The following is a 217,035-nucleotide window of genomic DNA, read 5'->3' as shown; positions in this document are numbered from 1 at the left end:
GTCTGAAAGTATGCATGGTATAATTTTAATTCTTGCAAACTTATGAAGGGCTGTTTTGTGACCCAGTATATGATCTATCTTGGAGAATGTTCCATGTGCACTCGGGAAGAAAGTATATTCTGTTGCTTTGGGATGCAGAGTTCTAAATATATCTGTCAAGTCCATCTGATCCAATGTATCATTCAGGGCCCTTGTCTTTATTGACCGTGTGTCTAGATGATCTATCCATTTCTGTAAGTGGAGTGTTAAAGTTCCCTGCAATTACCACATTCTTATCAATAAGGTTGCTTATGTTTATGAGTAATTGTTTTATATATTTGGGGGCTCCAGTATTCGGCGCATAGACATTTATAATTGTTAGCTCTTCCTGATGGATAGACCCTGTAATTATTATATAATGCCCTTCTTCATCTCTTGTTACGGCCTTTAATTTAAAGTCTAGTTTGTCTGATATAAGTATGGCTACTCCAGCTTTCTTTTGGCTTCCAGTAGCATGATAAATAGTTCTCCATCCCCTCACTCTAAATCTAAAGGTGTCCTCAGATCTAAAATGAGTCTCTTGTAGACAGCAAATAGATGGGTCTTGTTTTTTTATCCATTCTGATACCCTATGTCTTTTGGTTGGCGCATTTAATCCATTTACATTCAGTGTTATTATAGAAAGATATGGGTTTAGAGTCATTGTGATGTCTGTATGTTTTATGCTTGTAGTGATGTCTCTGGGACTTTGTCTCACAGGATCCCCCTTAGGATCTCTTGTAGGGCTGGTTTAGTGGTGACGAATTCCTTCAGTTTTTGTTTTTGGGAAGACCTTTATCTCTCCTTCTATTCTAAATGACAGACTTGCTGGATAAAGGATTCTCGGCTACATATTTTTTTCTGTTTAGCACACTGAAGATCTCGTGCCAATCCTTTCTGGCCTGCCAAGTTTCAAAAGAGAGATCAGTCACGAGTCTTATAGGTCTCCCTTATATGTGAGGGCACGTTTATCCCTTGCTGCTTTCAGAATTTTCTCTTTATCCTTGTATTTTGCCAGTTTCACTATGATATGTCATACAGAAGATCGATTCAAGTTACGTCTTAAGGGAGTTCTCTGTGCCTCTTGGATTTCAATGCCTTTTTCCTTCCCCAGTTCAGGGAAGTTCTCAGCTATTATTTCTTTAAGTACCCCTTCAGCACCTTTCCCTCTCTCTTCCTCCTCTGGGATACCAATTATGCATATATTATTTCTTTTTAGTGTATCACTTAGTTCTCTAATTTTCCCCTCATACTCCTGGATTTTTTTATCTCTCTTTTTCTCAGCTTCCTCTTTTTCCATAACTTTATCTTCTAGTTCACCTATTCTCTCCTCTGCCTCTTCAATCCGAGCTGTCGTGGTTTCCATTTTGTTTTGCATTTCGTTTAAAGCGTTTTTCAGCTCCTCGTGACTGTTCCTTAGTCCCTTGATCTCTGTAGCAAGAGATTCTCTGCTGTCTTGTATACTGTTTTCAAGCCCAGCGATTAATTTTATGACTATTATTCTAAATTCACTTTCTGTTATATTATTTAAATCCTTTTTGATCAGCTCATTAGCTGTTGTTATTTCCTGGAGATTCTTCTGAGGGGAATTCTTCCGTTTGGTCATTTTGGATAGTCCCTGGCGTGGTGAGGACCTGCAGGGCACTTCCCCTGTGCTGTGGTGTATAACTGGAGTTGGTGGGCGGGGCCGCAGTCAGACCTGATGTCTGCCCCCAGCCCACCACTGGGGCCACAGTCAGACTGGTGTGTGCCTTCTTTTCCCCTCTCCTAGGGGCGGGATTCACTGTGGGGTGGCGTGGCCCGTCTGGGCTACTTGTACACTGCCAGGCTTGTGGTGCTGGGGATCTGGTGTATTAGCTGGGGTGGATAGGCAAGGTGCACGGGGGCAGGAGGGGCAGCCTTAGCTCGCTTCTCCTTCGGAGATCCGCTTTGGGAGGGGCGCTGGGGCACCGGGAGGGAGTCAGATCTGCTGCCAGAGGTTTGGCTCCGCAGAAGCACAGAGTTGGGTGTTTGCTCGGAGCGAGCAGTTTCCCTGGCAGGAACCGGTTCCCTTTGGGATTTTGGCTGGGGGATGGGCGGGGGAGATGGCGCTGGCGAGCGCCTTTGTTCCCCGCCAAACTGAGCTCTGTTGTCCGGGGCTCAGCAGCTCTCCCTCCCTTTCTCCTGCAGCCTTCCCGCTTTCCGAGCAGAACTGTTAACTTATGACCTCCCAGGCGCTAAGTCGCGCTTGCTGTTGGAACACAGTCCGTCCGGCCCCTCTGCTTTTGCCAGCCAGACTCGGGGCTCTGCTTGGCCGGCAGGCTGCCCTCTGCTCTGGCTCCCTCCTTCTAGTCCGTGGAGCGCGCACCGCCTCGCCGCCCTTCCTACCCTCTTCCGTGGGCCTCTCGTCTGCGCTTGGCTCCGGCGACTCCGTTCTGCTAATCCTCTGGCGGTTTTCTGGGTTATTTAGGCAGGTGTAGGTGGAATCTAAGTGATCAGCAGGACGCGCGGTGAGCCCAGCGTCCTCCTATGCCGCCATCTTCCCCCAGCTATACTTCCCTCTTATGACCGCCTTTGCTGAGTCCCAGAGATTTGGGGCTGTGGTGTTATCATTTTCATTGGCTTCCATGTGCTTTTTAATTTCCTCTTTAACTTCTTGCTTAGCCCATTCATTTTTTAGTAGGATATTGTTTAGTCTCCAAGTATTTGTTATCATTCCAAGATTTTTCTTGTGGTTGATTTTGAGTTTCATAGTGTAGTGGTCTGAAAATATTAACGGTATGATCTCGACTTTTTGTACTTGCTAAGGGCTGATTTGTGTCCCAGTATGGGATCTATTCTGGATAATGTTCCATGTACACTCGAGAAGAATGTATATTCAGCTGCTTTAGGATGAAATGTTCTGAATATATCTGTTAAGTCCATCTAGTCCAGTGTGTCATTCAAAGACATTGTTCCCTTTGTTTAGACGACCTGTCCATTGTTGTAAGTGGGATGTTAATCCCCTACTATTATGGTATTATTATCAATGAGTTTCTTGATGTTTGTGATTAACTGATTTATATATTTGGGCGCTTCATGTTTAGAGCATAAATGTTTACAATTGTTAGGTCTACTTAGTGGACAGATCCCTTAATTATAACGTAATGCCCTTCTTCATCTCTTTTTATAACCTTTATTTTAAAATCTAGATTGTCTGATATAAGTATGGCTACTCTGGCTTTCTTTTGGTGACCATTAGGATGATAGATGGTTCTCCATCTCCTTATTTTCATTCTAAAGGTGACTTTAGGTCTAAAATGGGTCTCTTGTAAACAGCATATAGATGGATCTTGTTTTCTTATCCATTCTGTTACCCTGTGTCTTTTTATTGGAGCGTTTAGACCATTGATGTTTAGAGTGAGTACTGAAGGATAGGAATTTATTGCCATTATGTTGCCTATAGAGTTGGAGTTTCTAGTGGTGTTCTCTGGTCCTTTCTAGTCTTGTTGCTTTTGGTCTTTTTTTTTTTTTTTTGTCTTTTCTCCCCTTAGAGAGTCCCCCTTAAAATTTCTTGCAGGGCTGGTTTAGTGGTCATGAACTCCTTTAATTTTTGTTTGTCTGGGAAACTCTTTATCTCTCCTTCTATTTTGAATGACAGCCTTACTGGATAAAGAATTCTCAACTGCATATTTTTCTGATTCAGCACATTGAATATATCCTTTCTGGCCTCCCAAGAAAAGGCCAATCCTTTCTGGCCTCTCAAGTTTCTGTGGATAGGTTTGCTGCAAACCTGATCTGTCTTCCCTTGTAGGTTAGGGACTTTTTCCCCCCTTACTGCTTTCATGATTCTTTCCTTGCCTGAGTATTTTGTGAATTTGACTATGATATGCCTTGTTGATGGTTGGTTTTTGTTGAATCTAATGGGAGTTCTCTGTGCTTCCTGGATTTTGATGTCTGTGTCTTTCCCCAGGGTAGGAAAATTTTCTGCCATGATTTGCTCACATAAATTTTCTACCTCTTTTTCTCTCTCATAATCTTCTGGGACCCCTAAGATTCTGATGTTATTCCTTTTTAATGAGTCACTGAGTTCTGTAATTCTTATTTCATGCTCTTTTGCCTTAGTTTCCCTCTTTTTTTCTGCTTCATTATTCTCCATAAGTCTGTCCTGTATATTGCTCATTTGCTGCTGCCTCATCCATCCTTGCTGCCGACATCCATTTGAGATTGTTGCTCAGTTATAGCATTTTTCATTTCATCCTGACTAGCTTTTACTTCTTTTATCTTTGCAAAAAGGGGTTCTAATCTATTTTCAACCCCAGCTAGTATTCTTAATATCATGATTCTAAATTCTGGTTCAGACATCTTGTTGTATCTGTGTTGATTAAGTCCCTGGCTGTCATTTCTTCCTGTTCTTTCTTTTTGGGCGAATTCCTTTGTTTCATCATTTTGAAGGAAGAAAAGGAATTAATAAAGTGAAAAAAATAAAAATTAAAAACACAAAGAAATCAAAGAAAGGATGCTAGATCCTAGGTGCGTTTTGGTCTGGTTGTTGGAAGAGGCTTGGTAGATTAGAGAAAAAAAGGAAAGGTAAGAAAAGAAAAAAACAAAACGTTGGAAAATTTGAAAAATGAATACAATAAAATAGAATTAGATGAAATGATGAAAGTTGAATAGAATTTTAAAAATTGTACAAAAAAGTAAAAAATAGAGTAGAAAAAAAAAGAACAATATTGTAATAAAAATGGAAGATAATAAATTTTTTCCTTCTGTATTCAAGAATAAGAAAAGAAAAAGAAAAAAAAACTGAAAAAAAGACCAGTGAACAGAATGAAATAGGAAATTACCTCCGCTTTCCCATAGAAGTCAAGCTATGAAGCACTTAATCCTCCGTAAGCTAAGCAGGTGGAGAGACTTGCGGTCAAGAGCACCATTGGCCCAATTGGGCGGGGTTTAGTGTAGTGGCTCCACCTCCACTAGATGGCGCTGGTTAGCTTCCTGGAGTGGATTGCTGTGGCTGTCTAGTGTGTAGGTGCATGCATGGGGCGGGGCGGGTGAAATGGCATCACCCAGGTACCCAGACTGTAGTATCGGAACTCTGTGCTCTCCCCCACCGGCAATCAAGCACCCCGCCTTTGTCTCCTGCTTCCGTCCACTCCCCGCTTCTACGCTGTCGGTGACCAAGCCGCCAGGCTGCCAGGTGGCACCTGCCTCCTGAGTTTTATCTCAGATGCGGCTGTTTCCCGACCCCTCCCTTCTGAGGGACTGTAGCTTTGATCGGCTCGGATCCTCTGGGGGAGGATCTCCTGAGCAATGGCCCGGTGCCAGCCTCACCCAGGAACGTTCACAGGACTGCCCTGCTGCCGGTGCCCAGAGACTGCGGCTGGGTGCCATCCCACCGCCAGAAAAAGCTCATGCCATCGTGTAGCTGAAGCGCTGCAGGGATTATGGAGCATCACAACACACACCGGGTGCCAGTCTTCACCCTCAATGTCCTTATTCCAGCACCAGTGAATGTGGCTCTTCTCCAGGGTCTGCTGAGACCTTAGCCTGTGGGGAGGCTGCACAGCTTCTTTCAAATGTCCTCCCAACAGGGGAACCGCCACTCCCTGTGTGACCTGAGGACCCCTCGGACCTTGCTCTCTACTCCTGGGAATTCACCCTTCCCACCGGAGCATTGCCAGGTGTGGAGCTGCGGAGTTTCACACTCTGTGCTCTCCCAGTATATAGAGTCTTAATGGAATTTAAACCCTCTCCTTTCTCCCTTTTTGGTTCAGACCCATGTGGCTGTTTCCACTTCTTTTTTCTTTCCGGCTTCTTTTGGTGGGACGGGGTGGGGGTGGGTTGCTTTTCCCCGTACTCTCCCCCTTCTCTGCGAGCAAAACCGCTCCCTGCCCTTGCAGCTTCTCTCCCCGCCCCCCATTCACCTCTCCAGACCAGTACCTGCCAAATTCTGTGGTTCAGGTGGTGTAGATTGTTGTGTTAAGCCTCAAATTAGTTTTCTAGGTGTGCAAGATGGTTTACTGTTGATCTGGCTGCATTTTAGGGGCGAGAGGCACACAAAAAAGCTTCCGGGCTATTCTGCCGTCTTGGCCCCTCCCCAAAAATAAAATCTTGAAAAAAGAATGAAATCACGGATGTGAATCTCCCTTACTGGGATCAGTTTTCATTCAAGAAAGCTGTGAAGTAATTATCTTGGACCTAATACCTTTTTCCAGGTCCTCCATGATGAATCGCTTCTCTTTGCTGATAAGAAAATGGAGGAATGTAGGATATTTATGACCCCCAGAATGATCTAATCAGCTTAAAGCATATGAATTAAAACTTGCTCTGCTCAGTAAAAAACAGATTTCCTGTGTGTCTTTTCTTGCCACTCACTATGAAAAGGAGAATTGCTAGAGGTTGTTTTATTACTCTTCTAAAACATAAGCCTTTGTGATGGTTAAAATTGTAAAACATGTTTTGATTGCTATGAGAAGTCGTAAAACTTGACTCGTAGGAGAGATTAAGTGTTGATTGAAGATTGAAGATTGAGCTTATTGTTAAGCATTTTATTTGTAACTGAACTTAAAATGAACTTACTGGGGTTTAAAAGATTATTTTCCCACCCAACTAAATGGTTTTATTCTCTAAGACTATAAATGGCCTGAATCACTTTTGATTTTTAAGTCTGCTGCTATGATTTGCATTACTGTTTTTTAGAAAAAAAATGATGTGATTTGCATGCAATAAAACTAACCATTTTAAAGCATATAATTTAGTGAATTTTAGTACAGTCACAAGGTTGTACAATCATCACCACTATGCCATTCTCATGGAATGGTCTTGTTTTCAAATTTTGATTAAGTTAAATCTGTTACTTGTTCATCTTCCAAATTGTAAGTGTGTTAGTCATAGCCAATTTTTGATGTGTATAGAAGTCCTTTTTATAATCAAAAGAAGGGGATTTTTCCGCTAACTACTTCATTATAAAAGTTACCAGATAAAGAGCACTTCTCCAAAGGGTGTTTGGACAAAGTCTGGAAAGGGAGCGGTAGTTCCAGAACAGTCTGTCTGAATGACTTTCAGGCTCTTACATGGGCTGAGAGGCCAATTATTTTTTACTTTTTCCTCTGTGGGAAAGTAACAGCTTTTTGAGCTTTTCATGTTTTCCTTTGAGAAAGAGGATTTCATGGACTTACTTCTGAGCATTATTGATCTCTCTCTCATCTGGGAATATTTGTGTCTCTGTGACAGCACTTTAGGAAAATAAATAATAGCTACATTACGGTATAGTTGTTTTGATGTGTATCTTTGGTGTCCCCAACTAGAATAAGGACTCCTTAGGGCAGAGAACATATCAGACCTTCTTTCAACGTCTTCACAGGAGTCCATGCAATACAAGATACAGAGCTGGCCCTTAGCCAACTTAAATGACCTTGATGTGTGGCTATAAACTGGTTTGTGGCTAGTTCTTTATGTTGGGGAAAAAATACCTCGGTTTGAGTTCTGATCCTTCTATTTACTAGTGGTCTGACATTGGAAAAGTTATTTTAAAATCTTAGAACTTCACTTTTTGAACTATTTATTTCGAAAAATATTACACATCTTCAAAAGCAGATATTAAATGAACCCCAATGAACCAATCACCCTCCTTCAATAATTTTCCACATATGGCCATTCTTTATTCTTCTGTATGCCCATCTACTTCTTATGCACCCTCTCCCACCCTACCATTGAATTATTTTAAAACAAATCCCAGCCATCACATCATTTTGCCCCTAAATATTTAGTATACATATACCTACGATGTAAGGATTCTTTTTTTCTGCCATAGCCATAAGATCATTGTCCCACCTAATGGTGTCATCAGAAATTCCTTGATATCATCCAACTTTCATGCTTGTTGACATTGCCTTAATTTTCCTCTCATCGCTTTTTCCTCTCATTCTCTTGGCTGTTGCTGTTTTATAGTCAGTTTATTTGACTGAGGATCCAGATAAGATCAACTCATTTATTTGGTTGATTTGTCACTTTTGTTTTAGTCTATAATTTCCCCTTTCCTCTTTTTAGCTTGCCATTTCTTCATTGAAGAAGTTAGGTCACTTATCTTATACAACTTCCCACATACTGGATTTTGTATTATCGCATCCACATGGTATGGTTTAATGAGCTTCTTCTTCATCTCCTGCATAAACTGGTAGAGCTAGAGGCTTGATCAGATTCTGGTTCAATTTCTTCTTAGGAGAGTACATCACAGGTGATGTTGTACATTTCCGTCCTATTGCATCTCATCAGGACCACGTGATATCTGACTGTCTCTCAGCAGCAGTAAGATTTTTCTGTTTTTTTTTAAGTGTATTTATTTATTTTATCTGTGTGAAAGAGAGAGAGCTGGGGGAAGGGGGAGGCAGAGAGGGAAGAAGGAGAATCACGGAACCCAATACAGGGCTCCATCTCATGAACAGTGACATCATGACCTAAGTGGAAATCAAGAGTCCAATGCTTAACCAACAGAGACACCCAGGCACCCCAGCATTAAGATTTTTCCATGGCTACGGGTGTTATCAGTCTTATCTATCGCTTATCCATCTTTTCATCAGCCTTTCACCTAGTAATTTATCAGCCACTGGTAATCATTGCCTAGATCCATGATTTCACTGAGTTGTAAAATCATAACTTAATTCCATTCATCCTTTTTTTTTTCTGCATGTATTAGGTAAAATTTAAAAAAAAACAATTTTCTTTAACAAACTGTTTGGTTGTCTTGAAGTATAAACAACTTACACAAGAAAGACAAGACATTTACTAGTTTTCAGAATAATGAGTTGGTTTCTTAGTATCAAAGGTGATCTGTGAGATTTTCATTTTAGTGTTGCTGTGAACAATGGATTTTGATATCTTTGATGTGTTTCAATTCTTTGCAGTCATTATTCTTCTTGATGCTTAAATTGTCCCATCTTTGGCCCTTGGGAGCCTTTTCAAGTTGAATCTTGTAATCTTTTGTCACAGCCCCAGGAGTGTTTGATACCTTCCTTGCTGTCTGGTATGACAAGATGTTCCAGGCTCAATTTACACATTTCCTGTCCCAGATCCAGAATTAGCCATTTATCTAAGGCGCCAGGGTTTCTTTTAATGGGAAATAGGAAAGAAAACAATCTGGGCTCTAGGAGTGCTTATTAGTCATCTTTTCCAGGCTCTTCCAGTGGATAATATTAGGATATATATATATATATATATATATATATATATATATATATATATACACATATACATATATATATGTATATATATATGTATATATATACATATACATATATATATATATATATATATACACACAAAATACATAGTGAATTCATATTGGTATTTCCAATTTAAAGTTAGGATTATAAGGTTTTTATATAACTTCTTTAATTTTTGTATCTTTTACACCAAAAGTCTTGGTTCCTAATAATATAATTACTACTTGCTTTCTCCTACAATACATACTAGTATCCAAATAAGGATTCCAGTATTATTAGTAACAATCTAATTACTGAGAACAGGTTAGGATTTCCATTTATCCCGCAAGGGATGTAGAGTTAAATTACCATGTCTTAAAGTCATTTGGAAAAGATTTCATTAAGTTGATAGTGAGCTTTCTTTGTTTTATTTTTCTTTTGATTTTTAGAGTTAAGAATCCTTTGGGCTAAATACATAAAGGGGGAGGGGGCTGACAAACAGAAGTGCTCCTGGGTTTCCAGCAGAATGAAATGAAAATGTTGCATAGAAAGCACACTATAAACCACGAGATCTATGGGAATGTAAAGCTCTGCCTACTGTGATTATTGCCCTGTGGCAAAGGCCATCTTCACTCCCAGTTAGAGGATGCTATTGTCCAAGTTGTTCAGAGCTCCCCTGGCCCCTGACTTAGGGTTGATTACTAGCCACTGGGGCCCAATAGTCTCCTTTGGCCATTTGACCTCTCCATGTCTCAGGCTTCTCATTTGGGGAGAAGTTAGAATACATACCTCATAGATTTTCTGTGTGATTAAAGGCAAATGTGTACTCTATTACATATTTTTCTTCTTCCCTCTCCTGCTTCCATCAGGGAAGCTGTGTGGGAAATTTAGACCATTTAGAACATGGCAACCAAGCAGACAGAGCCGGTCACCGTCATTAGCCTCCAGAAGCTGAGCCTGGAGACTCCAGAGCCACAGCCAAAAGGTAAGAGGATCACAGAAGTCTCATATCCTGAAGCTGCTGCTTAATCCCCCCCAACCCCCCGTATTTACTAATTTTTATAAAAACAGACTGGTTTCTCAATATCTTCCTCCTCATTATTAGTGGCAATCCTCCACATACATTCTCTTTTCACAGAGGCTATTTCTCTCACTCTGCCCTTCCTTGTTAGAGTCAAAGACATTCACCGTGGAAGACGCCGTGGAGACCATTGGATTTGGACGATTCCACATTGCTTTGTTTCTGATCATGGGCAGCACTGGGGTAAGTGATCCTTGGAGATCATTTGAGTCTCCAAAGCTAATACATTATTGGACACATAGAATCTTCACTGACCTCCAGGTCTGGAGTGTCCATTCAGGGAAGGGAGTGACGGGGAACAGGAATCCTGGGAGGTGGTTAATTCAAAAATAATTTTCATTATTTTGGTTTGGTCATGAGCAAATAAATTTCTGTGTCTTTATGTTCTGGGAATTCAATATTCATTTTTTTTTTAATGTTTATTTTTGAGAGAGAGAGGGAGAGAGAGAGAGCGTGAGCAGTGGAGAGGCAGAGAGAGAGAGAGGGAGACACGGGACAGAAGCAGGCTCCAGGCTCTGAGCTGTCTGCACAGAGCCTGATGCAGAGCCCGAACCCACAAACTGTGAGATCATGACCTGAGCCGAAGTCAGACGCTCAACCTACTGAGCCACTCAGGCGCCCCTTTTCAGTATTCACTTTTATTTATTTATTTTAAATGTTTATTTATTTTGAGAGAGAGCGGGTGTGTTTGTACTTGTGCGTGCGTGCGTGCGTGTAAGCGCCAGCTGGGGAGGAACAGAGAGAGAGGGAGAGAGAGAGAGAGAATCCCAAGTAGGCTCTGTGCTGTCAGCCCAGAGCTGGGCTCAAACTCACAAATTGTGAGATCATGACCCGAGCCGAAACCAACAGTGGGATGCTTAACTGACTGAGCCACCCAGGTGCCCCTCAATATTCATTTTTTAAAAATGCTTTAAATCGCTTCCTTCTCTGTGAAGAGAGGAGAAAACTAATATCGTTCTAAGGAAAATTAGACACATGGTCCTCACATATTTTGTGCATAAGAATCCCATGGGACACCTGTTGTAATTACAGATTTCCAGAACCTTTAAGCGGCACTAATGCAGGTTTGCCATTTACCGTCAGCTATTATGAGGAAAGAAGAGAGACGTCTCAGCCCCAGGGCTTTTGCTGACAGTGAAACCACTACAGACAAAGATACTACTCCTTCTTTTTTTGTAGGTGCAGTGAGAATATGTGAGGAATATGATAATGACACTGAGACAGAATGGAAAATCTGAGGGAGGTGGTCCACATGACAGTGGCTTAAGGTGGGAGATAAAGATAGCCAAGAGACCAGTGAATAAATAATAGCCCTGACCCTCACTCTCTGCTAAGTGGTTTGAGAAAAACGTGGCACTTGACACGTTCTGAGGCATCACTCTAAAGCCCCACACTCCCAGGAGGCAGCTAGGTAAGGAAGGAGAGAAAGGCAAGACACGCCCTGGCCCTACTTTTATGATAACCAACAATACAATTTAGAGCATGTCTTCATCTATAAAGTAATATCTCACCTAGGCTCCAGAATGTTAAGATTCCATATTTCAAGGCATAAATGGGTATGAATGGCCGGGGTTTTATCCTAACTCTCCTCTACTTTCAACCAGAATATTTCTACTTCTGTTTTTCATATTTGGTTTCCAGTATGGTTTCACTACACGGTCCTCTTGGCTTAAACGCTGCTAAACTCTCTGCATCTTTTACCTTCAAATATGGCAAGAACCCTGTCTTTTCTTCCATAGCAGCAAGTGAAAAGGATCTGCAGAATGTTTTTACCTTCCCAAATCAAACCATGTGTACAAAGAGACTGCATTTTTAGTGGTTATTATTTGCATTGGAAGGATGGTACTTGGGGGGATGGTGCCTGGGTGGCTTAGTTAGTTAAGCATCTGACCCTTGATTTTGGCTTCGGTCATGATCTCATGGATTGTGAGTTCGAGCCCTGTGTCAGGCTTTGGGCTGACAGTGCAGAGCCTGCTTGGGATTCTCTCTCTCCCTCTCTCTCTGCCCTCCTCTGCTCATTCTTTCTCTCAAAGTAAAAATAAACTTAAAAAAAAAAGAAAGATGGGGGCACCTGGGTGGCTCAGTTGGTTGAGCATCCATCTTCGGCTCGGGTCTCATCTCACGGTTTGTGAGTTCTAGCCCCACGTGGGGCTCTTTGCTGACAACTCAGAGCCTAGAGCCCACTTCGGATTCTGTATCTCCCTCTCTCTCTGCCCCTCCCCCACTCACACTCTGTGTGTGTGTCTCTCTCTCCCTCAGAAAATAAATAAACATTTAAAACACGAAAGATATTTGCTATTGTACTCCCTTCCTGAAGGATAGTTACCACCTCTATATAACTAATCCCTGATGTCCAGATCCAGATCCACATCTGTGGAGATTGTATGTCTATTGCCTATTTATACTTGATGTTGTTGTGAAATAGCTTCTGGTTTTCTTTAAGTGTTTTGTAAGTTGCTTCAGTTCTTCCCAACGCATCAAGATAGGAAGAGCTGTTTACCAGGTCTTTTCCTCCCTCCTTCCCCCCTCCCCCCCCCTCTCTCACACACACACACACACACACACACACACACAGAACTGTTTAATTGGGTGTTGTAACCAAATCCCTCCCCTGTTTTTAGGATGAGGCTGCTTTGGATGGATCTTCTCATCAGAATAGTTGTGCTGACAACGACGGGCATGGCTCCTCCGGGCCATGGTCTGTTAAAGTTCTTGGTCAGAGGCAGTGGGAGCAATAGTTGGGTTTCAGGGCCTCACATGACCAGGGTATATGTAATAGCATCACAGCAGCAGCACAGCCTCAGTCTGTGACCAGGCTTCCTGCATCCCAGTGTCCTCTGAGGTCTTCTAAGATCTTCTTTTTCTTTTCTTTTTTTTAAGGTTTATTTATTTTTGAGAGAGAGACAGAGCACAAGTGGGAAGGGGCAGAGAGAGAGGGAGACACAGAATCGGAAGCAGGCTCTAGATTCTGAGCTATCAGCACAGTTCCAGACATGGGACTTGAACCCATGGACTGTGATATCATGACCTGAGCCGAAGTCGGATGCACTACTGACGGGGACACCCAGGAGCCTTTAGATCTTCTTATGCAGTGCTGCTCCTTCATGCCCCCTTCCCTAGGTTCTTGCTGGTCCCTCTCCCTTAAGCCTCCTGTATCAGAATGATGCAGAGCTTTATCCCTTATTGACTTACTTTCTCCTAAGACCATTTAGAAGGGTAGAGTCCTGATTAATATTGACCCAACTGCTCTATATTACTGAGAGATGTATAATAAATCAAACATCCGTCAGAGGTTGCCATGCCATCTCTTATTTATTATACTTTTTGGGCTAAGACATACCCACTATCTGAACTCTAAGCATGACTGTAATACTCTCCAAGAAGAGACAAGCCTTAACAATACCTTTCCAATTCCCATGTAATAGCTAACACCGTTATACTTCGTTCATCCCAGACCTTCACGTTATAAATATGCAAATAGATCATAATACATAATCCACATTACTATCAACTCTTCCCTAGCATCTGCTTCTTCCTTTCCCTGGGAGATAAACTCACTCCATAACAGATTGCAAGAAATGAACAAAGGATGATACCCAAACTTCCCTTTGAAAGAAATATTTAGTAGCACAGCGTACCCTAAGTCTGCTGAATAGACACTCTTTCCTGATGATGAGCTCATTGTTCTGTATGTGCTGCTTTACTCTCTTCTAGTTTTCATGAAGCCTGCCGTCTAAGCTTCTTGAGTTCAGAGACTAGTTCACAAATCCATCTGCAAAGGCTATGCCCTGAGACTTTCACAGTCATGAGTGTGAAGCAGCAAAGCTAGGTTGATGTAGATGCTGGTGATTAGCTAGATTCTCCCACTAGCTAAGTGGTTGCCCCCTCCCCACCCCAACACCCTCATAGTGCTGCCATGCAAATGCATAGATCAGCAACATCACAAAGAGATACGTGTCATAAATCTGTGGGAACCCTCTCAAATTGTTCAAATCATAGCTATTACATCCATGGAAGCCAGAGTTCTACTATACTTCTTTATCCAACTAGAAGGGCCGAGTGGGTTCACAATAGATGCTCCCTAAATGGGGGAAGGGGAAGGAGGAGGTTAGGATTAGAAGGATGGATGGATAGGCACACATGGGCAGAACTGATGAGAAACCAGACAGAATACTAAGAATGTAAGAATACTAAGACATGGAATTCTCTCTCCTTCTTTAAGGTTGCCGAGGCCATGGAGATCATGTTAATAGCGGTCGTGTCTCCTGTCATCCGCTGTGAATGGCAGCTGGAGAATTGGCAGGTGGCATTAGTGACCACGGTGAGTGCCTGCTTTGAATGAACCAACTGAGAACCTAGGACTTCTCTTCCCCTTCCCCCATCCTACAGGGCTGAGAACCAGAGGCTCCCTCCCTGCTTGGTGTGTTGGCTTCCAAAGCTCATGGGTTGTCAGGGTCAAACTACCATTTTAGGTCTTTCTCTGTTTTTTTTTTTCTCTCTTTTCCTGTAGGGAGCACAACCTTGAACTGCTTATTTTCTAGCCTCTAGCAAGAGGTTAGACAAGACAAATGCAAATCAGAGAGAGTAGCCCTTAAGTCATGGATTAGTTATGGTTTGAGTCAGACTACAAATTAGTTGAACTGTAGTCACTTAGGCAATCATCAGATCACCCTCACTGCAGTGAACTGTATTATGCATTCAACTTTCCTCAAAGATGATTATGAATAGCCTTATGAATTGCACCCCAAGGTTTGCTACAGAGGGAATTAAGGATATTATATATCATTCTTTCAAAAGGTATTTATTAAGTGCCAATTGATTGCCAGCAGGCTGTGTGCAGGCATGAGTGTTGGAGGGAGTGCAGGCAGTTCCGTGTTGCTTGAATAGAAAGTCAGGAAGAGAGCACAGTATGAGACAAGGCTGCAGAGACAGGTGGGGACCAGAAGCATCTTGGAGTCTGTGCATGGACTCCATTCTGGAGACTACTGTAGGCTCCTGTGCCCCAACTTGCATCAGCATGTACAAATTCTCCAAGCAAAAAATAGTTGGCCTATATGATAGTTTTTCAAATTACTGTTTTATGTAACAGGAATCAATTTCACCCAAACACATCATTGACTTCATAGTTGTCATGTGTTTCTCATTAAATGGATATTAAAGTATACTTCCCATCATGCACAGCTCTGGTAAATGTATTTCCTTTTTTTAATCTTGAAAGAGGTTCTTCATGCTTAAAAATGTTGGAGGCCACACTGTGGATGACAGGGAGCCATTCAGGGGCTTTAAGGAGGGACACACAGGGTCAGCTTTCCAAAAGCTCTGAGGAGATAAGGTTGGACGGTAGATAAGTTAGTGGTGGTAAAGCAGCAGAGTGAGTGGAGGTGAGGAAGCGTGTTCTGGAAGCATTTGAGAGGTCACATCAGCCAAGGAGGCAAAAGAAACAGAAGGTGAGAAGTGGAGAATTGACTTGCTTGGGTATTGAAGCTGGTTTTCATGAAGGCAGGACTTAAGAGAGAACTCTGATGAGCCAGGTGCTGAGATTCTCACTGAAATGGGTGTGTCAAGGGCAGGTGGCGGGTGATGGGTACGAGATACAGAGTCACATGGCAGAGTTCTTGAAAGAGGGTGAGGCTCTGTAAGAGGGTAAGAGTTACGGCCTGAAATTGGCCATGGAGAATGCTGGAAGTTATCCCCATCCCCCTCGCCTTCTGTGGGTTATGGGCAGAGAGCAGCCTTCGCTGCAGAAGACTTCTGGGGAAGGGCTGTCTCCTCCTCACACTTGGGAATTCTTGACCTGGGAATTCTCGTCTGTGTTGGGAACAAGGAACCTCCTTCCCACCTCAGGGACTGATCTGAGTTCTCTCAGATGACATATAATGTCCACCCAGTTGTATTTCTCTCTTTGTCATGGAGGCCTCAGTCCTAGCAGCACATGTACAGATGTGCTTATTTTCTTACATCCATTTCCCTCTTTAAAGTTCCTTTTTAAATTTTGTTGCACTTGTTCCTTTTTTTTTTTTTTAAGTTCTAGTACTTTGGTGGCATGTGGGTGGCTCAGTTGGTTGAACATCTGGCTCTTGGTTTCAGCTCAGTTCTGATCTCAGGATTTGGGTGATCAAGCCCTGCGTCAGGCTCTGTGCTGCCATTGAGGAGCTTGCTTGGAATTCTCTCTCTCCCTCTCTCTCTCTCTGTGCCCCCCCCCCAATTACATGCTCTGTCTCTCTCAAAATAAATAAACTTAAAAATTTTTCTAGTACTTTTTTAGTCTGGAAAACCTCCAAAAGCATGGAGGTTAAAGAATACCCTACTAAAGAATGAATGGGTCAACCAGGCAATTAGGGAAGAAATTAAAAAATATATGGAAACAAATGAAAATGAAAATACAACAATCCAAATGCTTTGGGATGCAGTGAAGGCAGTTCTGAGAGGAAACTACATTGCAATCCAGGCCTATCTCAAGAAACAGGAAAAATCCCAAATACAAAATCTAACAGCACACCTACAGAAACTAGAAGCAGAACAGCAAAGACATCCCAAATCCAGAATGAGAGAAATAATAAAGATCAGAGCAGAAATAAACAATCTAGGATCTAAAAAAACAAACAAACAAAAAAAACAGTAGAGCAGATCAATGAAACCATGACTTGGTTTTTTGAAAAAATAAATAAAATTGATAAACCTCTAGCTAGTCTTCTCAAAAAGAAAAGGGACATGACCCAAATAGGTCAAATCATGAATGAAAATGGAATTATTATAACCAATACCACAGAAATACAAGCAGTTATCAGGGAATATGATGGAAAATTATATGCCAACAAACTGGAAAACCTGGAAGAAATGGACAAATTCCTAAGCACCCACACACTTCCAAAACTCAAACAGGAAGAAATAGAAAATTTGAACAGACCCATACGTAGTGAAGAAATTGAATCAGTTATCAAAAATCCCCCAACAAGTAAGAGTCCAGGACCAGATGGCTTCCCTGGAGAATTCTACCAGACATTTAAAGCAGAGATAATACCTATCCTTCTCAAGCTGTTCCAAAAAATAGAAAGGGAAGGAAAACTTCCAGGCTCATTCTATGAAGCCAGCATTACTTTGATTCCCAAACCAGACAGAGACTCAGCAAAAAAAGAGAACAACAGGCCAATATCCATGATGAATATGGATGCAAAACTTCTCAACAAGATACAAGCAAACCAAATTCAACAGCATATAAAAAGAATTATTCATCATGATCAAGTGGGATTCATTCCTGGGCTGCAGGGCTAGTTCAACATTCACAAATCAATCAGTGTGATACATCACATTAATAAAAGAAAAGAAAAGAACCATATGATCCTGTCAATCAATGCAGAAAAATCATTTGACAAAATTCAGCATTCTTTCCTAATAAAAACCCTCGAGAAAGTTGGGATAGAAGGAACATACTTAAACATCGTAAAAACCATTTATGAAAAGCCCACAGCTAATATCATCCTCAATGGGGAAAAACTGAGAGCTTTTTCCCTAAGATCAGGAACACGACAGGGATGTCCACTCTCACCGCTGTTGTTTAACATAGTGTTGGAAGTTCTAGCATCAGCAATCAGACAACAAAAGGAAATCAAAGGCATCAAAAGTGGCAAAGATGAAGTCAAGCTTTCACTTTTTGCAGATGACATGATATTATACATGGAAAACCTGATAGACTCCACCAAATGTCTGCTAGAACTGATACATGAATTCAGCAAAGTCGCAGGATACAAAATCAATGTACAGAAATCAGTTGCATTCTATACACTAGTAATGAAGCAACAGAAAAACAAATAAAGAAACTGATCCCATTCTCAATTGCACCAAGAATCATAAACTACCTAGGAATAAACCTAGCCAAAGATGTAAAAGATCTGTATGCTGAAAACTATAGAAAGCTTATGAAGGAAATTGAAGAAGATACAAAGAAATGGAAAAACATTCCGTGTTCATGGATTGGAAGAATAAATATTGTTAAAATGTCAATACCACCCAAAGCAATCTACACATTCAGTGACATCCCAGTCAAAATTGCACCAGCATTCTTCTCGAAGCTCAAAGAAGCAATCCTAAAATTTGTATGGAACCACAAAAGACTCCGAATAGCCAAAGTAATATTGGAGAAGAAAACTGAAGCAGGAGGCATCACAATCCCAGACTTTAGCCTCCAGTACAAAGCTGTAATCACCAAGACAGCATGGTATTGGCACAAAAACAGACACATAGATCAATGGAATAGCATAGAGACTCCAGAATTGGACCCACAAAAGTATGGCCAACTAATCTTTGACAAAGCAGGAAAGAATATCCAATGGAAAAAAGACAGTCTCTTTAACAAATGGTGCTGGGAGAACTGGACAGCAACATGAAGAAGGTTGAAACTAGACCACTTCTCACACCATTCACAAAAATAAGCTCAAAATGGATGTAGGACCTGAATGTGAGACAGGAAACCATCAAGAGTCTAGAGGAGAAAGCAGGAAAAAACCTCTCTGACCTCAGCCGTAGCAATTTCTTGCTTGACACAACCCCAAAGGCAAGGTTATTAAAAGCAATTTCTTACTTGGCACATCCCCAATAGTTCATTGGGACCTCATGAACATAAAAATTTTCTGCACTGCAAAGGAAACAATCAGCAAAACTAAAAGGCAACCGAAGGAATGGGAAAAGATATTTGCAAATGACATATCGGACAAAGGGCTAGTATCTAAAATCTGTAAAGAACTCACCAAACTCCACACCCAAAAAACAAATAATCCATGAATAAATGTGCAGAAGACATGAATAGACACTTCTCTAAAGAAGACATCCAGAGGGCCAACAGGCACATGAAAAGATGCTCAACGTCACTCCTCATCAGGGCAATACAAATCAAAAACACACTGAGATACCACCTCACGCCAGTCAGAGTGGCTAAAATGAACAAATCAGGAGACTATAGATGCTGGCGAGGATGTGGAGAAAGGGGAAACTTCTTGCACTGCTGGTGGGAATGCAAACTGGTGCAGTCGCTCTGGAAAACAGTGTGGAGGTTCCTCAAAAAATTAAAAATAGATCTACCCTATGACCCAGCAGTAGCACTGCTAGGAATTTCCCCAAGGGATACAGGAGTACTGATGCATAGGGGCACTTGTACCCCAATGTTTATAGCAGCACTTTCAACAATAGCCAAATTATGGAAAGAGCCTAAATGTCCATCAACTGATGAATGCATAAAGAAACTGTGGTTTATATACACAATGGAATACTAGTTGGCAATGAGAAAGAATGAAATATGGCCTTTTGTAGCAACGTGGATGGAACTGGTGACTATTATGCTAAGTGAAATAAGTCAGGCAGAGAACGACAGATACCATATGTTTTCACTCTTATGTGGATCCTGAGAAACTTAACAGAAGACCATGAGGAAGGGGAAGGGGGGAAAAAGTTATAGAGAGGGAAGAAGGCAAACCATAAGAGACTCTTAAATACTGAGAATAAACTGAGGGCTGATGGGGAGTGGGAGAGAGGGGAAGGTGGGTGATGGGCTTTGAAGAGGGCCCCTGCTGGGAGGAGCACTGGGTGTTATATGGAAACCAATTTGACAAATTGTGTGTGTGTATATATATATATATATATATATATATATATATAATTTTCTATTACATTGTTTTAAGTTTATTTATTTATTTTGAGAGAGAGAGAGAGCGAGCGAGAGAGTACCAGCAGGGAAGGGCCAGAGAGAGAGGGAGAGAGACAGAATCCCAAGCAGTTTCCACCAACCGTGAGATCATGACCTGAGCTGAAGTCAAGAGTCAACCGCTTAACTGACTGAGCCACCCAGGCACCCCTGAAGTTCTACTACTTTTAGAAAAGGGAAGGGGTATAAATAAAAATAGCTGAAGACCTTACCTGGGCTTGTAATTAAGCGACTCAGCCATTTTTCATTTTCTTCTATGTACAAAAGTTAGTTGCAATTTTGAGAGCATTGCTTGTCGATCCTGGACCCGTAGAGTGACTGTTGTAAGGTTTCGTGTAATGATAGCTGCACCACGCCCCGGCTGGTTTTGTGGCCACACACGTCTTGATTCCCGAGGATGCTGGGAGATCCAGCTGCGGTGTTTGCGTCTGTCACCTCACGAAACTATATTACATGGTTCGCTTTTGACACTTACAACTGACATTTTACCGGTTGGGTTTATGTTCCCGGTGGCATCTAAGGAGGCTCCCTAACATCAGCTGTAACACGACTTCCTTGTTAGGTGGGTCCCCTCTCCAAGAACTGTCCTCTAGGGAATTCAAGTCCCCCCTGATGAGACCATTTCTTGCTCAGAGTTCCTGGCCAACTACCTTTCTTTAGTGTCTGTCATCCTGGCTGTGAGTCCCGTCCACCGTGGGCAACTGTGCTCTGGGCTCACTGACCACAGCCTTGCTTACAAGGAGGGGCCCAGACTGATTCAGCCAAGTGGCCACATGTTCACCATCTCCCAGACTTCCCTTTCCCCAACCCCAACACCACCTTCTGGTCAGCCTGGCCCGAGAAGTTAATTGTAAAACCTTGAGGAAGGTGGATGAATTACGGTTCCTCGTGTTTTGTGACTGAAGAAACAAAACTTCATGGGGTGTGTGAAACAGAAATAGAAGAGTCTTTTCTATGCTAGAAATAAGGGCCTGCAGAAAAGGCAGACCCCTTGGAAGAGAGGGGGGAGAGGCAGGGAGAAAGAGAGTTTTGTGTCTTCAAGCCTCTGTGTGCTTTTCCAACAGGATCAGCGTTCACAAGCTTTGGGGTTCACACAGGCTTTGAGTCAAGGTTTGTGCTCCAGATATGCTTAAAAATAAACAACTCAGCCTTAGGAAAGTCATTTCTTTACCCTGAATGGAAAGAAAACAGGAAAGAAAAAAAAAGACAACTGCCACTGATGGGAGAGAACAGAGGAAACTTTAAATTTAATCTTATTTGACTCTTTCCTTCACCTTTATTAGTTAATTAAATTTAATCTGGTTGTAACTTAGATGCAACATAACACCTCAATGAACAAAAATGTTTTAAATCCAAAGAGCCACTTTCCTCTCTGCCCTGGGTGGTTTGTGTATGACTTCCTTTTATTCAAGTGTGGTCAAGTCTTCTTCCTTCTTGGAGGGAGTTTGATAACTCCATGATAGAAACTGCTTAATTTCAGGGATACCCAAATTTTGAGATTCGCCAACTGATATGATTTTTTTTTGTACTTTTCATACCCAGCACAGAGCCCAATGCAGGACTTGAACTCAGGATCTGAGATCAGGACCTGAGCTGAGATCAAGAGTTGATGCTTAACTGACTAAGCCACAAGGCACCCCACTGACATGATTTTTTTCTTAAGTTTGCAAAAAATTAATTTTTTTTTTTTATTTTTGAGAGAGAGTGGGGAGGCAGAGAGAGGGAGGGAGAGGATCCCAAATAGGCTCCACACTGTCAGCACGGAGCCTGATGTGGGACTTGAACTCATGAACTATGAGATCATGACCTGAGCTGAAATCAAGAGTCAGATACTTAACCAACTGAGCCACCCATGTGCCCCTGATATAATTATTTTTTAACTGGTATAATTTTTTTTGTAACCGAGTGGCTGACATAGGGTTGACATTAATACACACACACACGTATACACACACACACATATTTGATAATTGATAATTAAGGTCATTAGACAATGAGAAAGAGGTAAAAAATCTTGCTATCAGCTATCATCTTTCAAAAAAAAAGTGCACATTGGGGCGCCTGGGTGGCTCAGTTGGTTGAGTGTCCTACTTCAGCTCAGGTCATGATCTCACAGTCCATGATTTCAAACCCCGTGTCAGGCTCTGTGCTGACTGCTCAGAGCCTGGAGCCTGTTTCAGATTCTGTGTCTCCTCCTCTCTCTGCCCCTCCCATGCTCATGCTCTATCTCTCTCTGTCTCTCAATAATAAATAAATGTTAAGAAAAAAAATTTTAAAAGAAAAAGTGCACATTAATACCAACAATCAGAAAGAAAATATTCCAGAATAAAAAGTCTTGGCATTTAGAAAGCACTGACTTCTTCCTTCCCCCCCCCCCCCCACCCCCGCTTCTATCCTGGAAAGTACAGTGCACAGAGGAAAAACATGGCTTTGTGTTCAAGAATAGATATGGGTTGTTGTTTTCTTTTTTAATATAGTTCCCAGTGGAAGAAATGTGTTTGAGTCTTCCTTAAGATGAGTAGGGAAGGGAGAAAGAAAGAAAGCAAAGCAGGCAGAGAGAAACAGCTCTCTTATTGAAAAAGTCTTAGAAATGCAAGCTAACACCTTTCCTTTGATTACCCTAGAGGCAATCAGTCCGAGATCTTACTAGGAAGGAAAGCTAGTGAAGCCTGGAACTGCTTGAAAGAAGAAAAATAAGTAGCCTAAAGGCACAGACATCAGATCACAGCTCAGGCTGAGTTAAAATGCTGGTAATCATATCTAGCTTCTTGAATTTTATCAGTGTAGGACAAGCCATTGTGAGAGCAAGTGAGGAAAAGAAATAGATTTGTATTAGTTTTGAAGAGTGTTTCTAAATGATTCTTTTGGTGTTTGTTTAAAGTTTCTGTTTACCTGTGAGAACACAAAGGAAAATTGCTTCTAGAAGTCTCAACAACTTACGTGTGGAATAAGGCAGGTCATGAATGACTGGAGTTTGTTTTTTTAATTCTTAAAATGGAAATTCACAATGATACATCTGAGTAGAATGAGGCCAGTGCCATCATCTTGGATCAGAGGGGAAGCAGTGACCTGTTCCTTCGACTCCTGTTTCCACCTGGAGGCAGTGTCTCCAGGTGTGGGGTGAGCCAAGGGGAGACGTCAGCCTCAGGAGCCCTGAACATGTTAACCAGAGACAGGAAAGTTTTGTGAACACACATTCTTCACTTTCCTTCACCTTCACACGTGTCCAGTCAACTTTTCGTTAAAATGGAGGAATGGGAAACGGAGTAAGCAGCATATTAGCCTGCCCACAGGATAATTTTTTCTCACTCCACCTCCAGATGGTGTTTTTTGGCTACATGGTATTCAGCATCCTCTTTGGCCTTCTGGCTGACAGATATGGCCGCTGGAAGGTAGGTTGGCCTTGAAGAAGGATTTGTAATTCTCTTTTATGTTTTCCTTTGTGATGATGTCACCACTGCGTCTCTCTCTCTTTTTTAAAAAAAATATTTATTGGGGCGCCTGGGTGGCGCAGTCGGTTAAGCGTCCGACTTCAGCCAGGTCACGATCTCGCGGTCCGTGAGTTCGAGCCCCGTGTCGGGCTCTGGGCTGATGGCTCAGAGCCTGGAGCCTGTTTCCGATTCTGTGTCTCCCTCTCTCTCTGCCCCTCGCCCGTTCATGCTCTGTCTCTCTCTCTGTCCCAAAAATAAATAAAAAACGTTGAAAAAAAAATTTAAAAAAATATTTATTTTGGGAAAGAGAGAGAGAGTGTGTGTGGGGGGGGGGGGGACAGAGAAAGAGGGAGAGAGAATCCCAAGCTCAAACTCAGAAACTATGAAATCATGATCTGAGTTGAAACCAAGAGTTGGATGCTTTCCTGACTGAACCACCCAGGCGCCCCTGATCATTTTCATTCCAGAAATCTAGCCTGTTTGGATCACCAGAGAACCACAGAGATTTATGCACAGACATTGTCACGGCCAATTGTAATAGTGAGAAAAACCTCAGCATTAAACTATAGGGGACGGGTTTATGCATTGTATTATGTATTCTAGTCCTTTCCATTGGAATATTTTGCAGCCATTAAAAATATTTTTTCCCTTTCAAACAGGGAAAATAGAATAAAAACATGTTGACAGTATTTTCTTTGGGTTGGGGAGTCAAGCAAGTCAAGCAAGATTTAAATATTTTGTTTTTCTCTTTTTCTTCCATATTCTCTACTGTGAATTTGTACTATTCTTAAAGTACGAAGAAAAAGAGAAAAAGCAATTACTTAAAACTTTCTCCTCATGCCCCTTCCAAGACCGTGCTTCACGGTGCTCTAGCAAGGGCAATTTTTTGCACCCTGATTTCCAAGTTTAGGCTCCTGTCACCTGTCAGGGTGGAGGCAGTTGGGCGGTTTTGACACATGGTGTAAATTTGGAACGCCTGGGCTTTCAGGCACTACAGTGGCACTGTTTGTGTCGCTTGAAGATCCGGAGAGATTGGTGATCTGCCTGTGCATTAGCTGCTCAGAGAAGCAAGCGTCCGGATGGAAATTACGAAATCACCTTCGGAAGTTAAATTTTCTCCTGTGCCTTCCTTTGACGCAGGCCCCATTAATAAGTCTCCTTTTGTTGCTTTAGATTTTGCTCATCTCGTTCCTGTGGGGAGCCTACTTCTCCTTGCTGACCTCTTTCTCTCCCTCGTACATCTGGTTTGTCTTCCTACGGACAATGGTGGGCTGTGGTGTGTCTGGCCATGCACAAGGGTAAAGACTTCACCTGGGGATGCTTGAGAAGAGGATGTGTACACCCCCAGATACTTACACACACTCTGTGGTCAATGGGTCAATAGCATCAATAAGTTGCAGATGGATAAGACCCCACTTGGGCTAATTTTTCAGCGAATGACTGGTTGATTGATTGATTGAAGTGATGGCTGCTAAGAGCTATTTGCTCATTAAATGACGTTTGTTTGATGGTGAGGCCAGCAGAGTGCACTAGACTGAACGTGTCTCAACTTTTCCATCCCTAAGGCTGATCTTTATCTCGTTAGACAAAATGGTAGGCAGAAGTGCCATATGAGGTAGGAAACAAACGCAATCTATTCATTTCTTGAGGATTTGTTGCAAGAGTTTAGTTTGATCAGAAGCCCCTTTCACATTTAGGAGTCACTGTGTGTGTGTGTGTGTGTGTGTGTGTGTGTGTGTGTGTTTCAATGTTTATTTATTTTTGAGAGAGAGAGACAGAGTGCAAGTGGGGAGTGCAGAGAGAGAGAGAAAGGGAAACACAGAATCCAAAGCAGGCTCCAGGCTCCAGGCTCCGAGCTGTCAGCACAGAGCCCGATGCGGGGCTCAAACTCACCAACCTTGAGATCATGACTGGAGCCGAAGTTGGACGCTTAACCAACTGAGCCACCCAGGCGCCCCTAGGAGTCACTGTTTTAAAGTGCCCTTGCCCTGTGACGGAAGACTGTGTCTAAGTGCATTTGCAAAGCAGAGGGGGAATTCTGAACCAGATTGTGGCTGCTTGTCCTCATCTGCCCCGGGATAAGTCTTCCGGGCCTGGGTGTGGGAAAGGTGTTCCATTGAATGTTCAGCAACTTGGAGCCTCCCTTAAATTAACAGGGCCCCTCAGGCTACTCTCTCCTGGGTGCCTTGGAGCAAGTTACCCTTAGAATATATTAGGAGATATCAAAGCACCTAATTATTACCTTAATGTGTTGAGGAAAGACTATTCTTCCCTGGGGCATAAATTAAGACCCACTCTGAGCTTTGGAGCCCTACAGGAGCTGGGAGTTTAAAACATCCCTCAGGAAGGAGCAATAAAGCTACCAAGAAAGCCCAAACCCTGGTTAATAACCGCAACAGAGAAGAGCAATTAGAAAACTGATGGAATATGATTCTCTTTATTTGTCTATACCCAAAATTAATATGTACTTTATTAGAAACCAGTGCTTTGACGGTCATCATGTGTTGTGGTAACTATTTACTTCCTTTCAGGTGTATTTTAATTTCCCAAGTGTGTTTTAGAAAAGGGAATCAGGCTTGGCAAAACATTTTGCCAACTTTGCGGCATGGTGGGGGGAGGGGAGTGGCGGTGCAAAAAAAAAATGAGACTTATCTCTCTTAAATGGTAGAAGGCTTAAAATAATTTCGGGAATAAGCATGTCAACAGAGGAGCAGCTGTAAGTTTCTTCTCCTTCTCTTATGTGGATATTGGCCCTGTTAGCAATTATACAGCAAAACATAATTGTTGAGGAGAAACTTCTGTTTTCCTTTACACTCTCACACTCAATACTTCTGACATCTGCACTTCTGACACTAAGTGTGTAGGTTATTTACACACCAACCAGTTTTTCAACACCAGCCGGCTGGTATACAGTTCAATTCAATTCTGACCCTAACTGGATCTGAACCTGACCCTAGAAGTGTAGGGCTCAGTCCCATGAGGCTGTCACCCATCTCAGACACCAATCACAAGTAGTAGGTCCCCAGGTTCTCCACAATTTCTGTCCAACTTGTTACAAATTGGAAGTTGCCACAGATTGTTCCTCGGACGCACTAATTTGGTAGAGAAGCTCGCAGAACCCCGGAAAACAGTTTACTTCCTATTGCAGTTTTATTACAAAGGAGATTTTAGAAGAAACAGATGAACAGCCAGATGAAGAGATGGACAGAGGGCAAGGTCTGGAAGGGTCCTGAGAGCGGAGCTTCTGTCCCTGTGGAGTTTCTCGCACACCCACCCACCCGACCCAGCCCATAGATGTGTTCACCAGCCTGGCAACTCTCTGAACCTTGTGTGTTAGGGATTTTTATGGAGGCTTCATTCGGGAGGCATGACTGATTATCAGCTCATTTTCCACCACCCCCCCTCTCTCCAGAGGATGGGGGACAGGGCTGAAAGACCCAAGGTTCTAATCACGGCTTGGTCTTTTATGACCGGCCACCATTCAGGAGCTCACCAAGAGCCATCTCATTAGAACAAATGATGCTCCTTTGGATCAGGGAATTCCAAGGATTCTCAGTGTTCTGTGTCAGAAACCAGAGTCAAAGACCAAATATTAGCAGGAACTGGGAGCTATATATATGCACACACACACACACACACACACACACACACACATATATGTATATACGTGTATATATATACACACATGTGTATATGTACGTATATATACATACGTATACGTATGTGTATATATATGTATATATATACACATGTATATGTATATATACATATACACACATGTGTGTGTATATATATATGTATGTGTGTGTGTATATATATATATATATATATATATATATATGTGCCATTGCTCTGTGACTGAAGACTAAGTGCATTTGCAAAGCAGAGAGAGACCACTGAAAGAGATTGTTATGTATGTATAACAATATATGGTTACATATTATATATAAAAATATATTTCTTGCCACTTCATAATGGTGAAGTCTACATTTTCACCTCTGTGACAAGAAAAGTTATGATTTTTTTAAAGTTATTTGCTTTGATAAAAACAAAATTATTTTGTTTCACCTCCCTTCCTGTTTAGGCTAATCATAAAGACTGAATTTTTGCCTACAAAATATCGAGGCTATATGCTCCCCTTGTCTCAGGTAAGGTAAAAAAGGAAATCTACTCAGTCTTCGGTCTTCGGATCCTAAAGGATACGATGTACATGGTTTTTCTTCTGGCCGATCGATTGTTGATTATTTGATCAGCACACTGCCGATTTCTTGGTTTGAACTGGTGAGCACTGGGAATGTTTGATGCTGGAGGTCCTAGTCTGAGGTGCTCTGAGCCCTGGCTTCAGGGGAATGAGAGAAGCCCAGGAATGCATCTGGGATGGACTTCCTCTTCCCACTGAGTGGGAGCGGGGGGGCGGTGGGGAGGACACAGCTACCCCTTTTTGGGCATCCCATCTGCTCTCCAGGGTTACTGGTATCTGCCAGGCCATAATTGGCCCCCGCCTGTGGGGACATGCCATAAGTGCCTCGTCCGGCTGGGCCATCTATCCAGGGGAGAAGACTGGGATGCTTCCAAGCCTTCCCCAGGCTCCACTGACCCCTGAGGAGAGGTTTTGCATCCAGAGGCCAAGTCAACGAATCTAGATGCCCTTGGACCATCTCTGATGCTATCACTATCCAGAAGCCCTGACTTTCAGGCAATCCAGGAAAGAGACATCTCGTCTCACTGAAACATATTTGACAATAAAAAAAGCAGTAGGAGAATATTTTAAAATTTATTTTAGGGGCACCCGGGTGGCTCAGTTGGTTAAGTGTCCGACTCTTGATCTCAGCTCAGGTCTTGATCTTAGGGTCATGAGTTCAAACTCCATGTTGGGCACTGTGCTGGGCATGAAGCCTACTTTAAAAAAAAAAAAAAAAAAATAGAGGCGCCTGAATGGCTTAGTGGGTTAAGCATCCAACTTCTGCTCAGGTCATGATGTCACGGCTCATGAGTTCAAGCCCCGTGTCAGGCTCTGTGCTGACAGCTCAGAGCCTGGAGCCTGCTTTGGACTCTGTGCCTCCCTCTCTCTGTGCCCCTCCTCTGCTCGTGCTCTGTCTCTCTCTCTCTCTGTCTCAAAAATAAATAAACATTAATAATAATAATAAATAAAATTTATTTCAAATTTTTCCAACACTAAATTTAGGCAACCAAAAATACAAAAGAACATAACAAACACTGCTGTGCTAACTCTTTACAGCTACCCCTTTTTGGGCATCCCATCTGCTCTCCAGGGTTAGTGGTAGCTGCCAGACTTTCTTCTGATCTTGGTTGAACTGAATGCACACACTTTTGATACTTAGCATTTGGATTTTACACTTAACGTTATTTAATGGGCTAGTCCTGCTCAAGCTTATCTGTGGACATTTTCTCTTTTGCCTGCCATTCATTCATCGGCATGCTTGCTGGTTAGGTCGTCTCCTTGCTCATCTTACTTTCCTGCTCTCCTTAGGTCATCTAATTAATTCCAGTGTTTTTAGCTATCTATATTTGTAAACACCAAAAATCTTTATCTACAACCAAGAGCATGTCCTTGAACTTCAGAAGCAGGTAGCCAACAGACTACTTGACAGTCACTTGACTATCATATAGGCTCCACAAATATAATATGGATAGATTTCACCTCTTCATGTTCCCCTGAAACCTCTTATTTCCATGTTCCCACTGTATCAGGGACGCAAACTCAAGAACCAACCCCGACCCCTCCTGTCCCATCACCCCCCGCCCATTCAATCTGTCACCAAGCCCTGCTGATTCATTCCTTATTGATGGGCCCTCAGTTGCATTGTCCTATCAGCAGACCCTGTCACCTTTACCTCTAATATCTGTGCCGAATCTTCATCTTTTAAATTTTTTGCCATGTTGCTACTAAAATCCTTTACAGTGCCGCATCACCTGTGATCTGGTCCACTGCAACAGCTTATTACCCCTAGTCTTGTTTGTTGCCTCTTCAGAAAGTTCATCCCTCAGCACTCAAGTCACACTCCCGGACATTTCTCTCTCTCTCTCTCTCTTTTTTTTGTTTCATAGTCCTTAGCACTTTCTGAAATACTCTTGTTCATGTTTTATAATAGAAGTCTTTCGTGATAAAATAATCATCCCTTAATTAGTCTCCCCCAAAGGGCCTTTTTTTTTTTATATCATCTTCTCTCCACCTCTGTGAGGTGGAGTTGGGTTGTCATTTAGTCTCTATCTTCCAGCGGGGAGATAATGCTCGGGCTAATACTTGGAATTGTTCTAATTCCCAAACCCATGGAGCCTGGCCATAATTGGCTGCCATGTTATTTGTTGATGTGAAATTATCTTCAAGATACATTTTTCAGTACAAAAAGCAATATTTATACTCTGATGCCATTTGTGAAAAAAGAGAAAAGCAAGATATATCCTTATTAGCTTGTATATGCTTAGAACAACTTTGGAAGGACACACAGGAAATTGGTGATATTGATTCCTTCTGAGAAAAGACTGGACAACAGGGAACTCAGAGAGGAAGAGAATATTTTCAGCATTTTCCTTTGTGCCTTTTGAGTTATGAACCAGTAAATCTATTATTTATTCAACAGGGAAAGCAATATCACTGTCTCAGCTTTTTAAAACTTTGGCGACATTGCTGACCCCCTGTCTAGTGAGCCTTCTATTTATAGACAAGCAAACTGAGCCATGTTGAAGTGAAGCGATGTTCCGAGTTCATCCAGGTCATAGAGGTCGTGCTGGGATTAGAACCTGGGCCTCAGCTCCTCAAAGACCCTTTCCCCCCTCTCCTCCTCTCCCCCTCTCTCCTCTCATACTGAAATGCTTGACAGAGAGGCTCCCGGGAGAGGTGGTGTTGAGCACACTCGATAGGAGGAATTTTAAAGATTTTATTTTCAAGTAATCTCTGCACCCAACGTGGGACTTGAACTTACAACCCTGAGATCAAGAGTCTCATGATTTACTGACTGAACCAACCAGGCACCCTGATGGGAAGACTATTAATCTTCCATTCTCTCCCCAGGTTTTCTTTTCTTTTCTTTTCTTTTCTTTTCTTTTCTTTTCTTTTCTTCTCTTTTCTTCTCTTCTCTTCTCTTCTCTTCTCTTCTTTTCTTTTCTTTTCTTTTCTTTTCTTTTCTTTTCCTTACCCTTATTCATTTTTGAGAGACAGAGAGAAACAAACTGCTAGTTGGGGACGGGCAGAGAGAGAGGGAGACACAGAATCCGAAGCAGGCTCCAGGCTCTGAGCTGTCAGCACAGAGCCCCACGTGGGGCTTGAACTCATGACCCATAAGATCGTGACCTGAACCGAAGTCAGACGCTTCACCGACTGAGCCACTCAGGTGCCCCTTCTCTCCCCAGGTTTTCTGGCTGGCTGGCTCCCTGCTTATCATTGGCCTGGCCTCTGTGGTCATCCCCACCATCGGGTGGCGGTGGCTCATCCGCATCGCCTCTATTCCTGGCATTATCCTCATCTTGGCCTTCAAGGTGAGGACGCTCACAGCCTCCCTCTGGTCCTCCCCTCCAGCTGGGCCAGTGTCCCCACAAGTACCTACCTCATACCTGCGTCTTCCCTTTGCTCAAAACTGTCTCAGTCCACTTCATCCCTCCCCTCCTGTATCCTACCTTATGATTGTTCATTACTGACCGTTTCGTCTGACAACTCCTCCCTATTTGGGCTGACCCCTCTCTAAGCTTTAGAGCAGGTAGTTGGATGCCTTGTACGCATTCTCAGGCCACTGCAGACCAGCTGGTTTGTCCTTCTGCATTCCCACTAATGTGCAGAATCACCATCTTCCTTAGGTTCCGTTGAATTATGTTCGTTGTTCAAAGTCGAGGTTGGCCACTCAGTGGAACTGGGATGTATTTTGTGTGTTTGTCACCTAACACTGTGGAATCAAAGAGTTGCAGATTTCAGAAGGGTGCTCGAAGGGTATTTGTTTCATACCCCCAGCCCAAAGTACATATCCTGTCTCTGCCAGAATACTTGCAGCTTTGCTGGAATACTTCAAGTTTGGGGCATTTTAATTTTTATTTATTTATTTATTTATTTATTTATTTATTTATTTATTTTGAGAGAGAGAGAGAGAGAGAGAGAGAGAGAGAGAACACTAGAAGGGGAGGGGGCAGAGAGAGAGGGAAACACAGAATCTGAGATAGGCTCCAGGCTCTGAGCTGTCAGCGCAGAGCCCGATGCTGGGCTTCAACTCACAAACTGTAAGATCATGACCTGAACTGAAGTGGGACACTTATCACCTGAGCCACCCTGAGAAGTTTTAGACTTTAGACTTTATAGACTCCTTCAGTATGTTCCAACTGCAGTCAGTGCCAGTTCTTAGGAAGTTCTTTGTTCTGTTGAGAGGACCCCTTCCTCCCTTATGAATTTACCTGCGGTCTTAGCACTTCTCTGTGAAAAACCAGAGGAGTGTCGTCTACACGGTATTCTTCCAAATACTTAAGAACTAGCCTAACCAAAGCTTTCCTTCTCTGAATTAAACAGTACCATTACCTTCAACTCTTTCCCATGACACCTGCTCCCAGATCCCTGTCCATTTTTTTTTCTGGATGAGCCAGGTGGTCAGGGTGCTCTCTGCACTGAACTGTGGCTTGATGTCCCCCCAAAGACCTGCAGGTGCCTGGGCCCAAGGGTTTAGTGGGCTTGGTGCTTCCCGTGAGCAGCCCATCTGCCTTGCTTGGTGTAGGCCGACTGTGCAGCTTCTTAGCCAACTGCCTCCCACAGCTGGGTACTGCTGGGCTTAGGATCAACTACAACCCAAGGTCTGTCCTATGTGAGTTGTTTCCAAATCTAGACACCTGAAAACTATAGTTGGACAATTGATACGGTTTTTAAAAATTTTTCTTTAATGTTTATTTACTCTTGAAAGAGATAGAGACAGAGACAGAGCATGAGCAGGGGAGGAGCAGAGAGAGAGGGAGACACAGAATCTGAAGCAGGCTCCATAGATATGAATGTAAAAGCTGGTAGTACCAGTGAGACTCGGTAGGCACCATAACAGCTTTCCTTCTGTGGCTGTGCAGGGGAGAGAGTGGTTTGTTCCAGTGGGGTGGTGCTCTTGAATTTGGCCTTGTGGGATGGAATGGCCTGCATTGGGATCCCCGGACAGTGGGGAAAGGGCATTTTGGCAGGACTGCTGCATCAGCCCAGTCATGAAGGCGTGAAATGCGGGACACGTTTGGGGAAGAGCAGGCAGGCTGGGATGAGGGGTGCTGGGAAGCTGGCTCATGCCTCCACGGAGCCTGGATGGGAGGGAACACAGAAAAGGCCAGGAAAGCAGTCAGAATAATCCTGGTGGGTGATGAGGAGGAGCTGCCCTGCCCACTGGCCCCTGGCCACCAGGTGGGGAGCAGGGTGCTGCTAGGGGAGGTGCTTTTCTCAGGAAGAACCAGCTGGCCTTGACTGGTTGCGAGGCATGAGGGGCAGGAAGTGGCCCAAGGTGATTTTCAAGGTCCCAGCTTCCATAGAGGCCTGTACCGTTTTCTGGGTGTCGTGTTCAAGACATTCAATAATCAGTGGGGTTGAGGGTCTGGCCAGTCAGGAGCAATTCTTCCACCTCATGGGTGCTAGAGGTCCCTGCTGTAGTCATGCTGTGGGGTGTTGCATGTGGGAGGTCGCAGGGCTACTGGGGAGAGGCTGGGGTGACAGAGAAGTGGAGGCCCTGGGGCAGCAGTTATTTCCCAAGCGAATGTAAGAATTTACTTGTGTTAACAAGTAGGTTGAGCTGAATTGCTGCAAATCTGTACTGACCCGCTGTCATCAAGATGGAACTCCAATAAGGAGAAGATGACCTTATTTGTTCCGGAACCACTTGGAATGCACAGGATGCCTGCCTGCTGTTGGTGTGGCTTTGTGCTTGCTAATCTTCCATCTGGAAACTGGGGCGGCATGACGTATGCAGCAGTAATAGCCGAACCCCCGGGGTCCCAGCAGTTGCAACTCTGATGTTCTTTCCTTCTGCGCCCAGTTTATTCCTGAGTCTGCTCGCTTCAATGTCTCCACTGGGAACACTCAGGCTGCCTTGGCCACACTGGAGCACATTGCCAAGATGAACCGCTCCGTCATGCCAGAGGGGAGGCTGGTGGAGCCCATCCTGGTAAGTTCCCAGCCGGGAGGTCTCTTTCCCCCACCAGCCACCTCCTCAGGGAAGGGTGGAGGGGAGGGGACCTTCACTCTGGAGTCCTGCCCTGGAGGGAAGAGAAAAGAGCAGAGTAGACTGGGACTAAATCCAGCTCCACTCAGAGCCCGGTGGCCCTGGAAAGTTCCCTGCCTTCGTTTTCCTCATCAATGAAATGGGAATAGTAACATCTACCTTGTGGAGCTAGTCACATGATTTGGCATCATTGTTTATATCAGTGAGAGATTGTTTTATAATTTCGTTTTCTTGTGCTGGCCTTATAAATGATATAAAATGGTATAAATAGTAAGTGGTCTCAAACTTATAAACCTCATTAAATGATTTGTAGTGCTTTTTAATTTATTTTTTATTTTTTAAAATGTTTATTTATTTTTGATAGAGAAGGAGGAGAGGGGCAGAGAGAGAGAGGGCAGAGAGAATCCCAAGCAGCCTCCACACTGCCAGCACAGAGCTTGACGCGGGGCTTGAACTCATGAACTGTGAGATCGTGACCTGAGCCATTGCCAGGAGTCAGATGCTTAACCAACTGAGCCACCCAGGCACCACTTTTTTAATGATTTTTTATTTTTATTATTTTTTTTAACGTTTATTTATTTTTGAGACAGAGAGAGACAGAGCATGAACGGGGGAGGGTCAGAGAGAGAGGGAGACACAGAATCCGAAACAGGCTCCGGGCTCTGAGCCATCAGCACAGAGCCTGACGCAGGGCCCAAACTCAACAAACTGCGAGATCATGACGTGAGTTGAAGTCGGACGCTTAACTGACTGAGCCACCCAGGCACCCCTAAATGATTTTTTAAAACACAGTTTGGCATTTAGTCTAATGTTTTCAGGACTCTCAAGGTCAATTTGAAATCATTTCTCACACTAGTGCTGACCACCCACCTGTAGGCAGGCCAATCATAAGCTCTGGTAAGTTTGACCAATGGCACCTCCCTTACCTGTCCAGCCAACTTGGAGTGCTTGGTGAAACTTGCCTTGAAAGCAGTTTATGCCTAATATTTTTTTAGAGGTGAGGGGTGGGGGATAATGATGGGGTGTTACGGGGAGTTTTTAAAAGTATGATTCAATTTATGTAAAGGTCACAGTCTACTTTTGTTTAAGACTTTTGGTTGAGTCAATTTTGGTAACATATATATTTTAGAAAATTGTCCAGCTCATCTAAGTTTTCAAATTTATTGATGTAAAATCCCACTGTTCCCAGTGTTCTCTGATGAGTTTCAAAAATCTATGTATGTCCCCTCTTTCATTTTAATGCTGTTTATTTGTGGCTTCTCTCTTTTTTCTTGGTCCTCTTACTAGAGGTTTGTATAGTAACTTCAAAGAACAAGGGTTTTTTGTTTTTGGTGTTGTTGTTATTCTCTTTATTGATTTTTTTGGCGGCCTCATTAATTTCTATTCTTTGTTTTCTTCTTTAGCTTTTTATGTTTTTCTAGCTTCTTGAATTCAGTACTTAGCTCATTTGTTGTCAGTCTTTTTGATTTTTAATGAAGCATTTAGCTACATTTGGCAAGTTTTGTTAGAGAGTAATTTTATTTTTATTTCTATTTTGTAACTGCTATGAACTTCTCTTTAACCAGTGTGTTATCTGTTAACACTCTTTTGTGTTCTTTGTTTCTAATTTAATTGCATTTTGGTCAGAAGATGTTATCAATTGTTTGGAATTTTGGAGACTTTTCTTTTGTTCTCTACATAGTGACTTTTCATTGATGTTCCATGTGTGCCTCAAAAGAGCGTGTGTTCTCATTGTATGTATTTTGTTATACGTTGTTAATTGTGCCATATAAATATCTGACACTTGTGCTAGATTTTGCTTAGCTGAGCTAACAGTTTGCCAATGACATGATGGCTTTGTTCATTTCTCCTTATAAGCCCGACAGTTTACTTCATGTAATTGGAGAATATCTTGGTGCTTCCTAGCATATGATTGACTTAATCTTATGGATAGATTTTATTATAATGTCACTTCTTTATACCACTTTGGGCCTTACATTTTATTTTTGCTCATATTAGTGTATTGAAACTAGCTTAGGTTAGCATTTTTGCTGATGGATCTTTTTTCCAGACTTAATTTTTAACTTTTCTGTGTTACTTTGCTTTAAAATTGTTTCTTCTAATTATATAGCTGATCTTTTTTTTTTTTTTTCACTCAATCTGGTATTCTGTGTCTTTTAGCATTGAATTTGATTCAGTTACATCTATTGTGATTACTCACATATTTGGACTTCTGTCATTTTATTTTATATTTCCTCTTGACCATATATTTCCTTTTCTCCTTTCCTACCTTTTACTAGAGTGATTCAGTTTGATTTTCTCCCCACTGTGCTTCCTTCTACTGGCTTAGAATTTATTCATTCTATTCCTTTTATTATAGAGGTAGCCCTTAAATATTGAAAATGTACTCCCACAATACCTATGTTTTTTAGTATCTTTATTTGCCATCTGAACAATACAAGGACCTTGAAAATATTAATTCTGATCTGCCCCAGTCTCATCTTCCAAATTATTTTTGTCTGATGTTTTGGTTTCCTGTTGTTTATAAGTTTTCCTAAATTAGACATTACTTTCTAAGCAGGTATCTATTTAGGTTTATTAATGTTTTTACTACTCTCTTTTTTAGTGGTTTCACACTTAATTTTTACACCCACATTCTTGTATCCTTCTTCTTCTTATTTGGTTAATTTGGTTTCATACTTAATATTTAAATGTTGGACTATCTGGGTTTAACTGAATATGAGAAACATGGTACAGGTCTAGCTTTGTCATATCCAAATGGCTAACCATTTACACTCATATATTTTTATTGAATAATTCATCCTTTGTATATTTGAATCTATTTTTGAATTCTCTATTGTGTTCTAATGACAGATTTGTAGATTCAAGTATATATGGGGACTTATTATGTAATAAAGAGGGCATTTTATGTTGTTGGGAAGAGGATAGAGATTAATTGTTGGTCCAATGTGATGCTTTTAATAACAGTGTTTTTTTTTGTATTAGTAGGGTAAGTCCCCCTTGTCAAAATTCTTCTTCAGAATTTTCCAAATTATTTTCTGAGTACTATTTTTCTAGAACAGCTTTGAAGTCACTTTATTAAGATCTTCTCCTAATTTCCCTCCAAAATCTAGGAGAGTTTAATTGGGATGGTGTTGGGGCACCTGGGTGGCTCAGTCAGTTAAATGTCTGACTTCAGCTCAGGTCATGATCCCGTGGTTTGTGAGTTCAAGCCCTGTGTCAGACTCTGTGCTGACAGCCCAGAGCCTGGAGCCTGCTTCAGATTCTGTGTCTCTCTCTCTCTCTCTCGTTGCCCCTCCCCTCTTCCCGCTCTGTCCCTGGTTCTCTCAAAAATAAATGGACATTTTTTAAAAGTTTAATTGGGATGGTGTTGAAATTATTAGTTAATACGTAAAGAGAATTGATACCTTTATAGTATTAAAAATTCTTTTGATAAAAGTATATGTTCCCACTATTCGAGTCTTTTTATATTCCTCAGCAACATTAAAAAACAAAAAACAAAACAAAAAAGACTCTTACCAGAAGACTGAATTTCCTGAGGGGAAAGTTCTCATATGTTTTTTATCTCTATTCTTTGTTCTCTTTATTTTTATTTTTATTTATTATTTATTTATTTATTTATTTTTGAAGAGAGAGAGAGAGAGAGAGAGAGAGAGAGAGAGAGCGAGAGCACATGCACATGAGCAAGGGTAAGGCAGAGAAAGTGTGAGAGAGAATCTCAAGCAGGCTCCGTGCTGGGCACAGAGCCTGATGCAGGGCTGGATCGCACAACCCTGAGATCATGACCTGAGCTGAAATCAAGAGTTGGACCCTTAACTAACTGAGCCACCCAGGCACCCTTTTTTCTCTTTACACACACACACACACACACACACACACACACACACACACATACACACACACACACACACACATTTTTTATTTGATACTTAGAGAAAATCCCTATGAGGTAGGCAAATATTATTACTTTTATTTGTCAAATTAAGAAACTGACCTCAGAAGGGGGACCTGGGTGGCCCAGTTGGTTGGGTGGCTGACTTTGGCTTAGGTAGTGATTTCACAGCTCATGAGTTCCAGCCCTGTGTCAGGCTCTGTGCTGATGGCTTGGAGCTTGGAGCCTTCTTCAGATTCTGTGTCTCTCTCTGCCCCTCCCTGCTCACACTCTGTCTCTCTCCCTCTCTCAAAAATAAATAAACATTAAAAAAAAAAAGAAACTGACCTCAGAAAAGAAAAGTGAAGAATCCAAGATTCTAAGGTGAGCATAGTTGACTCTTGAACAACACAAGGGTTAGGGGCACTGTGGAGTTAAAAATCTATGGGTAACTTTTGACTCCTCAAAAACTTTACTAATAGCCTGTTATTGACCAGAGGCCTTACTGATAACATAACCAGTTGATTAACATAGATTTTGTATGTAATATGTATTATATACTGTGTTCTTTCAATAAAGTAAGCTAGAGAAAAGAAAATGTAATTAAGAAAATCATAAGGAAGAGATGGAGTGCCTGGGTGGCTCAGTTAGTTGAGTGTCCAACTCTTGAATTCCCTTCAGGTCATGATCCCCAGAGTTGTGGGATCGAGCCCTGCATCAGTCTCTGCACTGAGCATGGAACCTGCTTGAGATTCTCTCTTTCCCTCCACTCTCTCCCCTGCTGTCTCTCTAAAAAAAAAAAAAGTCATAAGGAAACATTTATACATACATTTATACACACATTTATAGTACTGTGCTGTATTTATTAAAAACAAATCCACATTTAAGTGGGCCTGCATGGTTCAGATCCACATTGTTCAAGCGTCAACTGTAATCTTTTTTTTTTTTCCAGGCAAGGCTTTTTAAAAGTTTTAATTCTAGTCTAATTAATGTACATTGTTGTGTTACTTTTAGATATACAGTATAGTGACTCAACAATTTTATACATTGCTCGTTTCTCATCATGATAAGTGCACTCTTAATTTCCTTCACCTATTTCACCCATCTCCCCACAAACCTCCCCTCTGGTAACCATCAGTTTGTTCTCTATAATTAAGAATCCGTTATTTTGTCTCCTTTTTTCTTTGTTCATTTGTTTTGTTTCTTAAATGCCACATATGAGTGAAGTCATGTGATACTGTCTTTCTCTGACTTGTTACTCTTAACATTATACCCTCTAGATGTACCCATGTCATTGCAAATGGGAAGATTCACTCTTTTTGATGGCTGAGTATTATTCCACTGTACTTATACACCACCTTTTCCTTATCCATTCATCTATGGATGGACACTTGGGTTGCTTCTATAATTTGGCTTTTGTAAACAATGCCACAGTAAACATAAGGGTGCACATATCTTTTCAAATTAGCGTTTTGGTATTCTTTGCGTAAAGACCTAGTGATGTGATTGCTGGATCATGTGGTAATTCTATTTTTAATTTTTTGAGGAATCTTAATACTGTTTTCTATAGTGACTGCACCAGTTTGCATTCCCACTAACAGTGCTAGAGGGTTCGCTTTTCTCCATATTCTCACCAACACTTGTTGTTTCTTGTAGTTTTTAAAAAATGTTTATTTATTTTGAGAGAGAGAGTGAGTGCCTGCACATTTGTGAGTGGGGAAGGGGCAGAGAGATAGGGAGAGAGAGAGAGATTGAGAGTGAGAGAGAGAGAGAGAGAGAGAGAGAATCCCAAGATACAGGGCTTGATCCAATGACTGTGAGATCATGACCTGAGCTGAAACCAAGAGTTGGACACTTAACATACTGAGCCACCCAGGCTCACAAGAAACACTCTGTTTCTTGTGTTTTTGATGTTACTCAAAATTAACTATAGTGAGGATATATCTCATTGTGGTTTTGATTTGCATTTCCCTGATGGTGAGTGATGTTGAGCATCTTTTCTTGTATCTGTTGGCCATCTGGATGTCTTCTTTGAAGAAATGTCTGTTCATGTATTCTGTTGTTTTTTAAATTGGATTTTTTAGGGTTTTTTTTTTGGTGTTGAGTTGCATAAATGGTTTATGTATTTTGGATACTAACCCCTTATTGGATATGTCATTTGTGAATATCTTCTCCCATTCAGTAGGTTGTCTTTTAGTTTTGTTGATTGTTTCCTTCGCTGTGCAGATGTTTTGTATTTTGATGAGGTCCCAAAGTTTATATTTGCTTTTGTTTCCCTTGCCTCAGAAGACATGTCTTGGAAAATGCTGCTATGTCACCGTCAGAGAAATTATTGCCTGTGCTCTCTTCTAGGACTTTCATGGTTTCAGGTCTCACAGTTAGGTCTTTAATCCATTTTGAGCTTATTTTTGTATATGGTGTAAGAAAGTAGTCCAGTTTCATTGTTTTGCATGTAGCTGTTCATTTTTCCCAGCAGCATTTGTTGAAGAGACTGCCTTTGTCCCATTGCATACTCTTGCCTCCTTTGTTGAAGATTAATTGGAACATACAATTGTGAGTTTATTTCTGGGCTCTCTATTCTGTTTCATTGATCTTTGTGTCTGTTTTTGTGCCAGCACCATACTGTTTTGATTATTATAGCTTTGTAGGACATCTTGAAATCTGGGATTGTGATGCCTCTGGTTTTGTTCCTCCTTTTCAAGATTGGTTTGACTATTCAGGGGTTTCTTGTGGTCCCATACAAATTTTAGTATTATTTGTTCTAGTTCTTTGAAAAATGTTGTCAATATTTTGGTAGGGATTGTAGTAAATCTGTAGATTGCTTTTGGTAATATGGACATTTTCACAATATTTTTTCTCCCGATGCATGAGCATGGAATATTTTTCCATTTGTGTGTGTCATCATTTTGAAGCATAAAGTTCAGTGGCATTAAGTACATTCAGGATGTTGTCGTCATCCTGAACAGATACTCTATGAGGTGATAACTCCTCATGCCTATCTACCCCAAACTTCTGGTAACTTCTGCTTTCTGATTCTAAGAATTTGCCTATTCTCTATTTCATATAAGGGGAATTATACAATATTGTGTCTGGCATATTTCACATTGCGGCCTGAAACAGGTGTTCATTAATGCTCATCTCGCTGTGGGGTTTCCTTCGACTCATTGTAAGCCTCTGCACAACCAAGAATGATCGGCTGCCAATCCCATTGGTTCTTCTAAAACGGTGGCTTTTACTCTAGTCTCTTTCTTTCGCACAGCCACCTCCTTGCCCCATGCTCTGTGATTTCATCTAGCACAACACAGTCAGACAAATTGTCTTTAAACGTCAATACCACCCCTGCTGCTCAGGAGCCTTCAGTGCCTCCCACCTCCGCCCCTCACAGTCCCTGACTATGAGTGAAGTCCAGAATCCTCATCCCAGCATTTAAGGCTTCCTGTGACCTTTATCAATCAGCCTTTGCATCCTTAGATCCATGGCTAAGCGCAGACTTGAATAGGAGGAGGAAAGACAGAATACAAGGATGCTGGACATATGACAGAGCAAAAGGCATCACCAGAGAGGTGGGGAATGACACAAAGCAGGGACACCAGTGATACGGAGAAAAGTTGTAGGTTCTTACCAGGGCTGGCATGGCGGTTGGAGAGCCTATTCTTTTGTTTTTTCCTCTCCCAGCTTTATTGAGATGTAATTGTATAAGCTTAAGGTGCACAGTGTATTGATTTGGTACGCTTATATATCTCAAAATGTTAGCTGCCATAGAGTTAGTGAACACTTCTGTCATATCACGTAATTACCCTTTCTTTTTTTGTGGTGAGAGCATGTAAGAGCTACTCTCTTAACAAGTGTCAAATATATTACACAGTATTGTTACTGTACTAAATTACTAAATTGGAGAGACTCAATTCCCATAACAACTATGCTCCCTCCTCCGCCCCTCTCTGGTCTCCATCTTCTCTCCACATTCCACATCCTCCCCACCCCTGCCTCTTACATCCTTCTCCTTTTTCCCCCTTCCTTTTCCTCTTCCTCCTGCTTTCCTTCTCTCGCCTTCAGCGTGCAGCTTCCATCCACATGCCCATCAGAGGGTCTTGTCCATCTCCACCATTGTCTCTTGTGCGAGGGCCCTGGATACAGAGCTATAAGTCATTGACCCTGCCTTCAAGTCTGTTACACTCTGCTTGGTGAGATAAGGCTCACACAGCAAAGAATCACCCACAGAACAGTCAGATGTTAGAACCAGGTGAGTGGCATAGGCAACAGCATATAGGATTGGAGCAGAGAGGTGACCAGGAGCCAGGGCAGTTGAGCCCCCTTGAGGGGATCGCTGCAGCAAAAGTCAAACCCTGAAAGGAGAGGCAGCCTCAGGGGACGAAAGAGGAGGAATGGTGTGAGTCAAGACCAGAGGCAGGAATGTGCAGTGGATTTGGTCACGCCAGCTGTCATCAGAATGCCATGCAGAGGAGGCTGGACGAGATGGTATGGGCAGACCAGCCTGTGCAGCTTCACGGCACAGACATGGAGATGAAAAGCTCCGGGCACTGGCTAAGGAAGAGCCACACCACAGATGAGATGAGTGAGTCCACCAATTTGGCTTGTAGTCAAAGGTTCATGGCCAAATAATTTATGTGAATGCAACTTGTAATTCATTATGATTCACTGCAGACTCAGCATTCTGAATCTCCGGTTACACTCGGGAAGTTGAGGGGACCATAGTCACACATAAACTCGAGGGGGCATGTCAGAAAGGTAGATGGGCAAGAGTCAGGACTAGTACTTAGAAGACCTGGATAGCAGGCTGGCTCTGCTGCCACCAGCTCTGTGACCCGGGGCAAGTCACTTACCCTTTCTGGGCCACATTTTCTGTATTGGAAAAATTGAAGGCTAGGACTAGTTCAGAGGTTTTCCAATGATAAGTAGCCAGAGCCCCAACATGTAAAGCAGATGAAAGAGGACTGTCAGTCGCTCCCCTGTTTCCACAGTGACCTCTAGGAGCTGAGCCTAAAAGTCACTGGAACAGCAGTGTCCCTGGCTGGCTCTTGATCTAGGGGTTGTAAGCTAGAACCCCATGGTGGGCATGGAGATTACTTTTTTAAAAAGTCCCCGAGCAAGCTCCTTCAAACTGAAACTTTCTGTGACAACAAAATCCAGGATGCCTGGTTTACTGCTGGTCTCACCAGAGGGGACCTGTAATTTCAGGTCTGTTCATGAGAAAAGAATAGTTGGTTTTCAGCAGAGCACCCCTTGAAGCATTCCTAGCTTTATTTATTTATTTTTTTAAATATGAAATTTATTGTCAAATTGGTTTCCATACAACACCCAGTGCTCATCCCAACAGTCGCCCTCCTCAATACCCATCACCCACCCTCCTCTCCCTCCCACCCCCCATCAGCCCTCAGTTTGTTCTCAGTCTTTAAAAGTCTCTTATGATTTGGCTCCCTCCCTCTCTAACTTTTCTTTCCCTTCCCCTCCCCCATGGGTTTCTGTTAAGTTTCTCAGGATCCACATAGGAGTGAAAACATATGGTATCTGTCTTTCTCTGTATGACTTATTTCACTTAGCATAACACTCTCTAGCTTTAAATAACAATCCACCACTGCCCAATCATATATAACCCATCTTTGTTTATTTTTATTCAAAATATTTAATTAGCACTGACTATGGATAAGACTTCTGCGAATCACCCTAAAGACACAAAAAGAAGTCAGACATTCTATCCTTTTTCCACATGTATGCCAGTTTTTCCTTACACAATTCTCTTGCTATGAAAAATAATACTATTTTTCATTTCAATATGAAGTTTAAAAGAATCTTCCACCAGGGGTGCCTGAGTGGCTCAGCGGGTTTAGCGTTTGACTCTTGGTTTCAGCTCAGGTCATGATCTCACAGTTTCATGAGTTCAAGACCCATGTAGGGCTCTGCACTGACAGCATGGAGCCTGCTTGGGATTCTCTCTTTCTCTCTCTCTCTCTCTCTCTGCCCCTCTCCTGCTCGCTCTCCTCTCTCTCAAAATAAACAAACATATAAAAAAATAATCTCCAATCAGCTTTACAATTATACTTTTCATGTATCCTATTTTCCATGCTCAGCTCCACCATTCACCAGCACTGGTGAGAAGAGGAAGAGAAAAAGTGTTAGAGTCTTCAATTCAATGGGTTGGTCCTTGTCAGTGATAATAAAAAGCATGCAGAGGTGCCTGGGTGGATCAGTTCATTAAGTGTCTGACTTCAGCTTGGGTCACGATCTCACCATTCATGAGTTTGAGCCCCACAGCGGGCTCTGTGCTGACATCTCAGAGTGTGGAGCCTGCTTTGGATTCTGTGTCCCCTCTCTCTCTACCCCTCCCCCACTGCGCTCTGTTGCTCTCTCTCTCTCTCTCTCAAAAATAAACAAACATTTGTAGAAGTTCAAAAAGAACTTAAAAAAAGCATGCAAAGACTGACTGGCTGAGATGAACGTGCAGAAGCAATGATCTGTGGGACTGGTGAGGTGCACTCCTGGGAGTTGAGTGGTTCTCTCGCCCCACCACATTCCCAAGCTGTTCTTATTTTCTGTTCTCCAAAATACTAGAGAAAGCTTTGCCAGTCCTTAAGCCACTAAATCTAATATCCCTGTCCCTTTTCACTACCCCAGGAAAAAAGAGGAAGATTTGCAGACCTATTGGATGCTAAATATTTACGGACCACATTACAGATCTGGGTCATATGGTAAGAGTGTAATTATTTCAAAATGACTTCTCAATAAACACAAAGCTGACTTAAGTACATCCACTCTGTGCCACTGGACAGAAAAACCACAGGCTGACTCCAGCAATGTCTTACCTTTCCACCACCACCACCAACAAACCAATAAGTAAATGAACCAATTTTTTTTAAAGGAGAAAGAAATTGTCCATGACCAGTGTTTTATTTTTCATATGAGCTCATGTTCTAAACTTTTGTAGTCTGGGTTTTTTCCTCACCACATGATGGAAAGGGATCCTTTGGAGTCACCAATAATCAAATTCAATGGAATAGGCTATGGCAGTTTTCTTTGTACTTCACATCTCTGTAGCCATAACCTTGGGTCCAGAAAGATTTTCTAAACAAGATACAAAAAGTGCTACTACATTAAATTAGGAGCTCTGTGCTGTGAGATATGAACAATCTCAACTGGATGAAAAAATTTCTAAAATATGTACCAAATAAATCCATATACGTATTATAAATATCTCAAAAATTACAAGACTGGACAAGAAAAAGATACACAACCCAGTAGAGAAATGTTACCCTCTATCTCAACAAGAGACTTGAATAGGCATTTGACCAAAATTGTATTAAATAAACATATGAAAATATGCTCAACCTGAAAGTCACCAGGGAAATGCAAACTAAAACCAATGACACTGTTACATATCCACTGGAATGGCTAAAATTGAACAGATTGACTACACCAAGTGTTAGGAAGAATATAAAGTAAGTGGAGTCACACGCTGTTGACTGAAGTTCACGTTAAAACCACTTTGGGCAACCGTCTAGAGGTATTTATCACAGTTGAAAATAAGCACAGCCTACAGCTCGGTAAGTCCACGCATATGTTTCCACCTAGCGGAAATGCATACATATGTTTACCACAATATATTTTTACATGAATGTCCATAGCATGATTTTATTTGTCACAGCCCCAAACTCTAAACAGCCCACAATTCCATTAACAGTATAATGGATAAATAGTGTTACATTCATAAACTGGAAAACTATGCAGTAATGGAAAGGAGATAACTAGTTATCTCCATTCAACATTGCTGAATCTTACAAATGTCATAACGAGCAAAAGAAGCCAGACACACAGGTACGTATTATGCAATTCCATTTATATAAATAGAGAAAGCAGACAAAACTAATCTATAGTGTTTCAATCCAGAAAAGTGGTTGTCTATCTGCTTTTCCTGGATGTAATAATTGTTAATAGGTTCGTATGTCACCTCCTAAGATGTTAAGTTTTAAAATATTCTTAATATTTGGAAATTGAACTCAAGCTACTTGAATAACAAGGGAGAGTATTATAATTACTTGTGGGGTGTTTTTTGATATTTCATTGTGAAAATTTTCAAATGCACACAAAATACAGGATACTGTGATGACCTGAAACTGACCTGTCACCCAGATCTGACAGTCATTGATAGTCACTTATTATTGCTTCAGCTGTTTTCCTGTGCTGACATATTTTCAAGAAAGCCCAGGCTTCATGACATTTCAACCCCAGATACTTTAAGACTCTCAATTACTTGAGGGCCTTTTCTTAGAGACTCCAATTCTACAATCAACCGATGACAGAGATGAACAGTCATCTGATTAAGATCAGCCAATACCCAGAACATTTGTGATTTTCCCTGGTTGTCCCTTTATATGTCTTTTACAGCTGACTTTTGCAACAATTTCTGTAAAACTGAGAGGGGGCAAAAGGGGAGTTTCTGAGAGGCTGATACTATTCCTTTTCCTGACTTTGATATATGAACTTTTATATAACTCTATATCTCAACAAAAATATTTATTAAAGAATAGACAGAATAAAGACAGGAAGAAAACATAAAGCAAAAGCAAAACCCTTCTGTTCTCCTCTCGTGGCCTGCTAAAGACGTTTGGGGATAGGCAGGATTCTAAAGATGAACCCCCAAGATTACCAGCTTCCATTGATTTAATCACACATTAATTTGGGTGCTCATGTGAAAGGACTGCATAGATGTAAATAAGGTTATGGGCCTTAAAATAGGGAGAGTATCCTGGATTAAGCAGGTGAGCCCAATCCAATCACTTGAGTTTTTTTTAATTCATTTATTTTTAAAATTGATATCCTAGTTAGTTAGCATTTAGTGGAATAATGATTTCAGGACTAGAATCCAGTGATTCATCCCCTACATATAACACCCAGTGCTCATCCCAAGTGTCTTCCTTAGTGCCCCTTGCCCATTTAGCCCACCCCCCTGACTCACAACCCCTCTAGCAAACCTCAGTGTGTTCCCTATAGTTAAGAGTCTCTTATGTTTTGTCCCCCTCCATTGTATTATTTTTGCTTTCCTTATGTTCATCTGTTTTATATCTTAAATTGCACATATAAGTGAAGTCATATGATACTTGTCTTTTCTCTAATTTCACTTAGCACAATACTCTCTAGTTCAATCCACGTTGTTGCAAATGGCAAATGGCAAGATTTCATTCTTTTTGATTGTTGAGTAATATTCCATTGTGTGTGTGTATCTATATATCTATATCTATATCTATATCTATATCTATATCTATATCTATATCTATATCTATATATCTTACATCTTTATTCATCTGTTAATGGACATTTGGGCTCTTTCCATACTTTAGCTATTGTTGATAGCACTGCTATAAACATTAGGGTGCGTGTGCCCCTTCAAAACAGCACATCTGTATCATTTGGATAAATACCCAGTAATTCAATTCCTGGGTCACAGGGTAGTTCTATTTTTAATTTTTTGAGGAACCTCCATACTGTTTTCCAGAGTGGCTGTACAAGTTTGCATTCCCACCAGCAGTATAAGAGAGTTCCTATTTTTCTGCATCTTCACCAACATCTCTCGCTGCCTGAGTTGTTAATTTTAGCCATTCTGACTGGTGTGAGGTGGTATCTCATTGTGGTTTTTATTTTATTTCCCTGATAATGAGTGATGTTGAGCATTTTTTCATGTGTCTATTTGCCATCTGGATGTCTTCTTTGGAAAATGTCTATTGATGTCTTTTGCCTATTTCTTCACTGGATTGTTTGTGTTTTGGGTGTTGAGTTTGATAAGCTCTTTATAGATTTTGGATACTAACCCTTTATCTAATATACCATTTGCAAATATCTTCTCCTAGTCTATTGGTTGCCTTTTAGTTTTACTGATTGTTTCCTTCACTGTACAGAGCTTTTTATCTTGATGAAGTCTCTATAGCTTATTTTTGTTTTTGTTTCCCTTGCCTCTGGAGACATGTTGAGTAAGAAGTTGCTGCGACTGAGGTCAAAATTGCTGCGGCTGAGGCCTGCTTTCTCCTCTAGGATATTGATGGCTTCGCGTCTTACAGTTAGGTCTTTCATCTGTTTTGAGTTTATTTTTGTGTATGGTGTAAGAAAGTGGTCCAGGTTCAATCTTCTGCATGTCACTGTCCAGTTTTCCCAGACTCATTTGCTGCAGAGACTGTCTTTATTTCGTTGGATATTCTTTCCTGCTTTGTCAAAGATTAGTTGGCCATATGTTTGTGGGTCCATTTCTGGGTTCTCTATTCTGTTCCATTGGTCTGAGTGTCTGTTTTTGTTCCAGTACCATACTGCCTTGATGATTACAGCTTTCTAATACATCTTAAAGTCTGGAATTGTGATGCCTCCAGTTTCAGTTTTCTTTTTCAGGATTGCTTTGGCTATTTGGGATCTTTTCTGGTTCCGTGCAAATTTTGGACTTGTTTGTTCTAGTTCTGTGAAAGATGATGGTGTTATTTTGATAGGATTGCATTGAATATGTAGATTGCTTTGGGTAGTATCGACATTTTAACAACATTTGTTCTTCTAATCCATGAGCATGGAATGTTTTCCATTTTTTTGTGTGTCTTCTTCAATTTCTTCCATAAGCTTTCTATAGTTTTCAGTGTATAGATTTTTCACCTCTTTGTTTAGGTTTGTTCCTAGGTATTTTATTGGTTTTGGTGCAATTGTAAATGGGATCGATTCTTTGATTTCCCTTTCTTCTACATTATGGGTGCATGGAAATGCAACTGATTTCTGTGCATTGACTTTTATATCCTTCAACTTTGCTGAATTCATAGATCAGTTCTAGCAGGTTTTTTTGTGGAATCTTTTGTTTTCCATATAGAGCATCAGGTTGTCTGCAAAGACTAAAAGTTTGACATCCTCCTTGGCTGATTTGGATGCCTTTTATTCCTTTGTGTTGTCTGATTGCTGAGGCTAAGTCTTCCAATACCATGTTGAATAACAGTGGTGGGAATAGACATCCCTGTCGTGATCCTGACCATAGTGGAAAAGCTCTCAGTTTTTCCCCATTGAGGATGATATTAGCAGTGGATCTTTCGTATATGACTTTTATGATCTTGAGGAATGTTTCTTATATCCCTACTTTCTTGAGGGTTTTTAATCAAGAAAGGATGCTGTATTTTGTCAAATGCTTTCTCTGCATCTATTGAGAGGATCATGTGGTTCTGGCCCTTTCTTTTATTAATGTGATGTATCGTGTTGATTGATTTGTGGATAGTGAACCAGCTCTGCTTCCCAGGTATAAATCCCACTTACAATAGTGAATAATGCTTTTAATGTATTGTTGGATCCGGTTGGCTAGTATCTTGTTGAGGATTTTTTCATCCATGTTCATCAGGGAAATTGGTCTGTAGTTCTTTATAGTGGGGTCTTTGTCTGGTTTTGGAATCAAGGTAATGCTGGCCTCATAGAATGAATTTGGAAGTTTTCCTTCCATTTCTATTTTTGGGAACAACTTGAAAAGAATAGGTGTTAACTCTTCTTTAAATATTTGATAGAATTCCCCTGGAAGGCCATCCAGCCCCAGACTCTTGTTTTTTGGGAGATTTTGAATTACTAATTCAGTCTCTTTAGTGGTTATGGGTCTGTTCAAATTTTCTATTTCTTCCTATTTCAGTTTTGGTAGTTTATATGTTTCTAGATATTTGTCCATTTTTTCCAGGTTGCCTAGTTTATTGGCATAGAGTTGCTCATGATATTCTCTTATTATTGTTTGTATTTCTGCAGTGTTGATTGTGAGCTTTCCTCTTTCATTCTTGATTTTATTTATTTGGGTCCTTTCCTTTTTCTTTTTGATCACACTGGCTAGGGGTTTATCAATTTTGTTAATTCTTTCAAAGAACCAGCTCCTAGTTTCATTGATCTGTTCTACTTGTTTTTTGGTTTCCATAGCATTGATTTCCTTGCTATTCTTTATTCCCTGTCTCCTCTGGTTTTGGGTTTTATTTGCTGTTCTTTTGCCAGTTTTTAAGGTATAAGATTAGGTTGGGCATCCGAGACCTTTCTTCCTTCCTTAGGAAGGCCAGGATTGCTATATAATTCCCTCTTATGACCGCCTTTGCTGTGTCCCAGAGGTTTTTGACTGTAGTAGTATCATTTTCATTGGCTTCCATGTGCTTTTTAATTTCCTATTTAACTTCTTGGTTAGACCTTTCATTCTTTAGTAGGATGTTCTTTAATCTCCAAGTATTTGTTGTCTTTCCAAATTTTTTCTTGTGGTTGATTTTGAGTTTCATAGCATTGTGGTCTGAAAATATGTACAGTGTGATCTCAATCTTTTTGTACTTATTGAGGGCTCATTTGTGTCCCAGTATGTGATCTATTCTGGAGAATGTTCCATGTGCACTTGAGAAGAATGTATATTCAGCTGCTTTAGGATGAAATGTTCTGAATATATCTGTTAAGACCACCTGGTCCAGTGTGTCATTCAAAGCCATTGTTTCTTGTTGATTTTCTGCTTAGATGATCTGTCCATTGCTGTAAGTGGCGAGTTGAAGTCCCCTACTATTATGGTATTGTTGCCAATTCTTTATATTTGTAACTAATTGATTTCTGTTTTTGGGTATTTCACATTGAGGGCATAAATATTTACAATTTTTAGATCTTCTTGGTGGATAGACCCCTTAATTATGAAATAATGTCCTTTGTCTCTTGTTACAGTCTTTATTTTAAAATATAAATTGTCTGATATAAGTATGGCTACTCTGGCTTTCTTTTGGTGACCATTAGCATAATAGATATTTCTCCATACCCTTACTTTCAGTATGAAGGCATCTTTAGGTCTAAAATGGGTCTCTTGTAAACAAGATATAGATGGATCTTGTTTTCTTAAAGATTCTGTTACCTTATGTCTTTTGATTGGAGCATTTAGTCCATTGACATTTAGAATGAGTACGAAAGATATAAATTTATTGCCATTGTGTTGACTGTAGAGTTGGAGTTTCTGGTCATGTTCTCTGGTCCTTTCTAGTCTTTGTTGCTTTTGGTCTTTTTTGTTTCACTTCATCTTTTCTCCTCTCAAAGAGTTCTCCTTAAAATTTCTTGGAGGGCTGGTGTAGCGGTCATGGACTCCTTTAGTTTTTATTTATGTGGGAAATTATGTCTCTATTTTGAATGACAGCCTTGCTGGATAAATAATTGTTGGCTGCATATTTTTTGATTCAGCACATTTAATATATCCTGCCGCTCCTTTCTGGCCTGCCAAGTTTCTGTGGATAGGTCTGCTGTGAATCTGATCTGTCTTCCTGATAAGTTGACTTTTTTCCCCCTTACTGCTTTCATGATTCTTTCCTTGCCTGAATATTTTGTGAATTTGACTGCGATATGCCTTGTTGGTGGTCGGTTTTTGTTGAATCTACTGGGAGTTCTCTGTGCATCCTGGATTTTGATGTCTGTGTCTTTCCTCAGTTTAGGAAAGTTTTCCACTATGATTTGCTCACATAAATCTTCTACCCCTTTTTCTCTCTCTTCACCTTCTGGGACTCCTATGATTTGGTTATTCCTTTTTAATGAGTTACTAAGTTCTCTAATTCTTATATCATGCCCTTTTGCTTTAGTTTCCCTCTTTTTTTCTGCTTCATTATTCTGCATAATTTTGTCTTTTGTATCACTAATTCACTGCTCTGCTTCATCCATCCTTGCTACTATGGCATCCATTCGAGATTGCATCTCAGTTATAGCATTTTTCATCCTGACTAGATTTTACCTCTTTTATCTCTGCAGAAAGGAATTCTATGCTTTTTTTTTCAACCCCAGCTAGTATTCTTATTATTGTGGTTCTAAATTCTAGTTCAGACATCTTAGATATATCTGTGTTGATTAAATCCCTGGCTATTATTTCTTCCTGTTCTTTCTTTTGGGGTGAATTCCTTCTTTTCATTATTTTGGAGGAAAAAAAGAATTAATAAAATTAAAAAAATTAAAAACAACACAAAAAATCAAATAAAGGAAGCTAGATCCTAGGTGTGTTTTGGTCTGGAGTTGAAAGAAGCTTGATGGAATAGAGAAAAAGGGGAAAGAACAAAAAAGAAAGAAAAAGAAAACATTTTAAACTTTAAAAAAATGTATAGAATAAAATAGAATAAAATGAAATGGAGAAAGTAAAATAGAATTAAAAATTACCAAAAAATGTAAAAAAAGTAAAAAAATTTTTATGAAAACAGAAAATAAAAATATTTTTTCTCTTTCTGTATCCAAGAATAAGAAAAGAGAAAAACAATGAGTAGATGGATCAGTGAACAGAATGAAATCTGAATGAAATTACATCCAGTTTCTACTAGAAGCACTATATAGTCTGTAAACTAAGCAGGTGAAGAGACTTGTTGTCATCCTCTAGGGCTTGGTTGCTGCATTTGAACAGGGCTTGGTGTAAGAGCTCTGTACTCCAGTAGGTGGCACTGCTTAGCTTATTGCGGTAGATTGGTGTGGTGTGTGTGTACATGTATGCACAGGTGTAGGAGAGGTGAAAATGGCATCACACAGTGACCCAGTGTGTAGCATCAGAACTCTGCCCTACTCAACCAGCCATCAGGCACCCCTCCTTTATCTCCAGCTTCCATCCACTTCCTGCTTCTCCACTGTCCGTGACCAAGCTGTCAGCCTGCCAGGTGGCACTGCTTCCTAAATTTTATCTCAGATGGGGCTTTGTTTCCAAACCTCTCACTTCTGAGGGCCCTGCAGTTTGGGCCCGCCCTGACCCTCTGGGGGAGGGTCTTGCTGAGCAATGGCCAGGTGCCAGCTTGACTCTGCGAACACTTGTGCAACGGCAACACTGCAGAGACCCAGAGACCCAGAGACTTTTCTGCCCCAGAAAAAGTTTGCATGATTGTGTAGCATCAGTGGTTCAGGGACTATGGCAAATCACAGCACACAACTGGCACCAGGTGTCACCACATTCTGTTGTCCTTGTTCCAACACCAGCAAAAGTGGCTGTTCTCCAGGGTCCACGAGGACCTTTTCCTGTGGGGAGGCCACACAGCCTCTACCAAATGTCCTCTCAGCAGGGGAACCGCCTCTCCCTGTGTGGCCCAAGGACCCTTTGGACCTTGCTACCAGTTCCTGGGGATTTGCCCTTCCCACCAGAGCACCGCCACATATTGGGCTGAGGACTTTCCAGTGCTGCTCTGCCCTATTTATAGAGTCCTAATGGTATTGAAACCCTCTCCTTTCTCCTTTATCCCTTTCTTGTTCAGACCCTTCTGGGTGTTTCCACTCTTTATTTTTCTCTCCATCTGCTTTTTGGGGGGAGTGATTTTCCTATACCTCCCCACATCTCTGTACTCTCTCCACAAACTAAATCAGCTCCCAACCCTCCATGGCTTCTTTCTTTCCCCAGTTCACTTCTCTGCACTGTGTATCTGCCAAATTCTGTGGCCCAAGTTATGCAGATTGTTGTGTTAATCCTCAGATCAATTTTCTAGGTGTGCAAAATGGTTTGTTGCTGATCTAGTTGCATTTCAGGGACAAGAGAAGCAGAGAACTTCCATGCTCCCCCGCCATCTTGGCCCTGCCCCCTCCCCCAATAAGATGCTTTAAAAATCACAAATGACTGCTTTGTAATTCTAAGAAAAGGAATTGTTTTGAAATTTTCTGGAACACCCTACCTATTCTTAAGGAGTCATACAAAAATGAAACAAAGTACATAGAGTATGACATCAAAATGGAAGACTCCAATCACTTGGGTTTTTAAGAATAGAGTGATTTTTCCAGTTGGAATCAAAGATGGAGCAGAGAAGAAAGCAAGAGGTGAGGTGGGTTATTCCAGGGCCTGAGAAGGATTGGGTCCACACTCACTGACTGAAGACAAGCAATGAAGGAAGCCTGCAGAAGCTGAGAGCAACTGGTCAATAGCAGCAAAGGAGGGGCACCTGGGTGGCTCAGTCAGTTAAGTGTCTAACTTCAGCTCAGGTCATGATCTCACAGTTCGAGCCCCACATGGGTTTCTGTGCTGACAGCTCAGAGCATGGAGCCTGCTTTGGATTCTGTGTCTCCCTCTCTCTCTACCCCTTCCCCATTCATGCTCGCTCTCTCTGTCTCTCTCTCTCTCTCTCTCTCTCTCTCTCTCTCTCTGTCTCAAAAGTAAATAAACATTAAAAAAGAGTAAAAACAAATAGCAGCAAGCGAATGGAGAGGAGTTTTCCAGCCCCATGGAGAAAATTCTGCCTAGAATCTGGAAAGATTCTTCCCCCCACACCTAGAAAGGAATACAGCCCTGCCTACACTTTGATTTCTGTCTCCTGAGGCTCTGAGCAGAGAAATCAGTCAGACCCATACAACTTCTGGCTTACAGGACTGATGGAATAAATGTGTATTGTTTTAAGCAAACAGTTTTGTGCTTCAAACTCCATCACTGACTGTGGGGTCCTCTGGGATCTGGTTCTAGGCTGTGTTTGCAAATCCATTTCCCACTCCAGTTCCCCTGCACACCTCCCCCAGGCTCCATGAGATAGGTGAGACTTGCCTTCCATGCCCTTCCCACCCAGTGCCTCCTGTCCTGACTGCTAGAAGAGAGTGGGCGTGGGGGGCTTCTATCCCCTTCTCTCTACTTCTGGTGGCACTGCCCCTCCTTCAGGCTGGTGGCAGCCATTCTAATGACTGGCTTCTCTCACTTTCAGGCTGGGAATTTCTTTCGCCTACTATGGAGTCATTCTGGCCAGTGCCGAGATGCTGGAGCGGGACTTGGTCTGTGGCTCGCGGTCTGAGGTGGTGGTGACTGTGGGGGACACAGAAGGGAGCCAGAGTCCCTGCCACTGCCACATGTTTGCCCCCTCTGACTACCAGACCATGATTATCAGCACCATTGGGGAAATTGCTCGTAAGTGTCTACCTCTGTGTATTGGGTCCCTCTCTGTGGCTTCTGCCTGGTAGAGCTGAACAAGTCCCCACATCTTGCTGACATGTCTCCAGTGCAGATTGGTATAGGGAGAAGTCTGGAGGAGTAGAGCTTTGAATTACTGTATTATATCAATTCTAGGATGCGTGTTTTCCTCTATGTTTTGACATCTCTGAAAGTGAGATGTGTCTTACAGTGGCATGTTAGATTTCAATTTGCAGCACTGTTTTTGTTTCAGTAGACATAAAATAATGGTACTTAAAAGTCAACAGAACCTTGAATTTGATGAAAAACAGTATAAACCATTTAAAATATAGGTCTAGCAGGGTTTCAATTAGTGATTGACCTACAAGTTGTAATAAGAATCTTGGGCATAAAATATCCTTTATATATATGCCATTGCTTTTCATTCTTGGACCTATGAGGAAAAAACATATTGAAGGGGAATCCTGAATTTGATGATCATGTTACTGGGTTTTGGCTGGAACACACATGAGGTTTGGATGAAGTTGCCTCTTTCTTAAATGACAGTGAGGAATCCTTGCCAATGTTGGTAAATGCATCTTGCTTTCAAGATTTCAGAAGTTGTTATTGTCATTTGCTTTCTAGTGAATCCTTTCAATATCCTGGGCATTAATTTCCTGGGAAGACGGCTGAGTCTTTCTATCACCATGGGATGTACAGCCTTATTCTTCCTTCTTCTCAACATTTGCACATCAAGGTATTTTCTCTCTGGTTGCTTCAGAACAATCTAGTTTTGTGCAGTGGCTTTAAGTTGGAGTTTCTTGACCCATAGTGTTCATTGGAGGAAAGAACCTTTCATGAGCAGAGTAGTGAATAGGCTGCTGGTCTGACTGGAATGGCCTTTCTGTTCCATGCTACCCCCACTTCCCTCTTCCACAGACCCAGCCCTCTATCAGCTATTCCAGGATATAGGTGCTAGTGCTGGTGCAATCATTGCACCCACCTGGATACTTAGGATCTTTATGCAAAGCTTCCTGGAATCTCAGGACTGTAATTGTTTACCAAATTTCCCAGACCATTATTAAGATACTTCAGGGAAACAGGTAATATACCTGTGACATAAAAACTTATTTCACTATTAATTTGCAATCCTTAAATGTCCTCAATTATAGTATGTATTGTTCTGCGAACTGCATTGGTTTTGGAGGGTGGTGGCAGAAGATGTGCTAATCTGGGATTGGGGGGCAAGCTGGAATTGCCCGCTTCGGGGAGGGGGGGACAGGAAGTTGGGTTAAAGGTTGGAGTCAGGCATTTACTTGAGGACCCCACAATCAGGCCAGTTGAGAAGCAGCACCTCCTGGGACTTGGTTATCTGTAGGCGTGTGTTAATACCTGTAATGCTCAGTTATGTAATGTGAGCACTTGTCAGTGCCATGGAAGGCCCTCCATACTGCCTTTCCTAACTTCTCTGGCATCTTGTTTCCTAGTGCTGGCCTGATTGGCTTCCTGTTCATGCTGAGGGCTTTGGTGGCAGCCAACTTCAACACCATCTATATTTACACTGCTGAGGTCAGTTGTTGGGAGGGGCTTGGGTACACCAAGGCATGCAAGGTGAGCTACTGAGGATCTCTGTCCACAGACAATGCATCCTAGCTTCTTTTGACTTTGAATGATTTTCTAAAAATACCTCCTAAAAATGATACCAGGAGGTTTATTTGATAGCTTCCTCTGCTCCATAAAGTCTAGTGCAAGCCAGTCTCTAAGAAGAAATTTAAGACCTGCCTTTCTTGTGACACATGTAAAAAACAACTTATTGTCCTAGCACTATGCTATTTTTCATCCATCTGTTACTTGCAACATGTAGCTTAAGTTTGAATAAAATAGAAATAGCTTAAATTTGAATATGATATTCTTTATGAATTTATTAAATTAATACATCTATTTTATGCAAAGTACTACCTAAAGAAGCTTGAGAATTTCCTCATAAACACCCATACTGAAGAGCTAGTATTCCTAGAAATAAACGATATCTGAACAGGAAATTCAACCGTATTTTAACTGGTGTTGTCCTTCATTGAGCTAGAGAAAATTGCACTACAGGAACTGGTAAAGCTGTGCTCATTTTCTTTTCTGTCTTTCCAAGTTTTTATTTAAATTCCAGTTAGTTAACATACAGTGCAAAAATAGTTTCAGGTATATAATATAGTGATTCAACACCTCAATACATCACCCATTGTTCATCCCAACAAGTGCACTCCTTAATCCCTATCATCTATTTCACCCATCCCCCCCCCCACCTCCCATCTGTAACCATCAGTTTGTTCTCTATATTTAAGAGTCTATTTTTTGGTTTGCCTCTCTCTCTTTGCTCATTTGCTCTGTTAAATTCTACGTAAGAATGAAATCATACAGAATTTGTTTTTCTGATGGACTTATTTCACTTAAGCATACTACTCTGTAGCTCCATCCATGTCGTTGCAAATGACAAGATTTCAGTCTTTTCTATGGCTGAGTATTATCCCATTGTGTGTATATATATATATATATATATACAATTGTGTATGTATATATATATATATATATATATATATATACACACACACACACACACACACACACACACACACACACCATATCTTCTTTATCTCCTTCAGTCAGTGGACATTTGGGTTTTTTCCATAACTTGGCTACTGTTGATAGCACTGCTATAAACATTGGGATGCATGTGCCCCTTTAAATCAATATTTTTGTATTCTCTGAATAAGTACCTAGTAGTGCAATTGCTGGATCATAGGGAAGTTCTATTTTTAACTTTTTGAGGAACTTCCATATTGTTTTCTACAGTGGCTACATCAGTTTGCTGGGTTTTGGCTTCATTTCTTGTTCTTTTTCTAGTTCCTTTAGGTGTAAGTTTAGGTTGTTTGAGATTTTTCTTGCTTTTTGATGTAGCCCTGTATTGCTATATACTTCTTTCCAACGACCACTTTACTGCATTCCAAAGACTTTGGACCATTGAGTTTTTATATTCATTTGGTGTCGTGTATTTTTGTTTTTTCTTTGATTTCCTTGTGGACCCATTCATTCTTTAGTAGCATGTTGTTTAATTTCTGTGTATTTATGGTGTTTCCAAATTTCTTCTTCCAGTTTCATGGTGTTGTGATCGTAAAATTTGCATGTTAGGATCTCAGTCTTTTTGTATTGTTGAGGCCTGATTTGTGACCAGTATGTGATCTCTTCTGGAGAATGATCCGTGTGCACTTGAAAAGAATGTGTATTGTGCTGCTCTAGGATGAAATATTTTGAATCTGGTCCAGTATGTCATTCAAAGCCATTGTTTCCTTGTTGATTTTCTGCTTAGGTGATCTGTCCGTTCATGTAAGTGTGGTGTTGAAGTCTGCTACTATTATTGTGTTATTATCAATGCGCTCCTTGATATATGTTGTTGTTTTATATATTTGGGTGCTTCCACTTTTGTGGGCATAAATATTTACAACTGTTAGATCTTCTTGTTGGATTGTCCCCTTTTTTTATGATATAGTACCCTTCATCTCTTGTTATAGTCTTTGGTTTAAAATTTAGTTAGTGTGAAATAAATATTGCTACTCCATCTTTCTTTTGATATCCATTTGTATGATAAATGTTTACCCCTCACTTTGAATCCACAGGTATCTTGAGGTCTAAAATGAGTCTCTTATAGGAGGTTTATAGATGGGTCTAGTTTTTTTTTTTTTATCCATTCTGACACCATATGTATTTTTTTAAGTTTATTTGTTTTTGAGGGAGACCAAGACAGTATGAGTAGGGAAGGGTCAGAGAGAGAGGAGACAGAGAATCCCAGGCAGGCTGTGTGCTGCCAGCACAGAGTCTGGCTTGGGGCCTGAACTCAAGAAACCATGAGATCATGACCTTATCCAAAACCAAGAGTCAGAAGCTTAACCAACTGAGCCACCTAGGCACCACTGACACCCTGTGTCTTTTGATTAGAGTCTTTAGTCCATTTACATTCAGCGGAATTGTTGATATGCATTTAGTGCCATTTTATTACTTGTATTATGGTTGTTTCTGGGGTTTTCTCTGTTCCTGTCTTGTCTTTGTCACTTTTGGTCTCTCCTTTTCACTCAAATAGTCCCCTTTAATATTTCTTTCAGGGCTGGTTTAGTGGTCACAAAGTCCTTTAGTTTTTGTTTGTCTGGGAAACTCTTTATCTCTTTTTCTATTCTGAATGATAGCCTTGCTGGATAGTGTATTCTTGGCAGCAAATTTTTCCATTCAGCACTTTGAATATATCATGCTACTCCCTTCTGGCTTGCCAGGTTTCTATGGAGAGATCTGCAGCTAGCTTTATGGGTCTTTCATTGTAAGTTAGGAACTTCTTTTGTCTTGCTGCTTTTTAAGATTTTTTCTTTAACACTCTATTTTGCAAATTTAACTGCAATATGTCTTGGTATTGGCCTGCTTTTGTTGATTTTTTTTCACATCTGACAGATACATAGTGTGTTTTATTGAAAGAAACTAAAACCTCAAAATGTTCTCTGAAACAAATTGGTTAATCAGTCCCCACCTTTTTGCTTCTTCATGATCAGGAATCCTGCTGTTAATAAAGCTTCTATCTTCTTATGATTGCCTTCATGTTCCTTTTCATCAGGTTTTTTCCTTTCCTGTCTAAACAAAGAATGAATGTGTATATAGTCTTGATGGGAGAGAGTCAAAGTCAGGATTTTGTCCCATGGCCAAGAGAAAGCTCCAAGATATTGTCTCCAAGGTCGTATGTCATCTAAAATCATGGACATGTAATAATAAAAATGATGATATTGTTGGCTAACATTTATTAAAGTCCTATTATAGGTGGTAAATTAATGTGCCTCTTTCTTTCTTTTTAGCCTTAGTTATCCCTTTACTTACTAATGCGCCTAAGAAATGTTTACTGAATCACCTTAGATAGATGTCTGATTAGATTCATTCATTTATTGATACCTTCTCCCCATATGTTGGGGGTACAGCAGTGAACATAAAATATCCCTATTCTCAAAAAACTTAGATTCTAGTGGGGTGGGGGACAGACAATACGCAAATCTGCTTGTCAGGTAATAAGTGCTGTAAGGAAAAAAAAACAAAAAGAGGGAAAAAACAATAGTGATAGAAGCAGAGTAGGAAGCATTATTTAAAAAGTTTATAAGGGTGGTCAGATAGAGGAGAATTACAAATTTTTGTTTTGACGTTTTGGAATTGTTAAAGTTTCCTTTAGCAATTCCATAATTTGGACTCTAACTTGTTAAAGCTCTCTTGACATGCATTTGCACAGCTTCAGAGATGTACCTGGAGAAGGCAAATAATCTAAAGAAGCATGAGCATATGACCTTAGAGGTTACTTTGCTCTTAACTTGTAAAACAACATTTGTAGCCAGTCTAATGTCAATCAGCAAAGGTTGACAGATGATTCATCCGTGTTCGTACCATTGTTGGTCCCTGTTATTGTTTTTCTCCTCACATTTTATTTATGTATTTATGTATTTATGTATTTATGTATTTATTTATTTATTTATTATTTTAAAAATTTATAGCCAAGTTAGCATATGATGCAACAATGATTTCAGGAATAGATTCCTTAATGCCCCTTACCCATTTAGCCCATCCCCCCTCCTACAACCCCTCCAGCAACACTCTGTTCTCTATCTTTAAGAATCTCTTATGTTTTGTCCTTCTCCCTGTTTTTATATTATTTTTGTTTCCCTTCCCGTATGTTCATCTGTTTTGTCTCTTAAAGTCCTCATATGAGTGAAGACATATGATATTTGTCTTTCTCTGACTAATTTCACTTAGCATAATACCCTCCGGTTCCATCCACGTAGTTGCAAATGGCAAGATTTCATTCTTTTTGATTGCCGAGTAATACTCCATTGTATATATATACCACATCTTCTTTATCCATTCATCCATGGCTGGACATTTGGTCTCTTTCCATACTTTGGCTACTGTTGATAGTACTGCTATAAACATTGGGGTGCATGTGTCCCTTCAAAACAGCACACCTGTATCCCGTGGATAAATGCCTACTAGTGCAATTGCTGGGCCGTAGGGTATTTTTTAATTTTTTGAGGAACCTCTATACTGTTTTCCAGAGTGGCTGCATCATTTTGCATTCCCACCAGCAGTGTAAAAGAGATCCTCATTCTCTACATCCTTGCCAACATCTGTTGTTGCCTGAGTTGTTAATGTTAGCCATTCTGACAGGTATGAGGTGACATCTCATTGTGGTTTTGATTAGTATTTCCCTGATGAGTGATGTTGAACATTTTTTCACGTGTCGGTTGGCCATCTGGATGTCTTCTTTGGAGAAGTGTCTAGTCATGTCTTTTGTCCATTTCTTCACTGGATTATTTGTTTTTTGGGTGTTGAGTTTGATAAGTTCTTTATAGATTTTGGACTAACTCTTTATCTGATATGCCATTTGCAAATATCTTCTCCCATTCTGTCAGTTGCCTTTTAGTTTTACTGATTGTTTCCTTTGCTGTGCAGAAGCTTTTTATCACTATGAGATCCTAATAGTTCATTTTTGCTTTTGTTTCCCTTGCCTCGGGAGATGTGTTGAGTAAGAAGCTGCTGCAATGTGTTTGTTGATTTTGACAGGAGTTCTCTGTGCCTCCTGGGTCTGGATGTCTTTTTCCTTCCTCAGGTGAGGGAAGTTTTCAGCTATTTCCTCAAATAAATTTTCAGTCTCTTGTTCTCTCTTCTTCTGGGACTCCTATACTAGGAATGTTATTATGTTTGATGGAGTCACTGAGTTCACTAAGTCTATTCTTGTGTTTCATAATTCTTCTTTCTGTCCATTTTGTTCAACTTCATTGTTTTCAATTTTTTCTTCTGTGTCACTTACTCCTTCCTCTGCTTTTTCCATCCTTGAGTTCTTGCATCCAGTCGGTTCCCAGTATCAATTATGGCATTTTTCATCTCTGATTCTTCTTTAATTCTTGTATCTCTGTGGTAATGGCCTCCCTTAAGTCTTCCATTCTTTTCTCAAGCCCAGTGACTATCCTTAGAATCATTGCTAAATTCTTCATCAGGCATGTTACCTATATCTGTTTCACTTAGATATCTGGCCATGACCTTATCTTATTGTTTCATTTGGGATAAATTCCTCCATCTTGGCATTTTTGTCCAAATCTCTGCCTTCCTCTGTGCATTAGAAAGGCCTGTTATCCTTCCTGTTGTTCAGAGTAATGGCTTTGTGAAGAAGAGGTCATATGGTGTCCAGGCCTGGTGCTTCAGTAAGTGAGTGACTCTGGTGTTTGTTGTGTGCACTCTGCTGTTGTGTTTTGGTTGCTCTGTCCCTCAGGCCAGTCATCTGGAGAGGCTCTGCTTGCCTGGAGAGGCTCTGCTTGCCTGCTATGGGCAGTGTTTGGACCTTTGCCAGAATGTGGTGAGTTTAACTAGCTGTGCTCTGGTCTGCTTGTTAAATGAGACCTGATGCTGCTTCACTAGAACTGAAGCCTTGAAAAACTCCCTGGTTGGGAGATGTGGTGTGGATGGGGATTTGTGCTAGTCTTCTGGGGAGGACCCTGCCACCCTAGGACTGAGGTACACTTACCCAAGGAGGGCAGTACAGGCAGAGTGCAGGGGGAAGCTATGTTCATTTTCATCTCAGGAAATGCAAAAGTCTGTTTGTTCAGATTATAGATATGGCATGTCAAAACCATTAAAGCCACAGTGAAGAATACTCTTTTCTCCCCATACAGATAAAAATAGGAAACTGGCGTATTTGACATGAGTAATACAGTGTGTTTCTAAAGTTATATTTGAAATATTCAACTTAACGTATTTTGGGGCAAATTGATTTAAGAGGTCATTTCTGAGTGATCTTTGTGATACTTGTTGTCTAAAAAAATCAAAGGTATATACCTGAAGATGATTATCTTCTATTATCCCACCCAGAATTGTCAAAACATGAAGGTCATTTCTGAGTAATCTTTGTGATACTTGTTGTCTAAAAAAATCAAAAGTACATACCTGAAGATGATTATCTTCTATTATCCCACCCAGAATTGTCAAAACATGTAAAAAAGACTTTATTTTCATTGCTCTGATATCGTCACCATGTATCTGAATCCATTATTTTTAGTTATTTTCAGCCTCATTTTCCAGAAAAAGAAAAAAGCTTCCAAAAAAGGCACTCAACTCCTAGACCTTCTCTTATAAAAACGGTGGTTTCAGCTAGGCCAGAAAGCTTCTTGATTTTGTATTTGACAGATGCTACTTAACAAAATGTGACTGAGGAAAGGGGCTATGTGCTTTGCTTTAGTGAATGAAATAAAAACTACTGGTATTGTATAGCTTTGAGAGAAAATTCTTGAGTTTTGAAAAACCATTATTAGATTAAGTATTCTCCCTATAATGTGTTAAATACCATTTGCTTACTTTTGCCAGTTCCTATAAGAATTTGGAATTAATAAAGTCCAGATTAATGAAGTTTTATTATAAATGTAATAAAGTTGCATCAAAAAAGTAGATTATGCCATAAGATTCTTTTTTTCTTTTAAGTATGTTCCACGCCAAACATGGGGCTTGAACTCAGATCCCTGAGATTAAGAGTTGTGTGCTCTACTCATTGAGCCAGCCCGGGGCCCCAGGACATAAAATTCTGCAACAAGAATGTGATGAATGGTATAGCATGTACCTGGCACACTGGTCAAGTCTTTTCACTGTATCTGTATTAAAGGTTTCACTGAATCATTATTTGGGGAGGATTTTCTTTCCCTTCAGTAGAACCACTTTTTTTTTAAATTTATTTATTAAAACAATTTTTTTTAATGTTTGACAGAAAGATAGAGCATGAGTGGGGGAGGGGCAGAGAGAGAGGGAGACACAGAATCCGAAACAGGCTCCAGGCTCTGAGCTGTCATCACAGAGCCTGACGCAGGGCTCAAACTCACCGCGAGATCATGACCTGAGTCGAAGTCAGATGCTCAACAGACTGAGTCACCCAGGCACCCCATTTATTTATTTTTTAAATGTTTATTTGAGAGAGAGGAGGAGTGCAAGCAGGGAAGGGACAGAGAGAGAGCGAAACACAGAATCCGAAGCAGGCTCCAGGCTCTGAGCTGTCAGCACAGAGCCTGATGTGGGGCTCGAACTCACAGACGGCGAGATCATGACCTGAGTGAAGTCGGACATTTAACCAACTGAGCCACCCCAGCACCCCATTAGTAGAACCACTTTATACATTTATAGTTTTAAAATGGAAACCTTCTTTTTGATTCCAAAGGTTACCTTTTGAAATTATACTAGGAACATTCAATTAAACATATTTTGGAATTTGGTCATTTAAAGGATAATTGCTAAGTGTTTATCGTTTTTCTAATATTTAAGAATGCAAAGTTGTATGCCTGAGAACACACATGTCCTGTATCTCATATCCTGTATAGAATATCTGGTATTTGAGGGGCATCTGGGTGGCTCAGTCAGTTAAGCGTCCAACTCTTTAATTTTGGCTCAGGTCATGATCTCACCATTGTGAGATCAAGCCCCATGATGGGTTCCATACTGAGTGTGGAGTCTCCTTAAGATTCTCTCTCCCTCTCTCTCTGCCTCTCCTTTGCTCATGAGCACATGCTTTCTCTCAAAACAAAACAAAACAAAAACCAAAAAAAGAAAGAAAAGAAAAAAAAAGTCTCGTATTTGATATATACCAAAGCTAGGGAAGGGGACTTGGGAAGGAAAAAGTCCAAGCTAACTGATGCTTCTTATGCTCCTCTCTCCAGGTCTATCCCACAACGATGCGCGCTTTGGGGATGGGGACCAGCGGCTCCCTGTGTCGCATTGGTGCAATGGTGGCACCATTTATATCCCAGGTACAGTCCAGGAGTTTTTGTAGGGGGGGCAGGGGAAGAAGTCTAAAGTAGATGGGGAAAGATGCATTCCACGTCCTTTCAAGTTAAGGGTTTAATCAGGGATTTCTGTTTACTTAATGATTTTTCTTGAGTTGCTGTTTTCCCATTGTTTGGTGAATATGGGTTAGGGAGAGAGGCTAAGTAAAAGCTTCCAGGCTTGTAGCTGGTCAATAAACTGTATTTCATCTCATGCAGGGTTTGAATTTTGTGGGGCATTGTTGTGGGAAGATAGAAAAGAAATGGAGGATGCGAGGGGCTTGAGCAGTTGAATGACAGTTGGTTTGAGCCCTGACCCTATTCTGGGGCACAACTGAAAAACAGACTATAGACGTGCCCAGAGGCATTTGTGGGCAGCATAAGTCTAGTGCTAGGGCAAACCTAGTGCAGACTGGGATAAAAATCCAAAGGTGGCCTGGAATCATGGATGGACCCTTGTTTGAGGAAGGATATAGGCAGATATGGTGCTACACATGGTAATGTTTCTTCAGAGGGCTAAACAGCTGGCTCATCTGCCCTGGTCCTTCTCTTTTGGCCACAGAAATGGAAATCCACCCAAGCTGACTGCAGCAAAAAGACAGGAGTGAGGCTAGGCCCTGGGAGAGTCTGATCCAGGCAGCGGTGGTAACAGGGACTCAGGCCCTCTCCTCCTCATGTCCGTCTGGGCCCATAGTCACTCCTTTGCCTTTCTGAGCATTCAGGATTTACCCCACTTTCCCTGAAGACCAGTATTATGCTTGCCTGTGTACAAGGTCATCCCATGAATCTCAAACGTAGACCCTTAGATCCAGCCACCAGAAGACACTGATGCATTCTCTCTGCATCCATAGAAAGGGACTGTCACTAGTCATGTCTGGTCAGATGTTCATACTTGAGCTAAATCAGTTGTGACCAGGAGTCAAGGTTACCTACAAATGCAGCTGGGGGAAATGCAGTTTTCAAAGAAAGGAGGTTGTTGCGGGCTGAGCATTCTGTCTCATGTATTTGCTATAAAATTGTTTGTGTGTTTTTAGCTATTTTGGGAGTGCTTTTTCCACTCATCTTAAGGAAAAATGAGGGCAGCTTTTGTCTAGTGATTTTCAAAGTTCTGTTATACTGATGACTTCACAATTTTCAGAAAAGAACATAGTGGTGAAACACAGAAGTAAATTATTAATCCTGTTTCTGGATGATCAGGCCAAGGTATAGTTTATTTTCCAAGCTTTCATTAGAAATTGAGTCTGTTTTTCAACCACTTGAAAGAGGTTTTCTGGGTATTTGTGGGTATTTACCCTAGAGACCACATGGCTTTTAGTGGTTTTGTGGACCAGGAAAGATTGCCTACTGGGACTGAGTCTTCTGGGGCCATAAGGCTCTGGTCTGCTTAGCGTCCTGCAGCCAGAGGGTCACAACTTTTTATAGTTAAGTCACTCATCTCTATATCTGCCCCCCTCATTTGTAAAATAAAGATCAATGATAGCACCTACCACATAGATTTGTTCTGAGCATCAAATGAGATTAACACATGGAAAGCACTATGATACATAGTAAATAATTAATGCTACCTAATAGTAACAATGATAACTAATAAGGCCAAAATGCTAAATATTCAAACAAATGTTTCTCAATCACAAAAATACTTTTAAGTCCGGTATTTCAATCACGATACAATTGGAATGTTTTGCTTTCTTAACAGATCTGGAATGGGAAGTTAGAATCCACTCCTAGGATATGTGCCTGCATTTGGGGTGGGGTGAGCTGCTTCCAGTGAGGTCTCGTGTCGCTCTAATGAGCTCATAATCTGTCAGCCTTCCCTTGGACGTGGTTCTCAAACTTCAGTGTGTGTCAGAATTACGAGTAACTCGGTAACAAGAAGATTGCTGGATTCCGGCCAGAGATAGATGCTGGTCTGTGGGACCGCTACAGTAGTTGTAACAAGTCCCCAGAGCAAAGCTGATGGGATTGGTCTGTGGACCGCCTGCTGAGAAGCACGGCCATCAACAGGGAAAATACCAACCAGGAGACAAGCTTTACTTGCCCTTAATTCTTCCTCTTCCCCCTTCCCTTTTCACTCCCCTCACTCTTGCCTTCTCCTCTTCCTCCTCTTGTTGCTCCTCACTTAGGAACCTCTTGTAATGACCCACTCAACAAGCTGACTCCAAAATAATTGTCTGCAAATTCTAGAAACAGTTTGGCAGCTGGCAAAAAAAAAAAAAAAGGACTCAACTAGCTACCATCTATATCTGACAGAATTGAGACTTATTTTATTTCAACTCAACACCCCATCACCAGTTACTACACACTTGGCTCTGTGCCTGGCATTGTTTTAGTTTTATTTATTTGTAGCAGTAAATAAGTCAGATAGGTTTCCAGTGGTGGGGCAGGAGCTGGCCTGCCCTGGCTTATGAAAGTGAACTGTTAAGTTTTCAGGAAATTTTACAAGCTGGTTGTGGTCACGGTGGACCTTGAAATTACCCTTGGTGGTAGTGTAGTATGGAAATTAGCATATGGTAGCTGTGGGACTTTTCCAGGGAAAGCCTACTGTTTAAACACTTGGCAGAACACCCACCACAAGATTCTTGCTCTCGAGAGGCTTCCTTTCAAGTTGGGAATTTACAAATATGAAATAATTATGATAATTTCAGATGATATAAGTGCTGTGGAGGTAATTTGATAATCGAAGGGGTGGCAGGCAAAATCTCTCGGGGAAGGTGACAATAGAGTTGAAACCTGGAATATGAGAAGTTGACAACTTACAAAGAGAAATAGTATTTCAAGTAGGATGCCTGGTGGTGCAAGGGCCTGGAGATGCGGCCGAGACTGGGGTGTTCCAGGAACAGGAAATAGCTGTGCTGAGTTAAGGGGAGAGATGTGCAGGGAGAGAAAGTGCCTGACAGGCATATTGAGGAGTTGGGATTTTTTTCTGAGGAGTAGTGGGAAATAATTGAAGGGTTTTAAGCAGGGAGGTGACATGATGAATTTTGCATTAGGTTGAGTTGAGTTGATTTTTGTGTATGATTTAAGATAGTGGTCTAGGGGCATCTGCTTGGGATCCTGTCTCTCCCTGTTTCTCTGCCCCTCCCCTGTTCACCCAGGTGTTCTCTCTCTGAAAATAAATAAATAAACATTAAAGATTTTGGCTTAGGTATCAGGGTAATGCTGGCCTTGTAAAATGAGTTTGGAAGTGTTCCCTCTTATATGTTTTGAAGGAACTTGAGAAGGATTGGTATTGATTCTTTAAATGTTTGCAGAATTCACCAGTGTAGCCATATGTTCTTGGACTTGGGTTTGTTGGGAATTTTTTGATTACTGATTTAATCTCCTTACTAGTAATTTACCTGTTCAGATTTTCTATTTTTTTTTTTAAGGTTTATTTATTTATATTCAGAAAGAGAGAGCATGAGCAGGAGAGGAGCAGAGAGAGGATCCCAAGCAGGCTCCATGTTGTCAGCACAGAGACTAATATGAGGCCTGATCTCATGAACCGTGACATCATGACCTCAGCTGAAATGAAGAGTCAGGTGCTTAACTGACTGAGCCACCCAGGCACACCCATATTTTCTATTTCTTCATGATTTAGTCTTAGTAGATGGTATATTTCTGGGAATTTGTCCATTTCTTCTAAGTTGTCCAATTTGTTGATATAATTGTTCATAATAGTCTGTTATGATCCTTTGTATTTCTGTGGCGTTAGTTGTAACATTTCCTCTTTCATTTCTGATTTGAGTCCTCTCTCTTCTTGGTGAGTCTAGCTGAAGGATTGTCTTTTTTTTTTTTTTATACCAAAATAGCTCTTAGTTTTATTGATCTGTTCTATTGTCTCTTTAGTGTCCATTTATTTCCACTTTGATCATTGTTATTTCCTACATTCTATTTTTTTTAATGTGTATTTATTTTTGAGAGAGAGTGGGGAGACGGAGACAGAGACAGAGTGAGAGTGGGGAGAAGCAGAGAAAGAGGGACACAGAGCCTGAAGCAGGTTCTAGGCTCTGAGCTCAGCACAGAGCCCAATATGGGGCTCGAACTCATGAACTGCGAGATCATGACCTGAGCCGAAGTCAGACTCTTAACTGATCGAGCCCCAATTTCCTACCTTTTATTAACTTTAGGCTTCATTTGTTCTTTTTCTAGGTCCTTGTGGTATAAAGTTAAGTTTTTTAGTTGAGATCTTTATTTCCTCAAATAGGCTTTATCACTATGAACTTCCCTCTTAGAATGGCTTTTTATGTATCCATAAGTTTTAGTATGTTGCATTTCTATTTTCATTTATCTCACGGTATTTTTTTATTTCTCCTTTGATTTCTTCTTTGACTCCTTGGCTGTTCAGCAACGTGTTGTTCAATTTCAACATAATTGTGAATTTTCCAGTTTCTTCTTGTAATTAATTTCTAGTTTCATACTACTGGGGCAAAGGGTACTTGATAGGAGTTCAGTCTTCTTAAATTTATTAAGACTTGTTTTGTGGTCTAACACATTTATTATCTATCCTGGAGAACATTCCATGTATCCTTGAGAAAAAGGTGTATTCTGTTGCTTTTGGATGGAATCTGTATATATGTTGAGTCCATCTGGTCTAACATGTCATTTAAGACCAATGTTTCCTTATTGATTTTCTGGTTGGACAACCTATCCATCGATCAAAGTGTGGTATTAAAGTCTCGTATTATTGCTACTTATTCCTCCCTTTGGTGTGTTAGTATTTGCTTTGTATATTTAGGTGCCTCTCTGTTGGGTACATAAATTTAAGTGCTATGTCATTTTTGTTGAATTGATCCCATTATCATTTTGTATTGCCTTTGTCTTTCACAGTCTTTGTCTTAAAGGCTATTTTGTCTGATAAAATATAGGTACCTCAGCTTTCTTTTTGTTTCTATTTGCATGGAATATAATTTTGCATCCCTTTGCTTTGAGTCTGTTTGCATTTTTACATCTGAAGTAAGTCTCTTATACACAACATTGAGATGGGTCTTGTTTTTGTAGCCATGCAGCCACTCTGTGCCTTCTGATTAAAGAATTTAGTCCTACATTTAAAGTAATTATTGATACGTATCCACTTACTACCATTTTGTTCATTGTTTTCTGGCTTTGTTGTTGTTCTTCTTCTCTTGCCTTCCCTTTGTGACTTGATCATTTTCTGTAGAGGTTTGCTTGGATTCTTAATCTTTTGTGTATCTACTCTAGGTTATTGCTTTATGGTAACCATGTGGCTTATGTAAGACCTTGTATAGATACAACAGTCTATTTTAAGTTGATGACAGTTTAAGTTTGAACTCATTTGTAGGCATCCATTTTTTTACCCATTTTATGTTTTTGATGTCACACTTAACATCTTTTTGAGTATCCATTCACAGATTAGTGGAGGGGTTTTTTTGCTACTTTATGGGGTGGGGCAGAGGGAAAGTGTGAAGCTGGTACTGCTTCTCTTGAGAGTGGTGTAGTCAGCCCCTAAATGTATGTGGAAGTCTGCCCCTCAGGCCACACCTTGAAGATAAATGAATCGGCCTCTTTACAGAAAGACTGGTTGTGTGTTTGCTGTGTTTCAATCGGCCGTGCCTGTGCTGTGCTCTGGGTGGGGTCAGAGGGCAGGCAGCCAGTTGGCAACTGTTTCTGTCTGTTTCGGTCTTATGGGATCAATGAATAGAAGTTCTGCTGGCCACCAGAACCAGATGACCAAGGGGTGCCCCTGGGTGGCAGCCACCAAAACTGGGGCAGACATATGTTTAAGCTCCTTTCCGGGAGATGCTGGTGACCTGGAGTGAGCCAGAGGGAGAAGATGGCACTCACCCTCTGAAGGGTCTGGGGAGGATTACACTTGGCCCCTAAATGTGTATGTAGTTAGATACCTGACCACAGGCTACAGCTATGAAGATCAGCTAATTGGCCTCTTTTCCAGAAATCCAGACAGAGTTTCTGTGTGCTGGCTTTCCACTGCTGTCTCCTGTAGTGTAGCTGGTTACAGTACAGGAACTGTTTGCTTGTTATATTCCTGTGGACCCATAAACTTTAGCCCTGCTGGCCATCGGAGACAGGTGATCAGATGTCTCCTGGGCAGTAGCCACAAAAACTAGGGCACCAGACATGTGCACGAGCTCCTTCCTTGGAGATACCAGAGATCTGGAGCAAGGTCGAGGGAGGATGTAAAGCTGGCAACTGCTGGCCTCCATATTTGGAGAATATTTCAGTAAATTCCTCGTTGTGTGTTCAAGTAGATGCTTGTCTATCAGGGTGATGCTTTAAGAGAAGAAAATAGGCCTCTTTCACAAAAAGACTGGATGTGTTTCAGTGTTTAGCCTCTGTACCCTGGGTGGGGGTGTGGGAGGGTGGCAGTTGGTGGGGGAGGGAGAGAGGGGACAGGTGGGAGGGAAGGGTAGGTAGCCAGGTGAGTTCATGTGAGCCCTTTAAGAACTGTTTCTCAGTTTGATGTGGCTGAGTGGATCTCATGGATACAAGCCCATTCATTGGCTTTCAAAGCTAGATGTTGTGGGGGCTCATCTCTCAGGCACAGGTCTTAAAAGTTGGCGTGCCAGGGGCGCCTGGGTGGCGCAGTCGGTTAAGCGTCCGACTTCAGCCAGGTCACGATCTCGCGGTCCGGGAGTTCGAGCCCCGCGTCAGGCTCTGGGCTGATGGCTCAGAGCCTGGAGCCTGTTTCAGATTCTGTGTCTCCCTCTCTCTCTGCCCCTCCCCCGTTCATGCTCTGTCTCTCTCTGTCCCAAAAATAAATAAACGTTGAAAAAAAAAAATTAAAAAAAAAAAAAGTTGGCGTGCCAGATGTGGGATTCAAACCCTTAGCTCCTCAGGGAGAAGCTTGGAGTTCTAAGTTCCCTCCTGATTGTGGTAGCTGCACCAGGGGTGGGTTTATGGCAAGATTGTGTCTCAGCCTCTCCTACTGTTTTGATGTGGATTTTTTTCTTGTTTACCTTATGCTTAGGAGTTGCTTGGCTAGTTTTTGTGTTTCTTTCAGAGGAAATGGTTTCCTATTTAGCTGTAGATTCAGTCTGTCCACAGAGGAGGTGCTTTCAGGATCCTCCTATGTTGCCATCTTGAATGGGAACTTTTTAGGTTGATAACAACATACACTTTGTAGTCTGCTTTTTGTATGCAACAATACATTGCAGACATTTTTTTCATATGAATAAAAATCAAGCTCTCTGTTGATGCTGAAAAATAGACCCTTGTATGCATATTCCAAAAGTAAATTTCCAATTTATTGGTTCTATATTGTTAAAGGTCTAGACTATTGAATATTTTTCTATCATAAATAACAGTAATGAGGGTCCTCGTGCTTGCATTTTTATCTAACTTTGGGATTATCTCTTTAGGATAAATTCCTAGGAATTGGAATGGTAAGTAGGTCAAGGGGTCTGCTCATTTTCCATTTTGACACATTGTGCTAAAACTCTCCTTGGGAATGTTGCACTGGTAAGGTCTTGCTGCTTCACAGATTTGCCAACTGGGTTTGTCAGTCTTTGTCATATTTGCTAGTCTCACTGGCAATAAATGATCTTTGTTATTATATTTAGCATTTCTTTGACGAGTAATGAAACTGAATGTTCTTTGCGCATTTTAATTGGGTATTTTATCTTTTTTAGCTTGTCCATTCAGGGTCCTTCCCATTTTCCAATTCAGTTTTAAATCCTTGATTGGTGAGTCCTTCATACATGAAGGATTTTAACCATTTTTCCGGCATATTGTAAATATTTGTCCCAATTTTCCATTTGTTTTTCATTCTTATTTATGTTCTCCTTGCTTTGTACAGAAACTGTAAGTTCACAGACAAATTTATCAGTATTTTCTTTACAACTTCTGTGTTCTGTGATTAGGATTGTGAAAATACACATCTCCTTGCCCGTAGTCTGTGGACTTCTCGTTTTGGGGGAGAGGATTCATAAGCATTTTATTGAAGTATAGCATGCATATAAAAGTGTTTAAAAGCATCCCTGGTTCCAATCGAGAAATCCCTGACTTGTCCTCTCCCAGGCCATTGGGATATGGCAGTAGGAGGCCTAATGCAGCAAACAGCTTTATGATTCCCTAGATGGAAGGCCAGTGGTCCCTACACACTTGATTTAATAACCTATTTTTTACTCCTGGATTAGAAATGTCTATTTACTTACATTTCCACAATTTCTTGGTCTATTTCTAGCCTATTTTAGTCCATTAATCTGTCTGGTTTCGTCATTGTCGTATTCTTATTAGTTGAATATTTATAGTACATTTTCAAAACTGGCTGCCTAGGCCCCACCTAATTGTTCTTTTTTCTCAGATAAGCCTCAGAATCATTTAATTACAATGTGCCTCCCTTGCCTGTCCAAATCCTATTAAGATTTTAATGATTAATTCATTAAATGTATCCATTAATTTAGGAAAAAATGGACTTTTCTTCCCCCTTGGTATTATCTTCCTAAGAGCAGAGTTTGTGTCAATTTGTTCAATGTTTGTTCTATGCTGTTCCTTGCTGACACGTTAGTGTTTCTTCAAAGAGCTCCTGCATATCTTGTTAAATTTATTCTTAGGCATTTTAAGGCTTTTCATTGTTATTGTGAATAGATTATTTGCTTTCATTATAAATTCTAGTCTTGCATTCTAAGTTATTTGTATTTGGAAAAGCTGTTGATTTGCAAACAGCCAGCTCACTGAATGCATTCAAGATGGTTTTTCATTCGAGCCTCTTGAGTTTTTCAAATTTATAATCGCATCTGTATTGTGATTCTAGTCTATCCCTCCAGATGGAATGCTTCCAGTCAACATTTAAAAAATTTTTTTAAATGTTTATTTATAATTGAGAGACAGAGCACAAGTCGGGGAGGGTCAGAGAGAGAGGGAGACAAAATCTGAAGCAAGCTCCAGGCTCTGAGCTATCAGCACAGAGCCTGATGCAGGGCTCAAACTCACATGCCATGGGATCATGACCTGAGCTGAAGTTGGATGCTTAACCGACTGAGCCATCCAGATGCCCCTCAAGTCAACATTTAATGTACCTACGATTCCATAGCTTACAAACGGTAAACTCACCCCCATTGACTTTCTTTCCTTCTCTTTCAGCCAAACTACTTGAATGGGTTCCTTTCCTACACTGTCCTCACTTCCTTTCCCCACTCATTCCCTTGCCCCCCATGTCTCTGATGATGACCATGTCTCTAAATTCAAACTTTGTTTTAATCTCCCATCACACTTGACTTCTCCCTCACTGTAAACACTGATGGCTACCTCTTCCCTTGGAATCCATCACCTGGCACACTTTGGGTTTTCTCCTGCATCTCCAGCTGTTCCTTCTCAACTTGTGATTGATCTTCCTCTGCTTTTTCTCTATTGTTGAGGATTCTCGGTGCTCAATTTTAGACCCTCATCTTTTTATAATCTATCTCCATGTAGGTGATTTCACCCAGTTTTATGATTTTAGTTACCAGTCATTTGCTCATGAAACCCAACTTTGTATCTCTGGACTAGGTCTTTCTGCTGAACTCCGGATTCATGAATGTAATCACCCCCTGGGCATTTCCACTCAAATGTCTCAAAATCATACTCAGGATATCTTTCCCAAACTCATTCCTCTTACACAGTCCCCATCAGTGAATGTTGTAACTTTCCAACCTGGTCTTCACTCCCTTCACCCTCCCCAACTATTCAATCCCCAACCATGTGGATTTAGCCTGCTAGTAGATCCTGCATAATTCACCTTCCCTCCTTTTTCACCACCTGCACCACTCTGGTTCAAACTACCCTCACCTCACTGGGCTGCCAAGAGAGCATCCGGACTATTCTGCAAGCTCTTACTCTCCTTCAACTTCCTCTCCTCCCTGTATCCATGTTGATCTGTGTTCTTTTGTTTATAATCCTTTATTGTCTTGCCCTTCCTCTTAGACGAAGACCCAGATCCTCAACTTGGTTTACAAGACTCCACCACTAAGGCTCCCAACCTTGTGATCATACCCATTTACCTAGCTATAAGTAATCTGGTGTTTGTAGTTGATTACCACAGTTACCGCCTTCCGGGATTCTCTCACTTGTTATTCCCATGGACTGGAAACCCTCTCCCTTTCCACCCTGTCTCCACTTTCAGTAATCTAGGATTCTCTGCTCAGAAAAGCCCTCCCTGATGCCTTAAATTATGACCCCTTGAAATTTTCCTTCAGATTATCAGATTATAATTGCTGATTTGTTTTGCCAGGCTATTCAAAATCTCTCTCTTCCAACACTTTAAGCCCTGTAAGGACAATATAGGCTTGTTTTACTATCTTTTGTATTTCTAGCTCCTCCAGTACCTGGCATGTAGTAGGCATCAAAACATTTTTTGAGGGGCACACCTGGGTGGCTTAGTTGGTTGAGCGTCCTACTCTCGGCTCAGGTCATGATCTCACAGTTCATGGGTTGGAGCCCTGCATCGGGTGCTGTGTTGGCAGCTCAGAGCCTGGAGACTGCTTCCAATTCTGTGTCTCCCTCTCTCTCTGCCTGTCCCCACTTGCACTCTGTCAAAAAAGAATACAAGTTAAAAAAATTTTTTTTTGAATGTTTTAATATAGAAAATGCATTTATTTTTTATTTAAGTAATCTCTATACCCAACATGGGGTTTGAACTCATGACCCCAATATCAAGAGTCACATGCTCCTCTGAGCCAGCCAGGTGCTCCTGAATTTATTTATTTATTTTTTTATTATTTTTTTTTTTAAATTTTTTTTTTTTAACTTTTTTATTTATTTTTGAGACAGAGAGAGACAGAGCATGAACGGGGGAGGGGCAGAGAGAGAGGGAGATGCAGAATCGGAAGCAGGCTCCAGGCTCTGAGCCATCAGTCCAGAGCCTGACGCGGGGCTCGAACCCACGGACCGCGAGATCGTGACCTGGCTGAAGTCGGACGCTTAACCGACTGTGCCACCCAGGCGCCCCCTGAATTTATTTTTTATATTGATTTTGTATCCAACTATTTTACTGAAATAGTTTCAGTCTTTGGGAAAGCTGATGCTAACAGAGAATTCAATGTGCAAGAGACTTGTTGGGGAACACCTGGCAGGGCAAATGAGGGAGGGAGCAGGAGTGGGTGGGGAGAGCTTCCACACCGTGGTGCAGGGGATAGCAGCGAGGGTCCACTTAGCCAGTGTTTTGTTAGTGAACCACTAGGTTTTATTTACTGGTACTTATTTACAATTTTTGAATCAATACACTTGAGAGGGCAGTTGGGGTTTTGTGTGTATGTATTTTATTTTTGTTAGGTTTTATAGTCATTGTCTTCCTGGTTTCATTAAAAAAAAGGAAATTGGAAGAATAGGAGGGAAGGGGTGATGGGCTACCAGCAGTTATCAAATGTTGTAACTTGTCTATGTACATGTGTACATATATGTGAGTACATATGTACCTAGGCTCATATATAAACACACATACACAAACTCTCCATCTATCTACACATATATCTACATATTGCAAAATTTTAAATTTTTATGTAGTCAATTTACCAAGTATTTTCACTTCTAGAGTTAATGTTTTGTATCATGTTTATTTGGCCTTCATCATTCATGCATTATTTCTAAAAATATTTCCAATATACTACCAGTTTAACAGCTTTCAGTGTTTTCATCTAAAACATTAAATTCTTTGATCTTTTCACAATTTATTTCTGCTTAAGGCCTGAGGTAAGAATTCAGCTTTAAAAATCAACAAAACAATGGCTAGCTAGTTGCTCCTGGGGCCACTAATCATCCTTTTGTCTGGCTATTCTCAGTTGATTTACCATGACTCCATTGTTGGAAACCCCCGCTTCCATACTGGATTCTATTTTGGCACCAGTATCACACTGCTCATGGTTAGAACGTTATTACCACTTAGGCTGGTGACTTCTTCCCTCAGATTCTCTCACTTGCATTTGTTCTCAGAAATTTCCAGATTTTCTTTGCATGTTGTTTCCAATAAATCTTAGGGTCAATTTTTTCCCCTAAATTGACTAAAAAAAAAAAATCCTACTGGAATTTGGATTGAGAATCCATTAGATTACAGATGACTTTGAGAAGTATACTTTCACAATTTTCTAAGAACTAGATTTACTCAATTTTACATATTCTTTAGTTACAATTTTCTTCATATACGTCCTACACATTTCTTATTTATTCCTATTTTTTAATTTTTTGTCCCTATTAGTTGTGTCTCACACATTTAATATTCTTTGTTGTTTTTATTTTTGAGATTTGACCCATGGATTAGAAGTGGAGATTTTGCTGTTATATTTCTGTTATTTCAGTTTGATACCCTTTTAGTCAGAACACATTCTAGGATTTTAAGTCTTTTAGGTTCATTTTATGCCGCAGAACATGGTCTATCTTGGTGAATGTTTCAGGGGCAGTAGAAAAGAATACGTACTTTGCTGCTGTTGGGTAAGGTGTCCTGTAAATGTCAGACCCTGTTGGTTGATGGTGTCATGAAGTTCTTCTATAGCCTCCATTTTCTGCCTAGTAGTTCTATCAATTGTTGAGGGAGGACAGTTTTGAAGTTTCCAACTGTATGTGGATCTATCTAGATCTCCATTCAGTTTTTACTGAATATATTTTGAAGCTTTTTGGTACGTAAACCTTCAAAATTGTTGCCTCATTGACTAAACCTTGTATCACTGTGTAATGTCCCTCTTTGTTCCTGTTCTGGGCTGGATTTTAGAAGTAGAGATGAATAGTTCTTTTTGATACAGTACATCAAAGGGGGGCCTGGAAATCCATATTGTAACAGAATTCTCAAATTATTTTTATAATCAGGCATTAGGGTTCTTGGTTACAAACAGGAGAAATTGACTTTAGGCAGAAAGGAACTTACTGGAAGACTATCCACTCACATCTACTAGGTGGCTAGAGCCCTGTTAGGAAGCCCAGCATGGTTTCTCTGTAGGGAAGCTAAAAACAAAACAAAACAAAATCCCCCAAACCCAAAATGCAGTTGCCTCTGGTCCTAGCTAGGAGAGCAGTTAGGTTTTGCAACTTCAGGCAGCGCTGGGTTAATGGATGTGGGAAATGGTAATGTTACTAGCTAGTAACACAGCATGATCTCAGCCAAAGGTTGTGTACAAATTGGTAGAAATTCATTCTGAATGTGGAAAAATGAACACCAGTTTTGTCACACATGAAACATCATGAACATAGATAGACATGTCATCTTTCCAGACACTACAGATTACATCTCCAAAACCTTTTTCCCTAATTCATCCTGTCAGAACTGAAGGGGACAAGTGGATGTTTGGCAGAGGGAGTTCTGCATAAAATGAACTAGAGGTTGAGCAAACTAAACTGGTATGAGAGTGTGGGAAAACCAGATCTTTTTACCTTCCCTAGGTACTGGTTTGCTCTGGAGATGCGGGAGGAGTGGGTGCAGAGAGGTCTGACCTGGCCAGTACATGCTTATGTCAGTCCCCGCTCACAGAATCACACAAAATGCCTGCAGTAGCTGGGCCCAAATAAATAACTCACCTGAGGCGTCGGGAAGGCACAATTTATAGAATGGCTGCAAAAGACATTCATTCATGTCTATGGAGAGATGATTTCCCCTTTGACATAAAAAAAAATCAGCTGACAAGTGACTGGGACACAATAAATGGAGTCATTCCTTGTGACTTGCAGGTTCTTATGAGCGCATCCTTCCTGGGGGCCCTGTGTCTTTTCTCATCAGTCTGCATTGTATGTGCCATTTCTGCCTTTACTCTCCCCATTGAGACCAAAGGACGAGCTCTACAGGTAAGTGATGCAGAAATCTCTTAAGTATTCTCAGCTACCACCTTTTGACCAAAGGAAATGACCTTGGAGCATGGAAATTCTTTGAAGTAGACATGACATCCAAGTGTGTACTAACACAATGGTGTTGAGTAAAAAGCCTGAGTATCCAGTTGGCTTGCATGTAACTTTGAGCAGCACTGAAGCTAGAGTAACCAATTATTCACTCCAAACCTTTGCTAAACTCTTCAAAGACGATAGTGTGGTGTGATTTTCCCTGAATAATGTCTGTATGCCACTAAAATAACAACTAGAAAACTACCATTGCCATTACCAGGTAAACAAAGGTAAATGCGAGGCTCTTAATTCATTATAAGTTTATTAAGAAATCATCTATTACTAGTTTCTAGTGTCTGACAGCTGAGGATGAATGGAGAAGCCTTTTTATTAAATGTATTGATCTACTAAATCACTTCTTATTCCAGCAAATTAAATGAAGTCCTGCAAACCAATGTCTACCGGAGAAGAAAAATGCATTTTGTGTTTACAAAGAGCTGTGGCACAGTTTTAAAGACCTGGTTTAATTTCTGTATGCTACTTGGTAATTAAGACACTGATTATGTATTTCTGAAAAATAAGGCACATGAGAATGAGGTGGGTTAATTTTATATTCCTGTCTTTTTTGGGAGACTACAGAGAACTTTTGTAAAAATATACTTCAAAGATGGGAAAGGTAGGTCTATGGGAGATGGGCAGGGGGAAGTAAAGTTTCTCAGAGAAAGTGCATATATACTTGATATTCTCCCATGAGGTTTATAGCAAAAGTTGGACTGAAATTTTGTAGCTAAGGCATGAACTTGGGGTTGTATCATTAAGCCTTTCACAACAGTCACCAACTTCACGGCAAAAACGAGCATTTAAATTGCCTCCATCTTGATGCAAGTTGCTTATTTATAAAATATGCTTAAATGAGTAGGAGTCTTGTATATAATTAGGAAGAAGCTGGGAATACACTATTTTTTCCCATTCTATTTGTATTCTAATTTCATTACTTTATGGGAGAATCTTTGATTCCCATGATGAGATTTAAAAAATGAAAGTGCAGCAAGCTCTCTGACATCATGTCACCATTTGCCCTTTGTTAAGCAACTGCTTTCACGCAGGACATCACACCTGTGCATATCACTTTAGTAGGTTAGGTATGGTGTGGAAAGAAAACGCCGAAGGCTTTTACATTTAGATTCTTTGATTGCTATTCAGGCTTACTGTGGACACCTCTAAAACTGGGGACCCTAATGGCTTGGCTCATCAATTCCTCCTATCCCCCCTCTGCAGGGGAAAAAAGAATTCACTGCAACTAGAATCAAGTATCACTGTATTACCAAACTATGACAGGGTTTATACCCCTGCTTCTATAAGGGTGCAAGTCACCCCTATTTGAACAAGAGGCACAAATAGCTTAAAGTCAGGAAACTTTTCCTGTCAAGGGCCAGACAGTATTTAAGACTCTGTGAGCTAAACATGGTCTCTCTCACACACCCCCAACACTCCACTAGCCTTAAAAAATGCAAAGGGGTGCCTGGGTGGTTCAGTCGGTTAAATGTCCAACTCAATTTCAGCTCAGGTCATGATCTCACAGTTCATGAGTTTGAGCCCCACACTGGGCTCTGCACTGAAGGTGTGGATCCTGCTTGGGATTGTCTCTCCCTCCCTCTCTCTGCCCCCTCCCGTTAGCTCTTACTCTCTCAGAAATAAGTAAAAACATTTAAGTAATGTTTAAAAATGTAAAAAGCATTGCTAGCTCTCAGACTATTGAAAAGATGGCCATAGGTTAAATTTGGCTAACAGGTCATAGCTGAAATAAATTTTTAGGCCCAAGAGGAAGCAGCTCCTGCCCAGGGTGCCTAATCAGCAAACTGAAATTTAGATAACTTTCATGTCCCTGTAAATGTTCCACTTGGCCAGAAATAGTGTGTTCAGTCAGCTGGCACCAAGCCAACTGTGGCCGCTTACTTTCTTCCTTATCTTTTAATCCTATAAAAGTTTCCTGCCTTCTGGCCCAGGTTGTAGGTCTCTGGACTCTTGGGAGTGGACATTGCCTGCTTCATAAAGCATCAGATAAGGTTTGTTTGAATCACCTATGTTGTCTTCTTAAATCATTTTTTTAAACATATATTTTTTAATGTTTATTTATTTTTGAAGGAGAGAGAGACAGAGTGTGAGTGGGGGAGGGGCAGAGAGAGAGGGAGACACAGAATCTGAAGCAGGCTCCAGGCTCTGAGCTGTCAGCACAGAGCTCAACACAGGGCTCAAACCCACAGACCATCAGATCATGACCTGAGCCAAAGTTGGAAGCTTAATCGACTGAGGCACCCAGGTGCCCCTCTTCTTAAATCATTTTTAACTGATTTTGGCAATGAGGATAATCTGAAGCTGACTGCTAATGGCTTGTGGGACAATGAAACACACAGGCAAGGAACCTGCTAAACACTTTGAGTTCTCTGTTGCTCTAGTCAAAACCAAAGGCTGTGGATGAGTCACTCCAGGCTTTGAGTGCATCTCTCTGATCTAAACAAACTATAGGTTTAAAAATATATATTTATATATGATGATATATAAAAATATGTATATATTAAAATATAGTTCCCAGAAAGGTTCCAGACAATTATAGTGGGAATCTGCAAAGAGAGGCAGCAGTTAGGGATCTCCTAAAGCTTGGAGGTATATCCATTGCATAAACTTCTGGGAGATGTGGGGAAATAAGAAATTTGACCTCTTCTAACCAATGGCACAACACAATGGAAATAGGCACAAGTTGGACTATTAAAAGCCACTGCTAATAAGAATCTCGGAAGCTAAAGGTGCAAAGTTGGTAGGTGGGGGATTGAGCACGTAAAGATATTAGATTGAAGTGGCCAGTGTGCCCAGACTCCATGCAAGGACAGATTAGTCACAGAACAAACACTAGGTCACTTAGCAACCTCAAGAAAAAAAACTCTGTACAACAAGGTACATAGAAAACACCACAAAATCCTAACCTTCCGGTACATCCCTCTTAGGTATTAATTTGGCTCAGAGAAACCCAAGGCTTAAAGGAATAAGATGTTCAAGTCTCAGAGAACTGAGTGCTTTACCTTCCAGCCCACCTACTTAATGTCTAAGAAGTGTGGTCTTGGAAGCTCAATCTACTGACTAGAAGTGCACTTGAAAGGAAGGGTTCCCTTATCAACAACCAGGATGGGATACCTATTTTAATTGTTATGTAGAAGTCTCCAAAATTCCAAAATACATTCACCGATTCAGTGCAAAAGGTTAATGAGAAGTTAAACAGACACAAGAGTTACCTAAAAGACTCTAAGACCATGGGACATCTACAACCCCTTCGATCTTCCTTTACCTGAGTACTCAGTCTACTAATCCATTACCTGAATTGCCTTTCCACTCTGAAGAGACCACTGGGCCATAAACAAGCGTCCTTGACTTTGGTGGCCTTAAAACTGCAACAGTTCCAAAGCCAGAAACCTAAGACAACAGCTGGGCCTCCCCTGTTGCACCCATCCTGGGGGGTCCATTAAAGCACAGAACCACAAATTGGTGCAATCAACTGTGACACTGGAAAAAAGATTGTTCTTGAAGATTTTATCAAATCTGAATGCCTCCTTATCTACTCAAAGGAGGGACCTCTGCCCCACACCCCCCCTCCCCGCAGGCTAGGGTTGATGGGACCCTGAGGGCTTCTCTTGTAAACCACTATCAGTTATTCCCTTAAACAGCCAAGGGGAAGCTAAAATTAATGGAAACACTTACCAAGTGAGATCCTTGGAACATTGGCTGAAGCTGGTGAAGAGTGAGTCTTCTGGGGTGGTTCAATATTGCCAGGAATATTTACTATTTGTGCTCATTGAAACTTGACAAAGTAATTCAAAAATCTTTTTAAAATGGAACTCCATGGTACTGATGAGGGAGCATAAGGGAGGATGAAGGCCAAGTACAAGCTAGCTTCTCCCCTTCCCCCCCTCCCTGCCCCCGCCTCCCCTGCCCAGCACGCCCCTCCCCCACCCCAGGTGGGATATGTATGACATTCCTTGGACATTGCTGGCTACCCCAAACCAGAAAGGGACAAAATAACCAAACAGTTTAACTGGTAGGAGTCTCCACCAGTTTACAAGAAAAAGAAAATCCTAGGAACTCCCTACTGTCTTAATGTTAATGCCTTGCTAAAGGGACAAACCATTTTAGCTTGAATAATAGCTAGGCCTCCAGTAATCTGTGAATCTTGAGCATATTAAAGTCTCCTTGGAAACTTACCTTTTGACTTTATCGCCCCCAAGTCCATAGTGTATAACTAGTCATTCTACACAGCTCTTTCGGTCCATGGGTCCTGTCCCTGTGCCTTAATAAAATCAACTTTTTGCACCAAAGTTGTCTTCAAGAATTCTTTCTTCACTGTCAGCTCCAAACCCCACCATCACCCCAAAACCTCATCAGTACCCTATGGTCAGAAGTTGGCCAAATAATGGGGTGCCTGGATGGCTTAGTTGGTTAAGCATTGTACTGTTGATTTTGACTCAGGTCATGATCTTGGTTGTGAGATAGGGCTCCAAAGACAAACAGCTCTAAATCAAGAACACAGGAATCTTCTGATTTCTCTTAGTTGGAGATAATCTCCCAGATACAAAAGAGCAAATTGAAGATAAAGTAGTTGGATAGGTAGGTCATCCCCTTCCTTAATAGCACTCAGGGTGCAACCCAACTCTTTGAGGAATTATAAACAACTATCTTTGTCTTACAAACTGAGTCTTTACAAGAACAGAAAAAGGCCACCCCTCCTTTTTACCAATTCCCAAACCTCCTCTATTCATCTCAAAAGTCTTGTTGATTCTGTAAAAATTCTGGTCTTAGGCAACAAAGATTCTCTTAGAGGAACTTGCATTCTTTCTCTGTGCCTTTGAGATGTAAATGTCCTAACCCATCTTTTCTAGGAAACATCTAGGGCCACCTCTTTGGAATGCAATCCTCAGGGAGGCAATTCTTACTTTAAGTCTATTTAGAAATTAGGTAAGTGAAAAATCTTTTAAGTCTTCTCCAGAAATACTAGTAAAAAGTTTGAGCCATCCGATCAGGTAAATTTATTCTATCTGCTAGAAAGACAATTTGGATCCAATTATTTATAAATTAGTGGGGATCCGTTTGCATCTGTATGTTTATATATGTGTACATATATGTGCATATACATAATGTCTAAAAATGTTATAGATGTGATTTTTTTCTACCTTCAGAGGATAGTGCCAAAATTAATTTGCAAAGAGCTTTAAGTTGCTTAAAAACAAGTGTTTATATAAATCAAATATACTCTCTGAAATACAGAAACTAACCCAAATGTTTTTCAAGTTCAAACGAACTAGGATAATCTTTTTTTTTTTTAAAGCTAATTTCGTTGTCTTAATTAAAACAGACAAGTCTTTAGAGTTACCAATATTAAATATAATATAGACATAGGACTTGTATTCTATCTAGTTTACTCAAAGTCAAATAAGGTCATGTTTTCTGTTAGAGAATTTGTCAGCAAGAAAGATAACTTAAGGTGATGGTTAGCTGTTCAATGTCTCATGAGTAATCTAAAGAACAAGTACATCGACTGATGAGGGAGCATAAGGCAAGCTGAGAGCAAAGTAGAAGCTGGAATATCCCCACCTCCTACCCTGCCCTGGTGGGATATGTGTGATTGATATTCCTCAGGCACTCCTGGCTGCCCAGGGAAAGGGGAAGCAAACAGTCACACAGGACAGGAGTCTCCATCAATTTACAAATGGCTTAGTAAATTACAAGAAAAAAGGCAATCTTATCAATAGCCTGATCTCCAGAAACCTATGGACTCAGTTTCCTAGAGCCCTAATATCACTTTCCCCTCCATAGTGATGTGGGGAACAAAGGCAAGAAGGAAATGGAAGGTAAAATTTCTTTGTAACCTGCAGCCCAGTGACAAATATTTGAGGCAGGCTGAGTAGAACATTTCTCTGGCAACTGCCTACTGTCTTAATGCTTTGCTAGGGGGAAAAACCACCTTAGCTTGAAAATAGCTAAGCCTCAGTTATCCTGTAAGGCTTCTTTAGCATATGAAAATCCCTTTGGAAACTTCCCCTTGGCTTATGCTCCCTCATCATTAACTAGATATAAAAGTTTACAAATAAACTTTTCAACAATAATTATGATTTATGGTATGTCTCCTTAAGCATTGTTTCCAGGGGTGCCTGAGTGGCTCATTTGGTTAAGTATCCCACTTTGGCTCAGGTCATGATCTCAGGGTTCATGGGCTTGAGTGCGTCAGGCTCTGTGCTGACAGCTCAGAGCCTGGAGCCTGCTTTGGCTTCTGTGACTCCCTCTTTCCCTGCCCCTCCCCCACTCTCTCAAAAATAAACATTAAAAAAATTAAAAAAAAATTGTTTCCAAAATTTTTCTGTGACAAGAAACTTTAAAGTTATACTGAGGTAAATTAAATGGTGGACATTCACTGAATATCTAGATCATTTACAAGTAAGATAAAATACTGAGACCTTAACTACCGAACAGAGGTTTATCCACGTATGGCTTCCTTTTACAAACGAAATAAAACTATTTGGGTCTGTTAAACATGTTTTGTGCCACACTGAAAAATTTTCTGTGAGGAATATACTTCTAGAGATTATAGAATGTATCTATACATTTGACAATCCACAAAGTGCTAGCGTAAGAGTCCACAAATGCTTACTGTTGAAGAATTAGACTCTGAGGGTGTTAGTAATTCTAAACCATATATATGAATAAAGGAAACATCTCTGCATAAGAGTAAGATGTATTTGGGGTAAGAAAAGGCATCAGATATGAAGATGTGTTTTTACTAAAGGAAAAAGTATAACAATTTGTTCAAAGGGAAACAATGGATTGTGCCAGAATGAGAGGAAAAAAAGGGCAAAATCTGAATGAATGTTTAAAAAGTTTTTGAAGGGTTGTGGAAAAGGAAGTTTCTGTGTGGTTAAGCTAAGACTGGAATGGATTTCTTTGAAAAATGAGTTTTAATATAAAAAATACACTGGTACAAAATTTGGTTTTCCGTTAAAAAGTTTTCTTAGATTTGTGCTCTTAGATAGTGTAAATACAATTTTTGCTTTCTAGGTAGGTGGTAGTCTCCTCCCTAAAGAAAGAGACCTCAGGATAAGGGAAGCCACCTGGCTAGTGTGCATCCATGACTTCCCTCACGAGCCTGTAACATGAGGCCACCCAACCAAACTGTATGCCTATACATTACCCATACATGGGAGACAAAGAAGTAGAAAATGTGTAAAAGCCTACGCCACGTGGCATTCCAGGCTGTTTTTCGGGTACAAACCCAACTGAGCACGTGTGGGCCCAAATAAAGTGGCTTCCCGGAAAGAAAAGCCTCGGTGTCACTACTTTTTGTGTGAGAAACCTGCTCCAGGTGGATTACTTACCAGAATTTGTATCTTACCAAAATAACTTACTGTGCTTCATGTTGTCTTTAGCAGGTCTTCAATTATTTAACCCAGTCTTCTCAATACCAAAAGAGTTAAGGTTTTTAAAGTTTTTTCCTTTAGAGAGAGCACATACGCACATGCGAGCTGGGGTTGGGAGGCAGAGGGAGAGGGAGGGAGAATCTCAAGCAGGCTCCAGGCTCAGCCTGGAGCCTGACATGGGGCTGGATCCCACAACCCTGGGATCACAACCTGAGCTGAAATCAAGAGCTGGACGCTCAACCAACTGAGGCACCCGGGTGCGCCTAAAAGAGCTCAGGTTTTTAAAAAAGAACTATGCAAATTTCTGTTCACTTTGGTTAATGGTTATCTTTGACAAAATTCCCTCAAATTCTAAACAAAGTCTTTTTGACTTTGAACTGATACCTTCTAAAGAAACATGTTAAATTACAGAGAAAGCACTGTCAAGTCATGTTTAAACTTCTTAGGCTCTCTGTATATGTTGTCAATGTAAATGTTCCAGAAATTACATTAAATTCCTAAAAATCTGGTATGTACTGGTATTAGTCACAATTCCAGTTATTAAACTGTTCTATCACAGAAATACCATTTGCTGATCAATTCCATTATAATGAATAATCATTACATCTTTAACCATGGGCATTTTCAAGTCTTCCATCATTAATAGAGTGTTATGGTTTCACTCTGGTATTTTTGCAAAACTGAGATTCACAGAAAGGGCTCTACCAAGTACTCTTGACCACAGACACTGCCACCAAATTTTAAGGTGTTAAACCCTGGGTACATATCTGTTCCCAAATATGGAAGGTTCCATCTGGCATCTGGCCCTATGTAAACACTGGAGACTCAAAATCAAATTGACTAGGAAGAGAAGCAGACATCGAGATCAGGTATTTCTCCCATGACAACACAGCAAGAATGATTCCTCCTTCCCTCTCTCCATCATTGTCCTAATTGTTATACCATGAAGGGCTTTATGATTCTTTCGTCCACCTTATGCTTTGCCCTGGTCTGCAAAGAAGATACTATTACACACATATCTCAGGTCATTACAAAGGATGGTAATCAAACCTCCTACCAACTTGACTACTGGATCTCCTATGATGCTGGATATTCTGTAGTTTTTTGTACTTGTCACAAACTTCTCCCTGATGTCCAATGCCCCAGTTTCTCTGAATAAAGTGTACAGGATAAACACTTCTGGAGTAACAAACAATTACGTGAACTACATAAGCAGGCCAACTGGCTTAAAAAAATATCCCTCTCTTTGAGAATTTCTTTTTCATATATATTTTTTAATTTTGAGAGAGAGCATGCATGCAAGCAGGGATGGGGCAGAGAGAAGAGAGAGAATCCCAAGCAAGCTGTGCGTCATGAGCAGAGAGCCCAATGTGGGGTTCAATCACGACTTGAGCAGAAAGCATTTTTTTTTTTTAATTTTTATTTTTTAGAGGGAGGGAGACAAAATGTGAGCAGGGGAGGAACAGAGAGAGAGGGCACAGAATCCAAAGCAGGCTCCAGGCTCTGAGCCGTCAGCACAGAGCCCGACATGGGGCTCGAACTCACTAACCATGAGATCATGACCTGAGCCGAAGTCGGACGCTCAACTGACTGAGCCACCCAGGCACCCCAGAAAGCATTTTTTTGATTTCTGTTTGGGTTGAGACATAGTGATGAGGGATAGAAGCAGAAGAATGTTCACCTTTAGTGCAGAAGACTGGCTGATAGCCTGCTGCATGGTTTTGAGGAGGCTCAAATATGTACTGGTTGCTACCTTCTTAAAGGATCTTATGTCTGCCTGCACATCTCACCCATAGTTAATACTGAGCAGGATGATAAACACCAGAAAAATCTTGTGAAAGCGGTTTTACAAGTAGAAAATCAGAGACATTTATGATGTAATACTCCCTGCATGTCCCCTCCCCCTTGAGCACAAAGCGTATAACCCCAGCTTCATACAGCAAAAGAGCAGCCTTTTGTGCCCACGTGTCCTGTCCCTGTGCCATAACAAAGCACCTTTTTGCACCAAAAACGTCTCAAGAATTCTTTCTGGACCGTTTGCTCACCACCCCACATCAATAGGAACCCTGACCCAGGAGCATTCTCCAAACCACAGGCATTATTTTGATGCTAAGAATGTGTCTCCCTAATATGCTGCATTCTCTCAGAAGTTTTAAATGCATGTGGGCAACCACTGACTAGCTAGCAGATCATCTGTCCAACTGGAAAACAAAAGAGAATGGAAGTACATAACCAGCCCCAAGAAGATGTGCCAGACATCTTTTGTGAATACTCCACTGAGAGCTCAAGAGCCAATGGTAACTGAGTCACATTATTTTTGATCAAATATTTTTCATCAACCTTCTTGAATGATCAAGAGGATGATCAAAAGTGGGGTAGGAGGACTACTGAAAGAAATTTCTAGGTCCAAGATGGAACCACTCTGCCCAGGGTGCCGCAGCAGCCAACCAAAACTTAAATAACTTCCAGGTCCCTGTAAATGTCCCACTTGGCCAGAAACACAATATACTCAGTCAACCAATCCCCAAATGCCAAGCCAACTCTGGACTCTACACTTACCTTCCTTGTCCCTTATTCTTTATCCTATGAAATCTTCTGCCTTCTACCTCATTTTGTAGTTATCTTGGCCCTTGAGAATGGAGACTGCCCACTTCATAAAGTGTTTGAACCACCTAAATTGCTTTCTTTAATCATTTTTAAAAGTTTGCAAGCCCACCCTGGTCTAGTTATCAAAAATTTTAGGCCCAAATATTTTTGATGTAAAGACATCTAGGCTACACGTGTAAGGTTAGGTCAAAAACCTACCACCAATCACAACTGAAAATCCTGAAGCTGATGTTAGCAGCAATTTATAATTAACACCAAAGGATAGTAGCGGTTCACAACCACAGTCAACTATGACACAGCTGATGATCAAGCACCTTCCCAAGAATTTCAGGAACTCTCAGTACCCGTGGAGGTATCAAAGCTTCAGGAACATTACAATGCTGCCCACACTGTATAGTACCCAGGCTTCCTAGACGACACTAAATCAGTCAACAGCAAATTTTATTAACATGATTTTAATTGCATACAAAATTTGAGAACTCCTTCGTAAACTCATGTGTACTGCTTACCCTCCTTACTAGTATTTGTCATTAGTAGAAATGGAAGTCAACAAGTATCAAGTCACTTACCTGTAACAAGTTTTTTGGTTTCACAACTCGCTAAAAGGTAATCAGTCATGTAACTGCAATCTCTGTACAAAGAATATTTTACTTGATGCGATACCATAGGGGTTGAATTTGTTTGAACCTAATAGTTGTTGTTGTTGTTGTTTTTTAAAGATTTTAAGTAATCTCAACACCCAACATGGGGCTCAAACTCACAGCCTCGAGATCAAGAGTCTGCTGCATGCTACACAGACTAAGCCAGCCAGGCGCCTGAACCTAATAGTTTTACAAATAGAAGAGAATGTGATTTGAGTCTCTTTAAGCATAGTCTACAATGGCAAAAAATCATTCCGTAACATGAATGCCAAAACCTTTAGACTTTCTGTACATTGGGCTTTCTTAACACACACCCTCCTCATCAATAAATCCCTAAAATCAATTGGATTAGAGAACCAGCATTATTGTCAAAACATGGTGCCGCTTCTTGTTGCCATTCTTCTTTCCTCTTTAAGAACACTTGATTTTCTTTGGAAAAATGCCGCTTCTCAGGTCCACACATTCCCATTCCGAGGGTGAGAAGCACTTAACCGTGATTGATCTGTATATTCTATCCCCTCCCCGTAAACAATAGCTGTGCTTTAATCATCAATAATGGAAAGATTCCTGGGGCACCTGGGTGACTCAGTTGGTTGAGCGTCTGAATTCACCTCAGGTCATGGTCTCACGGTCTGTGAGTTCGAGCCCCACTTTGGGCTCTGTGCTGACAGCTCGGGGCCTGGAGCCTACTTTGGATTCTGTGTCTCCCTCTCTCTCTCTGTTCCTCCCCTGCTCACACTCTCTCTCTCAAAAATAAATAAAGATTAAAAAAATAAATAAATAATGGAAAGATTCCTAACTGGATTTTCTGGCTCACTTGTCTTAGGTTTAAAAGGCACTAGAGAGCATGGGTAAGGAATTCACTCCAGTATCCTGATAAATGGCAGAGTACATTAAAGTTGCCGGTTTTCCACATCACATTTGAAAATATGGCAAAGACAATTTTACAGAATGTTTAACTTGTAATTTTTAGGTAAGGGCTTTTTTTTTTTAGGACTCAAATTAGGACTTAATTATTCTACTTAAAAACTCAAGAATCAGATAGACGTTTATTCCTCTACCCCTACCAAAAAGTAAGTTCTATTTAATATCCAACAGTGAGTTTTAAAAACAGTTGTAATTTTAGAGACTCAAAACTGGTTTCCAGGTGAAATTAACATAGGTAAACTTTCAAGGTGACCTATCAAAGTCCCCACTCTGTCTTCCCTTCCTCTTCCAACAGGCTTTAGATAAGAATTTTTCATGGCATCTTTGATTTTCCTACTTTGAGGGGAGTGGGAATCAGTGATTAAAGTTACCACACCCTTCCTGTTTGTAAAATTACTTTTTGCTTATTTTTTAAGGCTGGTGAAATGCATGTGTCAGAATTTTTTAAAACGCTGTCCTATTATTTATAGACTAGTGGCTCATCCCTACATGTATCAGTTTTATAGAGGAACACACAAAGGTAGTAATGAAGTGAGACTCAAACTAGGTAAAATTCTACTGAATGACATATAGTAATTTTTCTATTAAAATTCCTTGTGGTAAAACATTCACAGTAAAAATACATCGAAGCTAATTTTTATTAAAAAATCAAAGCACCAGATGCCCCCCCGCCCCAAATTAAAAAAAAAACAAAGACCAGACAACAACAAAGACTATTGCCTCAGATGTGCTTCACAAAAAGCAAATCTTTGTGAGGAAAGAAATCAGCGGTCTGATTGGCTAGCATTTTTCTCACTCAAGAACATGAACTACCACCATGTGAATTATGACTTACTAAATACACACCCAAGAGGAAAGGGAAATATATGTAAAAAGATATCAATTGTTAATTTACATGAGGTTATAAAATATTTTAAAAACTATGTACATGTTATTTAAAAGGAGGACCTCTGTAAGAAACTAGATGGTTGAACTCATTGTCATGTCCATAATAATACCAATCAGATCACTCAATTTCTCTCATTCATAACAGAAAATAAGCACATCTTCTATTTACATCTAAAAACACTTTGCTCATAGGTAGCAACTTTAGGGATTCACGTTAATTTATGGATCAGGTTTCACCGAAGGAGGAATTCTTCCTTTCAGTGTCTAACTAGTCTGTCCGTGGAACCCAAATTTACAAGTTAAGCACTGTCACAACATAGGAATTTGAAATGCAAATTCATAAATGGAGCAATCAGCTGAACTCACCCTTTTGATTGTGGAGCGAATCTTCCTGAAAGCATTGCTAAATTATACTGCATTTATATTATGGTGTAGGTGTAAAACATGGTGCCTATTCTTTAGCTTGGAAAAGCAAGTGAAACTACCAAGGGAAGAGGACATTTTCCTTTTAGCACATCCAGCATCCTACCCCTCCATCCAGAAAGGACAAGTGAGGCCTGTTAATTCAAAGGGCAAAATAACTGCATTGCCTGATGCTCATGTACAAATGTATTCTATATATGTTAGAATTGCCTTATGCTAAAAAGATCAGATGCTTGATGCATGGGAAAGCTCTTGATGAGCCAGACTTCTGTAAATCCCAGCTCCCACAAGATTTGTTCATTCACAAGCCTTGGCCAAAGGTGTGGTCATGTGATCACATTAGAGGGTCTTGTAGCTAAGACACTGGGCACTGGTTCTAAATTCAGAGGGAAATCACCGGGAGTTTTTGATCAGAGGTAAACACTGTAGTGTTTTAAGTTTAGGTCAAGGCTGCTTGAATCACACTGAACTTTTGGGAGATGGCTCTCTAAATGAGCACAGTTATTTAGGCTCACCTTATACCTTACTTCTATTAGAATTTCAGGACTATTTTGCTGGGATCCACCTGGGCACACAGGCACTTGTTAATTTAAGGTCACAGAACTTTAATCGTAAAGAGCATTACAAAAAGGCTGTTTGGAGAGACAAACACCTAGTTTTAATGTAATTTATATTATGTATGACTACAGGAAAGATGGTTCTTAATTGCCTTTCAATCAGCAAAAAAAATGGTAAAGGTGAATACTGTTTTTAAAAGATTAATATGACTGAATGTAACAGTGCAAGTTTTGGGCACATTAGTAGAAATTCTAGCTCAGATGCTAGAATTTAAGAAATTATATATATTTTTTCCCTTAAGAGCTACTTCTCTTTGTGATCCTCCTCAAAATTTGTCTGTATTGCTCTGTTTTACCTCAGGAAACAAGTATGGAAGAACAAACAGTCAAGAACAGTATTCTAAGTGCCAACAATAAACTTATTTGCAAAACCTCTGGAGTTGCTGTGCTAAAAATGCTGGAGCAAAAAAAAACAACAACAACAACAACAAAAAAAAAACCAAAAAAAAACAAAAAAAAAACAAACAAAAAACCACAGCAAAAAAACAGACAATTAAAAGGTATATGCACTGTTATCAAAATTTGTTCAGCCTTTAGAGAATAAATGTCAAATGCATCTTCACAACAATACAACAACTATTCTGAAACACACATTTGGAGAAGTGATTAAGACTTTGTAAGTGACATATTATGGACAAGACCTATCTTGAGAAGCTAATGTAACTAAATTATTTTCTCATATTTTATCTTTAGCAACACGTGAAAACCCCATGAATTAGCCACAGAATATTTTCAAATTGTCCATTTTAAGAAGTATTGCCTTGTGGCAAAAGCAAGTCCTCTAGGTCCAATCCGTGGGAGATGATACCATTCACAGCCTGAGATTCTTTCAGTTCAGCTATATTTTTATTCTGTCAGCCTAAAGAGAAAGATTTCCTCAATTAATGTTTTATAAAGGTTACTTTGAAAAAATTCATGTGTAAATATTTTGTCAAAGGTTAGAAGAGAAATATTGTGCCATTTGCCAGTCTATCTTAATTTAGTTTCCTTCTTTGATGCTGAACAAGTGAAAGGAATAAGTGGATTATCAGTTCAACTAGTCAGGTCTGGCCCATTAGGAATATGCTTGCTCTCAGAAGATTAGCCTTCTGTATCTCTATCAGGAGAATGAAAATGAAATTCAGAATGAAGTCAGACATAAGATTCAATTTGAGGTTCTGACTTTTTAAAAATAGGAAATATAAGCTTCAGAAAACATTACATTTTCCTTATAGTTCCCTCAAACTGCCCGCTCCTAAATTCCACAACACATTTTATTCCAAATTATAAAGATGAAAACCACCAAACTAATCCCTTTCGGCGGAACTTATATTTAATGCTCAATAGGGTATACGTTGAAAAAGCCTCACATCAAATATGGCGCACACTGCGGTATTTCATGTCCAGGGTAGTTCCACTAACAGCCGTACTGCTAACAACGAGTCTTGTTATAAAAGGATCACCTGCACAGTTAAAAAGCAAACAACAAACTACACAGAGACACATAGCAAACCAAACGCGTACACTTACTTCCTCAGTGGAAGAAGTTATATTTAGAAATGTACGAAAAATGGCTTTGAACACCTGCTATACCAAACACTTCTACAGACAAGAAAAAAAAAACAAAACAAAAATCAAACATTTGTTTTCCTGCTTTTTCTTTAATACAGTTGCCATCTTACATTATATACTGTTAGGTGCCTTCTTAATAGCATCTAATCTACTTTTTCGTTGCACCAGTCAGCATCCTAGGATAGAACTCTTATTACCACTCATGTTCACGGAGTACTGTTCGTAAGTACTAATTCATGGTTGGGCCATAATTAATGGATAGTGGTATTTTCTAAAAATGGATTAACGCACACATCCAAACCACATTAAATTTCCACTTAAGAGTTCATACGTAGTCTATTTCCTTTCTATAGTTGCTATCACTCCAAATTATAGTTTTGAAATCCAAGAAGTGGGAAGAACGTCTTTTTGTTGTTGATGCTTCTTTCTTCTTTCCTTCCTTGCTCCCTCACTTTCATTCCTTTCCTTCTTTTCCTTTCTTTCTTAATAAGATTAAAAGAAATGGTTTATTAGGGAAATCAAAATCTAGTAAACATCAAAAACTTACAGATCAGAGTGGTCACAAACTCATTTTGTAATGATGTTAAAATTACTGACAAAATGTTTTTTAAAAACAAAAACAAAAAAATCTAAAAACCAGCACACGCCAATGGTGTTGCTTTATTTAAGCAACTGGCGTTCCTCTATACTTTTGAGGCGTTTCTTCCGGGGCTGTACAAAGTCATCATCTGAGTCATCACTAAATTTATTATCTTCTGATTCATTCCTGAATTCTAGTTTAGGAAACTTTTTTTCTGGATAAAGGTTCTTTAGAAGTTCTTCAAAATAGCTTTCAAGTTTTATACCAGCATTGGCTACTTCTGAATCAGGCTGTTGGATAAAAATAAAAACATGAATTAAAAACAAACATCAATATTTTAACAGTCAACAGTCAATAAAATAAGTAAATTTCTCACATTTTTGTTTCCTTTTAACTCAAGTTTTGGGAAAGTATTTATGCACCATCAATGATGTAAAGTAAAATAATAGCCTGGGGCTAGACAAAGTCTAGAGAAGGTCAGATAAGAAGTAAATAAAAGGCTTAGACTCATCTGGATTATTCTATAAGGGAGTGGTAACTACTTATTTTCTAAATTGTTTTCAAGTTGTCAGCTATAATTTGCATTTCCACTTACCATATAATAAACCTTGGATAGTAATGTGGATAGTTTTCCTAATTACCTTTCATTCTCTGACAAACTTGAACTTTCAGAAATTTATACTATCATTGGTAGATACTCATCTCTTTTGTTGATGAAGTGTTTGATTTAATATTACTTTCGCATTGCTATTGTTTTTGTTTTTTTCCTCTTACCTCATTGAATTCGGCACAGTTTTGAAAGATCAATCTAAAATCAGCTACAAAATCTTCAGGCTTTGTATACATGGAATAATCTTCTTGTAGTCTCTTCTTGATGGTTGACAAGTCCATTGGATTTTTAATTATTCTATAATAATCAGGCACCTTTCAAAATAAATGAGATGCTGTAATAAAAATAACTAAATTCTACCTGTCCTAAATAAATTCTACAAGCAGGAACCTTTTACAAGCAATAGTACACACACCCACACCCACGCACGCACATATCCCTTCCTGTCTTGTTAAAGTCTACTTAGTACTTGCAATCTGGGTCTGTATAAATCAAAATATGTACAAAGAATTTTGGGGGTCTTTATCTCAAATGAACAGTTTTTTCCCAACAGCTTAGGATATAGGACTAAGCCTCTTGAGAAACAACAGAAATCAGTCCAGAGGGGTGCCTGGCTGGGTCAGTTGGGAGAACATGCAACTCTTGATCTCAGGGTGATGAGTTCGAGCCCCATGTTGGGCGTAGAGATTACTTTAAAAAAATAAAATCTTAAAAAAAAAAAAAATCATTCCAGAGAATAGTAGGTAAGATGTAGGAGACAAGAATATATGAGAAATGAATACAAGTTTTGGACCAGTTTGTGAACATTAAAGTGTATTCAAGATCAAAGCATTCTGTTTGTATTAATAAAACGATAAGATATGCATCAGATATAGGAAACTGACTATACATTCTCATAAATCAAGTTTCAAAAAAAAAAATCACCCTACTGTGTAAAAATGCACAAAATGATATTAATACTTACAGTTAGAGGAACTGGATCTTGAAAAGCCAGGCTCATTTCATGGCAATAAAGAAATAAAAGTAGGCGTTCACACTTCTAAGCAAAAAAATAAAATTAAAAAATGTAATAAAATAATGAAATCACAACTTATTTTTAACAACAATGTCATGGGTTTCAAAATACTAGAATAAAAATTAAAGCCAGATAAATACAGGAAAAACATTGATAGAATTTTCATCTCTTCAGTCATTTACTGAACTATATACTGTTTAATAGTTTGGGGTGTATGTGATATAGGAGAGCCATTCTTACAATTATAGGAACAAGTGTCATGAGCAACCTATTTGAACCTCTTTAAAAATAAGTTTCCACTTAACTCTCCAAATTGTATATTGGATTATTATAATTATTTCACATTTTATTTTATATTATTTACTTATTTTTTTAATACAATTTGTTGTCAAATTGGCTAACATACAGTGTGTACGGTATGTTCTTGGTTTTGGGGGTAGATTCCCATGATTCATTGCTTACATACAACACTGTATATTGGATTATAATTAATAATCAACAAGAAGAGCATATGTATGTAATAGATCCAGAGGTGGAACCCTTCCTATGGTGTGTCCAGTCCCAAGGCTGCCTGTCTGAATGCAGAAGGTCCCATCGGCTAGTTTTCCCTGCGTAGGGGTTTATCCCAGTAAACACAGTGTCGTGCTGGTAGTGTGTGTTTGGGCCCCTTCTTGCACAGTAACTTTCATATTGATTGTTTTACTTAATAATTTAGCAAAGGAACTTCTTTAGCACTAAAGAAGTGTTGATGTAGTAGCTTTTAATGTTAATTACAGTTAACTATATTAGGTGGCTTTGAGTTATAAACCCAGTACCACTGGGTAAAAGAATGGAATTATTTCCAGGAAGAATAAATACGAAAACCCATGTCTGTGGTGCCAATTCTCAACATATTAGGAAGAAAACTTATCTATAGTAAAAATAAAACAAAACAAATTTACTGAAGGTACACTAAATTTAAAACTCTGGACCACATAGAGGATACATGTTTTACCTTGTTCAAGTACAGTCTTTTAAGCTTCTAAAAAATGTATAGACAGTACTGTGATTTTTTTTTTCATTTTAACCAGGTAAAGTCACAGGTTGTATCACTTAAGATTCTTACACTCTTGTGAAAAAAACTAAAGAAAAAAAAGGTCAGCATAAAATTTTGAATATACACTTCTTTGACGAAAGGCACACCTGCATTACAATAATCCATCTAAACAAAAAAACTGTTTAGCTAACAGTCTAGGTTAGAAATGTTTAAAAAAACTTACCCTTTTATCTATTGGTGTTAATTTAACAAGGCCTTCACTTTTCTTCTTCTCTGAGTTGTGACTGGGAGCATCACAATCATATTCAACTTCTGGTTTAGATAAGTCCCGGCAGAAAGTACAAATCCACTCTCCACTGTTGGGGGATAGAGTATTTCTGAATTCCTTTTCTTTTTTTTTAAAGTTTATTTTTATTTATTTTGAGAGAGATATAGAGAGCAAGCAGGGGAAGGACAGAGAGAGAGGGAGAAAATACCAAGCAAGCTTTGTGCTATCAATGCAGAGCCTGATGCAGGGCTTGAACTCAGGAACTATGAGGTCATGACCTGAGCCGAAATCAAGAGTCAGATGCTTAACTGACTGAGCCACCCGGGAGCCCCAGGAATTTCTGAATTCCTAATGCATCATTTCTCCCATCACCATCTCACTTTCCCACATCCTCCATACCATCTATGATGCAGATTTATTTATTTGGCATGAATTTTTATCACTGAGAATTTACTGCATATCTACTATGTACACAGCACCATGCTGAGAGAGCTTAAGAGCAGAAATATAATATAAGGGCCTAAGTGTAAACGTTAGGCAAGGAGGTATGAAACACTTACATGAAAGAAACACTTAAAAAAATAAACACACACATTAATTTATGGCTGATGTGAGGCACAACTGTTATTTTCCCCAAAATGATTCATGGAAAAGAAATGTTCTTGGTACTATTCTTGCAACTTTATTATTTAAAAAATTTTTCTTAAATGTTTACTTTTGAGAGAGAGAGAGAGAGAGAGAGAGAAAGACAATGAGAGAGCAAGCGAGAGCAAAAGAGAGCAAGAGAGAGTGAGTGACCAGGGGAGGAGCAGAGAGAGAGGGAGACACAGACTCTGAAGCAGGCTCCAGGCTCTGAGCTGTCAGCACAGAGCCCAACGAGGGACTCGAACCCACGAACTGTGAGATCATGCATGACCTGAGCCGAAGTGGGACACTTAACCGACTGAGCCACCCAGGCGCCCCCATTCTTTCAACTTTAAATGTGGAATTAAATTTTAAGAAGTACAGCGTTCCAAGAACTAAAGAGATCAACGCAGTGGCCGCTCTTCCCCATCATCATCAGTAGGAGCAGCATCTCAGAGTTGGTTGGAAAAGGTACTTGAGATATTTATAAATGATACAGCTCAATGCTTGGCAAAAACATGCAGTAACTGTGGCCATTGTTATGCGTAAGGATCACCGTTTTCTAGGGTAATCATCTGTAGTAATTCAAAGGACCGGTTTTTTTTCCCTTCTTCTTTACAGAGTAGATTTTTGAGAGAAGCACATGGAATGGGAAGCAGAGTATCAAAGCCCCTATGCTGAAGAATCCATTATGTGTGAAGTGGGTTTTCACTGAAGTTTTTTACAAAGTTACAACGAGCATCAATTATTATTTCTAGTGAAAGAATGTGGGAAAGGGAAGTAAGTACCATCTTACCTTGGAAAATTTGCCAAGGTGGGCACATGACAAGAAAGATGAAACACTTTGGGACACTTCTCACAGCACAGGAGCTCCCCTCCATTCTGACAAACTGCACACCAGTCCTCATTGGGGTCGTCCTCTTTCCTGGTCTCTCCGACATGAACAGGTGACTTCTGGGAGGCATCCGGCCACTCCGACTTTCCATTGGAGGAATTTTCCTGGTGAAGTCCAGGTTGATCTCCTGTGCTATCAGGAGCATCTGACCTTAGCACAGACTCCTCAGAGGTAGAGCTCTGACTACTATTTAAGAGCAGGGAGGTGAGTATGCTCCTTGGATAGTTGGTCTGCAATGGAAAGAAGTTAAGAGTATGTGTTTATTTCTCAAAATTGGCATTCTTCGTTAGCACTGCTGCAATTCGGGACCGTAGACTGCTCTCTCATAGGCACCTGGTTACTTCAAAAGAGTCTGTGAATATGTATGAGAACAGAAGAGGTTTACTCTAATAGAGTCCCCAAAGGTAAAGAGGACCTGAATCTCTACCAAAAACTATCATCCAAATAGAAGATCAGCAGGGATGCCTGAGCAGCTCGGTTGGTTAAGTGTCAGACTCAAGGTTTAGTTCATGAGATCAAGCCCCACATTGGGCTCTGGGCTAACAGTGCAGATCCTGCTTGGGATTTTCTCTCTCCCTCTCTTTCTGCCCCTCCCCTGCACTTTCTCGCTCTCTCAAAATAAATAAATATTAAAAAAAATTATATCCAGACTCAAAATATGTCTACTGTTGGTTTTTCATTCATAGAAAAGTATTGTGCTTTAATTCTTATAATTAATTTCACTTCTGCAAGAGCTATTAATAACTTTAAGATGAATCTAAATTTTATGTTGGGGCCTGGGATGGTAAAATTTTTAATAACAAAATCTATGATTTCCTTTAAACTTTTAATATTTAAAGTAATAAATGCAGATTTAGTTAAAAGCATGATTACATAATCTCATTCCTCAGAGGCAATTATTTTTAAATTATTTAGCTTTTCTTTTGCTATTTATTTTTAAATAATTTGCTTGTATTGTAATTTCTCAGATTTTCAATTTTAAACATATTTTCCGTCTTAAATGTGGGTATGTATATTCTTTATGATGGAAGATTAGATTTTTCCTTCCTGCCTCTCTACCCACTCCTTACACACATACACGCCACTCATGCCACTTTCTTAACGCTTTATGAAGTAAGTATGTATGTATGTATTTATTTGGTACCAGTGTAACTTTATGGCCAACATCTATTCCAATTGGTCAGTATCACGGCTGCACTGGTTAGGTGTCCTGAAAAATCAATTTCTGGTTAAATTCATGTTCAGGTTATATCCTGATTATATCTAGTTTTTAGTTAAATTTGTATAATACAGGTGTTTGTTTATACCACTGTAAGTATAAATATTGTTCATCACATAATGTACTATGACTATACTTCCTTTTTTTGTCTTTTTGTTTTTACTGTGATTCAATTCTTCCTTCCTTCCTTCTTTCCTCTCTCTCCCTCTTCCACCCTTTTCTTTCATCTGCTTACTTTTCTAAATACTGTATCTCTAAGTCATTCTCACAGCCTCCAGTAGGGTTATAAAATGCTTTCCAATACTGCCGAACATTTTTTTTTGCTCTTACATATATCCCTACGGAGTCTCCCATCCTCCCTGCTACAGGATGCACCAGGGGAGCTGTTGTACTGGGAAGTACTCTCTTTGTCTCTCTTCTGGGATCTTATGCCTCCTTTCTTGGTTCATTCCATTTTTGATGAAGCATACTTTCAAGTATCTTCTGGAGAATGAGTACATGAGAATTAAAATTTCTCAAACCTTGCATTTATGTCTAAAAATCTTTATTTAATTTTTATGCATGATTGAGAATTTGCCTGGGTGTAGAGTTCTGGCTATGAAATACTTTTGCTCACAATTTTGGTATTTCTCTTTTGTTTCAGATTCAAACATCCATTTTGAGGACTCGCTGCCATTATGTCTGATCCTTTGCATAAGGTGTTTTTTCCATCTAGAAGCTTTTAAAATCCTGGTATCCTGAAATTGATGATAATATAATTTGAGTCCTGGTTTCATTTAATGTTCTGTTATTTCGGTCCTTTCAATTCAGATGTGCGTGCTTTTCAGTTACAGTAAATTTCCTTGTATTATTATTTTTTTTGCCAATTACCTTCCATGTGTTTTACTCAAATGCCCAACTTCCTTGTTTTACTCAAATGCCCAACCCCAAATGCCCCTGATTTTTTGAACTCTTCTCCCCATTTTCCATCCATCTTTTTCTTTTAATTTACTGAGAGAGGTCCTCAAACTTTTCAACCTTTAAGTTGACTATTTCCCTGTTTTTAAACATAACATTTTTTTAAAGTTGATTTATTTATTTTGAGAGCATGAGTGGGGGAGGGGCAGAGACAGAGAATCCCAACCAATCTCCAGGCTCAGCACAGAGCCCAACATGGGGCTCAATCCCACGAACCATGAGACTGTGAGTGACGCTTAAGTGACTGAACTACCCAGGTGCCCCTCAACATAACATTTTTAACCTCCTATCTGCTAGTTACAAGTTTCTTTCATCCTATCCGCCAAATTGATATAATTACATTTTGAGGCCTAGATTCTTCATCGGATTCTTGTTTCACTATGACCACAGGAAAATCATAATTTTCAGGCGGTCCACTGTTTTCCTGTTTTATTCGGATTGGCTCCAACATGACCACCGGGACTTTGTGTGTGGAATCAGCTCCTGCTGGTTTGCTGGAAGAGCCAGAGCTGTAAGAGAGAGAGAGAGAAAAAACAAAAACATCAAAGAATGCTACCTTAAGTGTCTCAAAACAAAGCATAACGATAGCTTTTAGAAGTAATTCTGTATAACTTCACAGCAATGGTCACCATGTTCCATTATCACAATCCATGATAAATGACAGTGAGATGCAACCACTGCCTGCACACAGATGCCTGCACACAGATGCCTGCACACAGATGCCTGTATAAAAAACCTTTTACATATTAACCTATGTCATTAGTCACACTATACTTCTGGAAAGATATTTGAAAAGATTTAAATAGAACCCGAATCATAAGAAAACAGACTTGAATACTCTGAGGCTCTCCAATTGGGCAGTCAGATTTTAATATCTCAGAACTATCTTTCCCATTTCCTTCTCTAGTCAGTGACAAAGAGCACTCTGGGCCCACATTAACGATTTACTGTCACAAAGTATGAAGACAATTAACTAGAGATATAAACTGTTGGTGTTTGGCTATTTTAAAAAATATACTGGGACAAAAACCCTTTACGGATACCCACAATGTTCTCATGGGATTAAAGGCAACATTTTTCTCTTGAGAGAATGTATCTTCCATATGATTAGCAAATAAGAACTGGGTTCACTAGGAGAAATCTGTAAGCATAAATAGATGAGCAAAGCAGTAAGCTGGGAGAGAATTTCAACAACTATGAATTTATTTATTTTAAAGCAGACCTAATGTTTGGGCATTAAAAAAGTCAGAGAACATTGAAGTTAGTATAAAGTTATTGTTTCTTTTCCCCCTAAGTTTGTGTTTGTACATATCCTATATAGTGCAATCTGTTATACCTACTTCGTTGCTATTAGGCTCAAGACAAACATATCATCCCCCCCAATTTTTGTATCTCTAAAGACACAATTATACTTTATTTACTTAACCCATTAATTAGTTTGTTAAATTATAACAATCATTGAAATTTTGATTTAAAAGTTAAAAATAAAGGAAGTAGTTCAAGATGTATTGAGTACCAAGAGCATGTTGAGCCCTGGCAAGAGAAATCTAATCAGAGATTTTATACACTAGAGGATAAGGTTAAGTCAATTTACCTTCCTCGGCTCCCAACACTGGAGGCACTAGGTGAACGTATTGGTGGGTGAACACTAGTCATAGTAACAGGTCCTGGAGAAGAGGAAATCATTCACGTTCATAACATGAGTTAATGATTATGTGTGTCATTTCCTACTGAATATGCTCACTTAGCACTGGAACAAAATGGAATTATATAAAACAATAACCAGTTGTTGGACTCCCAGCCAAGTCTAACCCTAGGTTAGACTAGCGGAATTAAACCTCAGTACTCCTGGCATTTTGGGCCAGATAATTCTTTGTTGTGGGGGATCTCCGTGCACTGTGGATATTTAGCAGTATCTCTGGCCTCTACTAGTTATTAGATGCCAGTAGTATCTCTCCACATTTCCCACCCAGGGGTGTGACGATCAAAAATGTCTCCAGGGCCGCCTGGGTGGCTCAGGTGGTTAAGCATCTGACTTTGGCTCAGGTCATGATCTCATGGTTCATGAGTTGGAGCCCCACCTAGGATTTTCTACTGTCAGCACGGAGCCCACTTTGGATCCTCTGTCCCCCTCTCTGCCGCTCCTCCGCTTGTTCTCTCTCTCTCCCCCTCTCTCTCAAAAACAAAAAACAAAAAACAAAACCAAACAAAACAAACCTTAAAAAAAAAAAAGTTTCCAAACAGAGTCAAATGTAAAGCAGGGCAAAATCTCAGTGAGGACACTAGTACTAGTGAAAGCTACAGACGACAATGAAAAGCAGTAGGTGCTGATGTAAAAGCAGTCCAAGACAGAAAGCCACACAGAGACCAATCAATGGAGACACCGAAACAACTATTCTACTAGGCAACGCATTAAGATACTTTGTCCAATGCCTAGCACACAGTCAGTTATGCGTAAATGTTAGTCTTAGTAATATTGTCAAAATGGTATCCAGAAATGTTCTGTCAAGTTATACTCCCGCCAGCTATGTACCAGAGAACTTCTCTTATCACATTCTTATCAATGAATATTTTCACTACTTAAGTCTTTGCTAATTTAACAGTTAGAAATTATATCTTATTTTGATATTTATAATGACTACTAGTGACATTGAAACCCCCAAGTTACTGGCTATTTGTATTTCCTCTTTAGGGAATTATCTAGTCAAGTCCTTTGGCAATTCTGAGTATTTTCCTTAATCATTTATACAAACTTGTTATATAATTTAACAGTTTCTATGCCATATTTGTCAACAGTGTTCTTCCATTTTGTCTGTATGTGTTTTAAATAAGCATCTCCTTTTATATTGTGTAACTGTCTTATGTTTGTGTGACTGATGAACCTTCAGAAATTCTCCTCTCTCCATATTTTGTTCTAAGGCACCTATTTTGCCAACATCTGTGAGTAGTATTAGGTGAACAGGATTAGGGAGAGTGCTTCTCTCTTAAAGGAAATGAGTAGGTATGTTAAAAATTCTTAAACATCAATTACACACACACACACACACACACACACACACACACACACACACACACACACAAAACCCACCAAAGAAGAGACTGACACTGATAAATTTTGACCCTAGGCAACTTACATCCAAAAATATACCATATCACAGGAAAACTTATCAAAAACAGTAAGTATAATACTAATTTCCTCCTAGGAATGCTCTAATGCCTACAAGTTTTGTTGAAATTAAAAAGGTACAGAGGTTTAAACTTTGCTTCCCACCTTGAAAGTAGACTAAATTTAAACAGTGCCCAAAACTCAGACTCATTTTAATCATCCAAGAAAAGGGTGGAGGGCAGAGGTGAGGGATGAGGGTAATTACGAGTAAAAAAAAAAAAAAAAAAAAAAAAAAAAATGGGAAAACACCCCAAAGTCAAAGGAAGCTCACTTTACCTGCAAGGCCTGGAGATGGCACGGATGAGTTTGGTGACTGCACGGTTCTGTTTGAGGGTGGTCTTGGCTGGCCATGATCTATACTGGTATCTTTCCTCACAATATTGTCCAGCATAATAGTACTTGAACAGTCAATCTTATAAGAAACGAAATTATTTCACAACATCCCGACTTTGCAAGTTAAAAGCTACTTTAAATTTAAAAGAAAACTTTAATAGTTTAATTACTATCAAGTAATGAAGTATATAAATATCATATTTAAGAAGTTCTGATGTATATTTTCCCTATAAACAATCTTGAAAAAAGCTTTTATTCATCTTAATGGTCCATCTTAGTAAATATACTGAAGACATACTATTTCAGAAGTTATGAGGAAGGAGAAAGGAGTATCATGTATCATTCACACCCTTAAAAACTCAAACAAAAAAATATATAACTTATTTAAAAATAACAAAAAGTAACCCCCCCCCCCCAAAAATAGCGCAGTTTTACATTTTTGCAAGTTTCTTTAGTGTCTGGCTTAATTAATAGCCAAAAGGATTCTTTTATGTGCGTAAGAACATAAGCACATTGTGATGTGTGGTTCTGGTTGAAGAATATGAAGAAAATCTGGCCTTACACAGGAAGGACCTTGTGTAGTATCCTCTGAAAGGGTGGTCACTGATTCACACTGCTGAGAACTCGTCTCTGGTATGCACTACGTAGATGAAATAAGCCCACACATAGCATATTTCTAGAACACTAATCTCACCTAAGTACATTACTATTATTTCGTAGGGGAAAATGGGTCCTTTAAAGATTCTTGCTTTAATGTAACAGGTATACAGGTAACACTTCTTTTCCAACTGATCACTCAGCTAAAATAATGCTACACTTCTACTAAATAAGACTTTAATTCTTTATTTTATTTTTAATGTAATTTATTGTCAAGTTGGCTTATATACAACACCCAGTGCTCATCCCAACAAGTGCTCTCCTCAATGCCCATCACCCATTTTCCCTCCCATGCCGTAACCCCTGTCCACCCTCAGTTTGTTCTCTGTATTTAAGAGTCTCTTGTGGTTTGCCTCCATCCCCCTCTGTTTCTATTTTCTCCCTCCCTTCTCCCATGGTCTTCTGTTAAGTGCCAAGTAGTATTCCATGGTATATATAAACCACATCTTCTTTATGGAAAGACTTTAATTCTTTAGATGCAAATACTTTTCATGCTTAAATAGACCATTTATTTCTCAAAAATGTCTTTGTGATTAAAATCAAGTTCAATTCTCTAACATAGTTCCAGCCTTTCTGAACTAGGATTCTACAGGAGACTTAATTCCTACTGTCCTAGGGCATAGATTGTTTATGATGAAATCTACTTTTCCTTCTCCATCTAGAATGGTGCTACTTATGAACCATCTTTGGGGGGACTGAGAAAACGGTCACTCAAATCAGCTTCTTTATTCTATGGTTCAGCTGAAGAATTTCAGTTGAGCAAGGCTGGTAGACAAAGGTTCACCTGTATCTGAGGACTGCAGAGAAAAGGCCAGAAGGACGATTTGTGCTTTCTGTGGGTCCTCTTCAGGGGAGGGGGAAAGTACACAGGGTCATTTATGTTTAATAATCTTTTGGCAATACCTTGGCCAATACTTTTCAGAGTGTGAAATGTACTGGAATGTGAGTGGATCTATTGAATCTTAACGTAAGGAAAGTTATTTACACTGTGAGTTAATCCTAAAAGCTAAAGTACAATTATAGGAATGAGACAAAATTAGTTTTCCCATATATTACCTATGAATGAAAAATACATGTCCTTTACCCATTTAAAGTATATGCAATTATTTAAAAAATGAAATAACTCTGGTAAGGTTAATGATGCAACTAAATAATTGATCTCAGTAACCTGAAAAACCAACTAAATAATGAAAATAAAAAATTTATTTTACCATCTGATCAGATGTTTCTTTAAAGTTTTAATGTTTGTGTCACAATTCTATAACCTTGTAGGATAAGGAAAGGTAAAACAAGTATCAACTTAGATGGAGATCTATCTATAGGATGTTTTATTTTCTGCCTTTGGGAAAGATTTTTTAGAAAGTCATATTGGTAAAGTTAGTGAGTAAATGTATTTAATTTAAATATAAAATAAACCAGAGCTAATCTTGCACTGGCCAGTATAATCTGGGAGAAAATGTTTTCATTTCCATTGTTAAACTTGTCTCCATCTCTTCTGATGTTTTAAATCCCAGCCTCCCCAGCCCACCATATCCTTATTCTAATACAGCACATTCCAACATTCACCTTTCCAGTACCTCTTTCCCAGGTCCTTACTTCCCAGCTTTCCCAGCTTAGATTCCAGAGTCCATCACTATAATCATTAATTTATAACATGTTTAACATCAGTGCCATGAAAGATGTCCTCTATATACGTTTAAGGGCTTATCTTTTTATTTTTCCTGCTGTTTTATTTCTAAAGAAGAAAAATAATTTCTAACACCCAACACACAACCTATCATCTGACTAACTCAAGCCTTTTACCAGGTAAATTCACTTGAAATTTTCGAAACATTCTTAGTATAAATGTTATGTATACTTACATCTGGAAGAGAAGGAAGATTATAAGAGCCTCCCACTGGTGAGCTCAAATCAATCATAGGTGAGCCGAAAGCCTTTGCATCATATCCTGCTGCACTCGTAATGGTAGGACTAGAAGGAGTAGAGGATGTGCTGCTGGCGGTTGATGGGGCAGCCTGCCCACTGCTGATCTGCCACTATAGTAGCAACAAAGGAGGAAGGGGGTCTATTAGCAGGCCAAAGCATAACATGTCCTACTAATCTCTGTTCCTTTGTTACGAAACAAAGTAGAAGACACATTGTGCTATCTGAATTCAACTATAATTTGAATGGAAAGCAAGGAGGGACAGGTATGTATAATTTTCATTAATCCTGTCCAAAAATAAAAAATAAAAAGCAGATTATATATATATATATATATATATATATATATATATAAATAAAATATATATTTAACCAGAAAACAGTTGGCATGTATCAGAAAACCACAACATCCTATCCTGAAAAGCTAACACATAGGGGGTGGGCGGGAACATAAGCACATAGCAACTTCAAGGTAAAGATGGAGGGCTAAAAAGATGCATTTTCTTCTGTCCCCACCTGAGACACTTGAAACTAAATAACAGTTTGCACATATTGCAGAACCCCTAAGAGCTTGGAAATTAAAAGCATGAGAGGTAAAGCTGGGGCTGAAAACAGGATGATCTGCTGAGAGTTTGTTAAAGAAGCACCGAGGCTCATGTTCCTTTCCCACTTTACTGTAGTTACCCCAAGATAATACAGACTTCCTCCATTTCCACAGATGAAGGCTGGAAGTTTATTGTCTAAAATAGAGAAAACTGTGTCTTTGGATTGAAGGGCACCAGGTTCATCTGAAGGCAGAGACGTACTTCCCTGAAAATGAAGATTATGAAGCCACACTGACACTGAATGCTGAGCTTCCCTCCCCCACCCCCAACTCTGCCACTGGCCCCCACCAATCTGCTTACCCAAGCTGGCTTCAAGGTGCAGCCAGGCCCTGAATTTTAGGCAGACGACAGAAAGACGCTTTGGGAACTGGACCAGTCTAAGAAGTACAACTTAAAGATTGTGACACTAAGAATTCTCCCAATAAATCTACCTCGTAGCCTTAAAACTAGAGTGAAACCTCAAACATCAAACATTAGCTCTAGACCCAGGCTTGCAGGATTTTTTTTTAACACTCATTTCTTATATACGAAGAGGTAATTAAACATAAACAACTGAGGGAACTCTTATCATTTATGTTAAAGGCTGAGATAAACACACTAAGATAATAGCAGAATACTAGGAATGAGAAGAGATGAACCATGCTGCTCTCCACAATTTACTTCAAACCCTATGAAAAAATAAGACTTGACTGATATATGGAAGAATAAATGGCTATATGATTAGTAAGTGAGAAGCCAAATAGAACAATTAGTCCTTGACACAACTCTTTTAGCTGTTGTGTTTGAAAATTTTTGTAATAAAATATGGGGGAAAAGGAAAGCAACTAAGAGGTATCTCAGGACTATACAAGGGGTAAAAAATCCCCAAATACAACAATATACAGAGTGATAGTGTGACAGGCATTCCAATTTTGAAAAATCTAATTTGTATTCCTCACCGAAAACACTGTATAAAGAAACCTGTGAAAGTCATCTTTACCACCTACCTACTCCTCATGTCCATCCATCTCTTCCTGTGCCCTCTGCCAACTTCCCTCCTCCAGAATAATCATAGTTATGGACGATGTATATCTTTCCAAGGTTTATTTTTTTAAAAAACCCCTCCCCACCCCCCACCCCCCACACAACCAGAAAAATGAGATAATACCCTACAAAAATTCTATAATGTTTTTTTCCATATAACATCATCTATAGATTGCTGCATTTTCTCAATTGCTGAACATATTCCCCTATGCAAGTGTACTATAATTTGTTAATTTAATCCGTTGATTACATTTATTATCTATATTATCTCCTAGTTTATTCATTTATTCATTCATGTTTAGATTTTTGACCAGGAAACATTTTAAATATATATATTTTTAATGTTTATTTTTGAGACAGAGACAGAGTGTGAGCGGGGTAGGGGCAGAGAGAGAGAGACAAACACAGAATCTGAAGCAGGCTCCAGGCTCTGAGCTGTCAGTACAGAGCCCTACGTGGGGCTCGAACTCACAGCCAGGAGATCATGCCCTGAGGCGATGTCAGAAGCTCAACCTATTGAGCCACCCAGTCGCCTGGGACCAGGAAACATTTTTTTTCCCCCAATATATGAAATTTATTGTCAAATTGGTTTCCAAACAACACCCAGTGCTCATCCTAAAAGGTGCCCTCCTCAATACCCATCTCCCACCCCCCATCAACCCTCAGTTTGTTCTCAGTGTTTAAGTCTCTTATGCTTTGGCTCTCTCCCTCTCTAACCTCTTTTTTTTTTTTTCCTTCCCCTCCCCCATGGGCTTCTGTTAAGTTTCTCAGGATCCACATAAGAGTGAAAACATATGGTATCTGTCTTTCTCTGTATGGCTTATTTCACATAGCGTAACACTCTCCAGTTCCATCCACGTTGCTACAAAGAGCCATATTTCATTCTTTCTCATTGCCACATAGTATTCCATTGTGTATAGACACCACATCTTCTTTATCCATTCGTCACATGATGGACATTTAGGCTCTTTCCATAATTTGGCTATTGTTGAGAGTGGTGCTATCAACATTGGGGTACAAGGGCCCCTATGCATCAGTACTCCTGTATCCCTTGGGTAAATTCCTAGCAGTGCTATTGCTGGGTCATAGGGTAGGTCTATTTTTAATTTTTTGAGGAACCTCCACACTGTTTTCCAGAGTGGCTGCACCAGTTTGCATTCCCACCAGCAGTGCAAGAGGGTTCCTGTTTCTCCACATCCTCTCCAGCATCTATAGTCTCCTGATTTGTTCATTTTGGCCACTCTGACTGGTGTGAGATCTGAGTGTGGTTTCGATTTGTATTTCCCTGATGAGGAGCGACGCTGAGCATCTTTTCATGTGCCTGTTGGCCATCCGGATGTCTTCTTTAGAGAAGTGTCTATTCATGTTTTCTGCCCATTTCTTCACTGGATTATTTGTTTTTCGGGTGTGGAGTTTAGTGAGTTCTTTATAGATTTTGGATACTAGCCCTTTGTATGATATGTCATTTGCAAATACCTTTTCCCATTCTGTTGGTTGCCTTTTGGTTTTGGTGATTGTTTCCTTTGCTGTGCAGAAGCTTTTTATCTTCACAAGGTCCCAGGAGTTCATTTTTGCTTTTAATTCCCTTGCCTTTGGGGATGTGTCAAGTAAGAATTACTACGGCTGAGGTCAGAGAGGTCTTTTCCTGCTTTCTCCTCTAGGGTTTTGATGGTTTCCTGTCTCACATTCAGGTCCTTTATCCATTTTGAGTTTATTTTTGTGAATGGTGTGAGAAAGTGGTCTAGTTTCAACCTTCTGCATGTTGCTGTCCAGTTCTCCCAGCACCATTTGTTAAAGAGGCTTTTTTCCATTGGATGTTCTTTCCTGCTTTGTCAAAGATTAGTTGGCCATACGTTTGTGGGTCTAGTTCTGGGGTTTCTATTCTATTCCATTGGTCTATGTGTCTGTTTTTGTGCCAATACCATGCTGTCTTGATGATTACAACTTTGTAGTAGAGGCTAAAGTCTGGGATTGTGATGCCTCCTGCTTTGATCTTCTTCAAAATTACTTTGGCTATTCGGGGCCTTTTGTGGTTCCATATGCATTTTAGGATTGCTTGTTCTAGCTTCGAGAAGAATGCTGGTGAAATTTTGATTTATATTGCATTGAATATGTAGATAGCTTTGGGTAGTATTGACATTTTGACAATATTTATTCTTCAAATCCATGAGAACGGAATGTTTTTCCATTTCGTTATATCTTCTTCATTTTCCTTCATAAGCTTTCTATAGTTTTCAGCATACAGATCTTTTACATCTTTGGCTAGGTTTATTCCTAGGTATTTTATGCTTCTTAGTGGAATTGTGAAGGGGATCAGTTTCCTTATTTGTCTTTCTGTTGCTTCATTATTAGTGTATAAGAATGCAACTGATTTCTGTACATTGATTTTGTATCCTGAGACTTTGCTGAATTCCTGTATCAGTTCTAGCAGACATTTGGTGGAGTCTATCGGATTTTCCATGTATAATATCATGCCATCTGCAAAAAGGGAAAGCTTGACTTCATCTTTGCCAATTTTGATGCCTTTGATTTCCTTTTGTTGTCTGATTGCTAATGCTAGAACTTCCAACACTATGTTAAACAACAGCAGTGAGAGTGGACATCCCTGTCGTGTTCCTGATCTTAGGGAAAAAGCTCTCAGTTTTTCCCCATTGAGGATGATGTTAGCTGTGGGCTTTTCATAAATGGCTTTTATGATGTTTAAGTATGTTCCTTCTATCCCGACTTTCTCGAGGGTTTTTATTAAGAAAGGTTGCTGAATTTTGTCAAATGCTTTTTCTGCATCGATTGACAGGATCATATGGTTCTTTTCTTTTATTAATGTGATGTATCACGTTGATTGATTTGCGAATGTTGAACCAGCCCTGCAGCCCAGGAATGAATCCCACTTGATCATGGTGAATAATTCTTTTTATATGCTGTTGAATTCGATTTGCTAGTATCTTATTGAGAATTTTTGCATCCATATTCATCAGGGATATTGGCCTGTAGTTCTCTTTTTTTACTGGGTCTCTGTCTGGTTTAGGAATCAAAGTAACACTGGCTTCATAGAATGAGTCTGGAAGTTTCCCTTCCCTTTCTATTTCTTGGAATATCTTGAGAAGGATAGGTATTATCTCTGCTTTAAACGTCTGGTAGAACTCCCCTGGGAAGCCATCTGGTCCTGGACTCTTATTTGTTGGGAGATTTTTGATAACTGATTCAATTTCCTCGCTGCTTATGGGTCTGTTCAAGTTTTCTATTTCCTCCTGATTGAGTTTTGGAAGTGTGTGGGTGTTTAGGAATTTGTCCATATCTTCCAATTTTTCCAGTTTGTTGGCATATAATTTATCATAGTATTCCCTGATAATTGCCTGTATTTCTGAAGGACTGGTTGTAGTAATTCCATTTTCATTCATGATTTTATCTATTTGGGTCATCTCTCTTTTGTTTTTAAGAAGCCTGGCTAGGGGTTTATCAATTTTGTTTATTTCTTCAAAAAACCAACTCTTGGTTTCATTGATCTGCTCTACAGTATTTTTAGATTCAATATTGTTTATTTCTGCTCTGATCTTTATTATTTCTCTTCTTCTGCTGGATTTAGGCTGTGTTATTATACAAAGATATGAGTTTAGAGTCATTGTCATGTCTGTAGGTTTCATGCTTGTAGCGGTGTCTCTGGTACTTTGTCTCACAGGATCCCCCTTAGGATCTCTTGTAGGCCCGGTTTAGTGGTGACGAATTCCTTCAGTTTTTGTTTGTTTGGGAAGACCTTTATCTCTCCTTCTATTCTAAATGACAGATTTGATGGATAAAAGATTCTCGGCTGCCTATTTTTTCTGTTCATCACATTGAAGATTTCCTGCCATTCCTTTCTGGCCTGCCAAGTTTCAGTAGAGAGATCCGTCACTAGTCTTATCCGTCTCCCTTTATATGTTAGAGCACATTTATCCCTAGCTGCTTTCAGAATTTTCTCTTTATCCTTGTATTTTGCCAGTTTCACTATGATACGTTGTGCAGAAGATCGATTCAAGTTACGTCTGAAGGGAGTCCTCTGTGTCTCTTGGATTTCAATGCCTTTTTCCTTCCCCAGATCAGGGAAGTTCTCAGCTATTATTTCTTCAAGTACACCTTCAGCACCTTTCCCTCTCTCTTCCTCCTCTGGAATACCAATTATGCATATATTATTTCTCTTTAGTGCATCACTTAGTTCTCTAATTTTCCCCTCATACTCCTGGATTTTATCTTTTTCTCAGCTTCTTCTTTTTCCATAATTTTATATCCTAGTTCACCTATTCTCTCCTCTGCGTCTTCAATCCGAGCTGTGGTCATCTCCATTTTATTTTGCAGCTCATTTATAGCATTTTTAGCTCCTCCTGGCTGTTCCTTAGTCCTTTGATCTCTGTAGCAATAGAGTCTCTGCTGTCCTCTATACGGTTTTCAAGCCCAGCGATTAATTTTATGACTATTACTCTAAATTCACTTTCTGTTATACTGTTTAAATCGTTTTTGATCAGTTCGTTAGCTGTTGCTATTTCCTGGAGATTCTTTTGAGGGGATTCTTCCATTTTGTCATTTTGGATAGTCCCTGGAGTGGTGCGGAACTGCGGGGCACTTCCCCTGTGCTGTCTTGAATAACTTGCGTTGGTGAGTGGGGCCACAGTCAGACCTGATGTCTGCCCCCCGCCCACCGCTGGGGCCACAGTCAGACTGGTGTGTGCCTTCTCTTCCCCTCTCCTAGGGGCAGGATTCACTGTGAGGTGGCGTGGTCCATCTGGGCTACTTGCACACTGCCAGGCTTGTGGTGCTGGGGGTCTGGCGTATCAGGTGGGGGGTGGGTAGGCAAGGTGCACAGGGGCGGGAGGGGCAGGCTCATTTCGCTTTTCCTTTGGTGATCCGATTCGGGAGGGGCCCTGCAGCACCCGGAATGAGACCCGCTGCTGGAGGGATGGATCCGCAGAAGCACAGCCTTGGGTGTTTGCACAGTGCAAGCAAGTTCCCTGACAGGAACTGGTTCCCTTTGGGATTTTGGCTGGGGGATGGGCGAGGGAGATGGTGCTGGCGAGCGCCTTTGTTCCCCGCCAAGCTGAGGTCTGTCGTCTGGGACTCAACAACTCTCCCTCCCGTTGTCTTCCAGCCCTCCCGTTCTCCGAGCAGAGTGTTAGCTTATAACCTTCCAGATGTCAAGTCCCACTTGCTGTCAGAACACACTCTGTCCGGCCCCTCTGCTTTTGCAAGCCAGACTTGGGGGCTCTGCTTTGCGGGCGGGCTGCCCCTCCACCCCAGCTCCCTCCCGCTGGTCCGTGTAGCACACACCGCCTCTCCACCTTTCCTACCCTCTTCCGTGGGCCTCTCGTCTGCTTTTGACTCCGGAGAATCCATTCTGCTAGTCTTCTGGGTTATTTAGGCAGGTGTAGGTGGAATCTAAGTGATCAGCAGGAGGCGGTGAGCCCAGCGTCCTCCTACGCCGCCATCTTCCCCAACCTCTTCTCCAGGAAACATTTTAAAAACATCCTTAGAGTGTGTATCTACACATTAAAAATAACAACTGGAGAAGAGGAGCGGGGCGTCTGGGTGGCTCAGTTGGTTAAGTGTCCGACTTCGGCTCAGGTCATGATCTCATGGTTCGTGGGTCAAGCCCCACATCAGGGTCTGTGCTGACAGCTCAGAGTCTGGAGCCTGCTTCAGATTTTGTGTCTCCCTCTCTCTGCCCCTCCGCTCCTTGCTCTCTGTCCATCTCTCTTTCAAGAATAAAAAAACATTAAAAAAAAAAAAAAAAAAACAAAAAAAAAAACAACTGGGGAAGAGGGAAGGTACACGTTTGTGCACACAGAGTGTGCTAGGTGCTTTTGTACACATTAGCAGTCTCAGCACAACTCTGCAAGGGATTCAATATATAGCTGGGGCAAATGACATTTAAAAGATTAAACTTGCACAAGGTCACAAAACTCTTAGGAAAGTAAACAGGACTTAAGGCTACAATGCAGCTTGAGTCCTTTTCACCTCTCTCTACCAATGAAGCAGAGAAAGAAATGACTTATTTAAAAGCGTTTTTATTAAAATATTAAGAAAATTCTGTGCTATTAAAGCAAAGCTAAACTAATTATAACCACACACAAACACACAGCACATGCACTTTTTGAATAGAATTTTCACATCATTTGATTAAACGAATGTCAGAGAATTATAGAAACCACATCATATTCCTTATTTTGGTCTTGGCAAAAATATGAAACTGAAATCAGCCTACAAGTACTAAGCTGGAAAGAGTGTTGACACAAGTGCTTGAAGACAGAGAACTTTGACAAATATAACAAAATAGTGTCTTATCTAGAAAATATTTTTACCTGAAGACCTTAAGAATATAAATATTAAATCCTATTGGATTTAATATAGAACCTTAAAACATTCAATTTCATCAGATGTATAGGTACTCCATATTAAAACTATCAGTTTTTTTCTAAGTCTCCTTCAAACAATTTAAAGATTTCTCTTTTGCAGAATATAACCTGTATTTGTTAGAATTCTTCTTAGTAAATGTAATGAACTCAGCTAAAAGCTGCACCTATGAGTATTGCCAAACGTCATACCTACGACTCACTGATTATTCTGGGCCTTTAATCCAACTTAAGTGGATTTCTCTTGTTAATTATAAATCAGGACCTATTCTCTTAGCTTTGTCTCTATGTCTGTAATAAACTTGGTAACTCACACTTATTAAAAACAAAAAAACTTGCTCTTCATAACCATTGCTTTATTTATAAATTCAACGTGATCTGAAAGCAGAGAAGCAGAACAAGAAGCTGAAGAGAGTAAATATATATACCTGTTTTATAGCTTGTTGAGCCAAAAAAGCCATCTGTAGCGGGTTGGGCTTTATTGCTTGTCTCGGCATGTTCTGGTTCGGTGGGTATCTCAGCTGTTGAGGATGTGGAGGAAGAACTGGTCCATTGGGTTTGGGGCTGTGATTTTGGAAATTTATCAAACGTGGAGGGGGTTGCTGGAAAAAAGAAATTAAACCATTTTAGTGACGGTCATCTCCTGAAAGACAAATTACAGAGAAGTCTGTAACTTTCAAAGAAAGACAGCAACTCTGTCACAGACGAACAACTTATTAATACTACAACAAGGGTGTGGGGGAAGGAGGCAGCCTTCCAGAATGTGTAAAGCTATGTGAAAAGGGGTTTCATTAGGAAAGAGCCGTGGGACAGGGGTTTCCAACTTTAAGTAGGTTATAATAGGACTGGATGTAGGCGATGTTAGGAAGTAGGGAAAATTTGTGTTAAGTATCTTTCTAAGTCCCTGATTTTCCCTCTTCAGACATCCTAAAATAATATGGTGGTTGAATACTAATCGCTAACATTTACTGAGCAGTCGTTACATGCCAGGCACTGCTTTCAGAGATTTCTATGAGAGAACTCATTTGATCTTCACAACACTCTTATGAGGTAGGGACTCTTTATTTTACAGAAAAGGAAATCAGGGTATAGAGAATTTAAATAACCTATCCAAGATTAACAAAGGTAGTAAAAGATGAAGCTGGAACTTGAACTTAAGCACTCTAGCTCCAAACTCTTAACTGACAAATCATGAATAGTGAAAACTGTTAATATTTGAAAACTGGGACACCTGGGTGGCTCAGTCAGTTAAGGGTCCAACTTTGGCTCAGGTCATGATCTCACGTTTCGTGGGTGCGAGCCCCGCGTCGGGCTCTGTGCTGACCGCTCAGAGCCTAGAGCCTGCTTCAGATTCTATGTCTCTCTCTCTCTCTCTCTGTCTCCCTGCCCCTCCCTTGCTCACACTCTGTCTCTCTCTCTCAAAAATAAACATTAAAAAAAAAAAAAAAAAAGGAATTAGTGAGTTTTAGATCTGAGGTCCAACCATATGCCATGCATTGTGATTACCATTTTACATGTGTTACTTCATTATGTCATTTGTAAAACGAGGACACTGAACATTAGAAAGCTTACGTAGCTTGAAAAAGGTCACGTGGCTAGTGAAAGGTGCTGCTAGAGCTTTGATCCAAAGCTAGTTTGCCTCATCATTACCAAAATGCGTTCTGGTATTTAGCTGGGGATTGATTAAGGTACAGATGAGAGGATGAAATTTCCCTAAAAGGACATAGATTTCAAGTGGAAACCCTCCAAGGACAACACTAGTTGGTTACAGGACAGGGCAAGGGCTGGGAAGACAAGCCTACTTTGTGCATAAATGCTAGCCTTGGAAATTGAGATCAGTGTTCTAGAAAAAGGTAACCTTATATGCCAGTCTTCGTTTCATCATGAACCAATCCTACGGTTGGCAACTTATTGCAAAGCAAATACTTATTTTTAGGCGCTGTAAACTGTGAAGGAAGACAGCTATAAAGTGTAGCCCTGCCTTCTTTTTTAGCTTTTACTCTCTCATTTTTTGAATTTACTCTCCTTGCATGGGTAAACTGCTTCTCTTTCCCCTGTCTTACAAATTAGTTGGCACTGGGTTCACCCTCAGTAACTCTCAAGAGTAGCCAGCAATTACACACCCAAGAAAAACAGATTTAGATACTGTTTCAACACCAAGGGAAATTCTGTGGGTGAAGAAGAGAAAAATATTAGAGAAAATATCAGAACTGTACAGAAGCATATGCCTGAAGCCATAGCAATTCTTTCTAATTCTTAAAGTCTTGTGACTTGAAGGGTTTTATATCAGAGAAACACAAACAGAAAACAGTTGGGCGATTACAGTGGAAATAGTACAAAACTTCTAAATTTATCTAAGAGATAATTTTTTATAAAGTGGAAAAGCACCTAAAATGGTCCTTAAGGAGAATAAAGGTAATCCTCGAAGTCCTTTGCTGCCCTACTCTCACAGTCCCAGCAAGAATGAGGTTTATATATTGATACAGTCAAGAAATGACACTTGATGTCAGAGTAATGTACCCTGTGAGAAGTCAGTGTGGGAATGGATGTTGACCCTACCATCAAGGAGCTCACAGTTTGGTAAGACGTGAGGGGTTTTTCCCCCCTCTGCTAAACAGTTACAGTTGACTGCATTAGACAGGGAAGGCAACTTCGAAGAATAAGATTAAGAACTAGTTCTGAGCATAAAAGAAAAAGCAAAACCAGTGGTACTTTAATTAAATGGAATCACCTAAGTTGCAAGAAAGATACAGAAGGAAAAAACAGAACAGAGAAATAATTGAGCACTTTAGCAAACTAACATATAATCATCGTTACCCTCATCTGCACTCTAAGTGCCTTCATTATTATAGGGTTTGACTGTATTCTAGGTCAGTAGTTCCCAACTGTGCATAACCATGAAGGATAGCAGATGTCCTTCTAACTCTTCAGGAAAATGAATGTTTACATATGAATGAGAGCATCTCCACAGCAATAAATCTGACTCAGGAGTAAGAGCCATTGCTGTGAATTATGCATTCAGTAACATACGTGACCACACTCAACAAACTGTGATCTGTCCACTGGAGTATAAAAAGACATACTGTATATTGCTAAATAAACAGAGATACACAGTCTATCAAGTTTGTACCACTTGGTCATAGAAGTGTGTATCCTAGGTCTGTATCACCCAACTCTTTAACCACACAGATTATGTGGTTAATATTCAGAGGAAGAAGAAATAAGGAACTCTCATGCAAGCAATTTTTTAGAAGTAGTCCTTCAAATTTACCTGGGTCCTACAGACAGATGCAGAGTACGATCTGAACATGTCCACAAAGCCAGAGGCACACACGCACCTCCTCTTAGGCACACGTTTCCCTACGCTTTACATGTAAATAAACTGGTAGAAAACGAAGTCTACAGCTGAGCAGGGCAAGCTTATGGAGGAGGAGAAACTGATGACTGAAAAATATATGAGTATTTGACAGAGAACACATAAAAATGAGGGGTGAGAAGACAGAAAAACAACAGTGTGTGAGGTAATGACCAAAAGATACGAAGGTTATCTTATTTCTAAGTGGGAAAATTAGGTCACATAATGGAGATTGTGCATTATATAGATTATACAGCAGTAAATCCTAGAGAGGAAAAATAAGATCAAATGCAAATTTGAGATACGTAGGCTAAATAAAGGCTCAGAGATCACTTCTGTTTTGTCGCTGCTTAAATAATGAGTGACCAAGTCACACAGTATCTACTAACTGCTCAGTTCCTCACTTCTTAGTGAAAAGATAATTAACACAAATAATGGATTTATCCTTTTTTTTTGCTTTAATAAACTATTAAATAAAAATCACTTTTCTATCTCCCACTTAAGGTAAATATTAATCATGCAAATGCTTAGCACTAAGCGCTCAACCCTCTTCTCTTCACATTTATCTTTAGAAATATTTTGGTACTCTTTGAAGTCTACCTGCAATATGTCGCTCTGCAGAGATAATGACAAAATTACTCAGTTTTCTTAAAATTCCAACTCTACCAGTTGAAACTCTTGGTATCTACAGTGTACAACTCTCTTCTCACGGAGCACTCACCAAAGACTTCTTAAATTCTTTGTTAATTACTTCTGTGAACATGTGGGTTAAAGTTCTAGAGGAATAATCAATTTGGCATATTAAGTTAGGCATTTTAATATACCCCTGGATTTGACAAGCCTTCTTAATCAAATTATTAGAAAGCCATAAACCTCAAATAAATCAACTCAGGCCTTCACAGAAGCAATTTAACAAAATCACGATCTACATATGCCTACAACTTTCTTCAGGGTTGAAATAAGAGCCCTATGAAGACCAATTCTATGTTTTGCAAAATTGCTACAAAAAAATTATCATGCCATTTAAAATTGCTTTTTCATGAAGAACCACATTATATATTCCTCTTAGTGCTTGTAAAATACTAGTAAAAAGTTTTTTCTCTAATTAACTGGCATTTTTCCTTTTTACCAAATATAGATATTATGCCTGTTTCTCATTTTCTTGGGTTGAGAAAAAATTCTGAGCTAAGTCTTGTTCTCAAGTAGTTCTTCACACTTTGATACTTATTAAACCATGTTCTACTTCATTTGTGTCATTACTGTTTCTTCAAATGCTTCTCAGAAATAGGAAGAGTACATATTAATAAATCTAACTGTCAATAACAATTTGTATGATTTGATTAGACCTTAGATTCCTTAGTAAACTTATTACGTATGCCCAGATCTAACTTGAGCAGGACGGTTAAACTACTTAACAGAGTGCATAAACTTCTTATCTTGAAAAACTGACTTAGGGGCGCCTGGGTGGCGCAGTCGGTTAAGCGTCCGACTTCAGCCAGGTCACGATCTCGCGGTCCGTGAGTTCGAGCCCCGCGTCAGGCTCTGGGCTGATGGCTCAGAGCCTGGAGCCTGTTTCCGATTCTGTGTCTCCCTCTCTCTCTGCCCCTCCCCCGTTCATGCTCTGTCTCTCTCTGTCCCCAAAATAAATAAACGTTGAAAAAAAAAAATAAAAAAAAAAAAAAAAGAAAAACTGACTTAAAAGTAAATGGAATGCTTCATATTTAGTAAGAATAAGAATGGTTCATGGAGTATCTGCTCAGAAATAAAGTTTGAAAAAGGTATTTTTCTAAGGAACCATTCCGCCCCACTTTTCTATTTGACCCTAGTTTCTAAGATGCAGTGTGGTTTTTCTAAAACACTGCATCCCCACAAAGAACAGAAAACTGAAGTATTAGTCATTCTGAAGCACTAATACAGGAATTATGAGTTATAGATTTACAAATTTCCTCATCAGTCATAGGCATGGGTTATTTAGGAATGCAATCATTTATCCTGTTATAATTTGAAGAGTAGATGAAAACAGATGTACCAGCTAAATAAACCATTAATTCCTTTTTGAGAAGGACTAAAAACTAGAAGCTAAATCAAGGATACTTAATGTGATAAATTTTTAACAATTCATATATGTAAATCACAAATGACAGATGTCTTGGTTATTTTAAGAGATGTTGAATACAATTGTACTATCATTATCTAAGTTAGGACAGGCCTGCTTCCAAATTTACCTGATGAGAGATGGAAGGTTGCTGGATGGGCCCCTGCATTCTAGGGTTTGGTAAACCCACAGGTGCTGGCCTCCGTTGCACCTGTTGCCTCTGAGCCATTACCTGTTGCTGCATATGCTGGAGTCGTAATTGAGCTAGGCTGATCTGTGTTGGAAACTTGGATAACTGGTTTGAAGATAAACCACCTGGTGGCTGTGAATTCTGTTCCACGACAGGATTCTGCTTAGGCATTTGTGGCTGACTCTCTTTATCTTCAATTACTAAAGAACCTAATTAAAGAGAAAAAGTTAAGTTCTAAAGTTTTTCTGAAAGTGAAATAGCATATTTCATAAGACTCTTTTTGCTGAACTTCAAATTGCCAAGAAACTTTTTCATCTCAGGAACGCTTTACACTCTTAGAAATCAAAGGTCACAAAGAGCTTTTGTTTACGTAAGTTCTATCTATCAAATTTTCACATTTTAGAAACTATTAAAAACATTTTTTAGTTATTAACTCATTTAAAAATAACAAGCCCACAGTAACACATTTTTATGAAAAAATAACTTCACAAAAATTAATGAAGATTTACATTGTTTTAAGTTTTTAAAATCTTCACATGTCTGGTCTAAGAGCTGAACTCTCCAATTTGTTTCTGTATTGTCTGTCATTATATGTTGTTTGGGTTGAAATTTATGAAGAAAATCCAGCCACACATAGACATGTAGTTGGGAAAAGTCCCATAAAGGAGTCCCATACAATATTTTGAGAACTGCTCTTGTATATCAAAATAAAACAAGTCAATCTGACGTTGGTTCTAAAAATCCCACAATGTATTTGATTCTTTAGAATGAACAATTTGTAATCTCTCAAGTTCGTTATACCTTCACGGCTCATACTACGTCAGCTCTCTGACAGAGAATACTGTGGCTCGCAACTACACTTTTAGAATTTAAAGGTGCCTCTAGTAGGTCTGATTACAGCATAAGGCAAAGCTTGACTTCTTCAACAGACTCAATTTCTGATTTATTAAGCATAAACATCCTAAAAAAATATGGTCATCATTCATTAAATACTCATTGCATGTTAGGTAATGTGATAGTAGGTCTATGTATATTCTTGTTAAAGTCCTTTTTATAGATAAGGGATCTAAGGCTCAGAGAGATTAAGTAAATTACCCAAACTCACCGAGACATTAAGTGAATGTTGACATAGATCAATATTTTCCCTCTGTACTCGTCTAGAAGACATTTCTCAGAAGCCACGGATAACACCAAGTCTGGGAAACTTGAATCCTTCTTAGAATATTTAAAATGTAAATCTCATTGTAAATGGTAATTTACACAGCTGTAAGTGATGGCTCTGAGAAGTCTTACCGTAAAGGATATTGTTTAACCTTATTATAGGAATTTCACAAATAGGAGATGCTGTTTTTATTTTGTTTTTGCTGATGCAGACATACCTAAAACTATATACATTTATGTATATAGTTACACATTTTACTTATGTCTACATCACGAGGTTTATGCTGTAAGTTATATGCTTGTAATTACATGTATTTCTATACATGACTACTTGTATAGATATATAACTTGTGATTCATAACTTCTGTATAGCTGAATCTGTGGTGGTTTGGTGAGGTAGGTAAGAGATAGTTACTTAGAAACACACTTTGTATTAAGATGCTGCTTTTTAGTACTACAGGTCAGAGTGTGTGTTATTCCAGCTGCCTGCTACCTATCAATAAATACATTGCTGCATGCACTTCAAAATTGAGCTACAGGGGTTAACTTATCACTATCCTTTTGTTCTTTTGTATGGATGCAATCTGTGTAAGCTTATTGCTTCCTTTCTTGATGTGTTAGAGCACTGACTCTCTCCAGCCATTTCTTCCTTTCCTACCTAGAATCGAGCTGAGGGTATGAGAGACCAAACATCTTTGATGATTTTGAAACATAGTCTGTGAGCCCAAAAAACTGTCATCAAAGGGAATATACTGATGGCTGATGAAGAATGTACAGGGAATTCTTAAATTTCTGTTTCTATAGTTTCCATGTGAGAAATTAAGAAGAAAGGCAAAAAGTGAAGACTTTTTCTACTATTTGAGTTCCTAATCTTACCAAAATGACAGTCTCCCTCTGTGATAATTTGGCGGGCTCTAATACTAAAAACTGGGGCACTTTTCTGTGTGCTTGTTACATTTCAATTAGGAAATTTAAAAATACAGTTATTTCAGGGCACCTGGGTGGCTCAGTGACGTGAGCAACTGACTTCGGTTCAGGTCATGATCTCACAGCTCATGAGTTCGAGCCCCATGTCGGGCTCTGTGCTGACAGCTCGGAGCCTGGAGCCTGCTTCGGCTTCTGTGTCTCCCTCTCTCTCTCTCTGCCCCTCCCCCCTCGTGTTCTGTCTCTGTCTCTCTCAAAAATAAATAAACATTAAAAAACAATGTAAAAAAATATACAGTTATTATATAAAAGGTGGAATAAAAGATGAGAAGTGTTCCCTAGCAAGATCAAGCAAATGAACCTTTAGGTGCTCCATGACTGGGTATAAGAAGTAAACCAACAGAACACATTCCACATAACAAAAATCCTGTATCAATGGCAGTTATGAGTCAAAAGTTTTATTACCCCATTGTGATAAATCTATAGTTAACAGTAAAAGCAATATTCTATGAAAAAAGAACTTCTAAATTCCCAAGTCTAGACATCCTGTGAGTCAATATTAAGGATGTTTCATATTATCCATTTATTTACATATGTGTATTTATACTCAGGCATGTGTTACACAGATACACATGTTAATAAAATACTGTCAAAAATTCCATGTCTTTAAAATAAGGTAATAAAAACACTTTGATAGCATTATCATAATCATTAAGAGCTCCAGAAACAAATGGCACTTTGAGGAAACGGACATAATGGCCTACCTAAATTGATAATATTTTGAGCCCAGAAACTAGGATCACAGTGAAACTGGATGGTATTGTTGGTCACTGGGGAAGCATCACACCTTGCTCGAAGGAGGTGCCGTAACCGGTATGTAATCTAGGAGAAAGGAGAGACAACTAAACATCAGTATCTTTCATCAGGCAAATAATTTATTAAGTTCCCAGGGAATACACCAAAAAAGTCATTTCTGGTATGTATGCTGATAGAAAACAGGTAATCATATAGAAGCTATAAAATATGGATACACAACATGGTTTTCTTTCTAAAATGTTAAGTTTTGAGGTATAATTTAGTTACCTATACTGTTGAATACAAAACTGAAAAGTATCTTCAAGTGATACGTTAAAGTGAGGTTTTTTGAATTAATAAAAGTTTAGAGAAGCACCAACTAAATATCTGTAAAATAAACCTTAACATATTTTGCTCTTTTATTATACTTATGCTTTTAAAGAAAGTTTCAGGATTTGGATTAAGGGGCTAATGAGTTATGGAAAATACAGATTAATCTCTGCTCAGGAGATGTAAGTACAGCTCACATCTAGGCTGCTAGTGGGATGGCTCCCCTTGTTCCTATGTTTTGAATCTCATGTCATTACACCACACCACCCACCTCCTTCCACCCTGTAGTCCTCAGTGAACACTTGGACCTTCTCTCTCAGCCCTTGAAGAATTTAGCTCCTGGCTCACTATCACCATCTCCAACATCACTCATCATAATTCTTAATGATTTTAATATCCAACCAGCTGATCCTTCTTTCTAGCTCACTTCCTCTGGTGCCCAGGTACCCATTATCCTATAAACCTTAAAGGCCCTATAAGCCTTTGCTCTTATAATTTTTCCATGTCCTTCAATCTCACATTACCATTATCCTTACCCAGCTTAAACCCCAGGGTCAAGCACCATAATCATCTCCTTGCATATACCCTCAATACCTGTTTTTCTCACATACTCCATCAAATATACTCCCATCTCTCTCCTCAACCTTTGTCACCAAACAAAACAAAACAAGCAACCCTGGTTAAATCCAGCTTTTGCCTAAATATAGCTGGACTGATAAAGGGAATGATCACTTCAAACACATGAAAATTTACTTCCGGTATGCCCCTAAGGGTGACTGGCTAGCATGTGACATTCTTCTGGTACTTTACTTCCCTACTCTCCTAAGTAACTGTTCAACTTTTCTTCTCAAATCTCTAGCACCCTTCCTCCCCCAATTGTCAATCTCAGCTGATGATTTTGCTTACAATTTTACTGAGAAAGCAGGAACAATCAGGGACCTTCTACAAATTCCCACCACTTGTGAGTATTAGTGTTCCCTCCAGTTGCAATGCTTCTAGAGCAGTCCTTCCACTTGTGCAACAGCACCCAACCCTTCTTGCCTACTCACAGACACTGCTCAGCAACTTTCTTCCCTCTCCTGTATCACCTAGGCTTCCCTTTCACTGGATCACTCCCATCGACAGAGAAATGTTTTAACTTTTCCCAGCTAAAAACAAAACTCTTGGCTCTGTTTCTCTTGCCATCAACTGCTCCATTTTCCTGCTTTTTACAGCAAACTCTTAAAAAACTCATCTATTTTTACTGTGCCCTGTTCCTCTCCTCCCATTCTTTTCTGAAACCACTCCTTCACTCGGCTTTCAGCATACTATACCCTCATGGTTTTATCTTTATTTTACCAGCTGCTACTTTTGGGGGCCACTGAGAACAGGTTTGGGCTCCAATGCACCATCGAAGCCTCTACTGTTGGTTCTTTCAACTGAGCCCCAGGGCTCAGTCTTTCAACTGCTCTCATTTCTCCTCTACCCACAGTTTCAGTGATCTCATATGGTCTCATAGTTTAAATGACTTCTTAATTTGTATCTCAAGTCTAGATCTCTCTTTTGAACTTGCATTTCCAACTAGTTACTCAACATCTCCACCTGGTTGTCTAATAGGCACCTCAAATTTAATCTGTTTAAAAGGGAATTTGTGATCTTTCTACACAAGTCTACTTGTCCTATAATCTTAGCCTTGTCCATTACTGTCAACACTATTTTTCCTACAGCTTAGTCCTTGGTTCCTTTCTTTTTCTCATGCCCTACATTCAACCTGTTAGCAAAATCCTACTGGTTCTAGCCTTAAAAGATATGGATAACCCTACCCATTTTCCCCATCAACTTTATTTATTATTATTATTATTATTATTATTATTATTATTTTAGTTTATTTTGAGAGGGAGAGACAAGAGGAGAGGAGAGGCAGAGAGAGAGAGAGAGAGAGAGAGAGAGAGAGAGAGAGAGAATGAATCCTAAGCAGACTCCACACTGTCAGTGCAGAACTGGATGCGGGGCTCAAACCCAAGAACCGTGAGATAATGACCTGAGCTGAAATCAACAGTCGGATGCTTAAGTGACTGAGCCACCCAGGCACCCCTCTCATCACCTCTATTAATTCTCCTGCTATCCCTTTACTGCAGTAAGTAAGGCTCTAACTGGTCTCCCTTATATCTCCCTTGCCCTCAACTACCTATAGTCTGTTCTCAATAGCTACAGTGATTGTTAAAATATAAATCATATTGTCTTCCTTCTCAAGTCCCTCTCTCCAGCAGTTCCTCATCTGAGATTAAAAACCAAAGTCCTCATAATGAACTACAAGGCTTGTGCTATCTGACTGCACGACCTTTCTCATACTATTTTCTGATCCTTCACTCTGTTCCAGCCCCTCATGCCTCTTTGTGTCCATATCACAAAAACCACCACCTCCATCTTTGTATCTGCTGTGTTGCTTTGCCAGAACAGACTTCCCCCAAATATCTGCAGGATGCAGGAATTACTTCTTCACTTTTCTTTAGTATTTGCTCAAATATCACCCTCTTTAGATAGACCAACTGATCTTAAACTACCACCTGCACTCCAGTGTTCCCAGACTCCCTTCCTTAATTTTCTCTAGAGCACTTAATATATACCAGGTAATAGTTATATATTTTACTTATTTTGGTACTGTCTCTCTCCACTAAATGTGACTCTTAAAGGGCAAGGATTTTATTTTATTCTCTGTTCTCCCAGTGCTTAGAATGCTGCCTGATATATATAGCAGGTATTCAGTAAATAATTGTTGAATACATAATTTGCTTTAGTTGCTAAATTATTTTCAATAGCTCTAATAAATTGTGAGTAAAAAACCATCGAACTATTTTGGGACTAAGTAGAATACATGGCACAGTGTGTAGCTAACAGCACTCAACACAATGCTCTTCTCCCTAAGTTTTTCTGTCTTAACTTTTTGTGTCCTCTAACAGTTCTCACCGTAAAAGATGTTCCTACAAAGCCGACCAAAACAATCATTCCAAGAACTTTCCTTTGTAAATATACTCCTGTTTTATCATTTCCAAAAATTTGTTCATTTTGAAATAATTTTTAAATTGTAGAAAAGTGAAAAGAACCCTTCACCCAGATTTCCCAACGGCTGCTGTATTAACACACTTCTTCCAGTGCCTCCCCAACTGCTTTTGCACATACACTATTGCTACTAGTCTTTTTCTGAACCTTTTGACAGCAAGTTGCAGACATGAGGCTCTGTCTACCCTAAACACTCTGGCGAGTGCACCTTAAAACAAAGATTGTCTAACATAAAGAGCAAATTCCAAATTCTGAAGCCAAGTCTGACAACACTGCCATCCAATCCAAAGACCTCATTCAAATGCCAACTCTGCCCACGGTGTCGCTTGCTAGGATACTGTCAAGGAATACAGGTTGCATTTGGATGCCATGTCCCTTCAGTTCCTTAGGCTTTCCCTGTCATTTATGTCATTGATGGCTTTAAAGAGCTCAAGAACTTATATTCTAGAAGAGCGCCTTCAACCTGGGTCTGAGTGCAGTTCCTCTTGATCAGACTTAGTAAAAGCATCCTTGTCAGGAATCCCACACTAATGATAATATAATGTGCACTTCTTAGCACATGAGATCAGGAAGCTCAGGATGGCAGCCTGTCCTACCACAAGTGCTGATACGAATCTTCGTCGCCTGACAATTTTGCTCCCCAGGTTCCCCACCTTGAATTCACTCGATTTCCTTCTTTGTAAACGCTTAGTATTTTGCAAAGAGGTATTGTAGCATTACACTGAAATCCTGTTCTATCAATTCTCTACCCAGCAGATTAGCATACACTGATGACTCCTTCTTAATTACCACTACCACAGTGACCATATGTACTACCCTTTCTACGTTTATTGATTTACACCGTGACATAAAATTTTCTTTATCATTTAGATAAAATGGTTAAATCAGAAATGCGAACACTTTCTTAAAAGAAAATCAGCTCTAATAAAAGGGAACTGTGAGGTCAATACTTGGATATACTTTTTTCTCCCCTTGAGATACTATGCTGTAGATGAGAAGCTGGAAGATGCAATTTATTTACAACTCAGATAGCTAGTATCTATTTACTATTAATTTGTACCAAGGTCTAAAAGTAGTATCAAACTTGGCCAAACTCTATTCCTTAAGTAACATTTTTTCCTGATGTATTTTACTGTCATTCAATGTAAAATATAAGAGCTCTTTTACTGTCAAATTATTTTATTACCCATCTAAAATGTAAACCTTGTCAAAACTCCTGACGCATGTTTTAGTTATTTCTGAGAAGTGATAAGCCATGACTGGTATAGAGGGTAATGGTTTCATTAAATATACACACTTGTTAATCTCTCCAGATGTATCTGAACTTAAATGAACTCAGGTTTTACACTGAAACCTTAGCTACTGTTCAAAAAGCAACAGACAAAACATTTTTTTAAAATATGAAAGGTATCAAAACAGCTTTCAAGATAGCAATACTATTTACTGTCTCCTTTCTAATGAAGTTAAAATAAACTTAAAGAAGAAATTTAGTATTTGATTTTCCAATCCTATAAAAATGAACAGGCGGTTTTGTCTATACTTAGAGCTTCTGAAAGAAGACATTATCTTGTACCTAATTTTTTTTTACCATCAATCTTTCGTTGAATTCCTATGCATCAAGCACTGAGTAACACAAAATTCCTACTTTAAGAAGTGTAGAGTCTAGTGAGATTCATAGAAACATATGCAAATATACTAGCAGATAAAAATCAGTAATAGTATGATGGACATATGCACAAAGGGTGTGTAAACACAAGAAAGAGAAACCCAATCCAGTCTTGGTCATGAAAGGCTGACAAGTGGAAAGGAAGACCAATCTAATCTGAAGCAGGTAGTCTTTAAAAAGATGGACATTATTCAGGAGCAAGAAGAGGCAGGAAAGGGTACTAGTACTCAGGCAAGAAAGAATCATATCCTGTGAGCACCAAAGATTAGAAATAAGGAGATGGCAATGAGGCATTCAGGAATACACAAAGAAGGTCACTGAAGATTAATTAGATGGGAGAAGGGAAAAAAGGAGAAAATAATTCCTTTTTACTACTTATAACTTAATAGTTTCCTAATTGCTAGTATTATAGAAATATTTATGGAGAGTAAAAAGAATGATAGTGTTTTACTCTCCTGGCCTTTCTTCTATCAACATTGCTTGCCTTCCTTCTAAATAATAAAGGATAAATTCAGTGTTAACAGGTTGACAGAAGAGTTCTGAGGAAATACTGTGAAACTGTTTCAAAATATATTTAACACTAGACTTCTGGAAAGATTTTGCTCTTCCATTGATTTTTGTCTCTTCTTGACCACAGTTCCTATAGCAAAAAGTGAACTAAGAATTGCAAGCCAAGCTTGAAATTTCAGGCCTGCAAGGCATTTCTTCCTATTTTTTTAAGCACATGAAAGCCATCATTTAAAGGATAACTTGAGTAAACATGGCTACATGTACCATGCAGAAAAACTATGAGGAACGGAGTTATAGAATATAGTAATTTTCAAATTTTTTGAGGTTGGAGATCCTTGTAAGTGTTTACAAATAAGTATAAGCCTCAGCTCAGTGTGCACTGCAGGCAAATTATTTTATTAGCTACATACATTTGCGACAAGGGCCACTTGGGTTCCACAGACTTTTAAAATCAGAAGAGAAATGATTTGGCGAATCAGATATCTAATAATACTGGTTCCTTGTAATTTGCTGTACCCATTTTCTCCTATATAATGTCAACAACATTCTTCCTTTCTCCTATGTCACGAGATCATTGTGCTGATTAAGTAATCCCATCTGTTTTTATTGTTTTCTCTTATTATAATTGCAAATAAAATCATAAAATAAAATTAGAGAAATTTTTAGACAGAGATTTACTAAGTATCTGACTGTATGAATAATATGCTTTCTTACACAATACCGTAATATTCAATATTCATAACTTTTCATTCATAATTGAAAAAAGAATTGTTTCATTTTCTATTTTTATTCTTTTTCTGTTGGACATTCAGAAAAATATCCAGGAAAACAGAAAAGATATGTACTATCTACAAGCTATTTTTCAAAAGACCAATAAAGCAGTTGGAAGAAAGAAAGAAAAAAAAGAAAGAAAAAAGTCAAGAAAAAATGTATCATTGAAATATTAAAGAAAAAAAAGTCCAAGAGTTGAATACAATTCATGATTAGGAATAGTTTTAGAAATAGTTATAAATTAATTTTTTTTAACAAGTCTTCAACTCAATATTTGAATCTAGTTTATAAAAGTTTATCCAGAAGTACATTTCCTTAGTTCAAAATGGTCATAGAAAAATTTTGCTACCTGATTCTAAAAACAGAATAGAACAGAATAGAACAGAAAACTGATTTGGAAGTCCTAACTTGATTTCAAAGGGTAACTCTCTGTGTAATCTTTTTTGTTTAAAAAAAAAACAACAATTTTTTTTTTATGTTTATTCATTTCCTGTGAGAGATAGAGTGCAAGCAGGGGAGGGGCAGAGAGACAGGCTCTAGGCTCCAAGCTGTTGGCACAAAGCCCCACATGGGGCTCGAACTCACCAAAACGGGAGATCGTGACTTGAGCTGAAGTTGGACGCTTAACTGACTGAGCCACCCGGGTGCCCCGAATATATTTTTTAAATGTCTTTTTAATTTTTTTTATGTTTTATTTTTTCTTATTTTTGAGAGAGAGAGAGAGACAGAGTACGAGTGGGGGAGAGAGAGTTAGAGATAGAGGGAGACAAACAATCTGAAGCAGGCTCCAGGCTCTGAGCTGTCAGCACAGAGCCTGACGGGGGCCTTGAACCCACAAACTGTGAGATGGCGACTTGAGCTCAAGTTGTAGATGCTTAATTGACTGAACCACCCAGGCACCCCATTTTTTTAATGTTTATTTATTTTTGAGAGTGAGAAACAGAGAGTGCATGCACAGAGGAGAGACAGAGGAAGGAGGAGAGAGGATCCAAAGTGGGCTCTGTGCTGATGGCAACAAGTCCAATGCAAGGCTTGGACTCATGAACCTCGAGATTATCACCTGAGCCCAAGTCAGACGCTCAACCTACGGAGCCACCCATGCGCCCCATTGTGAAATCTTTAATAAAATGAAGGTAAGGCAGCAATTTTTAAGAATGCAGACCAGTGGCACCAGCATCTCCTGGGAGCTTGTAAGAAATACAGAATCTAGCTCTACTCCACAGCTATTAATCCAGAATCCTCAGGTGATTACTAGTGTGCAGTGATGAAGTATTTTCAGTAGCAAGGTTCTAGACTACTACCACAATTGTTCATCATGACACAGCCACTTTTCTTTAACAAATGGGGTTGAGATATCCAGAACCATTTATGGTCACCAGAGTTATCAACGTGCTGCCGACAAGAGGAACACAGCTTCTAAGCTCAGTGTCCAAGACGGAATTCTGGTTGATACCTCTGTGTGACCTTACAAATGTCACTTAACTTTGTGCCTTCATCAACCGTACAAAAAAGATGGATAGGTATACCTATCTTATAAAAATGATGCCTAAGTTTAAGTGAACTATTACATAGAAAATACTTAGAATTAGCGCCTGGCACACTACAGGTGATCAGGAAATATTTATTATTATCATTACTGTTAGTGTTAAGTTCGATTGCCACTGAGAGAAAACCTGGCAAAGAACCAGACAGGAAGGACAGTGGTGGATTAGAATACACCTAAACCATGGCAGTTAAATATACTTTTTAAAACCAAAATATTTTGATCACTTAAAATTAGAAATAGGTAAGGGCACTTAAGTACAAATAGACTAATGACCATTTCTGAATTTTAAGTATTCCAGTGACTCCCATCATTTCTCTGCTTTTTGATGGTATGTTCCATGCCATACTTAGCTATCTTACCAGTCGCTTGCTATAAAGTAAAGCTGTGCTGCTGCCACTGGAAACTGCCCATTTAGAAAAATGCATGACATGTTCCAATTGTTTAGAAAGTCCAGCCACTTCCTGTTGTTGTTGCATAAGTTTCATGCGATGGTCCTTTGCAAGGCTCTGAAAAGAAGAAAATTCAAAATTAGTCCTGCATATAACATATTTTAATGGTCATTTTCAGATTACCAAATTAGAATAACTGTCACCTCTGAGAAGCCAAGTGATAGAAACTTGAATTTTCATAAGAAATATTCTTAGTGTTTTTCCTCTTAGTATAAAAGGATCAGTCTCACTGCCACAAAAACTGTGCCCCAAACAACGCAGCTTCTGCCGTTGCCACCACCGCCTCTGCACCCTCTACCCTCCACACCAGGCCCTTGGTCTAGTTTTACATATTCTGGAATTTAGGTCGGTGTTCATGCATCTTCCAATATTCAAAAAGGGGCGAAAACCATGGATTGGCTATGATACAGTCAGTCAATGCCTATTAAATTCAACACTCACAAATAAAATTCAATACTCATAAATTCAATACCCAAAATTAAAACTCAATACCCACAAATACAATACAATAAAAATAAAATCCAATCTAATAAAGTTATCAGATCACATGTTGTGCAATCACATGATTTCACGTTTTAGGCATTCTAGTCCTGACTGCAACCAGTTTTGTGCCCAGTCACACCATGTGGTAGACAACACTTAAACTTTTTGTGTGTTTTTCGTTTTTTGAGAGAGAGACAGAAGTGGGCAGGGGGAGGGGGGGGAGAGGGGGAGGAAGGGTGCACACATACAAGGGAGGGGCAGAGAGACAGAAAGAATCCCAAGCAGACTCCATGTGCAGCACAGAGCTGATGTAGGGCTTGATCTCACAAACCGGGACATCATGACCTGAGCGGAAATCAAGAGTTGGACCCTTAACTGACTGAGCCACCCAGGCACTAATTTATCTTCATTTTTTGAAAAACTCTCCAAGAGATTCTGATTTACAGCGGAGTCTGGAAAGAGCCACAGCAATGCACGCACTAGTAATCTCTGAGAAAGCCAATCTAAGTGATGCTTGATTTTAAACAGAGCTTGGAAAATGTTTTAAATTCTTTGTTTCTATTAAAAAAAAAAAAAAAAGAGGGGTGCCTCGGTGGTTCAGTCAGTTGAGCATCCAACTTCAGCTCCTGTCATGATCTCACAGTTCCTGAGTTTGATCCCTACAAGGGGCTCTAGGCTGACAGCTCAGAGCCTGGGCTGTGTCTCCTCTCTGCCCCTCCCTCGCTCACACTCTGTCTCTTTCTCTCAAAAATAAACAAACATTAAAAAATTAAAAAAAAAAAAAAAAAAAAGAAATCACAGAATCTTGAAAAAATACTATAAATGAGGTCTCCTGGACAGAATACTTCTTCACTAAATAAGACAAGTCTTTAGTCTTTGTTTCCTGTATGGCTGATGAGCCACGGGAATGACCGTGCTTTCCCAGGAGGGCAGGACTCTCTGAGAAAGACCTTACAATTCTGTCAACTACAAAATAAAGAGGTTAAACCAAATTATTCTAGGAGTTATTTTTTTTAAATCCTTAAACATCAGAATTCTTTCATTCTCTTCTCATTCTAAATTGCTTCTTTACTGTGAATTCTTTTTGCACCATTAAAAGAATACTAAAATACCATGCAATTAATATTATGTTACTATGGAGAAGTTGTAATCTATTATTATTTGGAGGCAAACACTGACTTTGGATCTAGACCTTCATGAGTATAAAAAAACTCATAAAGAGCCCAATATTTTTCTCACCGTGGTGAGAAACAACTATCCTAAGTGCCCTGAGTATCCTTCCCTACATACTGCTTTCACAGAGGATTAAGACTAAAATGTTGAGAGTGGAAGGCATATCCTTTTACTTAATTTTTCATAGGGTTAAACCTTTATGTTTGAAAACAAAATATAGCTTAGTTATCTTTCTAAATCTTTTTTGCTCGATTGCACCCCTTTGGTGGCCCCAAGTTGTCACTTGAATGAATCTAAAATGATTAATCTCTTCAACATTTACAGAGCTCCTTCAAGCAAGGCACTGCGCTTTGTGCTATCGAGGAAACACTAAGCCATAAACTGTCAGCTACAATGTAGAATATGGTAAAAGAAAACTTAGGAATGGAGAAGCAATATTATTCAATCATAAATGGATGAAAAAGTCTGTGATTTCAAAGTCACAAATACATGAGAAACTACTATATTAAATCGCTACAAACATACTGTCCCATCAACAGTAACTTACCTCAAGCTGATGCAGTAGGGCTTTTCCTTTTTTATTTATTTCTACCATCAATGTAAATATAGCAACTTTAATATCCTGCTCCACCTGCTTTTGATTTTGATTTACTTCAATTATCCTGAAAATTAAATGAAAGGGGGAAAAATCTAAACTCTAAGGCAGAAGATTTGTTTTATAATATTTAAAATTGATTTTCTAATGTCTAAATTAGGCCAAAATGTTTTCAACTCTTAAAAGCTCAGCTGTTTCTAAGGGTCCTTCAGTGTAAATTGACTTTCTTGAAGATGACATAGCAGAAATGTAATTCTTCTGAAAAACACAGTCACTTAATTCAATCTTAAAATCAAAATGTATAAAATTGCAAGAGAACGAACACATTTTAAGAAAATATGACTTGGAAAGATCATGATGAAAATCATTCAAGAAAATCAATACTTGATCTAAAAGGGTAGACCAAAAAAAAGGTTTATGAGCAAGAAAACCAGGACTCCAAACATGTTCGATTGTATCCACTCTAACTACCAAGTAGGAAAGTGTAAGCATGTCATTCTTAGTGATCTGAACTGCTGCAGTATTCATTATGCCCGCACAGAAGCAAAGAGAACAACAGTAGAGAGCTACTGTAAGAACACATCTGTCTTCAAATAAGCAGCTCAATACTACTTTATGTTTCATCAGCTATCATGTACAGTTTTTCCCTTCGTTAGAGAAGACGGGAAGGCCATTGTCATGGAGATCAAGATAGACAGATAAGAAATACACAGCATCATACCAGAATATCTTACAAAAGCAGAAGAGAATAAGGGGACACCCACTAAACATTTTGAGAGAAATTGGAAGTTTGATTTCTCCAGTCTGCTTCTCCAATAGTTATCCTCCAAGACTTAAAACCAATAGGGCAGAGATTTTATTTTCTGTTGCAACTTAAGATAATCACTTGACACCAATATTGGCTATGAAAATCAAGAAACCCAGATAGATATGGGAAGAAAACAACCCTCTGAAACAAAACAAAACAAAAACTAATTTAGAATTCACATCTTCATGATGGTTAAACAGGATGAAAAAAGGACAGGCAGTGCCATTGTCTGCACACACGTGAAAACGAATTAAAACCAAAGTAAGTCCGTGCTGTAAATGTAATCCTTTTATGACAGTCTATTCAGATATGAGCAATTAGCACCTAATCCAAAGATTCTTTAATTCTCACAATTCAAAACCCCAAATCCTTTCATGCGATAATGTATGACATTGTAAAAACAGCATAAGGAAGCCACTAACAGAAAGGTAAAAGAACAAATTTGGAGAATTCACACTATCTGGTTTGAAGACTAACTATAAAAAGCTACAGTCATGAAGAAAGTGGGGTACTGTCAAAAAAGAAAAATACAATGGAACAGAATACAGAGTTTAGAAAGAACCTTACACAAACATGGTCAACCGATTCCCTACAAAGGTGCCAAGGCAATTAAATAACAGTAATTTAGTCTTTTAAACAAATGGTGTTGGAACAAATGGACATCCATAGGTTACAAAAAAGTGAACTTTGACCCATAGCTCATACCATATACATAATGAAAGAGTAAGAAGAAAGACTAAATTTCATCAAGGGTGGAGCTTTCACATAAAATTAGTTACTCTACAATTGCTACCATTTGCCACTTACACGGTAGAATCACCTGTAACTATCTCTCTTCATCATTCTGTGAATATCCCTTACAAATTTTCAACTACTCAGATAAACTTTTAAGCCCACCACTTTATTTGGCAAAAATAGTATGGTTAGAATATGGTAAATGAAACAGTATTTGGTTAATATAGTTGTTATGTAAAAGAGAAAGGTAAAATGCAATGACAGCTGATAAGGAAGACTAACAAAAACAAAAGACACACGATAGAACTGTTATTATCACAAAGAATAAAAATGGTCATAGTAATTACTGAAAAAGGTTAATGACAAAAATAACACATTATAATGATTGGTCTTAAGGAAGATAAACCACAAGACTTTCTCTTATGAATCCCCTGTGAGGCCTCTCTTATTCAGGCTCTTTCTATAAAGGATTTCTTGATTTGGACAGTGATATGTTACTTTTGTATGCAAAACAACAAAAGAAGGGAAAATGGGATTTCATAGCTGTTGTAAAGGTTGTACTATGTCAGTGCGGGTTCCAAACAGGATGAAAAAAGGGAGGTAAGCTAAACAAACTCACTCTTCCATGTGGAGGTGAGTGGTTTGCTCCCCTAATCACTGACTTGTGAGATGTGAGACTTTGGACAGTTGAGGATTCCTCCTTCGGAAAACAAAAAGCATAACAGGTAATATGTAGAAACTGTGCAAGGATTGTTATCTGATAAGAAATTAAAGGTGCGTGAAACCGTTTAACAATCCCTGCCTCCTGGTGTCCTGAGACCTCCACCCTATTGTAGTTAAAAGGTGACAGCCCAGAGAAGGCATCTCAAAGTTGACCAATGCTTAAAAAAGCAGTTATGTATGTATAATAAAGTGTTAAAATATTTTATAATAGTGGCAAAAAGTAGTTGATTTTGTTTTTAAATCCTGGCATTTCTTTAAAATTTGAAACATCAGATAATTATAAATTATCAATACCTGCCAGATAAATGATCCATTACTCAATGCAATTTATTACCATAACAGTTTTGAAATTTCATGGCTGAAAAGAATGCTTTCCAGTTCAGTTTCCAGAAACCCAAAGTTTCTAGAAAAGTCTTACAAACTATGTTATTAGAGGCATCTGACAGCTTACTTAGATCTACTTCACCATGAGCTAAGTAAAATACCTGTTCTAAAAGAGAATATTCTTAATATGTTATATAAATATGATTTATCATAACACCACAAATGTAAATTTACCTGTTTTGGATCTGATTTCCTGTGAATTTTATGTATTTTGTTTTTTCCATCAGTTTTGTGATTAGTGTATCTATGATCACTTTCTGATTCTGAAAAGCTTCTTCTATAAATTGGTATCTGAAAAGACAAGTAAACAAGCCAATTATTTCATGCTAGTAAATCAAAAATGAGGAAAAGCATCCCCCCAAAAGCTAAGATAAAAAGAGTTTAAAAGACATAAATAATACTAAATATATCCCTGGAAGGCAGGTTTTCTGCACTCTCCAAAGTGTCTCTAAGAAAAGGAGGAATCTTTACAGATATTACTCATGGATACTCTAAATTATTTTGGAAATTTGGGGAAGATACATATCTATCACTCATAGTTTAAGAGGCTTAAAGAACTCACCTGGCAGACCTGGCAAAAAGTAACCACAGATATTTAAGTAGATTTCCTTACTACTTTGTAATTTCCTAATTATTAAAGTTTGATGCTGTAAATACTTTGATGATCACTTTTCTTTAACGTTTGAGAGCACATGCGCACGTGTGCACACACACACATATAGAGAAAGAGAGAGAAAGAGAAAGGATCCCAAGCAGTCTCCATACTGTCAATGCAGAGCCCGACACAAGGCTCGATCTCATGAACTGTGAGATCATGACCTGAGCCAAAATCAAGAGTTGGATGATTAACTGACTGAGCCACCAGACACCGCTTGAAGATTACTTTTGAACATTAGGTAGTTGTGTCATAAAGGTCACAAATATATGCCTTTGGGGAAAATGGTGGGATGAGGAAAAACTCTTGACGCTATGCCTTGCATGTAACAAAGCTTCAAGCAACATAAAACACAGCACTTTAAAAACTTTAACTTGTAAATGAACATGATAATCTCTGACAAAGTACGTATGATGACTCAAGAGTAGCTCCAGGGGCACAGTAATATAGAAGACAACCAGTTTTATCAATTTTTCGTAAAATGCATAAAACACAGTATTTTACATAATGTGATTTAAAAGTACAAGCGTACTTAAATCAGTATTAGAGTGTTGCCAGCATTAGAAAAAAAGGGGAACATAGTTAATATTAATTCTGTTGGATTTTCTCTGTATAGAATGCAGTCTTTGAGACCCTAGTAATGTGTAATGTTATACGAAATGGTCAAAATGTTTGTTATCTGGTTCCTAAACTCAATTTTAAAACTTTCAATATTCTGTTATGATGTTTTCTGGTTCATTTTACAGAAAACCTTTCTCAGGTTTAGGAAATTTCCTTTTATTCTTAGTTTGCGAAGTCTTTATATCATAGGTGCATATTTTTGACAGAATGTTTCTCCTGTCTCTATTGAAATGATTATGTAATTTGTCCTTTATTCTTTTAATATGAATTACATAACTGATTTTCAAATGTTACATGAACTCTGTATACCTAAAACAAGGCCAACTTGGTTGTAATTATATTGTCCAAAAATCACATTACTACTGGATTTGGTTTCCTATTTCTTAGAATTTTCACATTCATTTCATGGGTGACACTAGTCCGTGATTTTCTATTTTTATTCCTCATAAAACAAGTTGGAGAGAATTCATTCTTTTATTGTCCTCTGGATGAGATTGTGTGTATTTAAAAGGTGTTATTTTTATCTCACTATTTTGTTGATTCATCAATGAAGTCATCTGGGCCTGTAGTTTCCCTTGTGAGAAAGTTAAAAATTATGGATATAGATTAAATCTAAGGGCTATTCTGATTTTCTATCTTACCTTGTGCTAGCTTTGGTAAGCTATATTTTCTTTTCTTTTTTTCTTTTATTTATTTTTTGAGATAGAGTGAGCGAGCAGGGGAGGGGCAGACAGAAAGGGAGACAGAGACTCCCAAGCAGGCCCAGCGCAGTCTCACAAACTGTGAGATCATGACTGAGGCTGAAATCAAGTTGGATGCTTAACCGAGCCACCCAAGCGCCCCTGGGAAGCTGTATTTTCTAAGAATTATCCTATTTCATGCAAAAATTTCCAAATCCATTGATAGATAATCATCTCATAATTTTGAATGCCTTTAGAAAATGTTGTGATGCCCCCTTTTCACTCCTGGCATTGGTTTTTTGGGCCTGCTCTCTAAATCACTCATTAAAGGAATTTGTCAATTTACTAATCTTTTGAAAGATTTGATTTTTGGCTTTACTTACTTCATTAATGTCTGCACTTATCCTCATCATGTCCTTTTCCCCACTTAGTTTAGGTTTAATTTACTAATTTTCTGAAGTTGAGATGTTTAGTGTATTTTTTTTTATCTACCTAATATATACATTTAATGATATCTATTTCCCTCTTATCATGGCCTTAACAGTGTATTTCAAGGATATTATTTCCATGATCATTCAGATAAAAATATTTTCCCATATTCATTGGGATTTCTTCTTTGATGTTTTATTTAAATTTAGTTCAAACTGTTTATTTTGAAATAATTTCAGTTAAATCTGCAATGGTACAGAGATCTCCTATACCTTTACACAGCTTAGTTTTTCAAGTATTAATTCATCATAGCTCTTTAATGCCTTAATAACCGGAATGCATTTAAGAGTAAGGATATTGCTATGTAACCAGAGTGTGATGATTAAATATAAAACTGACACTGGGGTGCCTGGGTGGCTCAGTGGGTTAAGCATCCAACCTCAACTCAGGTCGTGATCTCATCGTTTTTGGGTTCGAGCTCCGCATCGGGTTCTGTGCTGACAGCTCGGAGCCTGGAGCCTGCTTCCAATACTGTGTCTCCCTCTCTCTCTGTCCCACCCCGCTTGCACTGTCTCTCAAAAATAGGCAGTGAAAAAAAAAAAAAAATTAAAAAAAAAAAAAAGAAAACTGACGTTAAGATAATACTCTCATCTAAACTACAGACCATATTCCAATAATGCCATTTGTTTCAATAATGTCCTCTAAGGGGGGCCTGGTGGCTCAGTAGGTTAAGCGTATCACGATCAGCTCAAGTCATGATCTCACAGTTTGTGGGCTAGAGCTCCACATGGAGCTGGGTGCTGGCAGAGCCTGCTTGGGATTCTCTCTCCCTCTCTCTCTGCCCTCCCCCTACTCACAGTCTCTCTTTCTCTCTCAAAATAAGTTAAAAATAATGTCCTCTAAATAATTTTTCCCCTTCTAGTCCAGGATACAGCACAGGATCATGCATCACTGCATTTCATTTTCATATGAATTTCATTTCTTCATTTTCAAATATATGGAGATTTTTATCATCTATCATTATTTTCTACATTAACAGCATTGAGTTTTTACACAAAAACTTTATATGGTTTTAACCCTCTGAAATTTAAGATTGCCCTGACATATGGTCAATTAAATGTTTTCTTTTTATGTTTATAAAGAATGTGTATTATTGGGTGCAGTGTTTAATGTCCACAAGGTCATTTGCTATTTAGGTTATTTGAATCTTACAAAAATATACTGTTCTAATTTGCTTGTCAATTATTGAGAAAAGTATGTTGAAATTTCCCACTCTAGATATGTCTATGTTCTGTCATTTTTTGTTATGTATTTTAAAGCTATGGGCATATAGATTTAGAACTGTTACATCTTTTAAATGAAGAGAGCCTTTTATCATATAAAGTTTCCCTCTGTATCTCAAACAATACACTTTCACATAACAGCATGCCTTTGGTTAATGTTTGTATAGCGCATCTTTTCCCATCATTCTTTCTATATACTTAGGCTTTAGTTGCTTCTTGTCTAAAAAGCACATAGCAGATTTTCAATTTTTTTATTAAGCTTGCAATCTTTTAATTTGGGACATTTTATCCATTTACATTTATTATAATTACAAATCTATTTATAGATTTACACTTACCAAGTCCTTATTAAATCCCCTCTGTTCTTTGTTCTTCTTCTTTGGCCTGTCTTTAGACTAATTATTCCATTTCCCCTCTGTGTTACTTTGATAATCAGATACACTTCTATATTCTTTTAGTGATTACTCTAGACATTTCAAAATGCAGATCTGGAGTTACCTAATACTGATTTATATTTTTTTACTGTCTTCCTAAACTGTACATAAGCCTTAGAACACAGACTCCATATCCCCCTAACATGTCTGTTGTGTACTATACAGAACACACATGACATATACCAGTAAGACATTTTTATTGTTTCATAAATTGATATTTATTTAGATTTACTCGTACTTACCATTTTAAATGATTTTCATTCCATCATGCATTGACTACCATTTCTCTTTTGCCTAAGGTATACTTTAGTGAGGGTTTACTGGGGATATATTATCCCAGTTTATTTGGTCTGAAATGCCTTTCATTAATCTTCATTTTAAAGAATATGTTCACTGGCTATATAATTTTAGCTCTGTAATTATTTTCTTTTTGTACTTAAAAACATACTGGCTTTTTTTTTTTTTTTTTAAGCCTCCTGGGCATTTATAGGGCTTCCTAAATATGGGCTAGATATCTTTCTTCAGTATTACCACATTCCAAACCATTATATTCTGTCCTTACATGTTGTTTCCTTCTCATTCCTCTCTCTTCTCTCCTTATGGGACCCCAGTTGCACCCTGTATTACTTCTTCTCTACTTTCCATCCTGGGTATTTTCTTACTTTTCTTCTAGTTCATCAATTCTCATTTCCTGCTATGTCAAATCTGTTATAGCCTCTAAGAGTTAATTTCAGTTATGGTCATTTTTAGTTCTGGATTTCCCATCTCATTCTTTTTTATAGTTTTCAGTTCTCTACTCAAAATTTCCATTTTGTCCCTGATCTTCAATATGGTAAGATATAGCCTTAAGGGTCTTTTTATCTTTTTTGTTGTATCTGGTAGGTTTTGTTCACATTGTCTCATCACCTAGCATACGTGATTACTTCTAATTATGTGTTGGACCATTTTGCAAAATTCATTACTGCATCAACTTGAGGCACAGGATGATGTTTTCTCTCTTCAGGGAGCATTTACATTTGAATCTACTAGGCACCCGGGGGCACCAGCAATAGGATTTCAATTTATTCCAACTTTGGGTAATGAAAAAATTTGATGCTGAGGCTTCAGTTCCAGTCAGGAACTATTTACTAGCTAGTTCATCTTTACTATGATAGCATAGACTTTCAGGGTTCCAAATTAAGGCAAGGAGAAACCTTCAAGCCCTGTAACCCCTGAACTCCAATTGCTGTCTTTCCAGCCCTGTGGCCTATTAAAAGTGCTCCTTGAGTTCCTGGTAAAATGCCATGAAGGGTAAAAACGCTCCTCGCATTCTCTGTCCCCACTCCAACCTGGTCCAGTGAATCTTTACTACTAAGACTTTCTATCAATGACTTCTGTATTTTATCCAGGTTTTCTAGTTATCCTCCCTGGTATGGTTTGGTCCAAATTGTCTAGCCTGCCATTATTGGGAGCCTAGACAGTTTTTTTTCTTTTCTTTTCCTTCTTTTTGTTTTATTTAAATTCCAGTTAGATAACAATACAGTATAATATTAGTTTCAGGTGTATAATTTAAGGATTCAACACTTACACACAATATTTGAAACTCATAAGTGCTCTCCTTAATCCCTATCACCTTTTCAACCCCACCCCACCTCTCCTCTGGTAACCACCAGTTTTTGAGCCTTGACCATTTTAACCAATTTTATTTGTACTAATCAGAATCTTACTATTTAAATGAATCAGTGGTTGCTAACTGAAATGCCTATGGACATCAGATTTAGAAATAATCTTCAGTAGGAACTATGATGAATTGTTAAAGGCGTGCCTCATTCTACACAACACTAAAGTGAATTCCACCCAAATGCTAACATGAAAGTGTATGAGGCCCATGCTATAACAGGTTCTGTTCTCTCAAAAACCCAAAGACGTAGATTTTTTTTTTAAATGTAAAATCTCATTTTACAACACTGGAAATTAATTCCATTTAGTTTTAAATAGTGTGTAAGCCAGTGGTTCTCAACTCAGGGTAATTTTGTTCTGCAGAGCATTTGGCAACATCTGGAGATATTTCTGGTCCTCACAACAAGAAGGATGCCACTGGCACCTAGTGAATACAGGTCAAAGATGCCGCTGAACACCATACAATGAACCAGACAGGACCCCCACAAGTATCTGTAGTGACCAAGTTGAAAAATCCTGGAACAGGCCAACATACCGTTGGCCGAACAAAACTTCATTTGCCGACTGCCATCTGGCCGGGGTGCTAGCAGCCCTCCAGTCCTCATAAAGCTTACCATACATGTGTGCACATAATTAAAGATAACAGTACCTATGCTCTTTATGTTCTAATAACTGGCAGTCCCGGCATGTCAGTTTGTCACATGTTTCACAGTAAAGCTTCAGCTGCTCCTTCTTATGAAAAGGACAAAACACTGGCCGCTGACTGGTCACACCAACTGCCTCTGTACAAACAACAGGAGGCAAAAAGAAGAAAATTAACATACGTGAATACTACATAATTATTAGATTGTTCATTTGCATTGCAATCCGTTGAAATATAAAAGAGCTATAAGCAGTTTCACTGACACCATCACTACTACTAGGTTTGTGGTATAGGGACACATGGTAGTGTGGTGAGCACAGCATAACGTGCAGACTTGTCCACTCACGATGTTGTACACCTGAAATTAACTTGACGTTGTATGTCAACTAGACTTCAATTAACATCAAGAAAAAAGACACAGAATGTTAGGTATTCTCAGCATTTTAGAAGGAAAAGATAAATAAGCTTTTCATTCCAGAACTTCAAACTAACTCAGGAGAAAAATAAAGTATGTAGCTTAAAATGTGCTTTATGGAATTAATAAGTCTTAAGAAAATAAGCAGATAAGTGAGTGTGACCCAACTCGATGTTTTCCACTCCAATATGGCAGAAGACTGTTTTAAATGGAATTCAGAAAATCTAATAAAAATGTATAAAGAACATGATTAAAAAAGTTATTTACCCACTTGTGCAAAAATCCTTACAGGGTACCCACTAACACAGAAATAATCATAAAGTTTTCACTACATACTGTAGTCCTCCATGTAACTTAATAGTTATCCAGAGTGAGGATAATATTGAGCAATCTTGTGTATAATGTTAAATTAAAAAAAAAATCAGAATACAAATAAGTATAATAATTGACTCAACAGTAAGCAGTTATTTCACTAATAATTAAGGGTAAAATCCAAACATTTCAGAAATAATCCCACTTCTAGAAATAACCACTATTAATAACCTAGTATGTGTTCTTATGGTTGTTTTTCTTTGTATATAACTACATACACTAGCAGGTATTTTGTTTTACAATATTGTCTACAGTAAGTACAGAGCTTCTGACTTAGATAATTAGAACATGTCATTCATTTATAGATTTCCTTTACTTATTGGAGAATTTAGATCCTGACTCAGTCATCTTCCTAGTCCTCAGTGTCACCATCACTCTGGATGAGTTAGAAGTTTACACAGATTGCCACATAAAAACAAGGCTCTCAGACTTTTTCATCTCCAGAGACCTGTACTCCATTTTAGCTCCTTATATCATGGTCCCACCCAAAACTTTGGATTGTGCTTAACTGGTTCATTTCTCTAATCACAGATTCAAACATCCACTCTAATAACGTCTACTTTTTAACCTTCCGGTTTTTAGTTAACCGCTCTCACTGTGCCTCCGTGATCTCTAGTTCCCAACAATTTCTTTCATCCTATCAACTGACAGTACTATTAACTTCATCTCCTTTATAGAGTTATAAAAAAAAATCCTTCATTTCAATAAATGCCATTATTTGTACCCCTTCCTCTACTGAACTTCCAGAACACCTGTCCAGCTAAACCCCAATCCTAGAGAAGTTCAATTCTTCTGTATCTATACCAATCCCCACACTCCTGAAGCCTGATGGAGGAAGTTTTAAGGCCTATACATCAAATGTAACCTCAATGCTACCAAACATTCTGTTTCTGAAGTTGGAGCTCTCTTCCAACTAGAGTTCTTTCAAATATCCCTCACATTCCTTACCTTTAAATCTTATTTCCTCTCCTTTGTTTTTCAGTAGATGACTGAATTCACAGAAAAAGAAGTCTGTCTAGCAGTAATCTGTTCAACGTGTCTGAACCTGTACCTGGTCTCTTTTGCCTTTTCTTCATCAGTACCTTCAGAAATCATATTCCCTTTTCCTGTGTCACCAGAATCCTAGCTTCATCTCGTTCTTCCTCCTCTTCTTGCATCTTACTTTCCAGGTACATCTAACTGTCTCCCTCTGTAAATGTGCACCTGTACTTCAGTTTTCCCCACCCTCCTCCTTCTATTCGTTTGTCAAGCCCCAGATGTGGCCTCCAACCTAAATCCCCAAATCTGAGTCTGATGCTCCTTTGATGTGCTCCCGTGGAACTTATGAGACCAAACAATGATTGCTAATTTGTCCATAGTCTTCATCATACTAATAACTCTTGTGGGGGTAAAAGTGTCTGTTTTATTTACTTTTTCATCTCTAATACCCAGCAAAATTCCTGGAATATAGAATAGACATATGAACACTGGTTGACTTGAATTAAAAGCAATAAACTAATTTTTAAACAAAAATATATTGAGCCATAAAAATTAATGAAGTTCTGATAAATGCCACAACATGGATAAACCCTGAAAATACTATGGCGAGTGAAATAAGCCAGACACCAAAGGACAACTACTGTATGATCTTACTTGCAGAAATAAGCAAATTTGTAGAGACAGATAGTAGATTAGGGGTTAGCAAGGGCAGAGGAAAGAGGAGAATGAGCATTATTACTTATTGGGCACCGTTTCTTTCTGGGATGATGAAAAAACTGTGGAAACAGACAGTGGTGATGGTTGCCTAACACTGTAAATGCAATTAATGCGACTGAATTGTACTTGTAAAAGTGGTTTGAATGGCAAGTTTTAAGTTACATATATTTTAGTACAATAAAATATTAGTAATCTTTATAAGCGATACAATAAAAACTGAGAAGCCATAAATTACATAAAAAGCAGAACTTCTTCAGTTATCTACATATCAAATATCACAAAACCGGTTTACCACAACAATATCAGAGGGAAAAGAGTTGTAAAACTTTTGTTAAGCCCACCTCTTGTCACACCTTAGAAATAAGTGATGAGAGAAGTTTAAAAAGCAACTTTTTTTTCATTTGCTGCACATTCGCACCAAATTAAGCCATTTATAGGAAGAGGAGGGTTTATATTTGTCATTTATATATGCCTTCAAATTTCAATTACAATATACACCTCCTTTTTTTAAACAAAAAAAAGAAAAAACCAGGAGTCCATTACAAGTGTATGAAAACAAAGTCAGTACAGGAAGGAAGATAAGGGTGGGAAGGATAGAGAAAAAAAGGTTAAAAGAACTAATTTATTACCTGGAGATACTTCCTCCTTCTGTCTCACAGTGTGGTCTTTTGTGAACTTCACTCTTTGATGAGCTCTGATGCATGTCTTGCAGAGCCACTCAACACACTCTACACAAAACCCATTAGCTTCTGCATTGTCCTCACAGCTTGTACACACCTAATAAGAGAAACACGTCACGTCAATTTTTAAGAAAAATGAAAAGGTGGTCAAACAACTCGTCATATAAAAATGATATACCAACCATACTTGGTCTCTATCGGTTATCTTAAGAGTGCTTGTAAATTTAAATTTATAAACTTATGAAACGGATATATAATACTGTCCTTCACTCAATATACAAATATTCCAGGCACTGTGCTAAGTGCTGAGAATAGAACAATGCGGAAAAGCAAACATGGTTCCTGCCCTATGATCCTGAGTGTCCTAGATGGGAGTGTGGGTTCATATCCCACTCGTCAGCTGAGTAGTCTTGGGCAGGTTACTTAGAATGCTCTCTAAAATGAAGTTAATAACAGATTTTACTGAGTCATGGTGAAGACTAAATGTGAAACACACAAACATTATTGTAAGGCTCACACCCATACACAATTACACACTGAGAAGTGCCATCAAGTATGAGAAGTTGTAAGAGCATTATGATAGGGGAAACGATCTCATTTTAGTGGGGCTGGAGCACTGCAGAAAGTGAGAGATTACCCAGGCAAGGCTTTCTCTAAGGAGATCATATTAACATTAAGGTATGGAAGTTGAGTCATCAGTTATTAATGAAAAGCCTTCTAGGCAGAGAGAAGAGCATGTACAATAGCCTCCAGGCAAAAGGAGCACAGCAGGTTCAAAGAACTGGCACAAAGTAGGATCAAGGGGAAAGACTGGCAAGAGAAGAAGTGAGGGGCAAGGCAGGCAGGGGTCAGATCAAGCAGGATCATATGACAATTTTGGTCCTTGTCTGATGAAGTCTCCTAAAAGCTTTAAAGTAAGTGACATGGCCAGATGTGCAATTTTAAAAATCACTGTCACTGCAATATAGAGAATAGATTAGAGAAGGGGGAAGTATTTCCTGCAGAGACAAGTAAGAGGGTTTTTTCAATGTTTTAGGTGAGAGTGGGTGGAAGTGGGAATAAATGAGGGAGATTGGGAGTGAAACTGACTGGTTCAGAAGATGCACTGGATACGGGAGGTGAAGAAGGGAAAGCTTCTTTGTTTCCAGCTTGTGTAACTTTACATGGTGTCACTATTCTCTGGGAACAGTTATTAAAGTTATAGAGAAGCAGTCCTTATGTTATCTTCTGTGATGGGGAAAAGAAATTCCGCCCCCCTCCCCCTCAGTTAGTGCTTTACCTTAGCTAAATTCCAAATACGTGGATAACATTTTCATTCATCGAACCTGTCTTTTCTTCAGCTCTTATCTTTAACCTTTCTAACATCATTAAAGCCCCTGGCTCCTACTTCCTAGAAACCATTTGGATTCCTTGATATCTCCAGATCCTCTTATCTCCCTGATGCCCTCTGGATATAACCCCCCACTCTTCCTCCTCCCTCTGTAGATTTTTGTTAGAATCGGGAATTGTCTCATCCTTACTGCCTTAGCTTCAATTATGACGTCTTTAAAGATATAACCTAAAATTTAACCTCTAGGCTACACTATGCTACAAAAAAGAATGAGGACAGGGGCACCTGGGTGGCTCAGTCGGTTAAGCGTCCAACTTCAGCTCAGGTCATAATCTCACAGTTCATGGGTTCGAGCCCTGCGTCGGGCTCTGTGCTGATAGCTCAAAAAGCCTGGAGTCTGCTTCAGATTCTGTGTCTCCCCTTCTCTCTCTGCCCCTCCCATGCTCATGCTCTCTCTCTCAATAATAAATAAAGGTTAAAAAAAAAAAAAAAAGAGAGAATGAGAGATCTCAGTATATGAAGTAACATAAAAAAGCAGAGTAGAAAAGTAAATCATGCTAGTGCTTATCTAAGAAAGATGGGGATGGGTGAAATGACACTTGCTAATATTTTTTAAACATAAAATTACTTAAAATTACATATGAAATAATATTTTAAACAGAAGAATAAAGGAAATTAAATGGCTACCTATAGGGTAGATTAAACAGTGAGAGTCTAAATTCTCTCAATATACTGTATTTCATAAATTAAATTAAAAACATTAAATGCCTGGGGTACCTGGGTGGCTCAGTTGGTTGAGTGTCCAACTTCGGCTCAGGTCATGATCTTGCAGTTCATGAGTTTGAGCCCCACCATCAGGCTTTGTGCTGACAGCTTGGAGCCTGGAGCCTCCTTCAGATTCTGGGTCTCCCTCTCTCTATGCCCCTTCCCCAATCATGCTCTGTCTCTCTCTCCTCTCTCTTTCTCTCAAAAATAAATAAATGTTAAAAAAAATTAAATGCCTAAAAATCACAAGCAAATTAAACTATCAAGTGGGTGGTTTAACCACACAAAGAATTATTTATTTCAAGTAAACTTTAAAATATTACACTGTATGGTAACTCATGTTTAAATAAAAACTTAAAAAAAAAGTACGATTTGATTGACCATCGCCAGGGCGTGCATGTAGTAATTGCTGTGTTCCTTGCTTTCTATTTTGACGGAAACAACTCTATAATTTCTACTTTCAGCACCATCTCTATTCTTCTATACTCTTACTCTGCAAACTGTATTTATGCTTTATGAGCTGGGTCCACATTGGATTTTAACAAGAGATGGTGCTGGAGGGAGACTGCAGTGCAAGAGGAAGAAGTACTTGATCATCTCAGCTGTCTTTTTATTTGCTTGCATTCTCCGTGAACATCAGACCCATCAATACTGCCTCACCCTGGCAGCAGCCGTTCCCTCCCCCAGCAGCACTTAGCACCAGACTACTGTTTTTCCAGTCCTCATGGAACCAGCTTTGGAGATACTGACACGGTAGGCCGACGCCTGCTCCTCTGAGGTCTGCAATCCCAAGGCTGAAACATCGCCTCTTCAGAGGTCTGAACTGACGTTCCACAAGACCCTTCTTCTGACTTTGACTAGTTTCTCCTTTTTCCCTCAGCCGCTTCCTTATGGTTGCTATCTCTATGATACTTTAAGTATTTATTTACCTTTCAGTAAACAAGTTTATATCTAGTTAATTTTCAGGATTAAGATGGCTTCTGATTTTACCAAAACTGATACAGTATACCCTATAATATAATGTATAACATATATATTTGGAGAAAATAAATGATTTTGTCACTGTAATTAAGAACCAAGATTTCCAATACTGGATGAATGAGATAAATGTAAAAGCAAAAAAGTAAAACCTACAAATCTAAATTGGACTCACAAATATCAATATACACCACAAGTATATATTGATATTTGTAAGTCCAATTTAGATTTGTAGGTTTTACTTTTTTGCTTTTACATTTATTTTATCTTTTTTTTTTCCCTAGACAGTTGCTCCTTGTATATTTTCAAATACTAGGCACCCATTACCTCATAAGGAAGCACACTTTATTTTTGGAGAGTGCACTACTGAGCCAGATGAAATGCCTCCTCTTCTTAAGGTCTTCCAGATACAAGAATCTCAGAGATAGACGTTATGTCCTCCCTCAGTAACTTCTCATGAGCCTCAAATCAGGCTGTTTGCTTAGCAGTGGAATACATTCATATTTGGTAATCAAAGACTTTACTCCCTCTGCTGAATGTGAATTTTCAGCAGATCCACGACTCTCCTGATAAATAAGCAGTCTTCTTGGCGCTGTTCACATGACCCTTCCATGGCAGTGAGGGTAGGGAAGGGAAACAGGGAGTCTTCTGTGACCCTCAACAGGGTCAAAGTAGAACCTCAAAGAATGGCTGCACTAGAGATGATCCTGACTCTGGTTATCCTAAGGGACAGCCCAGAAGGCAAGGCTACAACCCTTATTTCTCATATACTCTGCATGACACCAGGTCAAGCTACTAGCCAGCTCTGCAGAAAACTAACAGCAACAAAAACGTCACAGTTGGACATTTGGTATCATAAAGAACAAATACCTGTACACCAAATTTTATCTACTGGTTTGGGTATCAAGGGGATGAAGATTTAGTTTTTTTGATGTAGAGAACAGACACTTGCTGTTTGAACTCTTGAAGTTATTTCTCATATTTTTGCTCCAGAAATTTGTTCGTTTGGTAAGTATATTCTGACCACTAGGCTCCCTTTTCTGTTAAAAAATTTGCACCTATGACTTTTCTAAAATCTCAGCCTTCTTAAAAATGCTAGTTTCCTTACTAAGGTTTACAACTTTCTATCATCTAATACTCACTTGGCATTCTGTTTATCCTTTTCCCTGTCACTTAATAAACATTTCAGAAACTCTAACACGGTTCTTTCCAAAATTTCATGTGTTTGAAGATCCTTTGACTGTGCCCCAGGAGATACTATGTGGCCTAAATTCAAAACCAAGCCAGATGGACTTGTTTATTCTTTTTTACTGACATATAATTAACACAGTGATATTAGCTTCAGGTGTACAATTTTAGGATTCAATAATTCTATATATCCCTCGGTGCTCAACACTGTAAGTGTAGTCACTTCTCTTTTTTAAAGTGAATACCCCTAGCACCCATACTGTGGTCTCCAGATACCATGTGTGACTAAAAGAAACCAAAGATCCTAACAAAATATCGTCAAAACACAAAGTAAGGAAGACAGCAAGGACTACTGCGATTCTATCAGAATGACTCAGGAATCAATGTGAGGCTCCTATTGCCAAGATGGCACAATTTGATCATCAATTAAAAACAACTAACTACTACAACACCTTTTATATTAAAAATCCATGAGTTCTAAAGATACAAACACACCACTCATTAGTTATCTCCGAAGAACGCTAAGAAACTAAGTCACTATTCTAAAAATTAGCAACTAAAGGAAATGAACCAAGTACTTAACCTACCTTTGCTATGTATGTAACCAAAGAATAAATGAAGGAAGGCTTCTGTTTCTCTTCCAGATAAGAAATATAGGGGAATGACAGAATGAGAATGTCACAATTTTTCAAAGCCCTAATTTAATATGAAATCATGGTGGTGATCATTAATGGTCATTGACATTAGAAAAAAGATAAAACTCATATGCCTCCTGATTGAAGTACACACAGACATATGGATAAAAGTATTCTTATGCCCCCTAACCCAAAAGGACCTGAAATGAAATCAGCTTCTACCTATTTACTGTCAGTATACACAAAATACAGGAAACCGAGAAGCATGTTAAATGACTTTATGAAGATGGTCAGCAAAATGCAGAATAAGGCTAACTCCACAGGACTAACACCCAGTTTATCTAACAAATATGTTTAAAGGGAGGAAAAAGAAAACTAGTGAAGTAAAGGGGTATTTTGAGATTAATTAAAAGATAGATTTGAGACCAATCAACCAAATGCACTGTGTAGGCCTTAATGGATCCTTATAGAAACAAACCACTGTTTAAAAAAAGAAACCATAAGAATTAGAGACACATATCACCAGGTGTTTGATGATATTAAGGTTTAACTGTAAAATTTTTTACATGTGAAATATGCTGGTTAGGTTTATAAAAAATTATTTTTCCAAAGAAGTACTGAAAGATTTATGGATTAGATTACCCTCAACATAATATAGTATGTGGAAGGGTGTCAGGATAAACATAAAACAAGAGTTGATGGCTACTAAGCTAGGTATGTGTACATGGGAGTTTGTTATGTGAAACTGTCCCTTCTCTTGGTAATGCCTAAAATTATCTGTAACAAACACTTTTTAAGCTTTATCTTTGTTCAGCTATGAACTATCCTCAGAGCTCCAGTTTGACCACAGATGACATCACCTTAGTCTCAGAGGCAAACTCAATCACATTCAAAACCAATTCTCTATCTACTTCCCTTACCTCTTAATCTCTGTGAAAAGCACCACCATCTTGGCAGTGAGGTCCCTCTCACCTCCACATCCAATCAGGTACATCAAAACCTTGTGTGAGCTGTAACTTATCCCCTTCCTTCTCGGATTGCCACTAGGCTAGCTCAGCTCTCAATACCTTTTGCCTAGGCCTTTCTACCTCCAATTCATCCCACATTATTACCTCTCTAGTCTTCATTCCCAAAATATCCCTAACAAGTACCCTATTCCTGCACCAGGTTTAACACTCTCCTAGCCTCACTTACCTACATTGAAGATGTCAATTTGGACTCTATTTCTAGTTTAACTGATTATAACTTCTTCCTATTATGTTTCTGTGACCAAAATAGAGTCAATAAACTTACTAAAAACTAATTGATATACAGAGGAAAAAAGCAGCCTCTTAGATTTGTCCTTTAGATTAGAATCCCTTCAGTTCTCATCTCTTATCATCGTCAATTCATATCAGATCATTATTCCATCCTGTTGATTATTTATGCTGCTTTGCTTTTGAATTTTCTGGATTGAGCATGCACGTGTACTACTAGAGTTCAAGTGATATGACTAACAAAGTTTATGTAGTATAAATATAATCATATATGAAAGTGACATGACACTCTAGAAGACAAAAACATCAGTAGTATTCACAAGGAAACTTTCAGAAGAGCTAAGTACTTGACACTGTAGTTCACATAAATAACTACATTTCTATTCTTTAGAGCCGGTTTCACAACAATTAGCAAGTTTATTCTCTGGATTAAGCCCTGGTTTGGCCTTTGATGAACTGTGGATATTTTATTATTATTATTTTTTACTTTTTTTTTTTTAACATTTATTTATTTTTGAGAGAGATAGAGACTGAGCGTGAGCTAGAGAGGGGCAGAGAGAGGGGGAGACACAGAATCTGGAGCAGGCTCCAGGCTCCACAGAGCCCGATGTGGGGCTCGAATTCACGAACTATGAGATCATGACCTGAGTTGAAGTCAGACGCCACCCAGGCGCCCCTGAACTGTGGACACTTTTGAAACAAAAGGGGTATTTTTGTTAGTAACAGATGTATATAAGATGAGCCCTAAATTCCCACAGTTCCCCCAAGAAACCAACAAGAAAAGCTGAAAGTGAAAAGTACAGAAACTTAGCTATGTGATTAGTAAAGTGTCTTAAAGATTACTTTTTAGATTTTTACATTTTAGATTAATAATCATTTTCTTCTCATAGATTCAATTCCTTCACAGATCTAGTGTGCTAAATTAAAGGAACTGCCTAGAGAAATCATCAATCAATCCTAATTCAAAAGTAGACTAATATACTACGCTTAGTGTACACTACAGAATCAATCCCAGCTCACCTCCACGAGAGGCACTACAGTTCATCTTCCAGGGACTGGACATCTAGATAGATCTAAGGGGCCAATAGAAATGTTCTACATGTGGGATATGGAAGTGGGGAAAAGAGAAAAACACCAGTGGGCCTCTAAGTGCAATACCCGGACAATGTTACCAAATGAGGCTTTCAAAGAAATACCATGCAGAAATTTTAAGAAACTTTTTTCTTAATACCATTAAGAAATTTTCTTAAAATGTGAAACCATACTAATCAAAGACATGCAATTTTTCATATGTATCATTATAGAGTTCATCATTAAAACAGAAAAAAATGAAAAAAGGGGTCTTAAAATTTAGAAAATCTGTCAATATATAGTAAAATTGCAAAAAAAATTAAATACATAGAGTAAAATTACAAAAAAATGAAATACCATCAAATACAGAATAATGGTTTCCTCTGAAGGGAAAGGGAAGGTGAGGGTACAAGCAAGGCTTCTGTATTGGCACTGTTTTAATCCTTAAGATGAATTATTCATTATTCTTTATATTCCTTTTAAAATATTACATAATTTGATAGACATAATGGTCAAAGGGGGGTCAGACACCTTTTATTTTAGCGTCCTTCAGCAACTTAGGCTGCTTCATTAAGAGAAGGCAATATGGGGCGTCTGGGTGGCTCAATCAGCTAGGCGTCCGAATTCAGCTCAGGTCATGATCTCGCAGTTCGTTCGTTCGTTCAAGCCCCACGTTGGGCCCTGTGCTGACAGCTTGGAGCCTGGAGCCTGCTTTGATTTTGTGTCTCCCTCTCTCTCTGCCCCTAACCACTTGCATTCTGTCTCTCTCTCAAAAAATAAACAAACATTAAAAAAAAAAAAAAAAAAAAAAAGAGGAGGCAAAACATTTTAAGGCTTAATACACTTACCTGATTAGACTTTTCTACTGTACTGCTGGGAACCTCAGTAGTGTCCTTCACAAAAAAATTATCTATGATGTGTCTCTCTGCACATTCTTGGCTGCAAACTGGACATCGAATGACTCCAACTGGGAAAGACAAAATTGCGTTCTAAGTTTTTTTGGTTTGTACAGCATAATGATTTGACTGTTTGTATTTAAATGCAAAATGATCACCGATAAGTTCAGTTAACATCTGTCACCATGCAGAGTTACAAAAGTTTTTGTGAGAAGAATTTTCAAAACACTCTCCAAGCTACTTTCACATATGCAATACAGTACTATTAACTACAGTCACCAAGCTATATATTACATCCCTATGACTTATTCCTTTTATGAATGGGAACTTGTACCTTTTGACCCCTTTCATTCATTCCACCCACCCATGATCCGCTACATCTCAGGCAACCACCAATCTGCTCTCTATATCCATGAGCTCTCATTCTAAGTTTTAATACAAAAATACAAAGCACTAAATGAGCACATCTCACTTAAACTGTAACTGGGTTCTTTTACAATGTCCACTCTCTTCAAACTCATACCTGTCACTACTTAACACAAAGCAATTCAGTTTATATACATATATGAATTATAAGTATGCATGTGTGCACCATAAATAAAGTAGGTGTGGAATATACCTAATAATGACTAAAACTTCATTATTCTAAATGAGATTCCACCCGCCCCCCACCCCCACGAATAAGCATCCCTATGGGCTGCTCTTTTTATTGTTTAGCAACTTCTCCTAGCAGTGGTTTTCAAATATACATGTGTAGAACCACAGGGGAGATGTTTAAAAGAAAAGAGTTCTAGGGGAAACTGAGTGGCTCTGTCAGTTGAGTGCCGGACTCTTGATTTTGGCTGAGGTCATGATCTCACAATGTGTGGGACTGAGCCCCGAGTGGGGCTCATGCTGAGAGCACAGAGTCTGCTTGGGATTCTTTCTCTGCCCCTCCCTTGTTCACACTCTCTCTCCCTGAATGAATGAATGAATGAATGAATGAATGAATGAATGAATACAGAGTTCTGATTTTCTCTGGACCTATTGAACCAGGATTTCTGAAAGGGGAGCACAAAGATACTTGTTTTGCTTAAAATCTCCATGGGAAATTATTAAGAAACACTATTTAGTTTCCTTTAACAAGTGCAAACAGTGTTCCTTTGGGGGAGGAGAGAAATCATCTTCCATAGTACTTGGGAAATCAATAAATAATTATGAATTGATTAAGATCTAAATTTTTGACTAAAATTTTAAAAATCTAATATTCATTTGATGCTGTAATTTGTACCAAGGAGACTGCAATAATGTTCCCGGGTACATTTTTTTTGAAAATGAAATGCATATGAATGAATACAAAGCAACCCAAAGGCCATTTTCATTTGTATATACAAGCACTATTTTTTTTAATTAAAAAGAACCTATTTTACTTTACAATAGCAACAAAAATATACTAACTACTCAGAAATAATTGTTTTAAATATATAATGTCATTGTGGAGAAAAATGGTAAGCTAAATTTAGAAACCTTTAAAAATATCTAAGAAAAATCATGTTTTTGATGGTAAAGATACCAATTCTCTCCAAACATCTATACATTCAATGCAGTTTTAATAATCCCAATAGGAATTTCAATAGAATTTTGATAAGCTGGGAGACATTGTCTACCAAATAACAAGACTTACTCTAAAGCTATAGTAAATAAAATGGTGTGAAATTTATGTAAGGATAAAAAAATGGAAAAGAATACACATAAAAGGCTCACATATAAGTACATTTTATACATGACAGATGTGGCACTAGAAATCAATGGGAAAAGAGATGAACTTTTCATGGTGCTATAGTTCTCTAACATGGGAGGAGGATGAATTAGATCACTACTCAGTTAAAAACAGTAATTCTTTTAAAAGATTAAGAACTTTAAAACTTTCGCAAGGAAATGTAAGAAAACATCTCTGTAACCTTAGGGGAGGAATAAAATTCTCAATCAAGAAACAAAAAGCAAGAGATTAAGGGAAATATTAATGAATTCAATTTCACTCAAGAACTACAGCTAGTCTAAAGATACACCCAACACGTGCTGACAAAGAATAATAAAAATCCACAAATTAGGTGACAATGCATTTCTAAAAAGAGAAAGATTGAGTAAGCATATTTTTGCTTATTCCTCCAGATAAGTACAGCTAAAAACTCTAGGCCTTCTATATGAAACAATCGTAAGAACACTGAAAGGTAGAGAGAAGGCGGCAGACTAGCTACAGATCTCAGAACCCAAGGAATGACAGTGGTAAGTTCACTGGATTTTCTTTTAGCCCCATGTACTCCAAAGTGGATGTTCATGAAGTCACCATCCTAGGAACATCAACAGGTGTAAACAAAAAAAACTATCCCACAGAAACCTTCTGTGGAAGGACGGTCCAGGAAAGGGGGAGCCTACCAAGACAAAACTTTTAGACAATAACTGCTCTACTCCAGCCAAACACCACAGATAAAACTGTGCTCCCTTTCCCACCAGCGCAGGCCCAGTGGGAAGCCTAGACTTCCACTAGCAGAAATCAAGTACCCCCACTACGCACTGCTGTGTGTGTCAGAGAAGCCTGGTGGGGACCCGGGGCTTTCATCCTTACTGGGCGCTAATGGAGCTTTCATCCTGCAGTGTCAGTGGAGACCACATGAAGAGCCTGATTTTACACTTCCAGGACATAATGAGGTACTCCTCTATCTCTACGCTGGGATGGAGTTAGAAAAGGCCTATTGGGGGGGCGCCTGGGGGGCTCAGTTGGTTGGGCGACCAACTTCGGCTCAGGTCATGATCTCACAGTTTGTGAGTTCGAGCCCTGCATCGGGCTCTGTGCTGACAGCTCAGAGCCTGGAGCCTATTTCAGATTCTGTTGTCTCCCCTTCTCTCTGCCCCTCCCTTGCTCACGCTCTGTGTCTCTCTCTCAATAATAGATAAATGTTAAAAAAAATTAAAAAGAAAAGAAAAAAAGAAAAAGCCTATTGGACATTCAGAACTTTTACCACTGCCTACCAGTAACCTCCTGTCCCTCTGTCCCCACTCCTTAGATGTGTCAATAAAGAACACATGAGCAGCAGTTAATAGACATCCATTTGCCCTATCAAGAAGTACCAAGAGACTTCCACATCATCTACTGGTAAGGAGGAGGCCCTCCTCTTCCAGATGTCAAGGGAGGCAGAGTAAGGAACACAGACTTCAATTTCTACCTCATAAGAGGCAGAAAATAATAAATATAAGGGCAGAGACCAATGGAATTGAAAACTGAAAAGTCTTTGAAAGAAAAAGCTGGTTATTTGAAAAGGCCAATAAAATTAACAAACTTTCACCAAGACTGAAGATGACAAAGGAGAAGATATAATTTAGCAAACATAAAGAATGAAAAAGGGAGTATCACTACAGACCACATGGACATCTAAAAGGTAACAGAGGAATACTAACACTAGTCAGAGAAATTTAATGATGTAAGTGAAACAAACTCCTCAAAGAGTGCAACCTACTATTAGTTACCCAATATGAAATAATTTCAGTAGCACCCTAACTATTTGGAAATTGGCTCTAAACAAACCAAAGTACTTAGGTGTAAACCAAACAAAACGTGTATTGGACTTATATGCTGAAAACTACAAAACTCTAAGGAGAGAAATCAAAGAAGATCTAGATAAATGGAGAGACAAAGTGTTCACGGACAGGGATAATCAGTGTAATAAAGATGTCAATTCTCTTTAATGTGAGCTGTGGGTTTAACACAATTCCTAATATGCTGGCAACATTTTATTTGTAGATGCAGACAAGATTAGTTTAAAATTTATATAGAAAGGCAAATGTACAATAATAGCTAAATCAATATTGGAAACAAGAATAGAGGAACTGTTCTATCCAATTTCAAGACTGTAATCAAGAATGTCTGTTACTGACTAAAGGATAGACACTGATGAATAAAACAGAACAGAGAACTGAAATAGATCCACACCAGTAGGGTCAACCCATTTTTGACAAATGCGTAAAAGCATCTTAATGCTGAAGGTACAAAATGCTGATGAGAGATATACTGTGTTCACAGATTGGAGGACTCATTTCAGTAAAGATGTTGATTCTCCCCAAATGGATCTACAGATCAATATACTCCTATCAAAATCCTAAGCAAGATTTTTTTAGAAGTATAGACAAGGTTAATCCAAGATTTATGTGGATAAGGAAAAGAACTAAAATAGCTAAAGCAGTTTTGAAAAAAAGAAAGTGAGAGGAACCACTAACCAATTTTAAGACTTATATAGATAGAGTAGTTGAGACAGGGTGGTATTGGCAGGATAGACACATAGATGAAAGGAACAGAATAGAGCATCCAGAAATACACCCACAAAAGCCCAACTGATTTTTGACAAAAGTGTGAAAATAATTCAGTGGAAGGAAATACTTTTCAACAAATTACACCGGAGTAACTGGGTATTCATAGGCAAGAAATTGAGCCTCAACCTAAACTTTACATTTTATATAAGATTAACTCAAAGTGGATCAGATTTTAATACCAAACATAAATCTATAAAAACTTTAGAAGTGAACAGGAGAAAATCTTAAGGGCGTAGGACTTGAAGAGTTCTTAGACATATCAACAACACAACCCATCATTAAAGAACATGGATGAATTTGATTTCATCAAAATTAATAACTTTGCTCTGTGAAATACTTGTGAAGATGGAAAAAAAAAAACACTACACAATGGGCGAAAATATTTGCAAACCAGAGGTCTGACAAAGGATACATATCTACAATATGTAAACAACTCTCAAAACTCAATAAAGGAACAAACATCCCAATTAGAAAATAAGCTAAACACATGAAGAGATATTTTACCAGTGGGGATATATACATGTCAAATAAGCACACGATAGGATGTTTCACATCACCAGCCATCAGGTAAACACAAATTAAGATTATGACAAGATACTAATACATAGGTATTATCGCTACTTTTTTTTGATCTCTCATACATTCCCAGAGGGAATGTATAATGGTACAGTCACTCTGTAAAATAGTTTGGCAGTTTCTTAAAAATTAAGCATAACGTTAGTCATATGAATTGACAATCTCACGCCTGGACATTTATTTGGTGTTCTCCTTGTATGTACTGCTTTATATTCCTAAAGATGAATAAACAGAGATCAGTAAATCTTGTTAACCTGATCAAGGTCACAGAGCAGTGGAGCTATGATCTAAATTCATTGCTGACTGACCCAAGCGCAGGCTCCGTACTACTACACTTTACAAAAATATTTTTGAAAACATGGGTTAATAGATCACATCATTTTGACAGATAAGATATTAGTCCATGAATTAAGAATCCTATTTGGCTCTCTTTTCCTTCCTGGCTGCTTGAAGCTCAGCTGCCATCATGAACAACATAGTAACTATCCAGACCAGGAAGTTCATGACCAACTCATTACTTCAGCAGAAACACATGGTCACTGATTTTCTTCACCTCAGAAACCCAACAGTACCTAAGCCAGAAATTCGGGGAAAACTAGCCAAAGTGTACAAGACCAAGGAGATATCTTCTTTGTATTTAGATTCAGAATCCACTTGCTGGTGGCAGGAAAATTGGCTTTGGTATGATTTGTGATTCCTTGGATTATGCAAAGAAAAATGAATCCAAACATTAGATGTGCAAGGCATGTCCTAAACGAGAAGAAAAAGATGTCAAGAACACTGCGAAAAAACTCATGAACAGAAAGAAGAAAGTCAAGGGGACTGCAAAAGCCAATGTTAGTGCTGACAAAAAGAAGGGGTAAAGATCCTACAGTGACTTGATCTGTGGTGATCATGCAGATTTTTCATGAGAGGATTAATAAACTAAAAACTTTAAAAAAATAATCTCATTTGTGTAAGGTGCTGAATTTGACCTAAATCAATTTAAAATCCAAATAAATGCTAACTTAACAGTATCTTTTTAACCATAGAGTTAATGGGGAAATTTAATTAAAAAAAATTTTTTTAATGTTTATTTTTGAGAGAGACAGAGTGCAAGTTGGGGAGGGGCAGAGAGAGGGAGACACAGAATCCAAAACAGTCTCCAGGCTCAGACCCACAAATGGTGAGATCATGACCTGAGCCTAAGTCGGGCGCTTACCCAACTGAACCACCCAGGAGCCCCTAATTTTTGTTAAGATTTTATTTTATTTTTTTAAAGTAATCTGTACATCCAATGTGGGGCTCAAACTCACAACCCAAAATCAAGAGTCCCATGCTCTACCAACTGAGCCAGCCAGGTGCCTCAGAAAATGTAATTTCTATTTGACCAAGTGTGAGTACATTTATAGTTCTTCTGCATATATTGGTAGAGATTAGCATCCAGAATATATCCTTCCAGAAACTGGAAGGATTAAAATCTGATTAACTAAAGAAAAACAATTCTCTAAGAAGTGTTGAGATTTTTACTTTTATCACTCATCACTATGAGTGTTTAATGGCCATGGTTGTTTCTTTTTGTTATTTAATTAGGTTGAAAAAATTTTTTTTAATGTTTATTTACTTTTCAGAGAGAGACAGAGCGAGTGAGCAAGCAGGGGAAGGGCAGAGAGAGAAAGACACAGAATCTGAAGCAGTCTCCAGGCTCTGAGCTGTCAGTCCAGAGCCCAATGCAGGGCTTGAACTCATGAACTGTGAGATCATGACCTGAGCCAAAACTGGACACTTAACCAACTGAGCCACCCAGGCACCCCTAGGTTAAAAATCTTTTAAGTGGTATGTACCTTCCATTAAGTCTGTTTTCTAACGTTACCTTTGATGACGCCTGCAACCCCACCTACCTTCCTGTACAAATAATCCCCATCTTGTTCTAATTCTTCCCCCCTCCCCCACATTTATCCTTTTATTTATTTATGTTTATTGTTTATTGTCTAGCAATCCCAAATAGAACATAAATGCCACGAGGGCAGATTTTAGTCTGTTTAGTTCACTGGTATTCCAAGACAATTAAAAATGTACCTGGCACAGTGCTCAATAAATATTTGGTGAATGATGAATAAACTGCTTAGTAATATATATACTGTATGATTCACAATTCCAACATTGAGAAACTCTTATACTGTAGCATCAGGAGACATGCTCAAGAATGTTCATCATAGCATTTTTCACAAAAACCCATAACTGGAAACAATCCAAATGTCCATCAACAGTAGAAATAAAATCCTAAGTTATATTTAATAAAATACTTCATAGCGGGGCGCCTGGGTGGCGCAGTCGGTTAAGCGTCCGACTTCAGCCAGGTCACGATCTCGCGGTCTGTGAGTTCGAGCCCCGCGTCAGGCTCTGGGCTGATGGCTCAGAGCCTGGAGCCTGTTTCTGATTCTGTGTCTTCCTCCCTCTCTGCCCCCCCCCCCCCCCCCCCGTTCATGCTCTGTCTCTCTGTCCCCAAAATAAATAAATGTTGAAAAAAAAAATTTAAAAAAAAAATACTTCATAGCAATGAAATCAATGTACTTAAGTGTTATCAACATGACTAAATCCCCAAAATTATTTTGAGTAAAGAAAGGAAGTCCTAGCAGAATATATATACCATTTAAGTTCAAAAATCCAAATAAAATATTTTATGTAAAGTATACCTAGCTGATGAACTATAAAGAAAAGCATTTATTTAAATATGTTGATTCACTCACTAGAGCTGCGTTGCTCTGAGGCTTATTAGTCCCCTAGTGACTAGTCTAGAGTTAGAAGAGAGCTCTGACAAAAGCCAGCAGATCTCTGACTGGGTCTGAGGTCTCAATCGCACCATCCATCTCCTTGACTTGGGTGCTAATGATTAGCACACAAGTCTGGACAATGGCTAGGCCTAGCAAAGAGGAAAGAAGCAGCACTTCCTCCCTAGTACTAACTTCAACCCATCTACTGTTCCTGAACTAGACTCCTTCCTAGGCCTAGGAAGATGGATGGATGGTGCAAATGAGACCTCAGACCCAGTCAGAGATCTGCTGGCATTTGTCAGAGCTCTCTTCTAACTCTAGGCTAGTCAGTAGGGGACTAATAACCCTCAGAGCAACCCAGCTCTAGTGAGTGAATTAATTAAGTATAATCCCCATTTTACAGATCAAAAAACTCATCACCATCACTTGTCCATGGTCATACTACTACTAAGCAGCAAATCTGGGATTTCAATCCTGCCTAATGACACATCTTCTATACATTCTACATGGAACATATTTAAATAAAAAAGATAAAATATGAACCTTAAAACCATATACACCTAGGTTATTCCTTTTCATTGATTTCATTATAACCCCTAAATCTTTCGAGCCTGTATTTCCTCTTCTGTAAAACAACAGTAAATGATCATCATGATGATAATGGTTACCATGTTGAGAGCTTACTGTGTGCCAGTTATTGTGCTAAATGTTTCACATTCGTTAGAACAAATTTGAGGCAGGATTTTTATAAGGATTATATGAATAAATGTATAAAAAAAGCCTAACAATGTCAGGCTAGTACCTGGTAAACCTGTGCATTATGAACTTTGTGCCTTCCAATTAAAATTAGGCTAACAGTTGACTTCTGAAAGGACCAGCATGAACTTATCTACCCGATTCCCTCAAAGTATGATCTACTAACATTACAAATGAATTGAGTCACAGATGCACTTCTACCTAGATGTAACAAAATGTTGGTGTATCTTAAATTTGTGTCTCTTCTCAAACTTCATTCCAAGTCTAAGGTTTGTCAACATAAGAAAAATCAGACACTGCATTTATACACTAAATAACTGAATGTTTGTATGAAGAATGTGATTTTTTTGACACACTATCCTGGGAAGGCCGAGAATACTCTGGAGACATAACTCAACTCTCATTTTTGAAAAGGGAAAAGCTGAAATACAAAAGGAAAGTAGGGAGTCAACTTTAATTAAAGAGAAACAGTAAAGCAAATGGATCTCACAAATGCTATAAACTGCTTCTGTTAGCTGATAGCAAGGTAAGAAGACTACAGAGTATGTGGTGGGAAGTAGCTAAACAAGGAAACCACTATTTATTGAAACAAGTAACACTTCAGTATTACATTTTTCTGCATTTTATTTTTATTTTATGTTTGTTTATTTTTGAGAGAGAGAGAGATAGAGAGTCGGGGTGGGAGACAGGGTGGGCAGGGCGACAGAGAGAGGGAGACACAGAATCAGAAGCAGGCTCCAGGCTCTGAGCTGTCAGCACAGAGCCTGACATGGGGCTGGAACACACAAACCATGGGATCATGACCCGAGCCAAAGTCAGATGCCTAAATGACTGAGCCACGCGGGTGCCCCTATTTTTCTGCATTTTATTTTATATTTTAATTTTTTTAAATGTTTATTTAGTTTGAGAGAGAGAGAGAGAGAGAGAGAGAGAGCAGGGGAGGGGCAGAGAGAGAGAGAGGGAGACGCAGAATCCGAAGCAGGCTCTAGTCTCTGAGCTGTGAGCACAGAGCCCGATGCAGGGCTCGACCTCACAAGCTGTGAGATCATGACCTGAGCCGCAGTCAGACGCTTAACTCACTGAGCCACCCAGGCACCCCTATCTTCTGCATTTTAAAGGAAAAGGACTTATGGAGTTATAAATTCATTACCCATCTAAATGTAAGTTTCTGTGTTGGTGAAGTGAAATCATGAAACATGTTTAGACAACTGTTAAGGTCACATGACTGATGTAGGAAATTAATGACACATTATAAATTATACACTTATAAAAGCAAATGGACTTAAAATGAACTTACTAGGATTTGGTTTTATTCTTTTTTCTACAAATTAAATGTTTACAGCTTTTTGTGAAGTCTTAGTTTCTAAACCTAAGCATAATGCACGGCTCATGCTTTGACATTAAGTGCCAGGAATGACTGGCAACTCTTTGACTACTCATCTCCACAAGAAAGACATATGTGGACTTAAAGCCTCTTATTAAATGCTGTATCACAGACCCAAGTGAGTTCAATGATAGGACCATGATATGGATCACAACCAGTCAGGAAACTATATTCCAACATCCAGGGGACTTTTTTAAAAACTAGAGGATCTACACTGTGCAAAATAATGCTCTGTCCATGGTCCCATCAATACCAGGATGGCTTCCTCTTTAAAGATACATACATGTGTATATAACAAAAGACCTAATTAACATTTTTTAATGTTTATTTATTTTTGAGAGAGACAGAGCACGAGTGGGAGAGGGGCAGAGAGAGCAGTATAGACAGACTCCAAAGCAGGCTCCAGGTTCTGAGGTGTCAGCACAGAACCTGACACAGGGTTTGAACTTGTGAATCGTGAGATCATGACCTGAGCTGAATGAAGTCAGTTGCTTAACTGACTGAGCCACCTAGGTGCCCCTCAGAAGACTTAATTAAATACTACCTATAAGAAACCCAATTAAATACAAACACAGGTTAAAAAAAAAAAAAAGAATGCAAACAGATACACAGTCAACAATAAGCCTATAAAAACCTGGTCAATTTTATAATGATATCAGACAGAGGACACAACAGAACAAGAACTTTTACCAGATATAAATTGGGACAATGTATAAAGATAAAGGGGTCAATTCCTTACAAAGATATATAATCCTAAATGGAAATGCACTTAATTAACAGAGCTTCATAACACAATGTAAAAATTGATACAGCTGAGAAGAGAACAAAGTTGTAATCATCAAGACAGCATGGTGTTGGCACAAAAACAGACACATAGACCAATGGAATAGACTCCAGAATTGGACCCACAAAAGTATGGCCAGCTAATCTTTGACAAAGCAGGAAAGAACACCCAATGGAAAAAAGACCATCTCTTTAACAAATGGTGCTGGGAAAACTGGACGGCAACATGCAGAAGAATGAACCTAGACCACTTTCTTACACCATTTGCAAAAATAAACTCAAAATGCATGAAGGACCTAAACGTGAGACAGAAAACCATCAAAATCCTAGAGGAGAAAGCAGGACAAAACGTCTCTGACCTCAGCCGCAGCAATTTCTTACTTGACACATCCCCAAAGGCAAGGGAATTAAAAGCAAAAATGAACTATTGGGACCTCATGAAGATAAAAAGCTTCTGCACTGCAAAGGAAACAATCAACAAAACTAAAAGGCAACCAACAGAATGGGAAAAGGTATTGGCAAATGACATTTCATACAAAGGGCTAGTATCCAAAATCTATAAAGAGCTCACCAAACTCCACACCCGAAAAACAAATAATCCAGTGAAGAAATGGGCAGAAAACATAAATAGACACTTCTCCAAAGAAGACATCCAGAGAGCCAACAGGTACATGAAAGGATGCTCAACGTCGCTCCTCATCAGGGAAATACAAATCAAAACCACACTGAGATACCACCTCACACCTGTCAGAGTGGCTAAAATGAACAAATCAGGAGGCTACAGATGCTGGCGAGGATGTGGAAAAATGGGAAACCTCTTGCACTGTTGGTGGGAATGCAAACTGGTGCAGCTGCTCTGGAAAACAGTGTGGAGGTTCCTCAAAAAATCAAAAATAGATCTACCCTATGACCCAGCAATAGCACTGCTAGGAATTTACCCAAGGGATACAGGAGTGCTGATGCATAGGGGCCCTTGTACCCCAATGTTTATAGCAGTACTTTCAACAATAGCCAAATTATGGAAAGAGCCTAAATGTCCATCAACTGATGAATGGATAAAGAAATTGTGGTTTATATACACAATGGAATACTACTTGGCAATGAGAAAGAATGAAATATGGCCTTTTGTAGCAACGTGGATGGAAATGGAGAGTGTTATGCTAAGTGAAATAAGTCCTACAGGAAAGACAGATACCATATGTTTTCACTCTTATGTGGATCCTGAGAAACTTAACAGAAGACCATGGGGGAGGGGAAGGGGGAAAAAAAAAAAAAGAGACAGAGAAAGGGAGAGAGCCAAAGCATAAGAGACTCTTAAAAACAGAATAAACTGAGGGTTGATGAGGGTGGGTGATGGGCATTGAGGAGGGCACCTGTTGGGAAGAGCACTGGGTGTTGTATGGAAACCAATTTGACAATAAATTTCATATTAAAAAAAAAAAAGAATTTCACCAAAATAAGAACGTTTTGCTCTTTCCAAAAAAAAAAAAAAAAAAAAAAAAAGAGAGAGAGAGAGAGAGAACAAATCCATATAACTGATTTTAACTTTTCTCTTAGTAATCAATAGAGTAGAATATAAAAGTAAGTAATGATATAAAAGACTTGAACAAAAGAATCAAATAACTTGCTGCAATAGATGTTTAAAGAATACCCAAAGTTAGGGGTACTGGAGTGACTCAGTTAAGCATGTGACTTCAGCTAAGGTCATGATCTTGTAGTCTGTGATTTCCAGCTCTGCGTCAGGCTCTGTGCTGACAGCTCCGAGTCTGGAGCCTGCTTTGGATTCTGTGTCTCCTTCTCTCTCTGCCCCTCCCCCACTCATGCTCTGTCTCTCAAAAAAGAAAAAAAATGTTAAAAAAAAATACCCAAAGTTAGCAGAATACATATTCTTTAAGTGTGCATAGAATATTTACCAAGATATACCATATGCTGGGCAACAAAACAAGTATGAATAAATTAAAAGAACTAAAAACACACAAAATATGTTCCATGACCACAATGAGATAAACTTAGAAACTAGAAACAGGAAGAAATGGAAAACTCCCACTTATGTGGAAATTGAAGAAAGGCATAAAAAAATCAATGATCTAGGAAGCTTCCACATCAAGAAGCTGGAAAAAGAATTGCAAATTAATCCCAAGGAAAGTAGAAGGAAGGAAATAATGAGCAGAAACTACTTAATAAAAACAAAGAAAATGAGAATAAAGAGGGGAAAAAAGCAATGTAACCGAAGCCAGTTCAGGAGGGGGGTAGGGTGATTGTTAAAATTAATACTTTAGCTAGACTAATCAAAAAATTATTAATGAAAAAATTAGAAATAAAAATAGAGGTCATTCTACAGATTTTGTGGACCTTATAAAAGCTAGTATGGGAATATTTTGATCAGCATGATTAAATGTATTGATTCTTTGAAAGACACAATTCTCAAAATCTTCAAAAAAACAGAAAACCTGGGTGGCTCAGTCAGTTAAGCATCTGATTCTTGATTTCAGTTCAGGTCATGATCTCACGGTTCATGAGATCGAGCAACATGCTAGACTCCGTACTGACAGTGAGGCACCTACTTGGGATTCTCTCTCTCCCCCATTCTCTCTTTGTCCCTCCCCTGCCTGCACACACTGTCTCTGTCTCAAAATAAACTTAAAAAAAAAAAAAGAAGAAAACGGGAATAGCCCTTTATCAATTAAAGAAACTCAATTTGTATTTAAAAGCCTTCTCACCAAGAAAAGTGAAGATGTAGAAGGAACTGGTGGTGAATTCCCTCAAACATTTAAATATAACACCAACTTTTCTAAACAACTCTTAGAAGACAGAAAAGGAAGGGACACTTCTCATGTCATTTTATAAAACCAACAATGCCCTGATACTAAAATCAGATGCAATCATTACAAGGACAGAAAAGTACAGATCAATACCTCTCACAAAGATTAACAAAAACCATTAACAAAATATCAGATGGTCAAATGCAGAAAAAGATACAAAGGAAACTACAAAAATGCAAGGTTGGTTGAGCTTTCAAATAAATTAAACTAATTCACTACATTAATAAAAAAAAGGAGAAAAGCCTTATGACCATCCTTGAAAAATTCAACACCCATGCAAGATAAACTTTCAACACCCTAGGAATAGAAGGAACCTTCCTCAACCTAATAAAATCCATGTGTGAAAATCTTACACCTAACGTGGTTAATGATGAAATACTAAATGCTTTCTGGTGTGACTGGGAAGAAAGCAAGGATTTCCATTCACAACTTCTATTCCAAGCTATTTTAGTTCATATAAAGAGGCAAGATAAACATAAAAGGTTAACATATTGGAAAGGGAGAAGTAAAACTGATGTCACAGGAAACATAATCGCCTATGTAAACAATTGTAAAGCATACATACATACACACACAAAAGCCACATGAAATAGTTACCAATACTTTAACAAGTTATGTGCAAGAACTGTATAATAAAAACTAAGAAACAAAAATTAAAGATGACCCTTAAAAGAGATATTAAACATGTTCCTGGATTGGAACACTCAATATGGTTAGGTTTTTCCTTCTTCCCCAAACTAAGCTAAAGATTCATTGCAATCCCAATTAAAATCCCAGCAGGCTTTTTTGTAGAAACTGACAAACATGCTAAAATTTATGTGAAAATGCAAAGGACCAAGAATAGCAACAAGTTGAAAAATTAACAAATTCGGAAGACTTATGCTACCTGATTTCAAGACTTACTATACAGCTACAGTAATCAAGACAGGATGGTATTTATATAAGGAAAGAAATACAAACAGAACAGACTCAGGAAATAGACTTATACATATAAAATATAAAACAAGTATTTAATCGTTGTTGCAAAAAGGATGGGTTGAAAGCAAATATAACTAAGAATTTTATAGAAGTGAAGTGATAAATCCTACAAAGAGAAAAATCTGAGAAGCAAAAGAAAAAAGATCAACAAAAGTAAGACTGATCACCTACTTCTCATGAGCAACAATGGAAATCAGAGGACAGTGGAAAGACATCTTCCAAGTGATAAAATACAATAACTGCCTAGCCAGACCTCTAAACCCAGTAGAATTATCTTTAAAGATCAATTAAGATGTACTACTTGAAAGTTCAACAACTTTATAATATATGATCTGGCCAGTCAACCTCAATATACTATTCTATAAGCAAATCTGACATTATTTTCTTCCTGATGCGATGCGATCTAAACAATATAGCATCTTCTATGAAGTATTATTACCCAACAAGGTTCAACCTGAATTTAATCACCTAAAACCTCCAGTTGAGAGGAATGACTTAAAGAGCCTAAGAGGAAACATCACAGAAACCCAGAAAGCAAAATATTTTACAATCCAACTGACTTGTTCTCTCCACCAAGTCCAAATCATAGAAACAGGAATAGGAGAAGGAACTACTCTAGATTAAGAAAGATTTAAGAAAGAAAATAACAAATGTAGCTAATCCTTGACTGGATTCTGGTTTGAACAATACAACTGTAAAGGACATTTTGAGAACAAGATGTGAAAATGTGTACTAACCTTAGAATATTAGAAAATAATAGCTACTTTAGTTACCCACAATAATGATATGGGATTATTAAGGTGACTGTTGTTATTTCTGGGAGATGCAAGTGAAGGTATTTAAGGATCAAATGCCAAATCTATGATTTACTTTAAAAAAGCAGTAAAAGTGGCAACAAAGGTGTCAAAAACAATTGCAGCTTCAGGAGTTGGTCTCTCCACCAAAACAAACATTAAGCTAGAAAAAACAACAATAACAACAACAACAACAACACAAAACTATCAGTGTTTTATTTTTTTTTATTTATTTTTTTTTTTTAAATTTTCTTTTTTTCAACGTTTATTTATTTTTTGGGGGACAGAGAGAGACAGAGCATGAACGGGGGAGGGGCAGAGAGAGAGGGAGACACAGAATCTGAAACAGGCTCCAGGCTCTGAGCCATCAGCCCAGAGCCTGACGCGGGGCTCAAACTCATGGACCGCGAGATCGTGACCTGGCTGAAGTCGGACGCTTAACCGACTGTGCCACCCAGGCGCCCCAACACAAAACTATCAGAATCCACAATTTCAAAACTCTGGAGCTTATTCACACATTTATAGCAACCAGAGAAGTGCTTAATGGAGAGAGAGTCTGCTGACCTTTGGTAAAAAGAGTTGCTTGGGTGAACCACCCACAACGCCTCCTTCCTTTATCCTGTTGCAATGTGGGGAGATCAGCCTACATTCCTCAAGTGGCTGGTGGTTCCAGGGTGGACAGTAAGGATCTTGTGATCTAAAATTCTGGAGTTTTGCGATTTGAGTAGTATGAGGTTTCTGCAGGCTATAGCAGCTTCTTTGGTAGCATCTATCAGAAAATCTACAGAGGTTCGGGGCACCTGGGTGGCTCAGTCGGTTGAGCTTCCGACTTCGGCTCAGGTCATGATCTCGAAGTCTGTGAGTTTGAGCCCTGCATCAGGCTCTGTATTGACAGCTCGGAGCCTGCTTTGGATTCTGTCTCCCTCTCTCTCTGCCCCTCCCCTGCTCGTGCTCTGTCTGTCTCTCTCTCTCCATCAAAAATAAATAAACATTAAAAAAAAAAAAAATCTACAGAGGTTGGGGTGCCTGGATGGCTCAGTTGGTTAAGCATCCAACTCTTGATTTCAGCTCAGGTCATGACATCATGGTTTGTAAGTTTGAGCCCCACGTGGGGCTCTGCACTGACAGTGTGGAGCCTGCTTGGGATTCTCTCTGCCCCTTGCCCACTAGTGCTCGCTCGCTCTCTCTCTCTCTCTCTCTCAAAATAAACAAATAAATAAACTTTAAAAAAAATCTAAAGAGGCATATACACTAAAAAAAAAATCCACATATTAAAAATATTCTCTAAGATGTCACAGGCTGAGTGCCAAGATTAGGGGTCAATACACATAAGAAAGGCTTTGCAAAAACAGTTTAGAAAAGTCATTATACAAATAGGCCACTGAAGACCTCGACAAGCAATAAAATCAAATCCTGAAGAGAAGAACCTGATTTCCAGAGTTATAATATACTACTCAAAATGTCCAGTTTTCAACAAAAAATTACAAAGCATTCAAAGAAACCAGGAAAGATCATTCATCCATAAGAAACAGGAATTTGGCAGAACTGGCAGATTTGAAAAGGCAGAAAGAAAAAGAAAAGAACCAGCAAAAGAAATAAGTCAGCAAACCTGAAGGTAAGTCAGCTGAAATTATCCAGACTAAGAAGTAAAGTAAAAAGATGATGAAGAAAATTGAATAGAACCTGAGGGACCTGTGGGATAATTTGAAAACATAACAGTTGAAAACCTCCTAAATTTGATGAAAGACATGAATCTATATACTTAAGAAGGGGAGTGGGGTGGAGGGAGGGGAAGGAGTAGAGATGGGGACACTTCAAACAAATTAAACACAAAGAGATCTAATTATGGTAACTCTGGAATTCTAATTGTCTCACTCCTCACAGACTGCTGATTTTTGCTTGTTGATGGAGGTAATATCCCATTTGAGACTTTTCCAAACTATTTTGCAAAGTATGTATGTATTCTTTGTTGAGTGTACTCACTGAAGTTTCTGTTCCATGCTGTCTGGTGGCCAGCCAATAACCTGAAAAAGATTTCCTTAAATATCTGGCTCCAAAAGGGGAAGGAGATACCATCACTTTAAATTGCAGCAAACATCAATGTCCAGTCCTCAGGTATCTGTCAAACCAATGAAAATACACAACCCCAAATTTTTGGAGCCCTATGCCGAAGGGCACCAGCCTCTCCCTTCATCAAGCACTCTCCTGCTTCTTTTAAGAGTCTGTCCAAGGTCCAGAGTCTGAAATAGCAGATTCTAGTCATTTTCTCCAGTCTATTGGTTGTTTCAGTGAAGAGACTGACCTCTACTTATGCATGATTGTCACTTTGACTTAATCAGAATGTAAAACTATTGTACATCAAATAGCACTATTAGGGTGAAAAGACAACACACAGGGAGAAAAATATTTGCAAATCACATCTAATAAGGTTTTAATATCTAGAATCTATAAAGAATCCCTACAACTCAACAAAAATTCAGAACCAGGCAAAGGACTTAAATAGACATATCTCCAAAAAAGATACATGAACAGCAAACAAGCATATGAAATATTCTCATCATTAATCATTAGGGAAATGTAAAAAACCGCACTAAGATACCACTTCAAACTCATAAGAATGGCTATTATCCAAGCGGGGGTGGAGGGGTGTGGGGGGAGGAGAAAACAAGGAATATAAGAGTTGTGCAGAGGATGTGGAGAAATTAGACCCTCAGACATGGCTAAAGGGATACAGCAGATCAAATGGTGCAGCCAATGCAGAAAACAGTTTAGTGATTCATCAAAGAGTTAACCACAGAATATACCATATGATCTAGCATTTCCACTCCTACTAGATCCATGCTCCACAGAACTGAAAACAAGACTCATACATCATACAGCAGCATTATTCACAACAAGGAAATTGTGTTTGTGTCCATCATAGATGAATGAATAAATAAAATGTGCTGTGTCTATAAAATAGAGTATTATTCAGTCATTAAAAGGAATGAAATTCTGATACATGCTACAACATTGATAATCCTTGAAAATACTAAACGAAATAAAGCAGACAAAAAAAGGACAAATGCTATATAATTCTACTTATATGAGGTATCTATAAGGCAAATTCAGAAGGACAGAAAGTGAAAGAGAGGTTACAAGGGGCAGGGAGGAGGAAACGAGTTATTGTTTAGTGAGTACAGAATAGAATGTCTATTTAGGATGAGGAAAAATGTTCTGGAAATAGTGGTGATGGTTACACAACATTATATTTGTACTTAATGCCATGAAATTTTATGCCTAAAAATGGTTACATTGGTAAATTATACATCATGTATATTTTACCACAATTAAAAAAATATTCAAAACGTTGGTAAGGCATAGTAAACCCAAATGAATTACAAGAAAATCAATTGAACTGTCATACTTTCTCAAGTGAAACAGAAAACCTGAAAAGTCTTATTATAGATAAAACTTTAAGAAAACTGATTCAAAAGTCAAAAATCTTCCCACAAAGAAAAGCACAAAGCACTGATTACTATTATATATTCGAGAAAGAAAGAATTCCAATCTTACACAAATTCTTTCAGAGAACTGAAAAGGGTGGCACTCTCCATCTTATAAAGCTCACATAACTCTACAAGAAACCTCGTAAGAGTAGAATAAAAAAAGGAAAATCACAAATGAGCAAAAGGAAGATGGTAGTGGAGCAGGAGGACCCTGGGCTCACCTCAACCCATGAATACAACTAGGTAACTATCAAAACATCCTGAATAACCTAGAAATTGACCTGCAACTGACAGAACAAACTCTACAACTAAAGGTGAGAGAAGAGGCCACGTTGCAGAAGGTAGGAAGGGCTGAGATGTAGTTTAGGGGAGAAATAGATCATGGCTGCTGTGTGGAGAGGAGGGAGCTGTGGTCACAAATAAAGGTGAGAGAGAGACAGAGAGAGAAGCACACAGGGGAATACAAATGAGAACATTTCTGCCAAACCACTGGCTTAGAAAACAAGGATGGAGTTTCATGAGTTTTTTCGACCAGTGGGGCTTAAAGCCTGGAGTTTTAAAGGTCAGCAGGCTTGGCTGTGATAGAGCGCCAAAGGCACTTCACTGCTCCTGGAGAGAAGACAGGCAAACAGCCTAGGAGCATACAGTATGGAAACAGCAATCTATCTGAAGAGTACCTGGGGCACAGAGTGGGCAGATTTAATTCACTCTTTTCAGAGAGCATCCCTGAAAGGCAGTGTACAGAGACACCTTTCAGGGAGCAAAGGAGCTGGATGGTGCTATTTCCCTCCCCCATCTGTCAGCAGAAACACAGAGCCACCTGTGGGGAAACAGCACAGTACCAACAATGGGTGCCTAACTTGTTTACACCAAGCACCACTCCCCTGCACTCTTGTGGAAGTGCCCTTCTCAGTCATACCTGATTTAGTCCCAAAGCACAGAACAAGCACAGACCCTGGCCTACATCACTTCTCCTGACCAGAGAGTTTTGCAGGGTCTCAGTTCAGGTAGAGGTAGTGAAAGTCTCATTTCACAAGCAGACCAAAGCACACCTAGTTAAAACTTGCCACACTCAGACCAGGAACCAAACACTGACCATAGCAGGCCCAAACACTGACCAATGGGCCTGAAGGATAGAGCAGCCACAACACAACAGCAGAGTGCATGCAGCACACACCAGAGACACTCCCTGAAGCACCAGATCCTGGGCACTACATGATCTCTTCTTCATAAGGCCATTAGTTTAAGGACCAGAAGACATAACTACCTTTTTTAACACAGAGAAGGAGTTAGAGACTTAGGCAAGGTATGAAGACAGAGGAATTTATCCCAAATGAAAGAACAAGATAAAGCCAAAGGCAGAGATCTAAGTGAAATAGATATAAGTAACATGCCTGATGGAGAATTTAAAGCAATGATCCTAAGGATACTCACTGGGGTTGAGAAAAGAATAGAAGACATCAATGAGAGCCTTACAACAGAGATAAAACAGTTACAAAAGAATTAGAGATGAAGAGTGTAATAAATGAGATTAGAAACACACTTGATGCAATGAACAGTAGGCTGGAAGAAGAAGCAGAGGAATGAATTAATAGCCTCGAAAACAAAGCAATGGAAATTAATCAAGCTAAGCAAAAGAGAGAATTATGGAAAACAAGAATGGACTCAGGGAACTCTGTGACTCCATCAAACTTAATAACATTCTTCTTATAGGAGTCCCAGAAGAAGAGAGAAAAAAGGAGGCAGAAAATGTATTTGAAGAAATAAAATTTATTTGGAGGAGAGGAGAAAAGAATCGACTCAAATATGAACAATCATCAACTTAATACAGAAAGCTATTTGCAGAAGAAGTTATATACAAACCTAATGGCAATCATATATCAAAACCTACTAATAAACGTGCAAAAAAAATGCCAAATTTATTACTAAAGAAAATCAGCAAAACACAAAAGACAAGAAAGATCAGACAAAATTTCAGAAACCACTAAACAAGTAATAAAATGACACTAAATCCATAGGTATCAATAATTACTTGAATGTCAATGTACTAAACACTCCAATCAAAACACACAGAGTGACAGAGTGGATAAAACAAACAAACAAACATTAAGACCCATCTACATACTACCTACAAGAGTTTCATTTTAGACCTAAAGACACCTGCAGATTGAAAGTGAGGGGATGGGGAAATATTTATCATGCAAATGAGTGTCAAAAGAAAGCCAGAGTAGCAATATTTATATAGGACAAACTACAGTTTAAAATAAAGACTCCAACAAGAGACAAAGAAGGGCACTATATAATAATAAAGGGAACAATCCAACAAGACGGTGTAACAAATATTTATGCACCCAACATGGGACACCCAAATATATAAAACTAATAACAAACATCAAAGAATTCACTAATTATACAGCAATAGTAGGGCACTTAAACACCCCACCTACATCAATGGACACATCCTCTAAACAGAAAACAAATAAGGAAACCGTGGCTTTTAATGACACACTGGGCCAGATGGACTTAACAGATATATTTAGAACATTCTATCCTAAAACAGCAGAATACACGTTTTTTTTCCCAGGTGCACATGGGACATTCTCCAGAACAGATCACATCTTAGGTCAGAAAACAGACCTCAAGAAATACACAAGACTCGATCCTGCTTGTTCACCTACCTCCTTAGTACCTGTCTGTTCCTAGCAAGGATTCTTTGGGCTGGTGTCTCCCTTCTCCACCTCCCCATACAACAATGACCACTTCTCAGCCCTGAAAGATCTGGGGGTCCCTCAACGATGAATGAGGGTTCCTGTTATTTCACATCCTCGCCAGCATTTGATGTTGTCAGTGTCCCAGATTTTGGACATTCTAACAGGAATCCTGGAAAGATGGCGGCGTAGGAGGACGCTGTGTTCACCGCGAGTCATGCTCATCACTTAGATTCCACGTACAACTGCCTAAATAACCCAGAAAACCGCCAGAAGACTAGCAGAACCGAGTCTCCGGAGCCAAGTGCAGACGAGAGACCCACGTAAGAGGGTAGGAAGGGCAGCGAGGCGGTGTGCGCTCCACGGACTGCCGGAAGGGAGCCGGGGCGGAAGGGCGGCCCGCCGGCCAAGCAGAGCCCCCGAGTCTGGCTTGCAAATGCCGCGGGGGCCGGACGGAGTGTGTTCCAACAGGAAGCAGGACTTGACATCTAGAAGGTTATAAGCTAACAGCTCTGCTCGGAGAACGGGAGGGCTGGAGGGCAACGGGAGGGAGAGTTGTTGAGCCCCAGACGACAGACCTCAGCTTGGCGGGGAACAAAGGCGCTCACCAGTGCCATCTCCCTTGCCTATCCCCCAGCCAAAATCCCAAAGGGAACTGGTTCCTGCCAGGGAACTTGCTTGCACCGCACAAACACCCAACGCTGGGGATCCATCCCTCTGGGGGGTGTGACTCCCTCCCCGTGCCCCAGGGCCCCTCCCTAAGCAGATCTCCAAAGGAAAAGCGAGCTGAGCCTGCCCCTCCCCCCCCCTCCCCCCCCCTTGCACCTTGCCGATCCACCCCAGCTAATACGCCAGATCCCCAGCACCACAAGCCTGGCAGTGTGCAAGTAGCCCAGATGGCCCACACCACCCCACAGTGAATCCCGCCCCTAGGAGAGGGGAAGAGAAGGCACACAGCAGTCTGACTGTGGCCCCAGTGGTGGGCTAGGGGCAGACATCAGGTCTGACTGTGGCCCCGCCCACCAATGCAAGTTATTCAAGACAGCACAGGGGAAGTGCCCCGCAGTCCCGCACCACTCCAGGCACTATCCAAAATGACCAAACAAAAGAATTCCCCTCAAAAGAATCTCCAGGAAATAGCAACAGCTAACGAACTGATCAAAAACGATTTAAACAATATAACAGAAAGTGAATTTAGAATAATAGTCATAAAATTAATCGCTGGGCTTGAAAACAGTCTAGAGGACAGCAGAGAATCTCTTGCTACAGAGATCAAGGGACTAAGAAACAGCCAGGAAGAGCTAAAAAATGCTATCAGTGAGTTGCAAAATAAAATGGAGAAAACAACGGCTCGCATTGAAGAGGCAGAGGAGAGAATAGGTGAACTAGAAGATATAAGTATGGAAAAAAAGAAGCTGCTGAGAAAAAGAGAGATAAAAAAGTCCAGGAGTATGAGGGGAAAATTAGAGAACTAAGTGATGCACTAAAGAGAAATAATCTACGCATAATTGGTATTCCAGAGGAGGAAGAGAGAGGGAAAGGTGCTGAGGGAGTACTTGAAGAAATAATAGCTGAGAACTTCCCGGATCTGGGGAAGCAAAAAGGCATTGAAATCCAAGAGGCACAGAACTCCCCTCAGATGTAACGTGAATCGATCTTCTGCATGACATATCATAGTGAAACTGGCAAAATACAATGATAAAGAGAAAATTCTGAAAGCAGCTAGAGATAAACGTGCTCTAACATATAAAGGGAGACCTATAAGACTCGTGACTGATCTCTCTACTGAAACTTGGCAGGCCAGAAAGGAATGGCAGATCTTCAATGTGATGAACAGAAAAATAGGCAGCCAAGAATCCTTTATCCAGCAAGTCTGTCATTTATATTAGGAGAGATAAAGGTCTTCCCCAACAAACAAAAACTGAAGGAATTCGTCACCACTAAACCAGCCCTACAAGAGATCCTAAAGGGAATCCTGTGAGACAAAGTACCAGAGACATCACTACAAGCATGAAACCTATGGACATCACAATGACTCTAAACCCATATCTTTCTATAACACTGAATGTAAATGGACTAAATGCGCCAACCAAAAGACATAGGGTATCAGAATGGATAAAAAAACAAGACCCATCTATTTGCTGTCTACAAGAGACTCATTTTAGACCTGAGGACACCTTCAGATTGAGAGTGAGGGGATGGAGAACTATTTATCATGCCACTGGAAGTCAAAAGAAAGCTGGAGTAGTCATACTTATATCAGACAAACTAGACTTTAAAGGCCATAACAAGAGAAGAAGAAGGGCATTATATAATAATCACAGGGTCTATCCATCAGGAAGAGCTAACAATTATAAATGTCTATGCACCGAATACAGGAGCCCCCAAATACATAAAAAAAATTACTCACAAACATAAGCAACCTTATTGATAAGAATGTGGTAATTGCAGGGGACTTTAATACCCCACTTACAACAATGGATAGATCATCTAGACACACGGTCAATAAAGAAACAAGGGCCCTGAATGATACATTGGACCAGATGGACTTGACAGATCTCTTTAGAAGTCTGCATCCCAAAGCAACAGAATATACTTTCTTCTCGAGTACACATGGAACATTCTCCAAGATAGATCACATACTAGGTCACAAAACAGCCCTTCATAAGTATACAAGAATTGAAATCATACCATGCTTACTTTCAGACCACAATGCTATGAAGCTTGAAATCAACCACAGGAAAAAGTCTGGAAAACCTCCAAAAACATGGAGGTTAAAGAACACCCTGGGGCGCCTGGGTGGCGCAGTCGGTTAAGCGTCCGACTTCAGCCAGGTCACGATCTCGCAGTCCGTGAGTTCGAGCCCCGCATCGGGCTCTGGGCTGATGGCTCAGAGCCTGGAGCCTGTTTCCGATTCTGTGTCTCCCTCTCTCTCTGCCCCTCCCCCGTTCATGCTCTGTCTCTCTCTGTCCCAAAAATAAATAAACGTTGAAAAAAAAAAAAAAAAAAAAAAGAACACCCTACTAAAGAATGAATGGGTCAACCAGGCAATTAGAGAAGAAATTAAAAAATATATGGAAACAAACGAAAATGAAAATACAACAACCCAAACGCTTTGGGATGCAGCGAAGGCTGTCCTGAGAGGAAAATACATTGCAATCCAGGCCTATCTCAAGAAACAAGAAAAATCCCAAATACAGAATCTAACAGCACACCTAAAGGAAATAGAAGCAGAACAGCAAAGACAGCCTAAATCCAGCAGAAGAAGAGAAATAATAAAGATCAGAGCAGAAATAAACACTATAGAATCTAAAAAAACTGTAGAGCAGATCAATGAAACCAAGAGTGGGTTTTTTGAAAAAATAAACAAAATGATTAACCTCTAGCCAGGCTTCTCAAAAAGAAAAGGGAGATGACACACATAGATAAAATCATGAATGAAAATGGAATTATTATAACCAATCCCTCAGAAATACAAGCAATTATCAGGGAATACTATGAAAAATTATATGCCAACAAAATGGACAACCTGGAAGAAATGGACAAATTCCTAAATACCCACACGCTTCCAAAACTCAATCAGGAGGAAATAGCTTGAACAGACCCATAACCAGCGAAGAAATTGAATCAGTTATCAAAAATCTCCCAACAAATAAGAGTCCAGAACCAGATGGCTTCCCAGGGGAGTTCTACCAGACGTTTAAAGCACAGATAATACCTATCCTTCTCAAGCTATTCCAAAAAATCGAAAGGGAAGGAAAACTTCCAGACTCATTCTATGAAGCCAGTATTACTTTGATTCCTAAACCAGACAGAGACCCAGTAAAAAAAGAGAACTACAGGCCAATATCCCTGATGAATATGGATGCAAAAATTCTCAATAAGATACTAGCAAATCGAATTCAATAGCATATAAAAAGAATTATTCCCCATGATCAAGTGGGATTCACTCCTGGGCTGCAGGGCTGGTTCAACATTCGCAAATCAATCAACGTGATACATCACATTAATAAAAGAATAGAACCATATGATCCTGTCAATCGATGCAGAAAAGGCCTTTGACAAAATTCAGCAAACTTTCTTAATAAAAACCCTCGAGAAAGTCGGGATAGAAGGAACATACTTAAAGATCATAAAAGCCATTTATGAAAAGCCCACAGCTAACATCATCCTCAATGGGGAAAAACTGAGAGCTTTTTCCCTGAGATCAGGAACACGACAGGGATGTCCACTCTCACCACTGTTGTTTAACATAGTGTTGGGAGTTCTAGCATCAGCAGTCAGACAACAAAAGGAAATCAAAGGCATCAAAATTGGCAAAGATGAAGTCAAGCTTTCCCTTTTTGCAGATGACATGATATTATACATGGAAAACCCGATAGACTCCACCAAAAGTCTAGTAGAACTGATACATGAATTCAGCAAAGTCGCAGGATACAAAATTAATGTACAGAAATCCATTGCATTCTTATACACTAACAATGAAGCAACAGAAAGACAAATGAAGAAACCGATCCCCTTCACAATTGCACCAAGAAGCATAAAATACCTAGGAATAAATGTAACCAAAGATGTAAAAGATCTGTATGCTGAAAACTATAGAAAGCTTATGAAGGAAATTGAAGAAGACATAAAGAAATGGAAAAACATTCCGTGTTCATGGATTGGAAGAATAAATATTGTCAAAATGTCAATACTACTCAAAGCTATCTACACATTCAATGCAATCCCAATCAAAATTGCACCAGCATTCTTCTCGAAACTAGAACAAGCAATCCTAAAATGCATATGGAACCACAAAAGGCCCCGAATAGCCCAAGTAATTTGAAGAAGACCAAAGCAGGAGGCATCACAATCCCAGACTTTAGCCTCTACTACAAAGCTGTAATCATCAAGACAGCATGGTATTGGCACAAAAACAGACACAGAGACCAATGGAATAGAATAGAAACCCCAAGACTAGACCCACAAACATATGGCCAACTAATCTTTGACAAAGCAGGAAAGAATATCCAATGGAAAAAAGACAGTCTCTTTAACAAATGGTGCTGGGAGAACTGGACAGCAACATGCAGAAGATTGAAACTAGACCACTTTCTCACACCATTCACAAAAATAAACTCAAAATGGATAAAGGACCTGAATGTGAGACAGGAAACCATCAAGACCCTAGAAGAGAAAGCAGGAAAAGACCTCTGACCTCAGCCGTAGCAATTCTTACTTGACACATCCCCAAAGGCAAGGGAATTAAAAGCAAAAATGAACCACTGGGACCTTATGAAGATAAAAAGCTTCTGCACAACCAACAAAACTAAAAGGCAACCGACGGAATGGAAAAAGATATTTGCAAATGACATATCGGACAAAGGGCTAGTATCCAAAATCTATAAACAGCTCACCAAACTCCACACCCGAAAAACAAATAACCCAGTGAAGAAATGGGCAGAAAACATGAATAGACACTTCTCTAAAGAAGACATCCGGATGGCCAACAGGCACATGAAAAGAAGCTCAACATCACTCCTCATCAGGGAAATACAAATCAAAACCACACTCAGATATCACCTCACGCCAGTCAGAGTGGCCAAAATGAACAAATCAGGAGACTATAGATGCTGGAGAGGATGTGGAGAAACAGGAACCCTCTTGCACTGCTGGTGGGAATGCAAACTGGTGCAGCCACTCTGGAAAACAGTGTGGAGGTTCCTCAAAAAATTAAAAATAGACCTACCCTATGACCCAGCAATAGCACTGCTAGGAATTTACCCAAGGGATACAGGAGTACTGATGCATAGGGGCACCTGTACCCCAATGTTGACCACTCTCAACAATAGCCAAATTATGGAAAGAGCCTAAATGTCCATCAACTGATGAATGGATAAAGAAATTGTGGTTTATATACACAATGGAGTACTACGTGGCAATAAGAATGAAATATGGTCCTTTGTAGCAATGTGGATGGAACTGGAGAGTGTGATGCTAAGTGAAATAAGCCATACAGAGAAAGACAGATACCATATGGTTTCCCTCTTATGTGGATCCTGAGAAACTTAACAGGAACCCATGGGGGAGGGGAAGGGAAAAAAAAAAAAAAGAGGTTAGAGTGGGAGAGAGTCAAAGCATAAGACACTCTTAAAAACTGAGAACAAACTGAGGGTTTATGGGGGGTGGGAAGGAGGGGAGGGTGGGTGATGGGTATTAAGGAGGGCACCTTTTGGGATGAACACTGGGTGTTGTATGGAAACCAGTTTGACAATAAACTTCATATATTGAAAAAAACAAACAAACAAAAAAGAAATACACAAGACTGAAGTCATACCATGCACCTTTTCTGGCCACAATACTATGAAACTGCAAGTCAACTACAAGAAAAAAATCTGCAAAGATCACAAATACATGGACACTAAACAACATGCTAAAAAAAAAAAATACATGGAAATGAATGAAAATGAAAACACAATGGTCCAAAATCTTTGGGATACAGCAAAAGTGGTCCTAAAAGGGAAGAATAGGGCAATACAAGTGTACCTCAAGAAGAAAGAAAAATCTCAAACCACTGAACCTTACATCTTAAAGGAACTAGAACAAGAACAACAAATGAAGCCTAAAGTCAGCAGAAGGAAGGCTATAATAAAGATTAAAGCAGAAATAAATAACAGAAACTAAAAAAACAATAGAATAGATCAAGGATACCCACAGCTGGTTATTTGAAAAAACTGATTAAATTGATCAACCTCTAGCCAGACTTATGAAAAAGAAGAGAAAGGACCCAAATAAATAATATCACAAATGAAAGAAGAGAAGTAACCAACAGCACAGAAATACAAACAATTATAAGAGAATATTATGAAAAATTATATGCCAACAAACTCAACAACCTAGAAGAAATGGATCAATTCCCAGAAACATACATTAGCAAAAGTGAAACAGGAAAAAAGAGGAAACCTGAACAGACTGATAAACCACCAAAAAATTTAATCAAAAATCTAAAAACTCCCAAAAAATAAAAACTCCATGATCAGATAGTTTCACAGATGAATTCTACCAAACATTTAAAAAGTTAATACCTACTCTTCTCAACCTATTCCAAAAAAACAGAAAAATAAGTAGAAAAGGAAAAGCAGTCTACATAACCCATAACCATAGAAGCAAAAATCACAAAATATAGGCAAACGAAATTCTGCAACATGTAAAAAGGATAAAATACCATCACCAAATAGTCGTCTGGCCTAGAAATGCAAGATTATTTTATGAGAAAATCAATACTTAGAATCCACCACCCAATAGATAAAAGGGAAAAATTAGATACTTACTAGATACATAAAAGGTGTCTGACTTTTTAAAAAATCTATTCAAGAATTAAAAAAAAAATCTATTCAAGATTAAAAAGAAAAAAAAAAGAAGGCCTAAATTAAGGCTTAATATTATGTGCTGCCTCAATTCTGGTAAACTTGGAACATCCTTGAAAACTCATAAAGATAAGGCCCCCTACCCAAACGTGTCTCCTGTATCACAGGGACCAGGAACAATTCCTGCTTATCCTTGAATAGTGGGTTTCAATTCCCTGCCAGCTTGCAGAATTATTCAAACAAGCCAATCACATCCTCTCTGGGGAACCAGCAGACACCCCAATTTTCTAACAGTATACATATAGCCTGTCTCCCATGGTACCTGGCTTTTCACCCTGCCCTCAAGTACAATGCTGTGTGGCCTTGCACGGCCTGCAGTGTCTTCCCCCAAAGCTGTGAGTATATGTGACTAATAAACTGCTGTCAATTTCATCTGTCCAGTGTTGTATGGTGAGCCATTCGTATAACCTTAGGGCAGGAATCTCTCACACCAGCAAGGTGAATAGTATGCTATTAAAAGAATATATTATATGTTGTATATATTAAAACAGCACCTATAATTTTATAGAAAATATAACATACTAGAGATTTTAGGCAACACAGTAAAGCAAGAAAGAGGAAATGTTTAAGGATTAGAAATGCAAGAAAAAATGTTGTTATTCACAGATGATATGATTACATGTAGATGATATGACTATAAATGTTGAAAAGCCCAACAAGCTAAAGAAAATTACTTGCACTATTAAGATTCAACAAAGCTACTTTAAAGAAAAACTTTAAAGAAAAACTACACATTTGTAGTTTTATTTACCAGGAACAAAAAGGTAAAAATGAAGTTAAAACAGAATGCCATTTATAAGAGCATCAAAAACTATCAAGTTCCTAGGAAAAGTCCTAAGAGAGTATGTGCAAATTTCCCATGGGAATAATTATACTTGTTTAATAAATCACTAAAGAAAATATAGTAAGAGATCGCATAGCTGTGGATTAGAAAACTCACTATTACAAACATACAAATTCTACCGAAATTAATCTAACAATTTCCCACAATCCTATCAGGTTCTTTGTGGAATTTGAAAATGGATTCCAAAATTTATGTGATAACTCAAACAGCTAAAAATAATCAAAAGACACTTCTGAAGAGTAATAACAAGTGGTGGCCAGAGTTTACATAAGGACCTGTTTTACCAGTTATCAAAATCTATAGTAAAGACATAGTGATTAAGAGAGAGTGGCATTGGTTCAGGGAGTGATAAATAAACGAACAGAGGAGTTACCAGTTATCAAAATCTATAGTAAAGACATAGTGATTAAGAGAGAGTGGCACTGGTTCAGGGAGTGATAAATAAACGAACAGAGGAGAACTGGCTGAGAAATAGATCAAGTGCTGAGAAACAAACTCACTCATACATAAATACCCAATAACTGATAAGGATAGCAGTGTATTAGGAAAAGAATGGTATTTTCAGTAATGGTGTTAGGACAGCTAGTAAAAGATGAAGGTTGATTTCAACCTCTTGGTACGTACACACACACGCACACACACACACACACATCAAATGCAGTTGAAACAAAAATTTAAAGGTAAAGGGCAAAACTATAGAGCTTTTAAAAGAGAACAGAGAAAGATAATTTCGTTACTTTAGGGTATGAAAAGATTCTTGAAGCTAATGCACTAACCACATAGTATGATTCATAAATTTAACTAATTCAAAGACTATAAAAAAAAGATGAACAGAATGAGATAAGATACCTACAATATTATAGAACTCCTATTAAAATGAAAATAAACCCAATAAGTAGAGGAAAAGACTTGAGTAAGCACTTCATGATAGCTGAAATCCAAATGGTCAATATGCATATGAAAGATGCTCAACCTAACTGGTACTTGGCAAAAGCATATGAGATTCAAAGACATTAACAAGAAACTCAGCCCATCAGACTGATAAATAAAAAGATGAATAACACCAAATGTTGTGAGCATCCCCAGCTTAGTCAACAGGAATGCATGTTAACCGCTGATAGGTATAGGAGAGTTGAGTTGAAGATTTTAGTTTTCAGTCCAAAATTCAGTACTCATATACATGAACAGCAGGATACATCAACAAGAATGTTAATAGCTGCACTATTTTTAAAAGCCCAAAGCAAGCAATATTTCAAATACCCAGCAACAAGAAAAATTGATATATTTGTACAATGTACTATTGTACAGTATTAAAAATCAATGAACTATAGCTATATGCAGTAACATGGATGATCCCTTGATCCCTTCAGTTAAATGAAAACACCAAGAAATAAAATGAAACGTACCCAGTATTATTCCTTTTACATTAAGTCCCCAAACAGGCAAAACTAAATTATATTATTTACCATAGGTAAGTGAAGAGAATTAACATAGTTATTGGACAAATGGTTATCATCTATGGAGAGGGAAGGGGTGATGAAAAAGAAACACACAAGGAACTTCTGGGGTACTGGCAATATTCATTTCTTGACCTAGGTGGTGGTGGTTACAAGTGTTCACTTAAACTGTTAACTGTATATGTATTTCCTTCATAAATTTTACAAAATTTGAAGGTCCTAGTTTTTGAGGAGGAAAATACTCTTCAACAAAACTGAGAAAGAACAGATAGGAAGTAGCTACAATGACACTAAGGAGTAAAAAACGGCCTGAACTAAGAAGGTAACAAAAAGGGAACAGATTTCTGACAAAGGTAGAAAGGAGAAGTGACAGAATTTGTTTAGGACAGTTGCTTTACAAAATCAAGGATTAAGTTTTAACTTTTGCTTAGTACTTTTATTTTTTTAAATTATTTTTTAATGTTTATTTATTTTTGAAGGAGAAAGAGACGAGTGTTAGCAGGGAAGGGGCAAGAGAGAAGGAGACACAGAATCTGAAGCAGGCTGCAGGCTCTAAGCTATCAGCACAGAGCCCGATGCGGGGCTTGAACCCACAAACCGTAAGATCATGACCTGAGCCAAAATCAGACACTTAACCACCTGAGCCACCCAGGCGCCCCATTGTTTAGTACTTTTAAACCTATGTTGATTACACAGGAAAAGACAGCATACAAATAATGAATTTCTCCACAGTTAAATATTAAACAGGCTGAGATTTACCAAAATACTACCACTTATGATTTTAAGAAACTTTTTCTACTTTCAAAATAATTTTCTCTAATATTAATCAACATACTTCACAGTTTTCTTTTTTAATTTTACTAATACACATACTTTCTTTTTAAATTGTAGTATTATTAGAGTTGTCACAAAACCAGCAGTCCCTTGTCCCACTATAAATGGAAGATGGTGCTATACTAAATATTTCCCTCTTCATCCTAACATTTCTATTAGTGTTCTATTAAATCAAACCATTTATGAACATCTAATAATATTCACAACGGAGTCACAGAGCATATTACAATTATATTTCCTTTCTCAATTGTGTTGTTAGTAATGAATAACTCCTGCATTTTTTTAATTTGCTATGTTTTTTAGTAATCACTAAATTTTTCTGTTGGAAAAAAATTTCAGACAGAACTGCAAATCCCTTTCAATATGTTCAACTATATCAAGTAATCTATGAAGTTTACTTTTGTTCCTTCAGATGTATCCTTCTCGAAATCTGAAGTCATTCCTCCAGCTCCAATCTTTCCCAAGCCTGTTGCAAGATGCCATCCTGGGACTTTTCTTTCATCATTATCCTGGGAATTCTTTTACCTAATGACATGAACATAATTACCTATTTGCTTTATGCCGCATGAAATCTAAATAGTTTCAAAGTAATCACACCAATATAACCACTAAAAATCGGCCACTTAATGAAAATACAAGGTTTTTTGTGTTTAGAATACAGCATATCTAAAGATGCACAATTAATATTGTGATTTAAAATCAGATGAAAACATTCTTCACTATGTTAGTAAAACTAACCTGGTTAGTTTTACCTGTTGAATACATGTAATGTTCATTTGTTTCAGATAGGGCTTTTTTTTGGGACGGGGCGGTGAGAAGGGTTAATACTTTAGTTTTTACTTGTTATATAACACATTTATATTGTTCCAAAATCAATAGTGCAATACAAGTGACATTTACAAGTCTAGTTTTCATCCCTAATCCCTTCCCTGTTGTCTCTTGCCTCCCTCAGTAGCCATTTTTAGTTTTTTATTACTTCTTTTTAGAATATATGCATTATGTTCTTATTTTTTTGTTACTGAGATATTGTTGCTTTTAGGCCCTTATAGTGGACAGAGCTAAGAAACACCCACACACGCACAATATCACCCCATGTTCCACAAAAACTGGCACTTAATACATACTTTTCTGCACCATTCTATTTTTTACTCAATAGTGCATCTTGGAGCCAACAGACACATGAAAAGATGCTCAACATTGCTCATCATCAGGAAAATACCAATCAAGTATTAGAGACACCACCTCACCCTGGTCAGAGTGGCTAAAATAACTCAGGAAACAGCAGATGTTGGTGAGGATGTGGAGAAACGGGAACCCTCTTACACTGTTGGTGGGGATGTAAACTGGTGCAGCCGCTCTGGAAAACAGTGTGGAGGTTCCTCAAAAAATTTAATTAAAAATAGAATTATCCTACGACCCAGTAACAGCACTACTAGGAATTTATCCAAAGGATACAGGGGTGCTGATTCATAGGGGCACGTTCACCCCAGTGTTTATAGCAGCACTATCAACAATAGCCAAATTATGGAAAGAGCCCAAATGTCCATCAACTGATGAATGAATAAAGATGATGTGGTTTATACATACAATGGAATACTACTTGGCAATGAGAAAGAATGAAATCTTGCCATTTGCAACAATGTTGATGGAAATGGAGGGTATTATGCTAAGTGAAATAAGTCAGTCAGAGAAAGACTTATGTTTTCACTCATATGTGGAATTTGTGAAACTTAAGACCACGGGGGAAGGGAAAGGGGAAAAAATAGTTTCAAGCAGAGAGGGAGGCAAACCATAAGAGACTCTTAAATACAGAAAAATGAGGGTTCATGGCAGGTGGGGGACAGGGGAGAGGGAAAAATGGGTGATGGGCACTGAGGAGGGCACTTGCTGGGATGAGCCCTGGGTGTTGTTTGTAAGTGATGAATCATGGGAATCTACTCCCGAAGCCAAGAGCACACTATATATACTGTATGTTAGCTAACTTGACAATAAATTATATTAAAAAAGAAATAGTACATCTTGGAATTCACACCTTAGCAGTCTATAGAGAACTTCCTCATCCTCCTTCTCCATCTGTACAGTAATACACCATAGATTATTCTCCTAATTATCTATTGCTAGTCATTCCAATCCTTCATTATTGCGAGCAAAGCTGCAACAAGCCTGTATATACCTCATTTTATACTTTCGTAATTCTATCTTCAGGATATATTTCTAAAAGTGAAGATTGCTGGGTCAAAAAGGAATGCATTTATAATCTACCTAGATGTTGCCAAATTCCATTCCACCAGAGTTTTAACATTCTACCTCCCCACTGACAATATTGCTGAATGCCTTACTTTCCCCACAGTTTCACACAGAAAGTATAATGCCAAACTTACTTTTTTGGTTTGTTTTTGCAATTCTGGTAGGTGAAAATAGGGCTTTTCATCATAGTTTTAATTTGTAGTTCTCCTGCTATAAATACATTGTCACCTTTAAGGATCATTTGCACTTATTTTCCATGAGCTTTTGACATAAGTTTACCCTTTTTCTATGAGGTTGATTTTTTTCCTTCATAATTTTTAGAAACACTTTTATTATTAGGAGGATGAGCACTCTGGATAGAAGTTGGGAATATTTCTCTTAGTTTACCATTTGCCTTTTGCTTATGGTGTTTATTATATTGTACTTGTTTTCTAATTCAAATGTTCAAATTTGTCAAATTTTCCCTTGTGGTTTCCAGACTTGAGAGGATGGTTGGGGAAATTTCCCCCATTCCCAGGAATCCATTGTTTTCTTCCAGTATTTCATTTTCTACATCTTAAACCTCTGATCAAATTGGAATTTATCCTGGTACTCTGCAGAGTTGGATCAAATATTATTTTTCCAGATGACTAAGCAATTGTCTCAGTAACAGTCATTAAAAGTATTTTTCTCCCAGTGACTTGAAATACCACTTTTATCATATACTAAATTTTCATATACCTTAAGTCTGCTTTTGGATTTTCTCTCATGCTCCTTACATCTGTCTACTCACGCACCAGTACTGTGCTATTTTCATTACATACCCTTTATATATTTTAATATATCATCTTTATTAAAAACAAGGAATCCCTTTGCATTTGGCTTAACTCCGCTTCTAAGCTTTTCACAAGTGTTTGTTTTCATCATGTGGATCATACACAGGTTAGACTTCCTGACTTTACTTAAATTCTTACAATTACAGTAGAATCTTCTATTATATCGTCTAACTGCTTACTGTTTATATATGTGAAGGCTACTGATGTGTCTAGGATTTCATATCCTGCAACTTTATTCTACCCTTGATTTTACAGGTAAAGACTCTGAAGTTTCTCCCATTAAAATGCTGGCTTTTGAGATAGACTAAATTTGATTTTAAAAAATACTTTTTCAAGGTTTTTTTTTTTTTTTTTTTTTTTTGAGAGAGGGAGAGAGACAGTTCAAGTGGGGGAGGAGCCAATAGAGGAAGAGACAGATCCAAAGCAGGCTCCAGACTCTGAGCTGTCAGCACAGAGCCTGATGTGGAGCTTGGAACTGTGAGATCATGTTCTGAGCTGAAGTCAGCTGTTTAACCAAGCCACCCAGGTGCCCCTATATTTGATTTTTTTAAGTATCTATCAATTCTTATTTTATTATTCATAACATGAAGGAGAGCTGAATTTTGTCAAATGATTTTTTTTTTAAACTATGGAGACAATCATATGATTTTTCTCCATGGCTCTAACATCCAAATACCAACTCCTACATTCCTAGAACAAATCTTTGTCGAGATGAAACTGGTTAAAATGCTTCTCTCTTCTGGGGCGCCTGGGTGGCTCAGTTGGTTGGGAGTCCGACTTCAGCTCAGGTCATGATCTTGCAGTTTGTGAGTTCAAGCCCCATGTTGGACTCTGTGCTGACAGCTCAGAGCCTGGAGCCTGCTTTGGATTCTGTGTCTCCCTCTATCTCCCTCTCTCTCTGCCCCTCCCCTGCTCATGCTCCTTCTCTCTCTCTCTCTCTCTCAAAAATACATTTAAAAGAAACATTTAAAAAAATGCTTCTCTCTTCTAATGTCAATTGGGATAAATTGTTTTCCTATAAAACCCTTTTCACCAATAATTTTCAAATCTATTTGAATAATTTTCATAAAGTTATCTTCATGAATATTTAAACTTCATGTTTTGATGCTTCTTTTCCCACTTAAAGTTTCTTCTCCGTTTCAAAAATTTAGTTGGCTGGTAAGTTGTCTATTTGACAAGCAAAAAAAAATTTCAAAGAACCAAATTTTGATGTATCAGTTCTATTATTCCATTATCTAAAACTATTACTTTGATCAGTATTACATCTTTCCTTCTCCATTCTTTTCATTTATTTTGTTGCTTTCCACCTTTTTGAGTATTTCATGTATTTTTGTTTTCATTGATGTAAGCACTTGACACTAAGAATTTTCTTACAGTAATTGCTTTGGCTCTAACACAGAGGTTGGCAATATGGTCCATGAACCACATCTGGCCTTCCACCTATTTTCCATCCCTCTAAACGCTGGCTATAACCTATTGACTCTGATGTGTCATGTCATGAAACCTAGCAATTTTGTTTGCATTTTCACTTTAAGCCAAGAGTTGTTTGGCAGTATGTTATTTGATAGTTTCTAGGTAGAGGCAGTTTTTGACTTTTTTAAAAACCGGATTTTAGTAAAAACAAACAAAAAAGCTATATATTTTGGACAGAAATTTGAAGTTTTCTTCATATGTCAACAAATACAGTAGTTCCCCTCCCCCCCATTCCTTATCCATGGGGCATATGTTCCAAGACTCCCACTGGATTCCTAAAACAATGGACAGTACTGAACTCTATATATGTTTTTTCTTATACATACATACCTATGATAAAATTTGGCTTATAAATTAGACACTAAGAGATTAACAATAGCTAATAATAAAATAGAACAATTACAACAATATAATAAATGTTACGTGATTGTGGTCTCTCTCAAAATATCTTACTGTACTGTACTCACCTTTCTTCTGATGATGTGAGATGATAAAAAGCCTACGTGAGGAAATGAAGTGAGGTGAATGAGGCAGGCACTGTGCCACAGTGTTAGGCTACCACTGACCTTCTGACAATACGTCAAAAGGTGGGTCATCTGCTTGTGGATGCACTGGATTGTGGGTAACTGAAACCACAGAAAGCCAAAGCGCATATGAGGGGGAATTACCGCAATCATTTTTAATCAGAGTTTTGTATGCATTTGCAAAGAAGGTACACTCTCTCACATGTAATAGGAGACAACCATGACACTCATTTATATCTTTAATGGCCTTATAAAAATTTTGTCTGCTTGATCTATCTACAATTAAAAGAGATTTTAAGTCTTCTATTATTAATATGTTTCTAATTCTTATGGACTCTTCTGAAATCTTGTAAAAATCAACTTGTCATTAATTATCTGTGTATCTAACAATCCATCTTCATTGAGACCTGGAGCTCGTAGCCCTGTAATGTGTCCCACCTCTTGAATGATTTCTGGCCCGAGTTCTACCTTGTGCAACATCACAATAGTGACCTCTGTTTCCTTTTTATTTGATTTGTATGGTACATCTTTGCCTAACTTCTTAGTCTTAACATTTCCGAGTCTTTTGGTTTTGTGGTTATATGCATAGAAGATAGAAGTGGATTTTGCTATGTTAGTTAACCTGAAATTTTTTTTTCTCTTAAGAAACCAATTAAGCCCAATGACTGATATGTTTTCAATTCTCTTAGAGAAAATATATAAATTATTTGTGCGTGTTTTGTTTTTTCTCCTTCAAGTTTCCTTTGACATCTAAAGAGGTTTGAGTGTGTATCCTAATGGTTATCTTTGTGCCTTTATAATAACCTTAGTCCTCTCTTTATTAGCTTCTATTGATTCCCTAGTATGAGCAATATTGAAATTAGCTCTTTTTGCCCCTTCTATCATCTCTGTACTACATTCCCCAGCATCTATTTAAAGTAATAATATTCTTTGATGCACTAGTGAATTTCTGTAAGACAAAACCAATGAACCTATTAAACCACTTCTTCGTTGTCTGAAATTTAGTATGTAATAGCTTCCTCAGGAAAGATTCATGTGAACTATATTCTGTAAGTTCTTTAATAACTGCATTGGATCTTCATTGTCAAAGCATATAACAAATACATACTACTTTTTCACTCCCTATCCCCATCACTGAATTAAGTTCTACAGTTACGTGTAAGAATTCCCTGCAGAGGACGCAGGGAAGATGGCAGAGTAGAAGGACCCTAAGTTCGCCTCGCTCCGCAGATACAACTAGCCAACACTCACATCAGCATAAATAACCCAGAAGACAACATGAAGACTGACACAACAAACTCCGTAACTAAAGGTAGAAAAAAGGCCACGTCAAAAAAGGTAAGAAGGTGGCACAAAAACAGACACATAGACCAATGGAATAGAATAGAAAACCCAGAACTAGACCCACAAACGTATGGCCAACTCATCTTTGACAAAGCAGGAAAGAACATCCAATGGAAAAAAGACAGCCTCTTTAACAAATGGTGCTGGGAGAACTGGACAGCAACATGCAGAAGGTTGAAACTAGACCACTTTCTCACACCATTCACAAAAATAAACTCAAAATGGATAAAGGACCTAAATGTGAGACAGGAAACCATCAAAACCTTAGAGGAGAAAGCAGGAAAAGACCTCTCTGACCTCAGCCGTAGCAATCTCTTACTCGACACATCCCCAAAGGCAAGGGAATTAAAAGCAAAAGTGAATTACTGGGACCTTATGAAGATAAAAAGCTTCTGCACAGCAAAGGAAACAACCAACAAAACTAAAAGGCAACCAACGGAATGAGAAAAGATATTCGCAAATGACATATCGGACAAAGGGCTAGTATCCAAAATCTATAAAGAGCTCACCAAACTCCACACCCGAAAAACAAATAACCCAGTGAAGAAATGGGCAGAAAACATGAATAGACACTTCTCTAAAGAAGACATCCGGATGGCCAACAGGCACATGAAAAGATGCTCAACGTCGCTCCTTATCAGGGAAATACAAATCAAAACCACACTCAGATATCACCTCACGCCAGTCAGAATGGCCAAAATGAACAAATCAGGAGACTGTAGATGCTGGAGAGGATGTGGAGAAACGGGAACCCTCTTGCACTGTTGGTGGGAATGCAAACTGGTGCAGCCGCTCTGGAAAGCAGTGTGGAGGTTCCTCAGAAAATTAAAAATAGACCTACCCTATGACCCAGCAATAGCACTGCTAGGAATTTATCCAAGGGATACAGGAGTACTGATGCATAGGGCCACTTGTACCCCAATGTTCATAGCAGCACTCTCAACAATAGCCAAATTATGGAAAGAGCCTAAATGTCCATCAACTGATGAATGGATAAAGCAATTGTGGTTTATATACACAATGGAATATTACGTGGCAATGAGAAAAAATGAAATATGGCCTTTTGTAGCAACGTGGATGGAACTGGAGAGTGTGATGCTAAGTGAAATAAGCCATACAGAGAAAGACAGATACCATATGGTTTCACTCTTATGTGGATCCTGAGAAACTTAACAGGAACCCATGGGGGAGGGGAAGGAAAAAAAAAAAAAAAAGAGGTTAGAATGGGAGAGAGCCAAAGCATAAGAGACTGTTAAAAACTGAGAACAAACTGAGGGTTGATGGGGGGTGGGAGGGAGGAGAGGGTGGGTGATGGGTATTGAGGAGGGCACCTTTTGGGATGAGCACTGGGTGTTGTATGGAAACCAATTTGTCAATAAATTTCATTAAAAAAAAAAATTAAAAAAAAAAAAAAAAGGTAAGAAGGGTGAAGACATGGTTTGGGAGTGAAATGGACCGTGGCCAACCCCGTAGGGAGGATGCTGTGGCATGGAAAAGGGCAAAAAATAGACTATCATACCAAGGAGCCCACACTCGGAAAATGTATCCCTGTATTTGACTTTGAAAGTGACAGGGACTGAGTCTCATGAGTTCTTACAACCAGAAGGACTTAAAGCCTGGAAATTTAAATATTGGTGATGGTCTCTGCTCTAGAAGAGTCCAGAGGGTGTTAAAAAGTGGATTTCCTGCATTTAAAAAGACAGCACAACAAAGAGCCAGCACTGATACAGTGTGGAAGCAGCAGTTTGAAAAACACCAGGGGAAGATGGAAGGGAGAATATTTATTCATCTCAGAGCATGGCCTGGAGAAGTGGGGACTCGGGGGAGACCCTTCCAGGAACAAAGGAGCTGGCAGGTACCACTGATCTCACCCACACCAAACATAAACACGTGGCCACCTGCGGGAACCTGCAGGGCACCAACACTTGCTACCTAAGTTGCTTACACCAAGTCATCTCTCCCACCCCTGAACCTTGGTAGAGCTGCTCTTCACAGTGATGCTTGCCTCTGTCCTGGGCCTGTAGGCCACCTCCCCCAACAAAACTGCTGCCAATTTCACCAACACCTTGTCTCCCAACCTGAGCATTTTGCCAGACCTCAGTTCCTGTAGCAGCAAGTCTCATTTCCCAAGCAGACCAGTGCACACTTAGTAAAACATGTCCCACTCAGCCAGGGACCAAAGACTGCCCACAACAGGCACAGAGAGCCTCTGCAGACAATTGAATTGAAGTAAAAATCAACCAAGACTCAACAGGAGGACATACACAATTCACAAAGGAGACACTGCCTGAAGTGCAAGGTCCTGGGGAACAGGGCACACTGCAGTACAGGGCACCAGAGGACGTCTTCTTCAAAAAGCCATTACTTTCCAGAGCAGATGACACAGCTGACATTCCTAATACATAGTAACAGATATACAGAGTTAGATAAAATGATGAGACAGAGGAAAATGTCTCAAATGGAAAGACAAAACCATAGCAAGGGACCGAAGTAAAATGGATATAAGTACTATGCCAGATACAGAATTTAAGTAATGATCATAAAGACACCCACTGGACTTTGAAAAGAATGGAAGACATCAGCAACACCCTAAAGAAAGGGACAAAAATATATATATATATGTATATGAGATGAAGAACAGAAAAAAGGAAATTACAAGTTCATGGATGAAATGAATATGAAGTTAGAGGAGTCAGAGGAACAAATTAATGACCTAGAAGACAAAGTAATGGAAATTAATCAAGCTGAGCAAAAGAAAGAATTATGGAACACAAGAACAGACTTAGGGAAATCTGTGACTCCATTTAACATAATAGCATTCCTACCATAGGAGTTCTAGAGGAAGAGGGGAGAGAAAAGGAGGCAGAAAATTTATTTGAAGAAATAATAGCTGCAAACTTCCTTAATCAGGGAAAGGAAATAGACATCTATATCCAGAAGACACAGAAAACGCCCATGAAAACCAACAACAGCAGGCCAACACCAAGACATATGGTAATTGAATTTGCAAAATATAGTGACAGAGAAAAATCTTAAAAGCAGCAAGATAAAAGAAGGACTTAACTTAACAAGAAAAGACCCATAAGGCTAGCTGGGGATTTCTCAACAGAAACTTGGCAAGCCAGAAGGGAGTGGCATGGTATATACAAAGTGCTGAATGGGAAAATTCTGCAGCCAAGAACATTCTATCCAGCAAGGCTATCATTCAGAAGAGAAGGAGAGATAAAGCATTTGTCAGACAAACAAAAACTAAGAGTTTGTGACCACGAAAGCAGCCCTGCAAGAAATATTAAAGAGGACTCTGTGAGTGGAAAGGAAAAGACCAAAAGTGACAGTATGAAAGCAGGAAACACAAAAGCAGGAACAATGAATATCTCTGTAAAAATCAGTCAAGGAACTCACACCAAAAAAAGGGCATAAAATATAGTAACATATACCTAAATCATCAGGGGGAGAGGAGAAAAGAATGGGCTCAAATTTGAAGGACCATCAACATAAATTAGAGAATGCAATCTGCAGAAGAGGTTATATACAAACCTAATGGCAACCATATATCAAAATCCATTAATAAACATGAGAAGAATAAAGAGAAAAAAAATGACAAATAGGTGCTTGGGTGGTTCAGTAGGTTAAGCAACTGACTCTTGATTTTGGCTCAGGTAATAATCTCACAGTTTTGAGATTGAGCCCTGTATGGGGCTCTGTTGGCTTAAGATTCTCTCTTTCTCCTGTTTAATATTCTGTCTCTCCCTCTCCTTCTGCCCCTCCCCCACTCATGTGTTCTTTTGGGGGGTGGGGTGGAGGATGTCAAATACATCACTAAAGAAAATTAGCAAAACACAAAAGAGACAAGCAAGGCTCAGAGAAAATCTCCAGAAACAACTACAGAACGAGTAATAAAATGACACTATAAATTCATATTTATCAATAATTACATTGAATGTCAGTGGACTAAACACTCCAATCAAAACACACAGGGTGACAGAGTGGATTAAAAAAAAAAAAAAAAAAGACCCATCTACATACTACCTATAAGAGGCTCATTTTAGACCTAAAGACACCTGCAGATTGAAAGTGAGGGGATGGGGAAACATTTATCATGGAAATGAGTGTCAGAAGAAAGCCAGAGTAGCAATACTTATATTGGACAAACTAGACTTTAAAACAAAGACTCTAACAAGAGACAAAGAAGGGCACTATATAATAATAAAGGGAACAATCCAACAAGACGGTGTAACAAATATTTATGCACCCAACATGGGACACCCAAATATATAAAACTAATAACAAACATCAAAGAATTCACTGATAATAATACAACAAGAGTAGGGCATTTTAACACCCCGCCTACATCAATGGACACATCATCTAAACAGAAAACAAATAAGGAAGCAGTGGCGTTTAATGACACACTGGGTCAGATGGACTACACAGATATATTTAGAACATTCTATCCTAAACAGCAGAACCCAACAGCAGACTACACATTTTTTTCCCAGGTGCACATGGGACATTCTCCAGAACAGATCACATCTTAGGTCAGAAAACAGGCCTCAAGAAATACACAAGACTGAAGTCATACCATGCACCTTTTCTGGCCACAATACTATCAAACTGGAAGTCAACCACAAGAAAAAAATCCGCAAAGACCACAAATACATGGATGTTAAACAACATGCTACTAAACAATGAATGGGTCTACCAGGAAATCAAAGAAAAAAAAAAATACATGGAAATGAACGAAAATGAAAACACACAATGGTCCAAAATCTTTAGGATGCAGCAAAAGTGGTCCTAAAAGGGAAGTATACAGCAATACAGGTGATACCTTAAGAACCAAGAAAAATCTCAAACAACCTAACCTTACATCTAAAGGGACTAGAACAAGAACAACAAATGAAGCCTATGGTCAGCAGAAGGAAGGGTATAATAAAGATTAAAGCAGAAATAACAAAAACTAAAAAAACAATAGAACAGATCAATGATGCCAAGAGCTGGTTCTCTGAAAAAATTGATCAACCTCTAGCCAGACTTATGAAAAAGAAGAGAAATGACCCAAATAAATAATATCACAAATGAAAGAAGTAACAACCAATAGCACAGAAATGCAAACAATTATGAGAATATTATGAAAACTTATATGCCAACAAACTGGACAACCTGAAAGAAATGGATCAATTCCTAGAAACATAAATTACCAAAAGTGAAACAGAAAGAAATAGAATACTTGAACAAACTGATAAGTACCAAAAAAGTTTATCAGTGATCAAAAACCTCCCAACAAACCAAAGTCCAGGACCAGATGGCTTTGCAGGTGATTTCTGCCCATCATTTAAAGAGTTAGTACATATTCTTCTCCAACTATTCCAAAAAATAGAAGAGGATGGAAAACTTTGAAATTATTCTATAAAGACAGCATTATCCTGATAGTAAAACCAGATAAAGACACTACACAAAAAAAGAGAACTACAGAGCAGTATCTATGATGGACATAAATGCAAAAATCCTCAACAAAATATTAGCAGAGTCCAACAATACTTGAAAATCATTCACCTCAATTGAGATTTATTCCTAGATGCAAGGACGATTCAATATTTGCAACTCAGTCAACATGATACATCACATCACTAGGAGAAAGGATAAAAACCATATAATCATTTTAATAGATGCAAAAAAAGCATTTGACAAAGTACAATATCCATTCATGATAAAAACCCTCAACAAACTAAGTCTAGAGGGAATATACCTCAACATAATAAAAGCCATATAGGAAAAACTATTATCAGCCTCAATGGGGAAAAACTTTTCCTCTATAATGAGGAACAAGACAGGGATGTCCACTCTCACCACTGTTATTTAACAGAGTACTGGAAGTTCTAGCCTCAGCAATCAGACAACAAAAAGGAATGCAAGTTGGTGAGGAAGAAGTCAAACTTTCACTATTTGCAGATGACCTGATACTATATTGAGAAAACCTGTAAGAATCCACCAAAAAAACTACTAGAACTGAGAAATGAAATCAATGCAGTTACAGGATACAAAATCTAATGTAGAGAAATTTGTTGCATTTCTACACACTAATAATGAAGCAGAAGTGAAATTAAGAAAACAATCCCATTTACAACTGCACCAAAAGCAATACCTAGGAATAAACTTAACCAATGAGGTCAAAGACCAGTACTCTGAAAACTATAAAACACTGATGAAAGAAACTGATTATGACACAAAGAAATGGGAAGACATTCTATGCTCATGGATTGGAAGAATACATACTGGTAAATACCCATACTATCAAAAGCAATCTAGAGACTTAATGCAATCCCTAAAAAATTTTAAAAAAAAAAATGAGCATTTTTCACAGAACTAGAACAATTAAAAAACTTGTATGGAACCAGAAAAGACCCTCAACAGCCAAAGCAATCCTTAAAAAGTAATAACTGGAGGTATCACAATTCCAGACTGCAAGTTATATTACAAAGCTGTAGTCATCAAAACAGTATGGTCCTGGCACAAAAACAGACACATAGATCCATGGAACAGAAGAAAACAGCCAGAAATAAACCCACATCTGTATGGCCAATTAATCTTCAACAAAACAGGAATGAATATCCAATAGAAAAAGACAGTCTTTCCAACAAATGGTGCTGGGAAAAGTAGATAGTTACTTGCAAAAGAATGAATCTGGCCCACTTTGTTATACCATACACAAAAATAAACTCAAAATGAATTTAAGACTTAAATGAGAGACCTGAAACCATAAAAATCCTAGAAGAGGGCACAGGCAAGAATTTTGCTGACCTAGGCAGCACTTTTCTAGATATGTTTCCTGAGGTAAGGGAAACAAAAGCAAAAATAAACTATTAGAACTAGATCAAAATAAAAAGCTTCTGCACAGCAAAGGGAACAATCAACAAAACTGAAAGGCAACCTATGGAATGGGATAAGATATTTGTAAATGACATATCTAATATAGGGTTAGTATCCAAAATAAAGAACTTATAAAACTCAATGCCTAAAAACCAAATAATCAGTTTAAAGACAGGCACACAACATGAACAGACATTTCTCCAAAGAAGACCTACATACAGCCAACAGACATGTGAAGATGTTCAACATCACTTATCATTAGGAAAATGCAAATCAAACCCACAATGAGATATCACCTCATATATGTCAGAATAGCTAAAATAAAAAACACAAGTGTTGTCAAGAAAAAGGAACACTCGTGCTCTGTTGGTGGGAATGTGACCTGGGGCAGCCACTGTAGAACACAGTATGGAGTTTCCTGGAAAATTTAAAAATCGAATTACCCTATGATCTAGTAATTCTACTGGATATTTACCCAAAGAATACAAAAACACTGACTTGAAAATATACATGCAACCCTATGTTTATTGCAGCATTATTTACAATAGCCAAATTATGGAAGTAGCCCAGGTATCCATCGACAGATGAATGAATAAAGAGGTAGCGCGCGCGCGCACACACACACACACACACACACACACACACACACACAGGAATATTACTTAGCCATAAAAAAGAATGAATTCTTGCCAGGTGCAACAACATGGATGAATCTGGAGAGTATAATGCTAAGTGAAAGCAGTCAAAGACAAATACCATATGATGTCACTCATGTGAAATTTAAAAAATAAAACAAGAAAAAAAGAGACAAACCAAAAAACAGACTCTTAACTATAGAGATCAACTCATGGTTACCAGAAGGGAGGTTGCTGAGGGATGGGTACAACAGGAGATGGGGATTAAAGAGTATACTTATCATGATCAACAATGAGTAACGTATAGAAATGTTGAATCACTTACGATATTGTACACCTGAAACTAACATAACAGTATGTAAACTGTACTGGAATTAAAATAAAAAGTTTATTTTTTTGAGAGATAACATGTCGCATGTGAGCAACATGGGAGGTGGGAGAGGGAGAGAGAGAATTCTAAGTAGGCCTCATGCCCAGTGTACTCCTCAGGATTTGATCTCATGAAATCTCATGACCATGAGATCATGATCTGAACCAAAATGAAGAGTCAGATGCTTAAGTAAGCCATCCAGGCACCCCTCAAAAATGTAATTTAAAAAATAAAAAGAATTTCCTGCAGAACATCTTGCCTATTGTTTTCCGGCCAAAAGATTTCTTGACATTAAAGACTCAACAGCATGGTATTGATGTAAAATAAAATTGATTGATGGAACAGTGCGCCCAAAAATAAACCAAGACATGCATGAATAACGGATACTTGACCATGACAGCACAGTAAAAGATTGCTTTTCAACAGCAGTGGTGGAATAATTAAATATCCACATGTAAAACGAACTTGGATCCATACCTTATATCACATATAAACATGAACTCAAAATGGACCAAAGATGTAAATGTAAAACTTAAAACTATGAAACCTCAAGGGTAAAACATTTATGTTAGATAAAGTTTTCCTGATACAAGGAGCTCCTCAGAGAAACAACCACGCTGGTATAGAAAAAGTACAGGATGAAGCGAGAAACTCTTTGGTCTGCCAGAACGTAAGACATGCTCAAAAACCAATAGGGGCATGCCAAAGGGTAAGATTTCAACTTAAAGGGGTTTCTACTGCCCAAATTCAAACAGTTTGGTTATCAAAATAAATAATGAAAGGAAAGGTTTATAGCGTATTAACTTAAAAAATTTCACAAGCCACAGTGATGAGTAAATGGAAAAGGAAAATCTCATCCATACAGAATACCAACTAGTAAGCAGAGGATGAGAGAAAAATCACCATTCTGCAACATCACAGTAGTAACTGATGAAGGCAAGAAATCATTCGTGGATGCTCATCTATGGTTTTTTAGAAACAGAACACTCACACTGACCCCAAAGTATCTCACAGGAGGTTACTTATTAATTACAAAGGGGGAAAAGATATTTGTAAAGTGGAGAAATCTGGCCGTTTAAAGTAGTGACCTAAGCCAAACACGAATAATAATGAGACAGAATGGTTTCCTAATGTAAAGCACTGAAGAACCTATCACTTTAGCCAAAATGACGCATTAGGCTGGATACAGTAGGGAGAGAGAAATCAAACATTAAGTTTGAAAAAAAAGAAGTTTGACATAAGTAATTACTAACGACACCAAGGAACTGGGATAACAGGACTGGATAGTAAGAAGTTGAGACAATGCTAGGGCACCTGGGTGGTTCAGTCAGTTAAGCATCGGACGTGAGCTCAGGTCATGATCTCACAGTTCGTGGGTTTGAGCCCCGCATCAGGCTGTGTGCTGACAGCTCAGAGCCTGGAGCCTGCTTCAGATTCTGTCTTTCCCTCTCTCTCTGCCCCTCCCGCACTTTCTCTCTCTCTCAAAAATAAATATACAATTTAAAAAAGTTTTTTAATAAAAAAATTTTTAAAAGAAGTTGAGACAAGGCTAAAAATATAATAATTAGAGCAGATATAATAAATATATGACATATAATAGCCACTACCTCTAAGGCTAGGACAGATTGTGAGAAAAGATACAGCCATCGCTCACTTTGGTGCTGCATCAATGGGATTTGTTGGAAATTCACCCTCCGGAACTTGTTCACAAATCTTCTTACTCTATGGTACATACTGGCAATCTGTGTCCTGGATTTCTCCCACCACCAAATAAAAAAAAAAAAAAAAGCTGTTGTGAAGGACATTATTGTAACTGACAAAATTTAATATAGATTATCAGATAATGTTGTTGTATTAATGTCAAATTTCCTGAATCTGGTAATTATACTGTGGTTATACGAGATTATCCTTGCATATATCAAAACTCATCAACTTGTAGATTTTAAATTTGTGCAGCTTACTGTATGTTAATCTTATCTCAGTAAAACTAAAAACACTTAAAGAGACTATACTTCAGAGACACATAGACACGTTTGGAGCTCAAGGGTCATGTCTACAACTTACTCCCATATAAGTAAAAAATAAATAAAATTAAAAAATAACCCTAAGTATACCAAAGCGAGAAATAAGGAAAATGCAACAAAATTCAGCATCCTTAGGAAGGGCTCATAGGGCTTAATGCTAAGTTCTCACATGTGGGCTTTATGGTGAAACATCAGTTGGCTGGATATGTGTCTCAATTCAATTTTTTTTCTGTGAAAACCTTAGAAATCTTTACTCCAGGTTCTTCTGGAGTCAAGTCCAATGATAATCTGACATTCTTTCCATTGTAAGTGATGCACTCTTTTTGTGTAGATGCCCAAAGTATTATTTTTTCTTTTAGAGCCCTACAACAAGTTTCAATTGATGGCTGTTGTCTCCATTTTCCTAGGCACTTGGTGAACCTTTTCAATACAAATGTTCATCTTTGTTTTAACAATATTTTGTTTTTGTTTTGTTTCTTTGTTCAAGTAGTCTTCAGGTACTATTATTAACGTTCATATATTTATGTGCATATGTATGTAAAATCTTTCACTTTATGAATTTCTTATGATATCTTTACTTGATTTGTAAAATCATTTATTTCTTTTATGGTACTTTCTGGAGTGTTTAGTCATTCAAGAATTTTCTGGTTCATCTTCATTTCTGAAATCTTTCTAATTCATTCCTCATTCTGTCAATTTTTCTTTTCATGACCTCCTACAGAATAGGAGCTCATTTCTAAACTTTTCTAAATCTAATTTATACTGTTTTTTTCATAACATAGTTTTATTTTCCCAGCTCATTTTATGGAAGTAGGTTTCATTATCTCTCTGCTTTAAGACCAAGGTATACTGCTATCTTCACTTCTTTAGATCTGTTAATTCAGAGGACTTCTGTCATCTTTTTTTCTTATACTACCTTTCAATCATATAAAACTATAGTACTTTCTATAGACCAATTTACAGTAGCATGTGTTTTCTTATAAAGTTTCCTAGGTAGGATTCATAAACAAATGGTACCTTAGTGTAAACACTTCCCTAATACTTTGAGATTTGCCTTCTCGAATGCCCCCTCCCACATGTATCTGAGGCTTTTCTCTTCTTTGCCCCCAAATTCCTACCCTGGTCAACTTGTGTTTATTTGCAGCAGTTTCTTCTCAGTGTGGGGCTCTGTTCTTTCACTGAATATTTCCAAGAATCTCAGGAACCAGGCTGTCCCAGCTCCCTTGCACTTTCCAGTGGCAAACTGTGTCTCATTTCAGACCCTATTAATGATTTGTGGTACACACTTTGAGTAGCACTAAACTGAGATACTCTCTTCTTCAGAGAAATGCTGGGTGGCTTTCTAAGAAGGCAGACAGGTACCACTATAAATGTATATGATGTCTAGCAGCCAGTGGACCTCAACATGATCTGCAATCCTACGTTTTACTGGAAAATTCAATCCTCTCTGAGGACACACAGACAAACCTTCTATTTATTCCTGCCTTCTCTCCTGTTCATAACAAAACATCTCTCCTTCTATCCAAAGTCATCAATCTCTCCACCTATGCCTTGGATTAATCCTATCCTGCCTTGTCAAAACCCTCACACACTCACTTAGAAATCTCTTTGGTACATCCAATAGCTCACTTGATTGAACTCTTCCACTTTCATATAAACATGCTTAAAGCCTTTCCTGTTTACAAAAAAAAGCAATCAACAAGAAACCCTTAACTCCATATTTTTCTCCCCAAGTATTGCCTTATCCCTTTAAACTTCTCTACAGAGTTGTCTAAACTTTCCATCTATATCTCTTTACTTCCTATCCACTGTATAACCCACCCCAATATGGTTTCCCCTTCTACTTCACCAAAATATGCTTTTGCACGATTGCCATGTTTCTAACGCTAAAAATGTTCTTGGCCTCTCTTACCTGATCTTGCAGAAATATGACACTATGAAACACCACTGCTTTGTTAATTCTTTCTTTCCTTGGCTTCCATGACACTACATATTTCTGGTTTTCTCCTACCTCTTTCTCAGTCTCCTTTGTATATTTCCATCCTTATCTAGTAGCCATTACATACCTGACTTCCTGAAGCCTTGTCCTAGGTGATCTCCTCACTTTCACCTCCAGAGGAGAAGGGAAAAGAGCAAAGGAAGGACAACAGGAGACGAAAAAGGATGGGTCAGAGAAGTGGGAGGAAACCTTAATACCAAAAGATGGGTGGGAAAGTGAGCTGAGAAGATTAGTAAAAGTTAAGGCACATGACACACAAGTATAGAAGAATGATGAAGACTGGAAGAAACATAAATCAACATGCACCAGTACAAAGAGACAGACACTAGGAATCTCATGTGCTATAGGTTCTCTTCCTGGTTATCCTTAATGCTTAATATAGACAGCCAATAGAGCCCAGAAAGAGTATTCATTCACAATCAAGGTAAAATAAAGACCTTCTGGTAGTTATGAATCCTAATTACTATACATGACATTTTTCTTTTAAATTTATTGTATCATGACAAGAGTACCTATGGACTATGTATATTAGAAGAAATCAGAACAAATTTCTTTGAGGAACAGTGTATTTTTACAACTTAGAAGAGATTTGAAAACCATTCTGAAAGAAGAGATAAACATGGAAAAATACTGAGGCAATTCAGCTGATAGTTATATTCACATGTTGTTTTAAACAAATATTTGAACATGAACCCTACATATATTATGTACATATAGTATAGCACTAGTAGATCTTGTACACAATAAATCACATGAACATAAAACAATTTTTAAATGCACAATTTTACTTATTTGTTTCTGAAAGTGAAAGAGAGAGCACAAACACATGAGTGGGGGAGAGGCAGACAGAGAGGGAGACAGAGAATCCCAAGCAGGCTCCATGCTGTCAGTGCACAGCCTGACTCAGGGCTCAAATCCACAAACCCTGAGATCATGACCTGAGCTGAAATCAAGAGTTGAATGCTTAACTGACTGAGCCACCCAGGTGCCCAAAACATTAAAAAAAAAAAAAAAAAGTTTTTTAATGTTTATTTATTTTAGAGAGAGAAAGTGTACATGTGCACGAGCAGGGGAGGGGCAGAGAGAGAGGGAGATAGACTCCAGACCCACATACTGCGAGATAATGACCTGAGCCAAAGTCGTAAGCTTAACCAACTAAGCCACCCAGGTGCCCGCCACCCCCTCAGAAAAAATTTTTAAAGAATAAAATCACGGGGCACCTGGGTGGCGCAGTCGGTTAAGCGTCCGCCTTCAGCCAGGTCACGATCTCGCGGTCCGTGAGTTCGAGCCCCACGTCAGGCTCTGGGCTGATGGCTCGGAGCCTGGAGCCTGTTTCCCATTCTGTGTCTCCCTCTCTCTCTGCCCCTCCCCGGTTCATGCTCTGTCTCTCTCTGTCCCAAAAATAAATAAACGTTGAAAAAAAAATTAAAAAAAAATAATAAAGAATAAAATCAGGGTCAAATATTTTTAAATGTCTTGCTAATCATGATAGCTATGAAGCTATTATCCTCTCATTGTCCAAGATGTGATATACACTTAAGGCATAGTTCATCGTTAATATAGAGGATGTCCATCCATTTCAAAGAGTCTTCTTGGTAACTTTGAAACTTTTAGGTCTAATTGTTAGATATGGTTAGAAAATTACTTATGTTCATCTCACAGTAAGACTAATTAAGGTCCTATAAAGTATCAGCTCTGTCACTATAATGCTGTTATACTTACAAATTAATATTATTTTTCATCAGAGCTAAAAATGAGACTTCAAAGATTCAAATTTAGGGCTGGTGGAAAATCACAAATCCATCAACTCCATACACCTGGTAAAATGGAAAACAAAATGGAACAGCAACAATTACAGCTTTCTACAAAATACAGATCTCCTGGCCAGCTAATCCACCACTGACTGACTGCATATTCAGGTGCCAGGAAATGACAAGTATCTATCCCTCTATGTAACACTAAAGAAGTCATCAAAGGTGAGAAGCCCTGAGGAACCTTCTGTATTTTCCTTAACTGGGGAAGAGCCAAGCTATCAGCATCCAGCCTTGATTACAGACTTAAAATGTAACACTCAAGGCTATTAATATTGGCACTGGGGATCACTTTTTATGGCTATTGCACATGTGCCCTACATGCTACAACTTGGGAATTTCTCCAGGCTGCTGAAACTGAGGGGTTTTTATGAGTGGCCTCCATATGGGACTTTCCTAGTAACTGAGATTACAGGATTTTATGTCAGGGTCCTGATAATGGCCTACCATGATCTTCAATTTTTGACAGTCATTTTGGTTCAAAACAAAGGTTATAATCCATAAACCAAGTTATCCCAAAACATGTAAATTGTATAATTTGTGTATGTGCACTAGGGGTAGAATGAGGGGACACAACAGGGTCTGCAGTATAGAAATCCTATCAGTTCCAGGGTAGCTGTGTACAGTTTATAGACTGCACAGCACAAGGGACTTCTCAGTTTAAGAGAGCTCTTATTTCTAATTAATGCAAAGGTACCTTTTGGCCTGCAGCAGCCCTGATTCCTTCCCTCAGGATACTTTGTATACTTTATGTGAAATGTAGCCATTTAACAGGCTTATTCATGTGACCATGACAATCTACTTATCAAGTACTTTAAAGGTTAATTTATGCATAGAAGTTCTAATGTTTTCCCTCAACTCAATAAATTATATGTTACCTCATAATGTGACACACATACCATTTTAGAGACTACTGGTCTAGAATGTACTTGCAAATGCAGGAGTCAATTTGAGAAAGGGGTCAAGGCTACAGGGAGAAATGCAAGACTTGTGCAACTAGGTTGATAACTTAATTTGGTGAGATCCCTAAGAAAAATTAAAAAGACAAAAAAATCTAGAGATGTAAGAACCAAAGTTAGCAAATTACTCACATCTAGGTTTATTTAAAAGGTGCAATGCAATTTAAAAATGGTAATTTGGGGTACCTGGATGGCTCAGTCAGTTAAGCATCCTGCTCTTGATTTTGGTTCAGGTCATAATCTCACAGTCATGAGACTGAGCCTGGCAATGGGCTCTGGGCTAAGCATGGACCCTGCTTGGGATTTTCTCTCTCCCTCTCTTTGCCCCTCCACCACTTGCACATGTACACGCTCTCTCAAAAATAAACATTTATTCTAATGGTATTTTGGGCCACCTGGGTGGTTCAGTCGTTAAGCACCCCACTTCAGCTCAAGTTATGATCTCAAGGTTCCTGAGTTCGAGCCCGGCATTGGGCTCTCTGCAGTCAGCACAGAGCCCACTTTGATCCTCTTCCCTCCCCTACTCACACTCTCTCAAAAATAAACATAAAAAAAAACCTCAAAAACGGTATTTTGACATCCACTTTCCACCAGGACAGAGTAACCAATACCAAGACAAGTTTGCCTGCTAGGAAAAAATGTAGGTAACTGGGAAGAATATAGGAAGCAACTTGTCTTCAGGCATTAGACAATAAGCAAGTAAAGACTGTGATCCCTGAAAAAAAGGAAATTCAGGAGGTGAGCCTCGAAAATGTCTTGATTCTCTGCCTGGGGACTCTTTACCAAGCACAGTGCAGGGAGCTAGAGTCTAAGTAGAACACAGCTAAGAGCCAGAGGAGAATGTGGGGCTGTGGAACAAATTAAACACTGGAGGAAGAGAGCTGCAAAAAGTAAGGATGCCAGGAGTCTCTGTAGGGTTTCTCCCAAGTCCTTGGCTGAAGGCTACCAGGCATGTGCACAACAAGACTTTGGGAAACTTACCAGAGAGTAGTTGCTAAGGGATTGAGAAAAGCAAAGATACTAGAGACCCAACAAGATCAAAGAGAAAACCAATTTTTAAAAAGTAGTCTTAACTCAGCCATACTAATAATTACTTAAAATGTAAATGGTCAAATTAAAAGCAAAAATTTACGGGTTGGATTAAGAAAAAAAAAAAAGACACAGCTATATACTATCTACAAGAGACATAATTTAAATATAAAGGTTAAAAGTAAAAGAATGGGAAAATATACTACGCAAATAGAGATTAAAAAAAAAACTGGTGCAACTGTATTAATATAAGACAATGCAAACTTCACCAAAAAGTAGTGTGAGATAACATTTCAGTGTTAAAAAAGGGCAAGCAATTCATCAGTAAGATAAAGATTCAAAATACCTGTAGCAAAAACTAACCAGGATTAAAAGAATAAAAAGATAAATCAACAATTATGAGATTTTAACATTCTTCTCTCCATAACTGATGATCAAGTAGACAACAAAAAAACCACACCCAATACAAATATAGATTTTTACAACACTATCAACCAACTTGACCTAACTGACATTTACTGAACACTACACCCAACAACTGTAGATAGAATTTAAGTTCTTTTCAAATACGCGTGGAACATTCACCAAGACAGAGAATACGTTAGGACATAAAAGGTCTCAATAACTTCAAAAGATTTAAGTCTTAACAGAGAATTTTTTTTTTTTTTACTACAATGGAATAAGCTACCCAGAAAATCCCATTTACCTTTAAATTAACACATTTTTCTTTTTTTTTTTTTAACACATTCATTTTTGAGAGAAGGAGACAGAGCGCAAGTAGGGGAGGGGCAGAGAGAGAGGGAGACACAAAATCCCAAGCAGGGTCCAATCTCTGACCTGTCAGGTCCTGACATGTAGGACCCAAACTGAACCCAAACCAAAGAACCGAGAGATCATGACCTGGGCCTAGGTCGGACGCTTAACCAACTGAGCCACCCAGGAGCCCCAAATTAATACATTTCTAAGCAACCCATCAGTCACAGAAGAAATCACAAGAGAAATTAAAAAAAATGTTTTTAATGTTTATTTTGAGAGAGACACAGTGCAAGCAGCGGAAGGCAGAGAGACCCACAGAATCTTAAACAGGCTCCAGGCTCTAAGCTGTCAGCACAGAGCCCCACGCCGGGCTCAAACTCACAAACCGCGACATCATGACCTGAGCTGAAGTCGGACGCTCAACCAACTGAGCCACCCAGGCGCCCCCACAAGAGAAATTTTAAAATATTTTAATAGAATGTTAATAAAAACACAATGCAAACTTTGTTTGAGGTGGCTAACACATAGAAAATAATACCTTTAAAGCAGAGACAAACAAGAAATAAAATTAAAGCCAAAAGTTAGGTGATAAGCCCTTAGTGACTAGCAAGCAAGAAAAAGAGTAAATATTACTAATAGAAGCAAAATAGGGGACAGCACTCAGCCTCTGAAAACATTAAAATGATAAGGGAATACTGTGACCAAATATATGCCAAAAATGTAGCAATTAGATGAAACAGAAAATTTTCTTCAATTTACCAAAATGGATTCATGAAGAAATATAAAGTTCTGAATAGCCCTGTATCAATTAAAGACACTGAATTCCTAGTCAAAAACCTTCTCATGAAGAAAACTCCAAGCCCATATGGATTCACTGAATTCTGTCAAATATTTAAATACTAATTTTACAAAACCTCTTTCAGAAAAGGAGATGGAACACTTTATACATTGAGGTCAGTATTACCTTGATACCCAAATCAGATAAAGATACAAGAAAGCTTCCTCATCAACATAAAAATGTCCTTAAAATATTAGCAAACCAAATCCAGAAGTACACCAAAACGATAATACATCATGACCAAGCAGTGCATATCCCAACAATACAAGATATGTTTAACATCTGAAAATCAACATAATTCACCACATTAACAGAAAAAAGAAAACCCACACTATCATTTTAATAGATACAGAAAATTCAATTGACAAAATTCATCATCCACTCATGATTAAAACCCTCAGCACTCTAGGAACAGAAGGAATCTTCTGAATTTTGATAACGAGTATCTGTAAAAAGGTAATAGATCTAACATATTAATTGTGAACAACTAATGTTATCCTCCTAAGATCAGGAATAAAGCAAGGATGTTATCTCTCATTTAATAGTGAAATTAAACATCTATTCAATATTGCAATAAGGGAAGAAAATGACCAATTATTAGGAACGGAAAGAAAGAAGTAAAACTATCTACCTGTAAACAAAGGCAGTCTACACAGGAAATCTTAAGGAATTTATAAAGAAACTACTAGATTTAATTGAAGTTAGCTAGATAATGGGATACAATCAATATACAAAAGTCAATTATATTTAGACTAGCAACCATTAGAAATAATATTAAAAAAAAAAAATTTTTAATGTTTATTTTTTGAGAGAGGACAGAGAATGTGAGCAGCTGAGGAGTAGAGAGAGAGGGAGACAGAGGATCTGAAGTGGGCTCTGTGCACAAAGAGCCTGACTCAGGGCTCAAACCCATATGCCATGAAATCATGACCTGAGCTTAACCGACTGACCCACCCAGGCACCCCTAGAAATGATATTTTCAAAAACACCATGATCATTAAACAACATTACCATAAAATTTTTTGGAATAAACTTCACAAATATTGTGCAAGCCTACTATGAGAAAATAGTACTCAGAGAAACTAAAGATCTAAATAAATGGGAGATAAAACATGTTTATAGATAGGAACTGTCAATATTGTTAGATCATTCTCCCCAAAGTAGTATCTGGACTTAATGCAATTCTAATCAAAATCATAGCAGGCTTTATGTAGAAATTAACAAGCTGCCTCTAAAATTTATGAAGAAATGCAAATGACTTCAAAGAGCCAAACAATTTTGAAAAGGAACAAAACTGCCCAATTCCAAATTTGCTTTGAAAGCTACAGTAATAATCGGGGCGCCTGAGTGGCTCAGTCGGTTAAGCGTTCGACTTCAGTTCAGGTCACGATCTCATGGATTGTGAGTTCAGGCCTCATCAGGTTCTGTGCTGATGGCTTGGAGCCTGGAGACTGCTTCAGATTCTTTGTCTCCCTCTCTCTCTGCCCCTCCCCTGCTCACGATCTGTCTCTCTCTGTCTCAAAAATAAACATTAAAAAAAAAATTTTAAAGCTACAGTAAAAAAAAAAAAAAACACTGTTAGTACCGAATGGATAGATCAATAGAACAGAAAAGAATATAGAAATAGAACCATACTATGTTCAACTGATTTTTTACAAAAATGCCCAAGTGACATAATGGGAAAAGGACTCTTTTCAGTAAATGGTGCTTTAACATATGGTTGAAAACATGAACCTCAACCCTTACCTCATACAAAAATTGCTCAAAGTAGATTATAGCTCTAAATATAAAAACTAAAACTACCAAAAGACGGTATAAAATCTTAGTATATTTAGGGTAGGCAGAGAAGTATTAGAACACAAAAATCACTAATCATAAAAGAAAAAAATTGATAAATCATACTTAAATCAAAATTTCAAACTTCAGCTCTTCAAAAAATACCATTAAGAAAATGAACAGGCAAGCTATAGGCGTGAAAGAAAATATGTGCAATACACATATTTAACAAAGGACCAGGATACAGAATATATATAAAGAATAGTTTTCTGGGGCACCTGAGTGGCTCAGTCAGTTAAGTGTTTGACTCTTGATTTTGGCTCAGGTCATGATCTCAGGGTCATGAGATCAAGCCTTGCGTTGGGCTCAGTGCTGAGCATAGAGCCTGCTTGAGAACATCTCTCCCCTCCTCTCTGTCCATCACCTCAACCTCCCCCCACACTCCCCTCCAGGAAAAAATAAACATTAAAAAAAGAATATATACTTTTCAATAATATATCCAATTACCTAATTTTAAAAATCTGCAAAAGACAAACTGAAATTTTACCAAAAAGTTGTAATAATCAATAAGCATAGGAAAGATGCTCATCATTATTCATTGGGGAAATGAAAATTAAAACCATGAGACAACCCTTCGCACATACTAAAATGACTAAAATTAAAGACTAACAACACTCAAATTGGCAACGATGTGAACCAACTGGAACTCTTATACGTTGCTGGAGGGAATGCAAAACAGTACAACCAGTGTAAATATACGTTTATGATGCAAACAAGAAATTCCAATTATAAGTATTTACCCAAGGAAATGAAAACATATCCACATAAAGACTTGTCTACAGATATTTATAACAATTTTATTCATAATAGCCCCAAATTGAAACCAGTAGTATAATTTCCATTAATAGGTGAATATTGAATGTAATATTGTATAATAAAACTGGTGGACAATATGGATCAGTGTTAAATACTATTAATTCTTTGTCATTGTATCTTGTACTCACAAGGTGATTTATACTTCTCTCACCAAGAACCCAAAGAAATCAGATCCCAGAATTGACAGTTATGTATCTCTTAGACCACCTATTAGAAAAGAAGTCTAGGAAAACTGATGGATTCTTTTATTTTACTCTCCTTGGTCAAATAATGTGATCCCTTTCAAAAGTATGCTCACTATTCTTGTAAAAATAGAGTTTGCTATGCTTGCTGACTACATCACCACCACAAAATATTACACCATGTTGTAACATCTCTCCAGGATTAGTTTGTCTTCTGACTTCATGTACCTGTAATGTACCTAAAGAAAAACTGTTTTCTAAGCTCTTCCCTCTTTCCTGGATATAACTGCACACTAAGAAAATGACAGTCACACCTGAGGTAGTCATCCAACTTTAGCATGTGGCCACTCATCCTCATTCCTTCCAACTGGCAGCCTTACAAAAGGACAGTTTTGACCCATGTTCTCAACGGCGGCTTGGTAGCTAGTTTAATTGTGTCTGAACATTTATAAATTATAATACTTTTTGTTGTTATAAACTAGCTTTATTTCTTTTTCATAAAAAATATGTTAGGATTTATTTTCCATGAATCTCGTTTAGGATAACGGGGAGCATCAAAAAGTATTTAATAGAAAAATTAGGTCTGATAATGTTGAAACCTATCACTCTATACCTTGAACTTTAGTCTTAATTTCCTTAAGAATCCTCTTATGATCAATTTTATTTCAGAATATAACACTGCTTGAGCTAAAGAAGCACTAGGGTTTAATATTATACTCTAGAATTCTAAAACTATGCCAAATTGGGCACTCTGGGGGGATGGGCCTAGAAATCTAAATTTTTAATGTAAATTTTTAACCAGTGAGGGGCGCCTGGGTGGCTCAGTGGGTTGACCTTCTGTGGTTCGTGAGTTCAAGCCACACATTAAGGCTAGATGCTGCTGGCGCTTCAGATCCTCCACCCCTCTTTCTGCCCCTTCCCCACTTGCATTCTCTCAAAAATAAACAAAACATTTAAAATTTTATTTAAAAAAGTAAAAAATAAAATTTTACTCAGCGATTCTAGTAGAGCTAAAATTTGAAAACCACTATCTAAATCTAAAAGGGAAGAGTTCAACTGCAACATAATTGTGGCCTCAACAAAACTTGTTTTATTTGGCCTACACAATGGGCTTGTGTGCAATATATATTTTATTCACTTGCCAATATCTAATACTAGCAAAAGGTTACACAAAAATCCAGGCTTCAGACTGCTCATTAAAATATATACATAAATGTCCTTCAATACTGGCCCTGCCCTCTCTTACATGACCATCTGCTGAGGCTGAGTTTGTTCGCCTTCTCTTTCACTCTCCACCATTCCCTATTATTCTACCCAGATACCTGGCTTAGCTCCTGTAGGTATTACAGTTTGACCCTCAAGACTGTACCGACACCTTCATTAGGAGAATGAAGAACAGAGATGATCAAATGAACCCTATTTATTTAGTTATGAAACGTACTGGCTGAAGTTTTACTTCAGCTAGTATTAGAATAAGTTTGCAATGAGAAAGAAAGGGAGAACATAAGTCATTAAGATTCAGGATAGATAGTATTTTAATTTACTGAAGCTAACCCTCTTTTTTTAGAGTGTATTTAAAAGTGTCATTTGATAGAGACTTTTTCTTTCTTGGTATAAAAACAGAAACATTACCTTCCAATCTTAAATGCTTTCTTGAACTCTTGCTTACAAACACCAAGATAAAATATATTGAGAGGTTAGAATTAAAAAGAACATTTTAAGAAATCTGGAATTGCAAATTTGTCTCAGAGTTGACTTTCAGAGCTTGTCTTATCCATGTTCTCATTCATTCTGACCTAAATGTCACTGCCGGGCACATGATAAATCTTAATTCTAGAATTATGCAAAATTCAGATCCTGACTACTAGCCTGTTTAACCGCTTAAAATATAAATAAAAGAAACTATAAAATGTATCTAAAAACTAAGACTTAAGTTTCACCTGTACTAAATTTCCAACAGGTGAGCCACATCAGAGAAAACAAGTGTGAAAGATCTCAGACTTTTGCAAGCTAGCTTACCAGGATTGAAGACACAAAGACTCAGGGGTGAGAGATAAGGGGCAGTTTGTTAGTTACAATAACATAAAGCAAAGCACCAACACTTTTGCACTGGTTCCCAGAACCCCAGTTCCCACCAGGCAAGGCGAAAATGGCCAGCTGACACCTGCACAGGCAATGGGTTGTGTTACACAAGAGGAAACCTAAGCTTAGAGAACACCAGTCTTTTATCACAGGCAATAAGCACGCCTGCCTTTTACCCCAGTAGACATTTATTATACTGGACCATACGCATGCCTGCTCTTTGCTCTGATGGAAGACACTATCTCTATCTTCCAAGGCTGTTCCTTATACAAACATCTTTTAAAAAACAGAAACAAAGGGCAGCCAGTACCTTCCTGGCAAGACCTGCAGAAACTTAGAGACCCGTGGAAAATTGTCTCCCTCAACTGGATACTGTTCCTAACATATACTGAAATGAGAAGTCTAACACTACAATCTATTTATGGCATCAATTTCATATACCCCTTGACCGGCTCAATTACTTAATCACCAATTTGTCTCAAATTAAATCAACTAGAGCCTCTAAAAAGGAAGTATATATTAAAAAGGAATGACTCCCCTTTTCCAGTTACTTTCTATTTTTAAAAAGATGCTCCAATATTTGCAATATTAAAATTTAAAATCCTCAAGCATTCCACTAGAAATGATTACTATGCTTACTTTAACTTTAAATGTTTCAAACCTGTTAACGCTAGCAATAGGAACTACCTGTCAAAAGTCTCATTATACAGTAACAAACACCACAAAGAGAACAGTAACTTCAACATTTCCAGCTGCTCTCTACAAAATACGAGACAATTCTGCACCCCAAATCACTCTGTTCTATTTCTCCTTACCCTTTACCGTCTCAAAATAAAATCTTCGAATGAGAAAGACAACAAAATACCGTCTCTTTGGGTTCCTTTGTCCCTAGCTGAAGGTAGAAAATCGGGGACTCGTTAAGGTAAAGAACCTGAAACATGCAAGATAGAAAATAGACGGCATCCGATCTGTAATCAATCACCGGAGAAAGTCCCCATCACTTCATCTTCATCCCTCCCTTCCCCCCTCCAGCTCAAATAACGTGGGCATATACGAGATGATTAGGATCATATGGACCCGGACAAAGCTCCGGGGAGGCAGAGGGTAGCAGTTAACTAGATGCAGTCGGCAAAGAATCCGAGATACACGCTACAGCCGACTCCAACGGAGGTTTTCAAAAGTGCGGGTCGCACGGGCCACCCAACCCTGGAGGAGAATGCTGAGCAGCAGGAGGAGCAGCGGCGGCGCCGCCAAGTCCTCAGCGCCCGTGGAAGTTGCTCGCGGGGCGCGCGGCACGCCGCAGAGCGCGCGGGCCCTCCATGTCACCGCCGCCAACACAGACCCTCCTCCTCGCCCCTCCCCCGCCGCGCACCCCGGGCGGCGGCGACATGACAGCGGGTCGCGCCGCACAAGGGCGCTCGCCTCCCGGAGCCCCTCCCCAGGCTCCCCGGCGTCCACGGCCGGCTCTCACCTTGGGTGGCGAACGGCGAGGAGCCGCTGACCGGCGAGCCGGGGGCGGGGACGGGCGGCGGGGTCTCGGCCGAGCCCAGCATGGGCGCGGGCAGCATGAGGTAGCGCTGGGGCGCGGGTAGGCAGCGCTGGCAGAAGGAGTGCAGGCAGGGCAGCAGCTTGGGCGCCCGGCTCTGGATGTTCTGGTGGCACACGGCGCAAGTGTCCAACAGGTTGAGCCGGGCCGCCTCGCCTCCGCGCTCCGAGTCGGGGCCCTGCCGACTCTCGGCCTCATTCTCCCCGCTTGGCGCCGCCGAGGGCCCCCCGGCGGCCGCCGCCGAAGCCGCCGCGGCCGCCGTCGCCGCCTTCTCCACAGCCACCTCCATTGTCCTGCCCCCGCCGCCGCCGCCGCCGCCGCCGGGGAAGGGGGAGCGCGGTCTCCGCCGGCCGCCGCCCCCGACGACCTCCTCCTCCTCCTCTTCACAGGCCGTTCGGGTGACCCGCGGGAGAGGGAGGGAGAGCGGGCCGGGCCGAGAAAGGCTCCTCAGGCCCCGGGGATCCGCCTCCCGGGTGGCGCGGCCGGAAGAAGGGGATCTGTCAGCGGGAACCGTTCCTCGCACCGGGAAGGCTGCGCCCCGTCCGCTTCGCCAACCGCCGCGGCGCTCGTCGAAACCGCCCAGCCCGCCCTCGTCTCCCCGCCTTTCTCTCTGGGCCCCTGGCCCATCTCAGGCCCCGCCCCCGCCCTCCCTCTCCCAGCAACTGAGGCGACAACGAGGAAGGCGCCGCCCAATAGCCGCAGCGCCTGGCCGGGGGGCGGGGCCTGCCCAAGCCCGCGAGGCTCCGACGGCCTCGGCGGGAGGCTGGGAGGTGGGAGGGCGCTTGCCCAGCCCCGCCCCCCGAGCTCCTAGAGCCGCGGCTTCTGATTGGGCCTTTGTGTGTGTTTCGCTCCCCTGAAAAGATTAAGGGATCGTTTGTGAAAGACAGACCGACTAATTCGGTCCGCCTGTGATAGCTCCTCCTATGGGGCGGAGCTCCACCGTGTGTACTCAACGCCGTTAATTAAGTAACTGCTACGGAGAAAACTCTCGTTTTACTGCTGAAGACGGGGGTCCTGTGGGAGGAGTAAATATGGTGGGAGGGTCAAAGGATGACGAAGTACAGATTGTGAAGAGCTAACAAGGTAAGAATTTTACAAAAGCAGAAATGTTGTGTAAAAAAGATATGTGGAGGCAGCATGGATTTGCCACCTGAATTTACTCTTCTCTATGATGAATGATGGAGCCTGAAGAATAAGGGGGTTGGGGGGGAGGTTCTCTTGCAAGTCAGAAATTTTTTTAATGATTTCGCCAGTGAAACGATGAAAGGTGAAATCAATTTTTAAAGTAA

At 39.0% G+C, this 217,035-nt stretch overlaps 2 protein-coding genes across 4 annotated transcripts; one reads left to right on the top strand and one right to left on the bottom strand.

Moving 5' to 3' along the window:
• Positions 1-10,082: 10,082 nt before the first annotated feature.
• Positions 10,083-78,636, top strand: SVOPL (SVOP like). Of its 2 annotated transcripts, XM_047849484.1 has the most exons (15): positions 10,083-10,164; positions 10,352-10,443; positions 14,483-14,581; positions 23,275-23,346; positions 24,559-24,683; positions 27,470-27,533; positions 30,757-30,882; positions 33,378-33,506; positions 44,068-44,141; positions 54,075-54,274; positions 54,902-55,013; positions 55,744-55,825; positions 64,012-64,101; positions 77,704-77,817; positions 78,279-78,636. In XM_047849484.1, the coding sequence occupies exons 1-15, from the start codon at positions 10,083-10,085 to the stop codon at positions 78,288-78,290; spliced, it is 1,473 nt and encodes a 490-aa protein (XP_047705440.1). In that variant the 3' UTR covers positions 78,291-78,636. The 2 variants fall into 2 exon arrangements, with proteins under 2 accessions (XP_047705440.1, XP_047705439.1); XM_047849483.1 differs by lacking the exon at positions 78,279-78,636 and having other exon boundaries at positions 77,704-77,841.
• A 14,962-nt stretch (positions 78,637-93,598) lies between these two features.
• TRIM24 (tripartite motif containing 24) lies at positions 93,599-216,359 on the bottom strand. 2 transcript variants are annotated; one of them, XM_047849202.1, is made up of 19 exons: positions 215,672-216,359; positions 153,616-153,734; positions 145,494-145,641; positions 142,389-142,521; positions 136,153-136,269; positions 133,281-133,395; positions 130,988-131,134; positions 122,736-122,853; positions 119,929-120,095; positions 114,675-114,848; positions 106,181-106,354; positions 103,605-103,740; positions 101,757-101,829; positions 100,503-100,671; positions 97,888-98,216; positions 96,423-96,555; positions 95,113-95,187; positions 94,313-94,462; positions 93,599-93,828 (listed from the first exon to the last, which is right to left on the bottom strand). In XM_047849202.1, the coding sequence occupies exons 1-19, from the start codon at positions 216,033-216,035 to the stop codon at positions 93,619-93,621; spliced, it is 3,051 nt and encodes a 1,016-aa protein (XP_047705158.1). In that variant the 5' UTR covers positions 216,036-216,359; the 3' UTR covers positions 93,599-93,618. The 2 variants fall into 2 exon arrangements, with proteins under 2 accessions (XP_047705158.1, XP_047705156.1); XM_047849200.1 differs by having other exon boundaries at positions 119,827-120,095; positions 215,672-216,358.
• Positions 216,360-217,035: the final 676 nt, after the last annotated feature.

This window comes from Prionailurus viverrinus, chromosome A2, assembly GCF_022837055.1.
Source record: "Prionailurus viverrinus isolate Anna chromosome A2, UM_Priviv_1.0, whole genome shotgun sequence".
In the NCBI taxonomy this organism is placed as follows: Eukaryota; Metazoa; Chordata; class Mammalia; order Carnivora; family Felidae; genus Prionailurus; species Prionailurus viverrinus.
Note: the sequence above shows the minus strand (reverse complement) of the source record. Positions and strands in the feature narration are given on the sequence as shown.

What these genes read in the sequence shown, in the direction of transcription:
- TRIM24 (XM_047849200.1), bottom strand. Translation starts at nt 216,035, where the DNA reads ATGGAGGTGGCTGTGGAGAAGGCGGCGACGGCGGCCGCGGCGGCTTCG. An exon ending in CTCGCCGTTCGCCACCCAAG is followed by an intron (nt 153,735 to 215,671) that starts GTGAGAGCCGGC and finishes TGTCTTTCCCAG; the next exon opens with TTGGAGTCATTCGATGTCCA. An exon ending in CTCAACAAGCTATAAAACAG is followed by an intron (nt 106,355 to 114,674) that starts GTATATATATTT and finishes TTGCTACTATAG; the next exon opens with TGGCAGATCAGCAGTGGGCA.
- SVOPL (XM_047849483.1), top strand. Translation starts at nt 10,083, where the DNA reads ATGGCAACCAAGCAGACAGAGCCGGTCACCGTCATTAGCCTCCAGAAG. An exon ending in TCCTCATCTTGGCCTTCAAG is followed by an intron (nt 30,883 to 33,377) that starts GTGAGGACGCTC and finishes TTCTGCGCCCAG; the next exon opens with TTTATTCCTGAGTCTGCTCG. An exon ending in TCTATATTTACACTGCTGAG is followed by an intron (nt 55,826 to 64,011) that starts GTCAGTTGTTGG and finishes TCCTCTCTCCAG; the next exon opens with GTCTATCCCACAACGATGCG.